This window comes from Colletotrichum chrysophilum, assembly GCF_026319265.1.
Source record: "Colletotrichum chrysophilum strain AFK26 chromosome Unknown scaffold_26, whole genome shotgun sequence".
Lineage (NCBI taxonomy): Eukaryota > Fungi > Ascomycota > Sordariomycetes > Glomerellales > Glomerellaceae > Colletotrichum > Colletotrichum chrysophilum.
The window spans coordinates 8,451-278,160 of record NW_026517313.1 but is presented as its reverse complement, the minus strand read 5'-3'; the positions used below and the strand labels follow the sequence as shown (position 1 = coordinate 278,160).

General features: G+C 54.6%; 76 protein-coding genes and 1 non-coding gene across 77 annotated transcripts in view; 31 read left to right on the top strand and 46 right to left on the bottom strand.

Annotated features, from left to right (window-relative positions):
* Positions 1-1,395, top strand: part of COL26b_004368 (uncharacterized protein) — a gene marked incomplete at both ends in the record, with an annotated part of 5,860 nt that extends 4,465 nt beyond the window's left edge. Inside the window, 2 exons of the mRNA XM_053177246.1 lie at positions 1-246; positions 302-1,395. The exon at positions 1-246 is cut by the window's left edge and continues 2 nt beyond it. Of these exons, the coding sequence (XP_053038842.1) occupies positions 1-246; positions 302-1,395 (1,340 nt within the window). The remainder of the gene's footprint in view (positions 247-301) is intronic.
* Positions 1,396-1,992: 597 nt separating this feature from the next.
* COL26b_004367 (uncharacterized protein) lies at positions 1,993-3,436 on the bottom strand (the record flags this gene model as incomplete). Its single annotated transcript, XM_053177245.1, has 2 exons — positions 1,993-3,064; positions 3,129-3,436. The coding sequence occupies 2 exons, from the start codon at positions 3,434-3,436 to the stop codon at positions 1,993-1,995; spliced, it is 1,380 nt and encodes a 459-aa protein (XP_053038841.1).
* Positions 3,437-4,110: 674 nt separating this feature from the next.
* On the top strand, positions 4,111-4,501 carry LSM6 (U4/U6-U5 snRNP complex subunit lsm6; the record flags this gene model as incomplete). Its single annotated transcript, XM_053177244.1, has 3 exons — positions 4,111-4,222; positions 4,305-4,418; positions 4,476-4,501. 3 exons carry the CDS (start codon positions 4,111-4,113, stop codon positions 4,499-4,501), a joined length of 252 nt encoding a protein of 83 aa, XP_053038840.1.
* A 155-nt stretch (positions 4,502-4,656) lies between these two features.
* COL26b_004365 (uncharacterized protein) lies at positions 4,657-5,730 on the bottom strand (the record flags this gene model as incomplete). The annotated part of the gene is made up of 3 exons (XM_053177243.1): positions 4,657-5,087; positions 5,156-5,241; positions 5,399-5,730. 3 exons carry the CDS (start codon positions 5,728-5,730, stop codon positions 4,657-4,659), a joined length of 849 nt encoding a protein of 282 aa, XP_053038839.1.
* A 1,002-nt stretch (positions 5,731-6,732) lies between these two features.
* On the bottom strand, positions 6,733-7,782 carry COL26b_004364 (uncharacterized protein; the record flags this gene model as incomplete). Its single annotated transcript, XM_053177242.1, has 2 exons — positions 6,733-7,671; positions 7,732-7,782. 2 exons carry the CDS (start codon positions 7,780-7,782, stop codon positions 6,733-6,735), a joined length of 990 nt encoding a protein of 329 aa, XP_053038838.1.
* A 6,081-nt stretch (positions 7,783-13,863) lies between these two features.
* Positions 13,864-14,720, top strand: COL26b_004363 (uncharacterized protein; the record flags this gene model as incomplete). Its single annotated transcript, XM_053177241.1, has 3 exons — positions 13,864-14,088; positions 14,146-14,289; positions 14,379-14,720. 3 exons carry the CDS (start codon positions 13,864-13,866, stop codon positions 14,718-14,720), a joined length of 711 nt encoding a protein of 236 aa, XP_053038837.1.
* An 873-nt stretch (positions 14,721-15,593) lies between these two features.
* COL26b_004362 (uncharacterized protein) lies at positions 15,594-16,876 on the top strand (the record flags this gene model as incomplete). The annotated part of the gene is made up of 2 exons (XM_053177240.1): positions 15,594-15,791; positions 15,845-16,876. The coding sequence occupies 2 exons, from the start codon at positions 15,594-15,596 to the stop codon at positions 16,874-16,876; spliced, it is 1,230 nt and encodes a 409-aa protein (XP_053038836.1).
* A 167-nt stretch (positions 16,877-17,043) lies between these two features.
* COL26b_004361 (uncharacterized protein) lies at positions 17,044-18,175 on the bottom strand (the record flags this gene model as incomplete). Its single annotated transcript, XM_053177239.1, has 4 exons — positions 17,044-17,113; positions 17,168-17,403; positions 17,847-17,880; positions 17,946-18,175. The coding sequence occupies 4 exons, from the start codon at positions 18,173-18,175 to the stop codon at positions 17,044-17,046; spliced, it is 570 nt and encodes a 189-aa protein (XP_053038835.1).
* Positions 18,176-20,726: 2,551 nt separating this feature from the next.
* COL26b_004360 (uncharacterized protein) lies at positions 20,727-21,455 on the bottom strand (the record flags this gene model as incomplete). The annotated part of the gene is made up of 1 exon (XM_053177238.1): positions 20,727-21,455. The coding sequence occupies one exon, from the start codon at positions 21,453-21,455 to the stop codon at positions 20,727-20,729; it is 729 nt and encodes a 242-aa protein (XP_053038834.1).
* Positions 21,456-26,741: 5,286 nt separating this feature from the next.
* On the bottom strand, positions 26,742-27,686 carry COL26b_004359 (uncharacterized protein; the record flags this gene model as incomplete). The annotated part of the gene is made up of 1 exon (XM_053177237.1): positions 26,742-27,686. The coding sequence occupies one exon, from the start codon at positions 27,684-27,686 to the stop codon at positions 26,742-26,744; it is 945 nt and encodes a 314-aa protein (XP_053038833.1).
* Positions 27,687-31,767: 4,081 nt separating this feature from the next.
* Positions 31,768-33,431, bottom strand: COL26b_004358 (uncharacterized protein; the record flags this gene model as incomplete). The annotated part of the gene is made up of 2 exons (XM_053177236.1): positions 31,768-33,160; positions 33,223-33,431. The coding sequence occupies 2 exons, from the start codon at positions 33,429-33,431 to the stop codon at positions 31,768-31,770; spliced, it is 1,602 nt and encodes a 533-aa protein (XP_053038832.1).
* A 712-nt stretch (positions 33,432-34,143) lies between these two features.
* PRP16 (DEAH-box RNA helicase prp16) lies at positions 34,144-37,098 on the top strand (the record flags this gene model as incomplete). The annotated part of the gene is made up of 1 exon (XM_053177235.1): positions 34,144-37,098. The coding sequence occupies one exon, from the start codon at positions 34,144-34,146 to the stop codon at positions 37,096-37,098; it is 2,955 nt and encodes a 984-aa protein (XP_053038831.1).
* A 378-nt stretch (positions 37,099-37,476) lies between these two features.
* Positions 37,477-38,140, bottom strand: COL26b_004356 (uncharacterized protein; the record flags this gene model as incomplete). The annotated part of the gene is made up of 3 exons (XM_053177234.1): positions 37,477-37,626; positions 37,728-37,784; positions 38,129-38,140. 3 exons carry the CDS (start codon positions 38,138-38,140, stop codon positions 37,477-37,479), a joined length of 219 nt encoding a protein of 72 aa, XP_053038830.1.
* A 370-nt stretch (positions 38,141-38,510) lies between these two features.
* COL26b_004355 (uncharacterized protein) lies at positions 38,511-39,742 on the top strand (the record flags this gene model as incomplete). Its single annotated transcript, XM_053177233.1, has 2 exons — positions 38,511-39,411; positions 39,471-39,742. The coding sequence occupies 2 exons, from the start codon at positions 38,511-38,513 to the stop codon at positions 39,740-39,742; spliced, it is 1,173 nt and encodes a 390-aa protein (XP_053038829.1).
* A 6,626-nt stretch (positions 39,743-46,368) lies between these two features.
* On the top strand, positions 46,369-46,733 carry COL26b_004354 (uncharacterized protein; the record flags this gene model as incomplete). The annotated part of the gene is made up of 2 exons (XM_053177232.1): positions 46,369-46,592; positions 46,649-46,733. 2 exons carry the CDS (start codon positions 46,369-46,371, stop codon positions 46,731-46,733), a joined length of 309 nt encoding a protein of 102 aa, XP_053038828.1.
* Positions 46,734-50,927: 4,194 nt separating this feature from the next.
* COL26b_004353 (uncharacterized protein) lies at positions 50,928-52,274 on the top strand (the record flags this gene model as incomplete). Its single annotated transcript, XM_053177231.1, has 1 exon — positions 50,928-52,274. The coding sequence occupies one exon, from the start codon at positions 50,928-50,930 to the stop codon at positions 52,272-52,274; it is 1,347 nt and encodes a 448-aa protein (XP_053038827.1).
* Positions 52,275-53,899: 1,625 nt separating this feature from the next.
* Positions 53,900-55,010, bottom strand: COL26b_004352 (uncharacterized protein; the record flags this gene model as incomplete). Its single annotated transcript, XM_053177230.1, has 4 exons — positions 53,900-54,363; positions 54,415-54,787; positions 54,870-54,888; positions 54,970-55,010. 4 exons carry the CDS (start codon positions 55,008-55,010, stop codon positions 53,900-53,902), a joined length of 897 nt encoding a protein of 298 aa, XP_053038826.1.
* A 3,506-nt stretch (positions 55,011-58,516) lies between these two features.
* Positions 58,517-59,745, top strand: COL26b_004351 (uncharacterized protein; the record flags this gene model as incomplete). The annotated part of the gene is made up of 2 exons (XM_053177229.1): positions 58,517-58,575; positions 59,181-59,745. 2 exons carry the CDS (start codon positions 58,517-58,519, stop codon positions 59,743-59,745), a joined length of 624 nt encoding a protein of 207 aa, XP_053038825.1.
* A 635-nt stretch (positions 59,746-60,380) lies between these two features.
* Positions 60,381-61,274, bottom strand: COL26b_004350 (uncharacterized protein; the record flags this gene model as incomplete). The annotated part of the gene is made up of 5 exons (XM_053177228.1): positions 60,381-60,460; positions 60,518-60,747; positions 60,846-60,952; positions 61,111-61,183; positions 61,255-61,274. The coding sequence occupies 5 exons, from the start codon at positions 61,272-61,274 to the stop codon at positions 60,381-60,383; spliced, it is 510 nt and encodes a 169-aa protein (XP_053038824.1).
* A 10,160-nt stretch (positions 61,275-71,434) lies between these two features.
* On the bottom strand, positions 71,435-72,448 carry COL26b_004349 (uncharacterized protein; the record flags this gene model as incomplete). Its single annotated transcript, XM_053177227.1, has 2 exons — positions 71,435-72,351; positions 72,403-72,448. 2 exons carry the CDS (start codon positions 72,446-72,448, stop codon positions 71,435-71,437), a joined length of 963 nt encoding a protein of 320 aa, XP_053038823.1.
* A 679-nt stretch (positions 72,449-73,127) lies between these two features.
* TVP23 (Golgi apparatus membrane protein tvp23) lies at positions 73,128-74,078 on the top strand (the record flags this gene model as incomplete). The annotated part of the gene is made up of 4 exons (XM_053177226.1): positions 73,128-73,233; positions 73,305-73,350; positions 73,534-73,817; positions 73,921-74,078. 4 exons carry the CDS (start codon positions 73,128-73,130, stop codon positions 74,076-74,078), a joined length of 594 nt encoding a protein of 197 aa, XP_053038822.1.
* Positions 74,079-74,812: 734 nt separating this feature from the next.
* On the bottom strand, positions 74,813-76,260 carry COL26b_004347 (uncharacterized protein; the record flags this gene model as incomplete). Its single annotated transcript, XM_053177225.1, has 2 exons — positions 74,813-75,732; positions 75,861-76,260. The coding sequence occupies 2 exons, from the start codon at positions 76,258-76,260 to the stop codon at positions 74,813-74,815; spliced, it is 1,320 nt and encodes a 439-aa protein (XP_053038821.1).
* Positions 76,261-79,616: 3,356 nt separating this feature from the next.
* COL26b_004346 (uncharacterized protein) lies at positions 79,617-83,453 on the bottom strand (the record flags this gene model as incomplete). The annotated part of the gene is made up of 2 exons (XM_053177224.1): positions 79,617-80,969; positions 81,024-83,453. The coding sequence occupies 2 exons, from the start codon at positions 83,451-83,453 to the stop codon at positions 79,617-79,619; spliced, it is 3,783 nt and encodes a 1,260-aa protein (XP_053038820.1).
* Positions 83,454-84,781: 1,328 nt separating this feature from the next.
* On the bottom strand, positions 84,782-85,732 carry COL26b_004345 (uncharacterized protein; the record flags this gene model as incomplete). The annotated part of the gene is made up of 2 exons (XM_053177223.1): positions 84,782-85,497; positions 85,555-85,732. 2 exons carry the CDS (start codon positions 85,730-85,732, stop codon positions 84,782-84,784), a joined length of 894 nt encoding a protein of 297 aa, XP_053038819.1.
* Positions 85,733-86,217: 485 nt separating this feature from the next.
* COL26b_004344 (uncharacterized protein) lies at positions 86,218-87,099 on the bottom strand (the record flags this gene model as incomplete). The annotated part of the gene is made up of 3 exons (XM_053177222.1): positions 86,218-86,273; positions 86,329-87,008; positions 87,095-87,099. 3 exons carry the CDS (start codon positions 87,097-87,099, stop codon positions 86,218-86,220), a joined length of 741 nt encoding a protein of 246 aa, XP_053038818.1.
* Positions 87,100-96,917: 9,818 nt separating this feature from the next.
* On the top strand, positions 96,918-101,184 carry COL26b_004343 (uncharacterized protein; the record flags this gene model as incomplete). The annotated part of the gene is made up of 3 exons (XM_053177221.1): positions 96,918-97,035; positions 97,205-97,362; positions 97,528-101,184. 3 exons carry the CDS (start codon positions 96,918-96,920, stop codon positions 101,182-101,184), a joined length of 3,933 nt encoding a protein of 1,310 aa, XP_053038817.1.
* Positions 101,185-102,904: 1,720 nt separating this feature from the next.
* COL26b_004342 (uncharacterized protein) lies at positions 102,905-106,708 on the top strand (the record flags this gene model as incomplete). The annotated part of the gene is made up of 3 exons (XM_053177220.1): positions 102,905-102,935; positions 103,018-104,015; positions 104,072-106,708. 3 exons carry the CDS (start codon positions 102,905-102,907, stop codon positions 106,706-106,708), a joined length of 3,666 nt encoding a protein of 1,221 aa, XP_053038816.1.
* Positions 106,709-107,960: 1,252 nt separating this feature from the next.
* COL26b_004341 (uncharacterized protein) lies at positions 107,961-109,831 on the bottom strand (the record flags this gene model as incomplete). The annotated part of the gene is made up of 2 exons (XM_053177219.1): positions 107,961-109,730; positions 109,778-109,831. 2 exons carry the CDS (start codon positions 109,829-109,831, stop codon positions 107,961-107,963), a joined length of 1,824 nt encoding a protein of 607 aa, XP_053038815.1.
* A 1,865-nt stretch (positions 109,832-111,696) lies between these two features.
* On the bottom strand, positions 111,697-114,220 carry STT3 (oligosaccharyl transferase stt3 subunit; the record flags this gene model as incomplete). Its single annotated transcript, XM_053177218.1, has 4 exons — positions 111,697-111,967; positions 112,019-113,168; positions 113,222-113,896; positions 114,094-114,220. The coding sequence occupies 4 exons, from the start codon at positions 114,218-114,220 to the stop codon at positions 111,697-111,699; spliced, it is 2,223 nt and encodes a 740-aa protein (XP_053038814.1).
* A 1,040-nt stretch (positions 114,221-115,260) lies between these two features.
* On the bottom strand, positions 115,261-115,836 carry COL26b_004339 (uncharacterized protein; the record flags this gene model as incomplete). The annotated part of the gene is made up of 3 exons (XM_053177217.1): positions 115,261-115,334; positions 115,443-115,626; positions 115,816-115,836. The coding sequence occupies 3 exons, from the start codon at positions 115,834-115,836 to the stop codon at positions 115,261-115,263; spliced, it is 279 nt and encodes a 92-aa protein (XP_053038813.1).
* An 805-nt stretch (positions 115,837-116,641) lies between these two features.
* Positions 116,642-118,776, top strand: COL26b_004338 (uncharacterized protein; the record flags this gene model as incomplete). The annotated part of the gene is made up of 2 exons (XM_053177216.1): positions 116,642-116,764; positions 116,815-118,776. The coding sequence occupies 2 exons, from the start codon at positions 116,642-116,644 to the stop codon at positions 118,774-118,776; spliced, it is 2,085 nt and encodes a 694-aa protein (XP_053038812.1).
* Positions 118,777-119,385: 609 nt separating this feature from the next.
* COL26b_004337 (uncharacterized protein) lies at positions 119,386-120,381 on the bottom strand (the record flags this gene model as incomplete). Its single annotated transcript, XM_053177215.1, has 1 exon — positions 119,386-120,381. One exon carries the CDS (start codon positions 120,379-120,381, stop codon positions 119,386-119,388), a length of 996 nt encoding a protein of 331 aa, XP_053038811.1.
* An 855-nt stretch (positions 120,382-121,236) lies between these two features.
* Positions 121,237-122,605, bottom strand: COL26b_004336 (uncharacterized protein; the record flags this gene model as incomplete). The annotated part of the gene is made up of 2 exons (XM_053177214.1): positions 121,237-122,188; positions 122,244-122,605. The coding sequence occupies 2 exons, from the start codon at positions 122,603-122,605 to the stop codon at positions 121,237-121,239; spliced, it is 1,314 nt and encodes a 437-aa protein (XP_053038810.1).
* Positions 122,606-122,947: 342 nt separating this feature from the next.
* On the bottom strand, positions 122,948-124,788 carry COL26b_004335 (uncharacterized protein; the record flags this gene model as incomplete). Its single annotated transcript, XM_053177213.1, has 3 exons — positions 122,948-124,115; positions 124,167-124,560; positions 124,617-124,788. The coding sequence occupies 3 exons, from the start codon at positions 124,786-124,788 to the stop codon at positions 122,948-122,950; spliced, it is 1,734 nt and encodes a 577-aa protein (XP_053038809.1).
* Positions 124,789-125,087: 299 nt separating this feature from the next.
* On the bottom strand, positions 125,088-126,128 carry COL26b_004334 (uncharacterized protein; the record flags this gene model as incomplete). Its single annotated transcript, XM_053177212.1, has 1 exon — positions 125,088-126,128. One exon carries the CDS (start codon positions 126,126-126,128, stop codon positions 125,088-125,090), a length of 1,041 nt encoding a protein of 346 aa, XP_053038808.1.
* Positions 126,129-127,436: 1,308 nt separating this feature from the next.
* Positions 127,437-129,205, top strand: COL26b_004333 (uncharacterized protein; the record flags this gene model as incomplete). The annotated part of the gene is given in 3 exon segments (XM_053177211.1): positions 127,437-127,970; positions 127,989-129,009; positions 129,090-129,205. The coding sequence occupies 3 exon segments, from the start codon at positions 127,437-127,439 to the stop codon at positions 129,203-129,205; spliced, it is 1,671 nt and encodes a 556-aa protein (XP_053038807.1).
* A 506-nt stretch (positions 129,206-129,711) lies between these two features.
* COL26b_004332 (uncharacterized protein) lies at positions 129,712-131,004 on the bottom strand (the record flags this gene model as incomplete). The annotated part of the gene is made up of 1 exon (XM_053177210.1): positions 129,712-131,004. One exon carries the CDS (start codon positions 131,002-131,004, stop codon positions 129,712-129,714), a length of 1,293 nt encoding a protein of 430 aa, XP_053038806.1.
* Positions 131,005-132,878: 1,874 nt separating this feature from the next.
* COL26b_004331 (uncharacterized protein) lies at positions 132,879-134,354 on the bottom strand (the record flags this gene model as incomplete). The annotated part of the gene is made up of 1 exon (XM_053177209.1): positions 132,879-134,354. The coding sequence occupies one exon, from the start codon at positions 134,352-134,354 to the stop codon at positions 132,879-132,881; it is 1,476 nt and encodes a 491-aa protein (XP_053038805.1).
* Positions 134,355-142,572: 8,218 nt separating this feature from the next.
* ETH1 (S-adenosylmethionine synthase) lies at positions 142,573-143,903 on the bottom strand (the record flags this gene model as incomplete). The annotated part of the gene is made up of 3 exons (XM_053177208.1): positions 142,573-143,034; positions 143,087-143,752; positions 143,841-143,903. 3 exons carry the CDS (start codon positions 143,901-143,903, stop codon positions 142,573-142,575), a joined length of 1,191 nt encoding a protein of 396 aa, XP_053038804.1.
* A 2,168-nt stretch (positions 143,904-146,071) lies between these two features.
* COL26b_004329 (uncharacterized protein) lies at positions 146,072-147,146 on the top strand (the record flags this gene model as incomplete). Its single annotated transcript, XM_053177207.1, has 2 exons — positions 146,072-146,119; positions 146,301-147,146. 2 exons carry the CDS (start codon positions 146,072-146,074, stop codon positions 147,144-147,146), a joined length of 894 nt encoding a protein of 297 aa, XP_053038803.1.
* A 418-nt stretch (positions 147,147-147,564) lies between these two features.
* COL26b_004328 (uncharacterized protein) lies at positions 147,565-148,074 on the bottom strand (the record flags this gene model as incomplete). The annotated part of the gene is made up of 1 exon (XM_053177206.1): positions 147,565-148,074. The coding sequence occupies one exon, from the start codon at positions 148,072-148,074 to the stop codon at positions 147,565-147,567; it is 510 nt and encodes a 169-aa protein (XP_053038802.1).
* Positions 148,075-149,613: 1,539 nt separating this feature from the next.
* COL26b_004327 (uncharacterized protein) lies at positions 149,614-152,320 on the bottom strand (the record flags this gene model as incomplete). Its single annotated transcript, XM_053177205.1, has 2 exons — positions 149,614-151,545; positions 151,592-152,320. The coding sequence occupies 2 exons, from the start codon at positions 152,318-152,320 to the stop codon at positions 149,614-149,616; spliced, it is 2,661 nt and encodes an 886-aa protein (XP_053038801.1).
* Positions 152,321-157,193: 4,873 nt separating this feature from the next.
* Positions 157,194-158,402, bottom strand: COL26b_004326 (uncharacterized protein; the record flags this gene model as incomplete). Its single annotated transcript, XM_053177204.1, has 3 exons — positions 157,194-157,286; positions 157,342-158,074; positions 158,203-158,402. 3 exons carry the CDS (start codon positions 158,400-158,402, stop codon positions 157,194-157,196), a joined length of 1,026 nt encoding a protein of 341 aa, XP_053038800.1.
* Positions 158,403-159,618: 1,216 nt separating this feature from the next.
* COL26b_004325 (uncharacterized protein) lies at positions 159,619-163,616 on the top strand (the record flags this gene model as incomplete). Its single annotated transcript, XM_053177203.1, has 6 exons — positions 159,619-159,706; positions 159,773-159,916; positions 159,971-160,033; positions 160,085-160,662; positions 160,725-162,500; positions 162,552-163,616. The coding sequence occupies 6 exons, from the start codon at positions 159,619-159,621 to the stop codon at positions 163,614-163,616; spliced, it is 3,714 nt and encodes a 1,237-aa protein (XP_053038799.1).
* A 318-nt stretch (positions 163,617-163,934) lies between these two features.
* COL26b_004324 (uncharacterized protein) lies at positions 163,935-164,730 on the bottom strand (the record flags this gene model as incomplete). The annotated part of the gene is made up of 3 exons (XM_053177202.1): positions 163,935-164,279; positions 164,348-164,631; positions 164,691-164,730. The coding sequence occupies 3 exons, from the start codon at positions 164,728-164,730 to the stop codon at positions 163,935-163,937; spliced, it is 669 nt and encodes a 222-aa protein (XP_053038798.1).
* Positions 164,731-165,074: 344 nt separating this feature from the next.
* COL26b_004323 (uncharacterized protein) lies at positions 165,075-165,977 on the top strand (the record flags this gene model as incomplete). The annotated part of the gene is made up of 3 exons (XM_053177201.1): positions 165,075-165,121; positions 165,183-165,739; positions 165,793-165,977. The coding sequence occupies 3 exons, from the start codon at positions 165,075-165,077 to the stop codon at positions 165,975-165,977; spliced, it is 789 nt and encodes a 262-aa protein (XP_053038797.1).
* A 113-nt stretch (positions 165,978-166,090) lies between these two features.
* COL26b_004322 (uncharacterized protein) lies at positions 166,091-166,840 on the bottom strand (the record flags this gene model as incomplete). The annotated part of the gene is made up of 4 exons (XM_053177200.1): positions 166,091-166,325; positions 166,380-166,530; positions 166,580-166,775; positions 166,829-166,840. The coding sequence occupies 4 exons, from the start codon at positions 166,838-166,840 to the stop codon at positions 166,091-166,093; spliced, it is 594 nt and encodes a 197-aa protein (XP_053038796.1).
* Positions 166,841-167,601: 761 nt separating this feature from the next.
* COL26b_004321 (uncharacterized protein) lies at positions 167,602-169,526 on the top strand (the record flags this gene model as incomplete). The annotated part of the gene is made up of 2 exons (XM_053177199.1): positions 167,602-168,674; positions 168,725-169,526. 2 exons carry the CDS (start codon positions 167,602-167,604, stop codon positions 169,524-169,526), a joined length of 1,875 nt encoding a protein of 624 aa, XP_053038795.1.
* Positions 169,527-170,722: 1,196 nt separating this feature from the next.
* Positions 170,723-172,003, bottom strand: COL26b_004320 (uncharacterized protein; the record flags this gene model as incomplete). Its single annotated transcript, XM_053177198.1, has 2 exons — positions 170,723-171,913; positions 171,998-172,003. The coding sequence occupies 2 exons, from the start codon at positions 172,001-172,003 to the stop codon at positions 170,723-170,725; spliced, it is 1,197 nt and encodes a 398-aa protein (XP_053038794.1).
* Positions 172,004-172,931: 928 nt separating this feature from the next.
* On the top strand, positions 172,932-173,329 carry ALTA5 (60S acidic ribosomal protein P2; the record flags this gene model as incomplete). The annotated part of the gene is made up of 2 exons (XM_053177197.1): positions 172,932-173,090; positions 173,156-173,329. The coding sequence occupies 2 exons, from the start codon at positions 172,932-172,934 to the stop codon at positions 173,327-173,329; spliced, it is 333 nt and encodes a 110-aa protein (XP_053038793.1).
* Positions 173,330-174,208: 879 nt separating this feature from the next.
* COL26b_004318 (uncharacterized protein) lies at positions 174,209-176,843 on the top strand (the record flags this gene model as incomplete). The annotated part of the gene is made up of 2 exons (XM_053177196.1): positions 174,209-175,993; positions 176,043-176,843. The coding sequence occupies 2 exons, from the start codon at positions 174,209-174,211 to the stop codon at positions 176,841-176,843; spliced, it is 2,586 nt and encodes an 861-aa protein (XP_053038792.1).
* A 455-nt stretch (positions 176,844-177,298) lies between these two features.
* Positions 177,299-177,943, bottom strand: COL26b_004317 (uncharacterized protein; the record flags this gene model as incomplete). Its single annotated transcript, XM_053177195.1, has 1 exon — positions 177,299-177,943. One exon carries the CDS (start codon positions 177,941-177,943, stop codon positions 177,299-177,301), a length of 645 nt encoding a protein of 214 aa, XP_053038791.1.
* A 525-nt stretch (positions 177,944-178,468) lies between these two features.
* On the top strand, positions 178,469-179,533 carry NSA2_1 (Ribosome biogenesis protein; the record flags this gene model as incomplete). Its single annotated transcript, XM_053177194.1, has 6 exons — positions 178,469-178,795; positions 178,852-178,863; positions 178,918-179,007; positions 179,120-179,200; positions 179,268-179,403; positions 179,454-179,533. 6 exons carry the CDS (start codon positions 178,469-178,471, stop codon positions 179,531-179,533), a joined length of 726 nt encoding a protein of 241 aa, XP_053038790.1.
* A 1,522-nt stretch (positions 179,534-181,055) lies between these two features.
* On the bottom strand, positions 181,056-182,891 carry COL26b_004315 (uncharacterized protein; the record flags this gene model as incomplete). The annotated part of the gene is made up of 4 exons (XM_053177193.1): positions 181,056-181,101; positions 181,178-181,376; positions 181,487-182,090; positions 182,289-182,891. The coding sequence occupies 4 exons, from the start codon at positions 182,889-182,891 to the stop codon at positions 181,056-181,058; spliced, it is 1,452 nt and encodes a 483-aa protein (XP_053038789.1).
* Positions 182,892-199,180: 16,289 nt separating this feature from the next.
* Positions 199,181-200,776, top strand: COL26b_004314 (uncharacterized protein; the record flags this gene model as incomplete). The annotated part of the gene is made up of 3 exons (XM_053177192.1): positions 199,181-199,295; positions 199,385-200,347; positions 200,403-200,776. 3 exons carry the CDS (start codon positions 199,181-199,183, stop codon positions 200,774-200,776), a joined length of 1,452 nt encoding a protein of 483 aa, XP_053038788.1.
* Positions 200,777-201,611: 835 nt separating this feature from the next.
* Positions 201,612-202,914, top strand: COL26b_004313 (uncharacterized protein; the record flags this gene model as incomplete). Its single annotated transcript, XM_053177191.1, has 3 exons — positions 201,612-201,619; positions 201,920-202,267; positions 202,374-202,914. 3 exons carry the CDS (start codon positions 201,612-201,614, stop codon positions 202,912-202,914), a joined length of 897 nt encoding a protein of 298 aa, XP_053038787.1.
* A 1,867-nt stretch (positions 202,915-204,781) lies between these two features.
* COL26b_004312 lies at positions 204,782-204,875 on the bottom strand. The gene has a single exon. It is a non-coding gene; the product is annotated as a tRNA-Arg (tRNA).
* A 2,179-nt stretch (positions 204,876-207,054) lies between these two features.
* On the bottom strand, positions 207,055-208,230 carry COL26b_004311 (uncharacterized protein; the record flags this gene model as incomplete). The annotated part of the gene is made up of 1 exon (XM_053177190.1): positions 207,055-208,230. One exon carries the CDS (start codon positions 208,228-208,230, stop codon positions 207,055-207,057), a length of 1,176 nt encoding a protein of 391 aa, XP_053038786.1.
* Positions 208,231-210,061: 1,831 nt separating this feature from the next.
* Positions 210,062-211,309, top strand: COL26b_004310 (uncharacterized protein; the record flags this gene model as incomplete). Its single annotated transcript, XM_053177189.1, has 1 exon — positions 210,062-211,309. One exon carries the CDS (start codon positions 210,062-210,064, stop codon positions 211,307-211,309), a length of 1,248 nt encoding a protein of 415 aa, XP_053038785.1.
* Positions 211,310-211,595: 286 nt separating this feature from the next.
* Positions 211,596-212,476, bottom strand: COL26b_004309 (uncharacterized protein; the record flags this gene model as incomplete). The annotated part of the gene is made up of 4 exons (XM_053177188.1): positions 211,596-212,103; positions 212,168-212,194; positions 212,261-212,376; positions 212,447-212,476. The coding sequence occupies 4 exons, from the start codon at positions 212,474-212,476 to the stop codon at positions 211,596-211,598; spliced, it is 681 nt and encodes a 226-aa protein (XP_053038784.1).
* Positions 212,477-215,709: 3,233 nt separating this feature from the next.
* COL26b_004308 (uncharacterized protein) lies at positions 215,710-216,383 on the top strand (the record flags this gene model as incomplete). Its single annotated transcript, XM_053177187.1, has 2 exons — positions 215,710-215,746; positions 215,968-216,383. 2 exons carry the CDS (start codon positions 215,710-215,712, stop codon positions 216,381-216,383), a joined length of 453 nt encoding a protein of 150 aa, XP_053038783.1.
* A 1,077-nt stretch (positions 216,384-217,460) lies between these two features.
* On the bottom strand, positions 217,461-218,747 carry COL26b_004307 (uncharacterized protein; the record flags this gene model as incomplete). Its single annotated transcript, XM_053177186.1, has 3 exons — positions 217,461-217,946; positions 218,000-218,429; positions 218,491-218,747. The coding sequence occupies 3 exons, from the start codon at positions 218,745-218,747 to the stop codon at positions 217,461-217,463; spliced, it is 1,173 nt and encodes a 390-aa protein (XP_053038782.1).
* Positions 218,748-219,587: 840 nt separating this feature from the next.
* COL26b_004306 (uncharacterized protein) lies at positions 219,588-221,569 on the bottom strand (the record flags this gene model as incomplete). The annotated part of the gene is made up of 2 exons (XM_053177185.1): positions 219,588-221,345; positions 221,399-221,569. The coding sequence occupies 2 exons, from the start codon at positions 221,567-221,569 to the stop codon at positions 219,588-219,590; spliced, it is 1,929 nt and encodes a 642-aa protein (XP_053038781.1).
* Positions 221,570-222,356: 787 nt separating this feature from the next.
* Positions 222,357-224,480, bottom strand: COL26b_004305 (uncharacterized protein; the record flags this gene model as incomplete). The annotated part of the gene is made up of 1 exon (XM_053177184.1): positions 222,357-224,480. The coding sequence occupies one exon, from the start codon at positions 224,478-224,480 to the stop codon at positions 222,357-222,359; it is 2,124 nt and encodes a 707-aa protein (XP_053038780.1).
* An 834-nt stretch (positions 224,481-225,314) lies between these two features.
* On the top strand, positions 225,315-226,598 carry COL26b_004304 (uncharacterized protein; the record flags this gene model as incomplete). Its single annotated transcript, XM_053177183.1, has 3 exons — positions 225,315-225,327; positions 225,436-225,755; positions 225,918-226,598. 3 exons carry the CDS (start codon positions 225,315-225,317, stop codon positions 226,596-226,598), a joined length of 1,014 nt encoding a protein of 337 aa, XP_053038779.1.
* A 45-nt stretch (positions 226,599-226,643) lies between these two features.
* On the bottom strand, positions 226,644-228,402 carry COL26b_004303 (uncharacterized protein; the record flags this gene model as incomplete). Its single annotated transcript, XM_053177182.1, has 3 exons — positions 226,644-227,554; positions 227,612-227,801; positions 227,848-228,402. 3 exons carry the CDS (start codon positions 228,400-228,402, stop codon positions 226,644-226,646), a joined length of 1,656 nt encoding a protein of 551 aa, XP_053038778.1.
* A 529-nt stretch (positions 228,403-228,931) lies between these two features.
* On the top strand, positions 228,932-229,526 carry EIF1 (Eukaryotic translation initiation factor 1; the record flags this gene model as incomplete). The annotated part of the gene is made up of 3 exons (XM_053177181.1): positions 228,932-229,193; positions 229,302-229,369; positions 229,503-229,526. The coding sequence occupies 3 exons, from the start codon at positions 228,932-228,934 to the stop codon at positions 229,524-229,526; spliced, it is 354 nt and encodes a 117-aa protein (XP_053038777.1).
* A 2,877-nt stretch (positions 229,527-232,403) lies between these two features.
* On the bottom strand, positions 232,404-233,081 carry COL26b_004301 (uncharacterized protein; the record flags this gene model as incomplete). Its single annotated transcript, XM_053177180.1, has 3 exons — positions 232,404-232,542; positions 232,633-232,874; positions 232,947-233,081. The coding sequence occupies 3 exons, from the start codon at positions 233,079-233,081 to the stop codon at positions 232,404-232,406; spliced, it is 516 nt and encodes a 171-aa protein (XP_053038776.1).
* Positions 233,082-233,656: 575 nt separating this feature from the next.
* COL26b_004300 (uncharacterized protein) lies at positions 233,657-234,934 on the top strand (the record flags this gene model as incomplete). The annotated part of the gene is made up of 1 exon (XM_053177179.1): positions 233,657-234,934. One exon carries the CDS (start codon positions 233,657-233,659, stop codon positions 234,932-234,934), a length of 1,278 nt encoding a protein of 425 aa, XP_053038775.1.
* A 601-nt stretch (positions 234,935-235,535) lies between these two features.
* Positions 235,536-236,382, bottom strand: RPS15 (ribosomal protein S15; the record flags this gene model as incomplete). The annotated part of the gene is made up of 4 exons (XM_053177178.1): positions 235,536-235,605; positions 235,660-235,956; positions 236,127-236,203; positions 236,365-236,382. The coding sequence occupies 4 exons, from the start codon at positions 236,380-236,382 to the stop codon at positions 235,536-235,538; spliced, it is 462 nt and encodes a 153-aa protein (XP_053038774.1).
* Positions 236,383-237,714: 1,332 nt separating this feature from the next.
* Positions 237,715-238,044, top strand: COL26b_004298 (uncharacterized protein; the record flags this gene model as incomplete). Its single annotated transcript, XM_053177177.1, has 2 exons — positions 237,715-237,754; positions 237,803-238,044. The coding sequence occupies 2 exons, from the start codon at positions 237,715-237,717 to the stop codon at positions 238,042-238,044; spliced, it is 282 nt and encodes a 93-aa protein (XP_053038773.1).
* A 648-nt stretch (positions 238,045-238,692) lies between these two features.
* On the bottom strand, positions 238,693-239,661 carry COL26b_004297 (uncharacterized protein; the record flags this gene model as incomplete). The annotated part of the gene is made up of 1 exon (XM_053177176.1): positions 238,693-239,661. One exon carries the CDS (start codon positions 239,659-239,661, stop codon positions 238,693-238,695), a length of 969 nt encoding a protein of 322 aa, XP_053038772.1.
* A 4,473-nt stretch (positions 239,662-244,134) lies between these two features.
* Positions 244,135-245,670, bottom strand: COL26b_004296 (uncharacterized protein; the record flags this gene model as incomplete). The annotated part of the gene is made up of 2 exons (XM_053177175.1): positions 244,135-245,520; positions 245,602-245,670. The coding sequence occupies 2 exons, from the start codon at positions 245,668-245,670 to the stop codon at positions 244,135-244,137; spliced, it is 1,455 nt and encodes a 484-aa protein (XP_053038771.1).
* A 6,944-nt stretch (positions 245,671-252,614) lies between these two features.
* On the top strand, positions 252,615-253,871 carry CYS3 (cystathionine gamma-lyase cys3; the record flags this gene model as incomplete). The annotated part of the gene is made up of 1 exon (XM_053177174.1): positions 252,615-253,871. One exon carries the CDS (start codon positions 252,615-252,617, stop codon positions 253,869-253,871), a length of 1,257 nt encoding a protein of 418 aa, XP_053038770.1.
* Positions 253,872-254,300: 429 nt separating this feature from the next.
* Positions 254,301-256,041, bottom strand: COL26b_004294 (uncharacterized protein; the record flags this gene model as incomplete). Its single annotated transcript, XM_053177173.1, has 2 exons — positions 254,301-255,727; positions 255,777-256,041. 2 exons carry the CDS (start codon positions 256,039-256,041, stop codon positions 254,301-254,303), a joined length of 1,692 nt encoding a protein of 563 aa, XP_053038769.1.
* Positions 256,042-256,758: 717 nt separating this feature from the next.
* On the bottom strand, positions 256,759-258,105 carry COL26b_004293 (uncharacterized protein; the record flags this gene model as incomplete). The annotated part of the gene is made up of 4 exons (XM_053177172.1): positions 256,759-257,394; positions 257,448-257,555; positions 257,607-257,749; positions 257,808-258,105. The coding sequence occupies 4 exons, from the start codon at positions 258,103-258,105 to the stop codon at positions 256,759-256,761; spliced, it is 1,185 nt and encodes a 394-aa protein (XP_053038768.1).
* Positions 258,106-266,403: 8,298 nt separating this feature from the next.
* The window catches only part of COL26b_004292 (uncharacterized protein), a gene marked incomplete at both ends in the record, with an annotated part of 4,155 nt that continues 848 nt past the window's right edge, over positions 266,404-269,710 (top strand). The window contains one exon of the mRNA XM_053177171.1: positions 266,404-269,710. This exon is cut by the window's right edge and continues 848 nt beyond it. Coding sequence (XP_053038767.1) covers positions 266,404-269,710 — 3,307 coding nt within the window.

The following is a 269,710-nucleotide window of genomic DNA, read 5'->3' as shown; positions in this document are numbered from 1 at the left end:
AGGACTGGGCAACAGCAGGGCGCAACATGGTTGTCAGGTCGACCGGGATGAAGACGCCGCCCCTCCTCCATGCTGCCCTCAATGGCAACATTGCCAGTGTGGAATGGTTCCTCAGCGATGCCCCGCATCGCCATTACACCGACTTTGGAAAGTCCAAGACAGCCCGGGAAGATCCCAGACTGAAGCATCTCAGCCAGTCGCCTGGAGGGTTCGAGCGCGCCATTTCCAAGTGGCTAGGCATTCAGAGTAAGTACGCCGCAATTCGTTCCATGGTACACTCCTTGCTGATATGGCCATCCAGATGAGCTCGTCTTGCACTGCGCCGTGATGGGACCGTCGAACGAGGCCACCGATAGGACGGTCAAGTACCTCATCCAGGCGTGTCCCAACTCCTTGGAGTACAAGTCGACCTCCGGCGAAACGCCCCTCTGGCTCGCCTTCTTCTTTGGCAAACTCGAGATCGCCAAGATGCTCATCAAGGCCGGCGCGAACCAGATGATCCGTAACAACGCGGGTGACAACATCATCCATGCTGCCTTGGACTGCTCTCCCAAGGCCTGCAGGCTCCGTCCCATGCTGGAAGTCGTCGACTCGAGCATCGTCACCCATTTGTTCCAGCAGCGCAACAACCTTCACGAAAGCGGCACAACCCCTCTGCACTCGTGGATCACCAGCGCCTGTCGAGGATACCATTACGCCTACAGGAAGTCGTACGACAATGACGACCAGATCCTCGAGGTTCTCGGCTTGATTCTGGAGTACTCCAAGGGCTCCGAGCTGGAGGTGCTCTCAGGTTCCGGCGACACTCCTCTGCACACGGCCGTCATGTCCCGGAACAAGCTCCTCACCAAAGCTCTGCTCGAATACAACCCCAAGCTGTTGTACCGCGAGAACGCCGTCGGCCGTACCCCCGCAGAAATCGCCCGCGAGGAAGTGACCGGCGAGAAACTCACCGCGCCGGACACCATCTCCTTCCACTTCAAGAACTACAACAACGACAAGGAACCGCGCGCGCTGGTCAACCGCAATGCCGACACCTTTGTCGATTACAAGAACCGCAGTGCCTGGACAACCACGTCCTTGACGGACAAGCAACGGGTCTGGGAGATTGTCCGCTCTGTCCTCGAGCAGTGCCCCGGCAAGCGCCGTCTCGTCTCCCTCAACGAAGCAAACGACGTCGCCAAGCGTCTGGGGGAGAAGTACAACAGCACTCGCTACTTCAACATCCGGGCGCGCAACGACGAGTACGCCGACGCCGAAGAGAACGAAGCCAAGGAGGAGAACAAGGAGGATTTCGTGGCTCACTCTCGGCGGGCAAGAAGTACTCAGGCTTGGTGCTTCCCCGTAGACGATGCACAGCCCACGTGTGCGGGCTGTGGGGAGAAACACGCCTAACGCCAGGACGTTTGTGAACGTCGAGTGCCGCCGAGGAAGAAACTGACACAGAAACTGAGACAAAGACAGACGGCTCGATGATTGAGGGTTAACTAACTGTGTGATTGAATTCTTTGTTCATTTGTACGCCCTATGTGGAAGGATGGACGTTAATTATCACGGGTCTTCGTGGCCTTTGCTCCAGATAGCTACCAGATTGAAAATCTCGTTACCCTCATCTCCCTCGCTCTCATCGTTCCAGTGCGAATTCTATTGGCTATACCGGCTTAAGGAGAGAATTACGAAAATGGTTGCCTTGGTCTAAACCTCTTCTGCGATGCTAACTCAAGAGATCGTAGAAATTCATGATTGAAGTCACCCGCAGTAGATATCATTGGATCAGTTGCTATTAGATTCACGCAGAGATGGATATGAAAATGACTTTTCCCAACGCCTCTCCAGCTCTGCCAAGCACGTCCACAGAGCTATCCTATGACACTCGCTCAAACTCCCTGGGTATCTCGAACAAAATCCACTGCTCGTCACCGGCAACCGTGGCCCTGGTCTCACCATCTGCACGTTTCACGTTAGTGGTAGACGGGCATTAGAGGAAGGCCCTCATCTTATGTAGACCTCGATCGTCTCCATGTCGCCAATGTCAGCATCCGCGACGGTAACATCCTCTTCAAGCTCATCACCGTCGAACATGAGCGTGATGGGAGCATCAGGCGCCAAACCACGCATCTTGCGAAACAGTTCCATAATCGTTCCGATCTTTGTGGATGGTCGCACCGATGTCTTGAGGGGCTCGTCCGTCTTGGTCTTGAGTAGAACCTTGATCTTCTGCTCCTCGGGCTCGGCCTCTACGACCTCGTCGCCCCCGTCTCCGTCTTCGTCGTCGGAGTACTCCCCGCGGTCATGCCTGCGTTGCCTCGCCACTTGCCTCTCATGTTCCTCCCACAGCGCCGGTGTCCACATCTCCATGTGCACCTTTGTCCAGTCTTCCTTGAAACCGTCTTGCCCACCAGCTGTCTTGCGATACTCGCCCTGTAGATCGAGACTATAGAGGGTTGTCAAGTCGTAGAGCCTGTGCCCGCGCCAGGTGAGAAAAACCTCACTTATCTCTGACTGAGGAAGGTCCAGTCGTCCGCTGTGCACGTCTATCCATGCGTTGCGGAGAACCTTGATCGGTTTGGACAGGGTGAACTTGAACTGCTTGCTGACGACGCCGGGTATGTCAGAGGTGACGAAGATGACCACTACCTGTTTCGCGTCCTCGCTCTGTTCCCTCGCCAGCCTCTCTTGAGCTTCTTTCCGCTCTTTTGCCGCTCGAATGTACTCCGCCATCTCATCGTCGTCGTCTTCCGTGGCAGCGGGATTCTTTTCTTCGAATGGATCATCGTCGTCGTCGTCTATTACCAAAGGAGAGGGATCCCGGTCCTCAGGAACGGTTTTGCGGATGGGAGACGCATCGTAAATGTCATCCTCGTCGTCGTCGCTATCGTCGATCGAAATGATAGGCTTCGATGGCAAAGGTTCCTGTTTGCGCGGCGTTCGGGAAGCAGCGGCGCGTGTCATTCGCTTGGATGGGGTCTCGTTACCGGCTCGTTTGGAAGGCGACGGCTTTATCCTCGACTCTGGGGACTCGTCGCTTGTACGGGAACGTTTTGACGGCGGTGTGTCTGGGCCTCTGCTACGGTGGACAGATCAGCATCATGGAGGGGTGGCGCGAGGCTTGAGAGGGATGGTGGTACCTGAGATCCTCATGCTGGTGGTAGGTTTCGTGGAACGGATCTTCGCTTGCTCGTCTTGGTGAGGAGCCCCTTTTCGCGGGAGAAGGGGCTTGCGAGCTCTTTTCCCGCTCAGCCTGTTTGCGCTTGCGCTGTCGTTCCTGCTCCAGTCGCTCTTGCTCGAAGACGCTGGCGCCACGGTTGAAGAGGCTAATCCCGTCATCGTTGTCCTCATCGTCGCTATTATTGACCACTGGTTTCGGTGCAGCTTTCTGGCGCAAAGCAGTCGGCTTGAATGGCAAGCGCTTTTTCGGCTTCGCTGCGTCTGCCATCGTGGCGCGGCTGGTTTTCGATTTTGTTGGAGGAAAAAAAAAAAGGTGATGCGATGCGATCAAAGTTGCGTTGCAGGGGCCAACAGGAGGGTCGATGAAAAGCCGACGGACGAAAAGATACAGTAGCCAACGGCTGGGGTTTTTTTTGGAAGGGCAGTTTTCGACAACGTAGAAAGAAACGGAAAGCTCGGGGGCTATGCCGGAAGAAAAGAGGCGGCAGGAGAGAGCATCACGGCCATGCGCCCCGAGAATGAATTGGAAGGCGCGCGCATTGTGTTGGGGGGCGGCGGTCGCTGCAGTGTGGTGTGGTGTGTTTCCGTGGTGAGAGCGCAAGAATTGATTGCTGGACCCCACCTGCAGTTGCCTGCTGCACATTTCAGACCGTGGGGTGTGCGCTGCCCAGGTAGCCTTACAGTGCGAACCATCCTGGGACCTACCTGAGTACCTATCTTTTGGAGCGACCAGTGCAGGTGCCTTCCACCAGCCCCGCTTTGGCCGTCAACCGCATCGGCGCCAGCTGTTTGCCAGCCAGCAATCTTCGAAACATCGTCAACGCATCCAGTGCCAGGATCCATCAGCCTCACTCACTCACTCGCTCATCACTGCCGACTGCACCTTATACCCACCGATCGCCTCCATCAACCTCACCTTATTCCGGAGCAAAGAGCTTCACAATGGAGAACGGAAACATCAGCCAGGGCGAGGGTAAGGACCCCTCCAGCTTCCTCAGCGACATCATTGGCAACCCCGTCACTGTGAAGCTCAACTCGGGCGTCGTCTACAAGGGTGAGTGATTGGTCATGTTGAGGCTGGAAATACTCGGCATCTGCGTGTATGACTTGGTTTGGGGAGCTAACACGCTCGACAGGTGAGCTGCAGTCTGTTGACGGCTACATGAACATCGCGCTGGAAAAGACTGAGGAGTACGTCAACGGCGTCAAGAGGCGGGCGTACGGCGACGCGTTTGTGAGAGGAAACAACGGTGAGTCAAAACTGTCCCAGCAGCTTTGGAATTATCATGCTGATGAATGTTGTACAGTCATGTACATCTCCGCGGACTCGTGAGGGAAAGGAGGATGAGAATTTGATGATGGCTACGCGGGGGGCTGAAGCTGGGCACTGCGTCTGCAGATGATACTCGTCGAAGACGCTCATCACACAAAAACAAAAATCTACCAAGCATGAAATATACCCTCAGTTCCCAGCTCATCGGTCACCAATCACAACCTCGAAGTCCACGCGAAATATGTGACGCCATGCAGCGCAACCTCCCCCTTCTCATTCTTCTCGACCGTCTCTCCCGCCAGAATCTCATCAAACCTGTCCTTGAAACCCTCGGCTGCCGCGCCCTCCAGCACAGCAATCTGGCTCAGCGTACGGATACGGTTCCACACCGCCTCGGGCGTAAGCCAGACGGTGAAGGGCACCTTTCCCTCGCCAACAGGAACGCTGAAGAGGGGCATCTTCCGCCCACCCTCGAGCACAACGTCCTTGACGGCCTTGAGCGGGTTCGAGTCGAGCTGCCGGTCAAAGACGTCTTTCCAGACGAAGTCGCGGAAGCGGGGCTGGCCGTCGGTGCCAAGGCTAAAGACCAGCTCGTTTAGTGACTGCTCCCATGGCGTGCTGGCTTGCCAATGCTTTGGCTTGTTGTCTATCGCCATTGTCAGCTGGGAAAATCCTTTAATTCGTGAGCGGATATCGTAATGGAGAAGGTCTTACAGTCTTCAATATTCCAGATCAAACCCAGCACAGCTGTAGGTCTCAAGACGCGGTGGATCTCCTTGAGAGCATCCTCGTTTGCGAACCTGTCGGTGTCAGTATCTTGCCAACGGCAACTCCTCAAGCTCCCTTACCAGTGAAAAGCCTGTTCATAAGGTCATGTCAGCGGTGAATCATTTGAAGCCAAAGTGTCTCAAGTCGAGCCTGAGAGGGAACGGGAGACTGACCTGTCCAACAACACACGCATCGCCCCACTCCTCCTCCAATGGCACCTTGGCCGCAAACCCATCCCTCACCACCGTGCCCTTCAACGCCTTCCTCTCCAGCTGTGCGCGCATCTCCGCATGAGGCTCCACAGCCACGACATTGAAGCTCTCGTGCCTAGCGGCCAGAACCTCTGTCAATTTGCCCGTGCCCGCCGCCAGGTCGAGAACATTGGCATGTGCAAAGTCGGCAATCTTCAGATGCGACAGGAACCGCTGCGTCGCCTCGGGCGGGTACGAGGGCCGGTACGCGTCATATGAGGCCGCGTCCGAGAAACCCTTGGTACCGGGGTGAAGTTCCGTGGGAGACATGTCGGTTTGTTCGCCTTTCTATATCTCCAAGAAAAAGGCTAGATCCGAATGTTTAACGCTAGACAGTCGACAGTCTAGGCGATGGCCAGCATGTAATGACTCCAAAAGCCGAGATTCTATGTGCACAGACGGAATAGATAGATACTCTCGGAAGGGAAAAGTAGTCGCGGGAAAGCTCAGATGTCCACGTTGATATCCCTCAAGGCCAAGGATCCTTCATCGGTGGCGCACGTCATGTCCGTTGAGCCACTCATGCCAGCGTGGGGTGGGTAGGGAGGGAGGGGCCAAGCGAAGGAGGGGACCCATGGGAGGCGTGGAGTTGGGCATATCCGGCGGCCGGTGCCGAAATCGCGGAGGTTGCGCCGAAGAACGGAGCAAAAAAAAGGCACCTCATGCAATGGTGGGAGCCGAAAATGCGCTTGCCAGGTGCAAGGATACATACATGACGTTACAGGCTTACTATTGGGCTTACTTTATGCTGCTTGACCCCCCAGCCTCGACACCACGCTTTCTTCTCACAAGTCCAAGCAGTCAGCGTAGGTATCCGAGAGCGAAAACAGACTGGTCGAAGAATCACTGAACCTGCACGGCAATTGTTCTTAATTCTTCTGTTTATTCTTTCTATGTGATTGATGTTGTTAAGGATAGTCGGTGCCCCTTTCATTTTAGAGGCCTGACGATGGATTCCATCGCATTCCCGATCGTCTGCTGTTCCCCTCCTTCCCTCGCTGTCTCACCTGCTTGTAACCCCGCCCGTAGATATTTTTACAATCCTCAAACGCCTTTGGGAAGCCTCCTTTTTTGTTAGGCGCCAAGATTCCCTGTCCTTTTCCATCTACCCTGCCCAGCATTGGCAGTTCTACTAATGATACATTGTTATTAGAATTCCAAGTTGAAGAAAAGAAAATGCCTCAAGACATTGAAAAAGTAACTCGCTGTGCCAACCAATGCTGTTCATCATGTACTGTCCTCAGCCTGAATTTTCCTGAACAGCGTGGTGCTTTAGCTCCGGCTGCTGCTGCTGCTTCCACTGCTGCCGTCGCTGGGGTGGCGGTGATGGTCGTGATGGGCGGTAATGTACTCATCGGGCGCGAACGTAACGTGGTGGCCCTGTTGAGAAGGCAAAAGGGCGTGGTCGGCACCGGGAGTGGTGACCGGCGAGCGGCTTGGGCTCGCAAAGGGGTCGGAAAACTCGCCACCAGGGGAACCCTGGGGGACAGTAGAGTAACCCTTCTTGCCGTTGTTGGGGATTTGAAGGCTTCCGGAAAATGAACGAACGCCAGTGACCTTGGGCTGAGGAGGGCTGCCACCTCCGCGAGCGTTGTTCAGGTGGCGGTTGACAGGAGGTGGGCGAATAGGGACTCTGACGTCGACGCCATAGTCCCCGGAAATACGATCGGTTGGGCCATACTCGTCGTCGTGCATGGCCGCGGCTCCGGCTCCGCGAGGCTGGTATGTCTGGTATGTCACATCGGCACTGGGCTCACCCTCCAGACGTCTCAAAGCATCGGCTTGACTTGTGACGCGACCCTGAGAAGACATGGACTTGGGGCGATAGGTCTGGGGGCCATAGTTATTGCCGCCACGAGAAGACGATGCCGGAGAATTGAAAGGATCGGAGTTCGTGGGAGAGGAAGGCGAGACGGGAGCTTGAGCGACGTACTTGCCCTTGCCTTTGGCCGAGTTCGGGGGAGAGTCGGTAGCGGGGGTGCCAGGACGAGAAATCCAGATGCCATCGACCTCGATACCAGACTGGATAGCTCGGACGCCGAAGGGGATGTCGGACTGCTTTCGCGGGGGAGGAAGACCGGTTGATTCCATCTCAGAGGCGTGAGCTCGCTTTTCGGCATCGATAATCTCAAGTTTCGCCATGTAACGATTCGTCCACCATAGCTTGACAAAGCCAATGGCGAAGACGACGGCGATGGCACATGCAAGGACCTAGAAGCAACCGTTAGATATGTTGCAGATCATGAAGGACAACTCAGCTGGGAAACATACGAAGGTCATCTGCTGCCACAGCTCCCAATCCACGAAAAATCTTCCGCCCATCTTGATGGTGTTTTCTTGTGACTGACTGAATTCGGGATAGAACGGTGAGGGTGGTGATGATCGATGAGATACGCTCAGTGGCCGAGCAGGGGGCAGGGGATGGTGATTGAGATCAGATGAAAAGTGGTGATGGTGAATGATCGGAGCGCTGCGCCGGTCTACTTGAGGCGATGAAAGAAGTGAAGAAAAAGTCTTTTCGGACTGAGGTTGGTTGTTGTGACGTCCGCCTCTTCTGCTTTCGGCCAGACCCTTTTTCGAATGCGGCAGGTGGCACTTCGGATGAACGGTGTAAGTGGCACGCAATTAGCCCAACCGGTGTTGCTGGTATTGAATACAGCCGGGACAGGCACCGTGTCTTTCAAAGGAAGGACAGAAAATCAACCCCAACACCTTAAACAATATTTTGGCGGATTGTCGTGTTCGGCGGCTCGAGGCGATGATGTCGGAACAAGGTGACGAAGGGTTGGTATTCAAACCAGACCAAAACGACTGAAACTCCGTTGAGTATTAGTCAAGACGAGCAGCACACAAAAGCAACCTCGTATTCAGAAGGCAACGGCAGATATTAAACCCTCGGCGGTGAAGAGGAAACAAAACCCATGTGGGAAGCAGTGTCCAGGGTGTGAATGGTCGGAAGGGTGGCAGCAGGTTTTGTATGAAACAGGGTACACGGCTAGCAGCAGCAAACACAACTCATCACATCGCTTGCACCGTCTACGATGGGGAGAACATACGCAAGGCCCAGACCTGAGCCTCGAAAGCGCTGGACTGGGACTAGACTGACGGCAACCGTGGACCATCGTCCGTCTCGGGCAGAGTGTGTCGACAGTGGCTGGGCGACGTCTGTTGCCCAAGTGGAGATGGGAGGATTACTGAGGGTACGGAGGAAGAGACCACCGGCCGAGGACGTGCGAGGTTGAGCATGTACAACCATTAACGTCCACGTCCTCCTCCATCAAGGGGCACTGAAGGTCTGGTGTGGTGGTATCGAGGCCGCGGGCGATTCCTGAGCGCTGTTCTCGTACTCATGGTCCGCTGCAGAGAGGAAGTCTGGATCATCCCTGCTCCTCCATCTAGATCCCATGTCGCGGATCGCGACAAGACACTATGCCCGTTTGCGTTGGGCCGATGGCGTCTTGAAGAGGCTCACACTCGGCCAACAGCACTGAGCCGGGTCGCCGCCATGTCGGAATGCTCTGATCTGGGTTGACAAGTTGGGCACGGCGAACGCTCGCTGAGTTGAGGTGCGAATGCGTAGTGTGACGCCACTGAAAGCTGCGGGGGGATTCGCCAGACTCTGGGAGAGAAGCATTCGCAGTGTGCCACGACAGAAAGAGGTCTCAAATGGCCGTTTGCGGAATGTAAGGTACGGGACGGGTAGCCTTAGCTGCTGATTTAGCGCCGAAGGAAGCGCGGCAGGCAAGCCACACCTGATTTCCAGACCGGGACCCACGAGAAGCTGCTCGCTCCCACTCAGCATCTTGGCTTAGGGTAGGTGCTGTGTGTTTGTCATGCATGTTTGCGGCAAGAGTGAAGCCGCCCTCTGCCACGTTCTCGTGATATTGAGTATTGTTCGCTGGCTGCCACGGCTCTGTGCGCTTTTGTCTTGACGTGAACGTGTTTGATTCTAGAGTTTCCGTGTCACTTTGCATTCCCAGGCCGCTGGAATTTTGGGGCCTGACATGCGACTCAACTGGCCACGCTTTCCGGCCGGCTGCTGGCGTACCTCATCTGGTGTGCTGCCTTCTCGCAATGCTGCAAAGGAACCTTAGACTTGAATGCGGCCCACGCCAGTTGAGAAGCGGGCGGTTTAACGCAGGAACCGGCAGCAACGCGATGCACAGCCTCGGGGGCCGCTTCGGTCGCGGTACCCCTGGAGATCTCACTTTCGGGTTGATCTCCAGTCTGACTCCCGCATGTTGCAGTATGCGGCAGTGTGTGTGCTCTACATAGCATCGCATTGCGTGTGGAGCACAGAGGGCTTCGACCTGAAAACAACGATTGGCCTTGGCGAGCGACGTGCAGGGTACGATCGAGTGCGACTCTAGCCGCGAGGAGGAGTGTTTGAGCATCTCTGCTTGTGACGACCGTTAGCAGTCCATCGCAAGTCGTCTTCTCTGCTCGGACACTCGACGGTCGATCAAATCATATGCTTCTTTTCTTAGCTGCTTGGATACCATGGCGCCGGCCTAGCGCGCCACCATGTGGCTCCATAGTGAAGACTGGGGAGAACAGACGTCGTCCCGTTACCACAGTGAGATGGCACGATGCCCAAGTTGAAGGCCTCCCGGGCCAGGTGGGTTGCTTGAGTTGATTTGACTCGGCGCTTGATGTCAATGCGGTTCGTAGGCGCCACTGGCTCGTCCTTCCCACGGACGCTTGGAAATTACCTGCGTCTCAGCGCCATGCAATCCGAGTAGGCCATCGGAGCACGTCGACGGCAACCAAGTGGTCCAAAACCAAGTTTGAAATTGACAAATTGATATGCCATGAGGCTTGTTGTTTGTCAAGCTCCCAGAACCACGGCCACGGGGTTGTCACAAACTGTGGAGGCAGCCATCGTAAGGTCCTGACATGACATGCCAGGACATTTCCACGAGAATCACCGGGAACCAAAACGATGCACTATATTTCATGATCTGCTTCGGTTCCAGATTTTTAGTCGAGGCGTCTGTGATGCCAGGTCGACATTCGGGGCAGTTCAAGGTTCTCAGAAGAATAGCAGGCCCATTTCTTTGTCTGCGTAGATATTCGGTGAATTTTCCACGCAGGTCCGTCCAAGCTGCAGCCTGGGTAAATGACGGAAACACGGGTTGACTATGCCAGTAAAACGCAGGCGACCGTCAGATTGTGAGCCGCTGACGGCAACACCGATGATCACGGCAGCCAGGTGGTTACGATCAGAGGGTAACAAAGACGACGATTAGTCGCGTCGCCGATGGCAGGCCTTGTCGCGCTTGATGCTCGACGTTGAGAAGCGACTGCCAACCAACCAACGTAGCCTCGCCGAAAGCTTTTGTGATCGTCTCACGACAAAGAAGTGTTCCACAGCAAGCCCAGTAGATCAGTCCCAATGCGGCTTTTGCTGAGCGGTACCACTCTTGGTTGGCAAGGACAGGAACAAGAAGGTCATGAACAGATTGTTCGCCAGAGTTTTCTAACTGTCCGTTCCAGCGTCGCGTCAATCCGACTCGTTACTTGCAATATATGGCACCAGCCGCCTATTGAGCCGACATCCTGGCACCTTATCTTTCAAGCCAAGGGAGCTGCCGCCGTCGGCTGTCGAAACGCAAGTATGTAGCTACGCCATGTCTGCAACGATGGGTTGGGGCGCCTGCGCACTCGATCAGCCGGACAGGAACCATAACGCGGGGCTGCCTTCTCACGATAACTCAATCCGGAGGGTACTAGCAAGCCATTTTTTGCTGCCGCTGCTAAGAAACTGCCATGCGTCGGCGAAAATAGGGTGTGGTCTTCGGCAGCTTACTCAAGCTTTTTCGAAGATTGAAGCGCCGCCGCTACGACAAACACAGCCTTTAGGTCAAGTGAGTGAGGCCATCGTCGGCGTCAACGAGAATAGTCGCGCGGCGGCGGAGGGGGAAGTAGATATGATCTCGAGTCAATTCGTTACGGTGTTGGAAGGTGTTACTTCCGCTTGCGTCCGATCTTGCATGGAATCGTCGATGACGGTAAAGTTCTCAACCAGAAAGCCGGACCTGAAAAAACAGCGTCCGGCTTTCTGGTGAAGAAGGCGTGAGACTCCCCTCAATTGGCGGAAAGTCGGTCCTTCCGACCAGACCTTCGTCGGTGCAACTCGTTCATAAGCTGGCCTTCCTCCGGTGTGGTATATGACGACTCCTTCCCGTTCAATTTTCGGATTGGACGATGCTCTCTCTATGCCAGGGGTGTTCCGACCGGCTGACTTGGTGTGCGACACCGGCATCCCCGTTGACCGGCGTGCTGATCACGTGCTGGACGGCATTCCAGGATTCCAAATTTTCGTCGATACCGTCAAGCTGGCGCCGGAAAGCGAGAATATGGCTCCCGGCGACTGACCGAAGAGGTTCCCCGTCCGGGAAAGTGGTGAGCGGGCGAGTTGGTGGAATGAAGTGGATGCCGATGAAAGCGTCATCCATCTGATAGGCGCGGGATGCGCATCAGACTCCGACGCGGTCAATCAGGAACGGCTGGACGGACATGATGCAGGTCCGCGGTGGCATTGGGTGCAGAATGGAAAACCGGCGTGCCGATCGCGCAGACTTCCTTCAAACCCGGTGCCGAGGCATCCGGGGGCGCACCGTTTGTACGATGTGGAACGCGGGACCTCGTACTGTAGGGCGCTGCGATGCTTGTGAGTGACTGCTCCGTGCAGATAGGACTACTGAAAGGCAGCGATGGCGGTCTTGGAAAAAGCGAGTCTGGACCCGTGACTTGGTCTCGGCCTCTCAGCAACTCCACGATGGATGGTCGTCCTTGGGTGGTACCATTTTAACCGCTGGAGCCAGGATAATCAGGGCAGTGAGGGCAGAGAGGGCATGCCGTAGCGGGGATAGCGCTGGACGGACGTGGTGGATGACGGCAAGCGTCACCCCATCTTTGCGGACGGGAGGGCAGGGTCTCTGCAAGGCAAGGCGGGCTGGGCTTACACAGTACCTACCCAAGGGCGAGGTACCTTGCGTCTGATGCAATCAGCGTGGCCTCCAACGTAGCGCTGCGTAGCGATCCGACGAACCTTGGGCCTTTTAGGATGGGTGGGTTGGCGGCTGACGGCCAGGGAAAACATGGGACAAACACATGTCATTGTGCCTTGCCGACCCAGGTGCCCTTGCCATCCACAAGTATCCGTACTCTATCCTACTACGTACCTACACCTTACAAAAAGCTTTCGCAGCAGGCTCGGTGCGTCCGAGTGCCCGGGCCGTGCATAGACAAGTCTTCTCGCCGGTGCAGTTGCGCTTCCTTCCAAGTTTCCCGTCTCCCCGCGGCAGGAATCCATCATTCCCGTCCGTCGCTCTACGTGGGATATTCGACGACGGGTTTGCTCGGGCCAAACCAGGTCCCCTAAAGATTGGAACCTTTTACTTACTGTGTAGTACCGTACCTTACTAAGTAAGGACCCCGTTGAGGCGAGGTCCGGAGTGGTGCCGTTACCTCATGATCCAATAGATGCAGCTGCAAGAAGGTCATTCGTCACCTTCAAGTCTGCAAAAACTGCCCCTTCCCTAGTCCCTGAGGGGCAGTAGTGCGTACCGCTTCCTGCAAGTGAATGGGGTGCAGTCCATTGCCGTAACAGGCGGGGAGAGAGGAACAGACGGGAAGGGCAAAAAAAGAAGCAAGACCGGAGACATGCCAAAGACAAGGGATGAGGGAAGCCACTGCCCAAAACCTGCAGGTTCCCGCCCGATGATATGGTTCCTGCCTTCCAGGTCTCTTCATTTTTCCAACTTCCGTGCCTCCTACCTACTGTACTACCTTGTCGTCTAATCATCCCGTCATCGTCTGAGGTCCTCATCAACTACACCCTCTGCACCCTCTGCTTACAGCCACCCTCGGAACCCGCACCTCCTGCTTCTGCTTCGCCTTGCGCCTCAACTCTCCTCCACAGACCAAATCCATCTCCCCGCTCCAGACCAATCCAAGTTCGAGTCGTGCAACCAAGCCACCGCCTTACTGTACACCAAGACGAGAGACCCTTGGAACGGGCAACTTGCAATACACTACTAGATACCAAAACCAAGACACACCCGTTAACCTCGACCAACCATACACAAGGCCTAGCAGCCCGGACGGTTAAGACTTCCCATATAGTTCATCACCGTCCCGTCTATCCACGTCCTTGCTACCACCCCGCCCTTCCGGCTCCACTGCTTTATTCCTTTGCAAACACAAAGCTGCCAGCATCACCCTCGAACGTCGGACACAGCTTAAACATCCGCTCTGACTTTTCTCGCACAACGCTCTCCGACTTATAACCCGCCCCGGCACGATTACCCGTCTTCGAACCACCATCTCATCGCCTTATAACGAGCATTGCCCATTCGAAAAGCACTTTCCGACGTTCCCGCCACCCCTCCATCCACCATGCCTACTATCCGCAACCCATTCGCCCGTCGCCCGGGTCCAGCAACCTTTACTCCAGACGACACCGCTCGCACAGATGGCGAGAACCCGTCGCATCCTGGCTTCGAGAAGCAGGACACCGTGGGCTCCAAGGCCTCGTCTTCGTTGAGCGTGAGAACATCCAAGAGCCAGGACAACGGCGAATACAAGATGAGCGTTGTCAACGATAGCGGTGTCTACCTCCCTGTTTGTTTGCACTTAATCTTCAGGCGTGCTTGAGACATCGCTAATGCACCTATGCAGCCATCTCCAACTGAGGAAAAGGGACTGTGGCCGCGCAAGTACCTCGGCTCGGGTCGCAACTCTACAGACACTCGCACCGACAGCGGCGAGATTGAGCACTTCTCCATCTCGAGAGAGTCTTTCGATTCCTACAGACGGTCTTTCGTGCGTTGCATCTATGCGAGGTTATCGTGACACTACCGCTGACCGCAGCTTACCTGCAGGACATCTCAGCACGCTCCCCAATCCCCCAGACCGATCTCCCCCAACGCCAGAGCCTCGACTCCGCACGATTCCCGCGCCTGCCTCGATCCGCGATTGACAGAAGGTCCGACAGGGACCTTCCCACTGCCGACGAGGGCTTTGAGGATGTCGGCCTGGACGACCACAAGCAACAGCCCAGCCGTAAGCGCGGCCTGTTCTCGCGCTTCGGTGACTCTGACCACAAGGAGCAGAGCGCTAATTCCCCAAACGCAAGTGTGACCCGCTTCCTGACCGGACGAAAGCGCGGACAGAGCGGAGGTCAGGAACTTGGCACAATCGACATTGAGCGACCAAAGTCAGCGGCCTCTGTCAGAACCACCGAAGTACGCTAATCCTGTGCGGCATTGTTTATTCGATTTGTACATACGATATCCTGTGCGAGATTTTGAACGGCGCAGGATCTTGGCGTTACTGGCTGGGTTGGGCCCTGGAAATGCGACGCATTCGCTATGACATGATTAGAGTTGGGCCAGCCCACGATCCGGCCGGGCTGGGCCGCATTATGCATATACGAGCGGCAAGAGTCAGGCCCGACAAAATGAGCTCGCCGTCTTCGAGGCTGGTTGTCTCGTGAATGAGCTCTTAATGATAATGATAACAGATACAACTTCACAGAATTGCGCGGACTTGCAACATGTGCGTGAATGAGAATGAGGATGAGATCGAGTGACGATAGGTGTGTGGCCGGGATAACCCCCTACGAATCACAGCATCAGAAGCTTTACGCCACGGAAGCTCAAGGGCGCAGATTGACAAAAGATCCGAATACCGGAGGCCCAGCGGAGTCGGACCGGCCAACGTTTCCCAATCGCTGCTTCGTTGTTTGACGTGATATCGCAAAGATTGCATCCCGCCATGCACTTGTCGCACCAGGACCCATTTTCTCGGGATTTGTTCACCTTCGTGAGACCCCACCTTCTGATACGTAATGGAGGGGCAGAGGAAATGCGCGAGAGGGAGAGAGAGAACCCCTCTGTCGCCGGTGACTGTTGTCATTGCATCCTTGTCAAACTTTCAGCTGTTCATCTATGGGGAATAAAAGTACTGCGGCTCCCAACACCTGTTCATCGTCGTAGATCATTGCCACTCTATGATCGAGTGAAACCTTACGCCCGGTCAACCGCCCATTCACCCCGCGACAATTTCTTCCAAGCCAGTGACAAAACTTGCCCCGCCATCCCATCCCATCCCGGACCAGCATTACAATGGCTGGTGACATTCCCGCCAACGGCACAGGCTCCGGCCCGGAGGACGGCATCCGCAACCTGTCACTCGCTACCCGCACCGTCCACGCCGACGATGGCATCAGCTCCCATCGCGCGGTTGCCCCGGCCATTCACGTATCGACGACCTTCAAGTACAGCGCCAACCCCGATGACCTCCGTCCAGGGAACAATACCGACGTGAGAGCCCTTCACTTTCTCATTTGAGTCCGTCCAGACTGACAAGTAGCCAGCCCAATGCGCCCGCCGACTCTCACGTCTACTCCCGCTACTCCACCCCGAACACAACCCGCTTCGAGGCCGTTCTCTCCTCCGTCCTCGGCGGGCCCTCTCTGACCTACTCCTCCGGCCTGTCCGCCTTTCACGCCATGCTCGTCTACCTTAACCCGAAACGCGTAGCCATTGGCGGTGGTTACCACGGCTGCCACGGTGTCATTCGCATCCTCACCAAGCTCAACGGCCTGAAGCAGCTCGAGCTCGACGAGGCGTCCCTTGACCAGCTCGAAGCCGGTGATGTGTTGCATGTCGAGACCCCGTTGAACCCCACCGGCGAGGCGCGTAACTTGGCGTACTATGCCGAAAGGGCGCACAAGGTTGGGGCTTATCTGACTGTCGATGCGACGTTTGCGCCGCCGCCACTGCAGAACCCCTTTGACTTTGGTGCGGATATCGTGATGCACTCTGGAACCAAGTACTTTGGTGGGCACTCGGATATGTTGTGCGGCGTGCTGGCTGTCAACCCGTCCCGCGCGGACAAGTGGCTTCGCGGCATGATTGAGGAACGTTGCTACATCGGAAGCGTCATGGGAGGCTTGGAGGGCTGGCTCGGTGTCCGGTCAATTCGGACGCTCGAGCTGCGTGTGGAGAGGCAGAGCAAGTCTGCCACCAGCCTCGTTCGCTGGATTGACGACGAGATCAGGAACAACCCCACCGGTGTCGTCGGCAGTGTCGTTGACAAGGTTGTCCATGCTAGTTTGCAGAAGGACGAATGGTTGAAGAAGCAGATGCCTGGCGGTTTTGGTCCCGTTTTTGCCATCTGGTTAAAGGATGCCGAGGACGCGAAGAGGCTTCCGAGCAAGATGGGGCTTTTCCACCACGCTACTTCGCTAGGAGGTGTTGAGAGCTTGATTGAGTGGCGGGCAATGAGCGATCCTGGCTGTGACAAGCAACTTCTCCGTGTTAGCATCGGCGTTGAGGCGTGGGAGGACTTGAAGGACGATTTGCTCCAGGGTTTCAAGAAGTTGGCCGAGGAGAAGAAGGTTTAGATGTAGATGGCCAGACACAGAACAGAATAGAGCTTTTTACGAAGAGAGGGGGCGCAGCAATCGTACTCTTACTCCAATAGTATTCCTACACCTTGTACTCAACGCTCCTGCTGGTCGTCGTCTTCGCTATCGTTCCCCGTCGTCGTCCGTCGTTATCTCCGCACTCTTCACAGCGGGATGTCCAACGATCCGTCCGCGTTCATGCATCCTCCCAGCTTGTACCTCGTGGACTCAAAGCTATAAGTATGTCAGCCATGTCTTGAAGAAAAGTAAAGTAGAGGGGGGACTAACGTAAACTGGATGCTTCCGGTGACCATGCACCGGCAAGCATCGCAGTACCTGAGTACCGCCTGCCGTCCCTCTCCCGCCGTCTCCGCAAGAGTGTTTGCGGCGCCTTCGAAGGTGGCGACGGAGACGGCGAGATCGGCTAGGAGAGCGTCAACCGCTTGCTGCGGCGACTTTCCCTCCTCCACCATGAGGATAGGGACGGCATTGACGATGCTCTCGTCAGCTCTGTCGTCCTTAGGCTATTGTATTTGTTAGCGAGGTATTCACATAGGCAGTGATCGCTTCAGTAGGTAGGTGTTGAGACGGGGAAAGGGCATAGGGGTCGAGGGTGTATAAGGACGTAGTGAAGGCACACACACGAGCCAGAGGGATAGGCAATATCGCAAAAGGTCTTCGAACTTGATGCTTTAGTTCGTTTGATCGTCTGATTCGATGCTTATGGCAGTTGCAGGAAGATGAATAGGAGGACAGGCAGTGCATAGCGTCAGAGGCTTCGAGGCGGCAAGTGGCCGTTGATTAGGTAGAAGGGTGGATAATTCGATGGAGGGGAAGAAAGGGGACGGCGGGAGCCGATGAAAAGGAAGCCCAGGAAGATGTGATCAGGGAAATTCCCAACCAGTGGAAGGGTTTGCAAGTAGTGGAACGGAGGGGTAGCCTACGAATTGGCAGGAGCGAAACTTACAATCTCCTTCTTGAGGGAGAGAATGTCGTTAGTTCTGTATTGATGTCAACGCTTTGCTCCCCGCCCGTTTTCTCTGCATGGGTATTAGGACCTACTTACATCCAAATACCTCTGCTCGTCTCTGCCCAGAGGGTCTGCAGTTCATTCATGCAGCGAATGTTCTCTGGGAAGCTCTCTCCCAGGCCGTACTCAATGAGAGCGCAGAGGGTCCAGACTGCCGCCGTTCCATGGCGCAACTCTTTGTAGGCCTCCATGCTGGGGAGAGTACCGCGCAGACGAAGACTTTGCTCTTCGTCGCAGTTCTCGATGTAGCGGCGCATCTGGTGCATGAAAGTCTGCCTTTGTTCTGTGTCTCGTTCAGCATAGAGTGTCCCTTACAAAGAGTATGAATTCTCCCACCAAAGTTGTAGGCCTTGCACAGCTCTGCTCCAATAGTAATCAACTCAGCATTCACATGATCGCACATGGTATTGTGAGTATTAGTGCTGGTAGTGCTGAGACCCAAAGCTTCGTTGAGTACACGGATGGTGTCGTTGCGATGTGTCTTTGCTCTCGCCAGATTGGCACTCAGGTCGCCACCCTGCTGATCAATGGCATCATCCCAACAGAAGAGCCAGACGATGTAGAGCGCAAGAGTTTGAATTTGGTTCTGGTCTGGATGTGGGTAATATCTTTCAAAGTAAGCCTCAGTCAGCAGTTGCAGAGTCTTTGAGAGGGTTGGTGATACTCACAGGCTCACAAATCTGGCGTAATTGGCTTTTCGGTATTTCTCTCGAAGTCCCGGGTTCCGGACCAATCTATTTAAATAATGTGTTAGTTATTTGTTTTTTGTTCTCTTCGTAGACAGGCAACCAACCTATCAAATGCGCTTTCGACAACAGGTATGATTTCCTTGTAGTTGGTGTTTGCGTCCACCGGCCAATCCTTGAAAATTTCCCGCAGGTCAGGGACGTGAAGAATCTCTCCGCGAAGTGCTCCCAGGATTTCCTGGGCTTCGGAAATCAGTGACCCCATCCTCTCCTTGCTGGAAAGGTAAGATCTTTGCAAGTCCAAAAAAAAATGATGGAAAAGGGGTGAAGCCCAGGTGCAGTGACCAAACTGGAATCCGCTCCTTTTTGGATGTTTGCTTCCCACTGTTGAATGGGATAATTACCGAGACACCCTTGTGAGAAAGCCCAAACAAATCTCAAGGCCTGTTTTCTTCGGCTGTCGAAATGGGAACTGGGCTGATGTTTGCTTGTCAAGAAGCCTGGTGCATTGGGGGGAGGGCTATTTGACCTCGCCTTGGTCTCGAGGTGGTGGGCTAGGTGAAGTGTCTGGGGAAGATCATTACTTGGGTATCGGGAAGATGAAAGACTTGGACGGAACGCGAAAAGTAACAATTCACCATAGTCACTGTCTTCTCCTGCAGGACTGCGATGGGCCTATATACCCAACTCTAGTCCCGTTGCCGTCACCCAAGCCCGGTGAAGGACCAAGTGGTCTAGAGGTATAACGCTCTGTATCGTTAGTTTGAACTTGGGATGAAATCTAAATATCAGGCTTCGTAGGGTCGCGGTTCAATTCCGCTCCCGAGCTTTTTGCTCATCGACTTTTTCGAGCTTCTAGCCACTCCCCTGCCAGGAGGAGCAAGGAGGAAACATTTTGCGGTCAGCTGAGAGCTCGCTCTCTCCAGAAAACCAAATACAAGGAGTTGGCTGTCAGGAGGATTTCCGTACGCGAGATGGAAAGGGGCTATGTCTCCTTGACTGATGTTGATGCGCGCTACCTGCCTTTGGTGCCCGTCCTTCCCGATGTCCTGGGTTCTGGTTTTCGTACCCCCTGTCTACTTCGGGCGTACTGAGAAGGAAGCGAGACAATGACATATACAGCACTTGTATACGGTATGGAAAGTACATGAATGCTGTGATAGACCTGTCAACTCGTGTTGGCAGAGGTTCACTTGCATCTCTCCGGATTTCATCCTTAGAGGTGGGAGTCGGTCGACCTTGGAATGTTACAGGCGACAAGGCATCCATCGCTTGAAGCTGGCTTCGACTAACAAAGGACTGGCTCGCTGCATGTCCGACACGGTAGGAGCATGTGACTCGACATTCTGCAGAATCTGCGGAGGCAGATACCCGAGGAATCGCCACGACCTCTAAGTTCTAGAGGCCAGCAGAGCGAACTTATAACATGACAGCCGCCGGCACTTTGTCTTCCAAGGATTTGCGGCTACTTACATCGTCTCACTGACATGGGTCTGCAAAAGCCAAGGTCCGAGACCATCATTGCATCCGCAAACCGGGTCTGCTCCCGGTATATTCATGTCTTGCATCTTACAAATTTACTAGTCCTTTCGTAGCATACTATCGTACAAGATCTACCTTGCCCCCGTCGTGACCTTGTAAACTATCGTTGACCTGCATGAGGCACCATGAACCACCCATTTCGAGCTTGCTCGGGGTTTCACCAAGCGATGTTGTATTCGGGCGCGCAATTTTATGGTTGGCACCTCTGAAACAACGATATCTGAACCATGCCTCATCAATCCTTGGGAGGCGGTATGTAACCATCGATCATGCCGCAACCCGCGACCTAATGCGGACTCAATGGGCCTTGTACTGCTCGTCCGCGTGTTGCTACACGCAACGTGGCTTTGCATTGTATTGTCAAGAATAACGGTGAAGGCACTCACATGGGCCGCACATCGGCGGCTCGGCGTGCTGCCGTCGAGACCAGCTCAGACATCAGACTCATCGGCCCTTTGAAGCCAGCGCCTAGACCGACGGAGACCCGGGGACGCACTAACTCCGTCAATGCCTGGGCGCCTGTGAGCTTGCGGGCTGAAGATGGACCCCGCGCATCTATGTCGTGATATTTGTATCTTCGCTGATGGTCTCATCTGTCGGTGTCAACCTCCTTTAACAACTCTGTCAAATTCATGATACGGTAGCCTCGTCGTTTCAACTCCGGCAGCACCTTCCGCAGCATCGGAATAGTCCAACTTCTCCTGTCGTGGCAGATTATGATGGCGCCTGGCCGTGCCATGCTTAAGATGTGTTTGGCGTTGAGCTTCCAATTGCTGATCTGAGCGTCATGGGGGTAAACGCTGCCCAGAACCATCCTGTAACCCAGCTTGTCGATCAGCCTCCGCATCCTGTCACTGAAGAAGCCAGAGCCTGGCCTGAAGTAGTTGGCCGGCATGGGTACATCCTCGTAGTCGTAAAGGTTCTTGATCTTCCGCCGCACTTCGAGTATCTCGGCCTCGAGCTGGCCAACCGGTAGCGACCGCGAGGCCTCGTCGTGCATGGCGTGGTTCCCTAGCTCGCTGCCAGCCTTGATTATGTCTCCCATATCATCCTCGTGACCATTCATCTGCGAGCCGATGAGGAAGAAGGTCGCGTGTGCATCGTTCTCCTTCAGGATCTTGAGGATCTCGGGTGTGTGCTGTGAGGGCGCGTCATCGATGGTGAGGCCGATGATCTTATCCTTGGTCTGGACCTGCCACAGCACGTCAGGCCATTTCCGTGCGAAATGGTTGATGACGAAAGCCGGGGGCTTGTAGACGATGTAGGCGGGGAGGACGAGAAGGAGGGCGAGAGCGAGGAGGAAGAGAAGGGTGGCCATTCGGTTGCGGCGCGCACGCCTCCGGAACTTGTTGGGAAATCTCAAGAGCGATATTCGTGCCATTGGCCTATGCGTTCACCTTCCAAGATGTTGTTGGAAGAGAGACGAGGTTGGCATTGTCGGGGACAGGTCGATATATCGAGGGGTGAAACGAAACGAAACGAAGCAGAGGCCGGCCGCACAGCTCTCTTAACCTCGACTTGGAGAAGGTGCAGGGGGTCGCGTTCCAGAGCTGCGCTGTGCGTGGTCATCTGTGGCTGACGTATCCGTACGCAGTACCTACCTTACCTCAGTGTCCTCACCGCGGGACATGGCGCAGTGGGGGTGTCGTGGCTGGAGCCAACCATTGCACACGGCTTTGGCATGCTTAGACCCACCTCGGCCTCCACTAAGGTTCAACTCAATTAAGCACTTCCCAACTTTCGACCGTTTATTCCAACCTCGAAGCTGCTATTCAACCAAAGTCCTTTTTCTGCTCTGCCGCGCCACGTCTTTGCCTGCACGAAATCAAGTTCGGTCAGTCACTAGCTGACCTTAACGGCTAGCTTCACTCCTGTGCCTCACCTTTTTTTGGCCGCCACAACCCCTCACTGCCTCCCCTCCCGCTCTAGGCTGCGACTGATACCACCAGCACAGCAACTTCAACCCAGGATGTGAGAACCAGGAACGGAACAGGAAGCAGCATACAGAAACATTTTATGCCATACCAGAATTGCTGAGGCCTGTCGATGGGGCCGCTCTGAACACTCTCCTCCAGAACACGCGGCAAACGACAGCCACTGTCTTCCATGCACGCACAGCCTGCGGCAAAGCCGATCGGCACTAATCAGCCTTGAGAGCATCGATGTGGAAGAATCCTGCCAAGTGGCAAGCATGAGCATCTTATTGGCAGCTTCGAGCTTTCATAGGCCTCCAATTTTCTCGAAAATGGGTCGAAGCCGACCCATCGAAAAATATACGATCGAGGTTATCGTGGACTGTCCGGTAGACCGGCAAATGTGGTTGCCTAGACATGTTTGCTACATCGCAAGACATCCAATGAGGGACACGGCACATTTTAGGGCACATGTATGCTCTGCTAGGTACTCGTCGTCACCGGTTTCTGATGGAATGTGATCCCAGTCTTGCTCATTGAAAACCAAAAAGCTGGCACGCTGATCGGCCACACGGTACACCCGTCAACCCACAAAGTCTCCATTGTGAGCTATTCTCGGTGCGCTAATCGCGCTTACCTTTCCCTTCTTATTCGACCTACGCAACTCAACTGTCCGCGCCACAGACAGCGGCAGACCTGCATAGACTGCTTTAGCCCTCAGAGTACGGCTTGCCCGGTGTGCGTAACACTTGCCTCTTTCCTCGCAGTCTTCGTTTGGTGATCGCCAATCTTCTCATCGAGAGAGTCATAGCCAGACGAAAGGTCTAACGGAATAGCCGGGAGGGCTGACGACCGTGGTGAGGGCCATCCTCGTGGATCCTTCCCACACTCTCAACCATGTATCCGGAGACAGGTTAAGGTTGTGGCAACCGAGCCACACGCGCAGTTCAGCCTCGCTCAGGCCTTGCTCTAACTCATCTGAGATGAAGCAGCTCTTGTGGGTCTCGACCAGGCTTCCAATCACTATTGCGCATGAGATCTAGTTTTAATGACCGCCGATGATGTACCTCCTGAGCTGCTTTAAAGATCCAGCCGTGGCCCTTGTTGTGGGACTCTTAAATGAGTCTTCTATTGTCAATGGATCCATTCTTCAAAGTCAAAGCTCGCGTTTTTATCAATGTGACGATTATCACTAGGAGCAATCAGGATTTCTCTATGTGCGGCTGTGCGGCTGCTGCATTAAGCAATCGGCAGAAAAGAAACAGAGACAATACCAACAATATCCCACCCTGCGAACTTGTAGCAAAGAGGCCAAAGTTACTTGGCATCACTATCAATACCAGCGATGACGAATTCGACCTACTTTCCTATGACAAGAAGTCACCCGAGGACCGTATTTTGGACGACGAGGACATTGCGTGTTGGCTGGAACAGCAGAGTCGCAAATCAGCTACAGCAGGCGTCCTTAAAGCTATCAATGAACTGGCCAAAGGACTTGAAGCTACGCCTGGGTCGAAATCAACGTTGCCCATGCGAACCGAAACTCCTATGGCCACCAGCGAGACCTTATCGGGTAAAACGACACTACAGCCTGATTCGGCGCAAGCATCCAACCTGCCATGTATTCTCCGAGGAGTTGGGGCCTTTGCAGACGATGCCTCCGTTATACCCGCGGATTCAACTACAACGGGCAGGAAGAAGCGGAGGCCATGGTGGGTTTGAATTCGCTTGCTGCATCATACTCAACTAACAAACGTCAGGATGAGGAAGAACCGCAGACCAATCGTAGGCTGGGACCAGTTATGGCTGTGACGACTGCGCAGGCGTACTCGGATCGGCGGTCAGTCAAATGAATGATCTATGACAAAAGGCGCAAGTAAAGGCGATTGTGAAGATACCCTTGGGTTCTGGTCTCAAGTACATTCGACACGGAAAAATGGTGCATAGGGCGTTCGTATTCAGCATCCGAGTTTATTAGATTTCCTCTCACATTAGACGTTTTCCCTACTTTTGCTGTGTATTGATCGCCCCTACTAGGTAGCACGTCGGTCCAATTGAGCCGGCCCCGAGGTTTCCGAGTCCTAGTGGCCGGCGCGCCGTTGTGTGCCCCGAAACGCCGGGTCTGAACTCTGGACGCCCCCGGGACGCCGGGTCTCCCGTGCGTGGAACTGCCATCCAGAATAACTGGGTGGTTGCCGACAGAGTTTGCCACGGAAGGGAGACCCCCGTGGCAAGAGCTTCACTTGGCTGACATCCCAAGTACGCGCACACACAAGTTGTGGAAGATGCGACGAACAGGGCCTGGACGCAGAACTCTGTTGGGTGTATCATCGAGCTGTCTCCCTTGTGGCGGATCCCACCACTGCCTCATGCCAATGTGATCATTGAAAACTAGGTGGTGTCAGCTCCACTTCGGAGCGTCCTGGCTCTCCGACGGCCTCGATGTCAACGAAGACTTCACCAGTAACCAGTATCACCTTTGGTCTAGACCACGAAGTCACGAGAGCAACGACGGAAGACGTCCGGGAGCGCCCTACGGGATGCCAACCTCTGCAGCATAATCGTTCCCCCTTTATCCATCTGTCAAGCTCAAAAAAAGACGACATCCCGACCTCTGATCAAACACCCGCTTCGGGGATCGACAGTTCTCCCTCTCGCTTGTCGCCTGCATCGTCATGCGGACTGTGGAGAGGGGGTGGTGGAGGGGTCACCCTGGCCGAAGATCAAACAAACACTGTGGACACCACCACCGCTTGTTTGCTTGGGATGTCGGCCCTCCCTTGCGTCTCCCCAATTCAGCCAGCCAGCCCTCTCTTTCATGAACAACGATGGGGGCAGGGGTTCTATTTCATGTCTGTGCTGGCGGAGAAGAGAGGAAAAAAGGCGAGATCCGATTGAACGTCACCTCTGAATCAACCACGATATCCACTTTCTCATGTTAATGAACCAAATGACGTCCCCTATTCAACGAAGTTACTCAAGACTCTTCACTCGTTGCTTTTTTGTGCAGTCGTCATGGCTACCTAATATGCCATCTTTCCAACCGGTCCGTTATCCGAAATACCCTCCAGCAGCTTGTCTTGCAAATGTGAGCCCTGACCAGATTGTCTGATACCCAGCCTCTCTCTGCGATGTGTTTTGCGTCTTGGTGGTGAGATTCATGGAATGAATGTCCGAGAAGCCAATGGATGGCTGGCGCTCCTTAGTCTTTACCTTGAACCCAAAGGTCTGTCACATGGCACTATTTCGATGTTGCAATCGACAATCGCGGGACCAAGGGCCCCGGCAGATGCATTCAGCCAGAAAACCCCCAAAAGCTCCGGTGATCAGCCCTTTGCCGTCCACGCAAACGGGACTTATGCCTCCGCGCGCCCCCCGGACCCCTCTTCTTCCCTTTCGACGGCTCCAATCGTTGCAAACCACCAAAAGGCGGCCTTCACAAGTCTGATGACATGTTGCGCGTCATGCTGTCGATGGCGTCTGCATTGAATCGGCTCACTCAATAGGCACAAAATAGGCGAAAAAGTGAAATGCATGAGAGAAAGAGAGACAATCAATCCCCAACCTGCCGATCCTGCCGCCTTTGAGACGGAACCCGGCACCACTTGACACAAGTCATCTTCAACCTCCCCCGCCGCCGACAATTACCACCAATTACACTACGGATACATTGGCTGTCGTTCGCATCGGCCCCGGCAACCACTTTCACTTTATTCTTTCGCCTCCAACTGCCGTAGCATCGTCATCCCCCACGCATGGAATATTATGCGTCGCAGTCTAGAACAAGGGAGCAAAAAAACACAGGCGGAAGGAAGCCGAGGCGAACGTGCGTGGTCGTAGTAGCTAGCAGGGCAAGGGAAAAAAAACCAACAGAGAAGGAGAGCAAGAGTGCTAAAGTTGGCCCGTCACCGGATGGCGCGTCGGCACTAACGCAGAGCCTCGGCGGCGCTGTCTCTGATAGCTTGGCCCAGGTCGTGAAGCTACCGCTCAATAAGCTTAGTAGGCCGAGCAAGGTCCCTCGTCAGTGTCCGTCCTCACAGTAACGTCTTTGCGTCTCCTCGTTCTCCTCTGGGCCTACTGGCTGTGCGTCAATACACACCGTTCTCGCCAGTCTGTGTTGGGCTCTGCATATTGTGATACTAGAGATGGCTTCATGTCTGCCCTGCTTTGGCGTCAGTGCTTGTTTATCGGATGAACCGTGTTCAATCAGAAGATAGGATGGCTGCTGCAACGCACGGATGAGCTGTGAGCTTGACACACAACAGAGACAAACTCTGAAAATCAAAACACAACATCACCGAGATGGCTGAAGAATCACAACATGTGCGTTGGGGAGACAAATGAGATTTTGCTAGTTATCAATAAGCAATAATGTTTGAGCCGCCGTTCAAGGCGCTCGGGGGAATATCCGCACGTCATTCAAAGGTATATACACAGAAACGCCAATTAGCCCAATATGTAGTGGGCGTTAGGATACCAAACAGAGCATTTCCCTCCATCCCGATGTTCGTCCGCTCCAAGTGAAGGTTTCCTCTCTCTGCTACAAAAGAAAAGTCCATTTTTGTCTTTCATCATCGCCCTTAGGGTGTCCCGTAGTGTGTAAGAAAATAACCGAGGTCGTGGTCCGGTTTGCTTATTTCAATTATGTACAATGAACAAAGCAGGTCAAATCGCTTCGATTTCCGAGTGAATCAGATCCACGCGGCAGCCATTGCTCGTTGGGGCGCGTGGCTGTGGCTGGCGGGCTTGTCGTGGAAAAAGCTGTTGAAAAGGCTCTGGACTTCGGAAAGGTAGTCCTCGGCGGCGAACTTGCAGAGACCTTGAGCCTTGAGGACGCGCTCCTCCTCATCCATGACGCGGTCCTTGATGCCAAACTCCTCCGCAATCTCCGTAACCTGGGCCAGCTCACGGCCAAAGGGATGCGACTCGACCGGCTTTTCTTGTCTGGGCTGCTGCTGCTGCTTCTGCTGCTGCTGCTGGTGGTGGAATGCGGGGCTTGGCATGGGCGGTACAGGAGTCTTGGGAGTCTTGGGAGCGGCGACGACCGAGTTGTGAGACATGGTAGATGCTGCGCTTGAGCCTGATGACGCGCGAGAGGAGAACGTCATGCTCGCCTTTGTCGAGACAGTCTTGTCAGAGGCCTTGGACAGGCTGGACATGGAGCGCTGGCGTGCCATGGCATCGAAAGAGGCCTGTTTCGTGTGCGAAGGCGCACGCCTGGGGATCTTGGGGACCTCAGGAATCGTGGCGGGGTTGACGGCATGGTTCGGGGCGACAAAGTAGCAGGACAAGTGGTTCGGCTCGGGAGACGAGGAGCGTTCGTGAGGCGCAACGTCGGGGCTGGTCGGGGGCGACGAGGCAGCAGTGTGAGCACCCTCAGAGTCCTCCTCTGACGACTTGGTTGACGAGTTGCTTGACGAAGTGGTTCGGGGACGGATATCAGGAGCGTTGTAGGAAAGCATGTTGGTAGTGTGGACAAGCTCCATGGGAGCAGAGATCTTTGCTCTGGAAGGCGCCTTGGTGGTCTTGCTTCGCGAGATGAAGTTGTTGCTGCGCTCCTTCCCGCGAGCGGCGTCAGAGAGATCGATGCTCTGCTTCACCCGGCGGGTCGTGAAAGCTCTTGAGAGTGACGACATTTTGGTCTTGTGTGTAAGATCTCACCCGGCGAGGTGTTGATAAGAGCAGAAGAGTGGGCGGAGTTGGGGGATAAGTAGGTAAGCTTGAGTTGAATTGTCGCGGGACGCAAGCGCCTGATCCGGTAACAAGGGCCTTGGGGTGCAGTGATGGACTGCGACAGACGGCAGGTGGGTGGTGACGAAGTGGTGGTGACAGGACTTGTGATTGGGCCTGAGGCCTTTATTGGCAGGTGCGGTGGATCTACTGCTGCACGACAGTTGCAGTCAGGCGGGTAGCAGAAGAAGGGTGCCGAATAGAGACGAAGGGCAGGCTGTCAATCGGTGAGAGGGTCTGCCGACTTAAAGAGTGAATGTGAGGGTGTGAGGTTGAGTCTGGTGTGTCGGTGATGCGAGACAGATGATTAGATGACGGCCGGGCCGTGACGGATTATCCTGCGCAGGTTGCGTTGTGTTGATATCTGTGCGAGAGACAACAGCACGGGTGAGGAGTCCAGTCCTGGAGGTACTTTTTAGGAAGTACGAGAGTTCGGCGTCGATCCGGTTGAGAGTCGTTTAGGGTTGGGTGTCTGAGTGCAGAAGAGAACGTGTGTCTTGTGACTCGGTCTGTGAGTCGGTGTAATGACTGTGAGTGGTACAGGTCTGATCGACCTGTGTGATGAAATGATGAGGTCTCTCTCTCTCTCTTTTTCTCTCGTGTGGGTGCAATGTAAGGACGGTCGGTTTAGTTGTATATCCAGCCGAAAAGGAACGTTCAACGTGTCGTGCAACAAGCGGTGGGTGGTGGAGATATTTCCTGGTGATTTTCGGCGTTTGTTTGTTTGGGGAAAATGTTCGAGCCCGCGACAAGTCGTTTTAATATCTCGAGTATCTGTGCTCCGGGGGTTGGAGGTGCAGACGATAAAACGCACAAGAATAGAAAGACACACCGCAAAGGGAGCGATGGGGTGTGGGTGTGGGTGTATGTGTTAGAAGAGAACGACGAAAGGGAGAGATGGTGAATCTTCTTCCTCGAACCAGAACCAGAACCAAGAGGGTGGGAGAGGTTGAAGAAGGGAAGAGAGACGAGCGGAGCGGGCGTGTAGAGGGAACACCCAGAGTAATAATTGAATATTGCGGGTGCACCACGAGGCAAAGGGCAATCAATATCGGGGACGAGGACTGGCCCTGCAGACCACGCACTGGTCGGTGGTCTTTCTCCTCCTTCTCCTCTCGCCTGGTCTGGTCCAAATGGAGTGGTGTTCCCAGTTCCTAGTTCCCGACCTAGCCTACCTAGCACCGCGACCCAGGTCGAGTGGTCCTGGCCATGGATGAATGAGTGTGGTCCACGCCTCCCACCTGGGGGATGTCGCTCTTTGATTGCCCTACGACCCATTTTGGTTGGCCATCGTCGAGGTCCCTCGCAGCCGGGGGGGAGCCCATTGGAGCCAACCACTGAAGACGTGCGCTTCCAGGTTGCGAACTGGCGCCATCCTTGCCGTCCACCCGTCCTTCCTTTTCTCGCGCTCCCCCTGTCCTAGGTAAGGTAGCCTGGCAACCTGGTAAGTAAGGTCACGGTGCAGAGCAGGGGTACAGTGGGACTTGGTAATCAAAACGGGTAAAGGTTCCTGATGATTCACAGTGTGAACGCTGGCCGCCCCACTGACGCCTCGCCTCTTTTTTAACGCCAGGACCCCTTTCGAGCCGTCGCTGCACCAATGACAGCTCGCGTTTGGACCAACCCCTGGCTCCTTTCCTTTTTCTCTCCTGCAAGCCCTTTTGGGTGTGGCCGGGCATCGTCGGTCTCGCTCCTCTTCGTCCCGTCCACGGTCGTGGGATGTGACATCGACACCCGACGGCGACAGCGAGCGGCAGCGGCAGCGGCAGCGGTAGAGACGACAGCAGAACCTTCACCACTCCATTCCGCCAAGAATCATTTTTCAACGCGGCACGACTCACAAGAACTTGGTGGTGGGATGGATCGACCAAACGACACCCACCACCCTACGAATACCTCAAACTCCCCAAACCGCCGTCGACCAGTCGAACCGCCACCAAGGGGCATGCCGTGATCGCCTTCTGGAAGAATGCCCGGCACCGTCAGACAAGCCCAGCCGAGACCAGTCCGGCGCATCACCCGCTCCCTTTTGACAAGTCATCGCGCTTTTCCAACTTGAACCGTGTCTGCCTCCTCCATTGGATCCTCCATCCGCGACATCATCGTCAGGCCGACATGTCCGGATACACCACATCAGAGATACAGCACACTCGCCCTCTGCAGATGTTCATGTACTTCGACGGACGCACGTACTTGCTACGTCGTCGGGCTGCGACCGCCATGTGTTTCCAGCCGTGACATATCGTTTGCAGTACAGCGAAACATGCGCTGAGCTCCTGCTTGTCGCACATTAGAATCTCGCAGAGAAACGGCGCTCAATGAGCACATGTTGTCGACGCTTCCCTGGGGAAACCTTGCCTCTTCGTCAGACTGTCGCAAATTCATGTCCGAATTGCCCACCGATCCCACCATCAAGGCAACATTCGAAGAGGGACCGGTACTCCTCCGGCCTCACACCGTCCACCGTCCACCGGCATCTTGGCCAACAGTTCATGACCCATGGGCCCCGACGGTCCCGACCCGTCTAGCGACTCGCACCGCACGCAAATCCTGGAAGAAGATTGTGCGATTCAAGATGGGCGAGCCGCGGGCCCGCGGCGAATCGTCAGCTTGCCAGGTTTCTCCGGGAGGGCCCATCCATGCACAGTGTGATATGATCCGCCAGGACGGACCTTTGGGCTCTGGGTTGTGTGGGCTTCTTGCCTGTTGGATCAGTGATTGGGGTCGACGCCTCCAAGTCAGAAGGGCGTCAAGCAAAAACGCCAAAAAGCCGAAAAAGAGATCGTGGCCGGCCGTTCCCAATAACTCGCCGACCGGACGAAGACTGAGGCGTCATTGGCTGAGTGTTCCATCCGCCATCCTCGCCCGTTGGCAGGCCCCCCTGAAGTTTCAGCGTTTCACACTGCGCCATCCCACCCTGGTGGCGCTGTGCCTTGCGTGCCTGCGCAAGCGGCGCAGGGATCCTTGTCGACGAACCCAGCCAGCACCCGAGGTGCCAGCGACGAGACTGGCTCACCAACCCCATAATGCTCCGTTTCCCTTGCGCATCTCCCAGGGGGATTCGCCGGTGGTGGTGTGGAAACCAGGCGATCAGGAATCGATTTTTTCACCTTGTTTCTTGGAGGAGGCAATGGCCCAGATGCCGCTAGAAATCCCTCAACAACGATATCGCCGGTTGTGGGCTGGCAGTCGAGTCTTGACATTGGGTTATCACGACTCCAACTCATAAGTGTGTTGTGGTCTGGTTCGAGACTCGAGCGAATGAACACATCGCGAACAGACCACTGCGAACGCGAGCAAAGGGCAATGTCCGGCCTTGGCTCATATGCCAGATCGATTAATGGCCCACAGTCTCCTCCTTCATCAAGAGCGCATGAATATGTCAGGTTGCTGCCGCTCCCCCCTCCACAGCTTTTCAATGCTTAATTAGGCCCGTCCTTCGTTCACGATTTCACGAACGATGCATCTCACATCAAACCGGCCGCATCACCTTCAATGCTAGTGAGGGCCGCGCAGTCGCGGTTTCATCCAACAGCTTACCAGCGCACATATATCATCCTCCGACGAGTCGTTCCTCACCAACTGTTTTCCCGGTTTGAGCCCATCGTTTGGCAGCCTTGGCTTTCTCTCTTGACGAAACTCATGTGGTCTATGCTTACTACTGTTCAGACGACGGCATTAAACTTCAGACGATTTCAGATCAAACTCCCGCACTTGAAATGCTCTTCTCCACCGCAAAAACGTCTTGGCTGCCAAATTCCTCCACTATCCTAAACGACGCCGTTCCGAAGTCGTCATCATCGGAATACTGTTTTCGGCTACCACTGACTAAAGCGGCGTCGGGGAGATGCTCGGCGTGCCATTTTGACCCATCCAGCCGAGCCGCCAGAAAATTCTCCTGGCGATCTTCCGCTGTACTTGCATATGGAAACTGCTAACGAAGCAACATGTGAAGGTTACGCTCAGTCATTATTTGTTTTTTTGGCCCTAATCCTCATCCTCATCCATTGAATCGCCATCCTTCTCACCGTCCTCATCATCTCCCTCGTCCTCGCTGTCACTGCTGTCGTCTTCCGCGACACCCACCAGCCTGTCCTCTTCGGCGCCCTCTGGCTTCTGGGGAACACGCTCGGCGAAGGCATGGCGCACGCCAGCGTTGGTGCTGGTGTCCCACACGTGCATGGTACCGCGGCTGCCAGCAACGGCAAGTCTGAAAGCCACCTCGGGATCCGGAGCAAACTGTGTCGAGAACACCTTGCCAACATCTAGATTGCGGGATACCACCATGGACGGTCCCGAAGGCTGAATGTTCCACAGCTTCACGGTCTTGTCGGTTGATCCGGTGGCCATGAAACCAGGCACCACAGGGTTGATGTCGAAGGAAGAGACCGACTCATCGTGTGCCTGCAGGGTCCAGATGGCCTTAGTTGCCTCGGGGGTTGCTGGCGCATTACGGACGTCGTGGTAGTGAATGATACCGTTCTCCGTAGAGACGTAGAAGTAGTTTGCGTCATGGGGGTCCCACTTGATGTTCTCGACATCGCTTTCGACACCCCATCTGGGCACCTTGGCGTCAGGAGCTCTCATATCGGCGGCGACGACTGTTCTGTCGTAGCTACCGCTCAGCAGAACGGTAGACTCGACGGAGTGCCATGCCAGAGAGCAGACCTTGTCAGTGTGGTAGGCGTACGACTTGGCGCACTTAGCCGTGTGCAAATCCCAAAGCTTGACCGTCTTGTCGGCCGAGGCGGACGCCAGGAGGTTTCTGTGCTTCCTGTTGGCGGCGAGGGCCAGGACGGCATCCACGTGGTACTCATCGTTGGCCTTGGCCTTCTTCTTCTTCTTCTTCTTCTTCTCCTCGGAACCCTCTCCGGCCTGTCCCAGGATGGCGTTGGGGTACATGCAGTCCACCGTATCAAGATCCCAGACCTCAATGTCGGGGTCCATGGTTCCGACGGCGACAAAGTTGGCGGTTGAGTCCTTGTCGATGCCAGCTTTTTGCACGGGAATATCGAGCCACTCGACGCAGAGGGGTATCGCGGGGAGCATGATGTCGTGGTGAACGTAGAGGTTGTCGGCGGCGTCCTCGTAGACATAGACCTCGAGGTGCGCCATCTCGTCCTCGACCTTGGCCGCGAGCAGCAGGTTGTCGGTCGCGAGGATCTGGAGGTCCTCACGGTCCTCGTCATCGTCGTCGCCGCCATCGTTCAGGGTGATGTACGGGTCCTCCTTGTTGGATTCGTAGTAGGCAAGCGACTTGACGTTGCCAAACATGGCCATGCCCTCACCCTGGCCGACCTTCTCCTCGTCGTCATCCTCGTCGGTGTCGTCGTAGTTTTCAAGATTGTACTCCTTCAGGTCCTCGTCGTTGATGTCGATCCTACAACTCGAAGTCAGCGGCACAGCCCCTCATGCAGAGACTTGGAGCGCGAGGGAACCAACGTTTCCTTGTCAGCCGGAGCAGCGTCCTTCGCAGATGCTGCAGCGTTCTCCTCCTCTTGTGCTTCCTTAAGGTCCTCCTCGGCATCGTCCAGCTGCAACTTGGCGAGTTCTGCTATGCGCTCGAACTCTGCCTCGTCGAATGTGTATTTGGCGGGGAAGGGTGCCGCGAAGCCTCGGGGCACCCAGGTAGACGTTGTGATCATGGACATCTTGGAGAAATGTCCGACAATCGGGTATCTAGTGCGCGATTAGAATGCGCAACGGAGACTGTACAAATGCAAGTCGGTGGGATACCTAATTGTGGAAGAAAAAAAAACTGTCGAGACTGGTCTGCATGTTAATGCCTGCGACCCAACTGCGAGCGCAGGAAAAAAAAATTCGGCCGTTGGTGGGGTTTATCTTATCGTGTTATCGATAAATGACATCGCATTTGAACCTCACATAATGGTATGCCCGATACCAAGACAAATCCCAACTCCGCAGTCTGTCCACATTCCAATGGTAATCATACTAATCCCCCAAGGCACTATCTTGTGTATTGCTTATTCTGAGTTTGACTTGCCGCTGAAGATGGAACGACAAAACACTCTGCAAGAACTCTGTCGAACGATGCAACCATTGCTGGACGAATCTGCACGAGACAAGCCTGTTCATAGCTTGCTAGCTTTGTGACATCTTCAGCGTCTTGAAACCATTACTTTCCTTACTTGTTATCTCTTTTGTAGTACGGGGTAATATGTTCAAGCTTCAAGCACATCCGGTAGACAGACCGATGGCAACCGCTTAGGAGGGTATGTGCCGGATAGTTGCATATTCAAGACCCACCTCTAAGCTTTGTTTACTTCGTGACATGGTTACCAACCTTGCTGTCTTCGTCTTCGCATCATCCATCCTTCCCGCGACGACACCGACAACGACGAGATGTACGATAATAGAGATGGATCGGCGGCGCCAAGTTTCAAGCGCCGAAGGCTTGATGGAGGCAGGTTCCAGGATTCAGGACGTTCAACGCCTCGCGACTCGCGCTCGGCCGCTGCCTCGACTCCTTCCAGGGACGTGAACGACGTACCACCGCCGACCGACGAAGACTCCAAGGCGCTGGATCGCGACTGGTATATGGGCGATGAATTTGGCGGTCATGTGTTCGGCGACGACACGCACAACCCGTTCGCGGACTATTCGGCATGGGAGGCGCAGAAGCAAGAGGAGATCAAGGCAGAGAAGATGACGAGCAGATTCGACGCTCGGAGGGAGCAGAGGAATAGGGAGAATGACGCTTGGGAGACGAACCGGATGCTGGTGTCAGGAGTTGCCCAGCGAAGAGACATGGGAGCCGACTTCGATGATGAGGAAACCACGCGAGTTCATCTTCTGGTCCACGACCTTAGGCCGCCGTTCCTCGATGGCAGGACAATCTTCACAAAACAGCTGGAGCCTGTGCCCGCAGTGCGCGACTATCAGAGCGACATGGCGGTATTCAGTCGCAAGGGAAGCAAGGTGGTCAAAGAGGCTCGGCAACAGCGCGAACGACAGCGGCAAGCGCAGGAGGCGACAAGCATGGCTGGCACGGCGTTGGGGAACTTGATGGGTGTTAAGGAAGACGACGGCGACAGTGCTCTCCCAGTTGCGTCAGAGGAAGATGCCAAGAGGGGCGGCGAAGGCAAGGGTGAGGAGGGTGGCAATAGCAGCAGCAACAAGTTCAGCGACCACATGAAAAAGGACGAGAACGGCGGAAGCAGCGACTTCAGCCGAAGCAAAACGTTGCGCGAGCAGAGACAATATCTTCCCGCATTCGCTGTTCGAGAAGACTTGATGCGCGTCATTCGAGAAAACCAAGTCATTATCGTGGTTGGCGAAACGGGTTCTGGCAAGACGACGCAGTTGACGCAATTCCTGCATGAGGACGGCTTCGGCAAATCGGGCATGATCGGCTGCACGCAGCCAAGACGTGTCGCTGCGATGAGTGTCGCAAAACGTGTCTCCGAAGAGATGGAGGTCAAATTAGGCAGCACCGTGGGCTATGCGATTCGTTTCGAAGATTGCACTAGCAAAGACACCGTCATCAAGTACATGACTGACGGTGTTCTGCTTCGAGAGTCACTCAACGAGCCTGATCTTGACAGGTACTCCTGCGTTATCATGGACGAAGCCCACGAACGCGCTCTGAATACGGACATCCTGATGGGTCTGTTCAAGAAGATTCTCCAGAGACGGAGAGATCTGAAGCTCATCGTCACCTCTGCAACGATGAATGCCAAACGCTTCTCAGACTTTTACGGCGGGGCTCCAGAGTTCATCATCCCTGGAAGAACATTCCCAGTCGATGTCATGTTCCACAGATCACCGGTTGAAGATTACGTCGACCAGGCAGTTCAGCAGGTTCTTGCGATTCATGTATCGATGGATCAAGGAGATATTCTCGTATTCATGACAGGTCAAGAAGATATCGAGGTCACTTGCGAGCTTATCCAACGACGACTGGACGCACTCAACGATCCACCCAAGCTCAGTATTTTGCCGATTTACAGTCAAATGCCTGCAGATCTGCAAGCCAAGATCTTTGACAGAGCAGCGCCTGGGGTGCGCAAGTGTATCGTGGCTACCAATATTGCCGAGACGAGTTTGACTGTCGATGGTATCAAGTACGTGGTTGATGCAGGTTATAGCAAGATGAAGGTGTACAACCCGAAGATGGGCATGGACACCCTTCAAATCACCCCGATCTCGCAGGCAAACGCATCGCAAAGATCAGGTCGTGCAGGCAGAACAGGCCCCGGCAAAGCGTTTCGTCTCTTCACAGAGAAGGCATTCAAGGAAGAGCTTTACCTGCAAACCATTCCTGAGATCCAGCGTACGAATCTGAGCAATACCGTGCTCATGCTAAAGTCGCTTGGTGTCAAGGATCTCCTAGACTTTGACTTCATGGATCCGCCGCCTCAGGACACTATCACGACATCCATGTTCGACCTCTGGGCCCTTGGCGCGTTGGACAACCTGGGCGAGCTCACTCCACTGGGCCGCAAGATGAGCGCGTTTCCAATGGATCCTTCCCTTTCAAAGCTTCTCATCACTGCTGAGGAATACGGTTGCAGCGAGGAGATGATCACCATCGTATCCATGCTGTCTGTTCCCAATGTCTTCTACCGCCCGAAAGAACGCCAAGAAGAAGCAGACACACAGCGAGAAAAGTTCTGGGTTCACGAGTCTGATCACTTGACCTACTTGCAGGTGTACTCGGCGTGGAAGTCGAACGGATGCTCAGACGGATGGTGTATCAAGCACTTCCTTCACCCCAAATCGCTCCGTCGCGCCAAGGAGATTCGGGACCAGCTCCTCGACATTATGAAGATGCAAAAGATGGAAATGATCAGCTGCGGTATGGATTGGGACATCATCCGCAAGTGCATCTGCAGCGGCTACTATCATCAGGCGGCCAAGTACAAGGGCTCTGGCGAGTACATCAACCTCCGCACCAACCTCGGCGTTCAGTTGCATCCAACCTCGGCGCTGTACGCCGGTCACCCACCAGACTACATCATCTACCACGAGCTCATCCTGACGTCGAAGGTGTATGTGTCGACCGTCACCGCGGTCGACCCCCACTGGTTGGCTGATTTGGGCGGTGTGTTCTACTCAGTCAAGGAAAAGGGGTACTCGGTGCGGGACAAGCGGATAACGGAGACTGAATTCAATCGCAAGATGGAAATCGAGGCAAAGATGGCCGAGGACAAGAAGAGGGAGGAGCAGAGGTTGGAAGCTGAAGCAGAGAGGTCAACGAAGACGAAGGTAACGAGTACATCGACCAACGGGAAGAAGATTGTCACGCATGGGGCCGTGAGAAAGCCCGTTATTAAGCGTAGAGGCAGAGGCGTTTAGAGCGTTAATACTTTTGGGCGAAAATACCAGCAATAGAAATGGAGCTTGACGACCAATATTTTACGTCTGCGGAGCTCTCCTGAACTTTCTTTGCTTTGATTGAAAGGTGTCAGTGAATATCTAGTTGGTCGTTGGATTTCCTTTTTCATGCTGAATGTAGCGAACATATCCAAACTATCAGACTGAGTTATGACTGACGATTCTTTGCACAATTGGATCACTATCTCGAGCGAATCGCATAGCCGGGCTTAGTGGCTTTTTGTTTCAAGATTGTATGCAAAACTATATTCGTTACTTCTGTTTTTTTCCTAGGAATGTTATGAGAATGCCTCGTCCAGCCTGTTTTCTGAGGGTTACCAGCTTTCATGGATGAGCGCCTCACCGCCGAACCAGAAAGCCCTCTTCTCCGTCGACCAAGACACGGTCCTCGTGGTCAAGCTTGACGACCCTGGCCGACCTTGGACCGTCGTCAATGTCCTTCAACAGCTTCTTCAGCGCGTCTTCTTCGCCTTGCGCCTCGCCCTCGACCTGCGGGCAGCATGGTTAGTCTCTTCAAACTTGAACATCATGTTCCCGTTTACTAGAGAAGATTGGTGCTCGTCGGCCTATTGATGCAAATTTCGACTTACCTTATTGTTATCCGTGTTACGACACCATCCCGTCAATCCATACTCGCTTGCACGCTTCTGCGTAAAATACCTGTTTTCATGTATGCACAGTCAGTCTCGCCATTCAAGCATTCTTTGTCATCGGTGTCGATTTCGCCAAAATTGGGAATACGTTAAATGTTGGGGGGGTTTTCATCACGAACCGAAACCCGACACCTAAGTGTGACGTCAGTGACGATGGAGCTTCGACGATGCTCGCTTCCTCCTTATCCAGGAACCGCGATAATAGCTCGGAGCTCATGTGGAGGAAGGGGAGGGGTCAAGACGTACCTTGTACCACGCCGCCGTGTGCAAGAAAATATATCTGAAGAGAAGGAGAAATGTCAAAATAAGATTGAGCCTGACACTGACGGGCGACTCACTCTTTTAGCCATGATGCTCTTCTATTCAAATATTGGAGTGTGTCTTGACATAGAAAATTCCGAATGAAATGGTTGTAGACAGGTAGGTCAAAAGTAGCTCGGAGCTCTCTAAAGCTTGACATTCCTGTGGGGTCTGTATCATGTACCGATGACATGCATTCCTGCCTGTGCCTGCCCGTTCCCCATGTGTTATCGATAGTAATTACGCGGCTAAAGTCCGGAGCCAATCACCCCCAGCGAATTTGTGAACCCTCTTGCGCCTCGTTTCTCTCCGCCACTGTATCTCTGCCTCGTCCACGCATCAACAATCACAACAAAGCTCGCTTCATTCTCAGATTTCACATCCAAAGACCTCATCCGGTTCTCTCGAATCGCTCGGAAAATGGCCTCACCCATGGAGTCCTCAGCAGCCGACCCTCCAACAGTCCTCTTCCGCGCAGGCAAGAAGCGCAAAGCCGGCTTGCGCCAACGCGCCGCATCCCCCGAAGAAACAGCAAACGCCGCCGCCGCTGAATCGAAGCCGACGACAACGGACCCGACTTTGCAGCCGACCGAGACGGCATCCTCAAGGACGGAACTCGATATCTCAGATAAGGAAGCGACTGAGGCCATCCCGTCAACATTGCGCCACCGCGCGCGCAAACGTCTCAACGGCGTCGGGTTCTCGGCCCGCGCGACGTCCGGCCCTTCAGAAGACTCGCCCGCAGCAGACCTCTCACCATCCCGCGCTCTTGTGCCCGCAACATCACAACCTGACGATGATCCCCTGATCGCAAAACGCTTTGCCCCGCAGACGGGTCTGGCGACCACCATTGTAAACAAACACATGTATGTATTCCCACCAAGCAACCCGCTGCGGTACATCCAGGCCCTTTGCCCAGAGACTGATCAAGCAAGGATGGAATACATAGAATCCCACCTCTCTAACCGCAACCCCTCCCCCTCCGCGGAGACAACAGCACATACCTCATCGTCGCTTTCCTCCACCGCCCCGGCACCCGTCGCGGGGAACGACAAAAAGGCACAACCCATCATGCAAGGGAAGCTCATGGAGGTCGATCTGGGCGACGAGGTCCGCGCCCGCAATCAGGCCATGACCGAAAAGGCCGCCCGACGTCTGTTGGGCGAGTCTGTACCTGACGAGGAGCCCGAAGGCGGACCGCGCAAGGCAAAGAAGCCGAGGCTTGGCCGAGACGGCAAGCCCTGGCGACCCAGGAACCGTCGCGGGAGCGACGACGTCAAGCGTGATCAGCTCGTGGAAGAGATCCTGCGCGAGAACAAACGTGAGTAGTTCCTTGTCCAGTCTTTTCCAGGTATGCAGCAGCAAAAGCTAACAATCCAGTCGATGTCTATGATGTGCCTGCTACGCAACAACCTCAGTATGAGGGCGATGGCGACGCAGACGATCGCATCGCCGAGGAATTCCGGCGCGAGTTCATGGATGCCATGGTGCAGCGACAGCAGAAAAAGAAGGCGGCCGCGCCGCCAGCTCGGGCAGGTGCTCGGAAGGCGGATGAGGATGTGCTCAAAGGCCCCAAGCTGGGCGGCAGTCGTAATTCCAGAGCTGCTATGCGTGACTTACTACTCAAGAAAGAGAAGGAGGGCAAGCGATGATGCACGGCTAAATTGTCCCGACATACTACACTATACGATACCCACACGACAATGAAACATGATTAGCTGGAATGATTGTATTTTGTGATTGGCATCTATAAACCAAATCAGAGTACTTGAAGTCAGATTTCCCATACCAACTGAGAAAACAACAAACCCTATAACAAAAAAGAAGAAAAAAAGAAAAGATCATGACGACGTGCAAGCCAACCCAAGAACCTGTAAGGCAGCCATTTTGATATCCCTGATAAGACCCAGAAGGAAAAGGAAGTTGTGATAGATCATGCCAGATCATAAACAGACGCCTTCGACCCACACACACCCACATGACTGTCGTAAGTAGCTAGGCCCTATAAGAATGTAAAGAATGTTTGAAGCCGGCTCGTCAAAAGCTCTCTGGTCTTTCTAAGCTCTCGCGACTTTGCAACGCCGGGGTATTAATGCCGTTCATCCTCATGCCTCAATGCCGTGTATGCATGCCACTTATTTCCCATGACGCCGTTGTGATATCAGATGCAGAACGTAGATTCCCAAGTGCAAATTCATGTGGTGGTGTAGACTTGGCCACCGACGGGGCCACGATATCACCGGATGTCAAGCTGGAACGGCTTGAACCGTCCGCCGATTGTTGCGCAGCGAGGGCACTTGCGCCGAGCTCCTTGCTCTGCCATCAGGACATCGACGCAAGCCTGACACAGGCCGCAAATGCATTCTGTGCAGGCATACGAGACCTTCAGCAGTGAGACGCTCTGACAGGCTGCGCAGTAGATCTGAGTGTTTTGCGAGGAATAACTCGGTGATGAGTCTGATAGGCCTCTCGACTCAATGTGGAAGTTCTCCCCGCTTTCACCGCTTTCAACCGACGGGAATGGGTCAATCGTGTCCTGGTTGTAGGATGGTGGGGTTAAGGCCTGTTGGAGCGGCGAAGCTTGGTAGCTTTGTGCTGCGTGTGCCGCCTGGAAATTATGGTGCTGGAAGGGGGGAAGTGAAGCTCTGTGGATAGAGACTGGTGATTGGGGTACCTGAGGGATGGTCAGCTAGCGTCGAACGAATAAACATCAGACATCTTACAGGAGTTCGATCCTCATCGATGTCACCAGCAGCAGAAGCAGCTTGGTCGGCAGCATCGATGAGATCTTCCCATCTTTTTCCATAGTCTGCAGAAGGTTCAGCCGATAACGCCTTACGGTCATTATTACCTGGTCTAAGCCGTTCGTCGTTTTGGATGCGTCGTAACCAGTCCGCTGCGGACCCGCGAGATTTTTGTTTCTTGTGGTGTGCTTCTCTACCTCTCTTGGTGACGGACTGTTTCCTGGGTCGAGTAGGTCCAGGAGGGCGCTGAATGGGCGGTAGGGTTGACGAGCGTCCAGGGGGCGAATTTGCAAGAATCGATGGCAAAATGTCCCTTGGCCTGCTCGAGTTCATGGCTGGAAATGGTTCGCTGGTGATGTCGCTATTAGATAGATGGATTGGTGGCAGTTCAATTGATGTCCTGGGTATCCGCCGCCCCTCGGTGTCGGAATGCCAATCCTGATGAGAGACGGTCGTTTAGCGCTCTGTTGGTGCTTGTAAGTGGCAGTGGGTAGATTTCTCGACTTACTACTTCGGACTCCCACTCAGGTTCGACCTTGTGACCGTGCAATTGCGCCAGTGCCGCCGCGGCACTAGCAGCAGGGAGCAGCGAGCCCACGGCATGATCGTCCAGCGTTCGGGGCGTGCCCGGGTTGCTGTTGTCGTACATGTGCCGGTCATGGTTGAAGCCTTGAAGATGGTCAATCTTTGGGGGGAAGCCCTGGATTGAGAGGGACGAACCCTGAGGCACTGAGGTCGCATTTGGCTGGATGGGAGGGCGTTCGGACGGCGGGGTGTTGATCATGAGCAGGAAGCTCTCCTCGGTCGCTGGAAGCTTCGAGATGTAGTGTTCGGGATGTGCTCTTCGAATGTGCTCTTGCATGGATCGGTATCGTTTTTCCTGTGGTGCGCCGACTGTGTCAGAAGAGCTCTCTCTTTTCTCTCGGTCGGGTGGGTTTTGGGGGGCGTAATCAAAGCTCTGCACTGTCGTCGCAGTTGGGGGTGGAATCCAGGGCGCAACGGTCGACGGCGCCGTTGGAGGAGGGATTCATTCCTATGTGGCCAGACTTACACCGATGCAGCGCTTTCTGCAGCTGGAGCCATCTTGGTTTCTCAGAGGACACACGACTTCATTGTTGGAGTCGGTGATTGAGAAGGAAGACGTGAGAGAAGATCTGGGCGGCATCTTGACCCCACCATGCGCGCGAGGGCTGGTATCGATTCTGAGCGGGGTGAGGTGCGATAAGTGCGTGCGTAGTGTGTCGCGAAGCGAGGCCAATTGACTGTTACTGGATCTGGTGAGGCTCTAGCATTTGGCGATGCAAAAGAAGCTGCGAAGTTCAGTCAACAAGTGTTGGAGCTTTGGAAGCTCTCCTCTCCGTCTCTGTCTGGTGTGTTACAAAGAGTGTTTCGAAGGATAAGGTGTAATGGAGGGGAGGGAAAGGACGGGGAGGTCGAGGATGGAAGAGAGGAAGAGAACCTGCTTTTGGGGGGTAGAAGGGAAGTTGACCGAAAGCAGTAAGTAGCGGTAATGGGGGGAGGGGAGGGGGGAGGATACCTAGAGAGAGGTACGCAGTACGGGACAGGCTAGGGGCGTGGCTCGGTCTGGTGGGTATGCGCACGCAGTATCCGTCAGGTACCTTACCTGAGGTGCTGTAGAGTAACCAGGCCCAGGGCCAATTACCTTACCTTTTACCTTGCTCTGCGCCCTTCTCCGTAGCCCAGCCCAGCAGTACGGATGGATACCCAGCACAGAGGTACGGATATGGGAGTCCAGTGTGGGAAGCAAGGTGTGAGAGCAAGGAGGGAGCTTGGATCCAGCAAGCCCTTGCCTTGCCGGTCGGTCGCTTGGTTGGTTGCCTTGGACCTTAAAACAGCAGGGCGACAAGCCGATCAACAGAAGAGGAGCAACAGCCGGCGCAGCTGTGGCATACGCGGTAGTTTGGTAGGCAAGGTATTCGAGGTTGGGAGCTCTTTGGCTGCTCAACCATTGGACCCCGTCCTCCAAGTGAGGAACCTGAATTGCTGTGCTGTGCTTTGCTGTACTCGTCTGCACCTGTTCCCAATCTTCTTTGCCTGTGCTGCTCCTGCAGCTGCGGGCTGCGGCTGCGGCTACGGCTGCTTGTTATTGCACTTGGCTTCGGGGAGATGGGGTGGGTAAGGAAAAAGGCCAATATCGGCTGGGACTAAGCAGACGGGGACGAGGGGTGCCGGGAACAGGTACAAGGAGGGAAGCAAGGACGCGCTTGGTTTTGGGAGCGATTTGAACAGCTGACAAGCTGATGAGGTAACTCAGTAGTTTCTGTCGTCGCAAGGTTCGGTGTGTGAGGTCAGTCAGGCAGACCACGAATAGGAGGGTGGTTTTGAGTCGGCCTGTGGAAGGCGGCGTCAATGTCACTGGCAAGTGGAAGAGCACAAGTGGATAGCACCAGAAGGGAGGCTTCCCTGAGGTTAGGTAGGCATGTAAGTGAAAGCAACGGTGACGCAGCGGTGTAAGTGGCGGGCCAAGCAGCGTGCTATTCCGAAGCTTGACCATCCATTGCATCGCCATCGCCAATAAAGAGCCTTCCTTCGCCTGCCGCTTTCTCGCACAACACCGCGATGCGATACAATGCTCGGCCAGTCGCCGAGTGGTTGGCCAGACTGTTTCCTCCAGGAGACCAGGCGAAAGGCGAGACTGATTGACCGAGAGACGGGTTGCAACTTGTTTCCATCGAGTCAGTCGTGCCGCCTCCCTTCTTTGTTTGGAAAATTATGACACGACGAGGTGCCTGACTTGGCCAAGAATGGCGGCAACCGAGTGACGGGGCCATGGGAACAGTTGGTTATCCTGCTAGCATGGAAAAGCAAAGCATTGCAGCCATCAATCGTCGCAGTGGTGCTTCGATGCTTCGGCGCCCGTACCTCCACCAGCTACCTACCTACCTTAGAATGAGAGCTTCCCTGCCCGGTTGCTTGGTGCTTACCTTCCATGTAATCGCCTAGGTACCTAAGGCACCTTACCTTACACAGAGTAGGTGCCTCGCGGGGGTACGAACACACAAGGGCCGCATCGTAAAGTCCCCCAATAGCTCTGCCAATGGCAATTAAGCAATCCGCAAGCTCTGGAGGTTGGTACTCTTGCGGTGCTATTCGTACGGTCGGTACCTCTTGGAGGAGAGTGCGGTAGCTGGAGGAGGAGCTGCCAGCAGGAGGAGAAGAAAAAAGCTGGTCGGCAAATTGACCCGCCGACGAGACAAAATGCTGGTCATTGGTCCAAGACGATTGGCAACGTGAATGACTCGATCGAGGCCGGAGCACGTCTGGTGGGTTGGGTTGGTTGATTCAAGGGTTAAAGGAAGCAGAAGACAGTGGGAGAGGATGATGAAGAGCCCAGGTACCTCATGAGAAAGGGGGGCGTGGCTGCAAAAGCAAGATTCAAGTCAAGACGAGTGGAGACAGGCAGTTGAAGTGAGGAGGATCGGAAGGAGCACGACAGGGAAGCACGAGGGCGGAGGAGGGGGAAGGAGGGGAGGGGTGTGGTAGTAAAGTGGGCTCTTTTTTTTTTTTTCTCTCTCTTTCTCTGTTGCTCTTCTTTTCGGAGCTTGCGAGTGGTTGAGAGAGAGAGACCGCACCAAAGAGTGAGCTGGTGCATGGGAGCTCTTGACTTGGGTCTTCGACGGATACCTACCTATGTCCTGCAGCCTTCTCGACCTGTCCGTGTTCAATCTGCAACACATTCAATCCATCTGAATGAGTCGGTATGTGCAAGTATCTTTCTAGAAGCTTGATTCAAGACTCAAAGCCTTTGCTTCTCATGCCATGCTGCTGCTGTTGACTTGCTGTGTTGCTTCCAAGCTCTGTGCAAGTGTAAACATACGTACGGCGTAGCATACCCAGCTCGCCTTCTGCGGAACTGGAACCGCGTCAATGTGACAAGGCCTTTTAGCGATGGCCCTGGCCTCAGCCAGATGGGTCTGCTACTGGATCCCCGCTATTCGTCACGTTGACATCCCAGCTGACGGGTAAGGTATGTACATGCTTAGCAGATTCGCAGTAGAAGCAGGTCAGGTCCTACCCTCCCCCTACTCTAGGGTATGAGTAGCTTATTATTTGTTGAAATTTCTCTTGTATTAGTCTTAGTATATTACTTTATCCCTTAACTCTTTATCTTACTTTTTTTATACTATCTAAGTAATTAATAAAGTTCTTAATAAAGTAGCTCTATAAATAATATACTTATTATTTTAGAGAACTATAATAAGATCTTACTCTATTTAATTTATTATTTTTTATTAATAGTTCTTATAAGTATAATATAAAACTTTTATTTATAAACTTATTAACTATAGTTTAACTTACTTCTAGAAGTAGATACTAAAAATAAAAATAATAATAATATTTTTTGTATCAAACTTAGTAATATTTATAAAGAACTTTTATACTCTTCTTAACTATAACTTTTATATACTTTTAATAGTTATTAAAAAGTTAGTATATATAATACTTTCTATTAATATATAACATTCTTTTATAATAAGAATAATAATATAAGAATATAATATAAGAATAACAATATAAGAATAATAATATAAGAATAATAATATAAGAATAATAATATAATAATAATAATAACACTTAACTTACTTTAATATTCTATATAAAATAAACTAATAAAGTTTAAAGTATAAAACCTTATATAAAAATACTCTATTTATTATAACTTATAACTATAATATTAATTATATAATACGTTTAACGTGATCGACTCGCTTGTCTGATCGACTCGCTTATCAACCACGTTAGTTATATAAGTACTTTATATAATTAGTAGTTTAATAAACTATATTTTAAGTTAGTTTTCCCCTCACTTTTCCCTACTAGAGGATATAACTTACTAACTATATTAATAAGAATTATTATAATATATTACTTCTCTTATTATTATCTGTATAATTAAATACTTATAAATACTTAAGATTATGACTTTTTATTATAATATAAGCCCCTCTATAACCTTATACTATATAGGCGTATATACTACGCTTCTAAATACGCTTATACCTATACTAATACTTTCTAAGTTAAAGTTATTATTAAAGTTATTAAGTTATTAGTTTACTATTATCTTATTTAATAGATATAAAATATTAGTTATTTCTTTTATTACTGCCTTCTTTATATAAAGTCAAGTTTCTATAACTTTAGTAACTAAAGTTACTATAAAGAAAAGTTATTATACTTTATTTACTTTATTTTTCATCTTTTTTAAAACTTCTATACTTTTTAATACTAAGTATAATACTTCTATATTTATACCTTAGGTTATATCTATTAAGGTTACTTAGTCCTTTTCTATATCTATACCTTGCTATATATTATACCTCAGTAGGTTAGGTTGTGTCGCGGTGCCGCTGTAGATACGGGTGGTTGCTTAAGAGGTTTGCTTGTCAAGCTTAGGTTACCTGGGCAAGCTATTCTTGGCTGGCAGACGTAAGTCGCACCTCCTAATGACAGCATTGACGCAGTCCAAATGAAGCGGTCCAGACCAAATCTCCGGTGTAAAAGCGATGAACATGCTCCGGCAAGGAACAGCATGGCTGCGAAAGGCGTTGGGCATTGAGGACGAGACGAAGGACGAGGAGGAGGTTGGCAACGTCGGGTCGGCATCGGGCACAGAGAGTCACCAAGACCACGACAAGGGCCCAGGGAAGCTTCTTCAACAAGGTGTGAACCTGGGAGCTGTTGCCTCTACTGCTGCTGCTGCACTGCGCTGCTGCACGTCGGTCTGCGGTGTATGGTATGTCTCTAGCTGCACCTCAGCGCCTGCAGCGCCTCTGAGGCATGCTGCTGCAGTGGGGAATGGGTCCCCCCGACGTTGGCGCCGAATCGTCTGTTCCACAGCGGGGAGGAAGACGGTGCGACGTGGGCGGGGGCTTGATGGGGCGGGGAGAGGGTGTGAGAGTGCTTTACCTGGATTGAGTGGGCTACCACAGACAGCTGCTTCAAGGGTTTTTTTTTTGGGTCGTCTTTTTTTTTTTTTTTTTTTTTTTTTTTTTTTTTTTTTTTTTTTTTTTTTTTACCAGTGTTTCTCTTACTCGCAGGCATGCAGGGCTCCATGTCCAAGGCTCTTCAGCACGTCAACCTGCCTTCTTCTGGCCCCGGTCTGTCCAGCTAAGATGCCCACATTCAGTTTTTTTTTTCCCTGTCCCCGTGGAAGACCTAGACCGGAGAGAGGAGGTAGGTACCTGCCTATCAAGTACAGCTGCATCACCTTCCTCCTCCTTCCTTGCTCTGTCGCAACCTCAGGTAAGGTAAGGTAAAAAGTGCTTTCCTCGTGCTCCACGATCCACCCTCCACGCCCCGAGGTGCACCGGCCCAGGATAGCATGGTGAAGGTAAGGGAGGTACGTCTCTTTTCTGTCAGGGAAGGTCCCCACTTTCGGCGCGAGGACCCTCCAGTTCCTCGCCTCCAACCTTCACCTCGGCCTATCAGCAGTCGGCAGATTGTATTCCTACGCGGCCGAAGGAGACAAGATGGAAGGAAAAAAAAAAAAAAAAACTTGTCTGCACCCTTCAAAGGCGCCGGACTCCAGAGCATGGGTGGGTACCGGATCGAAGGAGGAAAAAAAAAATAGGTACACCTTCGCCCGCTCCACTTTCTTCGTTCTCCTTCAAGCCAACCTCTTTTGAAATTAACCCAGAGGCTAACTTGTTCAACGACAATCCGAAACCACGGCTATTCACCGAGGCGACTGTTGAAAGAAAGAAAAACACAAAAAGTGTGCTCCCGTAAGCTCAGTCCACTGTCCGAGCCACGCAGCCTTGTTCAGATGTCGGTACCTTGTCTCTATCATTGACTTCGAGTCAACAAGCCTTGTCTCAGCGTCTCAGCTCACTCCTGAGCCGCTCGCATGTCGGTCACCTCGAGCAACAAAAACACAGAAGAAGCTGCTCCGAGGACCTTTTCCAGCCAATTGCATGTTGCGATTTTCGCCTTCCTCGCCACCAATGCCCCTGGACCCCTGGCTGACTGGCAAAGGGCAGACAACACTCGCAGATAAAGCCGGTATCTATCGCCTCTCGGAGCACCAGGTACAAGAAGAACTGACATCACCTTGTCTGGGTATGCACTACATGCTACCTCTGTGTTTTTCCTTATTGTTTTTATTCACGTCTTATTTGTCTACAGGAAGACCGGAGACGGTGTGGTGTGTTTTTGAGCGCTGTCGGACCCGACTTGACGACTCGTCCAGGAGACTTGGATCATGGATTAATGCATAAACACCGGTATAATGCAGGCGCCCTCGTCCACTCTCAGCTTCGGGCCAAATCGGGGGATCCATCTCGTGACGGCCCACGGAACGCTACACCAACGCCTCCCCCACAGGAGCTGGCAGCTGGCAACGAAGCTTAGTACCTGGATCGAGCGCCTCGCCGTCGGTCTCTCACATACCGAAGGGGTCCAGGGAACCCCAAGGTCTCTTTGCAGGAAAAGTGTCGACACAGTGACCGCACCTCGATCGGGGCGAGGCAAGACGAGGCGGTGACGGCTACCAATTTCCTGGCGTCTGTCAGCTTCCTTTTCACCGTCCGCCCTGAGCTTCCGGCGCTATCCTCATGAGCGCATCGCGATACGGCTATGTGTTCCAGCTGCCCGCTGACCGGAGGGTGTGGGGGATAAGCTCCCAGGACATGAGCTCTAGTGCTGATAAGCAAGCCACCAACCAGAAGCCAGGGCAGCTTCGACGATAAAGCTCCCCCAAGGGTTCTAGCGCATCTTTACCACGAGCAACCGAGCCTACCTTAGCTCCAATGGGGAGGTACCTTCACAAAGCTTTTCGGTACTTCGAGAACTCCCACGCCTGGTGCCTTTCCTCCATCTCAACTGGACGCTGATCCGCAAGTGAGGGCGAATGAGGAAACTGCTCCGGTCAGAAGGGGGAACGGCACTTCGTTTGGAAATGGAGACAGTCAGAAACACCTTGCAGCAGCAATCTAATGAAAGGAAAATCGAGGCTTCATAACACGGCTTGGCCCCCTCCATTGAACGAGTCTTCAACGCACTAATACTCGCACTTCGATTCATTCACCCGCGCTACGCTTCTAACCCGGAAAAAAACTGAGCCTGTGCCAATTCTTTCTTGACATCGGCACACTCGGCGGCGGCCCACTCAGCAACCGGCCGCAGGTCTGTGCCTCTCTGCAGTGCCGTTCCTACACCTGCTTTATTACCAACAGCACACGAGAAAAAACACACTGAGCAACGCAGTATAAGCTGAGGCCGGGGGACGCTCCGTACCCAAAGCTCTGTCACATGCACGCGTCGTTTTCTGAATACACCCAGTACTTTCGTACGACTGGGCCTATCGAAGCGGCAAACGCCCGAAGGCCGCTCGAACTCGCTCCTGGCTCCCTGCCTTCCGAGACATGGCGGCCAACCAGTTCTGTCTCGTCGGTGACTCCGACTGCCACTGCCACTGTTGCCAGAGCCTCTCCATCTCCATTCCCGTCCCTTCACCGTCCACTCGGCGAAGCTCCAGGGATATCAGCGCTGAGATCCCAAGTCGGAGCGTCCACCTTCAAGCCATTAGCGATCACGGCCCTCTATCTCCGCGCAACTCACAGCGCCGGTGCGCTGACGGCTTGCACGTACGCGTAGCCTCCTGAGCCCCTTTTCCCCCTATCTCTGAGCAAGTTGAGGCACGACAGGATATCCTCGACTTGACTGGAATGAATCCCAGTGGCTCTACCTTAGTCTATTCTCACTGAAGCACCAGTGCTCCGTCATGTTGACGACAGTCGATCACTCGCTGTCAGCAAACATTCTATATCTCTTGACCTAGTGAATTAAGATTCAATTGCACGAAAGCGGATCAAGCTCTGCTTTCGGAGATTTCCTCAGCCTCAGCATCACCAACCTTCTTTGCCGCAGACACGCAGCAAAAACCACTTGTTTTAACTGATTTGGCTTCTCGAAGGAGTGGGCAGTCTTTTCCATCCGCTGTCAGAGACAGTCTTTGCCTTCAGTTCAGATGGTTCGCTGGATATATGCTACAATGGGTCATCCCTCCCAGCGTCAGGGGGCAACTCCGGAACCGTCTTGAGCCGCTGCAGCCGGCTGTCAATCTTGCATGAGGTGCACAACGACAGCATCACTCCGAAGAGCTGTGTCGTCAGCCTTCAGTTTGACTTCATGGGCCTTACTGGAGAACAGCTGCCATCCTGATTTCTGGCAAGTCGAGTCGATGGGAGGGCGACCTCGGATCTTATGTGGCCAGCGGTATCCGAAGCTCCTTCTCCAATCAAGGCGACGCATCCGCAGGATCCCAAACAAACTTGTCACAGCTCCTCGTTGATCAACCCCCTCGAGGTACGCCGCACAGACGTCCGAGATGGACCTGCGCCGCCAAGATCACGAAGGAAAGGTCGTCTTCTTCTATGGCATTCAGAGCACGGCAATCCCGCTCAGCATAAGATGCAGAAGGTAAAAGCAACCAGTGCGGGCCCCGCCTGACTGGTCCGGAGTCATCAGATTGTCTTTTCAGAATCTGCAAGGGACGCACTCCATGTTTCCAGACCCAAAAGGACTGGACGTATTGCGCAGTTGAGGCTCAGCCACCAAGGTTTCAGCCTCCGACCAATACCGAACTTGGCACCCTCCTTGTGCATATTTTGCCGGTCGATTTCACTGATCCGTCGTCATATTCTCCAACCGGCGGACTCTCGGAAGTCAGAGCACCTCGCGTTTACTTGCCGCGGCGCTGATGATCTGGCGAAGTCCAACCACAATGCTCTGACCTCGTCGTCAGTTCGCCAACTTCCACCGTAAATTGGCGTTACAGGGTTGCCGTTTCTAATGTGGCCAAGGAAAAGTTTCCTAAACTCGCCTCGCGTTTCCCTGCAATGTTTCCCCACGTCCGATCATTCACGGCAAGACATCCCAAGAGTTGCGTCCCGACGCGCTCCTTGCCCAAATTACATCCCGTCATCATGGCACATATCTAAGTGCCTTGTCGGCATTCCTCTGCTCTTTTGGCTCTTTTCATGAGCAAACGGTTGCTCTGCAGCCTTCTACGGACCCCTTACGCATATCTCCTGCCGTCGTTTCTTACACTCATTAATCTATATACAACATGGCGTTGACAGTCAAGCAGCTGAATGCTGACGCCTCATTTCTTCTCACCTTCGAACCTATCGTGCCCGAGTCGACACCGGGCATTTCTCCCCGGCCGTTCAGGATATTAATGGATCCATGGATCACAGGACCGTCCACCATCTTTCACTCTATTCTTTCAACAACAACTCACAAGCAGTCTCCATGCGTGTGCTCGCTGGAACATCTCCCGGAACCCGATCTCGTCATTATCAGCCAGCACAAAAGCGACCATTGCAACGAGGCCACGCTTCGGCAACTACCACCCAGCGGGACGAGAACCCTAATCCTGGCGGAACCGGCCGCGGCCAAGGTGATTCGGAGCTGGAAGTACTTTGACAAGAACAAGGTCCATACGATTCCGCGGTGGGAGGATCCTCAAATCACGGGGAAGCAGGCCGTCATCCGCGTCAAGGTGCCGCCATTCACACCAGGTGGGGAGTCCGGCGAGGTATCAGTCGCGTTCATTCCTCAACGGAGGGATTTCAAGGGCCTTCATGCCGCCATCGGCATCACGTACCGACCACCACCAACATGGCCAAGGTTCACGCATCTTCTTACACCCCCGAGGACCCCCGTATCTCAGCCACAAGGCACACAACTCTCTCAGTCTCCCATTGCCGGGGCAGCCCGCTCCAAAGCTGAGCCGGCATACATCAGCCTGCCGACTCCCCCGGAGACTCCCAGCAGCACCCAATCCCTCCACTCCATCAACTCCGCTACGTCGACCCCGCCGCCAACGGACGCCCGAGACCGAGCAGTATCAGTTATCTTCTCTCCCCACGGCATCTCATACCGCTGCCTACACCAGTACGCCGCCTCCCACCTGGCCGCCGAGGCGGCTCTGCCTCTCACTGCTCTGCTGCACTGCTTCGACACTGTTTCGAATCCGTGGTGGCTCGGCGGTAACATCTCCGCGGGCATGCCGGCCGGACAGGAGACGGCATCGGCCCTAGGCGCAAAGGCCTGGGTTAGCACGCACGACGGCGACAAAGACGTCAGGGGCTTGGTCACGAGGATGCTGAAGACGAGAAAATACGCCCGGAAGGAGATCGCCGACGTCGTCAGCCCCTTTTCGAACACCAGCCACCGCGACAAGACGTTCGATCGGGAGGGGTCAGGCAATGAGGGTAGCGGCGGTGGGGGTAAGAGTACTGAAGTGCTTGTTCTTGGGGTTGGCGAGGAAGTTGCGATGACCCGAGAGGGTGTCTGGAACGTTGAGCCGCGCGCTCGAGTATTTCCGCCTCGCAAACTCCCCGTGGCGGAGAAGACACTGCAAGGTCGGGCGCGAGGACGAAATCTGTCGCCGATTGTCACGCGTGTATGAACGGGGACTATGCGATGATACCCAGTGGTAATTTTGTTTTGCGTGCTTGTCTTTTTCATCAGAATTTTGGATACCCTCCTGTACCGAGGGCAGAATATACCCCTACGGAGACTTCGGAACCACACGAAAATGCGACACGGAACACGGACCACGGAAGACGGGTGACTGGGCACTGGGAGCATTGAGTTTCTTACTTTACTTTCGTTACGGGAATGGCATTGCCTGCCCAGGATGGCGGCGTGTCTTGGAGAAGGGGTTGATACCACAGAAGGAAGGATTAACAACTTGAAAACGAGGATGGTACAAGACTTGACCTTCTCCTCGCGTAGCTTATGAGCTCTTAATATACAAGCATAATCAATCACAATGATCAAGGCACGCGATTGTAGCGTCAACCCACGTAATATCCTTGAAAACATGTCCCGGCTTCAGAAACTCGAAGCAAAGCAGTATTCGAAGGCACAGTCTGTTGACAGATCAGCCAGATGCTCTATTAAGACGGGGGAAAGCATCTGCTCCTCCCTAATCACCAATGTTCGTCCGGATCCTTCTTTTGTTCTATCGTGTTCCTGGCAGAACCCAGGGAAAATTCACTGCCCACGTCAAAAGCATGTCCTTTTCACCTGATCATGATAAAGAAAATCCGCAAATTGACTGCTTGTCAGTGCATGGCAGGTGTTCCCGGAGTTGACAGATATTAAAGTCAAAGTCCTTACTTGTCAAGTGCTTTACCGGCCAAGTCGCCTCAAGTTCGGAAAGAAATGACCGCGGGCCCTTGCAATCAGTTGACGCGGGTTAGATCCTGTCTCTCTCTCCTCTCCGATCCGGTTTTTCGGCAACATGGGTGCTTTGGATAATCTCGTTGAGTAACAAGCAGTCTTCGTAGGCGTGGTCGCAGGACCGTCAGCTTGTGATGTACCCCATTTCCCAACACGTAGATTTTGTCAGCCCTGTTTGCTGGTTGTATTTGTCTCCGAGTTTCTAGAGGCCGCCAGTCTGCCAGGTCTGGACCTAGAAACCCCGTGAACAGGGCAAGTATCCATGACAAAGTGGTTCGAACGGTAGTATGTCGTCTTAAGACATACGACTTAGAACGGCGCTTACTGAGACCCGTAATTGGTGATATATCTGATCGTCTGCGTCTTTGTATGACCTCAAAAACGACGAGTTTCAAAGTAAGCAAAGTATGAATTAGCTAAATGTGAGTTTCCAACTACAAAGCTACCGTTCACAATCATGCCGGCTTCATATAAAATGTCTCGAATGCCAGCGTTTGATGCTCCCTTAAAATGCGATTTGAATACTATGAGACCGCCCGTTACGGGTGGTCGTCACCACATGGAACCCACCCTCCCTCCATTACTCGCACCCACCCAGCCAGGGTATCTAATTTTCTCATGCAACGAGAAATCATCTCTCTTCTTCGAGATGCACGCTTCCACATATCCATCCTCTCCTTAATCCTTCTCAACACACAGCCGCCCGTGAGCTATGCAGATCCTGCCTCCCAGTGCATGCACGAAACTAGGTCCCAGCCAAACACGCTGACGTGAAAATGAAAAACAAAGAAAGCTGGTGGGGAAAACGAATCCTATCTTCCCCTCTCAGGACCACACCAGACCCGCTTACTTGAGCTGCTTCAGAATCTCCGTCAAAAAGTCCTCAAAGCTGAGGGTGATGTAGCCGTCGCGGTCGTCGTCGTACTTCTTGAACACGTCCGTCATGCGCTTGAGAGAGATGCAGGCCTGAACGAAGAGGTCGAAAGACATGGAGTTTTCGTTGCGCTTATCGTAGGTGCGGAAGAGAAGCTCGACAAAGCCGGGGCTCAGGCGGTATCGGAAGGCGACGAGGGCGTTGCTGAACTCCTGGAGCGAGATGTTGCCCGAGCGGTCGGCGTCGAAGCGGTCGAAGAGAGTGCGCCAGGAGGCGAGGAAGGACCACAGTCCGCAGAACTCGGCGAAGCCAATGGTGCCGCTGCGGTCGGAGTCGAACATACGGATCATCATGCGCACCGTCTGGGGGTCGAACGCTGTCCAGTCACCGTTGACGAGGGCGGTGGAGAGCTCGCGCTCAGAAAGCTGGCCGGTACCTGTGTCTTGTTAGATTTTGGATTTTTGGGGTATCTCACGGAGTCGCGTACCATCCTTGTCGACAGCGCGAAACAGAGGCAGCAGGGTCGGGTCGGCACCGTCAGCCATCTCGGCGGGCGCAGGAGACGGGGGCGGTCTTGAGCTGGGAGGAGGGCGATTGTGCATCTGAGTCGGGCGCGGGCCGCCGGTGGGAGGAGGAGAGGTGGCGCCGTAGATGTTGGGGCTCGGGCTAGGACGACGGTCGTCGCGAGGGTCGCGGTGGTCGACGGGACGGCGCTGGTAGCTATCGTGGGGGACGGGCGGAGGCGGCTTGCTCTCGTAGCGCGGTTGAGGAGAAGGTCTTTGGGCCGGGGCCGGGGCTGGGGCAGCGCCGCCCTTCTGGAACGGGACAGTCAGTCTTTCTCCGGTTGAGCGATCCATGAGCTGGCGATGGTGAGGGCATTCGCGATGGTGAATCGCAAAGGAAAGGCCAGATTGCGTGGAAAGGACGACGAGTCGAACGTACCTGCTCGGGCTCCGCGAATCTGGTAGGGTGTTAGCATGGCGGGGTAAAATAGATTGCGATGAGGGGCTGTTGCGAGTCGTTGATGGCTCTAGTTACGCACCTGGGGAGTTCGTCGGGGTTGTAGGGTCTGTTGTAGGCCATTGCGACTGTGATGATGGGTGAACTGGCGATGGAGGGCCGGGAGAAAGAGCAAAGGAAAGGGTCCTTTGGGAGTCGAGTCGAGTTCGTCGGCTCCTGGGATTATATGAAGTTGCAGAGGTGGGGGCGTCTATTGGTTTGCGGTGGACAACCAACCCAAAGGAAGGGCCAAGAGCAAGGAGGGGAGGAGCCGCAGCAACTATGTACCTCAGGTTCTGTAGGTGACTTAGGTCCAACAAATGGAACTTGGGGTAGGGGTCTCAACGTCAGGCGGCAGTCGGCACGCCTAGGACGGGACAGGACAGGAAAGGACAGGTAGGGCTGCTTCGTTAGGCTGCGCTGCAGGCATGGAGAGGCTGTGAACGTGCCAATCGGGCCCTGAGCTTTGCGCAATCGTCAGATTGGTTTCAGCCGCACCATGTAATATGAAAGAGTGAGGCTTGGGCTGAGGCCTTGTTTAGAGACTACGTGCTGCTGTAATTTCGGTCGCGCATGGCCGCGTTGTTAGGCTTTCTCTCCCTGTCTCTCTTCTGTTATCTCCCAGGCAGTATGTAACTGGCAGACCCTCGAGGGAATGTACGACGAATAGAGCAAGGGAACACGAAGCCGTAGGGCTTATCTGGCCTCCAGCAGGGGACCTACGCCGGGGACCGGGCAGTTTTGGGGAGCAGCGGCGCCCGCGCGCAGGTTGGGGATGGCACGGGCACGGGCGGTGGACTGGGATGCAGGGCAATCAGTGCTGAGGAAGCTTTGGTGTATGATTCGGTCGTCTGTGTCGAGACGATGAATAATACCACGAAGGGGACTGGACATGGTGCATGGTGGTGCTCGGTGTGCGACGGCGATTTGCTTGCTCGGCTCGGCTGTAGCTGCGCTGCGCTGCGGATGGGCTTTACGACGGGAACGACACGGCACGACTGCCACAACGAGACACGACACGACACGGACGGTTGACGCAAATCAGACGGGATGAACAGGCGATGGATCACGGTTTGCAGTCTGCCCGTCGAGTGGGTTCTGCGAAATTGTTTCTTGGAGGGGGCAACAACTAAAAACAGTATATGCTCCAGCCAAGGAAGACGTAGGGTAGATCAGGACAGAAAAGAGGACATTAATTCCATCCCACGCGGCCTTGGGTTGGCTTGGATCCTGAATTCCTGCTTCTGCAGCGACATCATCATGTCACACACGGACACGGACACGTCTTTCCGATTGCTGGTGCCTGGCCCCAAGCCCACCTCACCTCACACTCAAGCGTAACTTAATTGCAGGCTTTGTTCTTTCTGTCTTCTGGAAGATCACCAGGACGGGAAGTGGAAGGGTCATGCCGATGGGATGGGGGCATTTCTGTGCTGTCAATGGCCTTTCGCTTTCGCAACCCCGCCACGCCGTCCCGCTGTGGACTGAATTGCGGTGGGTTGTGGATGCTCTCCAGGCGATGGAACGCGACGCCGAAGAACCGTGGATTGTCATAGGGCAGGCCCGTAACAAGTGGCAAACAGGGAGGATACCTGCTGCGACGGCGAGTCCGGCTTAGAGGATGCGATGCGGCGACCGGATGCCATGCCATGCCATGCCATGCCGTTCCCTTGCCTTGCGCTGCGCTGCGGATTACTCGCGATTGCGTATTCGGCCGCCAGTGTCCCGGTCCGGTCCATTGCGTTGTGGCCGTCCGTCGTTATACGCGGCAATGAAATTCGTATCTGGACGCGGGAATCCCCATTGACTTCGCGTTACGGGCCTCAAGAAATGTGCCTTATCCACAAACAGGACACGGCGACCCCTGGGTAGGGGGACGGAACTCCAGCTCCAGCGTCTCTGGACTCTTTCCGTCTCGGGACCGGGTATTGATACGATGGAGATACAGATCGCGAGGTGGAAAGGGGTCCCGAGCACTTTATTTCAGCCTGGAGCCCAGCGGTCCGGCGCAGCTTCTTTTTTTTTTTTTTTTTTTTTTTTTTTCCGGCCTCCCCCCTCCAGTGTCTTTCCTCATCAGGTCCTCCCTCCTCCACCAGCACCAGCACCGCCATCATAGCCATCACCACTTACCACTCGTCACCCATCGTCAGACGCCGATGAGGGACGATACGGGGTAACCTGTGTTAGAGCGATACGTAATGCAGACACATTCGGTTTCCAACAATTCCCTCACATACAATCACTTCACACACGCACATAAGAAAACATGCAGCGGCCATTGGTGCCCTGGACCGGACGGAGGGCGTGGCAACGACATTTGAGGTGGTCGTCGTATCCCCGTTTAAGCTTAATTTAGTCAGGCAGTCGTCAACACCTGAGACGATCTGTCCAGTTGAATGTTGCCGTGTCTCAATCTCGTCCAAAACTCAACTTGGATGGGGGACAGACCACTTGTGCCGACGTCTTCGCATCGTGACAAGTGTAGTTTGACCCAGCGAGCACCGTGACTCTGCCTTGGTCAACGCCGCAGCACAAGAGAAAAAAATAAAATAAGAAACACCTCGACGGGCCATCGTGTAAGCGTGGCCACCAACCAGTGGCCCCAGAGCATCGTCGTCCGTACCACCCTAACAGCAAGTGATCCATCCATTCCTTCTTTTGCTTCCCTTCCACCTTCCATTCCACCCCAACCCGCCCCACCATGGCCCCGGCCCACGCCCCTCCCCAGAGCGCCGAGCCTCTCGCACGGGACGCCGGCAAGCGGGATTGCGTATGCTTTCCCAGCTTTGCAGCTTCCATTCGCACCGCTCAAATCGCCTTGCCCAACTTTCTAGAACACATCGAACCTTTTTTTTTCCTTCCTTCTTCCCTTAATTTCAGGCCCCCTCCTCTTTCCGCCCCGTCTGCCACGTACGTACCCTGATTCCTTCTCGTCGTTCTTGCTTTCCACGCTGTTCCGGGAACTCTTGAGTCTAGCCCTTGCCCTTTTGGCTTTTGCCTTTTCCCGCTCCGCTCCGTCCTAAACATCCTTCATCCCCCTCCTCCCCCCGCCCTCATTCTTCACACTCAATCTTCCTTTCTTCTTCTCCTTTTTCTTCTGCCTCTTCTTTTGATACCCGTGTGTGCGTGTTTGTGTTTGTGTGTGTATTTGTGTGTCGTATATGTGTGTACGCGCGGCTTCCCCGCGGGGCTCGCACCATTCCGCCCGCTCCGCCGTTGCGGCTTGCCGCTTTCGGGTGCCACCAACGGCTCATACAGTTTCCTGACCGTTTGGTGGCTAGGCAAGCGCCAAAAAGAGATCCAAGATGGACTACCGAGTGGTTTTTACTTGTCCAGATGTTCGTGTGTTGTGCAGAACGTCGCAAACGACACCGGCATGGGACTGATTTGCTTGGAATTACTTCAGATACCGTGGAATTACCGGGCCATAGTGCCGTCTCCTTTGCCTCTCTACCCTCCAGGAACGGTAGGTAGATAGGAAGCCCTCGCTTACTTGGGGCTGTCACATTTCATAATTTTTCCATCTCGTCCCGCTCGCAGAGACAAATCCACCACTTGCACGGATACCGTGGGACACAGCAACATTCGAGATGGCCGCCGACAACGACCTTTCCACCAACGGCTCCGAGTTTTGGCTGTACGGGTACGGGTACGTCGAGTCCAGAGATAGATCTCTCCCCCCTTCCGCCCCCTACCCTACCCCGGTGACCTCTCGGAGGTTCTTGTCTTTCAGCTCCTCCCGCCCTCGCGCATATATATCCCTGCCGACCAAGCTCTCCGTACTCTGTACCTTGCGTCCCTAACGTCGCAAACCCGCTTCTCCAGGAGTCTGATATGGAAACCTCCGCCGCACTTCGGTTAGCCTCCCTCTCCCTCCCCCCTCCTCACCCGGGCTACTCTAGCCGCCTATCCGAGCCTCCGGCTGATCTGTGTCGTTCAACCCCACAGACAGAAGGATCCCTGGTTGGGTGACGGGATATGTCCGACGCTTCTGGCAAGTAAGTCTACTCCCTTTCTTTCCTCTTTTCCCCTAACGCAGCCGTCTCACCCGGCCCCACGGCACACAAGGCCAACTCGCGTCAAGGCTGCCCGCTCACCAATGCTTATTTACACTACACGTCTTGATTCCCCCTGCCCGTGCTCAAAATCACTTATACTAACCTCTCACACAGGCAAGGTAATCACCCACACTACCTGAGGCCCTCCTTGGGAATGACCCTTCGTGTTGTGAGATGTCGTCCTGACCGTCACTAGCCAGGACCATAGGGGTACACCGGAAGCCCCGGGTCGCGTCGCGACACTGATCGAGCGTTCCTACTGGGAAAAGCTGACTGACCATCACGACTCGGCCCCGGATCTTGTATGGGGCGTCGCCTACCGCATCAAGGCTGACAAGGTCGCCGAAGTCAAGGACTACCTCGACATCCGGGAGATCAACGGCTACAGCATTCACTATGCCCCCTTCTACCCGGCCGACGGCACCGAACCCATCCGCACCCTCGTCTACATCGGCACGCCGGACAACGACCAATTCGTCGGACCCCAGGATCCCCAGAAGCTGGCCGAGCACATCTACAAGAGCCGCGGCCCGAGTGGTCTCAACATTGACTACCTCCTCGGCCTCGAGAAGGCGCTCGACGAGCTGAGTCCGGAAAGCGGCGACGTCCACATCACCGACCTCTCCAACAGAGTCCGCGCCATTCAGGCCGCCGCAACTCTGCCCCCGGGTACCGGCCCGGACCCAGCAGATGCCGCCGACGGCGAGTTCAAGCAAGGAAGCAGTGTCAAGGAGCAGGAGGAGACCGAGAAGACATGCTGAGGAGATGACCGCACAAAAACGTTTCTTTTGCATACTTGCCCCGCCCCTCGGGAAGCCAACCGCCCTACACCCTCGTTGCGCAAATCCTTCGTACCATGTCGACTCAAACCCTCCTCCTTTTTTTATTCTAAAGCATATCATAGACAATCATGCAGGCCAGGTAGAGTTAGACCACACAAATCCGCTGGGTGCCATCCCAACGACGATTCCGATAACCACCTTTTTTCCTCCCAAATATTGTCAACCCCTCCCAGGTCACCAAAATGAAAGATCATCACCACGTGCGAAAAGACCGAAAGTTGGGACTGCTCTTGGAGACAGAGAGGTAAAGTATGGAAGAAAGAAAGAAGAAGCAGAAAACCATTCCATTTGAGAGAGAAGACTAGGCCGTTACCAACCCTTGACCGACCCGGGTTGGGGTTTTGTTTTCCAGAGATCCATTGCAACAGAAGAACCGGGTATTGTGTTGCAGCGAAGAATATCATCACCAATGCTCGATCGAACCAACGGGCGCGCGCACGAACGTCTGTCAGACTCGGAGGAGGTAATCGTCGGCAACAACTCTTGGCCGCGTGCTCCCGAGTTGCGCAAAGTCGACAACCAGCAGGCAACGAATCTCCGAACTCTAGCGTGCATTAGTAGCCTCGGCCGCCCTGGGGCTGCTGGGACGGGTCCGGGTAGCCATAGCCCGCGGGAGGAGCCGCGTAACCGCCGTCTACGGAGCTTTTAGCACGGAGGTCGGGGATGATGGGGTTTGACGAGCGTTACTGACCCTGGGGGGGAGCGCCGTATTGCTGCTGGGGGGGATATCCGCGTCCGTACGCCGGTTGCTGATACATGTTGGGAACGCCGACGGGGTATCCGCCGGGAGCGCCGCCGTAGGGCATGGGGGGCGCGCCGTAACCGCCACGGCCACCACCACCACCGAAACCGCCGCGAAAGCCACCGCCGCGGGGGCCGTTGTCAGAAGCCTTGTCAACACGGATAGTGCGTCCGTCAAACCTGAAATTTACGTTGTCAGATACAGTCGGCTCCTCCGAGACTCATTGCGCCGGGACAAGCAGGCAACGGAAAAATGCAAATTCGCAAAGGCAGCGTACTCGACGTTGTTCATGGCGGCAATGGCCTTCTGAGCATCTCCCTCCTGAGTGTATCGCACGAAGCCGAACCCACGGCTGCGGCCAGTGTCGCGGTCCTTGACAACCACCTTCAAAATGGCAAAAAAAACTCGTGTCAGATTCTCTCTCTTTCTTTCCTCTTTTCTAATGGACGAGTGTGGATAGACACAAGGTGTCTGTTCCGCGGTCCATGGCGGCGCCACTCCAAGAAAGTTTCTTTGCGGCGGACAGGACTGTTAGTACTTACAGCTTCTTCGACAGCACCGAACTCCTCGAATTTCTGTCTGAGGGTGTTTTCCTCAGTGTGCCATGCAAGGCCGCTATGAGACGCAAGATCAGCATGGGTAGTTCTTGAATGGTTCTGGTGGGCAACCACGTGGGGATAACATACCCGATGAAGAGCTTGGACATGATGATGGATGTTGTATCTTTGCGTGAGCTTGATGGTCTGTTGATTGCAGATTAGAATGAGTCCGGAAGGGATATTGCGGTGCATAAATGGAAGTGGTCGTGGTGGCGCCAAGGCGGGGTCAGGATACAGGGGAAAGCAATAGAAGCAAGCGCTCTCTCAGAGACTTCCCAAACAAGAGTCAAGCAGGCTCCAGAAAGCTGGCAGTGCTCAGCAAGTCGCCAAAGAGATGTGGCAGTGTTGTCGGCAGAGCTTTGTCACTTTTGACGACGGCGCGCGGGCAAAACGATGGAGTTGGTTAGGGACGACAAAGCGAACGGTACAAGTCAGGCGAAGAGGAGCGATGTTGCGGGAAAGGGGGACTTGGGAAACGGGCAAGATGCAGGCTGTGTCAGGCCCTGGGACAAAGAGAATTTTACCTGCAGATGTGTCGCCACTAGATGGATGACGACGATGTGGATGTGTTGTGGTAGAGAGACAGAGGTTGGAATAAGGTGGGCTGTTGTTGGCGGGAAGGAGATGGTTGACGGAGGTCAGGTCTGAATTCCGGGCTTGATGGATTTTCCTCAGAAAAAGGAAAGAGGGGTGGGAGAAGGAGAAAGTGAAAGGCCACCTTTGAGAAGAGGAGAAAGGAAAAGCTGCTAGCGGGAATTTTTTTTGTGAATGGCTCGGAGGGAAAGGGCGTTGAGGCAGTGAGGCAGTGCAAAAAAATAGGCCCCCTCCAAAGGTACCGTAAGGTTTGGTGTATGAGTGGGAGTGGGAGTGGGAGTGGGAGGAGCGACTGGCCGGGACGCGGTCAGGAAGGCGGGGTGGATTGAGCGAGAGTGTGCGGTGCGGGCAGCAGCGAGAGAGGGAGACGGGAGCGACACACGGAGAGGAGGACATGGAAGGCGAGGTGTGGAAAGCATGGAAAGGTGCAAGGTAGGAGCGGAACGGAAGCACTTGCCGCAACAGCAACAGAAAGCAAAAGCAGCAGCAGCAGCAGCTCCCCAGTACCGGCAGCAAGGAAACAACAGCAACATTTGCTTGCACTTGCATTCGCATTTGCATTTGCTTTCTCAATTGCACTTGCATTCGCGTGTTGTTGCTGCAAAGCAAAGCAGTGCAAAGCATGGCTGGCTGTTGCTGCTGCTGCTGCTGCTACTTGCTTGCCTCCCGATGCCATCCCAAGCGGTAGCTGACTGACTGCCGCTACCGGGTCGCCGCCGTGCGATGGAAGCTTGAGAGCTGGAGCCGGCGAGACCTCGTGGCGGAGGGGCAGGTGGAGGGGTTCGATTGAGGTACGGAGACCGGCCTTGTCCATGAGTGTGGAAGGTACCTTTTACCTCATCTCACTGACGGCTCAGAGGCGACACGGACACACGGCCGCGGCCGTAACGACGACGGACTGTCTGCCTGGTCTGCGCTGGACCGCGAATTGAAAGTTGACGCCTTGCAGTCAAGCGAAAAGCAAGCAAAATTCAAGGTACGAGTACGACGGAGGGTAAAGAAAATGTACACCGAGAAGTGCAGTGTAAGGCACCTCCAGGTACCTTACCTCGCAGCATTGCGGGAAAGCGGCGGCAGTGTGATAGGTAGACAGCGCGTAGGAAACTGGGGGCGGGTCTGGTTGCACCAACCTCGGGCTTCTGTTCTTTGTCTCCGTCGAATTTTCCTGCCTTTGTTGCTTGACTGGGGAAAGTCGCGGCCGGATGGGAAATTCCCAGAGATGTGGAAAAGGCGAGGGGGGAAAGGTACGATGCGCGAGAAAAGTCGATTTGCTTCTGACAGGGTACAGAGACGACCAAGTACCGATCCCGGACGATAACCAAGGTGAGGTAAGGTAGTCAGGTAGGTAAAGTAGTGCGTGGGTAGGTGGGCGGGCAGAGAGAAAAAAAAAAGACGACGTTTTCTTCAGCCGACAAGGACAGACGCAGGTGAACGAGATTGAATAATAATCACGCGTCTGCTGTCCGTTGGTCTTATCCTCTTTTTATGTATCATTCCCACTCTCCTTTCCCTCTTACCCCGTCCCTGTCCCTCATCTTATATGTGATGGACACAGGGTCCGCAGCGGCGGCGAAAAAGCGCAAAAGGAATAGAAGCAGGGCGAGCAACTTGCTGCAGCGGCAGTCTGATACCTGCAATACCAGATGAAAATAGGTAGGGTATGAGGAAAAAAAGAAATTGACTTGTTGCGGTAAGGCATCTGAAGTACCCATCTCACCTGTTCTTCACCTGCAGAGTACACGGGACTGCTTGTCGCTCCTTGCCGTGTCCCGCCTCTTTGCGATGTCTCCATACGGCGTGCCAAGGTACCTACCTTACCTCACCTCAACCTCGCTGCTGCTGGTCTTGTTGCCGCCGCCGCTGCTCCGCTGCCACCGCAATTGCTGCGACTAACCACCGCGTCCTGCTGCTGGTCAGGCACACGAGGCAAGGGCCAAGGCATCTGGGAGATCTGCCCGGGAAGAGGGACCCATGGAAAACCCATCCATCCGTGGGTTGTAGACATGGGACATAGACGTGGACATCCAGTTGTCATGGGTGCCAGCGTAAAGAGGGGACCGCCCACATCCCAAATTCGGCTTTTCTGTGCAAGGGGACGGGGGGCGCCAGGAGGGAAAAGACCCAGCGCCCATCAATGTTTCGACCAAAGCATGAGTGTGGCAGCAGGGTTAGCTTCCCCTCCCAAACAAGCATCAAACAGACGAAGAAGCTCAGATGTACCCATGATACTTCTCTCTGGATTGGCTTACCCGTTCTCCGCGACCATCTTCGACTGCAGGGTACAGTCCAGACATGGAAGACGGCGCATGCGAAAGACCAATGTCGTCGACTCGATTCACTCCTCCGTTTGCTGTATCAATGCCTGATCAGAGTTGCTGGCGACTTCGATATTGATGCGATCTACTCGTTCAGGCCGCGGCCGCGGGGTATCATTGCTGCGTGCTGCGTGCCGCTGATGTCGCGGCCGTCGTCGTCGACAATGTCGTGTACTTAGTGGCACTTCAAGTCAAGACAACGCACGACGCGACGCACGCACTTACGCATATTGCCTTCAGGCAATTATCTCTCCGAAGCGTTCTCTCGCTACCACACAATCCAGTCCGGTCCAAAGTCGTCATCAACATCATCAACCTCAGCCGCAGAAGCAAGACACGGTTCGCTTGTGTCCCTACATGCTCTCGCGTACATAATATCTTACCCAGCAGCCTAGTGAGAGCTCGTCAATCCGTACGGATCCTGGTGCGCAGTGTGCTCACACTCGCAGTCAGACTGACTAACCGGAGGCATGCAAGTGTGGTGGGATAAAATGCAGAGACCAGGACCACGGAAAGCTTCTTGTAAACCATGAACCTGGCCGTTGCAGGGTTGGTGCCAGGCGAAACGGCTCAACGAGCGGCTGTTAAAGAGAAAATGAAAAAAATTGCGCGGTGAAATACATTGGTATGCAGACTCAATTCTGCCAGTACCTACCTAAGTGCAGTTGCAATCAGGTCGAGACTTCACTTGCAAACGCAAAGCACTACCGCCGGCCAGGCTCCTGAGGGGAGCCAAGCCCATGGCCCCGATCATTGCCAGTAGCAGAGGTGATAATATGAGCTTCTGGTGGGAGTAGACGAGAGCCGTGGTAGTGAGGGGGGGAGTTAGAGAGTGAGAGAAGGCGGGAAAGACAGAAAGAAAATAAGACAGAAGGGTGGGATCCCTACACCAGAAACAGATTGGAATCAGTGTAATCCGCTGTGGCTTCAGGAAACACTGCGCGGGACAGCAGGCTTGGCCTGGTCATCCGCGGACGGACTGGATCATGAGTGACATTCCCATTCGACCCCACACTTTGCACAGCCTCCTTCCACCATGCCCTGTTTGAAGCAAGATGAACATCTTGGAGCTGCGACATGATTCTCCAACGCCCACCTTCTCCTGAAAGTGGAGTATGCTAACGTAGTGTAGTGTAGGTGCAGAGCCTACAGAACCGGTTCTCGACTCGGCTTGCCTCCCAGAGTCGCGATGCGTGCGAGCTGTGCCTGTCTGTGCCTGCTTGACATGACATGTGGTTGATTGCGCGAAGGCACTTTAGGCCCTCTGGCCAGCGGCAAGTGGCGACATTGGAGGCAGGCACCCTTGCCTCGCCCCCGTTCGGTTGTATTCATTCTAGCGCAGCCGTCCATTCGTTTTGTCGAGATGCCATGGTCACCGCGGGCTTCATCCCACGCAGGCGTCAGACGGCAAGGTCAGCTCCATGCTGCTCATTCGCCTTGTGGCCGCAGTCCTGGTCTACAGTCCGTCTCTAGACTTCTTCGTCCAATTCGCTTCCAGGATCAGTCTGTTTGGGCTGTGACATGTCTTTGGGCGACCTCGGCTTAGCTATCCGCAACCCTGGGCCGTCTCCCTCATGCGCACAAAAGATGCGACCATGAAAGAAGAATCTTGGGATGAGACCACTTTGCCGGCATTGATTTCTCATGCGAGGCGACGCGCGAGGCACTCCGAGTTGGGAGGAAGAGCTCCAGAGCCAAGCAGAAGCATCATCGAGGAGGTCGGTAAGCAGTCTTCTTTGGCGCGCAAAACGCTCAATGCCGTCGGCAGGAAGCTCCACTCCCATCTTGGCACTGACCAGCAAGAGGTCCAGGAGCCGGATGAGGTCCTGCGATGTGGGTGAAGTCGAGTGGAAGAGATGTGGGTGTGGACGTGGTGTCCTTGTCGTCTGGCAGTGGATATTGGTCGATCCAGTGGAGTCGAGAAAGGCCACAACCCAACCCCTCTGTCGTATCGTAAATTCGGTTTTGGCCCCTCCCCCAAGTGCACGGCGCACAAACCACACACGACCCCTCATGGCGAGAAAATCGGTACATTGGTCGTGTCTTTCCCCCGACGATTGCCCGCGGCCTTGTGCAACCTGACATCGTCCAGCCAATCCCACGAGACGCAGTCGCAGTTAGCACAGGGGGCGAGTCCCAAAATACCTCGACTCCTGACAATTTCTGCTCGCTTTCGTTGCGCTCTGGTCACCGGCCATGGCCTCGCCTCGGCCAGAAACGACGAGCGCGTCGAATCGTCGAAATCGAAGTCAACTGTGAAATGTGACGCAACACATTGTTGTGGACAGCTGGGGCAGCCATCGTCAGGCCCAGGGACTAAGGTAGTGGAACCTTTAAACTCCGTACCCTAGGCATGAGTGGTGTATAGCCGCCGTCATATTGTGGCATGGACCAACAGCCTATGGAACTCCAATCGAGCCATGGATACGGAGGGGGAGGGCAGCCTGGATGTGGAGGGGCGGTTTGGGTCTCTGGAAAGCCACCAGCAGGAACCCTAATGCACTTGGCCGCGATCCAGCCGGGAAATACCAAGGTTTGGAAATGGCTCCCTGTTCCGGCTTCGTTTTCACATCACACCGCTTGGTCATTTCTCCTCTCGCCATTTCTTGGCTCTCTCGCCTCGGTGGTCATCAAATGGATGGATGGATGGATGCAGCTCTTGCGCCTGTTTGCTGCAGGGCTGGCGGTAGGCAGGAGCACGGGGTCGTTGCCTTCAAGGTCCCAGTGGCATTCGAAACTGCCAGGGACCATCTATAATTAATTAGTCGTGACCGGACGAAGATGAAACCTGCTGCGCCTTCTTCACGGGCCCGCTGCCTTATCCACAGCCAAGGTTTTGTCTGCAAAAGCAAAGAGCTTGGGCAACATCGTTGGGTTTGGCGACACATGTCCTAATGTGCTTCAATATCACTGCCCGTGCAAATGGTCTGCCTGGGGTAGCTCCTGCAGCCACGTGCGTCGTCACGGACGATGCGACCCTGCAAAAGGTATGCTGGGCTGATCTCGAGTGCCAATGGCCTTTAGCCGTCGCTTGAACCGAATGTTTGGAATCTCGAGATCACGACCGGAGCTGAGCTGAGCTGAGCCATACCGCAGGCCCAGATGTTGCAACTGAAATCCTCGTACGCGTACTTGGCAGACGTTCTTCATAAGATGATATCAGAACAAGTACTCGCGCCCGCATTCTCCCCAAGTCATGTGATTGCCATGTAGTTCTTGTCAACCAAGCTGCCATCATGAAGTGAAGTTGGTGACAGAGACAGATGGCCAGATTTGCCAGTCAATGTCGACTAGCTGTCGCGCACGGCTCTGAAACAGCTCGCGGCCAACGGCAAGCAACCCGCATTCGGGTGCGAGGTCAGCTGTCAAGCATCTGTCACGGCGGGACAAATCCGGTGTTCTCCATATCGAAGCCAAGTCGATCCTATCAATAGAAATCGGCCGGGTATTCGACGCAAGACGTGTTCCGTCCCTACCGGGGCTTGTCTTGGCATTCTGAGACAGCCGCAACTTGGGTGTGTTCGACGACATATCAAGTGAACCTCCCGATGGATGCCCTCTCGATTCAGGGCCTTTGGTAACGCGTCATATCGGCTAGGACCGCTGTGAGTCTTGTGGTTCTGCGCGGCAATTTCGGCGATACGTCCTCAGATGCCGCGTCTTCGAGGTTGCGTCGACGAAACGCTCGGCAGCCTGGAGGCGCCCTAGGTATGTTCCTGGAGGGAGCGACGAATTTGCGGAGCCAGGAATGAGCATCATGTCGTGTAACGAATTGACGCAATCGAGACAGGCTTCTGGAGCGCAACGCTTTGCTTTGGTCGTAAGGGACAATGATAAGAGTAAATTGACCAACAGTCTTGAGAACTTCGCTAACATTAAAAATGGTTACTATCGAGCTCGTTTAGACTTGCCTTCCGAGTTGGAGGCTCTTGCTCAGAAGAATCTTAGCGCTGCACAGCAGTTTTAGCGCCATGTTCAAATGTCTGGACCCCGTCGGCGGTGGGAACTGGCGGAAACTACTATGCATTATTCGTGCCCGCTCTCTCTCAAAAGTTTTGGCGCCAGCGGCACATCAGTGTACGGCGTGCTACATAGGGGTCCTCACTCACTCACTTTCGGGTGCCGTCCGTGTATCTGAGCAACTCCCCCGCGCAGTGTCCACCTGCCAATCATTTCTGTGTTGCCATTCAAGGAAGGTAATAGCACCCGCACTGAAAGGTCGCGATGCAATTGCTTTGTGTACGTTCGCAGCAGCGTCGATAGCGAGACGGGCCAGAGTTTGAGCACAAGGAGATAAGAATTGCAGAAGGTACGATTTCTGTTCAGCATCTTGCCGATGCCAAGACACAGTCATGCGTCTCGCTGGCTGCGTGGCACCTACTCGCGATGGGGAATGATCAAAGGCGATGGGATTCCTCAGCTGTACATTCCGGCGAGCGACTGTGCTCGGCTGGCTGGCTGATTCGCCAGCTACTCAATCTAGTCTGTTTTCCGTTTCCTTCATCTACTTTTGTCGCTCCAGCTATCTTGGTGCATGCATGCATGTTCGATACCATGAAACACCATTCCGAGAGAAACCACCGCAGCCATTGTAGGCATCGCGGAGACGAGGAACACCTTCGCCACGACCGATTTGAACCTCAGGCACACGACCATACCGAACAGACGCATCAACGTAGTCAAGTACGACACAGGCGCTCTTTGTACTCCAACTCCAGTTGGAACGGGGACGGTTGGGACTCGAAAAACGACACAGGCAATGACGCAAACCAGGGCTCTGGCATGATCGAGAATTGGCTTTCCAACATCAGTCGCAGAGGCGTAATTTCACCCAGAGCCGTCGATACGCAAAATCAACAACAGAAGCCAATAATGGCACATTCTCCAGGTTGGCGACCACACAACATTGATCTCGACAACTTGAGGCAAGGTCACAAACGGTCTCGGTCTCGAGACAGCTCGTTCATCGCGGATGCATCAAGAAATCATACCCGAGCGTCCCCGCTGCGTGGTAAACAACATGAGACAAGGTTGCCGTCTCAAGAACAATATCAGCACCAACACGTTGATCAGGTTCCCAAAAAGGCACATCTGTCGTCCTTTGGCAGTCCTTCGCCCGATTTCAAGAAGCGAGCGAGGCATAAAACTAGGGGTGACCGGTACGAATCGAACAAAAATTCGCGGCAGCGGCAGCAAAAGTCACGCAAGGAAAGATGTGAGCAGTCGGAAGTCCCCCCGGAAAAGAAGGTTCTGTCATCGGGCAAAGACGTCATGGACAATTTCCGTTCTGAACCAATACTCCAGGAAAGGCTGACGGTACGAATTATCACCTTATAATGGACGAGCTTTGCTAACCGGGTGTCTAGCTACAACCTGATGTGTCGCATGGTCTTTTTCAGAACGGCCGCATATCTACCCCCAATCCAGGTGCGTTCCTGGACATAGCTTTTTTGACCCATCCTGACCAGTCGTAGTGGGAGAGCTGGCGTACAACTCGATGACTGCCGTCGAAAATCCGATATCTCTTATATCCTCACGAGCACAGCACAACAAATCCCGGGCTAAGGAAAAGCAACGCCGAGGGCGGGAGGTAGACGAGATGGTGGCGTATTTTGGACACAAAGAAACACCACCGAATGAAGTCCTGCCAGCCGTAACTATCGAAGCCCCTGTCAGCCCTGCACACAGGATTCGGCATGCACCCAAAGAGTGATCATTTGGACAGGCGACGTACGGCGGATCGAACATCTACGGAATCGTTTGAAAGAGGTCTAGCACTACGAGCAGGCGAAGCCCGACTGCGGCCGCAAAGTAGTGGATTCTTATCAGCCTTGATACCACGAGCCAGTAGCATGGCGACCAGCTATGTGTCATGGTCTACGAGCGAGCAAACACAGCCATCGATGTCCCAAGCTCGTAATGGCAAGGACGCCAGTAGCACTCCAGAAACTATCAGGAACGGCCTGCAGGAGACAGGAGTATTCAATGGCACTGGAAAATCGATGAGCAGGAGAGAGACGAATGCGGTGCCAGCCGAGAAATCGAAAAGCCAAAAGCAACACTGCGTGGGCACAGGTGTGTCTGCCCGTCCGGGGCGCGATTCACACCAAGCGAGCCCTGTGCAATTACGGAGTATCATTCGATACCAAGACAAAGGCGTTATGACAGCCGCCGATCTTCCACCCGTGCCCAACGACCAGCTCGAGGTCAAGCCTGCAGAGTTGCCCTCTAAAGGCCATAACAACGCTTTTGATGGTGGAGTCGGTTCAGTGAAAGGCAGCGTCAATACTCAAGAATTGCCCGCACCAATCGTGGCAGCCGACAATGCTGACCAGAACGGACAGGGAATATCAAACAGGCTCCCCCCAGATCAACGAAACGAACAGGGTCTGACAGCTGATCATGCTTCGGAACGAATGCCGGTCAACATCGTGCCAACAATAGTGTCTACTCAGACATCATCAGCTGCAAAGCAGCCCCGGTTACATGTTTCTGTTCCGGACGACGATATCTGCGGGAATAGCAACGGCATGGAGGCCGTTGCTCCAGCCCCCGAAACAGCAGGCGAGGCTCTCTGCAAACCATCTTCGACCATCGATGGACCTACACGGAACTTAGAGTCAAGAGAAACGGCACTTAGATCTCAACAGGCTCAACACTCTACGCCGCTTTCTGTTATAAGTGGTGCGCCAAGTCTAACCAAGATGGCATGGAGATCGAGCACTCTATGCGACGAAGTATTGAATCGGGACCTTATCCCAGGCCCTTCAACCGCCTTGTACGACGAATATACTGAGTTTATGGGCGCTCAGCCGCGTATTCAATTTGGCAGCGGTGAAGAGGATGCTTTCCGTCCACCACTGCCTCTACTGCAAGACCCGCGTTTTCGAGGCCATCGCCATGACCAAATAATGGGCTGCAAGGACCACTCACGACGTATCGATACGCCACTATCTCAGCCTCATGAGAGCTTGGCTGATTTCATTGCACGCGCCGAGCAGGATGCATTCCGAAACCGGTCTGAAGAAGGCGTGACGAATTCGTCCCACGGAAGTGCATTGAATGGTAGACGTCTTGATACAAGGTACTCGAAGACACCTTACATCAAAAGCCCTCTTCCCGACGAACTTGCGGTCTCCGAACGGCAGCCGGAACACTCGAGCTGGCACATTACAGACTCTGCAAACAACGACCACAAGAGAACACAACGATTGCCAGTGGCCGGCTACAACAGAAGCTTCGAAATTGACTTTCTCTCAAGCAGAACACAGCCAAACGAAGCGAACCAAGACGATGAGCTAGAAGAAGGGCGCGAGCTGTGGCCGCCAAACTTATTCTAGACCTCGAGCTAGCTCGGCCTACTCAGGCTGTTGATCCTTCCATTTGGATCGCAGACGAGCCACATCAAGGTCGCACTTTTCTGCTTTTGCAATGATAGCCTTTGCCTTCCCCGTCACCGGCGCATCGATCATCATACCGTCTAGAGTCCAAGCCCCACGACCTGCGGTATTGGCTTTCTCGTCGGCGATGGCAATACGAACTGCCCATTCTACCTCCTTTTCGCTGGGAGCAAACATCTTTTGCACCAGGTCGACCTGATTAGGGTGTATACATTGCTTTCCGTTGAATCCCATTGACTTTCCACCCAGAGACTCTTCTTCTAGCCTCTTCAGACCTTCGTCTCCCTTGTATGAAGTACAGACAAGATCAATGGCACTGGGTAGATCAGCGGCCTTGGCAGCAGTTACGATAGTAGATCTTGCGTAAAGAAACTCGGTAAGCGATGGTGTTCTGGTAAGCGAAAGGTCCAGAGCAAAGTCTTCGGCGGCAAATACCAATCCGCTGAGGTACGGAGATGCCTTGCAGATTTCGGCGAGGTTCATGACAGAGCGCGCAGATTCGATCAATGCGATAATTTTGACAGGGTTTTCCGAGCTGGCAGTGTGTCTCTCGGGGGCGACATGACGCAGCACATCGGTTACGTACGTTAGGTCGGCGGCGGAGTTGACCTTGGGGACGACGATGGCATCGACATTGGGAAGAGACCCGAGAGTAGTAAGGTCGTCCAGTGCAAACTTGGTCTCCACAGCATTGATTCGAACGGCCAATTCGGATATGGAGGGCGGTCGACTTGTCTGGTTGGAGAGAAACGATCGGAGCTGGCCCCTGGCCTGAGCTTTCAATGAGGGAGTCACGGAGTCCTCCAGGTCATATGTTACGTTGTCTGATTTGAGACCCAACGACTTGGTAAGCATCTTTTCCGACGAGGAAGGCACTGGAAAAACATCAGTTTATCAGATGATATGAGTGTTGCGAGTATATTAACCGTAGAGAAGCGCCCGCCGGATGATTGATGAGGACCTGGCAGCCATGATGGATACCGTGGATGTAGTATTGGACTCTAGTGGACAAGAGCTTGGAACTTGATAGTAAATTCAAAACAAAGGCTGACTTGTCAAATTAAGTAAAGTGTAGCTGGCGATGAGAATCTTCAACACATAGTGAAGATACCTATGGAACCATTTACTACCCCTCTGAGCCGGCAGTTCGTGGTTGCTTTAAAGACAGCTCTCGGTAACTCGAACGCCGAGTGGTCCAGCCAAGTCGGCTATTTGGTCGCGAGTTGAGCTTCTGTCTGTCTGATGATGTAACCCAGTCGGCACGGTTTCTGCCGCAGTCGACCGCCCTTGGACCCTTGCAGCTGATGCCAATTCATTGGCCCGTGCAGCTCAACGTCACCCCTTGCGGAACAACTCAGCCTCCACGCACCGAACAGCTTACCGTAGCTTCAACGTGGTTTTGGGGGTGGACACGCAGTGGTGTAGCTGTCCACGCATGCGCCCGCGACAGCTGTGTGTACCGTGTTAGTTTCCAGAGGAGCAGGCATCCCTCTCTTCCCAATCCCTTACGTCCGAACCAAGAACAACAAAATCTCACGAAGCCACGACATGCGCACGACGATAACGAAACCGAGAGTTTGATCGCATTCAATTCAGTCCACCAGCCTAACCTGTCATCGAAGTTCGTACTCGCGAAACAAAGTCGCCCGCAATGGAGTCGAACCAGCAGCAGCCGCAACAAGAGGCCCCCGGCTCCCTCAGCTGGCGGTTGAGCTCGCACCCCATCACCCTATTGACCTTTCTTGCATTTCGCATATGTACGTCTCGTCCAGATTCAACGTGTTCTTCTGTTAGGGAAGATCGGCCAGCTGACAATGGCTCGTAACAGCAAGCGTCCTCGTGTACTTCCTCGGACTATGGATCATCAAGAGCATGTACGTTGTCGCATGGCCCTCTCTCTCCCTGTAACGAACACACGAAGCGAACGTCCGAACCTGCATCCGGTCATGACCGAATGGTTATGCTGTTGGAGAATCGACCCGGTTACTTTCTCACGCATCGATCCTGCCTGACGTCGCATACGGCACTTTGAACAATTGCTGACAGTCTCACCATAGGATCATGATCTTCATCATCACTATTCTCCTCCTCGCCGCCGACTTCTATTATCTCAAGAACATTGCTGGTCGTAGACTCGTAGGACTGCGCTGGTGGAACGAGGTGGATCCCCAGACGGGCGACTCGCAATGGGTGTTCGAGAGCAGCGAGCCAGGAACGAAGACCGTCAACCCCACCGACAACCGCTTCTTCTGGCTCGCTCTCTACGTCCAGCCGCTACTCTGGGTTCTTCTCGCCATATTTGCGCTGGTCAGACTGCAGTTCTTGTGGCTGCCGCTGGTTGGTAAGTTCTACCTGCAGACCCCTTGACCTCAGCTCCTCTCCCAGATTTTGAGTCCAAGGAGAGGCTTCGCAGACCCTGATTTGCTTACTTCTCTGCATTACAGTCATCGCTCTCGTCCTGACCATCATGAACGCCATGGCCTTCTCTCGTTGCGACAAGTTCAGCCACGCTTCTAACATTGCTGGAAGCGCCCTGTACTCTGGTGGTCTGGCAGGGAGCATTGCATCCAATATGGTGGGCCGGCTATTCAGCCGAAGTTAAGTGGACGTGCCCTTGAGACGACTGCGTTGGGCTTTGGAGCACGCCAGGAGAGAGCGTACCACCCACGCCAAGAAGGATCCGATCAACGGAAGGACGTTGCTGGTCCTTGAAGGCCGCAAGAGGGAGAGAAGGGCTCAGTCGCCTTCGGCGTGAGGCTGGTGGGAGCAGACAACTTTCGATATGCTATACCCAACTGTACACTAGACATGTAAGCATGACCCGGGTTTTTGAACGACTTATTTTCTTGGCAAGTGGCAGATATTCTTGTGCTGGACATTAGGGGTCTGTCTCAGTGAACAAAGTGAAACCACGTGGTGAAAAACTCAATTGCAGGCTCACCTACAAACAATACTGCAATCACACAACGGTAAACGGCCAGGCAAACACTTCAAGCATCTTTAATCTGCGGCGGGAATCCTTTTTATCTACTTCTCCCCACTCCACACACCTCAGATCATCCTCTCATACGCGACGACGACGACGACAGGTCAACTTCCGACCGCGGCCTGGGTATCGGCACCCTCTTGGGCAAATGCTTAGCCCGCGTGTCCTTAGACGAAAACGAATGGTGTACTGTAAATTAACAGTGGCTGAATCGCAAAAACGCCCATCAAGAAGGAAAACATCAACAGGTAAATAGCCACACTACAAGATATTCGTATCAAAAATTATGCAACAAGAAAAACCGCACTTTTGGGTGTCTGCGATCTAGATTTACGAGGGCTCTACAACGACTACCGGCGCTGCCCCTGACCGCCGCCCTGGCCAGCTTGCTCAATCGCCGCGTCCAGCGCTCGCTCTTCCTCTTCCAACCGCCTGATCTCATCTTCTGTCATGCCGTCTTCGATGAGATGTGAGACGTTGGAGTTGACGTTGGGAGTGGACGATCTAGCTCCGTCGCGGTTGACGTTTTCGAGTGAGCGTGAGGCGATTGGCGTGTGCTCCTCCTCGCTGTACGGCGGCGCAAACGAACGGCGTTCTGTCGGGCTTGTGCCGGAGGCAAGGGGAACTGCTGCTGCGGCGGCTGCTGGTACTGCCGCGTCATGCTCGGGCTCGGTGAGGTGGCGCTGCGATTGCTGCATTTCTTGTTGCTGATGACCGTCGTCTGAGTACGGGGAATGAGGGGATTCGGTGACGCGCGCGTGATTCTCCTTGTCGGCGAGGAACTCGTGGGGGCCGGAGCCGTATCCTCCATTGTGAACATTGTTTGCGCGGCGGCGGCGACGGAGGAGGAACCAGAGCAGGAATGCAATCAGAGCGACGCCGAGAATTGAGCCGATTACGATGCCGGCTATGGCACCGGCGGAGAGACCACCACCGCCTCCAGAACTCGAGCTTGAGTTTGATGAGCCTGCACCTGGAGGAGTCGTCGATGAGGGAGCGGGTGTTGCGGTGGAAGTCGACGTAATCGAAGAGCTCACACCGGTGGTTGTCCTCGGAGCCCATTCAGAACCACGGTCAATATCCTGGCCGGCAGATTCTGCGTCGCTGGTAATCTTGGACAAGATGTTTTCCTTAGTCTCCGCATACCCCTGATCAATCTTTGAGCCATTGTACACTGTGAAAACACCGCTCTGGGTATATCCAGTGCCGGTGCCATCGTTTTTGGACCATCCGAGAACGAGATACATCTCTTTCTTCAGGTAGGCAGAGACTGCCGTGTCATTCACTGGCAGTGTAAGTCCTCCTCCGGCTGTCAAAAACTCGACTACCACGCGCCAGGGTTAGCACAGCTCAGATCAGTCAAACAACATGCAATCTCGACATTTAAATGTTGCTTACATTCTGGGGATTCGCGCTTGGTGTGGACGTCACGCGATGAGGCAAACAAGCCTACGCGTGGCATACCGGACGACACATTTGGGTTTTGGACAAATTTGATCGTTCCGACAGGACCTTTATCGTCACCCTGGCGGCCCTGCCATGTTGCGTTGACGACCGTGACGTAGTTGCTGTCAATATTCCACTTCACGTCATGGGGATTGTCCCAAGCCATGATCACCCTGTCGACCGATCCAAGTGTACCTGTATCAACCGCGATGGTTGGGCTCTTGACACCGGTGCCCTCGTCCCGTTCAGGCCTCGTTGTCGTTTCGTAGAACGGTGTATTCCCCTTCTCCCCTAGAGACAGGGTGTTGCTGTCTTCGTCTTCATTATCGAATAAGCCCGACGGGAGGGACATGATTGTATTCCTCGCAGACTCCCAGCCCAGAAATTCCGAATGAAGGGTTTTTTTACGTAGTCGTCTCTCGAGTCGAGTTTTCGGTTAACATTCGATATCGGTGATGCTCGTGTAAGTCGGTGGTTCCACACCCGTATGCCAGTCCACTACCCAAAACCGTCTGTCGAAATCCAAATTCGGGTTGTCGTACCAAAAAGCCTTCGAACAGTGAGAGTAGAAGCAAAATAATCGAGAGGGAAGAAATTTGGGAGGAAGGAAGCAGGCTACGGGGGGTGGAGGATGTGATTAGGTAGGAAAGCAGAATAGCAACCCCCGGTTGGCGTAAGACGGCAGTGAGCAGGATGGAATTGGGCAGACAGGGGATGGAGGGGGAACGACAGGCACTAAGAAAAAGCCGACCAGGGTAAGGCACGTTGGGACCTTCGAGCTCAAGGAGCAGTCGGTCTCACGGGGCGGCTTCGCTTTTGTTGGTTAGGTCGGAAAATGGGGTCAGGTTTCTCTGTGTGGTGTTGCTGACGGCGCGGCGCTCTGCGAGACGTCCAGCTGGAGACGCCCCGTTAGGTGTTGGTGTTTGGTGACCAGGGTCTCTTTCTCTCCCGACTGGGATCTACCACGCCAGCTGCAGCAAGCCACGCGCCAAGGCTGCGCCGCGCAAAGATATGTCGAAGGATCCGCGGGTCTGTCTCTCTGGTAATTTCTTGCCTAGGGCCCTGCTCCAACGGCTTTTCCTCGCGGGCGATTGGCTCCCGGAAACCGCACCTTTCTTGCGTGCGTCCTTGATCAAGTGAGGCGCTGTCGATTCCCTCGGGACCTAGTCTTCAAGCAGCTTTGCCAAGTATGTCCGGCGAGCTGACGTTTCTGTCGTTTCTCGAGATGGTTGTTCAGATTCACAAAGAAGGCAGGACTCGGACTCCAGGAACGATGATTATGGTGACGGTGAGATAGACAAGAAGCTTTCGCACTCGGACGTGGACGGGAGGGCTATTGATAGATACCTTGGTGCAAACCCGAGGAATCAATGTCGGTGGAAACTCTGATCAAAGAGTGCCTAGCTAGCTCTTCAGAAAGATAGCAAACAAAAATGGTGCCTGCTCTTTTGATGAAGTCTCCCCACCGTGTCATCCATCCTCTCCCAGGGTTACGAGTCCCCGGCCCCTCGTTAAGCTCCCCTTTCACCATTCCCGCGCATCTGACCCCCTCACTTCCTCCCTTGGTTTACCTGACAGGTCTCTGAATCAGAGACGCAGAGCTTGTGATCCCGGGATCGGCAGATGGCTCCGTTACACCGCGTCAGCGACAGGTCGGAATCTGCTTCTCCACGAAAGGCGGTTTTCGTACAAATGATTTAACGGGACAACAAGCCCATCACGCTTAAACCCCCAGCAGCAGAAGGGAACGGACCCTGTCGGACTCGAGACGTACACCGGAAGGAATGGAGCAACAAGCATCGCGTCCAAAGTCCATAAAAGAGTGGAAGAGCAAGCGTGTAAGGCTGGAGAAAAGCGGGACCCGCTAGCCACCACCAAGCTCTTAGCGCGGTCATGGTCCCCAATCCCCAGCCCCACCGTCAGCAACGAGCTGGCCAATGGAACGTGGCTCAGGTGCTGCTATTAATGAATCTCTCGACAAAGCCAACTCGTCGACCGTCCCTCCCTTCGCCTCTCCCCTGCACCGACAAGCACTTTCGGTGTAGCAGCAAAAGCAACAGTAGCAGCAGAAGCCGGCAGTGGCCAATCGACAGCAACCAAGAAAGCATCACTTGGAGCGAGAGAGTAAGAAGAAGAATGAGAAGAGAGCGTGACATACCCCTAACACAACCGTCAACGGCCTAGCGTAGCAGCGCTAGTGCCGCTGCGGCTGATGCTGGAGGCTTGCATTAGCACGGGGGCATCGCCCACCTCACAACCTTTTTCTCTCTCCCTTGTTGTTGTTACCTGTGGTTAGCCTGGAGGCGCTGTTTGCTGCTTATCTGCTCCTGGACAATGTTTGCTGCTTATTTGCTCTGCTCCGCCCGAACCCGAAACTCAAGTCGCCAAATCTCCGGCTCTCTGACTGGTTCGGCTGGGGTATGAGAAGAAGGATTGGCAGCCGATCATGCTCCAGCGCACGAAGCTTCCAGCGAAAACCGATTGGCAAGGGGGTACAGAGTACGTAGGCTGGAAATAAGCTAAATGCGAGGGAATGGGAAGTGGTTTGGCAAGCTTCTCTGAGTAGTCAAGTTTCAAGCCCTTGAGGCCGATATGTTCGTCCCTGCTTTTAGATTGAAGTTGAGATGATGTATGAACAAACAGCCGGAAACCACTCGTACAGATGAACTTTGATTTCTGACATCAGTCCAGGCGCAAAAAAAATCATCTAGACTTGAAATGAACCGACTCTTCATTGCTGTCCTCCTGAAGTATGTAATCTACTAGCAGTGCCGTCCGTCCGTTCCTTCTCTGCTGCCTGCCGATCAACGACCCCACCACCCCCGGCCGGCGTCGAGGTCTGCCTGATCCAATGCGACCCGACCATGTCATCAACCGGGGCCGCAGCGGCAACCCCCAACACCCAAAAACCTTCCAACGTCGACACCAACAGAGAAAACACCCCCACATATCCGGGCGACTCGCTCATCTCATTCTCACTATCGCCAACTGGTCCTCCCCTTCCTTCGGCGCGCGTCTAATGTCGGTTTGCAGTGCCCACCTCATGCCATCCTGCAGGTTAGCGGACCTCTCCTGCCGCAATAGGGCCTCAAACTCCGCTCTTTTGAAGGAGCAACAAGTTCCAAAACTCGGAGTTCCCAAACTGACCAACCATGGATTTCTGCTGTCTCCGTTCCCCTGCAGACCACAAATCAAAGTGATAAACTTCTCTTCTTTGATGAGAGAATCTAGCTGATGGGAGGGCACTGACAAAGGACAACTCAACAACAGACCAGTGTTTGTTCTTTCTCAGACAATGATGTACCTGTGTTGTCTCGGTCTTTCAGGCTAAGTCTTCACAACCTGGCACAGCATGCGTGACATCCCTTGGTGACCGACCTTACGTGCACATTCGCTTCATCATCACAGATACATAAGGAGGCTAAGTTGGTGCGACTCTCAAAATTGGTTCAGCGGGAATCATCTCCCATCTTGTGCGATTACTCTGCGTCATTGCAGGCGAATTATGTACGCGAATGTTCTACAGTTTGTAGTTTAACCCAACGCTTGACCCAAAAAACACACTCCAGTCGTACAATAGCAACAACCCCCGTAGGTCAGCTGGCTGCATTATCGTTTGTGTTGTTGTCGGTCTACCAAAGCCATACACGCCTTGTCGAGGTAACACGCCGTGGCACTTTGAAAAGCCAACTTGCGCTCGTCTCCTCGCTATGCAAAAGTCATGGAAATGTCCTTCTCCTTGCCAAAATCATCATCATCAATGTCAGCCCACGGGTTGCTGGCGATGGTCGGCACCGACTGCGTAGTCTTCATCTCTGGCCGAGTTGGCGGAGGGTCATCTTTCGGTGGAGGTCGTGGCGCTGGCGGAGGATCATGGAACGAGTCGTCAAATGTCATCTGAATATCCTCTTGTGGCGAGAGAGCCGCGTGATATGGGGACGGGGCGCGCTGCGTTGCTGGGAAGGTTTGACTCGAGTGGAAGGTCGGCGTCCGCTCTGGCGTATAGCCATAGGAGCCGGAAGTTTCGTACGACGCTCGGCCTGGCGCGGCATATGCGCTCTTCGTCTCCCGCAAGCTGTCTCGTGGGCTCAGGGACGAATTTGAAGAGTTAAGGTCCAGCTTCATCGGTGGCAGAGTCGATTTGAGCTCCTTCACTTGAAACTCTTCTGGATCTTCGGCCGGCTTATTCTTCTCCTTGGCCACCTCGGCTCGGATTGCGTCGATGTCAAAGAGCACACCATGGTTGTTGCCCTCCTTGTCTTCTGTTCTCGAGGGTGTTTGCTTACCCTCCTTCGCCATGTCCTCATAAATCTCCCACTTTTCCTTGTCGGCCTTCTTTCCTCGTCCAAATAGCGAGAATCTGCTCTTCTTCTTTTGGCCCTCCTTTTCAAGTTCCTTGCGCGCTTCTTCGATCTCATTAATAAGCTCACGTTGGCGTTCCTGGTGGTTCTCCGGGTCCGGGTCCTCGATTTCGGTAAACTCGTCGCTCTCCACCAGCCAACCACACTCTCGAAGGAGACGAGGCATAGCCTGTCGGTACTCCATGTGGCCCTTGACGATTTCCGTGACGTCAAAGTTCTCAATAAACGGAACTTCCTCAATCTTGGCCAAGCCGGCAACCTTTCTAGGGCCGCCGCTGGTCAGTCTGAACAAGTACGCAAGGATCCAGTCGTTGGTGCTGTATCCATTCACAAATCTGCCTGGTACCACCGTTCGCGCTCGCAGCCATTCGTCCTTCTTGATGATCAGAGGCGAACCAAAAAGGTAGACATTCTGAACGAGGCCGTACGCGCCCTTTCTGGCTAACTCCAAGAGGCAGGAGAAAATCACACGTGCGCCAAGTGAGTACCCGACAAGCGTAATCGGGCGGGTTCCCAGATTTCTGTCAATCAGTGAGTCTGCAAGGATCAGGCCGGCGGCCCAAGCTCTGTCCTGAGAGACACTCCACGGGTTGTCAATCAGATAGGAAAGCTTGGTCAAGACGACTGGCAAAGACAAGGCAGCCATCAGACTCGTGAGAATAGTGCTGGCCAGAACTTGCTGAAGACCTTGGGTGAGAGCCTGGCTTGTGTGAGTATTCGTTCGTCTTCACGTTTACAAAGTGACCAATCTTACCTCTGTGGCAAGAATGTTGATGGTGTCACCCATACTTCTCAACATCTCTGGTTCCCAGAAGACGGAGTAGATGTCGCCCATGATGGGGTCAACAGTACTGAAGGGCAGGCGAACGTCATCGACCTTGCCCGTCATCCATCCAGCCACAGTGACAATCAGGTTGACACGCTTGTTGTTGTGCAAAGGCCGGTACTCAAAAGTCTTGACCGCGCCAGTTCTCCGATTCGCTGCTCGGCCTCCAATAACACTTCCTGAAGCGGCCGCACTGGACGTGATGATAGCAGCGCCACCGACGCCGCCGAGGAAAGTGCCAGTTCCCGTCACTCCCAATGTCGTGAAACCGGCTGCTAGACCGGCTCCGATGACGGGCGCAAGCAGACCTGCGGACAGACCGATGACCAAGCCGCCTCCGACTGTGGCCAAGCCCATCATGACGTATCGTTTCTTGAGAGCCTGCTTTCTCCTGTGCTCCATATGCTCGTCCTCGTTCCAATTTTCCTTCTCGGCTGCCTGCTGCATTTCCAAAGCGTCCGTCACTTTCTTCTCGAACTTCCTAACATCCAACCAGTCAATCTGAAGGCTTTGTCCAACACGCTCCAAGAGGATTCTGGAACGACAGTCATAAACCGAATCCGCAATCAGAAGAAGGAACAAATCACACAACACCGTCCAGCGAAGATCGATGTCGATGTTGGCTGATGTTGACAGCTGCGCCGGAGTTTTCACAGCGGGGAGCTCTTCTCCCTCATGGGTCTCATACGGCGGGGGCGCCTCAGCAGGCTTCTCATCCTCGGGCAGGGCCGGCGAGCTGGGTGGTAGTGGTGTCCGCGGGGACGCTGTGCGTGGTGATGACACGGACAGCGAAGAGCGCGACTCTTCCGCCATCGGGTTCTTCACCCTGGCGTTGGCCATCAGCAATGGCGTCAAGTCAGAGGGGACGACACCGTGGTCGCTTAGCTGCTCGACCATAATTTGCTCCTGGGAGCTGATGTCCATATGGGTATAGAGACGGATCATCATCTTCTGTCCCCACATCTTGGTTGCTTCAGCTGACATGTTGACTTCCTTCTTCGTTCCCCTGGTATGCTCGATGCTCTCGGCTTCCTTGACCATGTGATGAATTTCCAGTCTGGTAAGTCCAACATATGCTATCCTCTGGCCTTCGGTCAAGAGGTCCTTGGTCGCCTGCATCTGAGAAACGGCGTCTCGCGCTTCCTCGTCGTCCTCTGTCATTGCCGTGCTCTTCACGTCCTTGAAAAGATACTGCGTGTTGTCGTCCATGCTCGTTGCCGATTCCGCATCGTCGTCCATAATTACTCGAGTATATCCCTTGCCAGCTCCTCCGAGCCCGCCGTAGCCGTATTTCTCGTTGTCCACGTCCTCCGTGTACTCCTTGGCAACAAGCCTATTGTCTTCGTCGTAAATATCGTAGGGTGCAAATGCCGGCATCTCCTGCCATTCGCCATCGTCATCGTCTTTCTCTTCCTCTTTGTCTGCGGTCAACTGCTGATGGGAGAATTCAGACATGACCACGTTGCTAGCGGTGCTCGTATCTCTGGTATGGGTGCCTCCTGCTGCCTTTGGTTGGGGCTGGTCTGCCTTGTCGACGAGCTTCACGGGTGAATCAGGCCGCTCGTCCTTTGCCTTGGTATCCATTGTCGCCTGCATTTCCTTTGCATCCTCCTTCTTGGCATCGGCAACGCCGTTCGTCGGCACACTATTGTCTTTGGTTTCAACATTGGCAACGGCGGCCCGGGCAGTTGCCTCATCAGCGGTCGGTTGTGTTGGACTTGATGATTTTGTTTCGCTGGGCGTAGTTGTAGTGCCTTTCTCCTTTTGCTCCACCTTCTCTTCCGCGCTCTCGTCGCCATTGATTGTCGCAACGCTTTCTTTGACATCTTCTCTGTTTGCATCTGCAGCAATTTTGTCTTTGATTTCGTCCTTGTCCAGGTTCGAGGTTACCGGGGTCGACGGAGTGTTCGAGTTGCTGCCAGACGCGGCGGCAGTGGCCGGCTGCTCGGATTGCGCGTCTCTGAAGTCGTCCTCGCTGTCTGATTCTGCACCATTGCTGTCTGGTTTCTTGTCGCCGTTGACTTTCGTGTCAGGGTGAGCATCGTTGGCGTCTAGCTCCTTTTCGATCTTTGAAGGTTCGGGATCAGGGTGTTTCGGTTCGGACTGAGCATCGGTCGTCTCATCGTCGTCTTCGGGGGGTGGAGGTACATATCGTCTGATGGGTAGACCAAAATCATCGAATTCAGGCTTGTCGGCCATTGTTGTTGCAGCGGGAGTTGGCTTTTGTGCGGTTATATCTGATGCAGGAGAGCCATTTGGTTTCTGGGCTGACTCCTCCATGTCGGCAGCAGCGGTGGTGGTGGTGGCGATCGTCGGTGAGGGGTTATTAGTGGTGGCAGACTCGCCTGAGCCCGCCATGATGAAAGGATATTTCGTCCCTTAGGCAAGCATGCGAGCCGTGTCGAAGCCAGATTGATAGCAAATCCAGGGGTGGCAGCTATTATGTGTTTTTTTTCCCTTTGTGTTTCGGGAAGTTGGGAAACGGATGGGTCGAGGTTCGGGGGAGGGGGGCGTTTGGCGTTTGACCGGGCAGGGTTCCGTAAGGAGACGCGCAATGAGCCACTGGTGTAGAGCTGACTACTGACTATTCGTTCCTTAGCGGTTCGCGATTACGATTAATACCTTAGGTGGATGCTAGTGCTAGGATGTAGGTGGTGCTGCTGCAGATATGTCGACGCGCACAATGCGGGCGCCCACGGTTGTTTGCTGCAAGTTGACGTGCTGGCTGAAGACCCTTTCCGGCTCTCTACGTGTGGTTGGCCTCAGGGGAAAAAAGACACTTGAGAAACAATCCACGTGTGAGTGGTTTTTCCTTTTGTTTGGCTGGCCGGGTGGTTCTTCGAGGGGAGGGGCCTGCCGGACTTGAAAGGGATGGAGGATGGTTGAATGGAAGATTCCCGGGCTGCAACTGCGAGCGAAACTGACCCTGGAGAGGGAGATCAAATTCCCCATGACGATCCGCTACAGTGGCATTCCAGTGGGGCCGGCCAACGAAGCCATGCGCGCGACCTCACGCTTGTGACGGGAAACGGGAGGCTTTGGAGGGGGCAGGCGGGGGTGCAATCTCCAATCGGTCGCCTGCACCGCCCTGCAATTCTCTGTCATCGGGGGACTGTGCTCGCTGCTGTCAGCCCGATGAGGCACACCGCCAACACACCAACACAGTGATCGTTTCAGTGGTCCAGAGCTCTGACCGCTGCCCAGTCCTGCCGTCCCTCCCGGGGCCTCTGCAATGCTGGCCAACTGACGACATTGGCTGCATGTCATCATGGGCACTCCTGGCTGATGAGAGGCTTCGGGGAAATGTCTTTTGATTTGACTCTTCGGATTCGACTTTGCGGGATGACACTGCCGACTAGCTGCTCCTGGTGGATTATCCAGTTGGCTTAGGGTTGCATAGTGACAACTCACGAGGATGATGCGGGAGAAGAGCGAAGCATCCGTCTCCCAAAGATTGATCGACAGGATGGAAGTCAAGAATGCCACCTAACGGCTCGACTCACTCAACGGAGAGCCAGTGTCAGTTCGAGAAAAGATAAGGGGGCTCAGCAAGGCACGTGGCCCCTGACAAGTCGTACACGAAGCTTTGTCGTAGGAATCTCCCATTAATTGGTATCTAATAACTTTTATTGTTGCAACATTCCAATGCAGTGTCCCCAAACGCCCTTGTAATGCTTCTTGGATCTTTACGGGCTTCCAACAGCTTGCTCTGCCGACCCTTCGCCTTGAGGCGCCGACTCACCCGCCCCAGCACCGGCCTTGTGTCTCCTCTTGCGCTTCTTCTTCGAAGGCCCGTCTCCCTCACCTCCTTCTCCTGCTGCCGCGGACTTGATGTCGCCCTTTGGTTTTTTCTCGCCCTCCTCCTGGGCCTTCTTCGACTTTTTGACAGCCAACGGGTTGGGTCCCTTGGGTCCCCTCTTCTTGGCCTTCTTCTTCTCCGCCTTCCCATCAGCCGACGCGACATCATCTTCCTGGCCTTCGTTCTCGCTCTCGGCGTCGTTGTCTTCGTGTTCACGCTTTCTCTTTTTCTCGGGCCTGACCAGTCCGTCGCGGAACTTGCTCCTCTCCTCTTTGGTCCTGATTTCCTGGCTCTCCGTCGCCATGGGCTCAAGGATCATGACTGAGCGCTTGATGTAGATCTGAGGGACGCCGGGAATCTCGCGGAGCATGCGGCGGACATCCGCCGACTGGCTGGCGACACAGTATCGATGCTTGTTGACGAGGTTGTCCTTGGGGTCGACGACAGCCTTAAGACACTCCATCGTACCGAGCGGTTCGGGGTAGTCTTCCGGAAGGTGGCCGCATCGTCTGCGCTCGAGGGTCTTCGCGAAATCGATAATCTTATTCATCTCGGGCTCGCTCTTGCGAAGGTACAGCTTGCGGATCTCGCATTGCGTAATCACTGCAATGTCATTGTCAGAATAGAAAACAGAGCAAGATCGTAGAGATGGTCACTCACTTGGCTTGACTTTGCCATGCAGCGTCCGTTCGAGTCCAGCGAGCAGATCGTACTTGAAGTTGTGGCAGTCGACCACCATCTCAGCGTCAACGAGACATTGGTAAGGCTCACGGAATCCCCAGGTCAGCGCATACTGGTTCATAAGCTTGCGATACTGCTTGCTACGTTTTCCGCGCATTTTGTCGTCGTTGATGCCTCGTCGTAATTGGGTAAGTTGACTGAAGACCGACCGGCGTCCTGGTTCTTTTGCCCGAGGTGCTGAAAGGGAAAAAAAAAGTTGCGCCGGGATATGATAAGATAAGCGATAAGATAGGACCCAGCTCGAACCCAAGTATGCCCGCCGACTAAGGTTTACCCCACCGACTCCCAGCATCCGGTGTATTGCGCGCGAACCAAGCACAGCAACGGACGTCCACATCGGCAAACATCGTAGATTGGGTCTTTGGTTTTTGACATGTGTGAACTTTATTCCATTTGGTGATGGTAATTATCCGATGCAACTAAACTCAGAAAGCCGAAAAACGCCGAATTTCCCCAAGAAGCCCGCTGTCATTCAACCCCCAGACAGGGCATATGCCAAATTATTGTGAATTTGCCCTTGCGAAGCATTCCCCATGCAGCTCTATTCCCAGATGCGCTCGTTTCGTAGTACCGTCCTTGCTCTCATGCTTCGTGTCTCCTGACCAGCGCGGCGACGACGCTGATGTCGTCTAGTTTGCCTATGGTTGTCAATTAGGCGCTGGGAGCACGGAACAATGCTCGGGGGTAACTCACCTCCTTCGGTTGGCAGGCCCTCCTCGATCGCGTGCTCCATGAAGGGGCTTTCGGCGAATGGGTCGGTCGCAATCTTCTTTGCAGCAGCCACCAGCTCCTCAGCAGCAAGCTTCATGCCTCCGTTCGCGCCGCCTGTGCGGTCGCCCTCCACTCTGTCCGCTCCGGCCTCTCCATTTTCCCAGCGTTGTATGCTGTTCTGAATGCTGTCGATGATCTCGTGCTCCCAGAGGTTGTCGATGACACCGTCGGACATGGCAAGAACCACGTCGCCCTCTTGGATCTCCACCACATCCATGACAGCATTCTTCTCCGGTGTATCGGGGCTGTTCGTCCCAAGTTGCCGAGGGCAATCGAACCAGTGCCACTGCTCCTTTGTCTTGTAGACAACCTTCTCATGCCGCGGCCGCAGAATCATGACTTGACAGTCACCCAGGTTGGTCACATACACCTGGGGGACTGGCTTGCTACCATCCAGTGTCTTATAATGCAGTAGCGCCCCGCTCGCAGTTGTTGTTCCTTGCCAGTCATTCGGGTCCGATGTCGCTCTCAGCGTCTGCTCGTATGCCGTCTGGAGATATGCCACCGGGTTAGGGGTGAAAGCTCCTCCTTCGGAACCGTGATTCGCAGCGTCTTGCTGTACGGCGGTTGCCCAGTAGTGAAGAATCAAGCGCGACCACAGCCTGAGCTAGGGTCAGCTGTTGTATCGGCAAAGAGGCACCATAACCTACCCTGCGTGACCCCTCGGGCGGGTCGACCAAGCGCCTACGCCATCGTTCGCACATATGAAGTTGTCGCTCGCGAAGACGGCATCGTCACCGTTTGTCTGTCCAAGAATGATCTGTCCGTCGACTCTCGCGCGCCGATCACGGCTTCGGTGGTGGGTGCTGAGGGGGTCGGAGAAGGAGCCGGACGGAGGAGACAGGAAGGGCGGCGGAAAGGGCCTCGGAGCTCTCTTCGCGAAGAGCGACACACCGGTCTCGAAGCGGAAGGGTTGCGGTGGTTGATTCTGCTGATGGGCATCGTTCGCAAGCGGCGTCGAGGTCGACAGAGGACGGAGCGAAGTGTTAACGAGAGTCGGGTGCGGCCATGGTGCGCTTCGAGGGCTTGGAGAAGTTCGAGGCACCCTCGGCGGCCGCGCTGTGAAGGGTTTCGTCGCCGACAAGGGCCCAGGTAGCCTCCTCATTCCCACTATGAGGCAGATCAGGCGCCTTTTGCGATGTTGGATCGCAACTCTCCTGGATAGTTGGGCCTGGAGCCGTTATCTTTGGCGCTGGAGAGGTGCCGCTGGGTGGTGGGCATGGCCGGGGTCGTTGCGTTGGTTGGGGGCTCTCCGAACCGGGGGTTAAATTGGGTGTACACGTGCATGCGCGTCTGGTTGGCGCATTTCAGCGATGCAACTCGAGCTCCAGCGGTCCGGGTACGTACAACTTAGCTAATGGGCAGCGATGTTTGGCCGCTCTGGCTGTACTTGGGCTTCCATCCATCCAATCAGTCGACCGAGCCTACATTTCCTAGCTACCTTAGCGACCTAACGCCGACGAGTAAAGAGCTGGCCAACAGACACCTCACAGCTCCTCCAGCGAGTCGATGGGAGCCACATCTTTTCTCCAAACAATGCCCATTCTCTGGGACTTCCTTGTCTTCCAGACCGCATAATCACAAACACGTTTCTCTCGCCAACAATATCCTCCACCGACTAACAGCGCGAAATTTTTTGTTGACGAAAAAATTCTGACTGAAAATTCTGCAACCAAGCAAGCTAGCATTGCGAATATGTGGCAACCAATGCAACCACCTGCAAAAATCGCCATCCCTTCATTAAGACCGAACATGCCGATCTGGCGATTTTTTACAATCCCTGGTTGTTCTGCTCCTCTGGACCCCATCGACATCTCGGTCTTTCCGCTCTGAAGTATTACCTCCCTGGTGTGCCTGGATCGATAAAAACTTTTGCATCTGCCAGACCTTCTCCACCGAAAACAAGCCGTCGGTTGTCATTGCTCCGTCTAAACGTAGAACTTTGGTTCAGCCAAACAAAACGTCTACCGGGCGATCGTCGGTCGAGATCGACAAAGGCTGGCCGGTTGTGGCCGCCGCCGCTTTTCTGCAGCCTCTGCGGCTGCAACATAGCTAAAATAAACACCCCGACTGCCGGCCACCGGACCTCAGCCTGCGTCACACTCTCATGTCGTTCAACCAAAACGAGCTGGAGGGCTGAGATGACCCAAGCCAGCAGCCAGCCGGCTGACCTGACCGTTGACTCCGGCCGTGTTGATCGCCAGGAGAAAGCCTGGCCACAACATGAAGCGAGAGGAACTGGATGAGGCTGACATGACATGGAAGCCCGGAACCAGACCTGGGCTCGTCAACAGGCGCCGATCTTTTTCTAACAATAAACCCTTGCAGCACAGACATCAGGGAACGCAGCGCACTCATTACCTGCTTTCCGACGAACCATGCGGCTTTGGTCTGCTTCTGATCTTCGGTCTTGTCCACTTTGCAAGCACACAATCAAGCAGCGAGGCCATTGTGACTCACGAAACCAGACAGCCAGCGCAGATGCCGCGGATCATGATGGCGGCCAGCCAATTTGAGTTGTTAGTCCTTCCATCTCGGATATTTCACGCCAGGCGTACCACCACGTTGGTTCGCGCCTCCACACATGGGTTGTGAACGACTTGACGCCAGCTCAGCAGGGGTGCTCAGGACCCCGTCCACGGACATGACGTAACACGCTCGAGCGACAGGTGGCTCAGCGTCCATCGCTGGACTCGCACCTTCACCGTCTCTGCAATGACAACAAGCTCAGTTTTATTGTCCCGGCATTGCTGTTGGAGGACGGAGAACGCGCGTCGAGATCGAAGTGCCACGAACCACCAGCCAGCCGTCCCTCCCGTCAGCCAGGCCATGTCTAATTGACATTCCTCGAGGCCGTCGCCAATCATTCATCCACCTTACGTCAGCGGCAGAGACCGAGTCCCGAACCTCTCTTCCATTCTTCGCGAGTGGAACGGATGCTTTAAACCCAAGGGGCGAATGACAGCGCCTTGGGGCGGACTGGTGTCGTGACGAACTCACAACAGGAGGTAATCAACTAGGTCCGCCTGAGCCGCTGTCGGGAAGCGTGGTTGGGGGCGGGAGCCATGCGCCAACAACACACAATCGCATTGTTCTTGTCACCGGATGCCCAGTTTTAACCGCGCAATTTGGCCAGAGGCTATCCGTCCTTCGGCAATAGGCAAGTCGCTGATGCAGACGAACCGGACCCTTGGAGTGGAAAGCGCCCGACAGCACCGCGACCCCGGACGTTACAACGCTCCAATCCATCCAGGTCCGGAGTGGCACAACATAATTCGAGGCTGGGGATTTCGTATCCCACTATCGCCCTGTTCGGTTTCCGACTTGATTGGAATAATCGTACTTCGGTTCGTACTGATTACGGGCCCGGCCTTCTCGGCGAGCGGATGGCAGAGAGCGGGCGGGAACCGCTTTCCTGAAGGGTCCAGAAAGACGCTGAGATATTCTGGACCTTTGCAATTTGGTCGTAATGGCCGATTGACAACCGCCAACCAGTTTCTCACTGGAACACATGGCAATGAGAAGCCATTCATGCCTAGGATCAAGCCATGCCAACGATGCTTCTGGCTCCACGCTTCTTACTAACAACAGCGGACCCAGCCACCTCCAACGCCGCGGCAGACGTGTCGTGAAAAGTGACTGTCCCCGGCGGGACAACCCCTGCTCGTACTGCATGGGAATGGGGCCGGCCAGAGAGGGGGGCAGGAGGTATTGACGCATGCAGGATACAGGCCCGTCATATGGACCCTTTAAGTCAATTTCTTTTTTTCACGTCCGCGTTTTCGGATAAGTTTGGGCTGGGGCGACGGCATCCCTGAGCTCTGGAGGCTGGCCTTTGCTGCAGCGGTGACAGACTGGCGGTGGTTCACAGTCCGAGAGCGGTGACGGCGACGGCACTGACATGAAGTTCGTCAAAAACCTCCCCCGTCTGATGTCGTTGACCTGCGGTGTGTGATGCACTGGGCAGTAAAACAACGCAGCGCTTCATTCTGAAGGGCTTGCAAGTGACGGGGAGAGAAAACCCGGCCAGGTGGGTTTCAAATCGGACACAATGCTGACGGCAGATCTCCTCAGAATGCACTGGGCTCTGCAAAAACCCGCGAGGCAGTGTTCTAACGGCGGCAGCGCTCCCTCCCAGCAAATGGAGGGCACTCTGCGGAGAAGACACAAGACGACGACCAGGGGACCGGCGCCAACGGCCCCTCGTCTTGTCTTGGGTCACCCTCTACCGCCCCAGCCCCAACATCCGAATGAGGCAGGCGAGCATTGGATGTGAGTGAACTTGCAAAGTCAGAAATCATGCCATCATGTTCACGGAGATACGTGTATACAAGGGTTTGGCAGCGACTTCGCTGTTTGGCACCAACAAAGTACGCCCATTGCGCAGTCACGGGCATGGTCTGCAATACAGCATCTTGGACTATTCGTACAGGACCGGGGTTCTCAGCACCCTGAACGGGAGGGCTAACAGATCGCCCAAGAGCCAAGTCGGCACTGAGTTTCCTTCATGGACCCAGCTTCCAATTAACAGCAACGTTGTTCACTGGGTCGCTGGGCGTTTCGAGGAGACGATGTTGAACGGGTACGTGCAGCTCTTGCATAAGGCAGAACGCATGGAATAGACGAAGTTCCGTGAGCACGACCTTCTCGTTATTGCACCGATTTAGAGCGCGTGGGTGAGTGGCAGGGAGGAGTGTGAAGGTGAGTGAGTGCAGTTCCAAGTGAGAGGGTGTCGAGGTGTCTTGGAACGGGGAAGGGGACACAGAACTTCCATGGTCATGCACATCAAAGTACGTAGTTGAGTTGATGACCGCCGCCTGTGACCAAGCGTGCGTCGGTGATGGGATGGATGCTGGCTGCACCACATCGGACGGAACGGAGGCAAGTCAGACTTTGGGGTGGCTGCCACCGCATGTGGTTCGTCAAACAGGCGGAAAGCACTGCGACGCTGCGGCGTGTTTGATTCGTACCATCCGGCTTGTAACTTGGGGAAACGGCTTAAAGCTCCAAGGAAGACGAGAAGTAATGTATCGAAACGCGAGGTTTAGTCAACGACGCGCAAACGAAGCCGGGGCGTTCTTTAGAGTACATAGAGCCTCCCTTTGGAAGTTCGAACACACTTTTTAGTGTTTGCGTTTGTTTCCAGGTTGCATGGAAGAGCTTGTAAGACAACAGACGGGCGACCAGAGCCCAGCTTCCATCCCTTCCCTTCCCCTTTTGACTTGGGACAATTTTATTCGAGTGTCGATTGTTCGAGTCTCCCTTCCTTGCAGTGATCACTTGCGGACTTTGCGGCTCAACCCTTCCGTCTTTTGGTTTAATGAGCCGGACGGTGAGACTGGCGGAGGCTGATATGCGACAGACATCCACCGCAAGGGATCAACGGGGGGAGGCAATACCGAGACCGAACATTGAACTAAAGGAAGGTAGGCGGAGGACGGGAATCGACAAAAGTAAACCCCGAGGCCTCCGATCGTAAATCACGGCATCCGATACGGGCAGACATCGCACACCACATGCGGAAAGGTGAGGAGGAGGCACACTTCGTCGTCACCTTTTTACTGCACAGCCACTCTGAGGGTCACTGGCCAAGTGCGGTTAATAGTAGTAGCCCAGACCCCGTTTATTGGACGAGGTCGAGCTCACTCTCCAAACACCCATGAGATGATGTTGTTGTTGTTTTTTTCTTTGCGGCGGGATGCACGGAGTTTCTGCTGGTCAATAGATATTCCTTGGCAGACCTGGGGGACGGGCTTTTTCAATTCATTGTGGAAAGCCAAAACTGAAGAGGCGCTGGCTGCGGCGCTGCGAGAATAGGAGAGGAGAGAATGTGTGACACGGAGGACCAGCATGAGTGCGGACGACGAAAAAGAACGAAGACATAGAAGTCTGAAATGCCCATTTCTTTCTTCGACCGCCTCCCTAATCAGATTGCGTCTCCCGTCCTCTTCGGTTCCCCAGCCTCTAGCCTTCCTCTGCAGAATGGCCTGGAACATAGGGCGTCAGGTGTACCTTAATCCGTCCCAAGTTCGTCCACCGGCCACGGGGTGTGGCCCAGGGGCACCCGACCCGGCTGGCACTGAGGCGTGACAAGAGGCGCATCCATCTTTCAGACCCTTTCCAACTTCGTGCGATGAGATGCCTGTTTCTCGTAAGAAGAATACTGGGGGATGCCAAAGCTGAGAAGACGAGTCAAAGAGTTCGTCTTTGAGGTTGCAAACAGCAAACTTGGGAACCGCGAAATCGAGATACTCTAGCAGGGCCAAGCCGAGATATCTGTATCCGTCCGGCGCTTTCCCTCCGTTACGAATTACGAATTACGCCGGCATCTGCGCTGTCAGATTCTCTAGCCTGCGACTAGTACCCAAGTCTCACTCGCACGTACCCGGCGGAAACTGGAGCGACTGGGTACGGCGCGAGGACGATCCAGCCACAGCCGACACCGACCTCGCGTTTTTTTCGTCTTGTCATTCTGCAGTCCTCCGGTCGGCCTACATACCTGCTGCTCAGCTAGCGATCGCCTCATCCACCCGATCTCTTGAGTCTTGTTAAGTTGTTGGGAGGGGCGGCCAGCGTTGCGCGTCCATCCACCAGCACCCCTGTCCAACCTTTGCCTACGAGGGGCAGAAGAGGTACATTGTCCGCACAGCTCTGGAGCTCAACTGCAACTGCGGGCCAGTCCTTTCTGTGCGAGGTAGCGCCAGAGAAACAGACTCAGTTGGTCTGCGCCGTTCGTTTCTGCAAGTTGGCGCTTTTAGTATATCCGCCACATTTCATATTCACGCCGCCGCATTATTTCGCAACAACTCGCTCATCAGGGCAACTCCCTGACCCTTGAGGTAGATCTTGAGCGAGAACAGACAGGGATCCGTAGAAACAAGAGGAGTCAAGCCCAAAAAAAAAAAAAAAAAAAACACACAGAGAGGCTGCGGCGGATTCAATGATCGGTCAGAAGGGGAGGGGGGATAAACGATTCCAGGCCGTATGTACAGCAGTCCCGCAGAGCCCGTAGACTGGCTCGTCTTGGCAGCCAAGGGCTTGGGTCCTCCCAACGCAGCGAGAACCAAAGGCGGAAAGCAAGGTGGTAGGAACCTTGACGTGCTGCATGCGCATCGTCCGGCTCATCCGTAAGGTGAACCATTGGCATCCGGCCATATCGACGCATCTCGTCGGGGCGGGCTTTTTCTGGCTCCTGCTTGTGTCCCCCTCCCCGCCTCTTTTCTCAATGGAGGATAAAATCGGCGCATAAGAGGTCTCCATCCCCTTGCAGTTGGAAAAGGTACGGTGTGAAAGGAAAGGAAAGGGCCCGGTGGTTAGCAAAGTCGGCTTACAGGGGTTGTTTGTGTCGATTCATATCCGTCAAGAGACATTGAACAGAAGGACGAGACTCGCGAGGGACACAACGCAGTCAGATAGAACACCTTACTTGGGTCGATGGACAAACACGAGAAGGTCCAAGGCAAAAGCAAATATCGATCGATAGCAAACGCGGAAAACGAGGTGGTTGAAAAGACACGTCAAAAAAGAAGTGTTGGTTTAGTGCGGCGCTTGTCGGGAAACTAGCAGCCGCCAACAGCGAGTCGGCAGAATCATCAACATCATTATCATGGCACGGCGTGTGGAAGGTGTTGAAGGCACCTACTAAGTAGCTCCGCATAACGCCATTACGTCGTCGGCTCTAGTTCCGGGGGCCGCCTTGCCATCTTTAGCCAAGGGTACCTCAGCATCCACGCCCCGGCCGGCGTCTGTGCCCCTAGTCGCATAGCAGCAACGATTGGGTCTTGGGACCACGGATAACCTGCCAGCCGCTGTCCGCAACCCGCCGCCGCACCGACGTCTTCCTTGGTGAGTACTATGCAGTAGGTACTTGTGGTGAGGTGGGTGGTGGTGTCGGTGTCGACGGGAGGTGGTGACCTAGGTCGGGTGCTGCTACTGCTGCGACCTTCCTGCCGCAGCTGGAGTCGAGCAAGGCCCGGTAACGCGAGGCAAGACGGGATGGGACTGGACTGGACTGGACTGGACTGCCCGCAAGCAAGGCCAGTCAGTCCGTCAGTCAATCAGGCACAGACAGGCAAGGAAAGAGGCAAGGAGAGGCAAGGTCTGGAAGTAAGTCACCGCAGTCAGAGGAAGGCGGTGTTTCCCATGGAAAGGTAAGGTAATTCTTGTTGCATAATACTCCGCGGTACGCCTCGTCTTTTTGACACGTCCTCACGCGGGTTTCCAGCCAGGTTCATACATCATCTTTGCTCTTCGTCTTCCTTTTCCTTTCCACTCTTCCCTTATTTTCCCTTGCCTTGCTCGTGGATCACGTCTGCTCTGCTCTCAGCTCTGCTCTGCTTTGCTCTGCTCCTGTCTCTCTGCTTTGGGGAACCCTACCTTACACCCCCCGTCGACCTACGTGCTCTTACCTCACCATTTGCACCGCCGCATCCGCTATCAGAGGTGCACTTAATTACTGACCCTACTCGATACCCCTACCGGCCACTGCCCTGCGACGACATTGAAGACGAAAGACGACGACGACGACACCCATCGACGACGTCCATGTACGAAGTCTAGGACTAATATCTCCTCACGTTTCGCCTTTGCTCCGAAGCTGGAACAGCCTCGATTCGTTCCCACAACGTTATTAAACCCACCTTGCACACACGCGCGCCGACCCTGCCCGCCTCGCATCATACTCACTCACCACCTCTACATTATCCCCCTCAGGTAATTACTACCCGTCTGTTCGTACCTCGACGCCGAGTCGGAACACACGGGCAGCATCGCATATCGCCCCGACCGGGTTCTGCTACGAATACGTACAACCGACGACAGTCTCCCCCCCCGTCGCCGCCGCATATTGGAGTCTCCATACTCATTCCTCGCCGTGCGCTCGCTCGACTCGACACTCACGATTGGCGTTTTTGCGTCTCGTCCAGGACCCGAGGAACAACCCAAGACAGGTTGCTGTCTCTCAGTAATTTAGTTGCATGGTTGCTGGCTTGGCGGGAGAGCGCCAGCTGCATTGCGTAGGCCACCGCAAAGATGGGCCGTAATCGAGGTTCGTGCTCCCTCATCGCATTCCCAGTTGTCCCCAAGCCGTTCCCCTTCCCTTTCCATGTCTTGCCATCACCAGGTCTGGCTGCCGCTTGTCTCACTCGTCGCGCAACATGCGCGCCGGGCTTGTCGTAGGAGGCTGTTCCAACTTCCCGGCTGGCTCCTGGCATGCGTGCCTCGACGTGCATCCCAATCCTAATATCCCGTCCCGTCCTCTGCGCATCATTGGCATCAGCACCACAGACGCTCGCATACACACATTCACGCACGCGCTATTACCTTTTCACACACTTGCGTCCAACTAATATCAATAACACCCTGGCCCGGCCTTCTTACACCTGCCTCATTACCCTCACAAGTGTTCCTTCATCGGCAGAGCAGAGCAGAGCAGAGCAGAGCAGAGCAGAGCAGAGCAGGCAGCGTGGTTCAGCTCAGCTGGTCCTGGATCACCGTCATCCCCGTCGCAATCTGCAATCACTATCCCCATCCCACCTTATCCCTTCCCGTGCTACCCATTCATCTCCATCAGCCATCCCTACCCGTCGCTGTCACTGCCCCCCCGTCCCCCGTCACCACCATCCTTTAGCCCCCATCTTTGGTGTCTCCATTGTTGATTGCTTTGGTGTCCCTTCTCGTCCGTCCGCACTCTATTCGTACTCTCACCTCACAGCGCAGCGCCGCCGCGCCGCCCAGAGCGCACCAAGCACCGCCCACCCCTACCCGCAGTGCGCAATCGCGCTGCAGTCGCATAGTGCCTGGCCTGCCCGCCTTACCTCGCCTGCCTTACCTAGCTACCCTAGTACGCGCTGCGTCTGCGTATGCGTCGTACTCCGTACCCCCCTTCCCGCCCATCGTCGTCCCTTCCCCTTTGCTTTGCTGCCCAGTGGGTGGCCCCTTCCCCCTCCCGCGTCGTCCACGGGCCCGGTCCACGTCCACGCTCCTGCTCCTCTCCCTCGCGAGACCCCCCTCACATCGGCACCCCGTTCGCCGGTCCTGGCCAATTACTTGGGCGTCAGGCGATAATATTACTCTTTTATCCAGCGGTGTTGCTGTTAGGAGTTCGTAGTTAGGCGCGCATTATGCTGACCAAGTCTGCTTCGGGCACAGTCCTGTCCTTCATGTCCCAATTTTCCGTTGGTGGCACACCGAGGGACGCCAGTAAGAATCAACCAACTCCAAATTCGTCGCCTCCCCACGACTCGACGCCCTTTCCTCCGTACAACAAGCACCACTCAACACCACCACAATCAAAAACAGAGCCCTTCCCCGAACCCCCCGCCAGCTTCACCAACCGTCCCGCAACACCTCCTTCGCCTTCGCGACCACCACCTGCCGGCGCGCACGAATATGCCTCGTCTCCCGCACATACAAATACTTCTGTAAACGACTCTCCCATCAACAGCCCACGAGGCCGTCAACGCAGCTCCTCCCGCCCACTTTCGATGGTAATGCCATACCAGCCGCCCCTCATGGACATCAACGAAGACACCATCCCGGAGCTGCAGCCCATCTTCACTTTCCTGAACAGCCACGCGAACAAGCTGTATCAGGAGGGCTACTTTCTGAAGTTGGACGATCAAAACACTCGTGCGTATTTTTTATTTTTGCTTTCATCTTTTTGGTCTTGCTCACTCACTCTCTCGCCCCTTCTCACATGAGAGTTTTGGTTTATTTATTTTTCCCTGCATACCCTGCAGCTGTCAAAGCAAAGATTCGAGGCACATCGGACGAATTTATTTCTGACACAGATTCACAGAGGGCAAGCCCAATGCGGACCGCACCTGGACGGAGTGCTTCGCGCAGCTCGTCGGCACCGTTCTGTCGCTATGGGACGCTGCAGAGCTGGACGCCGCCGGGGAGGATGGTGAGATCCTGCCAAAATTCATCAACCTGACGGATGCGTCAATTAAGATGGTGAGTCGCCAGTGACGATTGTTGACTTTTTGGGGATCGCGCCCAGACCCTCGGGAGGGCAGTCGGGAGATGTGACGGCGGGGGACCGAGTGCTAATTTAATCTTTCCCTTGGCGAACAGATCGAATCCCTACCAACACGATCGAATGACGAACAGCCGCTGCAGAACATTCTCAGCATCTCAACTGCCGGCAGAAACCGCTATTTGCTGCACTTCAACTCCCACCACTCACTAATTCAATGGACCGCCGGAATCAGACTCGCCATTTTCGAGCACTCCACCTTGCAGGAGGCTTACACCGGCGCCCTTATTGCCGGCAAGGGCAAGTCGCTCAACAACATCAATCTCATTATGGACAGATCCAGGTTCAAGACTGAAGAGTGGGTTCGCGTGCGATTCGGTGCAGGAGTCCCCTGGAGACGCTGCTGGTGTGTCATTTCTCCACCCGACGAGAAGGAGTACCAGAAGGCACAGAAGGAGATGCGCAAGAAGTCGCCTTACGACCGTTCTACTCCGGTTCTCAAGGGAAGTATCAAGTTCTACGACACCAAGAAGGATGGTAAGAAGCAGAAGAAGGCTCGACCGATAGCGACGATTACCGATGCCTATTCATCATACGCCATCTACCCGCAGGCCAAGTCGCTGATTGACGCATCCACCCTACTCAAGATCGAGGGCAATATCACCATCCACTCCGAACCGCCTTCCTCGACCGAGGGCTTCGTGTTTATTATGCCCGAAACCCACCCTGCAGTCAGCGGCTTCGAGATGCTGCTGCGTTTCCTCTTCCCGACCTGGGACACCTTCGCCCTCTACGGCCGCCCCGGCAGACTGGTTGCCAGTGTTCTGGACCCCAGATCACTCATGTTCGCCATGCCCAAGCACCGAAGATACGGCTATCTCGAAATTCTGGATGTTTCTGGACTGATTCTGACGGAAGGAAGCTCGTCTTGGTCTGAGCGTGAATGGAGAAAGCAACTCAAGGAGCTGACTGGTAAGCGAATGAATGCTGTGGATGAGGCTGGAGGCACCAGACAAAGGAGCGGTAGCAAGAGAAGCAACCGCCTCAGCTTTGGCAATGGAACGTCAAGCCCTGTTCCAGCCAAACCCAGAGTTGGCTTTGCTGATGACGCCATCTCAAACCGTTCATCCCGATCCATGTCTTTGGGTGCTCCCAACCGTTCAGAGACTGCACCTGTCACCACTTCCCGCCCACCTCCTGCATTGGCTGGTCTGGGTCTGAACAAGGCGAACCACGCACGCAACTCCTCAGACCCCCATCTGCTGGGTCATGCACCCCCTCGCAACGAGGACAGAGGCTACGACAGCTCCTACAGCAATTCCTACAACAACTCACCTGCCCGTGGCCCGACCCCAGTTAAGGGTATCCTCCGCTCAGGCACCCAGAGTTCCGATGACGACACAGCTCGCAGCACCCCTGTGAGGGACTTGGAGAACAATGTCCGCTCCATGGAGTCTCCCGAGCCTGTTGCAGCTCCTCCTGCTTTCAACTACGGACCTCAGTCCAAGCCTGCAGGCAAGCCGTACCACTCACCTGATCTTCGCAGAGCTACTAGTCGCTTGTCCAACACGACCTTGTCCCAGCTGGCCAAGGCTGGAGGATTCGCTACTCCCCCTGATGATCGTTCGGAGAGTTCTTCTGAGCGCAGAAGTGGAGAGGACGCTGCAGGACCCAACCCATTGGTACAAACTCATGCCGCCAATAATGTGGGAGGATCTGCTGACAACATCTTCACTGGTGAAGCTCTAACCCACAACACTCCCCCTCCTGCGGACTCGCTGCCGCCCCCTATCCCACCCATGAACCAGAAGCGTTCTCGATCTCCCCTTGCTCAGCACTCGTTCGGCCCTCCTAGCCCTCACCCTCGCGGTCCTCTGCCCCCCAACCCTCAATCCCGTGGCGCCCCTGATGCGAGACCCCCTCCCGACATGCGTCCTCCCCAAGACATGAGAGGCCCCCAGCAAATGAGAAGTACGGAGCAGCTTCGAAGCCCCGTCGAGGGTCAGCAGTCCCCCATTCCCCCTTACGATGCGAGGCCTCCCCCTGGCCCCGGTATTAGAGGCCCTCAACAGATGAGAAGCATCGAGCAGATGAGAAGCCCAGTTGAAGGTCGACCTCAGCCAAACTTCTCTCGCCCCGAGGGAACGAGAACCCCTCCGATCGGTGGTGACGGTCGGGTTCCGACGCCTGAGATGAGGAACCGGGGCATGATGGGACCTCCCCCGCCCCAGCATCGCACCCTGCCCCCGCTCAACACGGCAAATGCATTCCAGCGAAAGCCACTTCCAGCTCGCTCAGACAGCCTGAGAAGCCCACAAGAGACCCCGGTCTCGGCGTCCAGCGGTGGCAGCTGGGGAAACAACATCATCGATCAAGCTGCCTTCTCCCAAATCCGATACAACGATAGCCCTCGCCACCACCCCGTACCCGAGCAGCAGATTCGCAGAAAGCCGACGATGCAAAGTGACAGCAGCTACTACGACGACAACGCATCCAATGTCAGCCCGGACTACGCCAGCCGCAAGTCGAGTGAAACCCAGCATTCCCAAAAGTCTTTCGAGAGACCCCGTGTTGGTGTTTTGAAGACAGTGGGCGGTGCCGATTCTGACTCTGGAAGCGAAAGGTTCAACATTCCCGAGGTCAACTTTGGCCCTACTCTCAACTACGGCGCCAACCAGCCAGCCAGAAACAAGACTCCTACCCCGATGAACCCGCAAGGAATTCCTGGACCTCAGAGACCCTTCTCACCCGCTCTGAAGTCACCTCCGCCTGAGGGCGGACACAACCGCCAGGAGTCCGAGGACACCATGAGAAAGGTCGCTTGGCAACCTGGTGCTGCTACCGTCGGAACTGGTCAGGCTGGTCAGGGCATCAGTGCCGAGCAGTTTGTCCAGCAGCGCGCTGCTCAGGCGACTACTCCCATGTACGGCCACGGCCGCACCCCGTCTGGCAATATTCTTACTATGCGATCGATGACGCCAACGCCCTCGATGACCCAGAACACTTCTGCCGAGAGATTGGCTCGCCACTCACGCAGCAGTTCCGCGGATCTTCTTCAGCGACCTGGCTCTCGTGGTGCCAACGCCGTTCTCGACATGACGAACTCTGCCGAGGGCCCCTCTCACCTCTCTGCGCGCGAGCAAGAGCACGTGGCCCGCATGACTGGATCGCCTCTTATCAGCATGGCCGGAAACAGAAACGCCAACCAGGGACAAGGAGCCGGACTGGTAGGAGCCATCCAGGCTCGTGAGCGCGAGAGAATGCAGGCGAAGCAAGGCATGAACACGCAGGCGGTGCAGCAGGCTATCAACCAGCGGCAGCAGCAGCAGGCAATGGCCTACCAGCATCAGCTCCAGAGACAACAGCAGCAACAGGTGCAACAGCAGCAGCAGCAACAGCAGGCTTATCAACAGCAGATGTACGCCCAGCAGCAGCAAATCATGTCTCCCATGTCTCCTATGTCTCCCATGTCACCGCAGCAGGGCATGTACGCTCAAAGCAACATGTCTCGCGGACAGATGGGACCCCCTCGTGGACAGCCGAACGTCTACGGTGCTCCTGCTCAAAACTTTGGCTATGGACAGCAGGGTGGCTACGCACAAAGCAATGGCTTTAGTCAAGGAGCCAGCTATCCCCAGGGAGCCACCTATGCCAACCCAATGGCTATGCGCCAGGGACGCCAATCGCCTGGACCCCAGATGATGGACCCAAGATTCATGCCTCAGGGAGCCTACTCTCCCGGACCTCAGCAGGGCGGCAGACAACCCTACCAGGCACAGTACCAGGGCCAGGCTTTTTAACTGGTCTCACATATATGGAACGATGATGGAGGAGATTAATGAAACACCCCAGTTGATACCAGGGACAAGGCACTACCACACCAGCCTTAACCACAAAAAAAAATGTGTATTATCATAGCGGGAGGAGAGTCCCACGGAAGGCGTTTGGGGGGGATGACAGCCACAGGCAAGTTGGCTGATGTATTGGTTTCTAGAGAGACTGGATAAGCATCTAGGTTTTTCTTTTGTCAAACGAGTAGAGTCAGAGTACAATAGCATGGCTGGCAAGTAGCATAACGATCAGTAGAGACGGCCGAATACATATGACAAGAATGCATTGATTAACTTGATTGCCTGCCTGGTGTGTGATTGCTACTTTGTTTGCTCTACCGACGGTTCTAGGGAGGTAGATATGATTCTTGCACGGACGCACTGCTGCCTTCTTCTCGGTCGATCATTTGCAGTGTTTATCCCTCGCCTAGGCAGTCGACGATGGACCGTTGTCGTTCACACGTCACGACCGAGACCAGCAGGATAGCCTCGAACCAGCTTGGACTGGTCTGCAATTATGGGACGGGGTATCAACCTAGGAGGTCTGCCGCCGCCAGCTCAATCAAGTTCAGGCATCGGGCAGGGAACCATGACGAGGACCCTGTTGTGTCTGTGTGCTCGTCAAGCTCTTCTGCCGAGAAGAAAGTCTAGGACCCTGGCTTCCGGTTCTCAGGGGGTTGCGAGTCGCCACTGAGTGGCTGGCAGGCATGGCTGGGCACCTCAGAGCTGGGCATCTATTGGTGCACGGTGCCTGTCTAGTCCTGCCAGCTACCTGATATACGGGGGGCTAGTGCCTTCTTCGCCTCTCTGTGGCATTCTGGTTCAGCGGAGTTTGGGTTCTGAGCAGGCTGCCTCGTGGACACTGGACGACCCGCCGAGTCTCAGACGGCTGACAGCCAGTGGCTCGTCGCACCCGCGCAAAAAGAGAGACATTTCGCTCTCGAGGCCGACCTTGAGTGCCCACACGCCCACCACGCCCACGCCTTCGCGTCCAGACGCCGTCATCTGACTTGTCGTTGACCATTTCTGCCACGGTCACGTCAACCGCGAGGCAATCGCGTCGATTGATGCATCTTGTTCCCGCGTGTGCGTGTTTGGTCTGTCCCCTGCCTGATACCTGCTATCCATCATTCGAGGTCTTCTCGTGTCTTGCTGTTTGCTGGCATGACGTCCTTGCAGCAGTCTTGATTTATAAAGGACGTTGCTGGGTGACGGCGGAGACAACCCCTCCACCACCAACCATCCACAGTATCCTGCGCAAAGTAACGTTCGCTCGTCAGCTCGCTCGCTCCATCCTTGGCCTCCAATTTCAAGAATCTCTGGCGAACGACGCAAACACGACACGGAACAATACCCCGCCGATCGAGAGACAAGGCGACCGGCCACCGAGTCCGACTTCGAGTCCACGTCCTCCCACACGAAGCCTGTAGCGCCTAAGGAAAAGCCCCCGACGAAAAAGCAAACATCACTAGACCTTGTATGCGCATCTAGGGCTCTCGAAAGCATCACCACTTCTTTCCTTAGCCAACATTAATAAATGCATTATCCGCCACTTCAGTCCAGCCGCGCCTTTTCCTCGCACTGGACTTTTCCGATTAACCCTTTACGCCAGGCCGCCTGTCCCCGGTCTGCGGTCGCGACGGCAGCCTAGACGAGCCTCAGGAGCCTTTTCGTTCGCAAGCTGGTCCCAATGGAGGGTGATGGGTCGCAGCCGACCCAAGGTACGCATTCGTGAGCGTCGGCTACTTGATGCTTCCTCTTGTCTTGTGCTTGCGACCAGACGCTAACCATTTGCTTTTCCAGCTACCCAGAATGTCCTCGATCCCAGGCGCATAGGCAAGCAGAACTCGGGCTTCTCAGATGAGGACATCTCCGACATCATCTGCTTGCTCTACCCACACTCCGATTTCGCCCGCCGAGAGATCCATCGTATCGCCAGGGAACATTCGCCTCATATCATAGTGCGAGCAGAGGCAGACGCTGTGGAGCCTGACTACGAGCAGGAAGACAGGGCCGACCAGTTCCAGCTGACACCTCCGAATTCCGAATATGCCGTGATCCTGAGGTTGTCAGCTCAAACGAAGGATCCCCTCAATGGGTTTCTGTTTGGCCGCAACGTCACTCGCTGCGACATATGTTTTGCCAACGACCCGATGAAGCGCTTGAGCAATGTCCACTTTCGCATCTACGTCAACTCGTACGGAGTCGTCATGCTCGAGGACCAGTCCACGAACGGCACCTTCGTCGACGGCACCCTGCTGCGCGCCAAGTCCAAGGCTCCAAACGAGAAATGCGACACGAGGAGGGTCCTTAGTCACGGCTCCAAGGTCAAGATTCTAATGCATCATGAGGCTCACGACCTCGAGTTTTTGGTTAGGTTACCCAAGAGGCAGGGCGAATATGATCGCGCGTACATCTCAAAATTGGAGGAATACTTTGACAATATGGAGCGCTTGCGTCAAAAGCAAAATGAGACCATCACCCCTGGTCCAGGCGGTCACGTCGACCTCTTCAACGCACCTAGAAGACAGCAAAATGCCGTGCCGCGGAGGATAGCGTTGCCATCCGGACCGACCCAGAGCAATACAGAGAGGTTCTCGAGGGAATGGGATGGATCCGGCAAGTACAACCGCATCAATACGATTGGTAAGGGAGCATTTGCCGTAGTATACAAGGTCACCTCCAAATTTGACGGCAACCCCTATGCTGCCAAAGAGCTCGACAAGCGTAGATTCATCAAGAACGGGGTTATGGACCAGAAGGTGGAAAATGAGATGAAAATCATGCAGAGGCTTGAACATGTAGGCTGCGCTTCCCTCCATCTTGCCCGTACCTGCAGATCACTGACCGTGAACAGCCAAACATTGTTCGATACATCGAGCACTTCGACTGGGAAAACCGTCTATTTATCATCATTATGGAGTTCGTTGGCGGCGGCGACTTGGGGAAGCTCATCAGCACCAGGGGGCCCTTACAAGAGAAATCTGTGAAGCAGATGGCATCTCAACTGCTCAGCGCTTTGGCACACTTGCACGAGAATCACATCACCCACAGAGATGTCAAGCCCGACAACATTCTGATTCACTCACTGTCCCCATTCGATGTGAAGCTGACCGACTTTGGGCTCTCGAAAATGGTGGACAACGAGCAAACTTTTTTGCGGACCTTCTGCGGCACACTGCTCTACTGCGCACCAGAAGTATACTCGGAGTACGCTGAATACGATGATCAAGGGCGTCGGCACCCGCGCAACAGGGTCAAGCGCGCTGCTGTAGGGCAAAGATATGACCATGTCGTCGACGTCTGGTCGCTTGGTGGAGTTTTGTTCTACGCCCTCACTGGCTATCCGCCGTACCCCGTTAAGAACGGTGTGAGCCACTCGGAGTTGCTTCACACCATCATGACGCAGCAACTTAACACGACGCCGCTAGTGAGGGCCAACATTTCTCAGGACGGCATCGAGTTTCTTCGTCTGATGCTGGAGAAGCGACCGGAATGCCGTGCGACGGTCAAGGACTTGCAGTCCCATCCATGGCTGGGGGCTTTCCGAGTCAAGTCGCAGCCAAGCATCGACCAGTCATTTGATGAAATTACGGATGAGGAAGAGGAGCTCCAGATCAACGCCTCACAGCTCAGCTTGCAAGACGGACAATCCCGCACGCTGGCTGACGAGGAACCACAATTCGAGGATGTAGTCGACGACGACATTGTAGACGACTTCATAGAGGAGGATTCCGAAAAGGAGAACGGCACGTTCGGGCCTCCTGGGCAAGGAGCTCAGCCGAAATTGTTCGGGGAAGTCAATGTGTCGGCTGTTGGAAGTTCCGGGGTAATACCAGAGGACCGCCTCAACCTGGGCGAGTCGAGTATTATTAGCGGTGAAAGCCTGGAGACGGAGATTCGGGACAGCTATGACTCGGGAGACGTCTCGACCATTATCGGACAGAAGCATCCCAGTAGTGGGGCAAGACTATCCGTCTCTGCTGCCGAAGGTCAGTCCGTGGATCAACTGCAAAGCTTGGTCAGGAATGTCGCTTCGCAGAGCCTCGGTGCTACGGAGGCTGATTTCCAGATGAAATCTGCAGCAACTTCGCAGGTAAACGGCACATTCTACACCGCCAGCAAAAGGAAGCCGTCATCTGTCGACACAAGCGATGAGTTCGAACCAAGACCTCGGGAGAAGCCAGCCTTCAAACGCCTAAAGTCTGAAGGGAATCTTGATGCCCTGGTGGACCAAGAGATAGAGGAGTACAAGCTTCTTGCTTCAGTGCCACAAATCAAGAGACTCGAATCCGGGCGTCAAATCGACAAGCCTTACAACAAGATTGGCTTCTGGGGAAGCAACCTCGCCAGCTGGCATCTGAGATATCCCGAGATGACCCAGCTCCAATATGACATGTTCGACCGAGCAGCTCAATCACGGGGCGAAAAGTTCGAGCCTGGCCAGTCGCCCCTGTGGGAATTGGCTTTCAAGTACTTCCCTCCAAGCAACGGCCTGCCGGCGCTGCACGTCAACGAAGCGTCAACCATCAACGACACAAAGACAATGCTGAAGCGGGACGATAGAAAGGTTTTGGACGGAGCTGAGTGGGACATTCCTGCCACGGCACCCCCGGCGGAAGAGGATTCGCTTCCAGATACCTTGCCTCCAGAAACCCAAAACATCATCGTTCCGATACAGGAGGAGAGGACGAGGACGAAGCGAGCCGTTGCTGTTCTCGAGTCATCGCCTGGATCGGTCGTTTCTGGAATCTCTGTCCCAGTTAATGAAATCGTCATGTCTTGGGGCAGAGGACCGGAGAACATGATTATATATGATCCAAAGACGGAGATAAGAGTTCCAAAATACGCAGCCAAGATCGTCTTGTGGAAGGATGGCTTTGACCCCAACAGGTGGCGACGGGAACAGCCTTGGGACAAGAACGACACCGGGGCTGGCTATACATTTTATCTCTCGACAAAAGCCACCAACGGCGTTCTCCTCAACGGCTACGGTCTTCCGTCGCACGACTGCAAGAACCCCACCGGTGCAGCTCGCAACTGGATACCCATCTACGATGGCGACGAGATTGTTGTTTGGGGAACGCCTGCCGATACAAGTCAGACCAAAGTCACCTTCCGGTGCTTCTGGGGCGACTCGTCCCGGCCTCGCCCGGAAGACGTACCCCTCCAACGTGTTTCCTCATCGACGGCGCGCAAGCTGGACGAGGCCAGCGCCAAGGCTGAACGGCGAATCCGGACGGACGCGGAGAAGAGTCGGCTTCTGAGCGAGGCGGCCGAGGAGTATGGCGAGAGACGAGCTAACATTGAGAGGGAGCGCGAGCGCAGTCGCTTCTTTGAAGAGAAGCGCCTCGAGGCTGTAAGGTACGTGGCGCTCAGGACGGCATCCAGACGCGGATCGCCGGCCAGCGCGCCCCCGACGGCCATGAGGGGGCAGACACCAGGTTTGGGAGTTCCGTCGCCACTACAGGATTCCCAGAGCCCACCCAAATAGGATGCCGGTAGGGCAAGGTCAGACGTCCGTAGTCAATCACCACGCCACCAAGGATCCAGAAAGCCTGGTCGTCGCAGGCCACCTCGTTGATCCGTAGGTTGGGGGCGCCTTTCAAGGAGCTGAATGGTCGGCGGTAGAAGTTATTTAGATGGTGTATAAGGTGCTCAAGCGTTGCGAGAAGAAAGAGAGAGCGAGAGAGAGCACGAATGCAATATCAGTACAGGGCATCATTAGAGTACATGTTTTGGAATAGCCTGCTATGGGCATTCCAGGTTAAGGGCTGGTCAGGATTGGGGAAGAGACGGGAAAAAGTCTGTTCCGGGCAGGCAAGAGTAGGATAGATGACTACGAAAATCATGAATGCAAAAAGACATTGATACCTTGACATTCGCTGTCCGGGCTACGGAAACGCAAGCGAGAAGATGCAGAATCCATCGTTCGAGCTCAGGAGAACGGTCTTCAGTGTCTAATCTAGTCGTCAATTGCTTTTGTCAGAGTATAGCTAGCTAAGTACGATTGACAGTCTGCTGTCTTCTTCCTCAATTCTCTGTGCAGAAAAGTAGAAGGCAGCCTCCACCCAGTGAAGTTCCCAAAAGGAAGCAGTCCAACGGCCATGTAAAAGTACCTCCAATCAAACCCAACAAAGAAACCTTGCGGTTGATGCCCAATCCTGTGCTCGAGTACCAAAAGAAGCGTACCCTGAGTTGCTTTGCAGTGGCAATGTGCCCAAAGAGTCTCGAGGTTTCGTTCCCATCCATACCCACACCGCCCAAGAACACTCCTTGCAAAGCCCATACTGCCAGTTTTGCAGCGCACGTCGACGTCGTTGAAGTGACCGAGCTCTGCAATCGCCGCTCTAAGAAACCCGGTAATGCATGAGGTGAAAGTCAAAAGAAGGGGTCTGCTGTCGTTGAATTAAAGCTGCGTGTCGAGCAAGGGTGTCGGTCCGCGGCGAAAGTGTTGATGTTTCAAGAAGGGGGGATAATCAATGAAAAAGGACTAGAAATGACAAACAGAAGGAAAAAGAAAAAAGAAAATAAAAGTCGAACAGGCGTACAAGACTGATTATTCCGTAGCAACTTCTGCAAATCGTGTGCGGCAGAAAGTAAAGTCGACAATGTGTGTTCGCTGGTGCCTTTGTAGTGCCGGATGGCAATATGATTGGTTCCGAGCGAGAAAGATTCAGACATCGCGAACTAACTTGTCTGTCTGTTTGATATCTTTGAAAGACATGGTCTGAGGGTGCAGCGTCTTAGACTGAGCTGGTGCTACACCAGGGGACGTAGTCGTCATAGCCGGGGATGAACATGGTCTGGACTTCGCTCTTAGACATGTCGTCAGGGATCTCCATGGCAAAGCCGACAGGGGGGGGCTTCGGCTCGTACAACGAAGACTGCGTGTGGCCGGTAGCGGTGGAATCAGAAGGATTGTCGGCGTCGCAGGGAGTCTCGTGCACGTAGTTAGGTGCTTGACGAGTATTGCGGCTGCTTGAACCAGAAGAGAAACGGTTCGATCTGCCAGGAGCTTGGCCTTCGTACGATTGGCGGTGTTGATTCCAATTATTATTCGCAGAATGCGGATGGTGATCGTGTTGTCTGTTGCGGGAGTCGGGGTGATGATGGCTCGAATCCTGACCGTTCCAGGACGATGGCTGGTATGATACGTTGAATGGAGCGCTTTCACTACTTTGATCAGAAGTCTGAGGCAGATCTTGGAAGCCGCGCTGGGGCTCTTCAGTGCTGCTGTTGAAAGAGGCTGGCTGGCGGTTACCAGAACGAGCTGATTGAAAGTCCCAGGCACCACAAGGTTCTGAGAAGCGAGAGCTGTCCGCATGGTTGATGTAGGAGGCTCCATCGTAGTCGTCAGACCAGCTGGTGTCACGATGCTCTCGGAAGCCATCAGTGGCGTCGACGTGTTCATACAGCGTGGAGGCATCATCGCAGCCCGAGTAGTTCATGGAGCAAGGCTGATTCTCCTTTCCAAGGTTGCGCTGAGAGCTGTTCTCGCCTCTTCGTTGCGACCATCTGTCTCTGGGGTCTGAAGTCCGGTCGTTGAAGGTTGAACCTGAGCCTTGGGATCTTGAAAAGTTGCCGCAGCTGCCGGTCGATCGATCGGTCGAGTGACAGTCTTTGGCAGTGTATAAAGTACTGGGATGCGATTGCATTGAACTAGCATTGCCAGCCAACGAACTGCAGTTGAAAGTGTTGGATGCCGCAAAGCCGTCATATCCGACAGTCGGGACGCTCCAAGAGTTGAAGCTTTCCTCATCGACGCTATAATGCTGAAGATGATCGCGTCGGGCACTGAAGCCGTCCGGGTCTCGCAAGGGAGCTTCGAGTGGGATAGCTTTCTTGCCGTCCCCAAGAGCCTCGTGGTACTGCTCAGATCGGAAGTTTGCGTAGCTGTCATCGTTCTCGGAGTGTTCATGTTGCCAATACGTAGGGGACGTGCGAACCTCCACGCGCTCGTTAAAGGTGGCTCTCTTGGACGGGGAGATTTGGTCTGAACAATACGACGATCCGACGCCAATAGCACTGTCTTTCGTATCGTCCACGCGTGGCAGAGGGTTGATCTGCGGGCTGGGAGTGCGAGGGATAGCAGCAGAGGTCTGCTTTACATGCGAAGTCTGGCCATCTGAAAGTGCCTCTCTGTGATCTGGCTGGCAAGTCGTTGCACTGGAGGTGTCCTCAACTGTTGGAGACTTGTAGCTGCTGTTGGCAACGGATTCGATATTGTCGTGAATGATCCCATCGTGAAGCCCGGCAGTAGACTCTCGAGTAATAGGTGCGTATCGGTCAGAGCGGCGCTTGCGCAGCCGATCCTGGACGGATCTTGAAGGCGAGATATCAACAGAATCATTGCTGAAATTCTGCGAGCCTCCCGCGCTGTTTGCAGTACCGTACTCAAGCCTGCTCTGATCATCCGTGTTCGCGTCATGTTGTCGGACAAAGCGGTCAGGAGATTGCGGGCGAAGAGTGTCGTCAGAGTCTTCCTCCAAATTATCGTCGCTCTCATCGGACGACTAGGGCTGTTAGCAAGACTCTACAATTGCATGAAGTGCAGACTCACGAAGCCGAGGACAGTCTCGGCAGGAGTGACTGCCTTTTTGAACTTCCGCTTCATGCAGTGGGCGCAAAAGTTCTTGGCGGGCTGATGGCCGCGTTTGACGGGATGCTGCTTGTTGAAATGGGATGAGCGAGCAAAGCCACAACCGAAGCAAAAATTACCGTACTGCTTCAGCTTCCTGTAGTCACTGCTGGCAAGATGCTTTTCGTGGCATGAGTGACAAAAGTTGCGCCAGACTGGTTCTCCAACCCGAAATTTGCGGATCTTGTGGTGCTCATCAGAACGGCGGATACCACATCCGCAACAGTAGTAGCCATCATTGTTGTCGTCGAGGTGAACAGGAATCTCGGTCTCCTAGTCGCGGGATTTCTCTTTTCTGACGCTCATCCTGTCGCACTGTACATCGCTTGGATGGTCACCTTGAACCTGCGTTGTTGAAGAAGTGTACGACGCAGGAGATGTGATCAAGCTCGTATCAGCGTGAGAATAAGTCATGCGGATATCTTGAGGGTAAGCTGACGCGTAGCGTCCATCATTTTCACCGGCTGTAATTCTCGTGGCAGTCTGCGAGGACGCCTTAGGGCCGCTGGTCGCGCGGCTTGATCTAATACGTCTCCGGCGAGGCTCCCCTTCGCGATGCTTGCAATCGTGGTGGTTTTCTGCCCGTTGAGCGTGTCCCCCGTGAGGTGAACTGTCCCTTGCGTCTGTTTTCTCTTGTCAGTCTGACCCTCGAGAGCGAGAGCAAATATCCAAAAGATCTCACAATGAGAGCGGGAATGCTCCGTTCCGCCTGCTTTGAGAGCTCGCGCGGGCTCTCTCGGCGCCATGTTTGCTCTTGATGCCGTCACTTCTTGCAAAGCTTGCGCGGTCCTGCTACGAGAGTCAGTGAGCAATTCGGATGGTATTTTCGTCGTAGGTAGGTTGTTCTGGTAGCCAAAGGTTGGAGGTGCGTCGAAGGGTGAGGTGTGGAAGGGACGACTCCGGGGTAAAGTGGGCCAACCAAGCTCCTTCCTCCTGGCAAGACCCCAGAGCTCCGCTCCCACCACACTTGCGCAGGCCATCGACAGCAAGCTAGAAGAACTCGAACATCCAGAGTAGGTACGTACCGATCGATATTGCCATCTCTCATGGGTGCAAGCCTCTGGGAGGTGCTGCGTTTGCCCCCCCTTTTGAGGGCATTCCAGAGTTTAGCCATGAGCAACTCGGTGGCGGCGATGCATCCGTGCCAGTGAAGAGCAGTGGAAAATGAGGACCGCAATTGAATGCCAATGCCGTATCCGGCTGATCAAATGAGGGAATGAGGCAAAGATACTAGGGGGTAAATGTCGACGCTGGTGGTTGACCACACAAAAGTTGGTGATGGGTAATTAGAGAGGTCGAGGTCTAGGAGAAGACAATCAGGAAGAGAACAAGCCAGGAGTCTAGCTAGGTCTGATATTAGGGCTACTACCGCTCTGGGGTTACGGCCTGATAATCTAGAACAGGAAACACGAGGTTCACGATGCCTACCCTATTAACAAGACAGTGACTTGGTCTGAGACTTCCTGAAGAAGCAGGGGCTCCTCTTAAGTAGATAAGTGCATGAGATCCTAGATGTTCTAGCACATGTACACGTTAGATGCCAGGCCATGGTGTCATTCAAGACAGATGAAAACGGATCGCCTTTCATCTCATAATGTTGCTATAATTTCAAAGTACACATCAGTGGTGAAGCTATCTTCACTTCCACTTGATGGCACACCACTTTAGATCAAAGGGAAAGGCAGAGAGAATGGTCACAAAGAACAAATCATGATCGGATATTGTACATTTACCAGAGTGTGCTTTTTTGTCTACAAGTGGAATCTAATGCCACCTTATCCCAGTCCTGATACAAAGAAATTGAGAAATGCTCTCGGGTAGTCATGGTCAGAGCTACCACTTTAGTCCACTCTGAGGACTCTGGGGCCGCGTTTCTTCTTCAGCGCCTTCTTCTTCTGGCCTCTTTCAAAGGCAGCAGCAGCCGCGTGGTCACGGCCGACATTGTCAAGGTCCTTGACCTTGTAGATACGGATGATCCAGTTCTCACTGGTGAAGGCCTCATCCAAGGTATTGAGGGTAGGGCCAACGTCGGGAAGGCGGACACCACGGACACGGTCCTGGGCCTGACCCTGAGGGAAGAGCGAGTTGTAGTTGTAGTACGACATCTTGTACCTAAACGGTTGTCAGTAAGTGTTGCTTAGCAGTGAAGAAGGAGATACTCACATCAAGCTGTTCTTCATGGTCTCAGTAGCTCCGTCGTCGACTCTGTATTCGCCGCGGGGGGTGAAGAACTTGCGCTCCTGAACCTCCTCAGGCCAGATACCCTCAGCGATACGAACCATCCACAAGAACTTGTTGATATCATCTCCGGAGTAGCCCAGAAGACCGCCAAAGACGACAAGCACGTAGTCAACCTCGTGCTGGCGCATGATAGGGTAGCTGACCTCCTCGCGAGAGCTCATCGCCTTACCAACAGTCGCGATGTGAGTGTTGTTCCAGGTGTTGTTGTCAACCAAGGTAGGGCGGTCCGCCATACCACCAATCTGGTAGCCGTAGTCCCACCAAGACATGATCTTGGCGTCCTCCTTGGTGTTCTGGCGGAGCCACTGGTAGGCCTCACGGTAGTCGTCAATGATGTGCTGGCTGCCGTCGGGCATTCTGCTCGCAAGAACGACGGAAGGCGACGAGTAGGCATTGGAGGTAACCCAGGTGCAGTGGAGAACGAAGAGCAGCAGGAAGATGGACATGCCACCAACAACGAGACCCTTGGACAGGAAGGTGTAGATACCGACAAGGGGCTTGCTGGTCGACTTGAGGCCGCTGTGCTTGGCCTTCTTGAGAGCCGCCTCGGTGGCCTCGTCACCCTTGTAATCCTCAGGGTTAGGAGACTTGGCGACCATGTAGGTGTCCAGGATCGACGAAGCAGCAATGGCAGCTGCAACGCAGACAATAGGGGTCAGAGTGAGCATCAAGCGCACCATGACACCGGCGAAGTAACTGCCGAACAGGGCGTAAACAATGACGAAGACGTGCTCGTCCTTGAGGTCCTGGAAAAGCAAGTAAACACCGGCGGGGAACAGCCAGATAAGCAGGTTAAGGTCGAAGAAGAACGCAGGCCAAGCGGTGGGCTGGTGCTCAGAGACGGATGCGATAATGGGAATGTGAATCTTGGCGTATCCGGTATCCCACAAGGAGTAGAAACGGCCGCCCCAAGGAGCAATGTAGCCGAGAGAAGTCAAGGCGACCAGACCAGCCAGCGCAAGACCGAAAGTAGCAGCCAGGAAGGTGAAGACAAAGGTCTGGAACTGACGGCTGGGAATGGCGCTGCGGACATAGTCGATGAAGGCGATCAGCTGCAGGAAACCGAACATGCCTGTATCGTGCGTGTTAGCTAAGGCGTCATAAAAAAGTGACAATTCGGCATACCCAAAGCAGGCATGTGCTCGCTAGTCTTGACAGGCAGGAAACCGACGAAGGGAATCTGCATGCTGGCCAGAGTGCCCAGAGCGTACCAAGTGGTGTAGCTGACGTAGAGACGGGTGCTGTAGCGGCCCATGCAGACCAAGGTCAAGGCATGCAGAGGAAGCATGCAGGTGATGAAGGCATAACCACCCCAAGAGGCGACCATGTAGCCGTAGGCGAGGGCGCAAAGAGCTCCCCAAAGCATGGAGCCCAGCTTCAATGCCTTGATCCACAGGTAGAAGGTGAAGACGAGAAGGAAAATGGCGATAGCTTCGTTGTCGTAACTGCCAGCAACGGATCGAGAGATGTAACCGGGAGAGATACCCATGAAGGCCGCAGCAAGGAGACCGGCCGAGGGGGATGTGGTCATCTCATTCGTAAGAAGGTAGGCAGCGTAGGCCGTGAGGCCGGAGAAAGCGGGCGCGAGAAGAACGCAAATGTTGCGAATATCGACGGGGACGGTAAGAGCTCGAAGCGCATGGTAGATGGCGCCGCTGGTCACCATCAGACCAGGGTAGAGGGTTCCTCCAGTAACCCGACCAAGAGGATGCCATGTGCGGTCATCAAACCAATCCCAGAACTTGTAGAATCCATTGGCTACAAGGTATCTGGTGGCTCTGAAGTTGAACCAGGGATCGACTGCGGATAGTCAGTACGTGTCTGCAGGAAGGAGGTCGCGACGAGGGAAACCGACATTCGTGAATAATACTCTCGAAGCCTGTTCAATCGAGATTAGCATAGTTTCTTGAATTGAGAAGTTGCAATGCATGAAGCAGCCACCAGTCGGCCAATTGGCGCTGGAGGCGATCGGGAGCAACGTGTCGAGGGGCACTTACGAATGACGGAAAAGAGACGGCTTGCAATGGCGGCAGCTGCGATCAAGCCCAAGATGATGACTCTGAGAAGAGTTCTTGTGTTCTGCGCGCTGCCTCCGGAGAGGGTTTCCAGAGGTTGGGCCGTCATCGTGGCCACGGGTGGTGAAGAAAGGCAGTGGCCGTGAAGTTGGTGAAGATTGCGTAAGGTACGGGATTGTAGCTGGCGACGACCACCTGTCTCACAGAGACCTGAGAAGGACAGCTTGGAGCTTATGCACCTGAATCGGTTGTGTAGGGGAGGTGCGCACGGTCCATGGGGAGCCGCCGTCCAATCCGTCCCGCTGGCAGTTGCGACCGACAGTCGTGGCTTCCGTCAGCCATTCAAGGAGGTGGGGGTCACGTGCTTCGGACTAAGGATTTCCCAGCGGCGTGGGAGCCGAGCCCAGCTGTGGGTTCAGGTTCCCGTCCTGTCCAGGTCCGGGGTGGCCGGTGCTCCGGCTCTCGGCCGTGACAGTGAGATGGCAGAGAAGATGCGCTTGACAAATTGAAGTAGTGTTGATGTCAAGTCCTGGGTTATCGTTATGTAGCTTTTGCTAAAAGTCTTCCTGATCCCACAGATTTGCGTTGTGGAAGACCTAAATTATTCCCAACGTGTCTAGAATCAGTATCCCTAGATACAGTTCAACGTGGTAATCATTGGGCAGCTTGCATGCGACAGCTTTCCAAAGATAACACCAAAAAATACCAGACGTCAGCTCCAGCATATCTGGCGAGTTGATTGAGGGGTTGCAAGGCAACTGCATCCTCTACAATTCGTGGGGCTCGCCCTCAAGGCTAATACCATGCCTTAACGTATCTAGGTGCTTTGTATACGATGATTCCTATCAAGACCGTGTTGTATTGTACAGAAGAAATTTTGATCGATGGAATCCAATGGCTCGTTCCTTGGAATTGTCATCTAGTAAAGCGTATTGTACACATGTACATCGGGTAAACAGAGGCGTAAGGAAAATGTCTATGCAGTAACGTCGGGCGTGGTGCCAACCATGCACCTACTGCGGCCGAAAGACCAGATTATGCGTCCCTCGGTGGACTCTTTGTGTTCTTTTCGCGCAGGCGTATCCCCAATCCTGACCCCGTCTATCCGTTGTGCAAGCCGTCCTCTCCCCTCTCATACAATCCCCAACCTCACGGGTTCTGCTTGACCAAGTTGTTGAAGTAGGCCTCAAGATCAAACTTGGGGTCCATGGGGTCAACGTTGACTGCGCGGGCAGTTAGTTTCCAGACTCAACAGCTAGCTGACATCCAGTGTGTCGCGTGCGAATTGCGCAAATGTGCCACTGCAAAGCCCTCGGCTAAGGAATACGCACCTCCGGCATCCGCAGCCTTAACGGGCGAGTTCTTCTTTGCGAACTCGGCCTTGGCCTGCTCTATCAACTTCTCCTTGCGCTCATACTCCTTCTGGGCGGCCGCAGCCTTCTGGCTTGAGGTGATGGATCTTTGGTGTGTGAAGCCGTAGAAAATGCCCAGGCCAAGGGCCGTGTAGCGGAGCACCTATAAAGTCCATCAATCAGCCAATGATTCCTGAATACTATAACAATTATCGGTTTCGTGGTCGGGTCGGGTGACGATGGAGGCTTGCCGGCTCAGGGAGGAGGTGGTAGCTGAAGGGGGGGGGGGGGTCTCGCATCAAAGGATGCAGGCCGAGGGCGAGAAATAGAACGATAGGCGGGCGGCACGTACGTTAACTCCTGAGGAAGACATTGAGGGCAATTGCGTGGATTGCGCGACTGCTTTCAGGAGGGAGCGAGCGATGGAAAGGACAGTGCGCGGGTTGACAATGGCTGCCAATTGACCCTATTCGGAGCTCTGTCGAGAGGGAATTACGTTAGAGACGCAAGGTGTGAAGTTTTGAAAATATGCTCGGGAAAACTCGCAGATTTTCCACTGCTAGGCCGTAAGGTCACTCCGGGCCTTGGAGCTCGGACGGGGGATTCCAGCCCAGCAGCATCCATCGCTAGTGGCCAGCGGCTCAGCACCAGGTCGCCATGCTGAGCGGGAGCTTACAGCGGCTGCTAAGGAACTTTCCATCGCTGCGTGGCAGGGGCCCTTGGGGGAGGTTTTGCCGGTCCTTTGCCGAAACGGCCCAATCACGTGCACTAATTTGCTTCGAAGGTTAGCTCCAGCGCTGTGGAAATATCCCCAGGCCGCTGTCTTTAGGGACCAGTGCAACTTTAATGCAGGGGCAGCTAAAGTACCTCTCACCAGTTAATTAGCAGACAAGGTACCTCTTGAACAGGGCCCGGGGTTCCTGCTGGAATCGCGACAGGAAGGACAACGCGCATTGAAAGGAATCCCCATCAAACCAAACGACGCTACCGCCTCCAATACAAACATTCGTCACCCGCAGATCTTCAACAGGAGTCAAGCCCTCTCGTCCACGCAGCCTGTTGACCTTCTCAACCCATCTGCGAAGTTCATCCACTTTCGCAACAGTCGGACCCTTCACCCGCGATTCCTCGTCACACTTAGCAAGCGAGTCCCGCCATGGGAATAAGGAGACAATAAGATGCAACAGAGACGAGATGAAATCTTGGCGAAGAAGGCGAAGCTCGCGGAGCTGAAGCGGCAGAGAGAACTCCGCGCAACTCAGGCCACAGCAAGCCGGGGAAGCTCAGGGAGTCCAGGCGATGTTGGTTGAAGCTGAACTCCTGCCCGCGCAGCTTGCTAATGTGTACGCAGCTAGTGTCGCCTATCCCAGGACGAGCCGAGAACCGCCGCGATATCGAAACTTTGATCAACAGCTTGGTCGGAGAAAGTAGGCCTGGATCCACGACAGGAGGGGCTGCGTCGCCGGCTCGTAGGGGCAGTCGGCCGAACAGTGTCCTGAGCGCTGGCGAGCTGAGCATCGATGCGGCTTCGGAGTTCACGACAACTACCAGTGGCGTACCACCTCCATCCTCGGTTCCAGCTGCACCACCTGTTCAATTGAGCCTCACTACCGCGCCTCTAACCACGATATACGAATGCCCGCCCTCTCCCGTGAAGGAGGTACATTCTTACAGCAAAGGAGTGCAGACGGCCGAGGATTGGACCCCGCCTACACGAGACAGAGGTCAATCGTTTTCCGATGATGAGGAGCCACCCGTCACGTCGACACCCAACAAGCGGCTGAGTCGCCGACAACGCGATAGGGAAGAGGAACTGAGACAGGATATCAGAAGGGAGGTCGAAGAAGAGCTGAAGGCGTCACTGGATCTGCTCAAAGATGGGGTCCTTCCTCACGATGCGCCCGCCAAGGTCAACTATCCTATGCGCAAACTTACTGGCGAAGAGCTGGAGGCTGTCACCGGTGCTCCCGACTTTGCAGACTTCCTTGAAAAGTCAACCAAGGTCATTGAGAGAGCATTGGACCAAGAGTACGATGTTCTCACGGACTACGCACTCCAAGGCCATGACGTGGACGACGAAGATGACGAGAGCGGTAATGTCGGAGGCAAGGGCCGGCGGAGAGTCAAAGAGGTGGCTCAGTTCTACGATGAGAGGTGGTCTAAAAAGCGAATGATCAGCAGCATCGACTTCTCACACCACCATTCCGAGCTGATGCTGGCGTCATACACAAAGAACCCTACTGCCCCGCATGAGCCGGACGGCCTGGTCCAGGTATGGAGTCTGGCTCTGCGAGACAGACCGGAATATGTCTTCCACGCTCAGTCCGATGTTCTCACCGCCAAGTTTTCGCCGTATCACCAGAATCTCATTGTTGGTGGCACATACAGCGGCCAAGTCCTCCTATGGGATATGAGAGCGAAATCAGCGCCCGTTCAGAAAACGCCTCTCACAGGATACGGCCATACGCATCCCATTTACTCCGTAGACATCGTTGGTACGCAAAACGCAAACAACATCATCTCGACTTCTACGGACGGTGTGGTTTGCGGTTGGAGTATGGACGTGTTCGCCCAACCACAGGAGTTGCTGGAGCTCAAAGCGCCCCCTGGATACAAGTTGGACGATGTGAGCCCTACATGTTTGGCGTTCCCGCAGACCGATCCTACCTTCTTCCTTGTCGGCAGTGAGGAAGGCACAATCTTTCCTTGCCACAGATACGACCGCGCCGGTGCGAAGGCTGGTGTAGATGCTAGAGTCAGCTACAAGGGCCATACCGCGCCGGTCATGTCCGTCGACTTCCATCCCGCCCGAGGTCCCGTGGACCTGGGTGATCTGGTACTCTCTTCCTCCCTGGACTGGAGCGTTCGTTTGTGGAAGGTTCGCGCGCCGGCTGCAACATCGACAGCGGGAGGTGAGCCATCGGTCTCGCCCCTCATCGACTTCGTGCGGGAAGACGTCGTCTACGACGCGCAATGGTCTCCGATCAAGCCTAGCGTTTTCGCGTTGGTTGATGGAGCAGGATGGCTGGAGCTGTGGGACATCACCGTGGAGACCGAGGAGCCTGTCGCGAGAATTTCGCCAAGCTCTCGCAAGGATGGTAGGACCATGCTTGCGAAGAGCTTGAATAAGCTTGCCTGGGAGCCGTCCGAGGGCAAGCGTCTGGCCACGGGAGGTATTGATGGAGTTTTGACCGTCTTCGAGGTGGCCTCTGGTCTCGGTGGCAGGGACGATCTGAAGGCAGAAGAGTGGACAAACGTGAAGAAGCTGGTCAACAGAGTTGAGGCACACGGCCTGAATGGAGCGATGGTGTAGAGAACTACTGTGGACTTTGCGTGTACTCATTCAGAGTGGGAGTCACAACTATTCGATTTGTTGGTAAAAGGCGTCTTCCTGTATACCCTGATACCGTGAGCAGCAGCATTCAGCATGCCAATTTACTAGATGAAATCTTCAGCTTCTCAGTCTGTCAACCGCTAAACATCTGCTTTTGTTCATTAACATGAGTACGTGGTCGGTTTCCACCATACCCACTCCACAAGTCGCCAAGAAAGCAAGCATTACCGGGATCGTCTGCTTAGTCATCACTTGAATAAATGAGCTTAGCCGAAGCTGACTTTTTTCGCCCATTTTCTCATCAACATCTTCGTACATTTTGCTGCAAACGTAGCTTGTCTGCAGGTCACGCAGGCATTCCACAGTCATGGTAAGTTTATTGCTGACATCTCTTACTTCACTGGCACTATGATGAGCGAACAAGAATTCTGCAATGCTGAAGGCCTTCCGGCCGTCCTGTGGATAAAATCTTTGCCTCACATGCAACTCTGAGCCAAATCTTATTATGCCCCTGTTCAATTATCTTACTTGACGTACAGAGAGCCGGGCTAATGTTTCAAAGCATTCAAAACAGATGATATAGGCCTCTCATGTGTTGATGGGAGCTCCGGCAGGGTAACGACCACCGGCAACCTCAAACTTGGCCAGTGTCGCGTCAATCTCTGCCAGCTCCCCGTCTGTAAACTCCACTGCTGCTGCTTTCGCGTTCTCGTTGACTCTATCCGCCGTTGTTGCGCCGGGGATGGGAATTACCATGGGCATGCCGGGCTTCTTGGAGATGGCAAGGGTCCAGCCGATGGCGAGCTGAGCGGGAGTGACACCCTTCTTGGCCGCCAGCTCCTCGACCTGCTTGACGAGCTTGAGGTTGATGTTGAAGTTTTCCGGCTGGAAGCGCGGCATGTGGCGGCGGAAGTCACCCTCGGGAAGGTCCTCGAACTTCTTGATCTCGCCGGTCAGCAGGCCACGGCCGATGGGTGAGTAGGCGATGAGCGGGATGTTGTGCTCCGCGCAGGCAGCGGCAATGCCGTTAGAGAGGACGTCGGTCGAAAAAAGGCTGAGCTCGACCTCGACGCCGACAATCTTGGCGTGCTTGACGGCCTCCTGGATCGTCGCGGCAGAGACCTCGGAGAGGCAGAGGCCGCCGACCTTGCCGGTATCAATGTACTCCTTCTGGATGACGCCGAACGTGACTTCGAGGGGCGTGTTGGCGTCGCGGCGCGCGCACTCGAAGATGTCGATCTTCTTACGGCCCTTGAGCTGGGTGATGATGTTATCCAAAGAGCGGCGGATGCCCTCCGGCGAGCCGTCTGGGTGCAGGTTCTGAACATTGACCCCGCCCTTCCAGCTGACGACGACCTTGTCAGCGTCTTCGGGGTACTTTGCAAAGTAGCGCTCGAGGAGCGTCATGCTATTGTACTCTGGCTTTCCATAGAATTCGCCCGCATTCCAGAAGTTGTTGCCATTCTGAAGGGCGGCACGCATGGCCTCGAAGGCTTGTTCCTCAGGAGCAGGCTTTGCGCGCCAGGTGAGGCCCATGAGACCGTAGCCGATGGGGCCAATTTCTTGTCCGTTGATTTGAACCATTGTGGTGGTGCTATGCGAGTGCTCGTTTCAAGTTACTTTGAGTGACTTATCGTGGCTGCGGGGTTATGGTGCAGTGTAAATGATGAGTTGTGCGGGTTGTTGTTGATTGAGAGGATTGAATCGGCGGGGGGCTTGAAGACGTTATATAGAAGCCTATGGAACGTCTCAGTGTGATATCACCAACTTGGGTTCTCACGGGAGCAAACTGGGCCGCTGTGGACAAATACCGAAGAGCAGCCTCAAATCATGACGATGGCGCGAGGTACATTCGTGCCGCCAGCGCCGTAGCTCCGCCGGCCGTGGGGGCGCCTGAGCAGTGCTGTCGTTCATTGGAGACGTTGGGGTGAACGCCCATCGGCTTTAGCTACAAAGCAAATCCTCCATTTCCGATCGCTCGGGATTGTCTCCAATTGAAGGCGAGACCTGGACTTAAGCTTCTTATCAGCGTTGATCACCCTGCATACCAGAGCCTAGAGTGTAGTATACACTGCCGGACGTAACCAACTCGTCAGATTCTTATTTCGTGCACCAGGCACGACGCTCTCGGAAGTCGCTGAGTTGCATTTCTCCGAAGTTGCCTACTTGCAGCATCCAGTGCAGCATCAAGTGATGCTGACAATGTATGCCGTCGCAGAGCTTTTCTTACGCAAGTGCCCAGCAACATTGTACACTACAACCCGCCTCGCCGGCTTTCACACATCCTTTGTCACGAAAATTCCGAGGCGATTAACACTCTACAAGATGTTGTATTGAATCCACGGAGAGCTACTGCATCTCTGAACCGAACAGACTTCTATTGATTCTACCGATGATGTTACATGGCTGAAGGACACGCATGTTAATGGCTGAGTGGACTCAGATGTCGACCAACTTTTCAACAGGAAGCTGGTGCTGCACCTGCTGAGCCTTCTTGGCTTGGAGAGCATTGCCGTTCGCCATCTTCCTTTTGCCACTCTTACTGGAAACGGGCACGGGGGACGCGTTCGCTCGAGCCCTCTCAACCCCAAGTCTCACAGAATGGATCTCTTCCGCCGTCTTGCGCTCCTCCTTGTCGTTCTTCATCTTGACCTTCTTTGACTGGCTCACAGTGCCAGTCGCCGAACCGCTGCCCGAAGCCGGCCCGGGACTCTTCTTCCCGCCGTTGCTGATGCTAGTAGCTGCAGCGGCCCCGGCAGCAGAGAAGATACGAACGTCAATGGTCCCCTCGACAGGCAGCCCGGCCGACTTGCGCCACCAGCCCGGCAGCTCGGTGAGGCCCACATCACTGAGCCCCTCGAGCGTCACGGGCATCTGGTGCGTGTACCGGCAATCCGTACCGAAGCTGCACTGGCCTGTCTGACACCAGTGGCGGCACAGACTGCCGGCGGGCCGGGCGGGCTTCGACTTGTTGCCCTTATTGCTCTTCTTGCCGTTGTTGCTGCCGCTATTGTTTTTTGCGACCGCTTCGGCAGACAGAGCAACAGCCGGCGCCGAGGTCGAACGGTGAGCGAGGTGAGGAGCGAGTCGATGGGCAGAAGTAGCGGCAGCGACTTCGAGCATGCGTTGGGCAGTCTCAGCTGTCGACTTCTCCTTGGACCTGGTAGATTTGCCCTTGGAGACGCTTCGTCGCTTGTGATCGCTGCTGCTACTGCCGGAAGAGTTCTCTGCGCCAGAGAAGTCGTCCGTGGAGACGGATTCTGTGTCCTCGGCCCAGTCCAGGACGCGCCGGGGCGGCGGCGGCATCACCGGCGGAGGACCCTGGGCCCGGGATGGTTTCGAGGGATCTCCGACACGTGTGTCGGCCGTGGGTTTCGTGGTGACCTTAGATCTATATACACGGATGGTGAGTAATTTGAAATAGTTACGAGATGGTAGGAGCCTACGCCTTGGCCGGAGCTTCAATGCACTCTAGCATTGGCTCGCGAGTTTGCGCAACCGGCGATACAAAGTTCAACTGGAGGTCGCTCGGTGGCTTGGGGAACTCGCCGAGGTTGGACATGCCGACAGTTTCGCTGACTGTGAGCTCCTTTGGCAAGCCGATGATCTCGACATAGTCAGGTAGGAGGTCAATAGGGATGACGGGCACGAGAGAGTTACGGGTGCCGCCCTTGCGAATGATGAAGTGCTGCGGCCACGAAACGAACGGGCGCGCTTTCTCCGAGGAACTGGTCTCATTGTGTGGGTTATGCATAGACTGAGAAAGGCCTCTCTTGTCCTCGGACGGAGGTGCTGCGGCGGACGCCATGTGTTCGTGATGCGTTTTCGTGACGAGCCGAGAAACAAGGAAAAGGGGGGCCACGCTCGCGGGTTAAAACATTGCCCTTTCAAGACTTTTGAAGAGGAGGGGACGATGGGAAACGCCGACCTCTTATTTCTATCTCTCCGTTTGTCGATAGAGCCGTGGTAGATGCCGGGTATCTTGGTGTTGCCGCGGCACCATGCGTCTATTCCATGTTGTTTGCTTAGAGACACCAAACAAACAATACGCAGAGCAAGACGCATCAAGCAAGCCATGTGCAGCTTCCCGCCGCCACCCATATCTATGGGCTCCACCACTTGTATCCAGCCTGACTCTCGACCGTTGTTTTTACCTGTCTTCCACCCGGATCTTGACATCCAACCCGTCTACGCAGAAGCCTAATTGTCTAGGCCCATCCTTGAGCTCAACTTCCCTTTTGACCCATCTTCCGCCCTTGCACTCTTGCGCCGTGCCTGTTTCCTCCTCACCGCTCCTCGCAATTGCGCCAGCAGCATCCTCTTCGTCGCTGCTGTCATCCGCCTCCTCGTCTTCATCGAACCCAGCCACGGGGTCCCACTCGCCCGTCTCCCAAACCAAGCGCAGGCTGAGTGGATCCTTACCAAACAACCTGCCTGCAGTACCCTTGACGGCGTAGATGTCGGACGATTTTGGCAGGTGGGTAGTTTTGGTTTTGTTTGCAGTGGTGTGCGGATAATGAAAGTGAACCGTGATCAGGCGTGCCTCTAGATAGGAAGGGTTGATTTCGTCGCGGCGAATAACGTCAGGAGCGCCATAGATGGTGCAAAGCTCAGCGTATCGGGCGTGCTGTGCAAGGACCTCGGGCTCAGCGGCCTCGGGGACGGAGGCGAGCTGCTTTGCGATGCGTGAAAGATAGAACATTTCGGCGTTGGAGCGGTCTGAGGTCGAGATCGTGGTGAAGTTGAGGGCCTTGAGACAGCCCAGTCGGCCGATGGTGAGCATGTAGGCCTCATCGGTAGACTTTGTCTGATTGCCTCCGCCTTGGGTTTCGGGATCAGGGCGTTCGTAGATAGGGTTGTGGGCGAAGCGGAGAGCATTCAGACCCGGAAACGATGCCGGTAGGGCGTCAATAAAGGACCAGCTTGTTACAGCGTTGTAAGATACATCCAGATACTGCAGGCTCTCAGGGAAGACAGGGGCCGGAACGGACGTAGGAGAAATCGTAGATATGTTGTTGCCCTTGAGATGGAGATTACGCAGAGACGTCAGAGACGACAGGGCAGACAGGTCTGCGAGAGAAGTAAACTCGTTGAACTCCAGATCCAAAGTCGTTAAGGTGTCGCTGAGGTGACCGAACGGTACGGTCGGGAGCGTGGAGAGCTGGTTGAGACTGCAGCTCAACGATGACAAAGAGGGGAACTTGCGGGCGAGTCCAGACAGAGACCCCCAGTCTAACAACGTTTCCTCAAGCTCCAGGTCGTTGACCTTCACAAAGGCTTTGGTCTCGTCATCTTCGATGACTCGGAAGCGATTGCCACTGCGCAAAGATTAGCCGCCATCGTAGATGAAGAAAGGGTAGGTAACGCACTTGAGTCTCAGACTCCTCAGATCTTCCAGCTCTCGACAGATACGGACGACTTGTCGGAACTCTTCGAACAAATTTCTGCTCAAATCGAGCTCCGTGACCAGCGGACTCGTTTCTTTGACGCTCTTATCCTCAGGTGCCACGTCAATGGCAATCCGCGTCCCATCGAGAATCACGATAGTGAGGTCCTCAACGCGCGCGAGCTGGCGACGAATCTTGTCGAAGCCGACCTCTTCTGCCGGCTTCTTCCCGAAAAAGACGATCTGGATCTCGGGCTCGCGCTCCGCCGCCTGCTCAGAGGCATATTTGCCGTTCAGAGCTGCCACGAAACTCTGCGGCGCGTCAGCGGGGCGGGTCGGGCGCACAAATGAAGCGGCGGTGGGAGATTTTGAGAGGCCTGGCACAACGATTAGAGACTCGGAGATTCCAGATACAAGCGTCCAGGGCGGGTACATGTGAAATATCTGACGTCCTTATGCTGGCCGTCATGCTTTCCTCGTCCCGTGTCATCCCATTCTACGCCGAGCCAGGTGCCTGACGTGCCGGTGACGGCGCCGACGTAGCGAACTGTGCAAAGCGCACCATCGTAAGACAGCCGTTGACCGATGTGGTTTTCAGGTGCCATTTTGTCGAATACGGCGAGCTTTTGTCGCCGTAGGTAGTGACTACTGTCGAGGCACATTATCTAGGTCCTGGTTCTGCAGCTGTAGCGTTAAGGAAGTATGTTCAATTTAGTGGAGGTGACCTGGTGTCGTCGCTGAACACCACAATTGTTAGTGGGTTACATACACCACAGTCGACGGCATCAGGAGCAGTCCAAACATCGTCGTTCGATTCATATTTAACAGGAAGAAATATGCTAAATTTCGCCAGAATGATATTTTAACTTCAAATGTCACACATTGTCACTCATACAACTAGTAATTACAGCTTCGACTTGAGAGGCTCCACAACCTTGATCAAGGCGCGTCCGTTGCTCAGAACAATCTTGCCTCCCTCAACCTTGGTCTGGAAGCGGATCTCCTCAAAGCCGTCCTTGACCTCCCCAGTCCGCCAAGCATCCGTCACAAGCTTGTCGCCGGGCATGACGGGGGCGGCGAATCTCGCCTGGTACTCCTTGATGTTGGCAGGGTTGCTGCCGCCGAATGCCTCAAGCAGGCCGTGGGCCGTAGAGTTCCACGAGTACAGGCCGTGCATGATGGCACCGGGGAAGCCCATCTTCTTTCCGGGCTCGGGAGTTGCGTGGAGGGGGTTGTAGTCGCCGTTCAGTCGGTACAGCAGGGCCGACTGCTTGTTCGTTTGGTGCTCGAAAGTGACGTCGGGCTTCTTGTCCTTGGGCGGGGGGAAGTTCTCGGTCGCGGGGCCCTTGGGACCGCCCCAGTTGCCCTGGGCGACGTAAAAACTGCTAGTAATGACGCTGGCATAGACCTCGTTGGATTCAGCGTCGACGAGGTCGGTCTGGGTCTCTACGACGGATCCGGGGCGGCCCTTGTCGTAAACGCCGAGGACCTTGGTTCGGACTTCGAACTTCTTGCCCTCCGAGCTTGTGGGGAGGGACTTGTGAAGCACAAGTTTGCGCTGGCCGTCGACAACGCGCCGGGGGTCGAAAGAGGGAACATTAGGGATCTGAACGGACTTCTGGGCGGCGTAGAAGTCAATCACATCCTGGGCATTGCCCTTGAAAGCTAGCGGGTTGTCAGTCGCGGAAGGGTTCGTATGCGCCGCGTGGTGGCCTACAGAGGATAATGGGATAGGTCGGGAAGACGGCGAAGTTCGGGTGAAGTTCCTGTAGATCAAAGGTTGGCCAACAGTTTGTGACAAGCAAATGAGCAAAAGAGGACTTGCATAGAGGAAGTGCAGCTCCTGATCGGTGCAGCCGACGGTGTTCGCGAAGAGCAAGACATCACGCTTCACCCAGGAAACCTCCTGGCGAGGATACTCGAAACCGACACCGGGACCGCTCATGTTGATTATGGAATGGAAATGTCGAAGATATTTCTCAGAGAAAGCGGTCAAAATGGGAGATCAATTGGTAAACAAGGGCTAAGGAGTTTTCTTGTCGAGTCGCGCTTCGGCCGAGCTTGGGGGGACTTTCTGGCGGTTTTAACTGGCGCTGGGTAAGCTTCCCTCGGCGCAGCTCTGGTCAGCTAACCGCAGCGCTCCAGTGGCAATGAAACGTCCCTGGCTAGATGAGTTGCCAATGCCGAGGTCCAAATGTGGGGGTGGAGTTGCGCCATGCTTGTAACCCCGGATCTTGACTTCGGGATCTTGGACGGCTCAGTGGCTCTGTTGTTCCAGGAGAGGCTTAGTTTGCAAACCCCATCTAGATCTCGTATCACTAATCTGGACAGACATCGTAAGTATCAGCAGCATATGAGAAAGGTGCCCTTGGAAGTTGGGGTTGGCCCAGAGTGTCAGGGACTAGACCTCTGAAGCTCAGGGTCGGAGGTCGGTACCTACCAGCACCGACGTCCCGTCATAGCTCCCTCGGTCTACCTTCCCGGTCTAAGAGCGACGTCCTCCCTCTAAACACCTAAGCTAGGTATTTATGTCCAGACACCTTCATATAGGCCATCTTCAACTCTGCGACTCAGTATCTCGTGACCATACAATCAGGTCAGTTCGAAGATCAAAGAGCTATTGCTCCGGGGTTGACATACACTAGCTTTTCAGCATATGGTGGGCCTTGGCTGGAATCTGAGGATGGCGGCTTCGGCGGCTGCGGTATTTAATTTTATCAATACCTACCCTAACGTTTGTATACCACAACGAATGTGTCTGACAGGAAGCGTGGCATATGTTTGAGAAGTCTACCTTTTGTCAATCACGTACATGAGCAGTGAGAATGCACTGATGGCAGCAGACAAAAGAAAGAATAGTGCATAAGTGAGAAGACACCAATATCACAATGACGTCTAATGGGGTTGGCATCAAGGAAGTTTTTGTCCTCCTGCAATGACCACTTTCAGCTACCATTCACATCAGCCTTGAGGTCGCGCTTTCCTCATTGTTCCCACCCTAGGTAGGCTCTTGCCTTGGTAAGTAGGTGCACCAGTCTTTCTCCAAGCAGCCTGCCTGCCTGCCTTCTCTTTTCTCCATTCTCCTCCTTTCCTCTCACTTCCCTCACCAACCATCCATCTTCAAGTCTCCCAAGACCTACTTGACTCTTCACTTTTCTTTCCTTCCCATTGAAGTATTCACCATTTCTCGCACTACTCGTCGCAGCAGCACCCATCCTTACCACAGTCATCGCGACAACGCGGACCACGAATGATGGCGCCCTCCGGATCTGACCAGCTCTCGAAGCCATTCACCAAAGACGAGCGTAAAATTCTCCGCAGAGAGCTTAGGCATCTGGTCAAGAAGAATGCGACTACGCGTAAGAAGTTGGAGAAGGGTGTCGAGGATATGAAGTCGTTCTATCCCGACGAGCAGCAGTTGCAGCAAGAGAGTCTGGCCGACATTTCACGCCGCATGAGAAAGAAAGTCGAGAAATTCAGATTTCGGCAAAAGGGCGTATTGGCCAACAGAGAGCAGCTCTACAGATCGGATCCCTCTTCCGCCCGGGCTAGGGACATCGACTTTATGAAGGATATGCTCGCAAACCTGGACGAGGGTATCGCATCCGCGAAGTCATCGAAGAGGAAGTCTCCCGAAGAAAGCAACGAGAAATCCGGTTTGGAATGGGACTCAGACTCAACCTCGGACTCGGACAACATGGTCGATGATGCCGACAACCACAGCGCTGTTGAGCGTGACCTAGGCACCCCCACCAAAAAGGTTCCTAGAACCGTTGCTTCGAGGACCGTGAGCATCTCATCCTAGGAAGGTGAGACTGCCGCGAAGTCTACCGATGCCGACGACAAGACCAACAGTGGCGTCAAGGATCAGAATGACGAAGACAAGAAGCAGAAGAAGAAGCGCAAGAAGTCCAAGTCTTTCTCCGCCGAAGATGCCGAGCTGCCGCAGGCACAGGACTCTGCCGACATTGTCCGCAAGGCAAAGAAGCACAAGCGATCAAAGTCGTTCTCCGTCCAAGAATTTGGTACGCTGAGGGATTCCAATATATCGCCAGGAGACGACTTGACCAACGCAGCGTCCGACAAGAAGAAAGTCAAGAAGTCAAAGTCTCTTCTCGTCGATAAGATCAGCAAGGAAACCAAGAACACACGGGAGCAACTTGAGCCCACGTCGCCACAGGGTACCTTTGATGAGAAGAAGGTTTCGACTACTGTTCTCGAAACTGCGAACGCCGCTGAAAAGGGTGACGAAGATGGTGCTCTGAACGATTTTGAGATTGTGGAGGTTCCCACCAGCAGCAACATTGCTGCTTTCAACGACAAGAAGCAGAAGAGGAAGAGGAAGAACAAGAAGAGATCTCATCCGGTCGATAACGATGGTGGTACCCCCGCCCCGGGGATCGAGGATACTGCAGTCGTCTCTGGTCAGATCACTGCGGCTCCGCGCAAGCAAACACCAAAGGGTCCAACTCGCATCGACCCTCCTGCAGCTCCTGCTATCTTTAGCGATCTTCATCCCCGTTACAACCCATTCTCGGGATTTCAGAAGACATACAGCACCCAGAAGGCCGAGCCTATCTTCACACCCCCAGAGAAGCCCTCGGCCAAGCCGTCTTCGTCTTCGGCTGTGGAGAGTGGCCAGACTTGGGTTCTCGACACTGTCGGCTCTCGAAAGAAAAGCAATAGTGTGACGATGAAGATTGGCAAGGTCGAGACACCCCACCAGACGGATCAGGAATCCCCTACACCTCCATCCACAAGGGAGAAGAAGAAGAGGGGTAAACCCAAGAAGGCCAAGGGCCCTGCAACTATTGCTGCAAAGCCCAGTGCGTCTGTTTCATCTGTCCACGCATCTGGTGATCTCGTTCAGTCTCTTCATCCCGGCTCTCATGGCAAGTTGGCACAGCTAGCCGCAGCTACAGGACCTGCCCAGCGCTCGCCAGAGTTGCAGAAGAGCTTGCCGAGGACAGGAAGATGATTGCGAAGGAGCGAGATGCTTGGAAGAAGATTATGAAGTTCTGATTTGCATCGTGCGGGTTTCCTTGCAGGAAAACCTCGATGGGCTCTGCAGGCTTGACCCGTTAATACCTTGTATGATAGATGAATTTGCTCGACAACGGAAGTGGCAGAAAGGATTGAGGAGATGGCAACGGCCGGGCTTTACTTTCTCGATAGATTAAGAAGCAGACGAATCAACATACAAATAGCCACACCTGCATCGAACCCTGCTCTTCTGCTGTCATTGCTTCGCACATCATGACAGAGGATTATGCGACTCATCACGCCCGGCGACGCTATCACAAGAATGGTTATTTGTCATCGAAGAAGGCCTCGGAGCATTGGTTGGCGGTGTTTGGGCGTCAAATCACAACGAGTGCCACCGGTCGACAGATAGAAAATGTCATTCAGAGGACTAAGCCGCTCTGGGGGCCATAGTCATGTTCAAGTTATAAAGAGTGTAGATCCTTCCACAAAACCGTAAACCATAAACCAGTCTGTGCATTCCTTGCAAAGTCTCGGACAGCCGTCTAGTACCTGCCCTTAGCACGGTCACACTCCTCCAAGAAACGATAGATGCCTTCCAAGCCATCATACTCGTCATGCTCACTCGTCTTTGGGGTAGGTGACATGCTTCCATAGCCCTCAGGGTCCGACATCCAGGGGCCCTCCTCCATCTCAATGAATGCCTCTTCCAAGTCCACATCCAGACCGGAAAGCGAGCGGAGAGAACCACCTGGAGATGTGAGGGTTTTGGCGTCCTCGCAGTCGGGGGCGAAGGGGAAGCGGAGAGCCATAGGCACGCCGGTCTCGACGTCGAAATCAGCATCCTGACCGACAACACCGCGCTGAACGCCATAATCGTCGCAGAGTCGTTCCACGGTATCCGCGTCGACGCCAGGGAATCGCACTCGTAACAAACTTCCCTTTTCCATTGTCACCGGCAAGTCACCCAACAATGCAATTCGCTTCAAGTCGGCGAAAATGATGGCCAGGTCCTTGACGGCACGGGCGAAGTCAACGGAGAGGACATCGAGGAAGCCCTCCTCGCCGAGAGAGGCAGCCGGGGCAGCGGCGCCGGCGGAGGTGAAACCCGCAGCAGCGGCAGCGGCAAGGGGGCTAAGAGCGGTGATGGTAGGGTTGAGCTTGAAATCGACAAAAGCGCCAGGGTTGCTGCGGGCAGCACCCATCATGTTGACGTAGGCAGCCTGCTCGAGCTCCGAGACGGCACGGTAGCACATCTCGCCGCGGGCGTTGAGGCCGTCGTAGCGTGCCTTCTTGCCCGAAAGGCAAAAGGCCCGCATGGCGACGGAGACGTTGTGGATCACCTGCGCCGGGGCGGCGGGGGTATGGGAGAAGTAGCGGGCTCCACCGCCAGTGCTGTAACCGCCCTGGGTACGCGGGATGGCGCCGCCGGTGAGGTTCGGTCGGAGGGTGCTCGCGAAGGGGGCACGTCCTGTCATCTGTCCCACGCGGCGCGAGGTGTTTGAGCTCGGGAACGAAGCTCGGTTGAAGCGTGCGGCGTTACCGCTGCCTCCGGCGGTGGAGATCCATCGGCGGACGGTGTTGTTCACGTTCTGGGTCGCTGTCGAGTACCAGCGTCCGGCACGCTTCTGTCTGAGGAGGGCGGCGGGATGGATGGGTTGACGGCCGGTCGGCGTGGTGCGGATGGGAATGTGTGCGAGCTCGCCCTGGGCGGGACGGGCGGCGGCGTTGGCGAGTTTGGTTCTTAGCATCTTGGTCGCTTTGGTGACGTTCGTGACGCCGAGTCGGAGGAAGCGTAGGGCTGTTGGAGCCCATATCTTCCCCGCGACGCCAGACATCTTTGCGGGTGGTTGTGAGTCCTGGGCTCACACGGCCTTTTGGGGGAAAGGACGTTCAGTATCAGGATCGAGAACCGAAGCTTGTCTGTGTAGCTGTAAAAGGAGTAATAGCTCGGGGACGGCGGGTGTTCGCGGGGAGTTATACCTGCGCAGTATTGGGTGGCGGTGCGCCCCCCGGGAGTCTTCGCCACCTCGTTGATCGCGGAGATAGTCGGGCGCACAGCCACAGATCCTGAGGGGTTCCGTGCTAGACCCAACCGGGTTAGCTGCATCGTCGCCGACCCGACCCCCACTTCTTTTTTTTCCTCGCGCCTTTAAATTTTCCAGCAAGCTGCTGCAGTCTTCACCTTCTTCTCCTTCTTCTCATCAGGTCAACAATTTTTTGGCCTTCTGCCTGCCCGCCGCAACGTCGCGCCAGCGCGCGAGGGCAGGCAGCTGGAATCAATGGGTAAGCTTCTTTTCCTCTTCGAGCTCCTTGCAGCACCTCCTGTTTGCGAAGATGATCTTTCATCGAACAATCCAAATCAGACTACCACATGGTGTTTTATTATCTCTAGAATTACACTGAGCAAAATTTTGCAGAGCATCGATTCTTGCGCTAGTGTCGCGTGGACCGAAGGCTAACGCGTCGCAGAATTTTCCAGACTCCAGATTGCTTCAAATTGGAAGCTGTTGCCGTTCTCGAATTTTCTTCAAAAGGTATGCTCGCAGCTCTCAACTTTTCCTGTCGTCCTCGACCCCTCCCTCTCATGTGATGAACACTTCGTACACCATAGGGATTCCTCATGCAGAATACATAATGTTGAATCCGGTGCAATAGTTTCAGCCTTGTCTGATCTAGAGCCAAACACCTCACTGTTTCACTCGCATCTTCCAGATGGCACTCGTCGCTAACTCACCCTGGATAGGTAAATACAGAAACTACTTCAATGTTTCGACGCTTCGTCCGTGTCCCTCTCCCGCACCGCACCACGCATGAGGAAGATCTGAACGAACGGGCGGACATAAACGAACCTCGGCGCCCCTCGCCAGAAACAAACAGGTCGTACAAAACCTGTGGTGTTGGGTGTCGGGGCTTCTTGTTGATATCATTCGTCACCTGATTGTGGTCAACGGCTTGTCGCTTTTTTTGGAGAGGCATCGGACTTGCGTCGTTTCTGGTCATGACAGATGTGCTGACTGGACCAACGCAGGTAAATATTCATGCTTGGTTTTTCTTGCCCATGTTCCTAGTTCGCAGCTTGCGTTGCTTCGCTCTCAATATTATGATGAGTTGTCAAGTATTCACACTGTTTGACTGGCTTCACTTCGGTGTTTGCTGGACATGAACACAATTCACACTTTCTGATACTATTGAGGTATTTCCACACCGCATGAACGATTCGACGTGCCATTTGCTAACTCGTCGCAGCTCAGCTACTTGGTGTTTGCTTCACATCTGCTTAGGCCGTTGCTAATCCGCAACGCAGGTAGGACGCAGTTTTTTCGTCACTTGCTACAACATGTTACCCCAATGGTAGGTCCATACATCTTTTTCACGTCTCGCACGCCACCCCCCCTCTCAATGATGACCAAACATTAGCTCTAGTACTGAGTTCATCATGACGAAAAACTTACCAATCACCTTGGAGAACTGATTTGAGAAACATCATTTGCAACTTTTTATGCATTTTGTTACCAAGACAATAAGCTGACTTGGCAACCCAGGACTTCTACGAGATCTCTATGATCGCGTCCATAGTTTTACTTGAATAAACATGTTTCAACCATGCACAAATGCCTGCCTCGCTACATCCTGTGGAGACTATTCATCTGCCTTTATGTCTACCGTGCCCCTTTGCGCCAATGCCTCGTAAAATGCAGCTCCTGCGTACCTAATGCTTGAGCTGCAGCCGCGAGTTCATCCCAACAATACATCTGATCAAATCCCAGTCGCCATGCGCTCCAACCCAATCTGTGACGATGATGCCAGTTGCGGCGTCGCCAATGTTGAGCTGATTGGGCCCCTTGCCCTGCTCACCGTGACACATGCACAGGTACTCGATGACAGACGGGTTCACCTTGGCCGCGATACGTTCTGGCCAGCAGGTGGCATTGAAGAAGTTGCTCGCGCTCAGGAAGTTGACGAAAAAGGGCAGCGACGGGGCGTCGGCGTTGAAGTCTGGCATGCCGGGGAGGTGGAAGAACTGCTCGGCGGCGCGTTCCAGCTGGCCGCGCGAGAAGTCAATCTTCTTCTCAATGTTGGTAGACTGGTCGATCTCGTAAAAGTCCTGGACGCGGATGAGCCCGCCGCCCACGGTGCCGTCCTCGCAGTTGTCGGGCCAGTTCTGCGCATCGATGCCCCAGCCCCTGCCGTCGTGTTCCCCACGCAGGGACTCGTCGATGCCGAAGCGGCGGATCAGCACGATGCGCCCGCGACAATCGCCGAGGCGGGGGATGCGCGGCTCGACGAACCAGCGGTGGGCGTCACGGCCGACGTAGCGGTCGCGAAGGTAGCGGCTCAGGTGCTCGTCGGTGCCCTTGCCGGTGCCTTCGCGCTTTACAGACATGAGGACGGTCTCAGAGGGGTTGGCGTCGAGGTAGGCATAGATGTCGGAGAGCATGTCGGCGAAGTACTTGTTGCCCGTCAGAGAGATGGGGAAGACGGAGTGGACGAGGGCCAGGTCGTCGTTATCTTGGCTGGCTGAGACGCGGATGTCGAGGAAGCGCACGCCGTTGTCGAGTTGCTCGCGGACGCTGACAGCCTGGCATCGCACCGAGGGGAGAGCCGTGTGACATGTGGGAGAGTTGTGCGTGCCGGGAATGGAGAGGAGTGGAAGGGGATAGTGGTCCTGGAGCTCACGCATCCAGGCGTTGAGGTTGGCAGAGGACATGATGGCGAGGAATGCGCCGGAGGACACATAGACGGCCGTGAGCTCGAGAGGCGCATCGTCGAGCTTCTTCATGACGGATGAGCGGTTGGATGGGCTCGGGGCGTCGATCTCATAACGGTGGCCTTCGATTTCGAACTGCAGACGGATGACCTCCTTGCCGCCGGGTTCTGGGGCGTTGATTCCCGTGTCGTTGATGGTGAAGGGATCGACATGGACATCTACATCCTCGGTGGTATGCGACTCGCCCTTTACGACGGTCTCTCTCGTAGTGAAGGTTGTCGCATTGAAGAACGAGCCAATGGTGCCAATGGTGTTGCCCAAAACATCTCCGGTGCGAACCTTCTCACCTTCGAAGCGCTCAACACGCTTGAGGGTAACGGGCAGAGAGGTCAGGTTGCGGATAGTGAGAGGCGCCATGTCGAAGGGGATTCCGTTGGAGGAGGGGGAGGGGAAGGGAAGTGAGAGGCAGAACCCCATGATGGAGGATTTTCACGGGGTTTAGAGCCCCCCGGCCAGCTTCGAGTACGCGTGTGATACGGGGTTCAGGGCGTCGAGGGCGTTCTTGGGCGCCGTTACATGCATGTAAACTGGGTCTCCCTTCTGCTGGGCTGACCTGCAAAGGGCCAAGGGACCAGCGAGAGGGTCGCGCTGCGTATGGTGCGCGTTGTGACTTGTATGGGAGGTCGAGGGTGGTAGGTGGGATGCAACTTGTCTTGACGCAAGTTCAGCTTGGCTGGGCTCAGCACGGCAGAGTCCAAGGAAGTCAAGCCGGCAGCGGCTTTCCTAGCGCAACTGAGGTTGCAGCACCGCGATACGGCCCCCGCCTAGCGCAGCTCGTTTTGTGTAGAGCTGGCCATTCGGGCCCTGAAACTAGGCGTGATTCGACAGCGGTGCCAGACCAAAGCCGCACTGAGGAATTGGCGCCGCCCATTGGGCTGTGGGGAGTTGTCAACTGGAGCTGAGCTTGAGATGGGGGACAGCCCTGGCTTGAGCGGACCTGGAGCAGGGATGGACCGCGCGACGACCGTTTGAGGCTGACGGCCGACAGTTCGGACCGACTGGCGACTTGCAACTCAAAGAAGGGGATGAACTTGATGAAGGGCAGGAGTGCGTGTTGAGGCGTTGTTCTAGAGATGTTTAGGTCAAGATTCATATCGGCCTTGAGTCGTCAAAGTCAAAAGAAGGGATGATTTAGCCGATTCAAGCTCCCGCCCATTAGTCTTGCATAGGCTACAGATTACAGCGGGCCTGATGGCCTACCGTGCGCTCAAGTTGACCTCGGACAACCGTTTGTAGCAACCGACCATACTTCAACCTCCCCACGATACATCTCGTCATTGATGTTGACGCAAGAAGTCGGGCGAAATATCTCAGCTTTGACTCGGGTCAAATCACCCTGTGCGCCTCATCCAGGTTTACCCTGCAAACCTGGCAGGCTCCATACTTGGTGAGGATTTTATCGGCTGTACTGTGTTGCAACCCGCCCAATGAGACACACCAGTGACATCAAAGTTCAATGAAGCACGTCTCCTTCTACATAAGAGGAATATTGCGCATTTGCCTATATGTCTGGGTCTCGTCCATTCGTCTGCAACATCACACTCACTAACATCGTTTTGTCATCCCTGTCATCCACGACCCGTGCTCTTGGATCCGGCGAACTACCGTTGACGTGGGCTTTATCCGCTCAACCGTCACCGGAGGAGGGTCGACCCAACATAATGACTTTATTATCTAGACTTACACGGAGAATCCGTGGAGAAAACCCTGGATTTTTAGCCTCCAGTTTTGGCCTTGTACTAGGCGGTACAGATGTCGTGTCGTCCAATGCCCCAGCGAATCGTTGCGTTTGCACACGCACACTTCGCCATACCTATATATAATTTCACAGCTTGTAACATGCATGACATGATGGACCAGGACTTCTTGCCAGTTTCATACCAAGTATCTACACGGTTTAATGACAATATTCTACTGCTGCTAGATCTTCCTCCCACAAATGCGTGAAGCGGCATCTAGGGACGCGCAGCCACAAGAGACGATCATATAAAATGACAAGGGCGAAGGAGTCAGCCACGAACACCAAGACAGTGCAGTACCATTCTCAGCAAATATCACAAGGAGATGTATCACAAACGACACCATTTAAATAGAAACACCTCCTAAAATCAACAATGAACGCAGCGAAGTCGACTTGCCTCAACTTCACATTTCAGGGTTAATAGTAGCATGTCAAGTCCTTTTTCAATCCCCGAAAAGCATCAGAACCCGATCTGTATCTTCAGTGTGGGATTCGCCCGGTGCCCAACTCTTCAAATCCCGAGGCGACCAAACCTAGCTCCTGTCAACCGGCAGCCGCAGCATGTGTATCAGATCAGCGCAGTAGGTTGCTGTACCCGACGATTCGGCACCCAATGACGCCTGTATCCTTTTCCGCAAGAGGCAGTATTCCCGCCGGGAGTGGCCAGATGTGAGTATTTGTTTGCTCCCATCTCCGCGCGGATGCGCCTCTGAACCTCGGCACCGACGCACATGCGAAGGAGCGTCCAATTGAGCGCGGTCCTTTTGGACAAAGCAAGGCACAGAACAAGAATCAGGCGCTGGTTCGATACCCCTCTCAGACAGGCATTCCCATGCGGTGCCAGACAGTTGGAAGAACGGCTCCGTGTACAGAGCAAACAGGTGGTGTGGATCCAGCCGACCACCATCGCGTGCGGGAGGAAAGAAAAGGCAAGGATGGGAAGGAGGCAACTAGAGACAGCGGAACGCATCCCGTTTCCTTTGGTCTCTGACCGTGTCGTCCTTGTGGTTGCATTGGTTGCAAGTCTAATCCATAGGCCTCTGGAATGGTCGACAATGCATCAAGCAAGTGAAATACACCAAATGAGCAGAAGAATGAAGAACTACACGGACGCAAATAATCGCAGAAGTATATATATTCAAGTCTGAAAAGGCAAATATGTGTATTTGGAAGAGGAGATCTAAAAGCCCTGGGGTTTTCCCCCACCAACTCCTGCAGTCAGGAAGACTGCTGACGACCGCACCAAGCCCAATTCTCAAGCTATAGTGAACAAAATGATAGTGAGAAGCTTCAAGACATGTCGTTGGTAAATCTCTTTCGGAAGCGGGAAAGCTGTCAGAAGGGTTATACGTCGTGTCTTGCCCGTTTGCTACGGGTCTGCTCCAAAGGTGCCGAGTCTGACCCACGGCGTCTCCTTTTCGGTGATGAAGGTGAAGTCGTTGCAGATGATTCTGTACTTTGCGAGGGCGAAGGTGGCGTCCACTTTTGTATGGGTGTTCTTTGGCGAATGATATCGTTGATTATTGATTCGGTGCCAATGACGTTAGAGGAACCTTTGATGGTGATACCCGCATCAACTTCCAGCTTCAAAGGTCTTGGCCGTCCGTTCTCATCAATCAGAGGTAGTCCGGTCGCCCAGTCCTGGCCCTGAATTGCTTCGACGACGGCCCTTGCGATGGAGTTGGCTTGCTCGGATGGGGAAGAAGGTAGTGCGATGAGATTTCCGTCAGACGCTATGTTGATGCGCGTGGAAATACGCAGCGAGATTGGTGACAACTCCTCGTGGTCGTCGTCGCTAAATTGGCTCGAGAATGACACCTCAGGGCGTGGCGCGACTCTATGTGGAGCGGTTCCATATGAGTCGGAACGTCGGGAGAGGGAGGCGGCAAGGCTATCGATGATGCTTGGCTTCATCGGCGGCGTATAAGCTGGAGGCTGTTCTGAAGGACATGATCGGGCCTCTTTGACGATTGGCGGAGAACCAAGGCCAGTCACAATGGATAAGGGCTCGGTTCGCATTCTTGGGGCTTCAGAATCCATAGTCTGGTGTAGTTGTCGGGGTTGAGATGATTTTGAAGTAAGGCAGATGGGTGCTGCTAGATGGCAATCTGTGTACATTGATGGCAGGTAGACAATCGCTACGAGCTGAACGATCAAGTAGGTTGCATTCAAGAAGGACGGAAAGGATGCCGTTGGGTGAGCTTTAGAATAGGAATCTTGTGGAAGTGGCTCCAACATGATTATATACCTCCAGACGATTGAGAAGCCAGCCCATGCGGAAGGAAGGGTCGGCTTCTGTAACGGGGATGTGTCAAATAGGAAAGTGAACAAGGGCAGGAAGGAAAGACCGAACGTTTAGGTCATGGTTTTGAGGCATCAGCACCCAACCGGCCCAGAAACACAATGTAGGCGCCCATAATAATGGAATGGAAAATTAAAAAGGCAAGCAGTCTTGAGACATTGACCATGCAACATCTTACAGCATCTCCCTGTTCAGGGATTCATCAACACCGCACAACCCCCTCTTGAAGTTTTACTCCACCTGGAAGTCCCCAGGCGTTCGGTTTGGTCCCACAGGTTGGCCCTGGCGATGTCTCTAGCATTGTTGCTAACTTCAATCTGGCTTTGAGGCAAGGTTTAGAAGGCTTCCCACGATTGTCCCCATGGCTGAGCCATACCACCCGCGTTCTTAGCTTATATTCCAACTCCCCTGTCCGCAGTCGTACATGGTAGGCTGCCCCAAGACTTAATGCAGAAACGCGATGGAGTGACACGAGCAGTTGATACAGATGCAGACGCAGGGCCTGAAAATCACTTCCACATTGTTTGGCCGCTCTTACCAGGGGGTCCTTCGACACGGATAGGAAACGTGGAAGCTGGCATGCCCACAGACTTACAACCAACAGATCCAATGAATAAACGAGATCGCGGAAAAGACGCCGCACCACAGCCCGAACTGGCAACATCTGACGGCCCGCGGATGAATGCATCGGCAAGTTATTGTTGTCATTGGAAAGTTGCGCTGCTGATGGTGTGGAACAAGGGATAGGGGTTGGGGGATGAAGTTGCCCACCACGCCGGGCGGCACGGAAAATGCCCCACTTCGCCGAAATCCCTTGCCATTGTCCCTGCACTCACTTCCTATTGTTCTCCGTCTACGTGGCGCTGAACCTGGCATCTTCCAACCACCGGCCCCGCGGCCAGAACCACACCCGTCGGCCGCCCGTGGACTGGGCCACCTGCTGAGCCAAGGCAATTCAGCCCGCGATCCCCCTTCAACATCTCAGGCAGGCCTGACGCAAGCCTGGATGCTCTTCCATTGACCAGTTTCTTGGGGCTTCATCCCCTGCCGCATCTCCGGCCACCCCAAAAGTAGCCGAAGGATGTGTCCACCACCCCGGCCGGACAAACTGCCCTGCCAGATCACCATATATACCACCAACGAGGATGGTTCAGTCAAACTATAGCTGATTCTTGAGTCCTTGGTGCGCATGGGCTCTACGGATACACCAGTCACCGCGGCCAATCTCATTTCCGAAGGTAGCAGTAGCATTACTGATTTCGGAGACTTAAGGATCCAACTTCTGTTGGAAACCTTTGGTATCGTGGGACCAGAGACGAGGGACCAGGACAGCCTTGTAATGGTTGACACATTTCCAGAACTTCACCCTCGGGTGGTGGAATTCATTCTAACCGTTGATCGGCATATGACATATGTAAACGCAGGCATTAGCTGTGGCTTCCATGTTCAACTGCCTTGAGAGAGGACGAGGGGTGGACATTTCCCGAGAAGAGCAAACACACACGGCATGTGCTGCATTCACCCGGGGCGGGTAGCCAGTATATTCTTTGGCACAAGTAGTCGTGGCGCAAATTGTTTTGATCCGATGCTGTCGGGCATTATGTCAGGTCATGTCAAATCATGTCGGTCACCTTTGCCTTTTCCATGGATGACTATCTCATTATGATGCGCGCTACAAACCCGTACATGCGTGCCGTTGTGTATTCATCATTCACTCCTCAAGCCACGCACCATATGGAAGGTCAGACTAGAATATGCCTCCTGCTGATGTCAGTCTTTCCACGGTGACCCCCCTTAGTTAGCGCTGTGATATGCACCTCCTCCCCTCGCTAGCCAACAGCCATGGCCAGACCCACGTCCATGCCATCGGGTCGATAGCCATATCAAGCCCCAGTCCCGTCGAGAGAAACGCCGCCAAAGACCCGGGATCGACAACGGCGTGCCAGGCATACTAGCGCTGGTCCGGCACCGTGCCGGGGTTGTCATACCGTCGCTTCTTCTCGCACTCGCTTACCTAGGCACCCAGCCTTGGGCTCGAGTGATGCCCAAAAGCCTTCCTTTTCCAAAACTTTCGACTGGTGGCTATGCAAGAGCGCCACCTGAGACCAGATAGATGCTTTGTCTTGAGCAAGCCGGAGCAACCACCTGTTGCGTGTCAGTGACGTCTCCCATATGAATGAGTCTGGCTCAAATATAGAGCGTCGCACCGCCTTTGCTTCCCCAGTTTTCCCCGGAGAAGACTACCGCAAGGGAAGGGGTTCTCCAGCCGAGGTGTCAAGAAACGCAAACTGCCGTTCGGCGAAGTGGTACACAATGCTTGTTTGAAAAAGGCAAGGCTGCCCCAAGGCTCGTGCTGACCCGATTGTTGTTGACGCCAGACCGAGCGTGATACAAAGTCCCCGGCCGTAAATTGAGTTGTTTGGGTGGTACGAAGGTTTCTCGACATTATCATCACAGGAGGTACGACTGGAGTTCTCTTGTTGGTCCGGCTCGTGACGGTTGTACGAGCTTCAGGTTGGGTTTGGGAAATTCGTCGTCCATCGAATTGTCATCATGTAAGGAAGACGGTCAACGGAGGATGCTCCGGCCGTAACTCTCGATGAATGGTTTTTGAGTGTCTTTCAGCGGTCGACTCGAGGCTTTGATGCTCTTGAGCAGGTATGATGACGCTGGCGCTAGTAAATAGGACTGAATTCAGCTGCTACTGCTACCGGAATATGCCACGTAGCTTGCTTTGAGACATTGACGAGTAGAAAAGCCGTTGGCTCAGCTGGACGTTTTGCAGCTCGAGTCTACGGGCTCTGGATGGATTGCACATTCATTTGTAAGTAGCTGAAAATCAGCCCCAAGAAGTCGGCCTCACTGCCTTAATCATGCCAGGCCTTGAGATAGGTGGTCCATCGTGTCGAGGCGGTTTGAAAGAATGCCTTCAATGTCCTTGTTAGCGGTTTTCCGCGCCTTCAGCATGAAAGACTGAGTATGATGGTCACCTGCCCCTAGCCCCCTTTCCTCTAATTTGCGCAACTTTGCGGTGGTGATAGAGGTAGCAGAACTACTGCTCATTTTCACCTTACCCTTCATTTGTCCTACGCTTGGAGTGCACTTATCCATTCTTAACAAAGCCATGATGTCTTCTACGCGATGGGCACGAGAAGAAATGCGTACAAATCGGAAGTTTTCCTTTAGAATATCTAGGGCCGGCCTTGAAACATTTCTTGCTCTAAATCTGCGTCGTCACGGCCTCAAGCGACTTTGTAACAATTTCTTAATGAGCTAGTCGAAGGCTTTCCCTAGGACTGCTTTAGAGGAGATTCGAGGGTGGTAAGGGGTGCTGGACTGGCCTTTATGAATGACTCAACTCTAAGCTTTAGTCTGCCTAGACGTAGATATCAGTGGAGGCGTACGACAGCCCGAGTTCCACCAGATATTGAGATAGTGGCGCATATATGGGCCACATCCCAAAAGCACGCCATCGCGAACCTATCCAGACGTCTCTGCGAGACTACCAAGACTACCTACCCCACGCGGAGCTGACTCCGATGAGTGTGGCCCAGAGCTCAGACCAACATACATTCATTCTGAGACCGTCCACCCGGATGGGTTAGACGCAACGGTTGGCGGCATGGCGTGCGCTGTGCGTCATGCCGTTGAGAAACAAGTGTCCCCTTCAGTGTTGAGACTTGGTTCTCAAGACGACGACATTCCTTGCCTTCAAAGTTCTATGAAGCGGTGAGCTCTACGCAGGATCACAAGGATCGAGACTGCCTAATTTTGCTGTGCTATAGCGACACTTTATAGCTAGTATTGTCGTTCTCGTCGTTGTGATCGCTGTCGTTATCATCGTCTCTCGTCGTCGTCTACTGTGGTCCCTGGTCGGAGTAACTTAGCACACGGGAAATATAGTATCTCTAGCACAGGAAAAATAGGCAGTCTCCGGATGCACCACGTTGTGGAAGAATACGGCGCGAGGTATCCGAGAATCTCTCTCTATTCGAGTAGCCAAATGGTCTACCTATCTACAAACCTCCCCACACCCATAGAGCCGCCAGAAGGCGTACCCCCTTTCTCTCAGCCCCAGCCATTGTGCCATAACCGCAAGAGATGGATCGGCTAGAAAACCAGGAAAGAAAAGATGTTGAAGTTCTTTTGTTTCCCCGTTAACGCCAATGTAGATGCTTTGTTTGTTTGCCCCTTTCGAACATTCCGAAGGGTATCTCTCATAATGCATTCGCTCTTTTTTCAGAGTCGGAAAAAAAGGAAAAGGAAAATTCAAAAAGATGTCGCAACAGGATATGCTCCTGTTGTTTCCCGCTCGTTTGTCTTTGTTGAAAGACGCCACCGCTCCCGTTTGACCATAATTTTTGGAGAACACCTGGTGAAAAAAGAAAACCCTACCCCATAAGACCTCGTGTTGCCTTTACCCGCAAAGGCTTAAAACCGGGATTCGTTGAGAACCGTACGCCATGTTTGAGTACCTGTCCGCATGAATATCAAAATTATTATAAACGTCTAGGTCGTTGCAATGCAGGAAGCTTGTTGAAGGAATCCTGCTCGGTCCAGCGCTGCCATGATGGCGCGTCACCTCAAGCCGCTTAGAACTTGAGAGCCTTAGGCTGCTCCCAGGTGAAGGTCTGGTTGGTGCCGAAGTGGCCGTTCTTGGCGGTCTGGAGGTAGATGGGGCGGTCCAGAGAGAGCTCGCGGACAATGACACCGGGGCGGAGGTCAAAGTTGTTGCGGATGATCTGGACGAGCTCGTCGGAGGTCTTCTCAGAGGTGCCGTAGGTGTCGACGTAGATGGAGAGGGGCTCAGCAACACCAATGGCGTAGGAGAGCTGGACGAGGGCACGGCGGGCGAGGCCGGCAGCGACGAGGGACTTGGCGATCCAGCGGCCGACGTAGGCAGCAGAACGGTCGACCTTGGAGAAGTCCTTGCCGGAGAAAGCACCACCACCGTGGGCACCCCAGCCACCGTAGGTGTCGACAATGATCTTGCGGCCGGTCAGACCGGCGTCACCCTGGGGACCACCGATGATGAAGAGGCCAGAGGGCTGGATCTGTGGAAGGGTTAGCAGCTGCAGTTGAAACAAGCGACTGAACGTTACTCACGTGGTAGATGGTCTTGTCATCAAGGTACTTCTCGGGGATGACCTTCTGGATGATCTTCTCCTTGATCTCCTTGCGGAGCTGCTCAGTGGTGATCTGCTCAGAGTGCTGGGCAGAGACGACGACGGTGTCAACACGGAGGGGGATAACGGCACCGTTGTCGTGCTTGTACTCAATGGTGACCTGAGTCTTGGTGTCGGGGCGGAGCCAGGGGAGGGAGCCGTCGCGGCGGGCAGCAGACATGGCAGCGTTGAGCTTGTGGGCGAAGAGGAGGGTGAGGGGGAAGAGCTCAGGGGTCTCGTCGGTGGCGTAGCCGAACATGATACCCTGGTCACCAGCACCGAGCTGCTCGAGGGCCTGCTCGTAGTGGAGACCCTGGGCGATATCGGGAGACTGCTCCTCAATGGCGACGAGGAGGTTGAGGGTCTTGTAGTCGAAGCCCTTGGAGGAGTCATCGTAGCCGATGTCCTGGACGGCCTTGCGGACGACCTTCTGGTAGTCGAGCTTGGCCTTGGTGGTGATCTCACCGAAGACCATGATCATACCGGTCTTGGTGGCAGTCTCGCAAGCGACCTTGGAGAGGGGGTCCTCAGCCAAGCAGGCATCGAGGATGGCATCGGAAACCTGATCGGCGATCTTGTCGGGGTGACCCTCACCGACGGACTCGGACTACACCGGAAAGGTTAACCTGGGATCGGAGATTTTCTCATCCCAGACCGCCTCGGCAGTTTGTTGGGAAGCGCGGAGAGATGCTTACGGTGAAGAGGAAGGTGCCCTCGTTGTAGTGGCGGCCAGTGCCGTTGACTCCGTTGGCAGACATTGTGATTGTAGCTTTGGGGGGTTTGGGAAAGGATGAGGTGAAGAAATGGGTGGAAGATGTCGTGAGGGATAGGTTCGGTACGGTGAAAATATACCGACGCGGGGCACCGAGGGGCTCTGAAGATAGCAGGAAAAGAGCTACTTCTGGGTTGAGGGGTTAGCTTTCGTGGTTGCTATAGTGGAGCAAAAGCAATCACAGCCCGGAAAGCTCAATGGTTGCCTTGCAGAGATCAATTGGCTTACCTAGAAGATAATGGACGAGGTGAAGTTGACGAGTGTAGTGAGGGAAAGGAGATCAAAAAAACAGGAGTGGAAGATGTGGCCGTTCGGGTTTTAAAAGAAGAGTGCGCACCTTGGGACGGTTGGGAAGAAATTCTCGCTCTCCCCTCTGCCTCTGTCAAAAGCTCAAGCGGATTTGACGCACTATTCGTGGGAGACCTGCACCGAGAGCCGGAGGAGAGGCAAGGTACTTTGTGGCGCATACAAGGCGAGCAGGAGGGGCATGTACTGCATCCCGCCGACCCCTCCATCCCTATGTACCAGCCCTGTCGAAAGCCATGTCGAGGGGGGACCCAAAATTCTCCAGATTGCGCCATCCTCACGACTTTCTCCCTTGACCGCCTTCCAGCAATTCACTTGCCCCTCTTGAGGCCACCTAACAATGCCAATAGACCGCTGCAAGAGCCAGTAACAGTCACCAACTTGGGGGTGGAAGGGAAGTGGTGTCGAGGTCCTCCACCACGTAGCAGCGTGTCCGGGGCCGGCCCAGCCTCCATCGTCGGATTTACACAGTGACTGGGATGCACACCTCAACGCCGTCCCTCATCCTCGTTTGCCCGAAGGAGCTCGGGCTTCCCAATTGCTCAAGTGTTTCGTTTTTCTACTGCTCTCGTCTATCAAGGTTTGCTTGCCTGTCCTTTCCGTGCCGCCTCAAGCTCGCCTCCAGCTGAAGAACCCATCGCGCACTTGCTCTGTTCAATCACGGAGTTGAAACCCTCTGGAACTCTATTGTCTTTTTGACTCGCCCGGTCTCGCCCTGTCACCAATGCATTGTCTGACAACCTGTTGCAGAGTCTCTGGGTCAGCAATTAGTCCAACTGCGCCGCTTCCTCTGCGCCATAGATACACACACAAAGATCCCTTTCCTGAGGGAAAAGGAAATCCGTTTTCGCCCCCAGATATGCAACGGCACGCGCCGGATGGCAGGCAACACTCCAGCGTCATACAGTACTAATTGACGCAAGGTTAAGTCCCTTCCTTCAACCTGTTGGCCGTTGACTCCCTCGGTGCATCTCTCCTGCAGGACTCGCAGAACTCGCCTTCCGAGAGAACTGCGATTTTGCGCCCCCATCTTCTCGGCCATCCCTCTGATACATCAACGTGTGTACCTCACCCGCGCATGCTTTGGCAGCAGGGGTGTAGAGGGACTTGTCGACATTGTTGAATCGTCAGACAACTGAGAAACCCCTGTCGAAACGGAGCTAAGCCTGACGCAGAGCTCTACTGTAGCAAATCCTTAATCTGGGTGGTGAGAATGTGCCCCTCTCGCGCCTCACACGTGCGAACGGCATTGGACCGAAATTCCGCAGCAAGCCGTGTGGCCGCCCATTGTGCTCTGAGTGGGCGACCGGCGAGCAACGAGGGGGAAAAGAGAGGGAAAAAAAAAAAAAGAGAAGGCCAGCTGCAGTCAGTCACCAGTCAGGTACCTAGTCAAATGCCAGCCTTATCGCAAGCTATCAATCAGGAAAAAATTTCCCCTCCATCACCCAGGACCCCGGCCACCGATTACAGACTGCATACGACATTCTTGTGCTTCAATCACGTCGTACAAGCCACGGTCTTTGCGTCTAGCCTTCACTGCCTTACCTTATACCAAGTTGACCGACTCGAGGTGGCGCGCGCGAACGGCCGATCACCGCGACCCTTGACGCGCGCCCGTTCCTGCATGGCGGGGTAATCCATAGAAAAATTGCCCTCCTCCAAAACGTCCGACAGTGACTTTTTTTTTTGGCCGATCCTTGAATCAGCATCAAACTTGTGCAGAGAACCGGACAGTCAGCAAACTCTCTCCCACTCCCGTCCCTCCCGCTGTGCCTGAACTATCTTTCCCTTGCATTCCCGCCCGCTATCCCATCAATCTCTCCGTCTACCACACCCTTACACGCCATAATGAGCAAGTACGGCGTGATGGTCATGGGCCCCGCCGGGGCCGGCAAGGTGAGTTCGCTTCATCCCAAACACGTCCCTCTCCATACCTTACCTGGAGCACGCTCCGTGCCGAGTCTCGGTCTCAGCCACGGAGCTACCTCCGTCCCCGGCTGTTACAGGCCGTCGACTGAGCCTCCTCTCCAGGCCGATTCCGACCCCGATAGCTTATGCTGACGCCGTTCCCTCCCAGTCCACCTTCTGCGCCTCCCTCATCACCCATCTGAACCTCAACCGCCGCTCCGCCTTCTACGTCAACCTCGACCCGGCCGCCGAGTCCTTCGAGCACGCTCCAGACCTCGACATCAAGGACCTCATCTCCCTCCACGATGCCATGGAAGAGGTCGGCCTGGGCCCCAACGGCGGCCTCATATATTGCTTCGAGTTCCTCATGGAGAACCTCGATTTCCTCACTGAGGCCCTCGACAACCTGACAGAGGAGTACCTCATCATCTTCGACATGCCCGGCCAGATCGAGCTCTACACCCACATCCCCATCCTGCCCGCCCTCGCCCGCTTCCTCTCCCAGCCGGGCTCCCTCGACATCCGCCTCTGCGCCGCCTACCTCCTCGAGGCCACCTTCGTCGTGGACCGCGCAAAGTTCTTCGCCGGCACCTTGAGCGCCATGTCCGCCATGATCATGCTTGAGATCCCCCACCTCAACGTGCTGTCCAAGATGGACCTCGTCAAGGACCAGGTGCGCAAGAAGGACCTCAAGCGCTTCCTGACGCCCGGCTCTGACCTGCTCGACGACGACCCCGTCGCGGCGGCCTCGGGCGAGCTCGACGACGGGAGGGGCGAGGTCCACGACCGCGACCTCGTCATGCGGGGCAAGAGCTTCCAGAGGCTGAACAAGGCCGTGGCCGGGCTGATTGAGAGCTTCAGCATGGTCAACTACCTCAAGCTGGACGTCACGGACGAGGATAGCGTGGGCGCCATTCTCAGCTACATTGACGATATCATCCAGTACCACGAAGCGCAAGAGCCCAAGGAAATGCACGACGATGAGTACGAGCCTCAGGAGGACAACGACGAATAAGGATCATGTGTGTTTGGGGCATTTTTTGGTCATGGAGAAAATATACCATAAGAGGAGGGGAGACGGGTCGAGAGGCGAGACAGGTCGCGACGTAGTAAAGGGACTTGGCTGCTTGCATAGCGCTGGCGTTGGTATTGATTTACATTGACTCATTCATAATCGTATCCGTCTGGCAAGTGGGCCAGACGTTGCTCCTCTGTAATCCTGTATCGCATGTGCCGTCGTCCTCGGCTGCGATCATGCTGCTTCGTCTCTTCGTGCGGGGGGCCCTGTATACCCAATCTGGAGTATCCTCCCAAAGTGACTTCCATGACACGCCATCTCCACTGTCGTAGACTCTGCAAGACAGCCTGGACGCGTATCGTCTTTCCAACATACTCTGCACAAAACCCTTCCTACCGCGACACCATCTCCCCATTCACCGGAATTTCCTCCCTTGAGACTGCGTCTCCTCCTCGTATCTCTTATACTCCGAAATCCAGACGTCCTTCACCGCGGCCGCGAAGCCGACAACCTTGCCGCCAACGACGACCGCGTCCCTGGCCGTCTCCCAGACGCCCCTCTGCACGACGGCGGCCAGCACGGCGACGACGGCGCCCCAGAAGGCCACCCTGAGCACCAGCGCCGTCCAGAAGGCGACGATGCGGCGGATCCAGTTGAGCACGACGACCGTCGCGGCCAGCAGCATCAGCAGGATGCCGAACGACACCAGCTCGGGGGATTCTTGCAAGTAGGCGAGGGTCGCGTCGACAGCCGGGGCGACGTAGGGGTAGAGCGTGTCGAAGGCGCGGCAGGCGGCGAGGACGGCGTGTTGGCGCGCGACTTGGAGCGGCGAGGAGGGGTGGAGGGCGTTTTTGTGGATGAAGTCGACGGCCTCTGGGGGCAGGAGGGAGCGGAGGACGAAGTTTGCAACTGAGGGCTCGGCCATTTTGGACATTTGTCGCGGGTGTGTCTGGATGCGTTGACGGGAGATCGGTGGGGTCGTTGCTGCTGCTGTCGTGGTGCTTTGTTGTTGTTTTTCCCTCTCTCTCCCCTATCGCGAAGTTGGGTGTGTATGATTTTCTTTTTTTTCTTTTCCTTCTTTGGATTGTAGCTGCGTATTGCTATGACTTTGCTGGCGGTTGGCTATCCTTTTGCAAATAAGGAGGTGTGAGCCTTTATTTGAACAGCAAGGCTGCCTGTGAACAGATTGCTCTTGTCTTCGTAGCAGACTTGGCGCAGCAGCAGTACAAGCAAAAGCAAAAGCAAAAATGTCGCGGTATGCGGGTGTGAGGTTGTAGCCGCGCGCAGGAAGAACAGGACCCTTGGAGCACGAGCCTGTTGGCGATATGTGGTGTAGCCCGGTCGGGGTAGCAGTGGTTGTCGTGTTATTTTCAGTGGGGAACAATAACGGTGGCTGTCTTTGTCTGATGGTGTCCCGGACATGTGGGTTGGTTGGTAGGCAGCTGAAAGGATTGGATGGGATTGCATTGGCTACTTGCACCTCCTCCGATTTAACAATAAGAAGACAAAAAGAAGGCAATACCAGATAAGCAACCCATTCATCACATAGGGGAGCAACTAGACTGGTTTATAGGCTTGAACCAATATGCCTTGTAAACAAAACAGCGACAAACTCGTCACGTTGCACGCAGACAGAAACTTTCATATGTCATGTTGATGGGCTTGTGCTTAAGCTATGTCCTAGCTTCAGCTTCGGCTTCGACCGTACGATAATAATCCCAGTCTCCTCCCCAGGCTCGATGCTCCATCTTACATCGAAGCCAAGAGAGTGTATCGACGCCGGCAAGAGGCTTCTGCGGCACATCTTGAAGATGTCTCTGAGTACCGAAACATCACTCGCTGTCTAGCACATGCTTCTTCTGTATTCGCCCTTCTCCGCACGGGTCTCGGATCCATCGCCTCTTCCCCAATACATTCCCAGAGACCTCGAAAGTCGTAGTAGCACCATGCATCATCACATGTGAAGACGTCATCTAACTTCCGGCAGAAAACTGCCAAAACATGAATTGCAAATTGCGCTGTTGTCGATGACAGTCGCCCACACCAAATCTTGATACACGTTCCCAGCACTGGTGTTCAACCCCTCAGCCATAGACTGTCTCTTAAACAAAGGAAATGTGTGTGTGTCGCCATCTGTGATGGAAAATGGGGTACAAGAAGAGAAAATATGGCTTATGCACAGCCGTGAGAGAGATGGAGATAAAAAAAAAAAGTACAAGAAGGGTATCGAATCTAGGAAAACGGAATCGTGTCAATCAGCGCCGAGTGTGGAAGCATCCACCACACAGGCAACCCCTTCTCAACCGCAGCCTCCCGCCTTTTTTCATTTGACATTATCAGTTATTCGTTTTGACGCGCCAAATGTCAATGTCCTGACCAAGTCACTGTAGCCGCGCCATGCGGCCCTACCGCTGTGTGGTTACCCAGATACCCCAAACAGTGTTTGAACAAAAGAAGACCCCCCTCATGAAGTTTCACCCATGCCCTCCAAAATCTTGCGCGCCGTGTCGAGGCGCCTCCTGTACATCCGGCTCTCTGCCGATGCCTTGCCAGACTCACTCAAACCGAGGACGCAACGTCCCAGGCTTGCCACAAAGCGTTCGACCAAAATCTGGTCCTCCTTGGCGAGCTGATTCATAGGCGCAAGCTGGTCCGGTCCTCCAACGCTCTCCTTGTCGCAGATGCTGGCCGTCTCGCTCATGATAGCATCCGAAATGGTTCGCAGTTCCAGTTCGGGAGAGCCCTGTGGCGTGAGGACCCCACCAACGCTGACACGGGCCTTGCCAACCAACGGGAAGCTTCGATTAGTCCCAGTTGAGTCGAAAGACGCAGTCGATGGCCGGTGACCCATCGTGGCCTGAGTGCTCATGGGGCGACGGTAAGCGATAGAGCCCGCGCGCGCCCTGGTTCGCATCTGTTCAAGCACATCGCCGCCGTTGATGCTACCCACAACAGATCGTTTGGCAGTTGGGGGGCTCTCTGTACGCTCGCTGATAGGGCTCACACTTGGAGGTGTGAGAACGCCTTGTCTCACGTCTTCCTCATTACCACTGGCGCTGACTCGACTGGCTCGGCCTGAGTTGGCCGTCGCGAAGGAATCCATGGTCGATGTCGTGTCGCCGCTGCCTCGCCTGTTGTGGAGCTTGGGCCGGATCGACTCGTCGGAGGTTATGGGTCCACGGGTAGTTTCGACAGAGTCCTCAGAACTGAAACTTCCGCGGCGGCTTCCCTGTCGGGCCATCCGTTGTTGGCTGATAGTGCCCATGGCGCTGTGGAGGAAGAAGTGCTCGTAGTCGAATGCATCCTCTCGGTCTTCATGTGACACAGGAGTTTGGTAGGTGTCGTGGTACAGAGAGTCTCCACTCTCACTCTCATATCCGTCTTCTTCCTGTACCTGCACACTGTCCTCAAAGCCATCCTCGGTATGCATATCGGAAATGTCATCGTCAGGCTCGACGTGGGCGTTCGCTTCCATCGCATCGAGGGCCTTCTGGCGCTCCTCTTGGCGAACCGCCTCTTGCGCCGCTTCGTAGTCTCCAACAACCGACTTATCATCCCTGATTGGAAGCTCCTCTGGGGTGTCCTCGAGGGTGTTCTCAATCGGACCCTCAAGAGGCCCCTCGAGGGTCGCCTCTGTCTCTTTCGTCTGTATCTCGCCGTTGACGCTAGGCGCGTGTTCTTCATGCCATGGAGCCAATTCCGACGTCGCAGTGAGTGGCTCGGTCGGAGACTGCTTTTGAGAACCGGCATACCATTGGTCAACCTGGGCATGAGTAAAGGGACTGGGGGTTCGCAAGCTCTGAAGGCTGCGTCGGCGCATGGTATCCACCCGTGCCTGTTCTCTCAAGGATGAAATCTTGCCTTTAAGATCCAGCACTTGATCCTTCAGATCGCGCATTTGCGCTGCCGACGCAGAGCGTGTCAATGGTGGCTTCGTGGGGCCACCCAGAGCAGGACCTAAAAGACTGTCTCGCTTGGTGGTGCTATCGCTTCCGGAATGGAATTCCGTGGATACCTCATCCTCACCTAGAGTGTCTAAGCCAATTTCCTGAGCCGCCTTGTAACGCGGCTGATTGTCCCGCCCAGAGTTCAAGCGCTCAAGCGTAGCCGCATCATGGGTGATCTTGCGCGTAGAAATAGGCTGCCGATAACCTCCAGCAGCACCCATTGCACTGGCAGACCTCCTCGGGACAGCACCAGAGTTCACCAACTCGGTGTTGATGGAGGAATCGCTCATCATTCGGGCGTGCCCATGCGCAGAGCTCGGGGATGTCGCGGAAGAAGTAGATCGCATCATCGGCGGGGACGGTGTGGAGCCGGTGCCGTCGAATGAAGACATCGAGGGTGTTGAGATGCTCAACGAGCTTCGTGCTCTCGACAGATTACCCTCCATCGTCTATCTGTGTTAGTCGAGCCCGATCAATGCTCGCGAGGGCACTTACAGTGAGTCTACGCTTGGCATTTGCAAGAATCTGCTCAGCCCTTCGGCTTATCAATGCGGTTGAGTACCTATTTGGATCATTAAGAGATGTCCTTGTAGGTTGAGAGATGGCATGGGCCTTGTGAACGGACACATCATCTGTGTACGACTCCGCGACGCTCTCCTCATCGTCGCCTTGGAAGTTACTATCATCTACGCTGATAGCGTCGTCAAAGTCGGCGAACACGTTGTGGTCTTGTGTAGTAGTGATCGTGCTCGTGGACTCGACCGAGGATCGTCGCTCGTGCGCGCGCGCCCGCTGCTTGATGCTCTCGTACGCTTTCGTCGGCGAGGGGAATCGCTCGTCGGGAATCCGGCTGACGCGCCCTGTCCAGATCATAGAGGATGGACGCGAGGTCTTACCCGGCGTGCTCTCGGCCTCAGTTACCTCCCCGATATCTGACAGCATGGTACCGTTGCCATAGATGATTGGTGTCGCGGGGGTAATGGGGCCGGCGACGTATGCACTCGGAGGGAATTGGAATTGCATGTTCAAGTCGACAGCTTGCGAGTTCTTCCACATCATCAGAGGCGAATGCGACCGGTCGGGGGAAGAAGGGCAATCATAGTCGGGAAGAATCATGTCCGGGTTTGTTAAAGTAGGAGAGGCGGGCTGCGGGGGGTACGACGAGGTGGAGCTTGAATGAGCATGGCCGCTGTGAGCGGGAGCGTGAATAGCTTGCGTCGCCATGATTGCGGACTGGGTTGGCCAAGTTTTGCAAGCGATTCAGGTCCCGTGGTGTAGCCTCCCGCGCGTCGGTTTACCTGGATCGCGGGCGTTGATTGTCGTTACAGTGGCCGTGGAGTCGTGGGACGGGAAACGAATCAGACGCCAACCAACAGGGCGGGCTGACTGTAATTAACCGACGAGTCCTTCCTTCGTGGCGCACGCAACTCAATGGAGTGATTATTCTTGGTATACGAACTCCGGATGAGACGAATGCATTTGAGCAAAGTTTCGGGCAAGGTTCAACCGATCCCCCAAAGTCCAGCCAGGTCCGTGGGCCGTCCGGTCGTGGATTCGGATGGAACAAGACTGATCGGGTTTCCGTTTCCTCGGGGATAACTGCAGATGTCAAGTTTGCTGCAGTGCCAGCAGTTGGAACTAAAAACGCTCCAAGCCCGTCGCGGAAGATGACGGGCAGACAGGCTCAAAGGCAACGTGCAGATGTCGAGTAAAATGGGCGGAGATCGAGTCGTTTGGCAGGGCCAAGTAAGTAGGTCCGGGGCCCGATTTTAGATATGCGAAATAGTGGTGTCGTAGATATGCTGGGCGCTCCAGGTGGAAGGCGGATTAACGACGATAAGACCGTTTGCAGTAGCAAAGACGTCGTTCGTTGGGGGTTGGGGCGTATGCATGCGCAAAGCAAGCACAAACGAGCTGCCGGGTTCGGGGAGGCGGCCGGATTGAGAAGCTTTCGGTGTTGCTCAGCGCTCGATCGAGGATTCGATTCCCAGGAAACAAACGGCCAGGCACGGTTGACGTCGACGAATCTGGCGAATGGCCCCTTCTTTCCCTCCTCTTTTGAATTGTTCCAAGGTAGGTGACTGCTGTCTGGCTGGCTGCGTTGCGACGGCCACGAGTTTAAGGGGTTGCAGCTGGCGGTGGAGGACGCGGAGAGGCAACGGGATCCAGCAAGATGTCTAAAATGACCTGGTTACACGACCAATCAAGACAGGAAGGAGGCCGTGAGACATGCAGCCGGCGGCTTTGGAGGCTGTTCTTGTCTCTCGCTGAGGTGCAGTAGCAGCAGCGAGGAGCGACGCAACTGCACAAACCGCAAACCAAAGCGCAGGCGAGAAATACGAACAGAAAATTGACAAGCAGGTGAATGTGTGAAAGGGTGAAGTTGGTGGTGGACAGACGATTGTTCCCGGGTTGCTTTCGCAAGCTGATCTCGGCTGGCGGCCCTGGGCCAGGAAGATAAGATGACAGGCTGCGGGAGATGAGCAGCCCAGGGTTCGAGGGCACAAGTCGCCGGTGAAGAGTACAGGATGAGCGAGTGCAGGACCGCAGAAGGGCTCGAGAGCTGCAGACGTTGGAGACCTGCGGCGGCAGTTGAAGGTGCAGATGTATCCGTACCTTAACGCGTGGAGGAGTATGAAGGTAGGTAGGTAGGTAAGGTACCTTGCTTTGGTGAGTCCCGTCGGGTTGGTGGGAGATAATAGGTGGGAGCGGACGGGCGTGACAGACAGACGGACTTGACGCTTGACGGAGGTGATTGGCGAAGGCTAGACCACGCCGGAAAGACCGCGAAAAGTGTTCGTGGGTGCGCAAGTGCAAGTTCAAGTGCGATGGGTGACTGCCGAGAAGGCTCTCTGACTTTGGGAAGGATCGACGGAAGGCCGATTGAATAAGGCAAGTGATGAATGACACGACAGGACCCGACACGCACGGCTCAAGCAGCAGCAAATCGACAGTTGAGCACTTATTCGTACTGCGGTGCGGTGCGGTACCTAAGGTACCTTACAACGAAAGACGTTCCCTGCGTGTCGAAAGGGGCTCTTCTTTCGCGTGTTATGCCCAGGTCGCGTACCGCCGTGCCGCACATGCAGGTAAAGGTACCCGTGTCGTTGCCTATGCACGCTTTTGATAGCATTAATATCTAGTAGGCTGTAAGGAGTTTCTCTGTCGTGTCTGTCCCTCTCTCTCTCTCTTTCTCTCGCTTCATCAAGTCATCATCTTCGTGCCGTTGGTTATTAATTCCCAGGTTCCCTCCCCGTAGGCTCGACAGGCATTCCCCATGTCTGGCAACCCTTTCCGTTCGTAAAATTTTCAAATTTCTCGCTCCAATCCAAAAGCAAGAGTCCTTGTTCGCGGATCCTGGTTCTGGGCCGGTCCCCCCTGGACGGCACCCTTGGCTGCAGTGGCTTGCTGCATGGTTGCGCACATGGAGGGGGGACCTAGGGCCCGTCCTTCTGCTGCTGCAGGGCAGTTGCTGAGAAGTGAGGGCAGCCACCACCAATGCAAGACGATATCATTGCATGGGTTGAGTGAGTGTTCTGGGTTCCTGAGCAGTCTAGTCTGCGTTGGGCCAAGCGGCAGCCCGCCGTAGAGCGTGGTGTTTCTTTCTGCAAGCCCTGGGCATCGGAGCCTCTGCCCTGCATGCACCATCCTCCAAGGACTTGTTTGAGAGCTGCCCTGATTGGACCCCAAGCTCGAAGCTAATTAAAAGCAGAGCCCCGGTTCAAGTGTTCCTCGAGCATTGGCCAGCGGGTGTGCTCCGCGCCGGGAGTACAGCTCCAGCGACGGGCTTCATTGGGGGGAGACGAAAGAAACCGTTCCAAGTTCCAACCAAAGTCGGTGCAGCCTTGAATTGAATCTCATCGGAGGCGTGGCGCGCCCGAATTCAGCGGCAACCCGTCATTTCCAACGCCTCTCCCTCAAAGAACACTTCTCAGCTCTCAGCTCTCAGCACGACGCGTGCACTGGACGCTCGCACGGTGGAGTCTTAGCATCTCTTGTAAGGCGGATTTCGGCAATTGGCCAGCCTTCCGCATGCAGACCCTGATGGACCTCACGATTCCCAGGGCAGCTTGCAGCAAGACCCAACACTGCATCACTTCAGTGGGCGCCCCCAATTTCGCTGGACGTTCTCACGGAAACACTACACTGATCGAGCAGGTATCCATACGTAGCCACACTGAACGCCTTGATCCGTGGCCAATGTGCCATCCACAGCTCCGCGGCCGTCACCAATCAATCTCATTCTCGAGACGAACACGTCTGACCAAGGTGGTGGCCTGGCACGGTAACTTTGGGGATAAGCTTCAACGCAACCTCGCCCGTGACTTGTGGAGATGGGCAGAAGTGCTCTCGGCCCTTTGTTCAACGTGGACGCTGCACTACGCACGCTCTGCAGACTAACCGCTCTCAACTCAACGACCACAGCAATCCAAGAGGTGGCCGCATGTGACTAACTGACGGACTACTCGTGGCCAGCGAGCGGGCGCCGCGTGGAGTCGTGGCAGTCGACTTCACAAGTGTTAGGTAGGTTCCCAGCAGTCTGGAGCTGCGACTGTACACATTCATCCAAATACCCAGCCATTGGTGGAGCTACAATTCAATAAAACCACCATCAACGGCGCAACCGAGACGAAGTGCCCGAGCCTTCTGGAATGCTTCGCAATTTGCAGCTCCTTCGCAGACGTGCCGCCTCGTTGCTGTCCTCGGTACCACCGTCGCTTGCGGTCGTCTCTTGGATGCACTGTGTTGCATTCAACCCTGGCGGAATTTGCCTGTAACGCGCCTAGGCCCAGACAAGCGCCAGAGACACCAGTCACTAATCGCAATTCGTCATTCGCATGAGCAAAGGACTTGTTGAACTCTGAGGACAATTCGAGATACGAATGTCACCTTACGAACTCACATTCTTGGCCTGCCGTTCCCCCAATCCCCAATCACTCATCCGATGACGCTGTGCGGTGTCAATCTGCTACAGACTACCAGAATTGGCTCTTAACTCCTTGACTATACCCATTAGCACCTCGTTTATCTGGTCATTTTCTGCTCCTCGCATTGATTTGCGATGCCGAACCAATCTACGCATGCAATCGGATGCGATCTCACGATTTCCACCCAAACGGCGCCATCCTTGCAATGCTCAAACTGTTGGACAATGCCAGTGTGGGCGCACCCTCCCGGCCCGACGTGGGGAAATGTGAGAAATCTCAGGATGAAGCGCGCGCGAACACCGTCCCGAAACAGGCTCTCGTCCCATCCGCGCAGTCCCAGAAATGTCCGTCTTTCAGTCACGGATTGATCGTCCTCTGATCCCGCAGAAGCGATGCCGCGTTGACGCACAAAAGATCGCGACGTCGTTATGTCTTCCAGCACATCAAAGGCACGCGCCGGCGGTTGCGGCTTGCGCCCGGATCTCGTCGCCTATCTCGTTTGGTCTTGGTCTTTGCCTTGGCTGAGCCCCTTCTTATTTAAAGGTCTTGTTATTCTCCGAACTCGGTCCGGCCTGTAGTTCGCAAAGTGCAGCAGTCTGCCTTCTGGAACCCCATTGCTGGATCTCTCGGTAAATGATCGGGTCGTGAAATCAGCCTTCGCGGGCTATTTGGCGAACCTGCTCCTGTACACATGAGCCTTGGACAACTCCCTTCGGATTCATCGTCTGCAAGCCTGTAGGCAACAAGAGAGTGTCAGCCCGCTTGATTGTGGCTCGGTTGCGTCTCAGACCAGACATCATCACCCCCGACAGTCGATTCCGCATAGTGCTGCATGGAATAAGCATTCCGTATCTCTACTCATGACACGATTTCTAACTCGGTTCCCTCATGCAAACCCGACGGATCTCAATGCAAAACAGCAATCCCTCTGACAACGACACAAACGACTGTGCGTGTCTTGCTCTATGTTGAAATATCTCCGGCTAACCCATGTCTTGTATGCTTTTTCTTTGATTTTCGCCCGTAATGCAAGCCTCAGTGATCCTCCCGTATGACAAACGAGGTATAAACAATCAAAATGCCTTTTTTGTCCAAACCGTGTAACTTTTTTCTACGCAATATTGTCTTCCCTTGCGGGATCTTCTGGTGTAATTCCAAAATTCTCAAATCTAACCTTCGGTGAAGGCCTCGCTTCTGGCTTGCGCGGTGCTTGCGTCCTCGCTGCCGTTGTCCTTGGTCGTCGGGCGGTTGGCGATGAGGCGCTGCAGCAAAATCAGTAAACTCGCTTGATCTGTATCGGGCGGGGCAGCCACTTACGACCAGGTTTCTCAGCAGGCAGGCGATCGTAACCTTACCGACGGAGGGGACGTAGATGGCGGCCTTCTCCTTGACTGTGGGGGCATCGAAGTTGCGGAACGAGGAGAAGTTGATGCACACGGCACCCTCGCGGATGAGATCCGTGCTGATCTTGTACTTCTCGGCGGGGACGCCGCCGATGATGACATCGCTGATGGGGAGAACCTCCTCGAGGCCCCAACCCTCCTTGTTGGTGACCTGGTGGCGCGGCTGCTTGATACCCTGGCCACGGGTGAAGAGCTGGACGCCGGTGATGTCGACGGAGTAGACGGTGGCGCCATCGTTGGCGAGCAGCGCGGCCAGCGGGCGGCCATTGACCTCGGAACGGTTGATGACGGTGATGGTCTTGCCGAAGAGGCGGTTGCCCGGGGCGAGGATGGGGTTGTAGATCTGCAGGTGCTCGAGGATCTTGACGACGGCGAGGGGCGTGCAGGGCAGGATGGACTTGCGCAGGTTCTGGGGCGGGTCGAGGAAGCGGACGTTGTGGTACATGTTGTAGATGTGCTTGTGGCAGAGGCCCTCGACGTCCTTGGCCAGGGAGACGGTCTCCTGGATGTACTTGTCGTGCGTGGGGTTGCCGGGGAAGATGGGGTAGTAGACGATGATGCCGTCGACCTTGTCATCCTCGTTGGCCTCCTGGATCTTCTCCTCGAGCTGCTCCTTGTCGACGCGACGCAGGTCAAAGTTGAAGCCGCTGAAAGGGAAGGCTCTTGTTAGTCACCTTTGCACCTTTCATGTTCTGTGTGTATACGTGTTTTGTGTGTTCTCTCCTGCAAAGACGAAAAGGACCATCTTTGCGGGCAATGGCAGGGCTTGGCCTACTTCTCTACGCAGGTCTTCTGAGACCACTCGGCGTACTGGAGAGCAGCCGGGTCGTCGTTGGCAAGGAAGGCAACGAGGGTGGGCTTGAAGACGCCGCTGCCCTGGACCTTGGCGAGGGTCTCATGAACCTCAGCCAGGAGCTTCTTGGCAATGGTGTCGGCCAGAATGACCTTGCACGTCTTGGGGACTTCGGACGCCATGGCTGAGTCTGGATCTCCGGGAGACTTGAAATGCCTTCATATCGCGTCAGCTAGGGCTCTCTTCCCCATTGTCATTGGTATCACTCACTTCCGTTATCTGGAGGTTGAGTGAGTGCCTATCGGCTTCTATCCCCGGATTAGTACTGCCGTCTTGAAAGCCCCACCATCTTGGACCCCGCGATGCCGCATTATTGGGGTAAGATGAATGAGGAAAGGGGAAACTGACTGCCTAGAAGCGCGGGAGGTCTGCGGATTGAACAGGAAATGAGAGGCACAGATCCAGGATTTGAGGCCAGAAGACAGAATTGGCGCGGTTGAAGTGAGAAAAAAGATGGTTCCGTAAAATGACCGTGAACGGCTATGAGTATTTTGGAGTGGCACTGGCTCCGACTTCGACCTCCAAATTTTTTTTCTCTGCTGGCGCAGGACCCCGCGGCCCCTGCGCTGAAATTTACCCCTCCATAGACTGACCGCCCAATCAGGTCTAGCGCAATGTCACAATTGTTCATTTCCAACTTGAAAATGAAAGGCTATCAAGATTGTTTAGAGATTCTACGATGGTAGATGATATTTGGATAATTCTTTTTACTTCATGTAAATCAGTGATATCATCACAGTACACTCTCAACGTCAAACCTCAAGAAATCCCGGAAAACGAAGGACTAGAAGGAGGCATGCTAATCCTGGACAGTCACCGTCATCGGACATTGGTTCCTCCAGGCCGCGATAAGCCTGATAAGAGACACACCGCTTGCCCAAAGCATATCCCCCACCACCATCTCATCTGAGTAATTATCTCACAGCCTGTCACCGAAAGCCGGCCAGTGAAGTGAAGTTAGTATCAGTTGACGAAAAAGTTTTGAAGCCTTCCTGTTGGTGCACTGAAAAGTCCTACCCGCGCCTTCCTACCTCGTCTATTCTAGATCATCAGATGGAAGAGATCTGAAGTTTTGTATCTAACCCCTGAAAGCGGCCACCATTTTGAGCAGGTGCGGGGTGTACTTCATAGCCAAGTGCGGGTGCGCATCGCAACTTCTGATTTTGATTCCAACGGCCCAATCTCACTATTCACTTTTTCCCCAACCAACTTCCCTTCTTCAACTACAAAAAACATCAGCAGAGACACAACTTGAACATTTCAGCCATACACTTGCTCTTAGGGCCTTCGAAAAAGACATCATCGCAAACAACACAGTGCCTGAAGAGGCTGGGTATCATGGCAGATTTCAGGAAATTGGCACTAGAGTATGTCCTCAGCGACGACCTCAAGAGACATGCATCGATCACCAAGGAAGCATCTTCAGGTAAGTCCTATCAGACGTTGAGACCCAAGGCCCCTAGACAGGCAGAGTGCTGATCCCTGATTCTAGCAATACAATCAGCACCTAGACCCAGCAATCCTGTGGCGAGATGGGTTGAGTCCATCAGGCCGTGGATGCCCAATGCCAATGCCGACCAAATGGAAGACAGCGAGGATGGAGAGTCAAGTGGCGACATCATTGCCCGCTCCAAAGGTGAAGGCCCTCGTCCCGGTAGTACGCTGTAGGCCAATACTAACCCTGGTTTAGCCCTTGGCTTCCTGGCAGGGACATTGGAACATTTGGACCCCGGCTTTCTGAAGGCAGATCAAGGTGAATGATATTGCTCTTACAATGGGAATCTCCATTGACCAGTCATTGCAGTGAATCTCCTTGTTGCATTCTTTGGCAGCATGTTCAAGGTCGATCACAAAGCAGGCATTATGCCAGCCGCCAAAGCACTCGACCGAACGACCAGTATGAAGGCATTTCAGCCCTCCAAAGGGAACGACATCATTCAGAGTATTTGCAGTCTCGGTGATGACTTCAAAAATCAGGTTGCAGAGACTCGCGCCACGGTGTATGAACTCTTGGACCATCTCGTCACCAACCCCGATGTTGCAAGCGAGTTGCAGTACCAGCACGGCGCTACTACCGGCTTCATAACGGACTTCCTACAGCTTTGCCGCAACGAGAGAGATCCTAAATGCTTGATGATCTGGTTCAAGATCCTCAAGACATTCCTTGCCGACTATTCCCCTGCACAAGAGCTCGTGGACGAGATTTTCGGCATTTTTTCAGCATATTTCCCAATCTCACTGAGAGCATCGCAACATCCATCTGGTATCACCGCAGATGACCTCAAGTCTGCACTGCGAGAATGTTTCTCTGCGCACCATCGGGTCGCAAGCAAGGCGATCCCGTATCTAATTGGAAGGCTCGATCAAGGAGATAGTGTGACTGTGAATGTCAAGGCGAGTAGCCATTTCGGGAGTGCGACCGTGCTAAACTGACAGTGACATAGGTTGATATTCTCAAAACGCTGACCGCCTGCCTGATGAAGTATGAGCATGTCCAGCAAGGAATTACGCCCTTCGTTGAGAAGATCTGGGGCAGTCTGAAGTACGAGGTACGCAACGGAGAAATTGAGGACACGATCAACGCTACGCTCGAGGTCATTCGTACCATTGCCAAGAGACTCTCAGGTGACGAGCTGAGAGACTTCGCCCTGACCGTCCAGCGAGACTGCTTGGAAGACCTCGCCAACCCGATATACACGGCAGCTTCAGGCAAACTGCTTATCAGCGTGCACAGCGCGAAGCCCTCAGCGTTTGCTCTTATGATCGCTCCCTCCATCACCCATGTCAAGGACAATCTTCGTCACACGAAGTCACCCGAACACACCAAAAATCTGTTGATTTTGCTCAATTCTCTCCTTGAATTGAGACAAGCTCTTATCGGTGGCGGGGCGGAACTGTCCGTTGACGACGCAGCTGCTTTCAAGGCAACAGAGCCGATGCTTGCACCCCTCTACAAACAGGCATATCTGCCTCCCTTTCAACAAGCAATCCAAGACGGTGCACAGAAGGAAGAAACCGCCATCGGACAGCAAGCTATCAAGGGTATGGGCCTCATGGTATGCCAGCGCGCCGCTCAGACAGAATTGTCCACACAGCCTATGCTTCCAGAGGCCACTCTGTCCGAGATTTGCGATGATCTAGCAAGTGTGATCCTCAAGGCGCCAGAGAGATACGCTACAGACGAGCTTCAGGCTAATATAGCCGACGAAGCGGTGCTTGCTCTCCAGAAGGCAACCACAGCTTACCCGCCAGCTCTGGAAAAACTGGTCGAGGACAGCTTCAGAGTATGCGAGCCGTATCTTGCTTCTCCTGAGACGTCGGCCACTGGCTTGATCGGAACTCTTGAGCAGATCATTCCTAAGCTAGCTTTCATCAGCTGCTCTCAGGTACCCAGCAAAGCAAACAAGTTCGGCAATTACATCCTTCTACTCGGTGTACTGTTGAAGAACCTGCAGTCTATGCTTGACATCAAGGCACCTCCCCAGGTTTGGTCAGTATTCGCATCTGGGATTCAGATGACGATGAGATACTACAGAGATGCTATCCATGCACTCGTTCCCCGATCCAGCGCCCTCAACTTCAAAGATAAGCGCTTCCACCCCGAGACGTGGGTCAACTATGTAGCAGCTCGATACCCCCAGCTGCCCCGTGTTGATGGCGAGAGTTCCGATTCGGTTGCTGCTGTTGACGCTATGGATGTTGACAGCAAAGAACAACCTCTGGAGAACGCTAGCGATGAGCTCCATGGAGATTTTACTCTGATCAGTTTGTTTGTGGTACGACAACTCTACAGAAGGGCGACGAGGATCGTCAGCTACGCGGATGACACTGAGCTGTCCCTTGAGCTAAGTACCGATTTTGTGAACAAGGACCCTGACGCGCGCAACTTTGAGGACTGTTATCTGCATTATATCAGCACCATGGCCTCCTTTGTCATTCGGGAAATGAATGAACTGGAGCAGACTGCGCTGCTCCTCAATGAAGAGGTTGTAACTCTCTTCCGCGGCGATGACGAATACTTGCACAGCGACCCTACTCATGCACACCCCTGGGCCAATGCTCAGTTGCGAGATGCCATGTTGCGAACTGTCAGCCCAGCAAAATCTTACAGCATGCGCGATCCCCCCAAATTTCCTATTAGTGGCTTCAGTCAAGGCCGTGCTGTTGTACTCTCGTTGGGTATTGTTCAGCCCTTGCATCCCACAGCTATTCAACGCTTGGTAAGTTTATTCCGAGTTTCTTTTGGAAAACGGTGCACTGAGACGTCCCAGGTCGAGAGAGGAACAGCCCACCAGATTCTAATTGCAGGTCTACTGTCCCGCGATCATTCAGCTTCTCCTCGTTCACGCCACATTGTCGCTCATATCCTGACGATTCTTGCCAACAAGTATCCAGTCGAGAAGCTGAGCGAGATAGTGGCAATGATTGAGCAACAGATGAAGTTTGTTGTTGGCGATGGAAGTCTGTCAGAGGAATCGGAGAACGAAACTGGCTTCCTTGAGCACGAGGCAAAGAGGATCCCAGGAGAAACCCCGGCTCAGGCGCGGGCTAACCTGGCAAGGCCTGTCTATGCTATCACTGCGGGTGTTCTTCGAAGGTACACAGGTAATGCCTTTAAACAGGTTCTTTCGGCTATCCAACTCGGCCCTGCCAACAAGGAGACTGGCCACATTCTTGCCCGCAACTTTGAGATCATTTTCTCTCCTTATGGCTGTCTGGCAAAGGAGTACTATGGACAAGCCAAACCTTTGTGGCTTCAGAGGGCTTACTTCGAGTTGATCAAGCCCATGCTGGCAAAGGCTTGGCCCGCTGGTTCCAATAGTTCCGAGGACATGCTGGTGGCTGCAAACTATAGTATTGCTGTTCTTGCTGCTGTCAAGCATCTCCCCTTCAACATCTACGAGGACGATACAGAGGATCTGGTGAGACTCGTGCTTTGCGCTGTCCGCTACCTGCCCTCTGGTGGAGATGTGCAAGCAGGTCTCAAGGTCTTGGAGGAAATCGCCCAGAGATCGCCTGAACGCATCAAGCCTTTCCTTAAGAGCATCATCGAGGCTTGCATCTCTATTTACACCCGAGGCGGCTCCCAGAGCGAGGATTCAGCGTGGATGCCGGCCGGGTATATGCCGTTCGACCATTCGGACATCAGCCAGGCGCAATGCCGATATCTCGTCGTCCGTCTCCTGGGTCTTTTGCCTCCCCAGTTCGAGGACCGTCATCTGCTTGACTCTGCGGCACATGTCCGTCGCGTACTGTCGCAGTCATCGGGTGATCGAGTGCGGGAGGTTCGGAAGGCTGCTCTTGTTGCACGTGCGGCTTGGGCAGAGGTCAAATAAGAAGAGACCGGATGTGTAATTTGGATAAGCGGGCGGGTTCTGCTGGAAAAGACGCGTGTACGGCGCAACCTGGATATGCATATAGACATTGTCATTGAGGGGATGCCGGCATGGCGAGGCGTTCAGGGGCTTAAATCACACTTAGATTAGAACCAGATATAATGAGATCAGGGTCATCCAACGCTGTTTGCACAGCTGCGGAACGATGGAAATAAAATCGCATGCTTTTTGCCCCTCTCAAAGCCCTTGGTTACTTTACAAGACGATTCAGCATTTAAGAAGTGTAGAGCGAATCCCTGACTAGAGCCGAACGACTATCTACGCCTTGCGTCGCTTGCTAGATCCTTTGGCCGCTGCCTCGGCGCCGCTTCCGCTACCCGTCGCGGTGCTCTCGGCGTACAGAGCGTCGAGAACGTCGGCAGAGTAGGTTTGGGAGGTGGACTGAACGCGCTTAGGATCAAGCTTGCCAATGGTGGGGATGTTGGTAGCGAGGATCTCCTGGAATGGCGAAGCGACGAAGTGGCCCTGAGAGTCGAACCATTGGTTAAAGGGCTTCGCAAGCTCGAGAGTCTTGCTTGCGCCGTTCTTGGGTGTGATGGTGATCTTCATGTTGTAAATTGGTACATTCTTCTTTGTTGAGGTTGCAATGTTGATCTGTCCCAGCTGGTGTAAGTCATTGGGTTCGTAGACAAGGATCCGACGCTGCAGATGGAGATGACGCTGGCACTTACCTTTTCACCCGACGGCGATGTGCCCTCGTATACGGTGCCCGCCTCCTTGAGCCAGATCCATAGCGTCAGAGCGCCGTTCAGGATCGAGTAGACGACCACGGCGGCCGCAGTGCAGTACTTGGTCGCGTCGAAGCCGAACTTGTAATCCCAGCCAAAGCAAGCGGCGGCGATCAGGAACGCGCCCCAGCCGAGGCCCAGACGGACATCGGTCAAGGTGTGGGACTGGGTGAACTTGAGGGAGTTGAGGTAGTTGGGGAGCGCATCGTCCGAGGTGTTCTTGAGATCTGGGGTAAGCTGTTAGTGCGGATGCGACAAAGATGCACGAAAAATGGCAGAAACGTACCGGCCAAGTTGTGGACCGTTATTCTTTCTGAGGACGACATTTTGGTAATAATTGCGCGCGGGGTAGAGTGATCCGGTTCCAGTGTCCGCTGCTTCGTGGTATGGCGGGCATGGGATTTGGGTTCGTTTTATGTCTTGTAACCTCCAGCCTGGCTTTCGGAGCTAGGACAGCTTGGACCCCTGCGTGAATCCATTGTCGAAAAGTGAAAGTGGAAGGTGGTCTTTCGGAGCCCCGCCAAAACTCTTTTTCCGACAGGAGCTCTCCACCAAGATGATGCAACGTCGACCATCAGCTCGCAACCGCCAGGCCGTAATTGGAACGACAAGCGTCATCACAATCTTTTCGAATCATCCTGCCCGGCGCTCCGAGTCAATCACGTCCGCCATGGCCCAGGTTCCGGTGCAGACGATCCATCGGGATCCCCAGTTGTTGTACGTATCTACCGCCAATTGTTCATTCGGCATGTAGGGACTAATCGAAGCAACGCAATAGTTACTGGATCTTGTTCCCGATTACCGTGGTCATGATCTTGACTGGTATTCTGCGACACTATGCCTCGGTCATGCTCGCCACCCCGCCCAAGAAGCTCGACAAGCCTGCTCTCCGCGAGCAACGCGCCATGATGCATGGCGTCGGCGTGCGAACGAACCACCACGTCCTGTCGAAGAAGTCATTCGAGGCGCGCCGTGACACGCTTGTTGCTGCGTATGAGTCTGGTGCTTACCTCAAGGACCCCGATCGCAAGGGCCAACCCCCCGCGAACCCGCTCACGGACCCGGGTGCGATGGACGGCATGATGGGCATGATGAAGAACAACATGGCGATGATTATCCCCAATACGCTGATCATGAGCTGGATCAACGCCTTCTTCAGCGGATACGTCATCATGAAGCTGCCGTTCCCGCTCACCATCAAGTTCAAGAGCATGCTCCAGGCTGGTGTCGCGACCAAGGACATGGATCCCCGATGGATGTCTAGCATCAGCTGGTACTTCCTCTGCATCTTTGGTTTACAATCTGTCTTCAACTTCATTCTGGGAAGTGACAATGGTAAGCTAGTCTCGATAAGGGCTCCTAAAAAGTGGGATACTGACGTGAAGCAGCCGCCAACCAGATGGCCCAGCAAATGGGACAGATGGGAGGTGCCCAGGGCGCCCCCCAGATGTTTGGGCCCGGTGTTGACCCCGACAAGCAGTTCAAGGGCGAGGCCGAGAACATTGCCGTCGTTGACCACTACTCAGTTCTGGATGATGTGGAGCAAAGACTGCTCTCGGGTATCAAGTTATAGAATTGTAGAACAATGTACATATCCGTGCCGCCCATGCGCCTTCCAGGTCTTTATCTTCTTCCCGTAAAATAATCAATGCATCGCCTGTGAGATAATCAAGGACCGCCCAAGTACTACTCGCTGCCCTGACCATCCCACCAGAGACACACGCCGAGACCTTCCATCGCCATCGTGCCCTTCACCTTGTATGGTGGCTTTGGCGGGGCGGCCTCCTCTCCTTGACTTGGCCCCGCAGGCGTCTGGTCGTGCCACTCCTCGTCAATAACTTGGAATCTGACCATTTCGTGGTTGTCATAGAAGAGTCTGTCGCCTTCAATATTCCAGATCCACAATTGCTCCGAGTGGTTGCTGGAACAAGTTAGTCCAGACTGGGCTTTGATATCATGAGTGACTTTCACTCACTATTCGGCACCCTCGGGGAGCTCATCGAAGGGGATAAAAATGTCGTCGAAAAAGTCGGTTCTCAGGTTGATGCCGGCTGGCGTAGAACTCCTGATCCTGCCAATCATGACCTCGCCCTTGAACGGTCTGAAGACGATCATTCTAAATTCAACTAGAAGAACGTTAGGCATGCGCTCTTCCCGAGCACATTTCTCACATACCGTTGACGTTGACGAGGCCGGTGCCGTGGCCGATGAGTCCTTCTGAGGTCCAGAGGAGGTCATAGAGACATATGCAGAGGCCAATCTTTTGGATAACCTTGTTCGCGTACTTTGCGTTGATATTGTCCTCAATTGCGGTACCGCTCTTCTTGCGGAAATCCTCTGGTGCGATCTCGACTAGATCGGCGATTTTGGTCTGCGGCCGTGTTAGTGATACATCCAAGTGAAAATTGCAGGATCGAAACCTACTAGGATGAACATGTTGGGCAATTATTTGCTCGCGATAAGGGCCGCTGGACGATTAAAAAGACAAAATTGAAAAATGGAGACCCTCAAATCGTCGTCTCGTAGGAGGGCTCAATTAGAAGCGAAAGCGCCTTTCAAGGAAGGAATTTCAGGTGAGTCGCTGGCCCTCTATGAAATCGCAAAATCGGCAAAATCGCGGGGCGCCTGGCTGGAAAAGACATCCGCTATCACACCGCCCTCTGGTTCTGGCCTAGCCAAGGGTCGGCTCAGCGGACCAAAGCGCCCCCAAGGCAGCCATAAGACACTCCCAAGGTTACTCGACCCGCTAGAACAGTTATTGCGGCCACCGAAACCACATCCCTGAGCCAGGACAGAGCCTGGAACTCTGCCCGCAGAAAGGAAGAAAGTTGCTGGGCTCCACCTTCTGCTTCAGCTTCGCGTCAGGGAACCTGCAGTCTGCATCAAGCTGCGTCTCCCGCCTCGCGCTTCCTTCTTTTTGCATTCCATCCTTGCGAGGTGTCTTGTTCCGAGGTTGTCCTCCTGCTGCCAGAAAAGATTCATTCTTTGATATCTATTTGCACCTCATCACCCTTTTGCCCCCTTCCTCCCTGCATACGATCGCAAGCGCTCACCTTCGAAAGAAGCAATCTGGTACGGAGCCATCAAGTCTCTTGGTCGACCTGTCTCCTTCTATCATCGAACATCCCGTAAATATCACAACGGAGAAGACCCGAGCCGAGCCTTCGAGACACGAGCTTCAACGTTGCCGAGCCAAGATGTCCGGCTACAACTACGGCCCGCCGCCACCTCCTCCCCAGGCGGCACAAGCGAGCCATCCTGGATACGGTCATCACGGCGGCCCCTATCAACAACACCCTAGAGGAGGTGGTGCTCCTCCCGGCCGAGGTGGCCGTGGTGGTTATACGTCTGGCGGTCGTCCCGAATACCCGCCTGCTCCTCAGCCTCAGTACGAGTACGGTCGCCAGCAGCCCTATCCCCAACACAGCCCTGCGTACGCAGGTCAGCCCACGGGCGGCAGTTATCCTCCCCAGCAGCAGTGGCACCACGATCACGCCCATCCTACGCCTCAGCATGGCGCCCACGCTCCTGCTCCCTTATCCAGCTCCAACTACCATCCCAATTACGCTCCCCAAGTTTACTCCCATCCTCAACATGCCCAACCGCCTCCTCACCAGCCAGGATACGGGCCTCCCCAGCAGCAACAGTATGGGCAACCTTACCAACATCCTGCACCATACAGTGCCCCCCAACAATGGTCTGGTCATGATCAACACGCTCAGAACCATTACAGTGGCGGCCGCGGCCGCGGCGGATACGGCAACGATCGAGGTGGCTCGCGAGCTCCCAACATGAGTACACCAGCGCCTGCGGCATACGGCAACGAAGGGATCCAGCATCAAGTGAATGGTGGATATGGTCAACCGTACGGAGACCCTCGCGCCCAGCCGGTTTCGTACGCGCCTCCTACCCAGTATCCCTACCACGCTCCGCCGCCTGCTCCTCATGCTTCCGGCCCAACACACGAGCCACACTACAAGCATGATGGACATGGCGGTCGTGGACGAGGTGGATTCCGCGGGAACAACACGCGAGGCCGTGGAGGCCTCCAACACGGCAACGATAGAAGCCGTCACCGCCAGCAAGGAAATCATCATAATAATCGTCAAGATGGAGGGTTCCACAAGCATGACAACAACGCCGCTTCTGGTAAGAAGAAGAAGCGCAAGACCAACACGTTGGGTCTTACGCCAGGCCAAGACTCGGACTCTGAAGACGATGAGATGGAAGAGGAGACTCTTCGCAAGCTGATCGGCGCCGATGCTTTACAGTGAGTGGGAAATAAACAACAAGCTAATGGTCCGCTAATGGAATGCGTAGGGTCACTGATGTTGCTGCCTATATCGCCGAGCGGAAGAAGCGCTTCCCCACGGCCGCACGAGTTAAGGCAAAGAAGTCTGCCGAGGTGGCACACGGAAGCAGCCACAAGTTTGCTGCCGCTCTAGAGAAGGAAGAATACCTCGCTATCAAGCTGAGAAAACAGCTAGAAAAGGTGGAGTCGTCCATCAAACGCAAGCGTGAACAGCAGGACGAGGGTGATGAGATGAGAGACAGCTCCCCCGTTGAAATTAAGTCTGAAGACGACGAGCCAGAAGTCGCGTCTAGTCGTGCTCAGCAAGCCCCCCCACCACCCCCGCCAGCTAAGAAGGCAGATGTTACGAAACACTGCAAGTACTACTCGACGGGAGGTACGTGTGGCAAGAAGGGCAAGTGCCGTTTCGTCCACGATCCCGCTGTCAGAGAGGCGGCCATGAAAGAGCGGGAAGCGAACAACGGGGCACTTACCATCCAGCAGCGCTTGATCCTCAACGACAAGGACCAAGAGGATTTGACGGTTCTCCAGTCAATCCAGTATCTGCGAGAAAAGGGCCTTATGAAGGATGAAGAGCAGAGCACATCCAACGGTACGAACGGCCATCATGCTCCCGTTGGCCAGAAAAGCAGCCTGCCAGCTGCACCAGCCTCACTCCCACCACCGCCCATGAAGCATCACAATGGGCTCCCTCCACACAATCCTCCTCCCTCCTCACTCTCTGGCAGCGGCGGTTCTACAGTTCGATACAAAGGCTGGAATCTGAGTGGATATGGGAACTCAGGTCTCAAGTCGGAAGATCTACCATAGGATTGCAGAGCCCCTGACTACTATTGAGACACATGGGCCTGGTCAAGACGCTGAGCAGTTGTGCGCCGCTTGTCACAGTAGAGAACCCGTCCCTCGTCCGCCAGAGTTTGGTGGGCGGCAGTGTTCCTCCAGGGTCTCTCGCCTCCGCGGAGAAGTTATCCTTGAAAAGCAATTTGCAGCCGCAACACCAGCAACATTTGCATTTGTTTGTTCCTTTTCCCACTCGGGTGTTAAACAGGAGGCACAAATCAGGTGACAGAATTTCTTCCTGCCGCCTTCTTATACCTTCTTTCCCCATCTTTGCTTGCCATCAACATGGACGGTTGCATTTCTGGCTTTATTTTTCTTCCCTTGTTAGCCAAAAGGCTTACAGGGCGCAAAGTTTGCGGTCATAGATCGCGTGTAACAACAAACGACGTGCGGACCGGATGACCTACTGCCGCAGTCGTTCGTCGCCAGCCTGGTTCAACATCACGTATCGGAGTTATCAGTTGCGGAAGAGCGGAGCTTAGTAGCTCCGGTCACTGGCTCACAGCAGGTATCTTGTGGAATCTTGGGCAACATTGGAAAGCTGGCGTTGGGGGATGGGATCATGCGATGGAACGGGTAGATTTGATACCCCATGGATTATGGCACTGGGGCTCCCATAGATTGATACAAGGATTACATAACGTTTGAGCAACATCACCAAGACGACGTGGCCCTGTGGTTTAACAATAGGTTATTTCTGACTACCCAATAACCTGACTACGTAAGACAATCTACTTTTCCTATCAAACGGGCAAACGCATTACGTGATTCTTGCTAGGGACTCTCCTGTTACAGAGCCGCCAAGTTCTCGGCATTCTGTCAGGTATTTCAGCACCAATCCTCCCCCTGGGACCTTAAGCTTGTTTCTGACCAGTAACTGGCACAGACGTAATAATATTAGGCTAATGTTTGTTGGCCCCTGAGGTATCATCTTGCGCGCGTGGCATGTTTATACCTTTCTCTCGAAAGAAGAAAGCAAGGTGAAAACCGCCAAATGAAGTCGGCCGTGTGTGCCGTGAGTAATTCCCTAACCCAATGATGACAAAACAAATACAGTAACGCCGTCGCTAATGTGATGCTGCCGCGCCGCGCCTACCGGTGCAAATGCCCTTAGTGCCCAGGTTCCTGTTCCCCTGTGATACCGTCTGAAGCGCCGGGGCTCGTGACTAACGCCGTCCACGCTGCTGCTCGTAGAACTTGCGCTTACGCTCTTCCTTCTCAGCCTTGAGTCGCTTCTCGAGCTTCTCCTGCTCGAGATCCTCTCTGCGAGCTACACGCTCTGCCATCTGCTCTTCCTCCCATACGTCGTCCATGCCGGCCTCCATGTCTGAAGAGCCGTCCGAGTCGTAGGTGTAACGGGGACCAGCATCGTCTTCTTCGTCATCATACTCGATGAAGTCGTCGAGTTCTTCGTCTTCCTCGTCTTCGTAGCGAGACCTTCTCGCGGAGCCGCCATAGCGTGGTGCAGGGCGACTATTGAGGAGGGCACCGCCGGGAGTTGGCTTCTTCTTCGTTGAGGTTGCACCGGGTCTCGGGCGGGCAGTGCCAGTGTATCCTGTGGTCGCCACGGCTGCCTTTTTGAGCTTCTTTTCCTGCTCCTCCTCAGCAGCGCGTGCCTTTGCTGCAGCTCGAGGGTCCTTTGCTCGGTCAGGCGCGCCATTCCTGGAGGACCCGTTGGTACCAGCCCCGTTGCGTGCCGGGGCACCTGAGGATGGCCTGGACGTGCCCTGGAACTTTGACGGTTGTCTCGCAGCTCCGCCCTTGGCCGCTGCCGCCTTTGCATCCTTTTTTGCCTGTAACGCCAAATCCTCACGTTCTTTCTTGGTGAGAACCTTCTCAACAGGCTTGTGTTGAATTTTTCCGACTTGGCCCATCGATTCTTGAGCCTTCTTGGCACGCGCCAAAATCTCAGCAAAAGACCCCTTTTTCGGGGCTGCACCATCCTTTGGAGGGGCGGGTGATGGTCGGCTGGGCAGAGTGGAGGTGGGCCTCGATGCACCAGACCCGTTTAGGGGTCGCGCACTGGAGGTGCTGGGCTTCGCTGATGATGTGCCATTGCCCAGGGGTTTGGGTGTTGATGATGTTCGATCTGAGGGTCGGGCTGCGCTGCCTCGGTAGCCGGTAATGGTCGTCGCCTTTTCCGCCGGTCGCGAAGCGGGTCTCGGGGCGCTAGCGGGCTTCGAAGCTGATGACGAACTGGGCGCGGTGGTGCTGGTTCGCGGCGTCTTATTTGAAACGGTACTGCGCAAATCATCGTCTGCTTTTCGTTTCGGGGCGGCAGCGATGGCCGGTCGTGTCGGCGCCGGAGAGGTGCTCTGTGACTTATCGCCACTTATTTGGGCGAGAAGATCTCCGATCTGGGAGAGGGGGTGAGCGTTCGTCGGCCAAATGAGTTTCTGCGAAGCGGAAATCGCAGGAGGTCGCGTGCCCATTGAACTTACCGGCATGTTGACGGTCTATTACAGCCAAGTATCGTCAAGCAAGGGTCTAGATTGCTTGAAGCAGCCGTCAGGATGCATTAGGCAGAGGCTTGAGTCATCAGTATGGAAAGTGCGAGAACCCCAAGTTTTCTGCGATTCAGCGAGCCCAGTGCCCCCAAAGACTTGGAGAGACGCGAGCCTGAACGTCGGCCGAAATCGTGGGAGTCGCGGGTGGAAAAATCGCGAAAAATGAGGCGATGGTCGCGGAGGACACGCAACGGGCGTCTGATTGTCGGGAAAGTCGAAAGTTGGGTTTCGGGGGAAACAAAAGGAAGTGGCGTTGGAGTTGGCAAGTTTATATCTGCTGGCCTGGGGGTGGGAATCAGTGGTACTTCCAGCACTGTGCCTCTGCCTTATTACCAGCCTGGACTTCCAGGCTTTCGGAAGAAGCAGTGGCTCCGGTTCCGGGAGTGCCGAGCTTCCAGGTTCTCGTCATTTATCGCGATTCCCACTGGAAGATGGCAGGGTCCCGTGCACTTAGGTGGACTCCCAGGGGAGCTGACGGGCAGGTGGCTGGTGAGCTGCCCCGCCACAGACGGCCAGCCACTCAGCATCGGGCGCTGGCCCCCGGCCCTAAACGCCTGTTAGGGTCTAATATTCGCCCACAGCCGTGACAAAAGGCGAAACTTTTTTTTTTCGCAACCAACTTCCCGAAGAGACAACCACCGCCAACTATCCTCTTAGGACTCGAAGATTCAGTCTCCGCCCAACTTGCGGTTAAATTGATTGACCTCTCGTGTTCTCTTCAAGAAACTGTGAGTCCTACTCCCCGCTGCACTGCTCCCTCGCCGACGTTGTCACTGCCGGTAATGCCTGTCGCATCCTCCGCCGCTTGCGAATATCTCGAGGACTCTTGGCTGACCTTGCTCTCTGATCCAGAAATACCACTATCAAAATGAAGCACCTCGCCGCTTACCTTCTCCTCGGCCTCGGTGGCAACACCTCCCCCTCTGCCAAGGACGTCAAGGCTGTCCTTGAGTCCGTCGGCATTGAGGCCGATGACGAGCGCCTCAACAAGCTCATCTCTGAGCTCGAGGGCAAGGACATCAACGAGGTCAGTTTTCTCCCGGCATGACAATTGCCTTACTTCTGTGAACATGCGTGCTGACTTCCACACAGCTGATCTCTGAGGGTTCTTCCAAGCTCGCCTCCGTCCCCTCTGGTGGCGCTGGTGCTGCTCCCGCCGCTGGCGGTGCCGCTGCTGGCGGTGCTGCTGAGGCTGAGGCCGAGGCTCCCAAGGAGGAGGAGAAGGAGGAGTCCGACGACGACATGGGCTTCGGTCTCTTCGACTAAATACCCTTCTCACGACGCTGATGACCGGCCGAGTGCCCCGACCTCATCAAAGAAGTCACGCAGCAACATCTGGCCGACATTTTCGCATGTCATTCGCATGGGGGAACTCTTGGGTTGGACTTCGACGCACATTTGTGTAGGGAAACCGGCTGTTTTCGGACAATTGAAAAGCTCGCTGCTTCTTTGAAAACGATTCTCCCCCGTGATCGTGAAATTTCTACCATCTGTTGCCGTTTGGGACATTGCGCTCCTTCCACCGTCCTGCAGTACAGGCGCGGCGTCTTGCAGCAAGAATACATGCACCCTCATCCTCCTACATGCGGGGCATTGGGTCCGTAAGGCGTCTAATGGATCTCGAGTGCGCGCGTCTCTAAGCGATTTGAATGGAAGCTTTGGCCATGCCGGTTCGCACCGTCGCTCACTCCAGTATGCGTCTGCCTCAGGCATAGGGCCGGAATCTGATGTGCAAATTTCATGCGACGAACAGGGGAACGTGCCGCCTCGCGTCCCACCCTAAGCTCTGCCAGCCAGTTGCCCGGACAACTTAGTCTGCCGAACCTGCCCTCTCATTGGCCGACCCCTGTTAGCCTCAAATACTGGGAACGTCGTTGAATTCGACAAGGAACCGACACAACCCCCCCAGCATTACAAGATGCTAATGACGCGCCGCATAAACTAATCTTTCCTCCATTTTCAATCCTTTGGATCATGGGCACCATTGACACGTAAAATATCCCTTACTCGACAGAAACAATCGCTTTTGCGGCGGCAAGTGGTCAGTCTCCGAGACGTGGAAGGGACGCGCCGAATTGCTCGATTACCTACATTGCTCACACCTGCAAAACAAACCTCCACCCCCAACCACCTCGACCGGAAAAAATGGACATGTCGACAGCTTCGCCCACCCCGATGGGTACCGCTGGCACCGGATTGTCACGACGACCTTCGCAGAGACAAGGCCTCCGTCGACTGCCCTCGCGCCCGCACTTGGGCCGAACCGAATCAAACCCTGTTCACGCGACAGCTGCTGCACCTGCTCTGTCTAGGAAGGCGGATTCGCAACAGTACGCCATGCACGATAGCTCCGACGATGAGATTCCGGTCCCTATGAAGCTCAGCGCTCTCACCAAGGCACTCCTTAACGATGGCGGCTCCGCCCAACCTGAGCGTGCACCATCCCCGCCACGAACGCGCCGTCGCGCAAGCAACCTTGCTGCGTCGACGACATCTGCTACAGAAGAGAGAAGATCCCTCAGGTCCGGAAGTGCGCAAGCACATGAGACGAGATCATCAAAACCCTCATCACCCATGAGAAGCCGCGAGACAAGTCCCGTGCGCAAGAGAGTCGTCAGACTCAGCACAACACCCAAGAGTCTAAGCCAGATGGGACCCACGAAGCGACGATCAACATCACTGTCGCGATCCACCAACCAACGCCCTCGCTCAAGGAGTCGGCCAGAAAGCCGTGAACAGTCTTCCGATGAGAAGCCAGAACCGCCCCAGGACGTCAACACTCCTGCTCAAGGAGTCCGAGTTGTCCGCATTGCCGCCGGCTCATCGGGCAACAGAAGTCGACTTAACAGCTCGACTGGTCATTCGCGCCGGTCTGGGTCGCATTTCGAGCAGGAGCATTCCGAGGAGCCAGTAACTGCCGGCCGACATGCCGCTGGTATCAACCCTGGAAGTGTCTCGCGCCACCCTTCTACCGTCGGAAGGAACGTCAAGCCGGAGGATAACCTAGCACTGCAAGGCTCCATGCGTGTCAAGCGCGTCGGCAAGGTTCCAGGAAGCTTCCTCAGTGGTCCGGCACGACGTGGTCGTAGACGTCAGAGTGAGGAGGAGGCCGAAGGCAATGGCGAGGTTGAGGGCGATGGCTTGATGTCAAGTAATGAGTATGATCGCCAGGGCCGTGAGGCCGACAATGACCTTGCCTCATCATTTTATGGAAACGGCAGGCAACTTGCATCAGGGAGCCCGGTGGCTCTGAGCGATCCTTCAAGACCAGGTCACAGACGACCGACGTCTTACGCAGAGCCGGTCGCATCTGCGCGACAATCACCCCAGGAGAGAGAAGAGCCGGAGGAGATTCACTACAAGTTGCCGGCAACTCGGCCTCAGGTACCATCTGCCCACGACCAGGAGAACGAAATTCCTTCAATCCTCAGAAGCTCCAAGCCCGCAGTCAGCCTCCTCGTTGAGAAGGAAGAGAAGGTCCCGAGACGTTCCGCCAACACTGAAGTAGCCCGTCAACAACCTGCTGCTTCTCCTGACCGGAAACCACTGTCTTCGCTTGCGAACAACACCCCTCGCAGGCCGGCGCCGCCACCACCACCAAAGATGTCTGTCCTAGATGCTGCAACCACTTCCGCAGGAGCAGCTACTACCACTCAGGGAAGGCAAAAGCGAAACATCCTCCGTGTGAATGGGAAGTCGTATGCAAGGCTCGACTGTTTGGGCCGTGGCGGTAGCGCTAAGGTCTACCGCGTTACTGCCGAAAACGGAGCAATGTTTGCTTTGAAGAGAGTCTCGCTGGAGAATGCAGATGAAGGCCAGATCAGGGGTTATCGAGGCGAGATCGACTTGCTGCGCAAACTCAACGGTGTCGACCGAGTCATCAATCTATACGACTATGAAATGAATGATGAGAAGAGAGTGCTAACTCTGGTGAGTGAGCTCGTCATGTGCTACGCGAACACAACTAACCTAGCATCAGCTCATGGAGATGGGCGAGTTGGATCTCAACACCCTCATCCGAAGTCGACAAAACCCTGAGGCCGCCAAGTTCGATCCGGTTTTCGTCCGTTTCTATTGGCAAGAGATGCTTGAATGTATTCAAGCCGTCCACCAATGCGAGATCGTGCACTCCGATCTCAAGCCTGCCAACTTTGTCCTCGTCAAGGGTCGCTTGAAGCTGATCGACTTCGGCATCGCCAATGCCATTCAGACAGACGAAACCGTCAATGTGCATCGCGAAACGCAAGTCGGCACACCGAACTACATGTCTCCTGAATCACTCTTGGACTTCAACGCGCCCCGAGGTGGGCGTGTTCCTGGTCGACCCAAGCTGATGAAGGTGGGCAAGCCCAGCGATGTCTGGTCACTTGGCTGCATTCTCTACCAGCTTGTGTACGGAATCGCCCCATTTGGTCACATTGCCAACCAGATGGCAAGATGCCAAGCCATTATCAACTGGGACCACAATATCGAGTTCCCTTCAAGGGGGATGGGCGGCATGCCTGTACCCCCCTCATTGATAAGAACCTTGAGGAGGTGCTTGAACCGCGATGTTCACATGCGGCCGACCTGCGAGGAACTCCTCCACGAGACCGATCCCTTCCTTTACCCTAATGAGCTTAGCGAGAAGGCACTCCCAATCGATGAGGAACTCCTTGGTAGAATCATCCAGAGCGTCGTCACGAGATGTCGAGAACGCATGCCGACCGAGGCCGAGGTCATGTCGGTTTGGCCATCAGCATACTGGGCCAGTGTCAGAAAAGCCACGAATAGATCATGAGAGCGTATGGGCGTTAATGTTGGAAAGTTGTATGAAAAGGGCGTCATTTGGCAACTTCACTTTGGATCATGATGACGGAAAACATTCATAGCTCGGAGTTTCTGGGGCGTCTTGCTTTAATTCTTATTCGGCTGTTTGCGCCGCACGTTTATCCCATTACCTTGTTTTCGTTATTACCTCAGAGGCAGCGACCTCCAGTTACGGCAGATTACTTCATTCGAGACAGCGACGGACTCCCCGCCCGCTTCAAATTCAAGTTCGAGCCTTATGGCACTCGTTTTAATTACATATCCATGCCCGACTTCGCTCACTCGTGAAATTTGTTTGTCTATTGATACAGTCCCGATATGGAGACATTGGTACAGAGAATCATGCGACCCTGTGTGTTTTATACACCCGTTCGTAGTACTCGAACAACAATCCAATACCTCTCGGTTTGGAAAACCCCGGGCCGCCTATACCTCAATCTCTTCCGAGCTGTTGATCTTCAACTCGCTAATAGCCAGTGTCGTGTAGCGGTGCTTGCTCTTGACCGTCTTCACCTTCCTCTGCCTCCTCTTCGTCTTTTCCTTGAACCGCATGGGCTCACTTTCAGTACCCGTCACCACAGCTCTGCACTCGTAAAGCCGCTCGTCGATGAATGGCGCGCCCTTGAGGGTGTAGTCTCTGCTACCGATGATGGACGCTCGGTTGAGACGGAGGACGTCGCCGGGTACGACACCAGGCATCTTGAACGGGAGGCGGACGCTGTCGCCTGGCGTGACGAGGTAGGGGCGTCCGTGGATGTGGAAGGTAATGTAGTGGCTTGGCTGGGCGGCCAGGAATGGTAGAACCGCCTTTACTTGTTCAGAAATGGGTCCTGACGGGGTCGTTGGCTTTTGCGCCGCAACGGATTTCTGGGCTATTGAAGGCTCGGCGGCAACGGCACCTGAGGGAGCAGCCGCGGCGGGGGCATCTTCGGCGACGGATGTGTTCTGGGGCTCGATGATCGGCGCCGTAGAGTTGAATCTCCTAGCTTGAATCGGGAGGAGGAATGTAGGCGGGAGGCGGGTGACGGGTGTCCTAAACTCCAAGACGGAGCGCAACAGGGATCGACTCATTTTGAGAATGTTCGGCGTGGTGAATTGGACCCGGCGGGGGATTTCCAATGGCTTCTGACGTTATGCGCGATTGGACCCAGCCGTCGTGAAGCTCAAAAAAGTTCTAGGAAGGTAGGTTCCTAGTGAGGTCCCCCAGCTGCGCTCGGATTAAGCATTGATCCACTCCCGCTTTTGGCGGGCAGGCCCCCGCCCGCCGCAACTTTTTCGACAGTCCGAGCTTTCTTATCGATAAGAGAAGTACTGGCGTTTTTTTCTTCGCGACCCGCCACTTGCCTGCATCGTCAACGCCTGGCGGCTCTGTTGACGAACTATCATCACCACCGTCGCACCGACACTTTTTACGTCTTCGTACCGCAAAACAAGCATTTCGAAGTCGCTCTCGAGCGCAGACCCCTCAAGATGCCTCAGGTAAGTTACTAGACACTATCGCCTCAGTCCGGCTATGCTAACAAGCCCTCCGTAGAACGAGTACGGAATCCTTCACACAACCGAAACACCTGGCATTCCCTGACATAATATAGGTACATGGAGCGCTGGAGGAAGCAGCATGGTCGCCGTCTCGATTACGAGGAGAGGAAGAGAAAGAAGGAGGCAAGAGAGGGACACAAGGCCTCGAAGGATGCCCAGAACCTCCGTGGCCTCCGCGCTAAGCTTCACGCCGAGAGCAGAAGAAAGGAGAAGATCCAGATGCGCAAGCAGATCAAGGCCCACGAGGAGCGCAATGTCAAGACGAACAACGAGAAGGAGCCCAGCGAGCCCATGCCCGCCTACCTGCTCGACCGCAACAACCCAGAGAATGCCAAGGCCATCTCTTCGCAGATCAAGAACAAGCGTGCTGAGAAGGCAGCGAGAGTAAGGAGGCCCCAGAAATGTTTTATGGCTGGTTCTTTATGCTAACAATACTCTAGTTTGCCGTTCCCGTGAGTTAGAGCCTACCAAACCGTCGGTACGGTCCAGAACTAAGAAAAGTCCAGTTGCCAAAGGTCCGCGGCATTTCTGAAGAGGAGATGTTTAAAGTTGTAGGAACAGGAAAGAAAACGCACCAGAAGCAATGGAAGAGGATGGTTAGTGACTCAGCGAGCTGCCTTATTCGATTTGGGGGCGATGGGCTCTCATTTCCTATGATGCGCGGCATTCCTGCGTATCGATGTTAGCATCCACTGACCACAACCACAGATCACCAAACCTACCTTCGTTGGACAGAACTTCACCCGCGCCAACCCGAAAGCCGAGAGATTCATTCGCCCTATGGGTCTGGTCAGTTTTCAATTCCTTCAAACTCAATCTGTCGACAGATACAGCTGACATGCCTTCCACTGCGCAGCGCTACAAATATGCCCATGTTGTCCATCCTAAGCTTAATGTCACCGTCAAACTTCCCATCCTGTCGGTGAAGAAGAACCCGAATGCGCCTTTATACACTTCTCTCGGAGTTCTTACTAAAGGAACAATCATCGAGGGTATGGTTCCTGAAATTGGTTGGAAATCCTCAACTGACCTCAGAATCCAGTCAACATCTCTGAATTGGGAGTTACGACAGCTTCTGGCAAGATCGCTTGGTCAAAATACGCGCAGGTAACGAACAAGTAGGTTCTGCTCAATTTTCGTCTTTCTTTTCTTCGGTTCTTCTTTCTTTTCTTCATTTCTTCACGATGGTGATTCTCCAGATTGATTATTAGCTGACCTTTTTACTGTCCCGAAAACGACGGCTGTGTCAATGGAATTTTGCTCGTATGATACGGAAAACAGATACAAAACGACGGAAAACGCAATATCTGGTTGTTCCAAAGAGATTCCGGCGTCTGGAGTTATGGCATCTCATTGAAAGGGGGGTTGGCTAGATGTCCCCGACAGATTGATAAAATCAGCCTAGGTAGTTGACAAAAGGGTCTCATTTGTACCTCTTAACGGCGGCCCCGTGTATGTTATTGATTGCAGGCAGAGGTTGGTGACATGCACATTGATACTCAAGATAATCGAAAACTCCCGTTGACTATTTTATGCTGCGTGGTGATTGAGTTTGAATTGTCGCGGGCCTAACTTCGCAGATATCGGGACGGTCCGCACGGGCAAGGTTTGATCCAGGCTATCAGATGAACTCTCGACCATGAAAGGTCGGACTGAGGAAATTTGAGACGAAGACTTGGCCGACTTAAGCTCGTCGACTTGATTTCGTGAAATGCTATCTTCCATGTGGCCCTGGCAAGTCATTGAGATACGATTGGAAGCGCGCATTTTTAGTGTCTTCGGAGATGGACCTTAAGTAAATGTGATCAAAGAGAACGTAGCAAGGACTGAAGCTTCGTCAGAGCCCTCAGTCATCTCGACTCCTGCTGTTTGCTCCTTAAGCCTGCACAATGCCCAATCCAAAAGATCTTCTGCTGGATGCACTAATACATACTTCGGTTGAAAGGATAGGAGAAACGAGGGTAAGAGTGAACAGCGATGCAGCAGAGCTTGTACTTGGAGTAGCCATGGATTCGTCGGCAGCAATCTAACACACACTGGAAGTACATAAGATCAAGCCATACCAAACGATCTTGTGCATTGATGAACCAGAGCCAAACAACCATTTTGGTTAACGCCAGGCCTGCCTTGCTAAACCTCAGCTCAAATGCACACTGCCTGATCCCTAGGAGGGTGCATCCGAGACGATGAAATCCTCCTTAATCTCAGTAGCGCCGTTCATCGGCGGGAGATATCTCGGTGATCTTGATTACAGGCCCCCTGAGCTTCCGCAGAATGCTGCAGGGTATTAGGTGCTTCCAGGAGGGTCGTTGCCATCCCGACGTCGCCTTCACCTGTCAGCCATTGGAAATAGCTGGACAACCTATAGCTGCTAAATCTGAACTCATACCGGGCCATGCTTAAGAAGAATGTCGTTTCGTCGTACCTCTTTACCTGCCCCCGCTCTTTCATGCGCTGCATCTTCTATTCTAAACGCCCGGCGATGAGAAGGATCGGCTCATGCTTGTAGGTGAATCCCATGACAGAGCCTCGTCGCAACAGACCTGCTTGTATCAGGCAGAGCTAGCGTTCGAGATGCATTCTTCACAAGCCTTGGCGACCCGGAAACCTTTTTAACCACCTCCGCAGCTTGCGAATGCTTGGTTCAGACCTCCAGCATGAAATGCTTCGTCTCCTCAACACCAAAGTTTCTGCACCACAATCCTTGTTAGCACACAGACAACAACTCAGTCTGCGACATCCTCCGTCCCAAAGCAGTCAACTTACACAGTAAGAAATAACCTCGCAAACTCGTCCACGTCGAACGGCCTCGCCACCTTGGCAACCTCCTGCACAAAAAAGCTGTTGACCATGAACAGCGGCTTCTCCCGCCACGACGAGAAGAAGGCAGGTGATGACTGGGCTTCCCATAATGATCTGGAGAAGGTCCACCGGTGAGGTGCCAGCCAGTTGGTGACGTCCGGTTCTGGTTTCGTCGGTCAGCTCGGAACACCGAAACTCGGATGCATTGAGAGGCGATATTGATGCGGCTCATAGGGCAACGGAAAGGGGGCAACATGAGGTGGGAAAACTTACCACTCTCGCCAGCCGCCTTCAGAATCTCAAACAACGAGGTGAAGATATGACCCATCAGCACCGTCCTCCTCACACACTCATTAAACACCCACACTTCCCACGACCGAGGCGGCCGCTGTCTGAGGGCAAGATCATCCAGCAGGTGCACATCGTCAAGGTTGTCCCTCAGCCCCTCCAACTCCTTCAACCACCGCTTCAGCACCTCCATATCCCTCTCCCCTTGCGCTCTCATCGCCACATCCCCGTCAAAACAGCGAATCGTCTGCAGCAGCCACAGCGCCTGCGTGCGCGCGAGCTTCTCATGCCCCGTCATCGCCGCGCTCGCGGCCGGGTCCTTGGCGGATTTGAGCACCTCGGCGGCGCCCTCGCAGATGGCGCGGATGGCCCAGCCCTTGTTGGCGTTGGTGCGGCCCGCGTAGGCGGAGATGGCCGTGTAGGCGGCGAGGAGGGGCCGCGGCGTGGCGTGAATGCCGCGGTAGAGGTGCCGGTGGAGGAAGGGGGTCTGCTTCGTCTGGGCGAAGGTCGTGTGCATGTTTGTGAGGTAGGACACCATGTAACCGATGCGCGAGTCGGGCTCGTGGATCTGCCATGGCTGGAAGTCTCCCTGCGACATGCACTGAGTTTCTCTTGGTCAGGGATGGGGCTGGCATGTAATGACGGATATCATACGGTGAGAAGGGGGTTTCGAAAGGGGATGAGAAGGGGTGCTTGTGGGTCGGGGTAGGATGTGGTGATGCGTGGTGATGGATGAGATGAGAGGAAGAGGGGGGGTTGAGCGATGAAGAAGAGTTGGGTTGCTTACCAGAATGTCGTCCCTCTCCATACCACAACATACGGAACCCATGTACGGCAGTTCGGGCGCGAGACTTTTGGAGAGCTGGGGGAACTGCGGCGTCTCCCAGACCTGCATCTCACCGCCCTGGGCCGGGTCTGCGTTCAAAAAGTCCATGACCGAGTTGAAATCGAAATTCGGCATGTTGGGATCCAAGTTCAACGACGACGTCGTCGCGCTGCTGTCAGTGGGCTCGTCCATCACCAGTGTGCCATTGACATAGGTGGGTGATGTCGATGAAGAGCTCCCGCCGAGCGTGTTGAAATCAAAAGGATGCGGCGGCGGCGGGAGATGGTCACTGCTACCGTCCTCGAGGTCCATGGCCTGCAGCGGATCATCCTGGGCATCGCTTACTGTGGCAGCCTTTGCTGCTGCCGCACCCTCGGCAGGACCACCGCCGGCCGGGGGCAGGTTCTGGTAGACGCAGGCGAAGTTCTTCTCTGAGCAGCGGGTGCAGCGCGGTGTCCGCTTGTCGCAGCGGCGCTTGCTCCGTACGCAGGCGTTGCAGCTCTTCTGCCGCGACTTATCCGCGGCATCCGCATCGCCGCCCATCTTGGGATCGGTTGCGGACATGGCTCTTTGTGCCTTGTGTGTCCTGTTCCGCTTTTGAGGCGGAGACTGAGATTCTTGAGGCGACTATTGAGTAAACCTGATTGTATAAGAGGGACGGGATTTGCTCAGCCAGCCCTGAAGCTGGGGGAAGATGGGAGGCGAGAAAGTGGGAATGACAAGAAAGATTTCCACTAAATCAATCTTCGCTCGATGAGAAACAATCTGGCCTGTCTGAGTCCACGTGTGGTGAGTAGGCAGGCTGGAGCTTACGCGGTGGATGAGTGCATGAGTTCGTTGTACTGGGGGGCTCGGTGAGATGACGGAGTTTGGGTGAGATCACGTCGGAGGGTCCGGAGCGGATGTTGGATGTGTCAAACTCCGCCAGCCCCAAAGTCCGCCCGCTGCGGCCCCACACGGCCGCCAAACTCCGCAATCACGGGTCGCCGAATCTCCGCCCGGCAAATGCAACCCTGGGTTGACCCCCGTGGAAGGGCGGACCGGAATAAACCTTCTCTGTCTCGTCGCATGGAAATCTCATGGACTGACGAATCCTGCCATCATCCCGTCAACTCAACACATGGACATTCCAGCAATTCGTTTCACGCCACGAGATCCCGACGTTCTGGGCCTCGAATCATTTAGCCGCATCCGTTTGCGGAAATACATACGTATGCTAAGCATGTCAGGCGTCGGCACGAGGACAGGATGACTTTACGGATTTCCCTATCCGGCGATGGCGACCCTCTACCGGGCCAGACTTCTACCAAGCCTTCAACGTCAAACGCTTCGAAAACAAGCTTACCCCGGTGCCCTGGACAGCACTGAAGCCTTCGGCCCGCCAGGGAGGGAGCTTGGGCGGGAACGCTTCCGGGACCATGAACCTCCGATATCAACCACAACCGCAAGCAGAAGAAACACTTCCATGACCCTCTCCCAGATCCCTTTGACAGATGACGATCCCTTCCTTCATCGCAAAACGTGTCCTTCGGCCAGAGTCATGCAATAGATCCGGCCCGAGCAAGATGCTCATCCTCACGATCCGAGTATCAACCTGTTTTCGGGAATATAGACCCTCATCGAAGAATGACGCGCCAGATATCGCGGTCAATCCCCCCCCCCCCCGGATGCCCAGTGTCGCCCGCACTAGCGGTCCCCAAGATCATCACTTGCCTCATTCCGAACGTTCAGTCTTTGCCCCTTGGCCAGCCCGCTCCGGGCTTGCCGTCACCACCCCCTCGATGACCTAGACTCTGTCCTTACACCAAAGCCATCTCGACCCCAACATCTGGATACAACCGGCCCAATCTCCGACGCAATGTCACACATTTCGCCAGATGGTCCTGCCTAGTAACACCCCTCCTACCCCTTCATCGTCGAGATCTAGGACTAGGCGTCTTATCTCCGACGCCAGGTTACACCGTTCGCCTAAATTCATCCCCTCCTTGACGTCTGCAGCCGGGCGCCTTCAAGCCTCATTTGCCCATTATTAGCATTGTGTCGTCAAACTGGGCCTGGACTTTGCTCGATACTCACCTAACCCCCATCTTCGCCTCTGACCATCAGCTAAGAGCCCCCCAGCCAGCGTAGAGAATTAAAGTTGAGCTGGACCATTTTGTTAGCTCCAGGCAGCTGTCCAGATCTCCAGGACGAAGAGAAGCCAGCGGGTTCCTAGCCGCCATCTTGGGTTTCGCATGCACCTGGATCGGGGACGAACAGATCCTCAAACATGGAATGATCGGGTTGGCCACACCCGCATGCAGCACAGCGGCAACTGGGCGCGCACAACGAGGGGGGGCGAGCTATGGGCATTCTCGATCTGGGCTGAGCCGGGCTTTCGAGAGGAAAGGCAGGTAGGCTAGTAGTAGACGGTGACTATGTTAGCTCCCGCACACTCGTGCGCCTGCCTCTTTCTCCGTTACCCCTTTCCACGCGCCCCCCTCCTTCAGCGTTGGTCAATCTGGCGAACGCTGTGCGAGGATAATCTCAAAAAGAAAGGCCCATTTTGAATGTGGAATCGTCATTCACCAAAGGAAAAGGGGGTTCGCGCATCGTCGCACAATAACATGACCCGAAAGGGAGGATCAAGAAGGAAGGATCAGCCGGCCGTTCGCTCGCTGACCCTCACCATTGGTGCGAACAAACAACGCAGTTGTCAATAGAAACGTCCGAAGGAAGGCGTCTATCCCAATCTTCGAGACGATCTCTCGGTATCTTTGACCTCTGTCCCGACCGCCATTGGCGTCAAGCCTGCCCTTTGGACCCCTAATCCTACCACTAGTATCGTGGGTCCTCCTAGAGAGACGGTTAGTTGGATGAACAAGACCGGTTGAGGCTTGCTTCCTGCGGGCCCGGACCGAAAGACGGCGGCGGGTGACGGAAAGTAAAAATTCATGCTAACCCAGGCCATGCCACATGTGTATACTGTGGCTGACATTGGTTGGGGCACTGCACAAGGCTCGAAAAGGGCATATCTTTCTGCATTACTGATCGTAATGTTCCTTTTATCGCTAGCCTCCGGAGCCGGTCCACGGTCTTGTCTCATGCTACCGCGGAAAGGTAGCCGAAGCGTACGAGGCATTCGTAACACAATACTCGCTGGTGGCAGCCGTCGTGTGCTATCGCTGGATTCTCTTCCCGGCACTGATTGGTTCCCGTATCCGATTCCTGTTGGTCCTTGTAGGTCAAACGATACCCTGGGATGCCTTTTCCCTGGCTACCGGCGACCTGGTAAAAGAAGGGCATCTGCTTTGCATGCTGATGCCCGGACGAGAACAGATGTGGGGGAAGACAGAAAGTGGTGGGTGTCACGCACCCAGACATCAGAATGCAGGTTGCCGGAAAAGCGCGACGCCACGAGGCGAACTAGATTGCTGCAAACAGGTTTTCGTTCCACCGCTCGAATGTCTCAAACATCCCGAAAGTGCCTGGTGGCGCTCCCCCATTGTACATGTTTGGATGTGCGTACGGCCACACGTTTCTTTTCTCCTTGTGGCGGTATTCATTCACGAACAGCAAATTGGGGGGGGTTGCATTGCTAGGCTTAGTGATAGACCATAGATCACATCGCCTTGTTCCAGCCACTTTCACTAGAGGCCAAGAGGCCAAGCCGCTCACCTGACGGTTGACAGGTCAGGAATCGAGACGGCGTGCCTTTTTTTGACCGAGCCACTGTCTGTTGTCGGTTCGGAGGAAAAAGGAAAAACGTGTCGCAGTTTATCCATGCGGAAAGGCCGTAACGGCCAGCGATTAGTAGATCGCCTACCCGCCCCCTCGAAGAAACTTTCGCCAGTGGCCTTCAGCGATACTAGTGCGCAGTAGTGCGAACAGGAGTACTGCACAAGCGCAGTAGTCTCTGCCTTAACCCCAGAGATCTGTTTGCTGGAGCCGATGGGGGTGTATCCTCAGTGTGAATGGCTTCGTGTGCGCGTAAGCCTTTGTGGTTCGCCTCGTTTCTCACAGGCATGACCCTCGGTCAATTGAGTGGCTGCTTGAGACAAGCAAGCCGAGTTGGAGCTCATCCGTCACCAACTCATCAGGTGTGTGCCTCGTCCAGCGGCACGAGTCGACAGCGTGGATAGACTTGTTTCGATGTCCCAGCTGCCCCTGTTTCGCCAGTCGAGGTTGGTTGGATTCCGCAGCGGGAAGCTTTTGGAGCCTCCAATGGAGCGGGACGCCCGGATCCATTGTTGCTCTGTGCAGCATTACTGCTCCAGGGAGGGTGAAAGCTTCCTGGCGTCGATCATCGGTCCAAACGCCCATCGCTTACGCCAGCCATTGTCATGTTTGACCACAACGGCGACGGATGGCGACGGTGGTGATTTGCGCTTTTGTCTGCCCAGGATCCTATAATGCGTAGTATTTGACGCCGGTCTGATGCCCCGAAGCTTTTCTCGATGGAATCAATTGGTTCCGCACGCCTGGTTCGCGTGGGAGACCAGTTAAGCACCACGCCGTGGTTTGACCGTTTGAACATCGTTGCTGTTTTGGACGCTGTGTGAGACATCGTCTGAATGCCGCAAAGCTAAAAGCCGTTGACGGCATGTTTGCGGCCGCCCAATCTCTCAAGGTATCATCTTTTTGGCTTTGACGGAAGCTTTGCTGGGGTCCGGGGTCTTTTGATACCAGCGATGGCTGCACAGCGGATTTGGCCCCGAAAGCTTTGTGGCATCCATCTCTCAACCCAAATGAGGCGGGTGACAGAACAACGGCGCAGGTGCCGTCCGAGGATCGATTGGGCGTGGTGCGTTGTACGTGGCATGGGGTGAAGGCCGGAAGCTTAGACGGAGAGTCTAAAGCCATGTATCGGTACTTGGGGATTTCGTCTGAACTTTCCGTGGTTGGGCACATACTTCTGCTTCGTCACCGAACACAAAGTCTCAGGTGTGGTTTTTGGCATATCAGAATTTCGTTTAGAAGCCATTCGGTAACGTGGCTGATTGGAGCATGTTCAAAGGTTGGCGGTGTCCGTTCGTCGCCATGTGTTCGTCGAGAGTGGGATGGAATACTCTGGCGCAATCAGTTCCCTGGCGTCCCGAGCTTAGAAGCAGCTCTCCGCGCCAAACTCTGTTCACAGTCAATTGCCGAAAAAGGTTCCTAAATATAAGATATCTAATCCACGGTTTGGAGTAATTGGTGGTCAATAAGTTGCTGGAAAGGTTGCTCAGCCACCAGTAAATACATTGCCACCGACAATAAAAGCACAGGCAGTGAGCAGCAACCCTACCTAGTGAGAGACGTTGCCCGCTTGGAGGCTCATCTAGTCGTCATGGAGCTTCTTATTCGAATTCTGTGGCCAAATTTGCTCAGAGACAGTCAGTGTGAATAGCGCTTTCGCGTTCTCCTGGCCATGCGATCGACGTGTAGAGCACTGTGCGAGGCATGTACTGGAAGTGACTGTTGCTATAGAACACCTGTGGCTGCACAAGTTATTTCAAAGCCGTCTTAGGCCATGCTACCGTTGTCTAGTCTGATGAAAGAGAATGACTGATATGAAACGTTTCCTGAAATTCTGAAGTGGCCCAGGAGTCTTTCAGTCGCTTGCATTAGAGCTGCAAATTAGCAGCAACAAGAGACATGCAAGGTCCGACGTCATAGAGTCTGGGAAACCTTGGTGATGTGTCAAGGGTTGCGCAATCGGAGCTCGACAGTGTCGAGGCCAAACGTCTGTCGTCCGAAGTCTGCAAGGACGATGGCCCTGAGACCCTGAGCGTCAAGATAGGCATCGTACAGCCTAACAGCGAATCCATGGGGCTTCCTCTTCGTCCCGAGACAGACGAGGAGGAAATTGACAATTCCAGTACCATGTAGTGTCGTGGCACAAAAGGGCGATAGCTTTTCGAAACCGTCTTGCTAGAGCTGACCACAAAAGATTTCCTACTTCCAAATAAGCTATTGCTGGAAACAGAAGGTGACAAAGAATCGACCTCAAAAGGCAACAATCCAATAACACAGCTGATTTGTTTACAGATTGTGACTTTGGGGCCTTCCGAGCTGAGAATTTGTTCGTTTCAGAGGGCGGCGATTTCGGTGCAAGCGCGTTGAAGCCACCGTCGTCTACTACTTTACGCACGCCGTTGAAGCACCTGCGTCATATGAGATTGCAGAGCCAGCTTTGTCCGTGCGACTGCCACCGAGATAGTCTCAGGAACTGAGGGGCAGGGCTGATTGAATTGCCGATGGCTGGACTTCTCAGGATACTCTCGGACAGGAGGGCGCTATGGATGAAACTCATATGACGAGCGAAGGGTTATAGTACCGGCTTGCCGATGTCTACGTTCTTGACGTCGAACGAAACTTGAAGCAACGTCCTACTGTGACGATCGTCCCGATCGGTCGTCTTCCCCGTGGTATCGAATCCATGTGGACGAAAACGGACGTTGACCGACCAGTCAATCCTTTCTTGCGAGGCGCAGGGGTCCAGGGGCGGCTCTGTGTCGGCCAAATACCATGAGAATTAGGCTAGATGGGAATGCAACGGCATGCCCATCTGATGTGCTTCCATGGTCGACCCTGGGCCTGGAGTGAGCCGGAAGCCACGACTCGCTCCCTCGCTTGCCAAGGGGTTCGACGGCGTGGGTCTCGCCGATTGAGGACAGAGGGGGCCCGCATGTCCGAAGCTCACGAACCGTGTGGGGACAACGGCCGACGATGTTGAAAGTGCGGGGGACTGGGAATAGTGCTGCCACAGACGAGGATTCGAGAGAAATGGGCCAAATATCTTGAAGGACTCCTTGTGTTGCCAGACTTGTGTACGTGGCTAGCATTTCCTTGGTGCCTGCTTCTCAATATGTGAATAGCGTTTGCATTGCCTCGGATTCGGTCTGTGTCTCGGATGCAGCATCAACGACTACACGCTGGGTTATCCGGACGAGATATCCGTGTAGAAAATGGTATCGTTTGTTGACCCATCGCTTTCGTGAGCGCCCCCACAGCACCGGTGGTGAATGACCAGCTAGTCTTGGTTGAACTGAACGATTTCAGAAATTCTTTTTCCCGTACTACCGGACGAGCGCCTTGTTTTTTTTCCTCGAATGAGACCAAAGGCATCTGTCGGTGTCAAGACGAGGGTGGATTAGTATGGATTTGGTGCCGTTGCGCAGTCTGAGACGCCCGTGCGGATCGCCCGCAGAGCCGGTTTTCTTGAAGCGATGAAAGGCCTCGGCTCACTGACATCTCATTTCCCTTGAGAATTGCCGCACTAGAGAGGCTTGAGCTGGTTGATGTTGTCCCGATGTTGGCTGCCGACGAGGCATATTGCTTCCCAGGTGGGAATTGTGTAGTTGGGGATGCATCCCGGCCCAGTGTTGGCCACCACCCAATACGCTTTCTTGATGTGGACGGCAGCGAAGATCCTACACTGGCAGGTGGAAGAAACGTGGCACACAAATGTGTGGAACCGATGGGCCGTCACACAGATGCAAAGGCGGCTCAGGCAGCCTTTTCCCGCCTACCTACTGCGTAAAGACTGTGAAGACCAGACCCCGCACCCCTTATCCCTTGAGCGTCTGCCCTGTGTTGTCTTGTGTCCATGCCCTCGCCTGCGCATAATTCAGAATGCCTCCTTCAAAGAGGACAGATGTCTGCTGAATACGGATCCTCATCATAACGCACTGTGCCAATAAATTGTTCGCATGGGTCAACATCGAGTGCTGCCTGCATTGGGTAAATGCATGATAAGACGCCGGCCCCGATTGTCTTAACCGAGGTAGCTAGTTTGTCTTATTTTTCTCGTCCAACTCGGAAGAGGTCGATGCGTGTCTCTGGCAGAATCCGCGCCGGATTGTTCTCAGTGTATGTACCTCCACGTGGGACAGCCAAAAGCCATCCACTTTTTTGCGTTTAATGATGATGTGCAAGATGCCGCATCCTGGAGATGGAGGGTGACAGGGGTAGGGATTATCGTCCGCGCACTGGGGATCTTTTGAAGCGCGAACTGTCAAGCACGAGTGTCCTCGCGGATGGAAAACGAAGACTTTCGAAGAATGATGTCGTTGGGTGAATTGGATGTCACGAGCAGGCATCATGGAACCCTATTCCAAATCATAAGGACCCGACAACAAGTCTCATTGATCTCGCTGGCTGTCCGCTCCAAAAGACGTGTATCCGTAGATAGCTCACGGGAAGTGTGACGGGTTTGGCAGATGGCACACAGCGAACGGCTTCGGCGAACAAGGTTCGCTGATCTTTGCTTGGAGTGCTCCTGAAGGCTGGTGGAGTCCCTTGGGTGATTGACTCGAAGAGTGATCTGATTTGTTGCATCTTTCCACGAGCTGGGAATCAAATGGAGAAGTGACAGCGGGGAGCAAAGAAGCAGACGCACCCGTGCACAGGGAGCGCTAGGACTCGAGGTCTGTGTGCTGCGAGCGCCGTTCAGCGTTCAGGAGGCGACTCTCGTTGGTCTGATCCAACTTGACAAACAACGCGATCCATGCTTGCGGTGTCTCCCGTTGCCCAATCTGTTCATGTTATGGCCCTGCTGGCTGGTTGCCAACCGCCAATCCCGACCACGATGTTTCTCCTAATCGTAGTCAAGTGGATAAGCCTCCTTATTTCTTTTGCCAGAACCTGTTGATTAACTGCCATCAAAACTCGGCGCTGCCTCGGGCCTGACGCAGTGTTTGCATATTTGGTGCGGGAAAGATTAATTGATTTCGAGTCAGGCGAGACGTGGCCATTCATAGACGACATCTGCCGCTGGGAAGGGGGAGTTCGGTGTGCGGCTAACACCATGGCCGAGTACTATTGAGATGTGAGGCTCCTGCTGACTGTTGTGTGTCCAGAGGCAATTTAGCAGCCACCATCGAGTGTGGGTTGTGTCGGCGACGCTCGCCGAGGGCGGGTTTGGTTGTTTGACATTGGCCTTGGCTGCGTTGACATGCCGTGGTCGTGCTACTAGCGACGCAGACAAGAATATACCCAAACCCATACAACACTAGTTGCTGTCGTGTGGCCGATCCAGTGTCTGAGGGTTTCAAATCGGAGATAGCCAATGTCAGATCAGCGTAACTGCAACAAAAGAGGCGGTAAACCTTTCACCCAGGCTTTACCAGCCGACAGCTGGACATGAATTTGCCGGGAGCCTGGACAGCAGGGCTGTTGCCGGCTGTGATGTGGGGGTTTCCGACCCGAAGTCTCTTTCTCTAAAGATGGGGAACGGCGGTGGGCATTGTGTATCGGAATCGGTGTACGGATATACGTACTGCATACATGAGCCTGGCCGTGCAATGGTTCGGGCGAGGACAGTGAGTTACAGGGCACGCCAGGTCTGCCTTTGTTTGTTGCCGTGCTTATTAGCCCTAGCGAGACAGATTACGGAGTCGAGACCGACGCCCTGGACGTGAGGGAGGCACGGAGGTTCAACGGAATGTCCTTCTTTCCCAGGAGTGCATCCAGCAGAGCGGGAGACTCACAATTCGTCAGCGAGCAGGTAAGCCCCGAGGGTGGTGCGTGTTTTGGCAGAAGCGAAGCTGGGACGTCGATCATGTTGTTTCTTTTTGGAGGGTGATTATTAAAGTCTGAATTCCGAGGGTCCGAGTACTAAGAGAGAAGGCAAAAGTTGAGGTCGGCAGAGTAGGTAGCAGAACGGGGAGAAGGAATATGAGCGGTCTCAGACGTCCCAGCAGTCTGGCTGACTGCATGTCGAACAACGTGGCTGGCGGACGATCATGTGCGGGTGCAAACAGGTGCGGTACAGCAACGAGTATTGGTTGAGTTTTGGCGGGGAGTTGACGTCGTGGAGGTCGGTACGAGACTGCATCCGTTCTCGAGGCTTGGTCAAGGCGATAGTTGGACTGCCGAGAGCGTGCGCGCAGCAGGGAAGGGGGAAGAAGCAATGATCGACTGCGGCAAGTTGTGCGGGCTATCCATAAGAGAGCCTATTGGTGTTGGTTGATGAGTATGACATGCGGTGGCAATGGTTTTATTGGCGGTTCTTTTCTTCGGCGACATGCGACATGGACCCTGACGCGGTGTTTCGTTTCTGCTTGAGAGAGGTTTTGTTGGATACGAGAAAAAGCTGGGTTTCTGGTGAGGAGGCGCAGATAATGTTTTCTTTCGCGCAGTGCGGCGTCAGTGATTCGTCCCGTTTGGGAGGCGTGCGCAGCGAGAGAGAGAGAGAGTGTGTGTGAGAGGCGGTTTGAAGCATGGCTTTCTGCTGTGTGGATGAGCGAGATGGAAAAGGAACTGACTGGAGCTGCAGACCGAAAGTGCAGGTACCTCGTCTCGTGGGAAAAGGTGGCGCTGCATGTACGTATCGGACGTGTACTCGACACAAGCCTCACGTGGTCATCGGGAGATCGCGCATTGCAGGAAGGACGGGAGGGAAATCTCGCTGGGCGAAGGCGGTGCGGTGCTGGGCCAGGTTGGTGGTGGTCCTGGTGCGAATGGAAGGAAGCCCGGTACCTTCCGCGGGAATACCTACCACCCTAAGGTGCCTGCGTCCCCTAGCACCAGGTACCTAGGTAAGGTAGGTACGGTAGGGAACCACAAAAGCAGGCAGCCCTGAGCAGTTACAGTCAACCTCCATTCAATGGACTGAGTAAGTACCTCGGGGAGTATGTACTTGCATTGCGAAGTGCGATGAAACCAGAAATGTTCAGCAGAAAGAAAACTGCCTGCCTGCCCACAGGTTCGTTCGTTCGCCTTGCACGAAACAGACTTTTACACTTCAACTTACTAGTGCCTGCCTCGCGACATGCTGCGTGCTGTGCCGTGTGTACAATAACTTACTGCGGTATGGATATTCGTAGGTGCGAAGACACGAGGAGCGATGTGAAAGCATGTGGATGGGTACGTATCTCTTTGCACCTTTCTGGCCACTTAGGTAACTGACTGCGACGTACAGCCACCATCTCGCATGAGACCAGGAAGGCGAGGACAACACGTGTAGCGGCTCGACGTAACGTAGCCGCGCCCCCATGTGGCCGCGCCGGAAGTACCTCGTGGGTACCTTACCTCAACGTGAAAGGCAGTTGCCAGCTGAAGCCCGACTTGCCCGCTGGAACTTAGGTAGTGTACTGCGAATCCATTCCCATTCCCATTTCTCGATGCTCCATCATGTGCTGATCACACACGACACTTTCCACTTTTCGAGACCGCCTCCTACTGCACTTGCGACATACTGATCGCCAAAGTAAAGCATAGGCATGGACATGGACATGGACATGATCTAGCCCACGACGTGAAGCGCAGTCCTTTTGAGTTGGTGGACGGGAGGCGGAAAAAAAGACGGGCAGTGGAAAAAAAAAACAAAAAAAACAACCAGGGCAGAAAGGCTAAAAAGAAAAAAAGAAAAAAAAATGAGAGAGAAAAAAAACAAAAGCTTCCCCCACTTCGCACGAGGTTCCCTTGTCAGTGCCTGGCGGCTAGCGCCGTCCACCTTACCACTCCTACACGGCCTTCACTTTAGCTTTTGAGCACACACCATGGGGCATATCTCATCTTGTCGTCCTCGTCTTGGTCCTCGAGATTGAGGCGGTGGTGCAAGCTGCAACCCTCCTCCTCTCCTGGTCCAGCCACTGAGGCGCGGACGTCACCGGTTCCGGGGGAGCTGTTGGTCTTAGGTGCGCCTATGAATGGATGTTGACCTCTGCTGACCTTGACGGGCGTTCCAGACTGCGTGCCGAGTAACACCAACGTCAGTTTCTTTGATTCTTACCCTGCCTTTGGACAAAATACGGCCTTCCCAGATGATGGGCATGCTTCAGCTTGAGACTGCCCTGAAGCCGGAATTTCCATTGTTTACAGATTCCTTGGGACGGTCAGCACCTTAAGGTACCTTGCCACGGCATCTACACGAAATGCCACCTGCCACGGCCAGGTTGCCAACGTGGGGTCGCTGCAGACTGCTTACCTGTGTACATATTGTCTCGCATGCCACGCCGGCCACCAAAGCTATCTTAGCAGGTGGGTATGCACAGGCACGCATTATTCTTGCTAAGTGTTCCAATAATACTCGAGCGTGCAGGAACGACAGAGCAGCAGGCAGGTAGCACACTAGGTACACTATCAACATCGTGCTCTTGGCCAGAGAGGATACCCACAGCTCAGCTGGACATGTCCATTGTCTTTCCGACGTCCGGCGCACCTACACAGACACAGACAGCAGCACCATGGTGGCTTCTTTTTGTTGAGTGCCGCGAGAAGAGGAAAGGGAGATCGGGTGCCTCTGGTGCGAGCCTCTTGCGAACACTGTACACCATGGAATGCAGTTGGAATCCAACCACGCTCCATCACCTTGGCCCAGTCTTTTGGGTGCTTGGATTATCGAGCATAGCGGGATGGATCCGTCATTGGATTGGACGTGCAGATCCTCCCTTACGCAGTCACTAACCTCACCACGCGTCCTGTCTTTCTACCTTTCCGTGGTTGACATCGCAAACGGCGCTGCTCCCAGCTAGTCCCCCACACGCTGCGCACGAGGCAAGCAGCCAAAATGCTTTGGGCGCTTCAAGCACCGCACGCGGCAGTCATGGTCAAGCCCACGCCGTGCCTCATTGATGGTTATGCTTACTTGGCAGTTGGTGCTCTGCACAGAAGCATACGCAGTATACCCGCGCATACCTACCGCAGTACTCCATGCCGCCCAGTATCAACTACCCTGCTGGGCTGGAGACACTTTTGCCGCTGGATCGCCAATGGCCAACCCATCACCATCACTTTCACCCATCCCATCCATACCACCATGTGCTGGCTCGTGGCTTTGGGTTTGGCTGTGCGCCTGCCCGCCTGTCCATCACCGTCTGGGATGACGAGAAACACCACCCTCTTCCGACTGGTCCCCGCCGCCCGGAGCCCGTCCTTTGGCCTGACAGCCCTGTCCTTTCATCCCGATCCCTTCCTTCGGTGAGGAAAGGGGCTCGTCGATGAAGGGGTCCCTTGGCTTCAGAATTTTAATCACCCGGCGGCGTATCCCCCGGGGCCACCCTCCGCTTCTTTGCGCTTGGGTCAAGGTCCATGGCCGTTCGTTTTCTTTTTTGGATCTTGACTCCTCCATCCCCAAACTATCCACATTTACACGAGCATTTGGAGCTGTCCGTACTATTCACATGGCCATTGCTGTGCGCCAGGCACAACCACACGCACTCACAAGGTATATGCTGACCTGGTTCAACCAAGACGAGTTGATCAGCCCGCAAGTCCCTCTTTGTGAGCTGTCGGCGACTCCTATCAACTCACTTCTGCTGGGGTTGTCACTGAGTAAGTTTTTCTAGGACCTGCCAATAATACCTAGGTACCATATCTATATGAGTGCACACATGCGGATAATTCATCCCAGCATTGGCACTCCGTGAGCCGCGGTCCTTATTGACGCCGCTGGAATTCTCGGCCGGCCTCTAAAGCGCGGTGCCTTGCACCCCCGTATGATTACCAGTCATGATTAGCGGCAGCAACACGGCCTATCCGGACGTGCTTTCCTCCCGGAACGGACGCTGGCGATCATGTTCCGGCTGCAAACAAATACAGCACGCTCTAGTCGCTGGATCGGGGACCGGACCAGACTCCGAGCCTGAATAACGAGAGTGACGCCCAGATGGCGTAGATGCAGGATACAAGTGGCACACTCCAGACATGATCGGTCCGGCTTTCTTCCCCCTCTTCGTCGGCCTGTCCTGTAGGGCCTGTCTCGCCATGATGGCCCGCCGGCTTCCTTCTACCCCCGCCAGTTCGCAAGCCCCGACAGCGGGTGGCATATTTGGAGTCGATCAATTGTGAGACGAAACATGAAAACAGCGGGCCCGACGTCGGCTTCCTCCATGATCCATCAACTCCCATTCCTTTTAACGCTGGGCGTCTCTTCCACGCTGCCCGAGACCCGGCTTTGGGACAGGTCTGGCCTGACCAACATGCCTGCCCGACCTGGGTCCGTTCTGGTCTGGCATCGACAATTTGATGAGGGCCAGTGTCTACTATGGTGTCTGTATACCAACGGACAATGCCGGTTCATGTGCAACGGAACTGCCAGCCAATTACGCGATAAACAAGCCTACAGTTTAGGGCATAATTTGCGATCTGGAGCCCTGCTGCTGTGTCGCATGGGGTGTTCATCCTCCCACTACTATGTACAGAGCACATACTTATGATGATGATTCAGGGTTTGTGCTTCCAGGTCTACAAGGGCTCCAGGAACCGCGGGCGCGGATGGCGGATGCCAATTGCCAGACGCATGGGAAGAAACAACGAGAAGACCAAGGCGCCGGGCAGGGCTTGTCGCGCACGGATAGAGAGACGACAGGATCTCAGATATACTGCTTCATTTCATTGGATATTTTTATCTGTTCCTCGACGGCGCCAGAAGAGGCCCATGATTCTTCTGTACTCGACAGTTCTGCAATGGCTATCATCACCAAGGACAAAGTTTAACAACAGAGGAGGCACGCACCACAGACGTATTGCGTACATGGTGTGCTGTAAAGTACGCGACGGATACACAGGCACATAAACGGCCACGACGAAAAAAAAAACCTTGCCATGGATGCCACACGACAAGCAGATGGATGCTCGATGCATGTGAGGGCCGCGACCCCACTCACATCGGAGACGTCTCCTGAGCTTCCCAGCGTGGTTTGGCACATCCACGAGGGCGTGCGTATCGATACATGGGCAAGACCAGGCTGGGCTGTCTGGACGCCATGTACACTGCAAGGTAAGGTGGTGATGGAGCTGTCCCTCTGGGGCGTGCGGGCAGGGATGATGGGCTTGGCGGGACAGCCATCGCAGGTATCCGTTACCGCGCAGGCCGGGAAATAAGAAACGCCAACAGCGCCCATGCGTGGGCAAAACCACCCGAGCAAGGTTCGGTTGTGCTGCCATTTTGTGGCACGACGGCGCGGGCTCGCAGGGTATGACAAAGAGGTGGAATAGGACTTGGTGTGCAGGCACGCTGAGGTGATGCCGGGTCTACAGTACCTACGGACGAGGTACTTTTCTCGTCTGCGTCGACATGGACGCTAGAACCCCCCCCCCCTGCCTTGTCTCTGGAGGCGTGGGCTGGACGGAGCGGAGGGTGGGCTGGCAGCGGCACCCCAAAAGAGCACGGGTACATGCACTCGATCGGGCTACGCCTGTACTTTAATCAGGTTGCGAGGACAGGACAGGACACGGCACGGTAGTACCTAACCGCCCATGGTTGCGCAGCGCAATAACACCTTAGCTAAGATACCTTATTTTCAGGTCGACGGCGCATCGCAAGGATGGGCGGCAGCTCTTCGGCAAGAGACGCAGGAAGAAGGTGGTTGTGTCGATGGATATACGGTACGGATACTGATACTGCATAGTGTATGTTCCATGGTGATGATGGTAACAGTGAAGGAGGAGAACCTACCGCAGTAAGGTGAAGAACAAGACCAAGAACAAGAGCAAGCGCGAGAACCAGACGGAAAGGCCTGCCGTTGCTCGAGCCAGGACCAGGACCAGACCCAGATCAAGAGGCACGCACCTAACCTAACATCACCTCACCTCACCACTTTCACACTTAGGCACCCTACCTGCCCGCGCCTTACCTACCTTACGGATGGACGCCAGTGCCACTCCAGCGTCCATGTTCCGGCGCCTGTTCGTTCGCCCACCTACCAGCTTAGGTACCTTACCTACCTACACACTACCTACCTGCCTTGCCCAACCTTTTCCCCTCACTCTTCTCCAGATCACAAACACCCAGTCAGTTGCGTTGCTGCTGTTGATGCTGCGTCAACTCGCTCGCCTGGACCTGGACCTGGACGTGGACGTGAACATGGACCTGCATCTCTGTGCCCCCTCTGAATTGCTGCAAAGTACACACGTTGCTTTTGTCCTCGTCAGTCTTCTGTGCCCCTCTGGCCAGAAAAAAAGGGAATGGGATGTGGGATAAGATACACACATCTGACCCAGGTATTCGTACCATTGACCAACCAAGGCACAATCCAAATCAGCGCCAGGCCACATCCCCATCCGCTGCTCCCCCCATGTGAGGTAAGGTAACGAACGTAAGGTACTTGTGCATGTATTCATACGGATACAGCAGAGATGGATAGTTTACCCTCACTCCCTCGTTGCCCCTACCCCCTTGTCCCCAGAAACCCTGTGTCTTGCCCTGTCCTTGGCTTGACCTGTGCAACCGTGGCCCCCCCCCCCGGCTGAGGTACATTGCACGGTACGAAGACCGTCGCTCTCCCTGGTGCCGTCTCTTTCGCTCTTTCCTGTGGGTCTCTACTGGCTCCTGGCTGTGGCTCTTGCTCTCGCTCTGCGTCTGTGTCTGCGTCTACACGTCTGGCTGCTCTACTCAGGCCAAGTCATCCTAGCGCTGCCGTTTGTTCAATTCCATCTTATCCCCTCCACCCCCAGCTCTTCCCAGTCTTGAAACCGACTGCCTCCAGCCGTCTTTCTCCTCCACCCGCCCTCGCCTACGCCGACCCTCGAGTTTGCTAGACCTCTCCTCCTTGTTTCCTTGACTTCGTCCAACTTAACCTCGTCTGCGTCCTGCATCCTCGCCGTCGCTTTCGCCTTCCACCATCACCTCCTCATCACCGCCGTATCCAACACCACACGCTCTTTACCTTCAAATCCCAACCATCTGACCAGCCTGCGACTATCAGACGCCTTCTCAAAAGGCTGCCGTCATCGCATGATCTTCGTCAACGGGCCACGGACAATTCGATTGTTCTCAACGGTACTACTGCGCACATAGCCCGTCTACTTAATCTTCCTCGCCTCGCCCGAGAGTCATTCGCCCTAGACGTTTGAGCCGTCGACCCCAACCACCGTCTCGAACCGACTTGCGCTCGATATAGCTCTCAGCATTCGTTCTTCCCAGTAGCTTACGACAAACACACAACATGGACGCGCAGCGACCAATCTCTCAGAAATTGCCCGCGGGGTTGGCAGGGGTCTTGAATCCAGATGAGAACCGCGACTCGGCCTACTTCTCTAGCACAGATGCATCCAGCAAGCGTACGTCGACGGTGGAGTCATTACGAATGATGCAACGACCATTTAGCTAACACGCACCCTGACAGACAACTCTGCTGCCTCCTGTGTAGGCAACGTCCTCAGTCCCACCGGCTCAGGCTACCAGTCATCGTTGGCCGACAAGACGCCCTCTCCAGTCACCGCGAACCTAGTACCCCAACCCCTTGTGTCGCCCGCGAGTAACATGAGCGTCGCCTCCATGGTTTCGCCGACGACACCCGGGAGTGCCGATCCGCGCAGATTCGAACGACCGACGTCCTTGAACTCGGATCCGCAACTGCTTGCTCAAGACTTCGGCACCGCTTCACGCAGAGAGAGTGTCGACAGCAGGATAAATCAGGGTTTTCACGAGATGAGGCTAGGCGGAAACTCCCCCTACGCAAGTCACAACCAGTCGACAACGTCGATTCAAAATACTCTTAACCAGCAAAGGAACCCGCGTCAGGGTCTGGACAATCTCTCGGTACACCGCATCTCCAACGGCTACCAGCCAAGTAATGATAGAAATCCTGACCCTAATCCAAAGATCATCCGAACCGCACCCGCCATCACCGGACCCGCTACCAGCAACATCGCGAGGGCTGCCGAGCCGACTAAGGGTCAAGCTTGGGCCTTCCCGGAGGAGGAGATTCAGCGAATCGGGCCTCACGATGCCTACCTTGACTCCAGACGCAGTAGCGTTGCCGAATCCATCGCCAGCAGTCAGTTTACCACCGAATCGAGGTTGCCCCCGGGCCAAAGACGCTTGGACGAGCCTACCGACTTCAACAACCGCCTCTCGAGCACCTCATCCGATTTTCCTCCAGTACACCACCACTCGCTGCAACATAAGCAGATCGGAGATCTTCGCGATGACGACGCCGCCTCGAGAACAGGAGCCCAGCCGTACAGCCGCACCCCAGAGCTGCGTAAGAGTCATAAATTGGCGGAGCGAAAGAGGAGAACGGAAATGAAGGAACTGTTCGACCAGTTGCGAGACTTGATGCCCCAAGAGCGGGGTTCCAAAGCTTCCAAGTGGGAAATTCTTACAAAGGGTAAGTAACTAACGATAACCTCGGTCGCGGCGGGAGATATCTGACCTAGTTGCAGCAATTTCTGAGCACCAGCGTATGGCGGATGTCGTTCGGATTGTCCAGGGACAAAATAGTACCGTGATGCAGGAGAACGACGCCATGCGACAGGACAATCATAACCTCCGAGTTGATATTCAGCGTCTCCAGAGTGAACTGCACAACCTCCGAATGCAACAAGCGCCAACAGGCCAGGCTCCCCCGCAAGCCCAAGTACCACCGCCCCCTCAGCAAGCACCTTATCAGACGGACCCCTACACAAGTCGTCGCGAGCTCCCGCCTATTAGAGGGCTGAACGGCGCGATTCCCAATGGGCCTGACTCTATGACCGGCGTACAGTACGAAGCACCTAGAGTCAACGGCGGTTATCGTCCTGCAGAGGCGAGGTATTGAGCAAACAAAGAACCTTGCCCAAGTCCTAGCAGCATACACTTCATCATCTCTTAAATCACGCCGACTTGAATCAACCAGAGCGGCAAATCGCAAACGCGGGATGATGGTTTGGTGGACCCAGTCAAAACAACGTTCCACCGTCCGTGACCTTCACGAGAGGTTCGCGTGTTTTATTACAGTTCTGTACCCTGAGATTATGCTTTTCTCTTTTTTTTTGTCGGGAGAATCGCATCTCCTATCTTTTGTGTCGAATGTGCCAATACGCTGCTCTACGCCAGCAGGTCACATTCAGTCAGTCCGAGCCCAGTGGATTGCTGGCAGCGAGGGACGCCCTGATACCCTCGTGCTTCGTCGGTTGATAAAAAGTCAGACGGCGCCATTTTTTTTTCTCTTGCGTTTTGGAAAGCAAAATTGATACGGGGTATCGGTATGGCGAGGACAGGAAGGGGTCGGTGTGTTCAGGTGTATATACCCACGTGTTGGTCCATGTTAAAGCAATGTCGGCTGGGATCGTGATCAGATCCCAAGCCTTGCGTCGGGAAGAAAAATCAAAAGTTATGGGGAAACCGTGGGGCAGGTTCGATGATTGACGCTTTTCATGGATTCTGACAATATCAACTGACCGGGGCGGAGCTAGGTGAGATCTAGTCCGTCTCCCAGCGACGAGCTTGGTTCTCGTTGGGCAGTCGAGTAGCCAGTGAGCTACAAGTTTTAATCGTCTAGATGAATCCGAGACCTTTGAGTCGAAGTACAGTGTTTTTCGTGAACTTGATCCCTAGGTAGCATAGACGTATGTGAAATACGTTCAAAGACACAGAGCATCTGCAAATATCGAATGGTAATGTTAGTGCCTGCCGTGAGGACTGAAGTTCGGAGTGGGTCACGGCTGTGTGCGCTAGAGCCCAATGTGGGCTAGCGCGTTCCCAATCGAGACCACTTTACACGGCAAACCAAAAATTTCCATTTCGCTCGTCAGTCGATTGCCTCCGTCTGCTCACATCGCCATCGTCGTCTACCGTATCCCACCCACTCCCAAGGACCATTATCCTTCACAATGTGAGTCTTACACCATTGCTATCGTCGAGATTTTCATACCGGAATGCCGCGCACGAACTGGAGCTAATTGGCCCCCCCGACATACAGGCAGTCCATTCGTCGTGCAGCCACCCGCGCCAGCTTGACCAGCGCCATCTCGGCCGCTGCGTCCGCCGCGCCCAAGACGCAGTCCATCGCCTTTGCCCTGCGCTCCGCCAACGCTGTGAGATGCTTCTCCGTCGCCGCCCCGAGGGCCTTCTCCCGCTCCATCGCCTTGTGCGAGGAGGAGCAGCAGCAGTCGCAGCAGTATGCGTCCGAGGGCGCGAACCGTCCTCCCCCGAGTGAACACTGCATTTTTGTCCAGAACTACCCCTTCAAGGTCTCCAGAGACGAGATCGCTGAGGCCTTTGCCAAGTTTGGAGAGGTCGTTGGCGTTTCGCAGCCTCCCAGGAAGACGTACGTTGTTAATCCTTGCCCCGTTCCCTCTCCCTCGCGATAGCTTTTACGCAAGCAGAAAGGGGAGAACGATGAAGAATGGTTTGCTGACATGGCTCGAATACAGTTTCTGCTTTGTCTACTACAAGGACGCAGCCTCCGTCCAGGAGGCCGTTCGGGAGGTGGACGGCACCTTCTGGCATGGCCGTCGCATCGCCGTCAAGGAGACCGAGGCCAAGGCTCCGAACTCTGAGAGACGCTCAAGGCCCGAACGTCGGTCCGTAGACAACAACGTTCCGACGGACACGCTCTACATCGGAAACCTGTCCTTCGAGGCCACCGACGCGGAGCTGAACGAGCTTTTCGGCGTCTTCCAGAATGTCAAGGACGTGCGTGTCGCGGTCGACAAGATGACGGGCTGGCCTCGCGGGTTTGCCCACGCACAGTTCCACTCGGTTGAGGCTGCGCAGGAGGCCAGAGCCGCGATTGAGGGCAAGGTTCTCCGCGGGCGTGAGGTCAGGGTCAACTTTGCGGTTAGCAAGCAGGAAGAAGACCCCAGAGCCGTCAACAACCGCAGGGCTCGTAACGCGCGGGCCAGGGAGGCCGAGGGCGATGCTGCTCAGGCCGAGGAGCAGAGGAAGCACCAGACCAACAACTGGGACGCCTAAGCGACTCTGTCCTTTCTGATGAAGGCGGACAGACACGTGTATACCCTGTGTCAAGGGATGGGGAACGATTCACGGTTCTGATGTGTAGGATTATTTTTCTCCATCGCGCGGAAAAAGGGCGGTGGCGGGCGTCTGGCTTTTTCTCGCATTCGGGGGACTTGGGGACCAAGGCAGGGGAAAGTCTGGTTCTATGACCTGTTCTATGACCTATGACCTTTTTGCCATTTTTTCGCCACGGATTCGATAGAGAAAATGGGGCAGATGCCATCTGATGGATGAGAGAGATGGTCTCGGTCGCATAACGACTCGACCCTACGGCGTGTATCATAATCATGTACAAAAGTCACGGTTCGCATACGAAGAGAAGAAGCAGGGAAGAAAGAAAAAAAGTAATCATCTCCTTTCTAACGTTCGCCCCGGGAGGTCAGAGTACCCCACCCAGTCTTGTTCTTCCTATGAGGGTTTTCTTTCCGAATCCGTCATGATATCTATCGACGCCCGTTGAGTCTTGGTTCTGCGTTACACTACAGATACACAGTGTACAGAACGATGCGCGATAATATATCGTGATGGTTCCCGGTAAGTCATGGCATCCTGGCGCAACAACACACGAGCACTTTAAAGAAAAAAATGGCCGATCTTTCTGTACCTTTCTCGGGTTGCGACGCTGTGAGGGCGGCCTTGCCGGCCTTGACTGACAAGCATCACGGAATTAAGAGAGAAGGGGGGGAGAGAAGACATCCCAAGGGCCGTTGAACGAACACCCCCCTCCCCCCGGGCACCCGGGATCCCGTGCCTCTTTCATGACTGCTGTCTTGTTCTCTCGGCATAATCCATACACGGGCCAGGTCAAGCCCGCGCCGCCGCCACCGCCGCCGCCGCCAACCAAACCAACCCCCCCTCTAGGCTCGGGAGTCTATCGAGATGGCCAAAGCTTCGCCCAAGGCCCAAGGCCATACCGGTCTTTTATGAAAGTTGGGCAGCCGGGGGACCGAGGTGAGGTTTTTTGGCGAGAGGGGGGGGGCGGGGGGGGAAAAGGGCGGCGCCGAGTCAGGCCTGATAAACTGTGTCTCCGCCTTACCAGGCACACAGCCGCAATCCGGGTCCCGGTGCGAACGCTCTGTTCACCTTGTGTGGAGAAGGGGGAAGGCAGGGCAGGGCAAGGCGACATGTGAGGTCCACGCCTTTTCTTCAGTGCTCGCTCCACCTACATAGTAGGGGGGTGTGCGTGTGGTGGTTAATGTTTCTTGTTTATGAGGTTCCTCGATGAACCATGTGGTTTCTTGGTCGCGCGCCCACGTTGCGTTTTGGCGGCGCGGGAATGAGGGGGATCGACATCGAACACACGCTTTGCCGGCCGGCGACGCCGCGAGCCTTGACGTTGCGACCTGTTTGTCACTGGAGTTTTAGGAAACCAACCAACCCCCCCTGCGTTGGTTGCATGTTGTTGTCACTCTCTCTGTCTCTTTCAGGAGTTGCAGGGGTATGTACAGAGTACTTATGCGGCTTTTCTCTCTATTCGGACTTCTTGTGCCAAGTCCCACCGAAGAATACAACGAAGGATTCTCGAACGATTCCTCTGCATCCGTTCATCTAAGTAACTTTTTGGAAATTCCCCTTTTCTCCTCGTGTAACTATGCAACTATGGCCATGGTTCATGAGTTGTCGACAGAGCCGGGGTCAGTCAAGCTTGGTTAGTTAGGTAAGTGTGGTGGACCATTAGAGCGGGTTTCCCACGTTGGCGCGCTGGCTGGCGCGTGGCAGGAAAGAAAAAAAATTCTTTGCGATATCCACCATGCGGCGGACTTACACCAACCCCACGACATTAGTTTCCAAGCCTCTGAGCGGCATTTTCTGCCAAAAGTTTTGACCAGCCTGGGGGTCGAACCCAGAATCTCCTGGTTGCACGATCTTTTGGTTATGAATCGTAGTCAGACGCCTTGCCATTGGGCCAACCGGCCGCTTGTCCTGAGGACTCGAGCTTGCTTGCTTGAGGGTCGAGGCGGGGAGGAGGCGTTATGAAAGTGGGCTTGGGTTCTTGGGGCGGGTTTCGATGGGTTTGGTGGGCTGCCAAGTATTAACGGCACTCTTTTGCGAGGTGATGAGTAGCGCGTGTGAGAATTTCAGTTAGTTGATTGATGGTGTTGGCTGATTTCATGTTGATGCGTGTGGGAGCATCATGACATTCCTAATGGAGTTTCGACTTACACACCTACACTAAAGTCTTTCATCTTACTTGTGATACGCGCTCAGTGTTCATCGACAGGCACACGGTCCACAAAGTGAAATGAAGCAAGCTAGACGTCTTTCTCGTCTGCTTAAACATTTTCACTGTTGCAAAGAACTTACATTGGTATACGCGATAGAAACAGATGGCATGTAGCGAAAAGATCGAAGCAGCAGAGACAGCCTAGTACAAAGAGCCCAGCTTCGAATCAGAGGCTAAAATTTTCCTTGTAGCACAGATTGAACTCTGAAAATCAAGTTGAAGGATATTTTTCTTTTCGTTTGATGCTCAATGTTCGCCTTCGTCTTTGCTGTAATTGTTGTCATACAGTTAATAGAAGTTGTAGGGACTTTGAATAGATTCCTCGTCTCTAGCTGTCGGGTGTAGTCTCTGAGTGCATCCAGTCTTTGTCCTCTTGCGAAACGAGTCCTCATCTGTTTCGAAGACCAGGTTGGTTCGTCATCGATGACATTGCATGATCAGTAACTGACCACAAGAAGTCTGTTGGCATCGACCTGTGCACGCTATGTCAAGCAATCCACATGCGCTCAGGCTTCACAGGATTGGTTCTGGGTTTGTGTTGTCCTCCAATGCCGCGGTGTTACGCGCGTCGTAACTTCGGTTTCACAAGTACTAAATGCTAGCTTCGTAGACTGCATTCTAGTCGGCACATCAAGATATCAGACTGGATCGGTTTCATTATTCGAGGCAAGAAGAAGTCACGAAGCTAAACTTCGGTCCAAAAGACAGCATAGCACTTCATTCATGCTAGTATTGAAGTGACACAGTTCACAAGTGTACCCGGTGTGTCACTGCTGACTTCGTCGTCGAAGACTTGCTATGCGTGATTGTCATCTGCAGGCTGAGAAAGAGGCTCTCGTCAGCAGGGAAGAGTTCATTTGGGAATTACGATATCCAAGAACGCCTGCGGAGTTTTCTAAAACCATTGAATTTCGAATGGCTATGTTGCATTGGTCAAACAATATTCCCGGTTACCGATTTGGTTCTTGAGGGGGGGTGTTGATTGCGTTGGTGTTATGTTTCTCAACTTGATGGAATACATTGTTACAGCAAACCTGTGGCCCTGGGTTTACCCTGAACAACGGTTCAGCTCACCCCTGCATCATCGAAGCCCTCCAAAGTGAAATTCCAGTGGCCTGCCTGATGCTCTCCGCGTTCTGCGTAGTGATCGGATTTCAGTTTGTGCATGCATGTGCTTGTGAAGGTTTTCGTAGGACGAGCTTGTGAACTGACAAGAAGGGACATGGAAAACCGCAAAAGCTGTATCTGAGGCGCCTCAGTACATAAACCTCCTTAATCCGAACAGTGTCCACTTCACTGGGCTTGGAATAAAGAAACCGTCTAACTTTTCTGTGTTTGTAATGCTACATTTTCTCTGTACTTGACGACGACAACAGCGACAATAGATCATAGTGAGGTGTACAGCCACAGGACAAGTTGGTCGTCTCGGAAGGGTCCAGCAATAAAGTGAACGGTCTCCGCAAGAGGACTAATTGCTCATGATGGTAATGAGTTCAGTTCCAGTACGCTTGTACGTACTTGCCCTGACGTTGCTGGGATGTTGGTATCCGACGACACACGAGTACGGCGCCATTCTTCGATTCACCGGGCGGCTAATGTACTGGTATATGGACAGCACCAAATCTCGCAGACTAATACCACATCTTGAATAAGCTAACAATGGCAACTTAAAATATCCACGATACGTTTCTGAAACATGTCAAGAAATTGTCCACTTTGGTGTTAGCCTCACAGGCAAAAAAGATCCCATTCAAGAGAAAAGAGAAATGTAATTGTCTCTATACGGTATATGTGTATCTAAAAATCAAACCCAAACTCCAGTGCTATGCCGTGATGCCCACATATCTGAGCATATTATCATATGTATCCCTTTAGGCGGATCTGTTGGCCTTGACGTACTCCTCGGAGAACTCCCAAGTGTTGTAGCCCTCGTTGCTCTTCTTGAGGTAGAAGGTGGAGCGGTCGTAGGGGGTGAAGGGGATGTTGTTCTTGACGCGGAAGACGAGGTCGGGATTGGAGATGAAGTAGCGGCCAAAGGCGACGGCGACGTCCCACTTCTTGTAGCGCTCGTCGACGGCCCAGCGGGCGCTGTCGCCGAGGTAGCCGCCGGCGACGACGACGGGGGAGATGTTGTCCCACTCCTCGAGGATGAAGTCGAGGGTCTGGGGGCGGTCCTCGGCGAAGGGCTGGACGTCGTCGGTGGGCTGGCGGGGCACGATGCCGAGGTTGACGGGGTTGCCGACGGCCTCGACGAGGGAGATGTAGGCGAGCTTGTAGCCGGCCTTCTTGAGCTCGCGGATGATGTAGATGGTCTGCTCCCAGGTGTCCGGGTCGGTGCTGTAGGACTCCTGGAAGGTGGCGAAGGGGCTCAGGCGGAGGGCGACGCGCTCGGCGCCGATCTCCTCGACGCAGGCCTTGACGATCTCGAGGAGGAAGCGGGCGCGGTTCTCGACGGAGCCGCCCCACTTGTCGGTGCGCTTGTTAGCCGAGTCGCGGGTGAACTGGTCGACGAGGTAGCCGTGGGCGCCGTGGATCTCGACGCCGTCGCCGCCGGCGGCGACGACCTTCTTGGCGGCGTCGCGCCAGGCGTTGATCTTGACCCAGATCTCGTCCTCGGTGAGGGGCTCGGGGGGCACGGGGCGACCGGTCATCTGGACGTCGGAGGAGGAGCAGTACTTGTAGCCGCGGCCCTTGACGAAGTCGGGGTCGGCGGCGCGGCCGAGGGACCAGAGCTGCTGGAAGATGTAGCTGCCCTTGGCGTGGACGGCGTCAAAGACCTGCTTCCAGGCGGCGCACTCGGCCTCGGTGGAGAAGCCGGGAAGGTTGAGGTCGCCAATGTCGGCGGGGGAGACGGCGGTGGCCTCGCTGATGAGGAGGGTGCCCGGGGTGGAGGCGCGGTCGGCGTAGTACTTGGCGACCATGGGGAGGATCGGGGCGCCGTCGTCGTCGGCGCGGTAGCGGGTGAGGGGAGCCATGACGACGCGGTGGGCGAGGTCCATCTTGCCCATCTTGAGGGGCTGGAAGAGCTTGGTGTTCTCGGCGGCCATTGTAGCGGTGTTTCTGGTGGACGAACTGGAAGTGAAGAAACAAAAGGGGTATCAAGAGAGAAGAGTGTCAAGTAGTTGAGCTTGTGAGAAGTATGAGGTAGGAGACTGTGTTGAAGTTGTGTCTGGCTCTTTAAACTCACTTTTCACTCGAAGCGGGAGGCTTGAGGGTATTTATGCGACTGAACAACATCGTGTAAGTCAACAAACAGCCCACCCGAGGAGTGTCGCCGTAGAAGCATCTGGAGAGTCCCACCATCGTCAAGAGATCCTCGGCAACATGCCCCCACCACAGATCTGCCCGCATGAGTTTGTTGATCCATTGGGCGAAGAAGTTTTCTCTTGCCCTGGAGGGGCAGCTTAGAAATTGGGATGTTTGGGGGCCCGTGATGGAACACCACACGGCGACAACTCGGGAAGCGGGTCCGGCCAGACTTTCTCTTGACTTCTCGGGGGAAGAGGGCCCATTCTTTCTTCTGCCCCCTTCCGCCCCTCCATCCCCCGAGCGGTGAAACCGACAGAAGACCTGTGGTCCGTGACGCTCAGCTCAGTGAGGCCGTCCGTATAAGCGGTTTGGTTCTGTTATGAGGCGCAAACCGCGGGTTCCTGGCAAAAGGCAACGTTCTCGAACGAACCCAAGTCACTCGACTACGCAAAAGATTGCGGCCCCCGCAAAGGGGGACACGTTCTTGGCAACATGCTGGAGATGACTGAGGAAGAAAACTCCGAAGCAGCGAATCATCGAGGCGGACGGGGACCTCGAGCCACGTTGGCAGCAGCTTGCTTAGAAATCCGATAGTACGATGTCAAAGAGACTGCGAGGCAACGGGACGGGGCCGAGGTGGAGAATTGGTGTTCTGGAGGGACGGGAGTGACGTCTCCAGTATCAAGGGACCAGGGTCTTGGTGCTGGAAACCGAACAACAGATGAGCTGTTTTCTGTTACGCCCTACATGCTACTAGAGGCTGAAAGTGCGATAACAACTTTAAACTCGGGGAAAAGTTCTGACGTGCTGAGAAATGCCACGAGGGGAGCATGCAACGGCCCGGTCGAGTGTCTCCACTTTCACAGGAAGAAACACGCAGGTTGCATGCCGACTTCGGGATTTGGCCGGGAACAAGCCCAACCCTTTGAAACTCGTCGAAGCTAGAGAAGCTAGAGCTGGAAATGTGAGGCTTGTCGTGGGCTTGCTGCCATCTGGTTCGTTGTCAAGCGTCCTGGTGGAGACGATTCAGGGTTCTGCCACTGATCAGAGATTTATGCCAACTCTGCTCAAGTAGTCAGACGGCGCCGCTGCCGGGGTCGAGGCTTGGTTCCTGTACGTAAAAATTGCAAGTTTGAATGGGCAGACAAAAAGTGTTGGTTGATTCGTAAGAAGATGCAAGGCCAGGTCGGGTCTGTAGACTAATCGAAATCTTCACCGCCGCACCCTGATTCTCGGCATTCAGATACCGATGTGGCGTCGGCAATCTCCTGGACTTGGTGCGTCAGCCACGTGCGCCACGATGCACGTACGTCACCAACATGGCCCGCTTCCTTGCAGACGCGGAAATGCACTCCGCACTTGGCCAGGGGTACATTCCGCTGCGGGTAGGAAATGAGCTTGGCATTTCTTGCTGCGACTTGCATCTGAGGCTCGTGATAGCCTCATAGTCTGTCAAGTGTATCGGTCCCTCGCATCTTCCTGGAGTTCTGGCACTTAGAACTCAAATCGATGCTTCCAATAGACCAGGACATGCTATTTGCCTCGGACAAAAGCAAACAGATGACTATCCTCAATGTGCACTAATTCGCTTTGCTCTGAATCCCATCTTAACATCTCACACCAGATGTCATGCTTCTCCCCATCCGCCGCCTGAAGCGGACCTCCCTCCTCCACATATATCTGCTCTTCCTCGACCTAGACGCCTATCTCATCATCCGCAACCGCCCTGTCACCAAGTACCCGGCCAGCATCCCCTCCCGGCACCCCGGCAATGAGACTTTCTTCATCGCCAGCATCCACCGGAATAACGGGGCCCTCCTAGCCCATCCTATATCCTCCAACGTACTCAAGCCCATCGACTACCTCGGCCCCGACCGCGTGCACTTCTCCGCCGTCGAGTCCGGCTCCAAGGACGACACCAAAGCCAGGCTCTCCTCCCTCCAGAAGCAGCTTAACGCAAAGGGCGTCTCAAACACCATCATCCTCGGCAAGACAGCCCCAGAACAGCTCGCCGAGATCCACGACCGGCCTCCGCCGTCCTCCGGCTTCGGCCCGCCGCCGCCCGGATGGACATGGAACCCCCACGAGAACCAATTCGACATGCGCCGCGTCACATACCTCGCCCGCGAGCGCAACCGCGCCATGGCGCCCCTGGCCGAGCTCCTCGCCTCGCAGGACAGGAGGTTTGACAAGGTCATCTGGCTCAACGACGTCGTCTTCGAGACGCGCGAGGTGCACATGCTTCTGGGCACCCGCGGGGGCGCCTACGCCGCCGCGTGCGCCATGGACTTCATCCTCTGGCCGTATTACTACGACACCTTTGCGCTGCGCGATGACGCGGGCCTAAAGACGGCGTCATGGTACTGGCAGTGGTTTCATAGCTCGCGAGCGCGGGCGTCTGCGCAGGCGATGGAGCCCGTGGAGGTGAAATCGTGCTGGAATGGCATGGTCGTGTTCGACGCGGCGCCGTTTTATGACGAGGGACTGCGGTTCCGCGGTGTCGAGGACAGTCTTGCGGCGATGCATCTGGAGGGGTCGGAGTGTTGTTTGATCCATGCGGATAACCCTCTCAGTCGCGAGAGAGGGGTATGGCTGAACCCCAATGTGCGCGTGGGGTACAACGAGAAGGTGTTTGAGCAGACGAAGATGGACCGGTTCCCGACGCCGTGGGCTGCGGTGGTTGGATTCTGGGCGAATAGGTATCTGAGGGTGCGAAATGGTATCCAGCTTACGTTGGAGCGGTGGGCAGTCGAGAAGAAGTTGCGGCAGTGGGTTGATGAGACGCCGCCGAGTGAGTTGCCGCGAAGTGAGCCGGGGGAAATGTGTCTCATCAACGAGATGCAGATCATGTGGGAGAACGGGTGGAAGCATATATAGATAGACCGGGGCGTCTGGCGCAAGCCGATTCAAGTCAAATTCGTTATTGTGTATGGTAGATAAGACTGGTCTATAACGCCACGTCATGAAGTTGTAGAAATAGAACAACATTGCCTCCGATGTGCGGGCAGGGACATCCGTTCCCCCCATGACTGTAGAAAGCCCACCGTCCAAAAGACCTCCTCCAAACGCCAAACCTTGCCTTCATAATACAGAACAGCGCCAAAGATGATCGCAGGCATCCAAAATCTCATCGTGGTGGTATATCTCACACGCGCCTGTCCGTCTATTTGTTATGCCAGATGAAGTTTCGGAGCGAGTCCCACTCGCTGCTCTGTACGTAAATGTAATTCATACTGCTCCGCAGACTGGGCTGCAGATCGGCCGGGTGATGGCGGAAGAGGTACATGACCATGGCCCAACTGGTGCTCGCGAAGACGGGCCAGGCGTAGTAGCTGATCTTGGCGGACAGGTCCTCGCGGCTAACGACGGGGAGACCCTTGCCGGGAGCGACGGCGAGGCGGGCGAGGCCGAGGACGACGCGGGCGAAGACGTAGATGACAATTTGCTGATTGACGCTCGAGATCTTGCCGGTGCGCGGGGAGCGGCCGCCGAAGACGAGGTAGCCGCCCAACAGGCCCGCGAAGAAGGAGTCGTAGGGGCCCTCCTTGCCCGGGGTCGGGCCGTAGTGCTTGAGGAGGTACATTGTGCCCTTGTAGATTGTCGCGAACTTTGCGAGGTTGCGGGCGTGGGTTCGGGTGGCTTTGAATACAAGGCTTGCTTTTTGTTGGAAGCTGTGAGGGAGAAGGGTGTTAACGATGGGTTCGGGGGGAGAGACATGCGGGGAGGTAGACGTACGTTCCGGAGCGGAAGAGGAAGATCATTCTGTCAAAGGAAGAATGTTAGATAAGCTCACAATGCTGCGGATCTGGAACGGAGACTGCGACGTACACAAGCGCGTGGGGGAAGCGGACTTTGGTGCCGTAGACAGCGCCATTGCGGGCGCCTTTGACGACGGCGAGGATGTCGTGATACTTGGGGTCGAGGATGATGCGCTCGATCGCGGCCTGGGTTGCGCGTTAGCATTTGGGGCCGAGCGAAGGCAGAATTGATTCGACGATGCATCCGCAATCGTACCTTGAGGCCATCGAGGGCGGCGAGCGACATGTTGGCAACAAGAACGGGGGTGGCCTGGCTAGCCTCGGCAAATCGCAGCTCGCTGTGGGGAGATGATGGTGTTTGCGACGACGAACGGTCGCTCTTGAGTTGGCACTCTTCCGCTCAGCGCATGGGTCTTCAGTGATAAAATGCTGCAATTACAGAAAAAGAATGCAAAGATCAATCGGTCAAATTGCGCATGCGAAGGGAAGGGTGTGTAAGGTTGTTCGGGGAGAGAGAAAGGCCACGGCGGACGTGGTCAATTACGGCAGACGGACGGGATGGAGTGACGGACTTTTGGGACCTTGGGACACCCCAGGTGCGGCAGGTGTACCTCGGATGTCCATGGCTTCGGCTCTGGACGAGTCACGCTGCCGCTGCGCTGCGGCACGACACGCTGTGGATTTGCGCTGGAGATGTCGCTTCAGGAGTACCAGCCCCCCCGGCTCCCCCACAGGTCCCTATGACGCACGGTTGAGATGGCGCTAATCCGTCCCCAGGGATGCCCGTCCGGGGAAGGTCTTGGATTGCTGCGGGCTCCTTTTTTTTGGCATGTGATGCAGCCTGCGAGTTGTGACAGGACGGCAACTCAGATGCTGTGTCACTTATTAGGGGTGTCGGTCGGTACCCGGGAAGACTGAGAAGACATGGGACGGTATTGCGAATGATTCCATTTCTCCCATGTTCAGCTTCTGGAACGACAATTGCTTCCTTTACACAGAGGTCGAATTTCCATATTGCAGACAGGAAGATGGAGCACTGCAGATACAAGAGTCAGTTGTCTCGGTCACTGTCTCCCACGTGGTATCGAATTCCATGTAAATTTGACTCTGCGACTTGGCGCTGCTGACTACGTGGTTGGCACTCTGAAAACGGGGCCACCTCCGACTGCCACATGCTTCAAGTTGCATCATTTCCGCTTCTGTAATCGGCCTGTCGAGTCGCAACTGGTTAGTGACATGTTTCGTTAACGTACCTACTTGGGAACTCGTGCATCATTTTTCAATCGTTTAATTGAGCTTTGGTTCTGGCATACCGGTCGTACTTCTGTTATAACTCAATCGCCGGGTGGTAGATAGACTGCAGCAATCCAGGCTCTCAAGAAACGTGGACTCCAAGATCAGGTTACGAACTAGTGATGCACGTACATATATCTCCAGGCCAATCATCGCCTCAGGCAGGACGTCCTAGATAACCAGTCACAAGCTTGGCAAGCTGTTCTGTGAGAGCCTCAACGATGTCTTTCAATTGGAGTCGCGCATCTAACCGGTCCAGCACCGCGATGAGTCTATCGCGCGGTCGTCATACCAAGCTAATTTCGGACGTCAGATGGTTTCAACACGCACATATAGACGGCGGACCCGAAGTAGAGATCGTTGATTGTTGAATAGGTTACTTAAAGAAAGTGATAAAATTGTGAAGTAAGAGACGTGAGGCGCGTGAATATGCCATGGGCAAAGTGTCCAAAAGCAAGGCTTCAGGCCATAGATGGGGTTCATTCTCTTGTGCTACATTGATAAGTAACTTCTAGAACGACCCCTTCTCGTTGGAATCCGCATATGAATCGATTTCAAGTGTTTGAGAGTCGACAATGCCATTGCGAGAAATTCTGATGAGTGAGTGCATGGTTGAGTCTTGACAGACCGAAGGCGCCAATAGGACTGGAGACAAAACGCCAACACAAACCCGGACGAGTTTGGAGACGTTCCTGAGACTGGAATTTCAGAATCTGCAAACCGACGGCTGTTGAAGACAACTCGGTTCATTTGCTTAAAGCTGTCGATATCAGTTTTTTCAGGTTTACATGGCTCATCAGTAAATCGATATGACTGTATTGATACTGTTCTTCTAACTGTGGAGCAGTGGATAAGGTGAATTGCATAAGTGAGTGACTTCATTCTTCCGGCTGTGCCATACCCCCCCTAATTACTTCTCACAAGCACTGCGGTGCTTCAACCGGGTGGCGGTTCAGGTGGTGATACTCTAAGCTATCAAAGTGTTCAATTCGTTGCTCAGTAATCAATGCAATCAGTCATAGGATGGCTGGCACATGAATGGGCATGATGCTGAGCGGTAACGTCTTGGCAGAACAAGCGGAAAGGCAACAACGTCAGAGCTTTCGTGGTTCCCAATTCCTTCCTAACTTCTCTATATCTATATGCAGTGTACGCATTCACCTCTGTATCAGAACAAACTCCAGAGAGGCGTAAGAGCGAGTTTCTCGAGCCGGCAGAGAACCCTTCTAGGACAGGGCGCAAGCGGAGGTGTCCGCAGCTGAGCAGCCAAGGTCGACACTGGACTACTCCTTTCTCACCAAAATCGCCTTCGTGTGTGGGAAGTCTCCGCTGTAAGTTATGACGCACGGCGTGTAAGGCGCGTTGTAGGGACCGTAGGGAGTACTTGACATGCGGTGTATGTTTGCGAACACTGAGTGTTCAACGAAATGGAACCTTCTTTAGCTTCGTAACGCGTTTCGATCATCGGCTCCGTTCTCTTGCTCTGTCGATCACTTCAGCCGTCTTCTCATGGGCTGATTGTTCTCTAGAGTTATTATCAGTGTCTCGCCATGGTACACATCCCGGCATCTGAAAAATTAGCGAAGTACTTGCGGGGGGTTCTGACAGATGTACGACTATTATCTTGGCTCAAATGCTAGCAGGATTGGCGTCTCCATACGGACGGGACTTTGACCTTGAGAATTCCACTTGTTGCTAGAGCTCCGAGATCGGGGCGACCTTGGGGGAGCTAAAACACACATTTGGTTGTCAAAGGGATGGAGCATGCTCATTGACTTCAAGAGGCGCCAAGCAAACATTCGCAGACGCCGTATTGCAGAAACGCTACAGCGGCAGAATATCTGAGAGTGTCTGGCAAGTTAGGTGGAAGTCTACCATAGCAAAGACTCTCAATAAATTGATTGATCCGTGTCGCTTACACATCTTTTGTACACGCCTTCACTCCAATTCTGGTTGTATGATGTTGCCTCAAATCAAGTTCCACAAGGAACCATTGTCCTTACTTTGGATGGGTCCTCCCACATGCATGATATACCCAGGTTCGGTTGTTGACACAACCAACCCTTTTCTAGGCGTCGTATTGCGGTTAGCCTCGGCTTACGTCCTTCGACATTTAGACCGCATGCCCTCGATAGACTCCGAGATCGTGACTCCGAATCTAGTATAAGACTGCCTCGTCGACACCAATGCCAACTTGGCCAGCACAAGCAGCTCACAAACATCAACATGAAGAACGTACGGGACTTTAAGATTGATGAATGGAGTAAGTTGTCTCTCGTCTTTCTCTCAGCGAGACTCAATTGTTTTCGATTACTGATTATTTTCAACAGTGCGCCTTTACGGTGTGAGTTAAGTCATATGCCCCTTCATGACCAGCCAAAGCTAAGAATCTGCATGAGGATGGCAACCGATACGCTTTAGAAGGTGAAATTCCAACCTGGAGGTCACGTTGTCTTGCAATTTGTCGGCTCACAGCTTTCCTAGGCTCTTATGCGCAAGCACTCTCCATCAACAATCTCAAGTCACTTTCGACAGACCCTGCACTAGAAGTCTTCGACCATAATCTGGAGCTCAGCTATGGCCCTTTTGAGGGATCTCATCGGCTCCGGGAGCGAATTGCCGCACTGCATTCTACGAACGAAGATAAGATAGATCCGAGCAACGTTATCATTACTCCTGGTTCCATTATGGCCAATTATCTAATATTGGATACCATATGTGGCTCCGGAGACCATGTGATCTGTCAGTACCCAACATATGGGCAGCTTTATCTGGTACCAGAGTTCGGCAGCGTCGATGTCAGCCTTTGGAAAATGGACGAGTCCAACAACTGGCTACCAAACACCAAAGAGCTCGCCGGGTTGATCCGACCCAACACGAAGGCAATTATTCTCAAGTAAGAAGTCCATGTTCGGGGTTGGACGACTCTCAAATCAAGCTAATGTCCAATCTGCAGTAGTCCCAACAACCCCACAGGAACCGTCCTTGAAGAGAGCTTTCTACGGGAGGTGGTTAGGATCGCTTGTGAAAATTCCATCGTCGTCTTTAGCGACGAGGTGTTCAACCCGCTAGTCTTCACTTCGCCCAAGCCTCCTTCAATTGTCAATCTAGGCTATACGAACACCATTGCCAGCGGTTCCCTATCAAAAGCCTTCTCTATTCCCGGCATACGACTTGGCTGGATTGTGACGAGGAGTCCAGAGTTGACGAAGTAGATTACTACGAAACGCGATTTCACTACCATCACTGTGTCTCGGCTTGACGACAGTGTCGCCTCGTTTGCATTGGATCCAGCGGTGATGCCGAACATGATGAAGCGCAACATCTCTCTGTGCCAAGAGAGCGTTGGTTTACTTGATAATTTTATTGCGGAGAGCGGCGGACGTGTTCGCTGGGTGAAGCCACAAGGCTCAGGCATGGCGTTCATTCAGATCCTGGATCAAGCGAGAGTACCTGTCGATGATGGGGAGTTTTGCAAGAGGCTGCAAGTGGAAGAGAGCATCTGCTTAGTTCCGGGCGGCGTGTGCTTCAGCGAAGGCAGTAACGAAGATTTCAAGGGATATTTCAGGGTTGGATTGGGGAATCCTGATGTGCTTCGGCAAGCTTTGCCCTTACTTCACGCGTTCATTCAGAAATGGTAGAAAATTTCCGATGATCATAAGACACACGGCCACGACCTAAATACATATGTTGCGATCGAGAGCCTTCTGCCGGCGACATGTGTAAATCCTGCACTTTTGCCCAGCGTGCCTCTGCACGTAGCCACATATCCTTTCCCAGCAGAAAGGCATGTAGTACTTCTAGAACAGGAGTGTTATATTCAGTTATTTTACTCCAATAAAGGGATGTGAGAAGAACTGGACCAATCTAATACAGACATGAAACCTCTCCCAACACCTCAAGGCTTTGGCTCACACACAGCAATAAATGGCGAAGTCACACCTAAACTAGTCAGCCTTAATTCACAATGGGAAAATTCATGTCCACTTACTGCCAAAGAACAGCCTCCCGGTATTCGCATCGTGAACCACAGTCGTGGACCCAGGAAGCAGCTCTCCCGTGCCGTCCTCAATCACCTTCTCCCACACGTACTCGCCATCAGCCTCCTTGCGGATCCGCACCGCCGCGCTCTTCGGCCTGGCGTTCAGCGGGTCCTCGGAGGCCTGTAGAATCTCTATCCCGCGCGGAAACACCGCGGCGTAGATGTCCCCCTTGCCGTCCACGGACAGGTTGTCGATGGCGTAGGGCACGGGGATGTCGGCGACTTTGACGAGCCCGTCCGTCTCCGGGTTGATCCTGTACACCTGGACGCCGCCGGCCATGGCGCTGGGCACGTAGATGAGCCCGTCGTGACCGCGGACCAGGCCGTTGGGCATCCTGTGGTGCGTCGATATGCGCTTGCATCCTTCGGTAGAGCAGTAGGACACATCGCCGTGACCAAAGAAACCGCTCAGGAAGAATCCCTGTAATGAGAATGTTAGTAGTGCACTAGCCGACGGGCAACCCGCTATCTCACCAGTCCCCTCTTCTTGTCCCCACTGTCGTTTGTAAAGTAAAACGAAGTGCTAGAGAGGGCGGCGATGTTGTTGGGCGTGGAGATGTTGGCATTGGCAAAGGTTCGGATGTGCTTCATCTCCGTCGCCGCGGGGGCGATTTCAAACACCTCAATTGTAGCATTGGCGCCTTCATTGGCCTCCTTGAGCAGCTCGCCCGTGACGGCATCTACCGGAGGGCGGTTGTTGACCAAGAGAAGCTCAACCTTGCCGTCCTCCGGTGCATCAATACCCGTCAAACCCACGAGTTGAAGCAAGCCATCGCCAGCGGTACCAGAGAAGCCGGGCGTTGAAAGAGCGCGGTACTCGAACCCCTCATCCTTGGGCTTGTCGATGTCTAAAGCGACGACAGCATCCCGGGTGGAGCGGCCCGAGATGTTGAAGTGATGACCGCTGGGGACGGGAGTCAGCCTCCGGCAGCGCGGGCTGCACTCGGGGGTGGGGGTCGGCTTACTTGGGCATCCACTGCTGACGGGCCAGGGAGTCGGAGCAGGCCAGGAACAGCGTGCGCGTTGCCTCCGACAGCCACATGTCCTCGCATGCTTGCAGCCTGTTGTCCTCGATGCGACGGCACGAGTATGGAAAGTCAGATAGAGGCTGAAACGTCTTTCCCAGGCCGAGACCTAGCTTGATGGGGTCTTTCAACACGAGCTGCAGGCCCACGGCGAGGATGACGGCGAACAAGACGCCGGTCTGAAGGATGAAGCCCATTCTCGACAAGAAAACTCTGTTGAGCGTGTTTTTGATGGTGAAGGTTTGAGAGGATATGAATGAAGACGCTTGTAAATAAGGAGGACTCCGTTCGATGAGATTGCCCAGGGATGTGATCCTTCGGGTACAACCGCGACCCTTCTGAGCGGCCAAATGGTGGCTTCTCTGAGCTTGCTAGAGAAGCTGTATGATGTTGGACTCAACTAAGCTTAAGTTTTGAAGAGTTTTTCTACAGTCAACTCTGGTCCTGAGCTTTTCGTGGCACAAGAGATTGACAGTTTTGCGGTAGCATCAGATTGGGTGCCAAGTCAATAGTTGTGAGTTTGAGCACGTTTTTGTTTCGTAGCGGGCATTCGCTGAGTTACAGTGGGCGGGTTTGTCCCCCCGGCCCGCCCGGTAATCGTCTCTGCCTCCGTCGGGGACGGGCACCGTCGTCCGGATGTACAAGACACTCTTTTCTGCGTCCACGGTCACCAATAGGGTTCGCTGCAAAAGATGACCACTGGAAGACTGGCTCATTATGCACGATGAACGCTTTCCGAACGCCGTATGGAGGGAATTGGCTGACCAACCATATGACATGCTCACATTTATTCAATGTAAAAACGTTGCCATCCAAAGGATGAACAAGTACTCGAGTGGCATAAACTTTTCAATGAATGTCCTTCCCCGACCCCAAGTACTATGTACTTGTGAAATTATGCGATAGATATCTACTTGGCGACCCGGTACTCGTAAGGCGTATTCTCATTCGCTTCTCGTCCAAAACCAACATGGCGCTGTAGGCGGCCAACGTCAGGTCCTCACTACTATACAACCCTGACACAAGAATGCCACGGATTAGAAGTCAAACTCCCCCCTGAAGATCTCAGGGTCAACACCTGCAACGGTCTTGTCGGCCAGATCCCGACGGCCCATCTGAGTGAATACCCGGCGGAGCGTGTCGTACAGAGTGGTGCTCCGGTTCTGTGCCGTCATGCGGTCGATCTGCTCGTCAAGGGCAGCAGTGTTGGTGCCGCCGCGGGCACCGTCGCCGCCGCCAAGAATCTCGTAAGCCATGTTGCGTCCACTCTTCTCGATAGCCTTGTGCATGTTGAGCGCAGCAAGGAAGTGGGAAGCAGCTTCAGCGTGGCAGCCAATGTTTATGCAGCTGACACCCAGATTGTACCTCGCACGCACGAAGTTGGGGTGGATGCTGAGCGCCTTCTCATACGCCGCGATAGCCTCCTCGGAGCGGCCGGAGTTAGCGAGCGTGGCGCCCAGGCGGTTCCAGAGCAAGTGCAGTTGCTCTTGCTGGTTCGACGTTCCGAGTTCGGAAGAGTGGAGAGCCGCGGTGAAGCAGTCAACGGCCTTGTCGTACTCCTCAGCACCATAGAAGAGTACTCCGAGACCGACTTGCACGTCAGGATCCATATGTTCGCCGTCAGGGCTCAACTGTGCCGCCTTGATGAAAAGGCTAGTAACCTTGTCATGCAGTTGCTGACGGTCTGTGAAGCCCATCTCAGCCATGGGATGGAGGTCCTTCGGGGCGATAATGTTGGGGTACTTGACGGACAGCCACCTCTCGAGGGTGCGGTAGGCGGTGCTGTCATAGCCCTCGTTGGTGTAAGAAACAGCTAGGCCCATGAGAGCAGCCAAGTTGTTCGGGTCTAACTTGAGGGCCTGTTCGAGAGCACGAATAGCTGCTGTCTCCTTTTCGTTTTGCGCCTGTGCTGAGCCGAGGTACACCCAAGCCTCGGTGTGCTCTGGGTTCTGCTGGACCGCAGCCTCGAAGGCGAGCGCCGCAAGAGACAGGTTTCCACCCTCACGCATGATGCGAACACCCTCGTCGAAGGCGTTCTTCTCTTCGCTGAAGAAGTTGTCTTCCTCGAAAAGGTAGTTCTCCACCACCGGGTCGCCCAGCCGGCCCCAGTCGCTGCTCATACCGGTGAAATCAGGACCCCAATCCTCGCTGTCGAACTTATCGAATGTCGAGTCGTCAACCATGCCTCTAGCCGCCGCTGTCTCCGCCTCGATTCCCTTCCATATTGACTCAAAGTCACCAAAACCAGTTTCTGATTGCATGGCTTTGTCCATTTCGTCAAGCTCTGGCTCGGCTGCCTTGGCCTCCTGGTCTTCCTTCTCTTGCAACTCCATTTGCGCAAACTGCTCTTCCCATTTGTTATCATCAAGCTCAACCAGCTTTCCCTTGCCCTTAACGTCCTGTTGCGGCTGCTGGTGCATAGGTTGCTGATACATGGGCTGGAACATGGATGGACCCATCATGCTGTTGTAACCCATACCCATATTCATCCCCATGTTCATTCCCATTCTCGGTTGCTGCGCCATTTGGCTGGGCATCGGACTCGCCCTGGCCGACGAAGGCTGCTGGTTCATCTGCCGGAAGCGTGAGAATTCTTCGGGGCTGAATTGTGTGCCGGGAGGAGCATTGAAGGCGGACTCCATAGCAGCCTGGTTCTGGAAGTCGTTCGCCCACGTTGGGGAGGTCGAGTTCGCGCGGAGGTGGACGCCTTGCGCAGGATTTAGTTGGACCGCGCCGTTCGGCATTGGGATCTCTTGTTGAAGGCCGGGTCCCTTGTTCAGGAATCCGTTCATCATCTATAATATCGGTCAGCCCAAAGTGCAACTCCGGGAGCGCGGGGTCTGCCCACCTCATCCTGTGGAGTGCTTGCGCCGGCGCTCCTGAAGCCGCCAGCAAGAGCGTTCGGCCCTCTCTGCACCAGTCTGTCTCTTTGGAGAGTGTTGTCATCTTGGACGTGTTTCTGGAACTGGCTGAGGGGGTTGCCGGAGGTTGAGCATTCTGCGCCACCTAGGAACGACATGGTGACAGTGCCGTGGGTAGCTGAAGATGTGTCGGTAAGAGGTCAGGTTTGTGCAACGTGCAGTCGAAGTGCACAACCGCAAGCGTAGAGACAGGTAGCGTCGGCTCGAGTGGCGTCTGAGGAGTAGAGGGTGTGGTACGCGTTGTCGGTCGAGTTGGAGAAGAACAGGTAGGGTGGATGGTTTGTAATTGGAGCACCACCACTCACTTGAGTCTCCGAGAACATACCGAGGCAGGCCGGCGTGGGGCTCGGGCCTGGCTGTTTCTCCGCAGCCGGAGGCGGGGGAGCCAATCACAGAGCATCTGCGACGGATAAGCGCAGTGGCACCGGGGTGTGGACCCTGGCTAAACAGGACCTGGAATTCCGATGCGGCGGCATGTGAGCTGTGCATGGATACAACAGGAAACACTTCACTGCCAAGGAGCTGCGCTGCGTGCCTCGAATTGGTTTGGCTTTTAGAATTGAGGTGACGCCCTTCTGCGTTGAGTTTTGGAGTCTCGTCTGAAGGAGTTACAGAACCGACGACTAGGTATCTAATTCGTTTCTTCATAAGACTATCCTGGGCTTTCTCGTTGCCCCGGTTCTTTTTACACTAGCACCTATTTCCGCCTCTATGACAAACCTAGGGGTATCATTCAGTTGTAAACAGCCATCAGCCGCTTTAGTGCACAACATCCTCCTCCCGAATTCCTAGGGACAGTCTATGCTATACCGCCTAGACTCTCATCTGAACAGGGATAACTTCCAGGATGGGAGTCTTTCTGCAAAACCATCCCTCTTGGCCTGCTTATTTCACACCAATGAAGCCAACGCTTTGTCTGGCCTTTTTAACGGCGCGTCGAAGAGCTTGCTCTTCTGTGTCCGTCCACTTGACCGATAGCTGATCCCACTTCTTTCCGGGCGTGTTATACTCTCGTTTCCACTGAGATTGCATCGCCTGCAGTCTGCTCATCTCGCGCGGATCTCCAGACCCCGAATACACGATGAATGCTGTACAAGGTGGGAGGCTATCGTGAATGGCCTGCAACCGGGCTGAGAGACGAGCCAAACATCTCTCGAGGTCTGAACTGCCGAGTTTGGGATCGAGCTCCGCAGAATCGATGTCCGGAGGGCCACCATCGCTGCTGGCGTTCTCGACCCGATTCCTGTTCCACCAGCCCTGAAGTGCTTCGAGTTCGCGCATGCGACCCCAGACGAAGTCCACGCCGCCACCGGGGATTTCCAAGCCATCTGGGTCGCCATTAACAGCGCGAATCACGCCCTTGACAACGTCCGCATCCGACTTGCAGCCGATCTGATGCGTCGCGCCGGCACCGGGTCCCTTGGACGGATCACCCCAGTCTACCGCTGCGCTGGTCTTGCCGGTGACTTGACCGCCAACGTCGCCGCCCTGGGCCTTGTATGCTGTGCCGGCTCTTGCCAGGCGTCGAAAGAGGTTTTCGCCCTGAGAGTCAGACGCACCCCATAGCCTTCCCTTCTCGCACTTTTGGCGCACGAGGTCGAGGCACGCCTTAGCATCCTCGATCGGGTTGTGTCCATTAGCACCGCCCTTCTGAATCTCGCGATTGACATATTTTTGAGTGAGCCACTTGAGTGAAGATTTAAGCGGCGGTCCTCGTGGGTGAGGGTAGATGAGCGAGGTATCGACAATAAAGGGGTGAGAGAAACGAAGCGCTTTGAGGTCAGACTCGAGCGAGTGTCCAATCAGGATTGTTCGCGGTGTAACGATTTCGAGCAGCTTCTTTTGAATGTCTTGAAGAGTCGTCGTTACAGGCTTCAGCATCTCCTCTGTGATACCGGAAAACCTCGTGACGTAGTCGATGATGGGCTTTTCGGGTTTGACCAGCTCGTCCATAATGACATCGCCGGACCAAGTAATGATGCTGATGCGTGTAAGGGAGTATTCGTTCTCGCCTGTCATGCACATCTCGCAATCTAGTGCTAGACATTCACGCCCAGCCGTGACGCTACCCTTCTCGATTTCCGATTCGGATACGTCGCCGTCCTCAAGTTTGTCGACCTTTGACACAACCCACCCGTCTGGGACCTTGAAAGATGCTTTCCTTTCTTCGTTTTCGATGAGCGCCGGGTGAATGAGGTGACCTGCGACTTCCAGCTCTTCGAGGGATGCCAGAAACTCAGTGATGCGTGTGCGCTCGTTCTTCCAGCCGTTCGGCTCTCGAGCTGGCTTGGGGCCCTTTCTGTCACTCTTATCCTTGGGCATTGGGGCGGTCAAGAATGTTCCCAAAGGCGAGTGAAGCTTCATGTACTTGTCGTCGCCGGGAGCCTTGACCGGCCAGATGTGAGGGAACATCTTGGCGAAACTCTGAAGCGCAAGTGGCAGCTTCTCGGCTGAGAGCTCTCGAGGATAGTAGTCATCAGGTGACGTTTCCAGCAGATCTTGGTTACTAGAAGGACCTGATTTATACGTCGAGAAGTTGACCGCCTCCTTGAACATGGCTTCCTCGAGTCCCGGGACCATCAATACCACAATCTTCCGGAAATTCGGTCGATGGGAGACTGAGACCCAGTTGGGACCAGTACCATCGGCGAAGATGTAGAGAACGAGGTCGCGCAGCATTGCTAGGTTGATCTTGCCGAAGATCTTGGCGCTCGTGGAGAACTTGATTGAGGGATAGTTATTGGAGCCTTCGCGGGGGATCTTCTTGCGCTTCTTGTTCGATCGTTCGACCTTCTCCCATCCTTCGTCATCATCGTCCGGGGCAGATCTTTTAAGGTTTTCGCTGCTTTGGGTCTGGGATGAGCTCTCGCGGGTCGTAACATTGCTGGTTTCTGTCGGCTTGTCGACGGCAGGGTCGACTGTCGCGTCGGCGGGCTGGGCGTTGATGTCGGCCATGGCTTCATCTGCGAATTGCGCACTCCAGGGCTGACGATTTTTCTTCTTGCCCATGATGAGCAACCTCCAAAAAGCTGAGTTGGAGATGTGGTGAGGTTACAACGCGCCTCTGAGAAAGTGGTGGGGTTGAAGATGGAGGATTATTTTCGCACCTTCACCGGGAGCCCAGAAAATGTCCATCCAACTTTCTGTCAATCGAGCGACGCAACTTTAATTACGGGTCTCTTGCGGGGAGAGCCAATGGGACACGATAAAGATAAGATAAGGACACAGGGCCTGCGGTCACAGCTAGGGACCCTGGTCAACGCTGGGAGGTAGGGACGCTGGAGGGACCTGCATCTTCAATGGCACCTACCTTTATGGCCAGTGCCTTCGTCCCTGTCGCAACACGCAACTAAAACAATTCAATCCCCGCGTCAACATCAGCGGCGCCATAATTGTCATTTTTATCCTTCGTTTGGATTCATCATCTTGATTGCGCCAGAGTCTCTGTCTTCTATCACATCGTTCACCAGCGAGCATCTTCATTAGCACCTGCACATCACGAGCCAACTGCACGTTACGCTATGCGACAAGATGGACGCTGTTCAGTGCAGATGTAAGAATTGTCAGGCGAACTTGGCCAAGTTTGCCAACTTGTGGACTCAAATCGGGAAGTCATATTTCAGTCCGGTCCTAGAAGCCAAAGGCGACGTTAAAATAGTCGATGTTGAGCCCATCAGAAAGGGGGAGCCACAAACGTTGGTGGCTGAATGGTGCGGTAGTTTTAGTTCTCAAGCAAGAATCAAGCCTGGAGCGCTAACTACTTGTGCAGCGAATTAAAGGACATCGCATGCGCGAAATGCCAACAAGTTATTGGAATCAAATGTTTGAGCAGTCCGGTGAACCATGTTTTCGACGAGTAAGTTCAGCAGATCCCCAAAGTAGCTCATTCTCACTGTTGTTAGCTCGCAAATTCTTCTACGGCAAAACTCAGTCCTATTTCTTGACAGAAAAAGCAATCCGTCAGAATTGAGGGTGCGCCGTACGCTGGATCTGAGACCACCAGAAGCCAGCCGACAAGGCTACTGTCACGACTCCGGCTTGAGCGACGGGCATGCCTCGATTGCTTCTGAATCCATCGACCTGCTTGACATACAAGCCGATCTTGAAACGCAGCGCGAGGATATTGAAAGGATTGACACTGCAGGGTACCAGGTAGTATCTCAATTCAATGACACCATAACTCGGATTGACCGCGAGGTCAAGAAGCTCAACGGGACCATGGTGAATCTGCGTCGAGACATCGACAACCATGCAGCGGACATGTTTACTGTCAAGAAAGACGTGGTGAGTATGAGACAGTCTCTCCGCCAAGACACTCTTACATCGCCATTGCACAGTAAGCTTCAGACAGCAAGCGCTGCCGTTGCAGAGATCGGAAAGCTTTGTCAGGATGCAAAAGTTGAAACAGAGAAGCTCAATCAAGAAGTCCATACCACAAAATATCAGCTACAACAACTGGAGAACGCCTCGTCAAATCTTCGCCAGGAGCTTGCAAGTGCAAGGAAAGCTACAAAGGATGCACTTGGTATCGCCAAGGACACCGCCAAAGAAACGGCGAATATACGGATGGAGTTGGCCAAATTGAAAGAAAGTCTGGAGACTCACCACAGGAAGCACGACCCGAAACCGGAGTTCTTGATGCCGAGAGAACTGGACATCCTCGCCAGTAATATCACGAAAATTGGAAACAGAGCAAACCAAGTGGAGTCGTTGCAGATGGAACTTGACCTCATCAAAAGCCAGGTCCAGCGGTTAGAAGCCAGCGTCGAGACTTCTACGCGGGGAAGGGATGACCGCCCGCCCAAATCAGTCTCTCCCAAGACCTACCCTGACGCATTGAGGATTGCAGACAGCCCGGTCAAGACAACAACGTTGCAGCAGGAGGTCCAGGCACCAAGTCAGTTGACCGAGGAGCCAATGCCAAAGGCTACTCAACCTCGAGCTCGCAAAAGACGAGCAGCTCCCGAGCCAGCTGACGACCAAAGAATTGCCCATCCGAAATTGACGAAATCAGGTGCTATTGACAAGAGAAGAACCAAGAGATCGAAGCAAGATTTATCTACCGACGAACTCAACTCGATTGGCCCCCCTGCAGGCGGAAGACGAACTAGAAGCTCCAACTGTTAATAATAATAAGAACAGTCTTTTCTTGCTCTATTCATCAAGGGGGTATCATTTGGCAGACAGATCGCGGTCCATGCCCAGATCTACTTCTAGCACAACCTTTCCAAGCTCGGACAATGTCCTGATCGGCTCAACAAGACCAAACCTGAAAAAGTCATCCATGGTCTTCGGGTCTGTCCTCCACGCAAGGATCAAAGTAGTCTCTTTCCCCCGACCAGGAAGGCTTTCAATGTCCTTCAGCATCTCCTTCGCGAGCACCAGAGGCTCCCAGTCAGCTGACGGTGCGAGGTCGCTGTAAAAGTCGATTATCGACAATACCATCTGACACAGAGAGACCTGGTCCAGATTCTCCAGCAATTTGACGCTTTCAGGCGGAAACTTCTTCAGCGCAGCCATGTCTCTAGCAAGCTTGGTGAGCTTGCCAGGGTTGGGCGCCGTATTCGACAAAGCGATGGCAATGGCAGACAATCCCTTGAGTCTTGAGGGATGGAACGGCGCGACGTGTTTGAATGGTTCAATATCGTACGCGGACAAGCAAGCAATAGCGAGGGCGCACTCGTGGTTTCCCCGGTCCTTTCCAAAGTAGTACGCTGCCTCGTCTACCACCTGCGCAAATGGTTCAATGGCCCATTTGCCCGTGGTCACGAAATACGATCCAGTCTTGTACGCTTTCCTCAGCCACTCACGCTTCTCGTCGCGTGGCATGTCGCGCGGGAAGACGGGCATGATCTTTTGGATGTTCAAGCCCATCAATCCCTGTGGAGGATCGGTTTTGCCGCCGCCGGGTGGATTCTTGAACCGCTCGATGTCAGGCATGACGCTCATGCTGTTGAGGTCAATGGTCGGGTCGTTCATGGCGATTTGGTACTCGTCTAAATCATGCTCGCACTTGTAGCAAGAACACTCGAAATGATAGAGGTCGAGCTCGCCCTGTCTCTTGCCCTTAGGTTGTGTGTGGTCTGGCATAGGTTACTAAGTGGCAATCACGAAGCTGCGAGGGTCAAAAGCCAACTTACCGGCGTAAGAAATTTCAATTTCATCGCCAGGGTTGATGAACGTGGCTGATCGAAGTGTGGCAGTCCGTCCTCCAAACTGCACCATCGCGTTGGGCACACAGGAGTGATTGATCATGGCCAACGTCGTATCCAAGAAGACACCGCCCGTCTCATAGTACTCCTCCGTCCGACTGAAAGCGTTCGTCTGAAGCTGCAGGATGTCAGTGCAACTCCTGTCCCCATCGAAAACGCCATACCTTGCATAGAACCTGGAAAGACTCTTCTAGCCCCTTTAAAGTAATGGCATCAAGCCCACAGCACCTCAAAACCCCATGCGCCTGAAGCTGCAAGTCCATCTCGTCGTTCTTTCTCCACTCCTCGACGTGCCCCTCCAAAGCATCAAACGACTCCTTCAACTTCGGCCTCAGCATCACCTGCGCCCCGGCCCTGATGGGCGTGGGCACCCAATCGGGCTGATGTGCCGGCTTGACCTCATGCAGGAACTGGATTGCTTTGCACTCGACCTTGTGGATCAGCGTCCAGTTGGCCTTCTGACAGGCAGCGCCGCAGTAGGCGACCGTCTTGCAGCCCGTGCAAGCGCGCAGCTTTCCCACGCCCGCGTGACCTTGCCTTTTCAGGCAGTGGTTGCAATACTCAAGCGCGCGGTGGCCTGGCGGGAGGACGACGGCCGGTTCGTCGAAGAGAGCAATGACGTCGCCCGGCTTGAAGCGGCGCGTCGCGTGTATGGAGCGGCCGCCTTTGGCACCGCCCTTGGAGCCACGAACTTCAATGCCGTCATTTACGGCAGGCATGATTGAGATTATATATTGATATTATCAACAAAAAGAGGTTTGAAGCTTTTCTGAAAAAAGCCTGGATGGCAGATTCCAGAGATATGTGATGTTTCCATGGAGCGCCACAAACGTCTATATGTGGCTAGTGCCATCGACTGCCGATAAGCGATAAAAGCAGGCACCAGGTCAGCCATGTGGCTGTGTGCTGCATCTAATGCCAGCAGGATCTCACCCGCGGACAACGGACTGGCAGATCACTGCTCGTGCACAGACCCCTCCATCACCCCGCCTTCTGCTCATCCCACCAACACCGTTTCTTAGTCTGGTCTCTCCTTCTGTTCTGAGCCTCAAAAAAAGCTGACAAGCTTCCCCCGCCCAAACGCGCATCCAAGCTCTTGCAAAAAAATCTCCACTCACTTTCCCCAAAACCAAAGAACAAAAAAATCACCACAACCAACAACTGCATTTGCGCATTCACACCCCAGCACTCAAAACACCCCGTCTTTTAAATCCCAAGTCCAAACGCTACACGCGACACGCGCCTCTGATGACTACCATCGAAAACCTCAAGACAATTGACCCCTTCGCTGATGCCGAAGAGGGCGAGGGCAACAACAATCCCAAGAAAGGCCAGGACTACATCCACATCCGCATCCAGCAGCGCAATGGCCGCAAGACCCTCACCACCATCCAGGGTCTCCCCAAGCGCTTCGACCAGAAGAAGATCCTGAAGGTCATCAAGAAGAAGTTCGCCTGCAACGGTACCATTGTGGAGGACCAGGACCTCGGTGAGGTCATTCAGCTCCAGGGTGCGTCGCAAACATTCCCCTCCATTCCCTCTTGACCCTCCCACCAGCTTCGCCGTAGCTTCCAATCCTTTTGCGCAAAGTCTAACTTACTTTTCCCCTACAAAACAGGCGACCAGCGCAAGAACATTCACGATTTCCTCGTCGACAAGCAGGAGGGTCTCGAGATGGACTCCAAGGTAAGCACGCGACTCTGGACCCCACCTTCCCACCCTTGAACCCCTCCATGATCAACCACGAGATCCCGTTCCACCTCGCCACGCCTTGTCAGAGCCCAACGAAGATAGCGGCTAACCTCTTTCCCCGCTCTAGCTTGTCAAGGTCCACGGCTTTTAAAGAAGCCGTTACTGCCAGGAGGCGCCGTCTCCCCCTCGCAGCCGACCGGATTCCGGTATCCCCGAGCCGATACGAATATCGGACCCCCGTCTTCCAGCCTACGACATCGAGCTTCGTGAAGAAAGCCTGGGTGTCGCCTTGGAACATGGGCTCTGTGGTCCGAAAGTTCGGTTCTGGGGATGCGAGAGAATCTTAAAAGGTGCCTGCGGGAGATCGAATCTCAATGGTCCTAGCACAATGGTGTTACTGGATTGGCGCTCCTAGGAACTGGCATGGGACTTGCGGTTCGCATGGGGTTGAGGTATCAATTTCTTTCATGATGATTCGCTGCTGCCCTGCTTGAAGACAGAGTCAGTGGCCAAACAATATCAGCTGGGGAGACTACAATCATCGGCCTTATGCTAGGTAATGGAATAAGAACCTCTACGAGCTTTACCCTCAATTCTGTCGGACAGGCAACATTGAGACATGTCGTCAATGTTCCATGATAACGCAAACCAGTTGTAAAGCCTATCAAGACCAGTAGAAAAACTTCAAGGCATCTGTCACAGGCTACGGTTCTGCGGTCTTGTGTTGAATGCTGTGGCTTGATTCCCAAAAGTGCGCTACTTGAATTCCGTAACATTCAATACTAATGACGCTAATGTATAAGACTTCTCTATCTGCCACGAGTCCCCCCAGTACGAAGACAGAGGCTTCTCTCAAAGCCATCACTGCAACGCTGTGGATTATCAATATGCCTTATCGCCATCCCGCTGGGCAGCAAAACAGTAACAGCTATGCAAAGAGCAAATGCAGCGTTGTAAGCAGTAGCCACTCCTCACTGCCTACCATTTTTCCAATAATCCAGTTGTTGACTCACTGACTTACCCCAATGATCCAGTTGTTCGAAAAATTCAAGGAAGTCTTCCTCTGATCTGAGAGGCTCGAAAGGCTCTTCAAACAGTCTTGGTGGGGGTTGAAGAGCGTCCACCCGAGACCCGGAGTCGCGTCTCCGTAACTGGTTACTTAGAGTGTCCGGGCGTTTGCCGGCGTCGTTGCTGTCGTCCTCGCCGCTGTCCATGTTGACGTGACCGTCCCCGTCCTCGTCCCGGTCCTCGCCAGATTCCTCGGGTATAGTACTCAAGCGGGACTCATCCGAAGAGACATCATCAATGACATTGATGCCAGGAATGCCTTTGTTGTCATTGATCTTATCAGGCTCGTCAGGCTGCTCGGAGGACCCATCATACTCGTCGTTGAAGTTGTGCGGAGTGAGTGTTGTGGTCCAGATCAAATGGCCGCGAGATGCTTGAGTGACGGGTGCTTGGGTACCGGCCGGCAGTCTTCGAGAATCGTCTTTCCTGTTCTGCTCTTGAGAACTATTTTTGCTGTCCCTCGTCAAAGGCCCTGAGGATTTACTGTTGCGTGCGTCTTCAAGCTCCGCTCTGAGCTTTTTGGCTTCCTCTTTGAGTTCTCTCCGTATGCTTTCTGCCTCCTCGAGGCACATGAGGCACCTGCAGATATAGTTGGGAGTTGCCAGAAAGATTTCGTCGCCCTTTTTGAGGTCACGTGTGGCAAACATGTCGGGCCCACGGATCTCTGCGTTACATCGTGGATCGCCTCTGGGAACGCAATGGCTCTCGTCGGTCCATACCTTGAGGCCTATGACCCGGAAGCCCAAGGTGTTCATGAACCTGCAAAGTATTCCGTGGTCAAGGGCCGTGATCTTGTTCGGGTCAAGAGGCATGTATTTCATCACAGGAAAGTGCTGTGCGCACTCTAGGCGCAATTTGACTGCATTTCCGCGCTCCTAGAAGCGGCAAAGCACATGGGCCTCCATGATAAGCTGGTCCTTGATGTAAAAGTACGGCCGGTTATCCTCGTTCAAGGTGGACATCATTTGCCCGGCCGAGTAGTCATCCGGTGAGTGACGTGCCCCGTGCTTAGGCTCGTCCAGAGACAGGAAGATTGAATTTGGCCTCCAGGGAGGCAGAGGCAGGGTGGTTGTCCATGGGCACTCTCCAAATGGTGGCGCCATTTCTGATGAGTCTACCGGTTCACGCTTTGGTAGCACCAGCGCTTTTCGGGCCGACGACGTTGGTGGCTCTGGCGTCGGTCGCTCTGGCGTTGGTCCCAAGGACGACAGGGAAGATGACGACGACGATGCCGCCGGCAACCGGGCTGACGACATTGGTCGCTCTGGCGTTGGTCCCAAGGACGACAGGGGAGACGACGATGACGCCGGCAACGCCGACAACGGCGGCGGCGCTGTTGGCATGGGTGGTCTTGGTTGCCCCGAGTTTCGCTGCTCCAATATCATCGCCACGCGTTCAAGAAACTCTCCGACCAAAGTGGTATCCTGACTGGGATCAACAATCGCGTTTGGGTCCATTGTGCATAGGTCGATAGTAATTAAGGCAGAAGTAATGATCGATGGATATTGGCAGTGTTAGCGTTACGTCCAAGAAGAAGTCTGGGGGTGACGAGGACAGAAACGAGGAGAGAACGGGGGAGGTTAAGACGGGGGTTTTGAAGTCACAGATCAAGGGATATGGCACCTGCCTGCAAGACCGGAGTGGAAAACGCCTTCTATGAACACATCCTACATGGCTGATGAGGAAGTCCACTGAATCCAGCTTCCTACCTTAACAGCGGCCCTTCCCTCTCTTGGCTCATCACTGTCGTGGTGTGGCAGGCACAACTTTAACGGGGCATGTCGGTCCCGCTCGCCAGTACTTCCACACATCATCGACCTTGCCAGAGAAATTGATCAGGTTGGAAGGAAGTCGAGACTCGCGGTATCCTGGCGAGCAGTCAACGTAACAAATGAACTGAAAGCCTTGATTCAACCTCGGGTCGATCTATGTAACGGTATCATACAACACCACCCCTCGCTCATTCCTGCTTCTTCGCAAGCAGCTGGGCTTTCCGCTCCTCCTCGTCGAGATGTTGCTTCCTGTAGTGAGCAACAACGTGGTCCAGGTTGGTCTGGGAGCCAGCAACAATGTTGCGGGCGGCGTAACTCGACATGGCCCTGCGTAGAAAAGTTGTGTTAGCCGCACTGCATCCTCTGGGCTTTCCAAGCCAGTGTCCAGTCATATTATCGTGATTCGGGAAGGCTCACTCAGGGAATCGGAGGTCGACGTCGCGGTTGGCCGGGGTGGAGAAGAAGAGCAACCTGTCGAAACCGGCCTGCTCAACGGCCTTGGTGTGAAGGTGGCTCCTCTCGGCCCATGTCTCCTGGTAGTGCCAGTACTCGTGGATCTTCTTGGTGAGGAATGGCGGCTCGCCGTCCTTGCCGGGCTGGCTGATCTTGTACATGAAGTACGCAGCGGGAATGACGGCAACGGTTGCCCAGAAGAAGTTCTACAACGCCAAAAACAGCTCAATTAGCTTCCAAAATCTCCGCATCGACGATCAATTGGCGCAAGAACGTACTCCGATGGGCTCCTCGACGTTGTGGGCGTGGTGGTGGCCGTGGTCGCCTCCGGAGGCGTAGGATCGCGATTGGCGCAGCCCAGTCAGGCGGGACCGGCGCGCGATGCAGGCACCCCGCGTTCGAATGGCCTGCATCGTGAATGACATTGCGGGACGGTGTCAGTTGACGATGGGAATCGGGTCGTCGTGGGGATTGAGGAGGGAGCTTTCGGGTGTGGAGGTGATTCCCAAGGTTCGGTAGTCGGGGAGGAGCGTCACTTTTCGCGGTTTAGCGCCGCAGCGGCTGTGGCGGCTGTTTTGACCAATCACGACTTGCCGAATTCAAATAAGAGAATCGCCTCTCAAAATGGGTACCACGGCCTCGAGCATTGGGCAATGAGACAACTTGGCCAGACGGATGAATTCGATGAATTTCTATTTCGTGATGGTAAACTGTCCTTTTTTTCCGTTGACTCATTTTCGTTCATTAACCCAATTATAAGAGTGCATGCACCCGTCAGTCGCATCAGAATCTCAAATCCATCTTGGCTTTAGACTTTCGACACAACTCTTATTGAACTCATTGCCTTGTTGCCCGTGCCCACTGTTCTCATACAATAACACTGGGTCTCATCATCCCTCGCCGCAAACGGGGCGACAACGACGTTGACTGAAGAGGTCAACCTCTCTTCGGAACTACATATCACAAAACCACAATTCAGAAATTCAAGATGGCGCAAAGACCAACAAACCGCGTATCTTTCCTCCCTCTCACTATTTTCATGGTCGTCTTCGGCCTTCTCATCCTCGCACCCACAATCGCCGCTTCATCACACGTATCAGCGGCACCGGCAGCACCCTCACCGTCGGCCGATGTTGAACTCATCTGCCACACCGACAACCCGGCGGAATGTTACCCCAAGATCTTCCAACCGACAGAGGAATTCCAAATAGTACATGACGACCAAGAGCTGCCCCATGGCCTCCACATCCGGATGAACATCAACACCGGCCAAAAGGAGGCCAAAATCAACGATCCGACTGAGAAGAATCCGGCGGTGGAGGGCTTGCTGGTCGATCGCTCGATTGTGGTTGTGGATGGCGAGGAGGTACACGATGAACCGAGACTGCCCAAGGACGCCCCCAAGTACGACCCCGTCGGCGCCGTGAAGCAGCCCCCGCAGGAGTCAAGCGAGTTCTACTCCCATCTCGATTACGTCAAGAAAGGCGCGAACGGGGCCGACCTCCCCATGGATGAGGCCCTGGAGTTTCTCGAGGACATTTCTCACGACATCTACTACGGCATGAAGATCACTGAGACGTTTGACACCGTCAAGTCCCTCCTCTGCCTCATGTCAGACCCCGAGACGCCCGCACCAATCGAGGGTGTCGTTCCCCGTGACCAGCAGGCCGCCTCCATCATCTCCGGCGCCCTGCAAAACAACCCCAAGGCTCTTGAGGAAGTGACCAAGGTGTGGCCTCAGCTTATGGACGCTTCATGCCCCGCTACCGAGACTAAGGGAGCCTCGAAGCTCCGAGACGACTTTTACGCCTCCTTCGTGCCTTCCCAAGAGAGCAAGCACGATGTCCTCCGCGCCGCAAACAAGGCCAAGGCTCATGTCGCCGCTGTCAGAGGTCTTCTGAAGAGCCCTACGATCCGTGACGACTTCATCGCCAACAAGGGCATGGACCGCCTTCTCGAGGTACTCGCGCCTGAAGATGCCCGCTGGGATACCGCTCAGCGCAAGACCGGGCAGCTTATCCTCGACAGCTTCCTCGACGAGAGCATGGGAGCCGATGTCGGCGTGTGGCCCCTGTTCAAGGCGTCCGAGACGGATGCGTCCAAGAGAGTGGCTGATCGTGTGAGCGACGGCAACTGGAAGACGGCCGTGAAGGCCATCATGGAGAAGAATAAGGGAGACAAGAGCCATTGGAGCAAGGACCTGTATGACAGGTTGGATGCGCATGAGCAGACCCAGTTGAACAAGCTGGGAAAGCAGGAGTTGTAATGATTAGATGCACATAGCACATTTTTAGACCCTATATACCCACGTTTTGACCATCAGACCATGGGTCTCGTTATGACCTGAGCAATGAAAGAATCTTCTCATCTGCGAATCTGCTTAGGGGAGAAAGAACTAGCGTAGGACGTTCCCCGACCAGAAGGATGGGTTGCCAATGGAGCATCAACGTCTGCCATTCAAGCAATGGGGTTGACCTTCAAGACCTTGCAATCACCCCCGGCGGGTCTAGTCCATGTGGAGGGCTAAGATAGGCGAGTGACAGATTGCATCGTGAGCGGGCCAGTTTAGGTTTGGATTTCGTGCACCAAGCGGGATTCTCTTTTCAATGTCAAATGCAAGACAGAGCATTCAAGTAGTCACAGAGGAAGGCAGCGAGTGAAGTTTTAGGTAGTTTTGGTATCCCCATGTCGTTTATTTCATTCCCATTTCGAGGCTCAAACTTTTTAGCGGACAACGATGTTGTATTGAACTATCATTGCCCAAACAACATGATAGTGGCCTTGCCATGCTACCAAAACCATTTCCCGTTTCGCCTTGATGTCCGTTGAATGCAAGAACCTCCCAAAGACAGCCCACAACCATCCTCTTACTTGAGAGGAATGAAACGAGAAGAGTGAGTAGCACCGATACCGGGTCTACCGTGCTTGACAGGCTTGCTGTGAGATTGTTAGAAAACTGTTTCCGAAGTCCTTGCGCGGAGAGGGACGTACTAAGAGATAGAGAACTCAGCCAGGTAGTGGCCAACCATCTCAGGCTTGATCTCAACCTGGTTGAACTCCTTGCCGGAGTAGATACCAATGACGCTGCCAATCATCTCGGGGACAACGATCATGTCACGGAGGTGGGTCTTGACGAGGTCGGGCTTCTCGTTGGGCTTGGCCTCCTGCTTGGCCTTGCGGAGCTTCTTGATCAAGCCCATGGGGCGGCGCTTGAGACCGCGGTTGATGCGCCTGCGGGCACGGGCGTGGACGACATCGCGGAGCTGCTCGGAGTCGAGGTCAAGGAGACTGTGTGAGAGTGCATGTTAGCCTGGACGGTTCTGTGTCTTCGATGGCGGGTGCTTCGGCAGGTTCGTGGAATGGAAAGGCAGTGATGATCTCATCGTCCGGTCTCGAGGGATTCGATTGTGCGTGGGTGTGGACGGGTAGGTAGGATTTCTCAAGTGGGCAAAACGTACGCCTCAAGGTCAATTCCGCGGTAAGAGAACTTGCGGAACGCTCTTCTCTTCTTGATCTCGGCAGCCTCCTCGGCGTTCTGTATGGATCCCTCCAGTCAGCCAAAAATTGTTCGATGCGGTTTTATTGCGAAGTGGTCTCGTCGCGCCACCATTTCCTCCTCAATCCGCGACCGCCACCGCCGCGACAGCGCGGTCTTTATCCATCGAAACCAGGGAGGGAAGACAGGGTCGCACGTACGTATTCGTCGTCAGCCATCTTTGCGGTGTTGTGAGGTCAGGGAATTCGCTGTCGATGCGGTCTATCGAGAGCGAATAAGCTGAAGTGCCGGTGCGGTTGTCGAAGTTTTGGGAGACGGGGCTACGGTCGCTTGGAGGTTTCGCTTGACTTGCACCAATGGCCCAAATTTGGCCCGTAGGGTTCGGTTGCCCTCCCCCCGCAGTCATGTGATTTTTTAATCGAGAAAAAAAAAATGGCAGTCGCGCGGTACGTACCGCGTCAGCGGGCACACACACTGCACGCTCTTTCTCGAAGCGGACGCTCGGGCCCCCCGTCCACGCCGCGCTTCACCTGGCCGTCTGCCCGTTCTTTGACATCACCGTCCCGCCGTGCCCAGGTCCACCTCGCCGTTGGATGCCCTGAATTTTGCATCCACAACTGGCGAACGCCGGTCGGGTCGGTACGGTCGGTGAGCTCGGTGAAGAGCAGCGTCAGATCAGCGTTCTTCCACACACCGAGTTAGGTACCCTCTTCAGAGTGACCAGACGTTTTCTCCTCAACGGCTGGTCTTTGAAAGAAAAAACCGATTCTGAGCGCCCGATTTTCTCGGGCGGAGATGTTGATGTTGAACCCAGTATCGTATTACTACTGCAGCTTGTATGCTCCAATTGACTGGAACAAAGTTTCGTGGCCTGAGTGAGTCTACACATAAAGCAATTTTGACATACTACTGCGCCATCACTCTCTCCTATGGAGACCCGTGTCCAGAGAAAAGAAGCCGTATGAGAGATAACTTAGGGTAGCAACGACTTCATTTGACTCAAGAATGCCAAGTTTGCTTCCTGTGCGCGAGCCTGGGAAATGCAGCCCACACCATCTCTATGTCGCCTCGTTTGGTAATGTGTCCGCGATGAATAGTAAGGAACTCGGGTTTTGGATATTGTTGATAAAATCATCTGTGTGACGAAGTAGAAACTCATGTATATTCGACGACGCTAGAAGATTGGCGGTTGTGCTACAACTCATGGTAGCATCGGCAAGGGGCTGTGGTTTTCACTGGAAAGGCTTCTCGCTTCTCGGAGTTCTAGTCTCTTAGGCTTGACCCTCAAAGTCGCTCTCGTACCTATGTAGCCGGTTCGAGCAGTCTAGGTAGTCTTCAGCGTGCACAAGACCGATCTCATCATGCATTGCCCACTTGCCTGAGGCGTTGACGGGAGGCAGCACTTTTCGCTGGTGATGGAAAAAAGGTGAGAAGAGGCCGGCTGAAGTTGAAATTTGCTGGAGCGACCACCTTCCTTTCCCAACGTTCAATCTGCATCTCTTTCCCTCGCGACTCACCAAAGACGAACAGAAATTTCCCGAACGGGCATCATGGCATCTAGCAAGGATAGCGGCCTCGGCCAGCTTGGTGGTGGGTTTCCCGCAGATCATGTGAAGAAGACAATGCTAACAACTCCAGCCATGTTTGAGCTGCGCTTCAAGCACATCTGCACCATGCACAGCAAGGGCGAGACTGAAGCTGCAGAGACCAAGGCTCTGGAGCTTCTTGCTGAGCCGCGACTTGGACGTCTTCACAAGGCGGGAATGCACATGATACTTGCTACATCCGAGACCGACTTCCGACCAGGACGCGGAAGTAAGAAAATTCGGAATAGAGAGGCGCGGGAGGGGAAAGGCCCTGTTTTAGTTGAGATCGAGTGAATAACCCAGTTGAGCATCGCGGCCATGAAATGAACCTGTGCATGAAAACGAAGCCGTGAATCCGACTAGCCGTCCATCGACTCCGTAGCCCGATCGTTGACTATTTGCATGAGAGGGAGATAGTACTGAGCTTACATGTACGATTAATACAATAGACGCGACAAAATTGCTGTCAGTTAGTTTTGCTAAATGATCACGCTCAAGGCATGAGGCTGATGTTGGCAATCAATGCTTATATACGGCCAGCGGTGCTCCAAGCACCTGGCTGAAGTAGGTATGTATGTACGAGAAGCGCTCAAAAACTATTTACTGCTGAAATAAAGGCATGTACTGTTCTTCCCGACGGGCGGAAGTAGCCTCTGTCCTTTGTGGCGGCGTCCGGTATGTACACCCTCCACAACATCTCACCTCAGATGTGTACCACACCCAAGGTCGACAACCACTCAACCACGCCTTCCATTCATAACTCTTTCCTGGTATCTGATGGGTATTTTTTCTTTGCTGGACCCACTTAAATGCTCTTGAAAACGTTCAAGCTCGACAGTGCGTTGCCCGGGTACGAAAACATCGTGTTTGAGGAACAGCTTGATCCCAACGCCTGGTTATCAACCCCTACACAGAATATTAGCAAAAGAACACATCTAGAGGTCAAAGAAGCGACTTAAATGCTGGTTCCCAATACCAGATTCCAGTTCCCTTGCTAATTCCAGCAACAACGGCCGCAAGTCTCGTCATAAAGGTCGTCTGTCCGGCCGCGGAGAACGGGATGTCCTTCAGGTCGCTCGGGAAGGCGTACTTCGGGCTCGGGCACGCGGTAGGCCAGTTCGTCTCGGCAACGACAATCTCCTTACCCCACTTACTCGCCATGTTGGTCAAGCTGGTCTTGAGGGAGGCCAGAGTGGCGGCGCTATTGTAGAAGGGGTAGTACGAGACGCCCATCATGTCGAAGTTGGCGAGCGTCAGTTGGTTCTGGGCAAGCATGTTGGTGTACCACGTGTTCTGCGTGTTCCAGTCCCAGCCGTTGTCGAGATGGATCATGATCTTGGGCTTGGGGCTTAGGGTCGAGTCCTTGATACCAAAGGCGGCCGAGTTGAGCAGGCGGGCGACGTTGTACATGTTGGACGTGCGGCCCGTCTCGAAGAGCAGACCCGCGCGGATCTCGTTGCCGATGCTGATGATGGCCGGGGGCACGCCGGCGCTCTGGAAGGCGTTGCTGACCTGCAGCGTGTAGTTGTACAGGCGCCAGCTGAGGTTCTCAATATCGGTGGGCCAGCCGGACGGGATGCCCTGCTTGCTCGGGTCCGCCCAGGTGTCGCTGAAGTGCAGTGTGAGGTAGACGGAGAGGCCCTGGGCCTTGGCCCGCTTGGCGAGGGCGAGGTTGTAGTCGAGGTTGTAGTCGCCGTTGGAAGGGTTGACCCAGACGCGCTGGCGGACCGAGTTGACGCCGGCGCCCTTGAGGATGACCTCGAGCGACTGGGAGGCGCCGGCCGAGTTCTTGTAGTTGATGCCGGCCTTCTCCTCGATGGTGACCGAGGACCAGTCGGCGCCCTTGTAGGTCAGGGCGGCGTTGGCCGCGGAGACGGCGAGGAGGAAGACGGAGGCTACGGAGGCGAGCATCTTGGCGGGCTTGTCCTTTCGGATCGGAGATCGGATCTGCTCTGGGGTATCCGCTGGGCAAACCGAGAAAACACAAAAGGGGGGAAAGACGAACTGGAAGAGAGACGAAGAGGAAGTCTTCGCCTTTCGTCTGGTCTTCAGGAGTGGTATATACAGCAGTTCAGGACTCGCCATCAACACCAAGCGCCATCAACCCCTTTCACCCCTTCATCTCCCTTATTGATGGGATCCCAAGAACTGCATCAGGGCCTTTCTCCATCTTTCCCGAACTACCGGAGCAATCATGGCAAACTGCAACTCATCAGCTAGGCGCCTCGACGGGGAGCGGGAAGGCGTGTAACCCAGTTTCTCGTATAGCAACCCCCATCCCTGTCGATATGTCGACCGTCAGAGTGACAGACAGAGGAGCTGACAGGCATCCCTCTGCTTCAGACATATTGCCCGCAGCTTTAACGAGCAATACCGGACTGCTGACCACACGCAAAGGAGTCTAGCTCCCGCCTGCCAGCGAGCAGCGGCACTACCGCCAGCAGAAAAACCCAACTTTGACAGCCAAACAGGCGCTGACGTCCGCTTGAACCACAGTGGAGTCGGTCGACGACTTGCTCAGCCGGCTTGACGTTTCATCGCGCTACCTCCTGGGAGGAGTGCCCATGAGGAACATCTCGACTCCTCCAATCAGCAGAATGTTTCTCCACAGTTTGCTGCCGTTCCTGGAGACTTGGCGAACGCTCTTTGGGAATTCCTGCCAACACCCTCCCCCTTTTCCGCTCTCCTCGTTGGCTGTCATGAGGCTGGTCCCCGTAGAACGAATCGCGATTTCCTCAGGGTAAACAGCCTCCCTGGTCAATGACCGACCTGCTGTGCCCTTATTGCGGTGCAAGACCGTCCGATGTTTAATCTATGTGCCGTTGGTCTTGGTCGTCCAAGACCCCCGGTTAGAAAGAGAGGAGCGGAAAGCGGGCCAATATCGAATGCAGAGCGAAAAAGGACCGAGCTTACCGGGGGTGGAGGAGCACGCTGCCGGAATTGGAGGTCCAGCGTTGGGGGCTATTCCGAGCTGCGGCCCGTTTCAGTTTCCCTGGGCAGCCATTTTGTGCTGATGGTCCTTTTTTGTCTTTAAAATGACGGCAAGCCGGCGCCGGTTGTTTTGAGAATGCAAGCGAAGGGGCGTGGTGTTGAATTAAGGTAGATCGGGGCCTTTGATCCGAACTTGAGCAGCACACGGATAACCGAACCTCTCGCGTGGTTTCCAGGCCGTTTATTTCCCGTTCTGATAGGTATTCTGATATCGTTGTGCCTTATCAATTCTCCGTGTTATCGGCCGTGATAGAGGCTCTTCTTTCCCCAGATCACCATCATCGACTCCCTCCCTCCAGAAAACAATTCGTTCCAAGATCACAACTCGCCGGGGTCGCAACAGAGTTGACGACTCGATTCATGACTCTCCTCAGTAGAGTTTGCGCGCTGCAGTAGTTTTCTTGGTACAGCCCCCATAACGACAACACACTCGTGCCTTCTTACCCCAGAGTCGCACCAGGAACTATATTTCCCACCCATGATCATCCTCGACAAGGGGGGAAACTATTGATTGCTAATACTTATTCAACCCACCACACACGCTACCGGCTACACAACACCCATCAACGACACATGACCACGGCCGCAAACGCCGTGTGCAGCAAAGCGCGAACACCAAGACTCCGCCGAACTAAACCGTCAATTCTCACGATGGGCCGAAACCCCATGCGCACCAATCAAATGCACACGAGACTAAGTCTCGCAGTTCAAAAGTCTCTAGAAACAAACATTTTCTAGAAACACTGTCAGCAAAGATGTGCCGAGCACGATGCACCAATCACGCACACGATCCCGCATCCCTCTGGTTCGCAGCGCGGCGCCCAATTCACCAGCCCATCAGCAACACTTCCCCAACTGAGAAACCTCGCGAGTAATGATAGGCTCGTGGTGGTCGCTTCAGGGTTCGCAGGCTCTCTCGTTGGGCTGCGGCAACGACTGGACGCGACGGACGCCTGGAGTAGTCCGAACACCTCGCACAATCTCGCCTTTTCCACGACACAGAACTCAAATACCGCCCAGCCCTTCAAAACTTGCCTCAATGTCAAGAAATGTTTATCATTGACAAAGGGCTGACTACCTACTTACCGTTCGCTTCTCCAAAAACGTAAAATGCGAACAGTCCATTCGGATCTGTGATACGCCAACGGGATGTCAACTTAAAAAACGAAGCTCTACAGAAGCCTGCCGGATGGAATGCAACAAAAAAAAAAAAAAAAAAAAAAAAAAAAAAAAAGTTGCTGACGCGAGCATCGCCACCAACATCACCAGCGTAGATATTTACATCAATCGGCGTTCGGTAGGTTCGTGACCGTGAAGAACAAGAACCAAAGTCACATGCCACCTCAGTCAGTTATCAAGCTTTCTTGCAAAGGAACATGTCAGTCCAGGTCAGCTTCCCCAATTCGTCTGACAGGGCCGTCAGGGTGCAGTTCCCAAAGAGCAATCCTCTCGCGGGGGGCGGTGCTATTCCCAAACTGCACACATGAGAAAAGAGTTTCGAACCGAAGCACACGAGCCAACCCACCTGCCCCTCCTCCCCAAGCTCCCGAACGACACGAGGCAACCTCCCACACGGGCGGGTTCACATGCCGAGTCAAAACCCGTTCTCAAACCCCCTCCCCCAGCCCCAAATCCCTATAGCAAGTAGGCTTTTGCTTCGGGCACCTCGGGCGGCAACGACAATCCTAAATCCTTTTGCCTTTTTTTTTGACGGCAAGATGTCCGCCGTAAGCAGGCCTTGGCAGTTCCTGTCAAAACTGCCACCGAATGAGGTAATCTCGTCGGGGAACTCGGGAAGGGCAATGCCACCCGGGTCCTAAGGATCACGGCGCCGGCAGATCCTCCCGCTCCCTTCCTTCGTGCCCAACTCTTATTTAGACTTCATAGCGTACGCGTCCTCCATAGGATGGCATGATAGAGAGGAAGAGTCGATCACAAAACTAAACACCCAGCTGGGTCGCCCGACATGCCGCAAGTGGTCGAATGAGGCAACAAAAGCCTCCGGCATATCCTTAAAACACCCACCACCTCTAAATCCTGCCTGCGCCGAGTCATTCCACGGGCGCAAGCCCCCTCTCCCCGCGGGAGGCGGAGCAAGACCTCCACTCGCCGCCGCCGCCGCCTCCGAGGTCCCCACTGCCGGGCTCCCATATGGAAGGAATCCATCTCACAAGCCCAACATACATCTACAGATCGCCTCACCGTTGCGCGGCAAGGTTTTACACGTGGATGGCCATCACGCAGGAACTGATTAACCAAAAGGGACGCACTTCTATCTTTATCCTGCAAGGCGCAGGGATACATACATACTTCTGTCGTTGAACCTCGGCATCGATTATACACAAAGCAACGGAGATCGGCCAGATACGCGGCGATGTAAGTCTAACACCAGATGACAACTCGCAAGGAGAAAAGAAGGGGACCCGCCTGACAAGGCCATGACGCACAGTCAAAAAAGATGACTTGCATGATGACAAGGCAAGGCCGTTCGGCCGTCCGCGCGAAACGGCCAAGTTGGGGCGCCGCAGCACCGCGGTGTTCAATCACATGGTTGCATGAATTTACACTTCCCCAATCCATCCACGCCTCGGCATTCACGCCCTCGGAAACACCGCCGCGTAAACCGTGATGATATGTGATGGAGGGCGAACGGGAAATCACGCTAATGCCGTCCGAACAGGACGTTGCCGCAAGATTGATGGTGGTGGTCCCCCGAGAAGCAGCTGTCAATTCTGCAGCTGAGTGAAGCCCAGATGGCATGTTTGGCTAACGCTCTTCCCGCACATGGCTGGCATCTCGCGAGTCTGTTCGCGTATTGATTCCCAGTCAGGGGAACCCCTCGTTGCGTGCTTACATACTCTATGCTCAAACTGGTTTTCCCAACCTCTGCAAAGGCCAATGATGTCATCTCAATTTCATGTTTATTTTGTGAAAAGAAGACAAGCAGTGTCGTAAGGTGAAAAATGCTATGTGTGCTCTGTCTGAGCTGTTCCAGGCTGTAGAACCCCGCTATCAGCCTTTGTATATACCATATTCCATGTCAAACACCGTGAAAGATTTCCCCAGCCGTAAGACATAAATGCTAAATCCGTGAAATCCCATCCCAAGTACCCCTTATATGTGATGATGTATCCGCCTTAGGTATTCTCCTGGCGGCCTGTGATCCGCAAAAAAACAAAATGATGAACCCGATAAAAATCAACCTTTCCAATGCTCCATGCTCATTCTTCTTACCACTCCCGTGGTCTCCCGATCCCCGAAACTCCCACACCGCTCGTATGTGCCGGTTAGATCAGCCGATCTAAAGATGTTCCCAATCTTGAAATTTACACATGTTGATAGTGGTTTTGCTTGTGCATACATTCGTGGTCGCGTCATAGCCAGCTGTTTCGCTTACACTGCATGCGTGGAGACGGGCACCGGCATCTGCGGTTGCGCCTTTGCAAACACGCCCGTCAGGATTTCAATGTGGTTGACGAATGACTCGGCCGTCATGTTGTGTCCCTTCTCGGCCTTGCTTTCTTCGGTCACCCAGTCTGAGCCCCAGACTTCCGGTGGGATAATGGAGTGCTTGTAGAGGGCAATTCGTACAGGCCACTCGAGGTGTGCCCACCACGGGCTCGTGGCCTCGAACTGTGAGACGATGCCCATGACTTCCCTGCGAGAGACGCCCTCAAGCCACCAAACTGCCGACTCGTAACCCTTGAGGAGCGCGAAGAAACATGCCAGAATAGTCAGAGCGCGCGGACGCCGTTCTTCAAGGAGTTCGATGAAGCGTTTCGATACCGTGGCGGGGAATGCGAGGGCAGCACCGCGGTGCGGCAGTTTGTGAGCCCAGTTGAGGACGGCCACGGCGTGCTGGTAGGACTGTCTTGTGGACATGGCCATTATCGCGTCTTCACCTTGCAGCTCGTCCTCCAGATTGTCCAGCAATTTGCCAAAGAACGAGGTTGGCGAGGTCGCGTCCAGGTCGAGCTGGAGGACGGGCTGAGAGTCGATGATGGGAATGACAATGCCGCTGTTGCGGATCCAGGGCCATGAAGTCGCTACCACGGTCTTGACACCCTGGAATGCGTGGAACCATGAGAGGGGTAAGGAGTAGGCGCTGGCAGGGTCGTTCGGGTCGGCTTCGTCCCGGATGAAGATTCGCGTGGCGGTCGACGAGAAGGCAATCAGAGCCGCGGTGAGGAAAAGCGACTCGGCATTGGCCTCAGTGATGCCGTTCTGCAAACATGAACAATAGGCGGCCAGCGCCGAGGCCATGTATGAGTGCGACGCTCTCACAAGAGCCTTGTCGTCCGGGTTGAAGGAGCGCAGATGCAGGGCAGCAACGGCCAGCATGGCATCGGCAAGGTAGCTCGCACCGCCAAAGGCAAGCCTTGGCACGGTGTTTTGCCAGATGTCGTGGGTGGCGGGGGTGTTGACCACAAGGGTTCGGGAGGTCATGGAGGTGAATTGGTGCATCAATCGCAGTTCCAGGAGGCGGTTATTGGGTGCCGTGGTAGAGGACATGGCTGCATTGGCGGGGGTCGTGTAGAGCGGCGTACATGATGCTGTGGGAGGCGAGCCTCCTGATATGGAGGGCGTCTTTGCGCGGTGCGATGCTCCTGCGGAAGGGGAGGGCGCGGTTGAAGAGGCTCTGTCGATGGGGGATTGTGATGCGGCGGTGTTGGAGGGGGTCAAGGCGGTGAGGAGTTCGTCAAACATATCGGGGTTCTCGAAGTCGCATGGCACGCCGTGCTTCACGCAATTGCCGCATCTTGGATGTACTTCGTCGCACTATCACGGGTCAAGGTTAGATTGTGCTCATTGCGACTGACAGCAGAGACGCGGGGCGGACGGGCAGGGGGTAGGAGCTACCTTGATCTTGCGCGACTTGCACCGTTTGCAGCCGGCTCTCGACTTTTTGTGAGATCTCCTGGGAGGCATATTGAGAAGGTGTGTGTGTGTTGATGAACGTAGAAGTCAATTCTCGGGTCGTAATGTCGGGAGGTCACTCTATAAAGTGAGATGAAGGTGGGTTGGGCTTTCACGTGTCGTCAACGAGGCGGCGGTGTTGACGTCGAGGTGTTGGTGGTGGTGGACTCGCGGGGGCTAGGCGGTGACGGGGCGAGGTGCATGACAGACAGAGGTTCAGGGCTTTTTAAGGAGGCGGGAGCTAGTAGTAGATGGGGCGAACCTGGTGTCTTTAAAGGGCCAGCATACGCGAGAAGGCACGAAGCGAGAAGGAAGTGGGAAGAGAGAGGAAAGGAAAAAAGAAGCGGAGTGTGGTGTGTGTATGCGTGACGGATTCGAGGTTTCGGGGGCAGGAGGAAAAAGATTGGACAAGTTGTAGGTGGTGGTGGAGATGGCGATTCGGGGTCAAGGTTGAGGTGAGAGGAATGGACGGGGTTCTGGGGGTGGATTGGGTTCGGTCAGCGTGGTCCGCCCGGGTTGTCTCTTTGGGGGTCCTCGACGGCGGATATCTGTACCAGGCCGTTGTCTGTCTCTCCTCCCTCCAACTTCCAAGGACAGGGGGTACCGTTAAGGCAAGGCGGGTGCGGGAGGGTATCCGCACCGCCTGCGTTGGTGATGATGGCTGTGCAGACGACTTGCAAGATGGATGGACGTTGATTGTCCGTTTGTAATTTTGAGATGTTTACTGGCTGCCCAGGTGGGGGGGAACAGCTGGCGAAATGAGACGGGACAGCTCCGCGATCGCCCGCAATGAGCAGCAGCAGCAGCAGCAGCAATGCAATGCGCACGCTGGAAAAGAAAGAGGTGTGCGAGTGTGGGTGTCCAAGTTGGCGTCGCGGACGGTGTCAAATCCACCTCAAGTTTTGGAGCGAAGGAGGAGCAGGGGGGCAGCGGTAGAAGAAGGAAAGAAAAGATGGATGTTTGGTTTTCTGGTTTTCTTTTTTTTTTTTCTCTTGCTCAGAAGGTATGGAAAGTACTTCGTACCTCCTCTGCTGAGGTAGGTAGGTGGGAACTTGCGAGCGCTACGTTGCCCGCATAGGGCAGAAAGGGGGGACGGGCCACCCAGCGCGCCCCATTGACACTGGCTGCAGCGGCCGTGGGCGGTGTCACTGCCCAGTGCCCGCCCGTCAATTCGGGGCCCCGCAATGGGAATTTCATTGGAACTTTGCTGAAGCAGACACATCCACGTTCTCGACACCTCGACAACCGACCTCGACAAGCGACGTCGACAAACAAACCGCCACCGGACACATATTTCCAGATGGCGACCTTTCTCTCCCTTCTGCCACCAAGTCTAATCCCGCTTGCCGTCCAGTTCAGCTGTCCAAGGTACAATGCGTCCCGTCATTGTCATGCTCAGCCACACCACGGCCCACGCCGACGATCCACCACCACCCACGATTCGCGGAGCCGGCAGGCGACGAAAAGTGGACGCGCCGTTGCGGAATCGACGGACACCATGCGTCCTCCAGGGTTGTCTGCAGGCATCGTGTGGCACCTGCTGAGAGCAAATATTCCCCTTCTGGTACTCTGTACTAATTTACATGTTAAGTCCCTCCATGTCCTGCCTGCCTGCCTGTCCTTGTACATACCTACTGAACGAAAACACCAAGTGTATAGAGACATCCAACATCTTCCAACATCTTCCAACCACCACACCAATTGCCCGACGCCTTTCACGAAGCTGTCCGGGATAGGCACGGCAAGAAACTGTCATCAAAAGTCTGAACAAGTAAACAATCGCCCAGCTTGACTTGACATGTGCGTTCGCGCATAACATCAATCCCGTCTGCCACGGGTCTCGTGCCGTCGCCGCCGCTGCCCGGTACGTCACCTCCAGAATAAGGTACGAGTTACGGCGTACGAACCCGACACTTACGCCGTATTGTGCCAGCTTCACCCCCGTCCCGACCATCACTGTAACTGCACTCTCGCAGCAATTTGCAGCAAGTGCACTGTCAGCACCCGGGCACCAGGAAAAACAAACGTCCATGCTCATGGGCCTAGGGCATATGCAACGGCCAAACTGCCCGGTCGGATCTGTGTCGGTGACAGGGGTTCCAGTACCTTGGCTTTTGAGTCTTCATGATAGCCTCGTCCGCGGAGCATCAACCTCAATCCTGCCTGTCTGCCCCCACTGCATCCATGGAGCTTCTGCGTAATCACTGACAAACAGCACGATGAACAAAACGACGAGACTTGTTTCCCGCGCTGCCGTGATGTGCAAGGAAACTCATCAGAGACAGAAGCTTCACTGCCCCAGGGTCCCCGCCTCTGCGTTTCGCTCCAGGACGAGGGCCGGACGTCTTGCCAGACAGGCGTGGCCGAGAACATGACAGATTGGTCGAGACATCACCATTCACAAAACATGCTTCACTCTCGGAGCGCGGGCGGGTGGACGGGCGGAACGGAGTTGAACGGAGGGGGCGTGGGTTGCGCTGCCAAACTCTGCGTTGCCTGTCGTTCTCGCCCACGACTCCAATCATCTACCCAGCATGGGTGTCGATGGCCCCCCCTGCTCTTGCAGCCAGACTACCGTGCACTCCCTTCAGCCCTGTCGTGGCCATCCCCCCCACCAGCTTCTCTCCAGCCACTTGGTCTCTACGGTCGCCCGATACTTCCAAAACTTCTCACGTCGGCACCGTTGCCGGAAAGTCTGAAGTCAACGACATGAGTCGGGAAGGGGGATGACGAGCCTTGAACGGTCCGGGCGGCCTGCAGCCATGCAGAGATGTGTGTGCCACCATGTTGCACAGCAGGCAAGGGCCTCACGTCGGACGAACGAGACTCATGAGCCCGACTCCGAGCGTCCTGCTGCCCAGAGACGCACCGAACCCCGACCGGTAGGTATCCCCTCGTCGCGCCCGCGGGGCAAAAGCCTCGATATCATGGCTGATAATGATATATGGCGCGGCCCGCCTGCCTGTTATTCACATCGGCAGATGGGTGATTGACACGCGAGTTCCATACCCCGTTGATGCACCGCCTTGGGCTGGCTCTGGAAAGTGGCGGCGGCTGTGGGCCATCGTTGCTGCGCTGTTCTTCCGTGTCGTGCGTGTGTAAAACGTGTCGTTGATTATCTCCAACCTGTATGATCTGCGATCTGCTAGTGCCGACCCGGGGATGCCATCCATGGTCCAATGATGGTCGCCATGGACGAATCAGCGAGCTGGAATTACAGGCTGGAGGTGTTGCGCGCAGGAACATGGAGTTTGCAATTGGGTCGGAGGCCAGGCCATCCGAGTGGTGTGACGGGACGGGGGAGGGGAGGGGCTGACGTAGATCTGGGAGGCTTGGGGGCTGCGTCGATAAGCCGCAACCCGCAGCACATGCAAATTGAAACATCCTAGGGAGGAAGGCGATTCAAGGTTGTTCCAGGGTTTGGCCCGAAGTTGGTCTGTGAGAGGGCAGGCGGGCTTGTGATACATTGGCGTCCAGCTGTGCAACCAGCAGCAAGTTCTTTCTAGAAGGCCTTTATTTTTGCCAGCGCAGCTGCGTGTGGTCAGGGTAGTTGGGTGTTGTTGTCGTTGTTGGTGTTGCCGCCCACAGACGTTTGCATGTTTGGGAACACCCTAGAGAAACGGGCAGCATCCCCGGTCTGTCTCCCTCTTCGAGGTTTTGGAAACGTTGACAAACGCCTGACAAGAAATGATGCCATGATGGATGGGCGGAGCCTCCTTCCCCCCTCCCCGAAATGTCGCCATGGATGGCATAATTCATCGGGCACGGAATTCCAGCCTGACAACAACCACCCGCCAACTCTTGACGGTGGGGAGGGTCAATGCCGTCGTAAATGGCAATGCAACGCGGGCTGGTTGGAGGAGAAGAAGTAAGGCTTGCCTGGAGCCTCATCGCATCAAGCCTGTGACACGTCCCTCGTGGCTTTTGCCGTCGGTTTTGCCTCAGATTCGGACTTTGCTCATGGGCAGCCGTTCGTTCTCTCAGCCGCAAAGTCCGATGGGAAAAAAGCACCGAGAGCATAGGGCACAGCAACGTGCTTCATCAATGTGGTGGACGGGTCACTCCGTGTGGCATCGTCCGTCTCGGCCGACTGGTTGTTGAAAGTATGCTGCTCGTCGTGGGCTTGCTCCGCGACAATCTCGATGGCGGGGCCGGGGCGTACATAATAGTTACCAGGAGGGAAAAGCACGAGGTAGTGCCTGTCAACGGCTTCACACCTGACTCACTGCGCGAGCATCGTCGGTGACTTTAGTGACATGTCGGGATGTCCAAGCCAAGGCGGACAGTATTTATGATGCCAAAAACAGAAGCAGTGCCCAAAGGGGAATAGGCGTCGTCCGTCCACTGTCTGTCTGTTCTGGTGGAGTGGCTCTGACGGAATGCTTCGCCTTACATAAGGGTTAGACGTTCGTCCTTGCGCAGTCTGAGCGGAGGGGGCAATTAAGACGAAGGGAGCTATGAGGGGACGTTATATCGAGGGCGACGGACCCAGACCCCGTCGCATCTCTCTCTCTAGGCTGCGGCTGCGCAGTATGATGTGCGAGAGCCCCGGACAAGCCAGGCGACGGAGCTGCCCTTCCCACCAGTTCCACCACATGCATGGCCGCCGTACCCAGGCGCTCATCTCAGAGGAAACAACCTTAAGGGAGATCACACCTTAATGTGACCTCTCCGCCGTTGCCGCAGGGCCTCGCCGGGAGGGACAAGGTGCACTCCTTGTGCTTTGCTTTCACCACGGCTAGGCGGGCAGAAATCCCAGCGCGAAAGACCTGCCCAGTTGGGAAAGCAAGCAGTCTTTCGAGCCGGCGGGATTCAGCTTGCCCAGGTTCGCTGGCAATATTTGATTCATACTTGATTATTTGATTATTGCAACTTTTGCCCGTTTGCACGTGTCAAAACAGCAAACTCCGTCTCGAGGCAGTGTCAACTCCGTGACAGGATGGATCCAACGGTATGGGTAAGCTTGAAGAATGTCCCTGGTGCCAGTATTTGTCACTTTTTATTCTTTTCCCTCTCCCTGGCCACGAGGGTTGAGAGAACAGAACAGCCTGTCAACAACAAGAACAGGTTCAAGTCAGCCGCCAGGCGCATGCGACACTTGTTGTGTTTGAAGGGCCGGACAGAGTTGACGGTCAAGACACGAAAAAGCTTGAAGCGGTGTCAAGCGACATCAGGCGAAATGCCTTTTTGGTGTGGAAGTCGACCAGAACGGCCGTCAGGAAACTGAAATGTCGCTGCTGCTGCTGCTGCTGCGAGCCCGGGAGGTGGGAGGGCGCGCCGCGGGGCAGACATGACATGGCATGGGTCCAGGTCGGAGTGAAAGTCCAAGGGAATGATGTAAGCGAAGAGTGCTGGAAGCTATTAGTCATTGCAACCCGGAAGGCCGAAGCTGGCCGATGAGGCCCCACTTTCCCGCATGGTCTCTTCGGCTGCCGTTCTCCGTTCGGGTCAGATGAACTCCATATTTGCGGTGGTGTTGGTCAAGACTGGAGTAAAAGAATGGGCAATCGCCGACTGAAGAGAAGAAAGAGTGAACAGACATGTTCACGTACTATTTAAGCCGACCGGGTGATCAATCGAGAAGATGTCTTGAGCAACTAGATGCGCTTCGTTGTCTCTGCCCTCCAGCCTTTTTCTCAACCGCCGTAACTTATCGAACCATCTTTGTCAACCAGATACCTAGTCTAAGCTTCTTCCAGACACGCGCCATCGGCTTTAACCTCGCAAAATTCCATCAGCAGCACATGGCAAAATTGGATATGTCAGCATGCGGAACCAAGACCCCGAGGTCCCTTGCTATTTGCCGTCTCTCCGTGCTTGCAGCTCTTACCAGCTGCCAATCGCAGCGATAGCAGCAGACACGACCCAGTCAGATAATGCGCAAGATAATGTACTATTACCTGCCCATCAAGGCGAGGCAGGGCGCAAACTCTACATTGTGCATCATCTGGATTTGTGATGACGGAAGCCCGTCGAAACTCACCGGTTTTTATCATCAATCCTCAACACACTGCTTTTTCAGCTTCACACACAGTCAGCTCTCAGCTCAGCTCATCGCATCTGGAATGAGGCGGTGTGTCACAGATCGAAGGCGTCATCAGTGACCATTGATATAAAAAGTGATTTCTCCACGTCTTCTAGACTGGCTCCCGATCAACCGATCTACCGCACATGCAGCCCAGCTAACAAGCCTACCACCTCCCCCCCCCCGCCCCCCGTAATCTTCCCTTCCAACCTGCCTACAAGAGTCCAGTGCCTTGCATAGCTCCGGATTGCGCCATCGCTTCTGGCGAACCCTTCTGACCGACACCAACCTTGCCGCACTCAACCGTCGCATCCCGCCGTCGTCGTCGACGAACGTACACAGCGAACGAAGTTCGACCCGACCGGCGCCCATTTCCCACAAACCACCAAGCCCGGTCGCCAATTGACCTCCCAAAACCGGCCCATTGACTCACACAAATACAAAACCGGCCTCTTTGGTCAGCAGGCGAGAGTGATTGCGTGATCGATTCCTCCGCGAGCTTGGGGCACCCCCGACACAAAGCACCGTCGCCTTTTTTTTTTTTTTTTTTGGTCAGTCGCCGACTGAGCGGTACCTATCCATACCTAGGGGCGGGGCCAATTTCCACCCTGTCGTTCGAGAACGAGACGACCATCTCTTTTCCATAACATACAAGAAATTCAACAAGACCCCGCGGCTTACGAGAACTCGGTTACCCTCGACTTGAATCGCACAAAAAGGGCCGAGAGCAATTTCTCCAGGTTGTCGTGAATCTCTTCTTGCTCTTCTTCTCCTTCGACAACGGAGAAAAAAGACCTTCCTGTCGCAAGATTCAACATCCTCTCTCTCTGTCTTCCTCACCCCACCTTGGACCCCTCCAAGACCCCTTCAATAGCCCCTCCATCGTCATAATAAAAAAAAAATAACGACAAACGCTCCTCCGACCGCAATCATGACCGTCCCCGCCGAGCACCCCATCGAGACCCCTCCGCGGGCGCCCTCGCCCGTCCACAACTTCGGCACCCTCGCCGTCCACGCCGGGTCGCCGCATGACCCCGTCACCGGCGCCGTCATCGAGCCCATCTCCCTCTCGACGACCTTCGCGCAGACGAGCGTGGGCAAGCCCGTCGGCGTCTACGAGTACTCGCGCTCCAGCAACCCCAACCGCGACAACTTCGAGCAGGCCGTCGCCGCCCTCGAGCACGCAAAGTACGCCCTCGCCTTCTCCTCCGGCTCCGCGACCACCGCCGTCGTCCTCCAGTCCCTCGCCGCCGGCTCCCACGTCATCTCCGTCTCGGACGTCTACGGCGGCACCCACCGCTACTTCACCCAGGTCGCAAAGGCCCACGGCGTGAAAGTCACCTTCACCCCCGAGATCGAGGTCGACATCTCGGCGCACATCACCCCGCAGACCAAGCTCGTCTGGATCGAGTCGCCCTCCAACCCGACCCTGCGCCTCGTCGACGTCCGCGCCGTCGTCACCCAGGCCCACCAGCACGGCATCCAGGTCGTCGTCGACAACACCTTCCTCTCCCCCTACGTCCAGAACCCCCTCGACCTCGGCGCCGACATCGTCGTCCACTCCGTCACAAAGTACATCAACGGCCACTCCGACGTCGTCATGGGCGTCGCCGCCTTCAACTCCGACACCCTCAAGCAGCGCCTCGGCTTCCTCCAGAACGCAATCGGCGCCGTCCCCTCCGCCTTCGACTGCTGGCTCGCCCACCGCGGCCTCAAGACCCTGCACCTGCGCGCCCGCGAGGCCACCACCAACGCCACCGCCGTCGCGACCGCCCTCGAGGCCTCCCCCAACGTCATCGCCGTCAACTACCCGGGCCTCGACTCCCACCCCCACCGCGCCATCGCAAAGAAGCAGCACCGCGACGGCATGGGCGGCGGCATGCTCTCCTTCCGCATCAAGGGCGGCCACGCCGCCGCCGAGCGCTTCTGCCAGCTGACCAAGATCTTCACCCTTGCCGAGTCGCTCGGCGGCGTCGAGTCCCTCGTCGAGGTCCCCAGCAGCATGACCCACGCCGGCATCCCCAAGGACCAGCGCGAGGCCGTCGGCGTCTTCGACGACCTCGTGCGCATCAGCTGCGGCGTCGAGGACGCTCAGGACCTGCGCCGCGACGTCCTCCAGGCCCTCGACCAGGCCGTCAAGGAGCAGAACGGCGGCACCAACGGATCGAACGGCGTTAACGGACACTAGAGGGGAGACATGGACTCATCTTGACATAGCGAGCGAGGCCGTCAGGATATACCGCTGCCGACGTTTGTTTTGGGTGGCAACATGCATTCATCTTCTCATTTTTTCTATATTTGAAATTAGTCGCTTTCCTGCATGAGCATGCGGGTGCCAACGGCATCCTGTCACTCAATAAAGGGCAAGAAAAGGGGGCATATGGCATTATGAGCAATTGAATTTTAGAACAGGAGTATGGGTATTATGAATATCCTAGCAAAAACTCCAAACGAGACCCATGATATCCTGGCCAACGCTGCCAATAAAAACATTTTGCGCCTTCTAAACCTTTCTCCGTGTAACTCCGTGCTTTGATCGTTCCTCTGAGTGTGTATGTGATTATTGGTGGAGCTTTACCTGCTGGCAGACTCATAAGCTTCGCCATGAAGTCAACCCTTACTCCTCTGCGAAGTTGAGGTTAAGGAGGTTCTCAGCAAGTCCTCCGCCGCCTCCCGCTCTGGCACCGCCGTTGGCTCCATCGCCGGGTCCATCACCCCCACCACCACCATCGGCTCCTTCCCCTTGATTCAAGTGCTCATTGCGCTGCCTCTGGATCTCGTTCATGCCCTGGCACGCGGTCTCGGCAATGTAATGCAGCTCCTCGAGCGTCCCGCTGTTGCAGTTGGGAAACACGCCGTCAATGCTGCGGTGCCAGCCGCTGGTCACGTTGCGCACGGCGGTCTGGTACGCGTTGACGTCGTATTCGGTCACCCTCAACGCGCGCGCGCGTGGCCGCGTCTGCTTCAGGAGGTAGTCGTTTGAGCTGAGGGCGGGAAGGTACGAGACCGGCGAGCCGTCCATGGCCGGCGGCTGGGCGTAGCCTAGAGCTACCTCCACGAAGCGCTGCGCAATGGAGCGGCCTAGTCCACAGGGGTCGATAAAGTCAAAGTCAGGCGACGAAGGAGCGGGAGATGGGGGCAAGTCGTCGCGAGTGTAGAGGTCGTAGCCGAGGAAGGAGGCGCGGCAGATTTGGAGTTTCGGGCAGGACTCGCGAATGGTCATCGCCATCCAGTCGTCGTCGAGACCAGGGCGCTGGTTCGGCAGGCCGATCCAGAGAATCTGCTTAGAGTCCTCGTTTAGGTTCTGGCCTTGCTCGGCTTTGAGGTAGACCTCGTTCAGGTAGAACTCGCGAAGCGTGCAGCCGAAGTTGCGGGCAGCACAGCGGAGGACTTCGGGGGTGACTTCGACGCGCTTGAGCTCGAGGGCCGTTAGGCAGGGGAGTATGACTTGTGGCGGGGGGAGGGCGCGGGCGCGCCATTCGTCGAGGGTCATGTTCCATGCCTTTGTCTGCTTCAGACCGCGCGGGGGGCGGTCGTCGTCGGTGCCAGCGAGACAGAGGGTTTGAAGAACGTCGGCATTGCGGATGAGGTCCCATAGACATGTGGAGAAGAAGGCTACTCGCGGGGGGTCGACTTCGTGGCGGCGGAAGGAGATGACGAGGTGCTCGAGCTCGAGGATGGCGCGCATGATGGCGAGGACGTCGGAGGGGTTCGTCCAGAGGTCGACAACGGCTTGGTCTGATACGTTCTCGAGGACAAGGGTCTTTAGGGCAACGGAGTCTTCGGGTCGACGGGAGAAGGCGGAGAAGGTGTTGGCGAGTATCATTGTCGCGGCATTGCAGCGGTGGCCAACGAGCTGGAAGGGAAGGTTGAGGCGGAGGGAGTTGACGAATTGGCAGTTGAATAGGATCGTGTCGACAGTATTGCGGTAGTCGATAGTTGTGAACGAGGATGGCGACATGCAGTACTCGCGCTGGAGGGTTTGAACGAAGGGTTTCATGGAAGGTATGCGATCGAAGATTGTCGATAGGAACTCGACCTCCACTGGCGAGGGTCAGCATTGGCACGCGTGATGTGACGGGAAATACCTTACGCTCATCGCGAAGGACCATAAGGTCTATATACATGGACTTGCAGTGGTATCCGATCGTCTGGAGGGCATCGATATCGGGCTGGCGGCGGCGACTCGTCTTGCTCAGTCGGCTGAACTCGAGAGCGATTGTCTTGCACGCGTAGGGCTTGAGGTAGCGGTCGAATGCCCTGCACACTAGTCGCAGATCACACACGAAGTTTCGGGGGCCGAGAGCGATGCATTGTTGAATGATGAGGTCGATGAGCTCGCGTGGAAGCGACTCCATGGCGGGATCGCGAGGGGAGCTCCGGCGCGGAGCTGCTTCGAACGATAAGAGGTTCGGGGCGTGGGTGTGGATGATGAAATCGAGAAAGCGCACGAGTTTGTAGGAGGTCAATTGCTGGCGATTGTGCCCTTGTCGTTGTGGTAAGTGTTTGTTTTCGAGTACGCGTGAGGTGAGAGACGTCAAGATTGTAGGTCGTAGAGGTTCGCAGGTCGTTGAGTGACGATGGTTACAAACGGCGGTCGGAGTCAGGACGGAGCCCTGTCTGGGGCAATTGGACTGTCCGACAGGGAGCTTGGGCTTCTGTGTCACCTCAGCTTGGTGCAACGTGCGCTAAGGCCCGGCAGGGGTTCACTCGTTAGAGGTCCCCGCATCTCGCTTCAGGGTCCTGGACAGCTCAGTGACAGGGTCCGCGCTCGCGAAACTGTTCTGGCATCAACACGCACTTCTCTACGGCGAAGTGATATCTACCGTTGGATGCAACGAAAGCTCTTTTTCGATTTCTACTGACACGTTGTCTGTTGGATCGGCTTCTAGGAGTAACTTCACACTACTAAACGCTGATTAAAGTTGCACCAGACAACTCACACGCTGGTTTATGAACCGTCCAAGCCCGTCGGCCCCGTCTCACCCGCGAACTTTGCTAGCTGCAGCACGCTCTTGGACCCATGACACCGGCATGTGGAATGCGTGCATTCCACTGCATCGCCCAAGTCTGACCTAGTCCTCCCAGCCGTGCCGTCTGGCGAACCACTTGACGAAGTATACCAGGGCCAGGAGTACCGGCACTTCGATCAGAGGGCCGACAGTCGTGGCCAGCGCCTCGTCCGAGTCTGGGCCGTACGCAGCCACCGCAATGGCGATGGCCAGCTCGAAGTTGTTGCTGGCTGCTGTGAAAGCCTGCGTACAAGCAAGTCCATAACGGAAGCCTAGCTTGCGGGCGACCAGGAGAGTGGCGGAGAAGATGACGGAGAAGTAGACGACCAGCGGGGCTGCCACGCGGACGACGGACACGATTTGGTGGACAACCTGTGAGCCTTGAGAGGCAAAAAGGACGATGATCGTGTAGAGGAGACCGATGAGGGACCACGGGGCCAGGAAGGGAATGATCTTGGTGGTGTACGTCTTGAGGCCGACGGTGTGAAGGAGCACGAGGCGGGTAACTATTGCGGCGCCGAGAGGAATCCCAAGAAATACGCCCACGGCAGATGCGACTGTCGAATATGATATCGACGAGATGCTGTTGTCGCGGCCGATGACGCGTATGAAGAGTAAGGCAACGGGCGCGAAGAGGACGATTTGCAGAAACGAGTTGACAGCCACCAGAATGGCACAGTAATTGCCGTCTCCTCTGGCCTGAACATCGGTAAGTACATGAAAAGATATGTGCGGGGAGCGTTGCGACGAACCAAACTTGTCCATATCAACACCATGGCTATGCATCTTGCTATGCCGACGAGAATAAGACCGTTTCTCAGGCCCTCTTTGTCTGGCAGGAATGCCCATGACAAGGCAAGCTGGTCGGAGGTCAGCATTACAGTACGAGTAGGATCTGATGCAACACCTACCATGAAAAAGGGCGCAATGATCCAGTTTATGACGACGCTGAAACCGAGCTGAATCCAGATTTCTCTCGTGCGAAATATTTCGTGGAGCTTTTCGTATTGCACTTTGCACAGGATTGGATACATCATCACCAGCAGGCCAACCGCTAGACTAGGTCAGAGACTCGGTTTTTATGCAGCACAATCATTCATGTATAGACTCACCTATGGGAACGGAAACGCCGACAAACTTGCCTTGCTGCAAGGCCGGTCCGGCATTTGGAACAAAGTTTCCCAGAAGGATGCCGATCAACATTGCGAGAAAGATCCATACTGCCAGGAAGCGGTCGAGAACACCGAGAGACTTGAAAGTAGATGTATCGTCTGTTGTTCCATCCTGCCTGAGATCTGGCTGCTGCTCAATATCACGACTTGCACCGGCACCGTGTGTTTTCTCGGGAGGATGTTGCTGGTGCTGGGCCAAGTCCGACTTGGACGTTGCGTTTGTTGAGAGGGCGGACATCTTTGGGCGTATAGTTGAAGCATTAATATTAAGAATCTATTAGAGCTGATTTTCTGTCCAAAAACAAATTGCTGGGCACATCAAGGAGATGCAGAGAGTTGAAGACCGGCTCTAAGGCGGGCATCGGGAAGAAAACCGGAGGTTGGCCGTGTATTGGCCAATCAGAGACAAGGAGTGACATTTCATTCAAAACTTGTCACCGCCCAACCATTAGTTGCCATTACGCTTCGCGGTAGTTCTTAGAGGAGCTTGCGGTGGCAACTTTTACATACACCAAAGTGAATGGATGGGACAATTCAGACGACGTCTTTGAGTTTCCTGCCCGATCATCACTCAAACACGACTCTCAGCCTCACCTGATGTGTGTGTCACCAATACCTGCGGGAAACTCTGTCTCGTAGCGCTTGTTTGCTGCCGGCTACGGATTTGCCGCACTAACACTTCTCTGAGATGGTTTGCAATTGTCGGCCTCGTACAAGTTCACTTTTCACGTCTGGGTTCAAATATTGTACTGGCGAATGTGGTCTTGCAGGGACAAAGTCTGCCGTGCACACATATCGTGTCAATCAAGAGCCTCGTATGTCAAATTGGGCTACGCCCTACAGCTCCCGCCTCATTCATGCGTTGCCCCCAACGGGTTCCCTGAAAGCTGGGGAAGGGAAGCTGAAGGCAGCGGTCCAATGTCGAGGGTGAAACTGCGAGGACCCCTTAATCAAGATATATAAACAGGTCGCGTGCAGGGGCCTCCTTTTCGCATCGAACGCGACAAAAGCGGGAGAACCATTCGCGCATCATGGGTTCCTCAGGTGTTGGAGGGGGTGTCCCTGGAACTGTGAGCTGTTTGGATTGGGCCAGACGAGGTGGCTCAGCAAATACTACGCCTCACGACTCACGTTGTGGGCGACACCCTCTATCCGAAGTGAGATCTTCCAGAGGCTGAGCACGTTTGGGAGTCAGTTGCCATGCATACGCTGCGATCGTCATATAGCAACCGTTCAGAAATATTGTTTATTTCCCCCCCAACTCGCAAGTTGCCCTGCCCGCCCTGCCTGTGTCCCCTCCCGATCAGATTCGGCATCGGCGACGGCAGGAGCGGAGCGTGGGAGACCCTTGTTCCAGCGGAGGCCCACACCGGCCGCACAGCGCGTGTCTTGAAGGTGAGGGTTTATCGGGCCGAGACACCTCCCGAACAATGGCCTGCGGCGTGCGTGGTGCCCTCTCCCGTCCTGACGCCCCACTTCTGCATACCTCCTCTGCCTCAAAAAAAAACTCTGCCGCAACGCCCATTCCTAGCAAACCCTTCCTCCTTCACATCCCATCAGTCATCACCAACCTTTCCCCCCTCCTCCCCGCCTAGGAAGCTGGTGTTGCGACAGCAATACACTTCAAACACTCGCGCGCCGTCGTTCAACCATGTTGACGCGGCGCCCGTGTGGACCTCCTCCTGCGGCGTTTGCCCGTCATCCTCATATCAGCGCAAAACCCCGATAGGACGAGAGGACGCGTTATCTACCCTGCGCCAAATGATGATGCGCGCAATCTCGATTACCCCCTCTCCAGTGTCGCAGCAGCATCAGCACAAGACCTCAGCACATCCATATCAGCCGGCCCTGCCTTGGAAACAAGCGTAGCGAACCCAAAACATTCGGGGTTCATTCGTCGTGCCGTTCCATGGCCTGCGTTGGCGTCGTTTCGGATTTTGATTTCCCTTTGGGAGACGGAACTTCTGGTCGCCTTCTAGCTGGGTCGCGAGTGCGACAGAACCGCAGCAGTTGGCGTGATGATTGATCCTGCTGGACACGCAAACACCGCCGATCCCATCTGGGGTTGGCCAGGCAGGCAATTGAATTTGCCGTGGCTCACTAACCAAACACTCAAAACAACAGCAGCTTGTGACATCATGATATTGTCCGCCTCATTCGCGGATGATGACAACAAAACACGGCATATGTGTGTACAGCAATGGGCTTCTCTCTGTGCCATTCTTGCTGAAGGAATTTTTTAACGTGCCAAGATCAAATTCTGCCATTCTATTACCAAACACCTATGTCGCTTTCCGTCTCGATAGCTCTGGTGCATGAAGAACGGGCAACATCTCTTCTACTATGACGCCATATTATGTTGACGTGCGCATGTTCTCTGATTTGTCTGACAATGTTCCTGCTGCTACCGTCGTTCGTTCCCGTTGCACTAAGTCCGGGGCATTTCCCCATGGCAACCATGCCACGGGAATTGTGTCGAACCCGTTCGGATGAAGGAGATGGGAGGCTCAAATGAAAGGCGCGAGGCATTCGGCTCCACAACAATGTGCCCATCGCCCAGGTCCCCCGTTTTTTTCTTTCTCATCTGCCCGGAGTGTCCGGCTCACCGCCCAACACACGAGACGTCGCTGGAATTGCGGCCGACCGGTGTGGGCAGGGGGGTTCCATTGGAGGACACAGCGCTCTCTCCGCGTATCGGCCGATGGCCTGCTGCTGCTGCTGCTGCTGCTGCTGCTCGGCTGCCTGAGCGCCGCGTCCACTGTAGCCAACCGCGAGATCAGAGATTTCAGCTGACAATGCCCGCTCAATGATCTGATGTCAAGCGCATGCTAGCTGGTGCAGGTGGGGAGGGGAACTCAGGTCAGGGGTTGATGAAAGTCCACCTTCAGGCTTCAGAAGACGAAGCTGGAAGCACTTCGCTAAAACCGCGCTTGGCTCTTTCGCGATTTCATCTTGCGCTGTGATTACAGATCTGGGCAGAGACGCCGTATAATGGCACCAGTGACCACGGGTGCCGCCCGAACACCGGGCACCTCCAATCCCTGGTTTTTGCCGGGTAAGATTATTGGGCGCGAAGGAGGCACATCGTTGAACGCCACATTGTTGACTCCACGAACCTGCGCTCACGGACGCTCCTCATTTCCTCGAAAACCCCAACCTTTCCTCTTCGCTTCAGAGAGTTCGTTCTTTCTTTTTCCGTGAGGCTTCTTCTTTCACTCTCACCGACTTGCTTCGCTCTCCGCCATCGCCTTGACCTCTTTGCGATAGGTCCGCCAGTTCGACCAGACGGTGCGAAGACTATCATCGTGGACAACACGTTGGGCCCGGCACCTTGCACCTCCACAGGCTGCTCTTCCAGGACGTCCCAGGGATATCGGAGGCCTTGGCTGGAGGACTGCAGAAAGCTGGCAGCAACAGGGCCCTGGCAAGCCCGCCGCCGCCCATGATGGCATAAGCCGCGTCGGGGGTCACCAGCCGTACCGGGTGGGGGAGGGTTATTGAACGAGCTAGTGTTCCCACTCCCGGACAGGGGTGTCGAATGATGGCAATGTCGAGGATTGCGATGTGCGATTTTTGACAGCTGACGGGCCACCGCAGCAGCAGGGCTGGTTCAATGCCACCTCTCCTCTGGAGTCCCAAGCCGCTGGGTATTGTCCACTGGGGCGTTTGGGCGTTCAGGCGTCGTTGCACCGCCGTGAAGGAGAGGCTTCAGGCAAGGCTTTTCGCTGGGTGCCTGCCTCTGCGGGCTTCGGACATTGCACAAGACAGAGCCGACACACCGTCTCTACAGCCAGTATTGACCGAGACACTTCATTCTGCCTCAGCCATTGTGTAATGTGTTTGCCGGGACTCGAAACAAGGTTTAACACAGCAACAAAGTTGTTGTCGCCGATCGTCCTCCCTCCCGTGCATTCCAACGGCGTCGGCGGTTCGAAATAAGCCCTGCCCTGTCGAGCTGAAAGAAAGAGAGGCACGAGCAACAACGAACGCAGGACCAGCAGCAGCATGCAGTCAAGAAGAATCTGCTGGCCCTTGCGTACCGGTTGACGCGCCCGGGACTAGTTGCAGCCCGGCAGGCCAAACAGTTCCCGAGTTGGGGACATGTGGCGTTTTTACGGCAAGCCAGGAGCGGGAACGGGGCGGCGTTGGTGTGAGGCCGATTAATACCGTTTTTTTTTTTTTTTGCTCCTCTTTCCTTCTCCCTGCTAACAGCGCCTATTTGCTGATTAGTGACCTCTGCGAATATAATTACGCAGGAAAAGGGGATGGACGGAGGCGGGAGATTCGTCCAGCCCGGGACGGACATATGACCGGTCTAGTCGTGGATGATGAGGAGCCACCACCCGACCTCAACTTGTCTTATTATCGCGCTTGGTGGTGCAGTGCAGCGCACATCAGTCATCCATCGCGCATCAGCGCGACCCGGTATCGTACAGATTGCAGCTGCAGATACGGCGGCAGATGCAGCAGCGGCGCGCTCAGGCATTGCGGCGGCCGAAGTGTAGTACCAAGACTGTGTGTAGCATGCGGCATGCAGTATGCAGCACGCTGGCCGCAGGGCGCCCCCCACGCATTTCGCATCAGATGGTTCAACATTGTCAACGCGAATGACACGGAAACAGAAGACGGCAGCAAGAAAGGGAGCCCGGCAGCCCCTCACTTCGCCGAGTCGTCGCCGCGCCTTCGATCTTCACGAGTCACGATGCGCTGCCGCGGCGTCTGCGTTGGCCGTGGAAATAGAATGTAATGTTGGCCCCCGCTGGGCCTTGTTCGTGCTGGGCGGCCATGGGCATGGCATGCCACGGTACCCTGCCGAATGCCGATGAAGCGAAGGCGGGTCGGGCGGTTCGAAAAGGGTTGTTCTTGGTTTGATCTCCCCAGGCATTCTGCCTTGCTGCGTTTACCGGTTTCCGTTTTGCGGCTTTGGGCGGGAGAGAAGCAACATTGGAAGGAAGGTGAGCCAGGGACAGGCCGGACGGAGAAATCGCCCGAACCTTTTTGACTTTTTAGCAAGATTGTTGGCGCGTGGGAGAGCATGCCTCTTTTGTGTGTGTGTGTGATGTGAGGGATGAGGGAGAGAGGGGACGGGGCGAGGCGAGCCGGAGGACGGATGAGCGTGCGTTTGCAGATGTCAGCTTGAGGGCGTTAATGCGAGCAGGAGATGTCGTCCGTTGGTTTGTATCTTTTTCGGAACGGTGTTCTGTGCGCCCAGGGGCATTTCTCTGGTCGATTGTGTTGGACAACAGCTTGTTTCCAAGCTTTTCTCAGGCTAGAAGAGATTCGCGACGCCTCGAGACGCTAGCAGATGCGCCAGCGCAAGAACGCACCACACCCCCTTCATCGTTCATGATCGGCGAGACAACGCTCGCCCCGACGGTTTAGTCTTAGCCAGGGGGTTAGGTGTGTGTGGTGGACGGTGTTTGGAGGAGGACGAGGAGGAGGAGGAGGAGGAGGTGCTGTGCCTGGAGGAGGGGAAAAGAAGAAGCGGTTGAAGACACCCTAAGCCTGCCGCTGGACGGGTAGATCCCCTCCTCTCAGTGTCCCCTCCCCTCCCCGTGGACAAGGACCAAGGAGGAAGGTTTGACTGACGTGTATTGGACGAGTATGAGGAAAGAGGTGGTTGGAGGGCCAGCACACAGCATGCCTAGCGCGCGTCCGCGCCCAGTCTCAGGTCCCTCGATGCGGTCGTCGCGGGAAAAAAGGGACTTATGAAGCGCGTAGGAAATAAGGTGAGATATTAGAGCGCAGGAGAGGAGAGTACGGACGGAGGAGATTCAGGGTCTTTGACTCGAGGAACCGAACCCCCTTCTTCCCGTCGTTGGTTGCCAACAAGTCTATTATTTGGAAGGCATCTGGAATGTGCACTGACTGGCATTTTGGTGTTGGGGGCAGAGGGGTCTTTGATCAGTGGGCTGCTTCTCTTGCAGAAGATACGGATACCGCAAGGACAATGAATGAAGGGCGTGCAGCAGGCATCTTTGTGGTGTCCCTCGCATTCGACAGGGCTGGCTGCCATGGCAAAGTTCCCAGGTCCAAGATCCAAGGCAGGTTTTCTGTTCCTTGGCCGGCAGAAAGGAGAGAGGCGGACCCTCCTTCGTATTAATCCCCGCCGGCTGGGCGATCAACGTGCAGTCCCCTCCCATCTGCAGCTGCTACACCGAAAGAGGGACAGGCAGTGCGAATGCTAGCTTCGATGCGGCATTGGGCGGGCTGCTATTTTATCGTCCATCTTTTTTTTTTTTTTTTCCTCCATTAGTTTACTATGCAGTACCGTGTTGACAAGCGAGGGGGGAAAAAGATGGGAGGTTGGGGGTCTCTCGAGATGTAACTGATCTGACAAGTGGTACAGAGTACAGTACATCAAGGCGATGATGAGATTGCTTTCTTGCCCCGACTGGACTGGTGTTGCAGCGCCGCGGCGTCCGTTCCTCGACATCAAACAGGCTGGTGGTATTGTTTGAGCGTCCGACTCCGTGCTCCGTATGGCACCGTCACAATCCCATGCTGCCACATCGTGGACTATCCGCGTCTGGGAAAAGATCCAGGTAGGCATCAGAAGGAAAACTACGTCTGTGTGTCGCTGCTCATTACTCTTATTTCGTTGCCGCCGCCCAGTCGTCTGGTTCGGTTCTTGGTGGCATCGCTAGCACGCGACCTAAGAGACCGCCCTTATTCCGCACGTAATCCATTAATGAAGTGGTGGTGCATGGATGGATGGATGGATGGACGAACGAACGGTGAGCGAGGTGAGGTGAGATGCAAGTACATTGGCTACCGAAAGTCGCTATGGGACCTTAGTGAACGCAATATTACTGGGTGATTTTCGACTCAGTCAATCGAGACTGACGTATCTTGTATTATGTGCGGGCTCCTGATTTCTATTATTACAGTCGTCCACCGTGGGCTCCCCGTCCGTCTGCCTCCGCTCCCCTCCCCGTACCCGACTCCTGGTCTTCCGATTGTTCGATCTGCCTCTTTGCCAGCCTTCCATTGGCCTTCTGTCGCTCGCTTTATTTTTCTGTCTTTTCGTCTGAAATCCTTCAGGCCTCTTTTTCGCCCCCCCTTGCCAATCTTTGGAGTGTCTACGGTAGCAGCCAGGTTGCCAGGAAATCAAGAGAAGGGAAAGAAAGGTGTTTGCTCAGCGCCAGCACCAGCACATCACCCCTCTTTCTCTCTAACTTCTATTGCCTACCCGTCCATCTGCCGCCCGGTGTGCTGAGACATCCTCGATCGAGTCTCACACCTCACCATTCTTCTACAACAAGCTTCTGTCTCGCCTGGCGACCGGAGGCGTTTAATTTGCATCATCTGCCGTCCTGTCGCAATACAGCGCGCGTTCCTCAGCACTTACCTACCTACTTTACAACGTCAGCCTGTCAGGTACCTACGGCACACGGAGTCCCCAGCAGCAGGTACCTGAGAAGGAAAAAAAAAGGTGGAGGCCATCATAATATCCCAGCTCCGCTATTTTATCGCTCTTTGAAACGTTCCAGCTCCAGTCTTGGACCAGGGAACCCTCTCCGTCCCGTCCTCACAGCTGCACCTCGACCACCTCTGCGTCTTTCTGTCTCTCGCTCGACGCACCATCCCCGACACCTCAGTCCACAGCTTGTCTGCCCGCTGAGGAGAAGACCCAGCCGACACTCGGGATACCCAGGACAGCCCAGACAGCACTGACTGGCCGAGTTGCTGGTCGCCGCAACAGTCGTTCGTTAACGTCGTCCGTTCGTTCTTGCTATTCATATCCCCAGCCCACCACCACCACCAGAAGAGTACAGAGTACAGGCCATCGCCTTGTCTGCCTCTGCCTGCCAGCTTTCCTTGCCTTACCTTACCTTGCCTTACCTTTCTCTGTGTATCCGTTCCTACTTACCTACCTTCCGAACGGATACCTTGTTGTTGCTTGTCCGTCTCTCTCTCTCCCCTCTGCCGGTAGTGTACACAGATACCGACAACACCGCACCCCGGGCACCGCATTCCCAAGTACCTACCTTACCCTGCGGATACCTTACCATTCGTAGGTTTGCGGCGGCTCTTGGTTCCCTTAACTGTGTACACCCCCAGCTTTTTTCCATGGTCATGTCCGACTGAGGGGGGGATTCGAGAAGCAACCTTACCTCACCTTATCTCGCCTCTCCTACACCACCACCCTACCGTCACCCTCACTTTACATACCTTACCTCACGCACACCTCTCTCTCCTCACCTCATCTCCAGCCTAGGGGAGCCAGCAGACGTCGTGCCACTGTGACACCGAGCATTCCGCCCGCCCTCCCTTAACCCTTCTCAGCCATATCACGACCCGATTCCCTATTCAGTCGGGAGCCCGCACCTGCTAGCCGCCCTCTGTCGTCACAGTCGCGAATAAACAGCCCTCCAACACACTGGGGGACTAGCCAGCCATCATTTATACGACACCCCAAGGAAACCTGCAGCTGCAGTCAGTGACAAGGTCATCGAAGGAAGGAGAAAGGAAGAAAGAAAAATAATCTTGTGGTTGGGGAATTGGCCATGAAATGAATGGTCCGACGCTGACGATGGCCCCGGCCGTTGTCGAACCAGCCAATGGTTCCTACATGCACCGAACACACACATCCGATGACCGCGCCGCCGATGCGACGACTTCGACAACACCGACAAACCGCCAGCGAGGGCCGAGCGTGCAGGGCCGAGCTGCATTCGAATTGCCGTCTTTCGACACCATTCCCGACTTCGACACGACTCTCTCCTTCGACGTCAATGACAACAAGGAGGAGGCCCCGGCAGCAGCAGCAACAACAACAACAACACAGAAGGCCGAAGAGAAGCTGCCGCAGCCGCAACCGCAATTGCCGCCGACAAAGGTTCGGTCAGACCCCGTGAAGCTGTCCAAGCCTTCCAAGGACGACGACAAGGAAAATGCGAGAGATGGGAAGCAAAAGGAAAAGGACAAGCAGAAGGAGAAGAGAGGCAGGAGAGCTTCGCTCATGGAACGACGAAAGTCATGGCTGCCAGCCTCCAGGTCGCCTTCCAAAGTTAAAGAGCCGCCTCTTCCCGACAGACCCAGCACACATGCCGGAGACCACGTGGATTTTGCTCTTGTTGCTGCTGCTGCTGCTGCTGCTGCTGCTGCTGCCGCCGCTCCACCTGCTCCAGCTGCGGCGGTGTCATCCGGCTCGGCGGTACCACTGACGCGGCCACCAGAGCTTGAACGCCCCAGGACAGTCTCCGAGAGTTTCGCTAGCTTTGCAAAGAAGTCATGGATGTCGACCTCGCGGTCCCCATCTCCGAAGAGAAACCCAGAACCTGTCACACAAACACAGCCAGCTACATTGCGCCCTCCCCGCAGCCGAGCACCGAGCAACGATTCCGCGAAGAGCGCTGCCGAGACCTCCCGCAAGAGACCTGTCTCTCTCCTCGTTGACACCTCACAGTCTCCCGCGTCACGGAGCACCGAAAACCTGAAGCCCACGTCGCGCGCCCTCAACCGAGCGAGCACGTATCTGTCCAAGATCAAGCCTCGCCCGACAAGCATGCTCATCAAGTTGGGGTCTGGCAGCGAATCCGAGCTGAACCTGGCGCCTCCTTCCAGCCTCAGCCTGGCGCCTCCGCTCAGCGCCCCTCTAGCGACCGACCAGCGCAACAGCACCAGCAGCAACACCAGCAAGGCTCCCGAGCCGACGAAGCCTGCCGCGAAGACACTGTCGAAACCAGCCCCTTCGAAGGCAGCTTCAAAACCAGCTTCTTTCGCAGAGTCCCAGACGACGGTGACGGACGAGTCATGGAGCGAAATGTCGGCTAACAAGGACACCATTTGGTCCGCCTTCAGGTCATTGGATACCGAGTACGCCGGCTTCCCGAGCAAAATCATGCCTCAGCGAATGCACGTGGTGCGGGTAACCCTATTGCCCTTTTTGCGGACCTATATGAATCACATATCCAACAAGGGACTCAACTTCGAGGATGTCGAGCGGAGAGCGACGGTGCTGAACAAATGGTGGGGCGGATTGTTGGAGATGCTTGAAGGGCACGGCGGCCAGTCGCTTCCAGGTGTTGACCGACCGGTCCTTCTCGAGGCCTTGACGATGTTGATGATGAGACCCGAATGGCGATCAACGACGACATATTTCATGCCATTGGTGGACCGTTCGCCAAATGAACGCGTCCGACCCCGTTCGGGAACCCAGTCGACGGCGGATTCGTCACTAGCGTCGAGTCAGGCTTTCCTGGCCGAGTCGGCAGAGCACAATGTCCGCACCATGTTCGTGAGCAATCTCATGAAGCAGATGCAGATCGTGGTGGACAAGATGTCGCTGCGCCATGCGCCGCTGAGCCTCGTCAATTGGTGCGGTAAAGCCTGCGCCTACGGCTTCTTCTTTTGCCCGTCGGTCGCCGAGATTCTAGTCCGTCTCTGGGATCTGCGGCCGGAGCTCATTCGACGAGCCGCCGACGAGTTTGGCCTGCCGAAGAAGAACAACGGCGAGAGCGAGGACATTATGGCGCTCTTCCCACCGAACCTGGGAGTCCTTGGTTGGCAGTCGCAAAGATACATTAGCATGCGCTTCAAGGAGAGGGTCAAGCTGTCTGTTATGGCCGCAAGAATTCCGTGGTTCAGCCCTTGGGTGACTAGATGGCGTGGCGGCGAGACGGATCTCTTCTTCATTTTCTGCAAATATTTCCACATCTTGTCGGAAGAGTTCATGCCTGAGGGCCTGCCTTTACTTGAGAAGGCGCGGTCGCCAGGTTTTGTGCTCGTCCAGAGTCAGCTCCTGGCCTGCCTCGAGTCTACGATTCACAGACAGGCCGAGGTGGATGCGATGATGAACCCGCTTCAAGCAGGCGATTCGTTCTACGGAGCTGATGCTGCGGCTACCTCCATGAATGTGCCGGGCAACCTGTTGAAGAATATGGCCGAGAACCGCCTCATTGTGCTCCTGAAGGACATTTTGGGAGAGTCGGCACCGATCTTCAGCGCTGCGAGACGCACCTTTGCAGAGGCCTTCTTGTCCGTCATTCGCGGGGGCGTTCGGAAAGTCTCGGTGTATGATCACAGCGCCGTTTTCACACTTTGCGATTTCCTGGAGGAGGCTTTGGTGGCTTACGACCAATTCGACGACCTCAACAACCCGAATATTTCAAAATGCGTTGATTGGCCTTTCTGGCTCGATGTGTGCAAGAAGATGTTGGTATCCGACAACGCCATGACGGAGGTTCGCCTTTTGTCCTTCATCTACTCGACCTGGGAGACTGTCACAGCAGACCCTGCGAGAAAGAGGGCACTTTGCCTCGACTGGCTGCTCTCCGAGGAGATCTTCGACACCTACTTCAACCACTGGTGCCCCATGGTCCGTGGCTACTACATGCGCTTGCTTTGCTGGAGGATATGCCGAGACGCCGGCAGCGCCAACGAGACTGATGCCGAGATCTTCCTCGTCGCTGCATCCAGACTTAAGACGGTCTGGGCTCACTACCTCTGGCTCCGCAACACCGCCGAAGCGGCCGAAAAGTTTCCCCCGTCTACAGCACCTTGCCTCCCGACGCCGGGCAAGAAGTTCATGATCATCCGCACCGAAGTCAACCTCCCACAGCCGGGCTACTTCAACCAGCCCTTTGACTCGTTCTCCAAGATCCTCAACGGCGAGGGGTCTGTTGCCACGACCCCGCCTACCGAGACCGCCGAGGCTGCTCCTCCCCCGAAGCCCGACAACAACAAGAAGCGCTGGTCTCTGTTTGGCAAGGTCTTGTCGCTTGGTGGCGCTGGCTCATCGAACTCGGACAGTGAGGACAATGAGCCGCGCAAGGAGTCGAAGTCTCTCACCAAGAAGGTTCGCCAGGGCGGCCCGCCACTGCCCCCCAAGATTTCCA